The sequence below is a fragment of the Symphalangus syndactylus genome, chromosome 9 (assembly GCF_028878055.3).
Source record: "Symphalangus syndactylus isolate Jambi chromosome 9, NHGRI_mSymSyn1-v2.1_pri, whole genome shotgun sequence".
NCBI classification, from domain to species: Eukaryota; Metazoa; Chordata; class Mammalia; order Primates; family Hylobatidae; genus Symphalangus; species Symphalangus syndactylus.
The window spans coordinates 61655846-61903032 of record NC_072431.2 but is presented as its reverse complement, the minus strand read 5'-3'; the positions used below and the strand labels follow the sequence as shown (position 1 = coordinate 61903032).

The 247187-nt window shown below is 48.5% G+C and overlaps 3 protein-coding genes across 10 annotated transcripts; 2 read left to right on the top strand and 1 right to left on the bottom strand.

Moving 5' to 3' along the window:
* Positions 1 to 4334: 4334 nt before the first annotated feature.
* Positions 4335 to 12320, top strand: LOC129489748 (speedy protein E2B-like). The gene is made up of 8 exons (XM_055292827.2): positions 4335 to 4643; positions 4732 to 4913; positions 5882 to 6112; positions 7261 to 7319; positions 8540 to 8625; positions 10656 to 10974; positions 11097 to 11201; positions 12056 to 12320. The coding sequence occupies exons 2-7, from the start codon at positions 4805 to 4807 to the stop codon at positions 11154 to 11156; spliced, it is 864 nt and encodes a 287-aa protein (XP_055148802.1). The 5' UTR covers positions 4335 to 4643; positions 4732 to 4804; the 3' UTR covers positions 11157 to 11201; positions 12056 to 12320.
* Positions 12321 to 19214: 6894 nt separating this feature from the next.
* On the top strand, positions 19215 to 21340 carry LOC129490679 (putative STAG3-like protein 4). The gene is made up of 3 exons (XM_055294507.2): positions 19215 to 19283; positions 20257 to 20461; positions 20889 to 21340. Exons 1-3 carry the CDS (start codon positions 19215 to 19217, stop codon positions 21140 to 21142), a joined length of 528 nt encoding a protein of 175 aa, XP_055150482.1. The 3' UTR covers positions 21143 to 21340.
* Positions 21341 to 26165: 4825 nt separating this feature from the next.
* HIP1 (huntingtin interacting protein 1) lies at positions 26166 to 229365 on the bottom strand. Of its 8 annotated transcripts, none has more exons than XM_063646333.1 (32): positions 229155 to 229365; positions 93906 to 93969; positions 86952 to 87094; positions 86638 to 86694; positions 81370 to 81450; positions 75473 to 75549; positions 74632 to 74693; positions 67664 to 67804; positions 62019 to 62076; positions 57895 to 57970; positions 57642 to 57782; positions 56779 to 56876; positions 56039 to 56111; positions 54445 to 54628; positions 52888 to 52976; positions 52375 to 52491; positions 49622 to 49723; positions 48931 to 49074; positions 48338 to 48473; positions 47404 to 47490; positions 47102 to 47209; positions 46458 to 46594; positions 41920 to 42030; positions 40799 to 40857; positions 39970 to 40063; positions 38421 to 38521; positions 38025 to 38130; positions 36295 to 36418; positions 35368 to 35429; positions 32203 to 32311; positions 31038 to 31111; positions 26166 to 30622 (listed from the first exon to the last, which is right to left on the bottom strand). In XM_063646333.1, exons 1-31 carry the CDS (start codon positions 229272 to 229274, stop codon positions 31059 to 31061), a joined length of 3114 nt encoding a protein of 1037 aa, XP_063502403.1. In that variant the 5' UTR covers positions 229275 to 229365; the 3' UTR covers positions 26166 to 30622; positions 31038 to 31058. The 8 variants fall into 8 exon arrangements, with proteins under 8 accessions (XP_063502403.1, XP_055148767.1, XP_055148765.1 ...); XM_055292792.2 differs by lacking the exon at positions 229155 to 229365 and adding an exon at positions 133797 to 134125; XM_055292790.2 differs by having other exon boundaries at positions 26166 to 31111.
* Positions 229366 to 247187: the final 17822 nt, after the last annotated feature.

The following is a 247187-nucleotide window of genomic DNA, read 5'->3' as shown; positions in this document are numbered from 1 at the left end:
GGCAGTGGTGCAATCTCGGCTCACTGCAACCTCTGCCTCCCTGGTTTAAGCGATTTTCCTGCCTCAGCCTCCCAAGTAACTGGGACTACAAGTGCATGCCAGCACACCTGGCTAATGTTTTGTATTTTTAGTGGAGACGGGGTTTCGTCATGTTAGCTAGGATGGTCTCAAAATCCTGACCTTGTAATTCTCCTACCTAGGCCTCCCAACGTGCTGGGATTATAGGTGTGAGCCATGGCGCCCGGCCAAAGCCTCCTTTTTATATAGCCTGGCAGATACAATCCATTGTATACACGCTGTCAAGATAAACAGTAACTCATCCTCATGTAAAAGGACTTGCTATGCATTTTTTTTTTTTTTTTTTTGAGACAGGGTCTCATTCTGTCATCCAGGCTGGAGTGTAGTGGTGTGATCTTGGCTTACTGTAACCTCCACCTCCTGGGTTGAAGTGATTCTCGTGCCTAAGCGTCCCAAGTAGCTGGAATTACAGACGTGTGCCATCATGCCCAGCTAATATTTGTATTTTAGTAGAGACAGAGTTTCACCATATTGGCCAGGCTGGACTCAAACTCCTTCTTTTGATTTCTGTGTGGCTTCAAGTGATCCGCCCGTCTCAGCCTCCCCCAGAGTGCTGGGATTACAGGTGTGAGCCACCGTGCCTGGCCTGCTATGCATTCTTAAACACTCATCCTAAATTCACCTGGAAATCAAGGTGGCCATCCATGCTAGTTAATTACCTGTATCCGATGAAAAATAAAACTTCTCACATCTCCTTGACAAGCAGGTAGTAACAGCTCAAGGTGCCTAGGCGAAACTCCCTAGGCAACAGGAACATAGGGACACTATCTTCCTTGAGGTTTACATTTCTTTTTTTTTTTTTTTTTTTTTTTTTTGAGACGGAGTCTCACTCTGTCGCCCAGGCTGGAGTGCAGTGGCGCGATCTCGGTTCACTGCAAGCTCCGCCTCGCGGGTTCCCGCCATTCTCCTGCCTCAGCCTCTCCGAGTAGCTGGGACTACAGGCGCCCACCACCACGCCCGGCTAATTTTTTTTTTTTGTATTTTTAGTAGAGACGGGGTTTCACCATGGTCTCGATCTGCTGACCTCGTGATCCGCCCGCCTCGGCCTCCCAAAGTGCTGGGATTACAAGCGTGAGCCACCACGCCCGGCGAGGTTTACATTTCAAAGACAAGACTCTCAGGCTCTTAAGAAAAAAATTCCTGGGTTGTGGCCAGGCGTGGTGGCTCATGCCTGTGGATCACCTGAGGTCAGGAGTTCAAGACCAGCCAGACCAACAAGGTGAAACCCTGTCTCTACTAAAAATACAAAAATTAGCCATGCATGGTGGCAGGCGCCTGTAGTCTCAGCTACTCAGGAGGTTGAGACAGGAGAATTGCTTGAACCCGGGAAGTGGAGGTTGCAGTGAGCGGAGTCATACCACTGCACTCCAGCCTGGGTGACAGAGTGAGATTTTGATTCAAAAAAAAAAAAAAAAAAAAAATTCCTGCGTTGTAATGTTGGCAAGAAGTTCGTTTACCTTTTTAAAAGATTTAGATACATATCAAAGGCACAAAAGAAGTTATTTATGTTACAAGGTTTATCAAGGAAATACTCTTTAAAAAGGAGAGGAGAAAGGTTTATTTACCTTTTCGCAAATAAGACAATTTTAATTTTAATCTTTTTTTTTTTTTTTTTTTTAGAAAATCCATACAGTGAGGGCTGGGCACGGTGGCTCACATCTGTAGTCCCAGCACTTTGAGAGGCCAAGGCAGGCAGATTGCTTGAGGCCAGGAGTTCGAGACCAGCCTGGGCAACATGGCGAAACCCCATCTCTACTACAAATACAAAAATTAGCTGGGCGTGGTGGTGTGTGCCTATTGTCCCAGCTACTCTGGAGGCTGAGGCATGAGAACCGCTTGAACATAGGAGGCAGAGGTTGCAGTGAGCCGAGATTGAGCCATTACAATCCAGTCTGGGCGACAAGAGTGAAACTCTGTCTCAATAAATAAATAAATAAATAAATAAATAACAAAAACAAAGAGTCTCTTTTCCATCTCCTCACCACAGAGTTGTCTTCGGTAATTTCATTCACTTTTTTCCTCAGGGTTTACTGGGTTTCTGGGCCCCAGAAGGGGAAGTTCTTTTCAAGGTATGGAAACTATGACTCCACAGAGAACTGCAGAGACGGCAGCATGACCAGACCCTGGTCAGGTGTGGGGAGGCTGCTAGGCTGAGACTTGGGCTGAACTTCTGCTGCAGGTCAACTTATTCCCATCAGCACCAAAGCTGCTGGAGGGAGGTCATCCAAAAGCAAAGGAAGCGGGGGCATGGCTTGGAGGCTGTTTCAGAAGGTCCCACTGAGCCAAGGACTCAAGGCCTGGCCACGGTCCTGCCAAGTGAGCCCCAGATCATATTTCCCCACGCTCAGAAAACCTTGTCTGCTCATTTCAGTCCATAGTGACTTTGCTTTCTTTAGGATCTCTCTTGCACTGTCTAACCCAGAGAGTTCCAAATCTCAATGGATTCCAATGATGGAGTTAAACCAGGCCCCACATCAGTTTTTTGAATTAGAATCAATGGGGCTGGGGCCCAGCATCTGTATCTTAACGTTCCTCCATGTGATCCTCAGGCTGAAAGGCTGGTATTTGCAAATCCCTTTTTTGAGGGATGAAGGGTGTTTTTAGAGACAGGCCTCACTCTGATGTCCATGCTGGAATGCAGTGGTGGATCACAGCTCACTGCAGCCTCGAACTCCTGGCCACAAGAAATCCTCCCACCTTAGCCAACCAAACTTTTGGCATTACAGGAGTGACCACTGTGTCTGGCCAGGAAAGCCTTTCTGTTTCACTTGAATGATATTTCTGCAGCATTCCTGCAGCCATTGTTGTATTAAACTGCATCATTGTGGGAAAAGAAAAGGTGAGAGGTGACTGTTTTGCTTTTTTCTGAACATAACAGACCCAACCTGGGCTGTTTAGCCTTTTTTTTTTTTTTTTTTTTTTGAGATGGTGTCTCACTGTGTCACCCAGGCTGGAGTGCAGTGGTGCAATCTCAGCTCACTGCAACCTCTGCCTTCCAGGTTCAAGCGATTCTCCTGCCTCAGCCTCCCAAGTAGCTGGGATTACAGATGTGCACCCCCATAGCCAGCTAATTTTTTCTGTATTTTTGGTAGAGACGGATTTCAACATGTTGGCCAGGCTGGTTTTGAACTTCTGGCCTCTGGTGATCTGTCTGCCTCGGCTTCTTAAAGTGGTAGGATTACAGGCATGAGCCACCATGCCTGGTTTGCCCATTTTTTGATGATGTATCAAAATCATTTAAGATGGGCACTGCCTCAGTGTAGTTTGTCTAGACAAGGTGGCCAGAACAGAGAGGAATACGCATACCAGGCTTGAAGATGGGTTAAATCAGAGCTTTTCATTCCACAAAAGAGAAATTTTAATGGGGTCAGAATATGGATGTTCTAATATTTGAAAGCCTGTTAACTAGGAGAGAGAGAGAGTAAAGTGATTTGTTGTAGGAGGACACACCCAGCTCTGACGGTTTAAAGTGTCATGAATGCGAATTTGAACTCCAGAAAAGCAGAGCTTCCTAACAACAGGACTTCCACAGCAATGGGGTTTCCTTCCGCATTCAGTTTGTGCCTTTCCCATGAGCGAGAGACTCCTAGGAGAGCCGCAGACCATTAGGAAGCCATGTGGGAACTCACCCACAGGTTCTTTATATTTTTTGAGACGGAGTTTTGCTCTTGTTGCCCAGGCAATCTTCCTCCCTTGGCCACCCAAAGTGCTGGGATTACAAGCATGAGCCACTGTGCACAGCTGAGATTTGTCGACTTACTCTTTTTGTACATGCGATATTTTAGTCATAGAATCCATAAATGGTAGGGAAATTTCTGAGTTCAGAGCAATACATATGATACAAAACTTGATATAGGGACTAGAGTTTCTTAGCCGAACTGGAGGGGCTGGCTTTAGGTGATCCATGGACTCCCTGAAATTGGGGACACCATTGGAAATATGTGTGAGCTCAGGGGCAGTTTCCTATGATTTTCAGGCCTCAAAATGTCTCTTGGACTCAGAGATGCCTTAGGGCAGAGGACGCGTGAACCCCCAGTATAGAATCTCGGACAGTGAATGTCAGTAAACATTCGGCAGAAAAGCTCTGCCAAATTGAGTGCTCTGATGTGACTTTTTCATCAAGTCAATGTTCCTGGGATCTCTTGTACGTGATAATCTCACTCTTGTACGTGATAATCTCACTCTTGTACATGATAATCTCGCTCTTGTAAGGTTTCACAGTTTCCCACCCTGTTCCTTCTCCCACCAGACTGGACTCTGAAATGGGCATGTACAGGGAAGAGGAGACCCCGACACCCTTCAAGCTTTGAGTGGAGAGGACACAGTCTCTGCTGGGACAGGGAACAGAGGGATGTGGAGACCCTGAAGATGCTTTTGGACAGTGGTCTGAGGTTGGGACAGTAGCAGGAGATACCATTCACCCAGAATCTCCAGGACAAGAGATCAGCCTGGCAGTTACTTGTGTTTTGTTTCAAACTGGTTGCCAGGTTGGACTGACCGATGACATCAGAGATTCCGACCTTCCTGATTGGAGGGACTGGACTCGGTGGGCACCTGCAGCTCAGGTGGGCAACAGTTATCTTTTCAGAACTGTTCTCCACTACTGACTTCTCCCAGCCTCGAGAATCGATAACACACTCTTCTGGATCGTAGCTGTGTCCAGAAGAAGGCCACAGACAGAACAGAGACTAGGTTCCGTGGGACGGGACAGATTTTGTGAAACATCATGACCAGCCATCAACCGCACCCCCAGGATGAGGGGCAGAGCCACCAGCGGAGCACCTTTGGGTACCCCCTCCAGGAGGTGGTGGATGATGAAGTGTCGGGACCATCAGGTGAGGGGATCGGAGGAAGAAGAGGTGGGATAGGATTGACTAAGATGAAGGAAGGGGGCTGGGCACAGGGGCTCGCACCTGTAACCCCAACAGTTTGGGAGGCCGAGGCGGGCAGATCATCTGAGGTCAGGAGTTCAAGGCCAGCCTGGCCAACATAGTGAAACCCCATCGCTACTAAAATTACAAAAATTAGCCGGGCGGTAGTGGTGCGTGCCTGTAATCCCAGCTACTCGGGAGGCTGAGACAAGAAAATTGCTTGAGCCTGGGAGGAGGAGGTTGCAGTGAGCTGAGATTTCGCTACTTCACTCCAGTCTGGGTGAGAGAGTGAGACGCTCTCTCAAAAAAAAAAAAAAAAAAAAAAAAAAAGAAGGGTCAGAGGTCAGGAAGGAGAACCTGAGGAGGGTGTGTGGGAAGAATGGAGAAATTCAGGCTGAGTGCAGTGGCTCACATCTGTAATCCCAGCACTTTGGGAGGCCAAGGCAGGTGGATCACTTGAGGCCAAGAGTTTGAGACCAGCCTGGCCAACATGGTGAAACCCCGTCTCTACTAAAACTACAAAATTGAGCTGGGCATTATGGCAGGCACCTGTAATCCCAGCTACCTGAGAGGCTGAGGCAGGAGAATAACTGGAATCTGGGAGATGGATGTTGCAGTGAGTCGAGATTGCACCACTACACTCCAGCCTGGGCAACAAAGCAAGATTCTGTCTCGAAACAAAAAAAAGAGGGACTCAGAGAGCCAGCGACCAGGGAAGGACATGAGGCAGTGTTCTGAGGACAGAGAGACGTAAGAATGGGGAGGAGAAGGAGTGGCACATGGGGCTCAGCAGAGGAGAAATTCAGAAAGATGGCTTGGAGAAGCCAACAGTGCGAGGCTGGGGAGGATGGATAGTGGTTTGGGGTTTTGGGTCGGGGTCTAAGGTGATCAATTGCAGAAGCATTACACCGTGGCCTGGTTTCTTTACTCAGCCCCTTGGGTAGATTCCAGCCTCCCACGTAGATCCCTTTGCTGGAAAAGGAAGAGGGAGTGGTTGGAAGAATCTGAGGAGTCGTCGTTGGAGGAGTCACAGAAGGAACTCACCCCTGAGCCTGAGGAGACCTGGGTGGCAGAGAGGCTGTGTGGCCCCAAGATGAATATAAAGCGGCGGCGAGTGTCATCCGTGCTCCCTGAGCACCACGAGGCTTTCAACAGGCTGCTTGGTAGGAGGACACCCCAGAGAGCACCTCCAATCCTGTTCTTTCCAAAAAGAGGAAATTTCCAATAACCACACTTTCCAGTGAGAAAAATATGTCCCCAGTGGGTGAGCTCTCCATGCAGGAGGACTCTGAAGTGATCACTCATGAGGGACGCTTAGGAGATGATAGAGGATTAAGCTGGACTTTATAAAGGTCGGCGCTTGGGATAAGAAAGCTTGCTTTTGGGCCAAGTGTGGTGGCTCATGCCTGAGATCCCAGCATGTTGGGAGCCTGAGGCAAGAGGATTGCTTGAACTCAGGACTTTGAGGCTGCAGTGAGCTATGGTGGCACCACTGCACTCCAGCCTGGGTGACAGAGCAAAACTCTGTCTCAAAAGAAAAAGCAAGGCTGGGCATGGTAGCTCATACCTGTAATCCCAGTACTTTGGGAGGCTGAGGCAGGTGGATCACCTGAGGTCAGGAGTTGGAGACCAGCCTGACCAACACAGTAAAACCTGATCTATACTAAAAATACAAAAATTAGCCAGGAGTGGTAGCACACACCTGTAATCCCAGCTACTCAGGGGACTGAGACAGGAGAATCGCTTGAACTCGGGAGGCTGAGGTTGCAGTGAGCTGAGATCATGCCATTGCATTCCAGCCTGGCCCACAGAACGAGACTCCATCTCAATAAATAAATAAATAAATAAACAAACAAAATAAAAAATCAAAGAAAGTGGCTTCAGCTGTGCCCTCTGAAACTTAATGTCCCTTGCTGACTTTTCTAAACCTAAGTGTCTCCAACTGTAGAGGGGGATACCAAGGCCATGGTCACACCCTGATGTGACTGTCTCATGAGGAAATGATGGGAATTCCTTTATGACTCTGCAGTGGTCCCTCCGTGTCTGCTGGAGGGGGTCCTGGCTGATTCCCAGCTCTACATCCTGTAGATTCTCACACCCAGGGCCTCCTTCGGCCTCTTCTCAGGGGATTCTCAGAGCAGGAGCCCCTCTCCCTTGCCCAGTGAAACTCATTCTCCCCTCTCCCATCCACCTCACCCGTGGCCACAATCCTGAGACTTCCCCCCGGGAGGCACACTTCTCCTCGCTGCCCTGCTGCTCCCATGGAAACCCTGTCCTGCTTCTCATGCTGACATCTGCTCTCTAATCACAGAGGATCCTGTCATTCAAAGATTCCTGGCCTGGGACAAATACCTGAGGGTGTCAGACAAGGTAAGCTTGTTCTCCACAGAACTGTGTTCCTGCTTCAACACACCGCTGGGGGGAGGGTACGGCTTCCAAACCCACAGTTCTTCTCCTCTCTCCCTCCAGCCCCTCCCACCAGATGCTCCCACAGTCTTTTTCTTTTCTTTTTGTGAGACGGAGTCTTGCTCTGTTGCCCAGGCTGGAGGGAAGTGTCTCAACCTTGGCTCATGGCAGCCGACGCCTCTTGGGTTCAAGGCATTCTCCTGCCTCAGCCTCCCAAGCAGCTGGGATTACAGGCATGCACCACCATGGCTGGCTAATTTTTGTGTTTTTAGTAGAGACAGGGTTTTGCCAAGTTGACCTGGCTGGTCTTGAACACCTGACCTCAGGTGTTCTGCTTGCCTTGGCCTCCCGAAGTGCTGGGATTACAGGCGTGAGCCACTATGCCTCTCCAGCTCCCACAGTCTTGAGTCTTGGTGCCCACCCTTTTTTTTTTTTTCCGAGACAGTATCTAGCTGAGTTCCCAGGATGGAGTGCAGTGGCATGATCACAGCTCACTGCAGCCTCTAATTCCTGGGCTCAAGCAATCCTCCTGCCTCAGCCTCCTGAGTAGCTGGGAGTACAGGCACATGCCATCATGCTTGAATAATTTTTATACAAACAGGGTTTGCGTGTTGCCCAGGTTCTCCAACTGCTGGGCTCACATGACTCTCCTGTCTCAGCTTCTCAAACTACTGGGATCACAGGCTTGAGCCACCACTCCTGGCTATTCTTGGTCTTTTTATGATTTGTCAGCATCTCCCTCAGGACTCTGCTGGTCTCTTGCAGAGTGAATGAATGGCCCCTGCCTCTCCTATGGGTCCTTTGGGATCTGAGCCCTCGGCCACAGTCTGGCCGCAGCCCTGAAACTCCTGGCTCCTCTACTCTCAGCTCTTTGGGACAGTTCTCTGCCTGGCACACAAAAGACCCTGCTGACACCAGCTGACCTAGACACACCCCCTCCAAAGATTCCATCGGAGCCCACCATCCTGGGAGCATCACCAAAAACCCTTCCTCCAGCCTCTCGGATTTGCATCCGACCTTCGAATACCCCTCCACCCCGCAATTTCCACATGAGCACAGTCACCCAAACACTGAGGTCCCTTCTCTGAGGGGCAGCCCCTCCCCAGACCCTCATTCCCCCTCTCCACAATCTTCGTCTTCCAAGATGTGACCTCGCCCTCTCTGTTTTCTTTTCTCTCCATCAGTATCTCCTGGCTATGGTCATAGCGTATTTTAGCCGGGCCAGCCTCCTCTCCTGGCAATACCAACGCATTCATTTCTTCCTGGCTCTGTGAGTGGTTTGCTGCCTCCTATCCGTCAATATCCAACGCCCTGGGACAGCCGGGGAAGTGGGATTCCAGCCTTTCATTTATTCTTTCACCTATTTGTCCTCTTTACTCTGTGTACAAAAAAGACAGGATTATAGCATCTTAGACTGTTGTTTCTAAAAAGAAACTCAGGCTGGGTGGGGTGGCTCGCACATGTATCCCAGCACTTTGGGAGCCCGAGGCAGGCAGATCACCTAAGGTCAGGAGATCGAGACCAGCCTGGCCAAAATGGTGAAGCCCCGTCTCTACTAAAAATAGAAAAATTACCCGGGCGTGGTGTTGTGCACCTGTAACCCAAGCTACTTGGGAAGCTGAGGCAAGAGAACCCCTTGAACCCAGGAGGTGGAGGTTAAAGTAAGCTAAGATTGAGCCACTGCACTCCAGCCAGAGTGAGACTATTTCTAAAAAAAAAAAAAAAAAGCCAAAAAAAACAAATTCCAACGCCAGTCTACAAATAAAAGAATAAAGCAAAAGGAACCATAAACCGCTCCTAAGGGGAGAAGAAAAGGAGCGGAGGAGCGGACACGACACTTCCCCCAGCAAGCAGACGTTTCTGGTTCTTCTCTCTCTGTCCTTCCCACATCAACCACAAACGCCATCAACCTCCTCCGGGTTCCTATGACAGAGGTCACAGTTCAGGTCCCCCTCGCATCACTCGAATCCACTGTCAAATGCTCCCTGCTGGGGTCTCCTGGAGTCTCTCCCCAAGCCAGGGGGCTTCCTAGGGCAGCCTGAGCATCTTTCCAAAGCATGACAACCTCACTGTCCACCTGAACAACTTCGTTAGCTGATGTCTTTCTCTATCGAGGCCAGGGTCCACAGTGCCAATTCCACCCTCTCTACAATCTCTACAAGCACACTGGCTCGCCATCTTGGTGTTCCCTGGCGTGGCTTCACTGCTCCTTCCAAATGCCCTCCACTCGACTTTGAATATGTGTTTTCTGTCTGGGTGTCCCACACACATGTGGTTCTGAAGGGAAAGACCCATTCCTTGAACTCAGTTCACCCCACAGCCTCTGGGATGCCTTCCCTCATCTTCCAACTTCTGCATGCCTGTAGCTCTCCAGTTACATCCTGGACACTGGGATAAGGTCATCTGCCCTGATTACTCCCAGTCCCATTAGACTAGACGCCTGTAGAAGGCAGAGTCCTGGCAAAATATCAATGTATCCAATTTCTTTTATTTTTCTGAGACAGACTTGCCCTGTCCCCCAAGCTGGAGTGCAGTGGTGAGATCATAGCTCACTGCAGCCTCCATATCCTGGGCTCAAGCGATCCTCCCACCTCAGCCTCTGGATTAGCTTTGACTACAGGGCTGTGCCACCACACCTGGACAGTTATTTGTTTATTTATTTATCGAGACAGAGTCTTGCTCTGCCTCTCAGGCTGGAATGGAGTGGTCCAAGCTCGGCTCACTGCAACGTCCTCCTCCTGGGTTCATGCAATTCTTGTGCCTCAGCCTCTTGAGTAACTAGGACTAATGAGTGTGCCACCACACCAGGCTGATTTTTGTATTTTTAGTAGGGATAGGGTTTCTCCATGTTGACCAGGCTGGTCTTGAACTCCAGGCCTCAAGCGATCCACCTGCTTCAGCCTCCCAAAGTGCTGGGATTACAGGCATGAGCCACCGCTTCTGGCATATTTTTTATATTTTCAATAGAGACGAGGGTCTTGCTATGTTGCCCAGGCCCGTCTCAAACTCCTGGCCTCAAGTGATCCTCCTGCTTTGGCCTCCCAATGTGCTGGGATTCCGGGCATAAGCCACCACTCTTGGCCACCAGTTGGGTTTTTGTCTCCATCCTGAAGGATCGAGAGATGCCCTTGATCAGGTCTCTGTCCAGCAGAGCCCTCCTGAGGAAGGCGTGGCTCTCTGCAGGGTGGGTGCCAGTCCTGAGCTAGGGACGGTCCTTTGCCCTCCTCTCTGGGAAGCTGACCTCAGCCGGAGGTCTCTCCTGGTGGTGCCCCTGAGCAGTAACCTGATTTCTGTCCCCAGCTACCTGGCCAATGACATGGAGGAGGATGACAAGTCCGCCAAACGAAACATCTTCTACTTCCTGTACGGGAAGACCCGCTCTCACGTACCCTTGTTCCAAAAGCTTCGGTTCCAGCACTTCCATTACATGCGCTGGCGGGTCAGGAAGACCCGCTCTCACATACCCTTGTTCCATAAGCGTCGGTTCCAGTTATTCTGTTCCATGCGCTGGAGGGCCAAGAAGATCCGCTCTCAGATAGCCTTGTTCCAAAAGCTTCGATTCCAGTTCTTCTGTTCCATGCGCTGCAGGGCTTGGGTTTCCCCGGAGGAGTTGGAGGAGGTGGGTGGGGTCTGGGGAGGTGGAGGAGGTGGAGAGGAATCGGGTGGGCTGGAGGCTGGACGAGGGGAGGGAGGGGTATCCTGGGGAGTCCCCATCTTCTTAAGGGCCGTTTGTTTTTCCAGATCCAGGCTTATGACCCACAGCACTGGGTGTGGGCGCGAGATCGCGCTCGCCTTTCCTAGAGCTCCAGGGACCGTGGAGGCCTGAGGTCATTGGCCTGAGAGAAGGTACATCTGCATCCTCTGGGGTAAAGGCAGAATATTGGGGTCTATTTCGGAAATCCGAGGAACCCAATTGTTTGATCCAGCTTCAAGCCTGGGCAGTGGCGAGATCCCCCCTCCACAAAAATACAAAAATTAGCCAGGCGATGTGGGAGGCATCTCTACTCCCAACTACTCTGGAGGCTGAGGCGGGAGGATCGCTGGAGCCTGGGAGGTCAGGGCTGCAGGGAGCCCTGATCCTGCCACTACACTCCAGCCCAGGCGACAGAGTGAGACCCTGACTCAAAAATAATCATAAGTACTGAGTTCTGGGAGGTTCATTATGATCGATGCACTTGAGTTACCGATTTGGGTCGAGGGTTCAGTGAAGCTTTGGTTTACATCTTGCGCAGCTAACCACATTGAGCACAGAGCATGAGACTTCATCATGAGGAGGGAGGATTAGGATTAGGCTTCTGGACTCATGGTTCGCGATGTTGTCACATTAGAAACAGATCTAGCATGGTTACAAGTTTAGATCTTAAGTGACACGAAAGGCCCCAGCTGTGATGAAGTCCAAAGCCACATTCTCTGAGGGTGCCCTACTCCATGGGCAGACCCACCCAAAGTCCTTGCTATGAAGCAGATCTCTGGGGCTGACCTTGGGTGTATTAAGTGAGTTTTGGAGTCATGGTCACCAAAGCGTGAGTATCACGGTTGAACACGATGGTTCAGAAGCAGGGTATAGAATGAAAGGCAGGAGATAAAATTGCATTTCTCAATTGCTCTGAACTCTAGTTAGACTTGACATGGGATGTGAATAACCTTCCTGTCTCGAGAGCTGCCTCCTTGAAGTGTGACATCGTCTCTCTCACTTCCAGAACACCGGGCCCAGGGGAGATGCGGATTTTCAGCAGGAACTTTATTCCAATGCTATGGCAGACACCAGGAAGGAGGAGAGGAGCCATGTGTGCATACCATCTAGAAGAACCTGGACCGTTCTTGATGGAGCTGAATACAGTGATCACGTTGTCCTCCTGGGAGCAGGGGTGGGGGTGGGGGTGGGGGGTGGGGTACTTCTAGGAGTCCTTGGAGAAAAGTAAGAAACCAGGAGTGTTTCCAGTTCCACCCTTTCCTGCGGCACCACCTCCCTTTTTATATTGCTGAATTCCACCCTCCCTGGGGCAGAAACTGGAGCTCCTGTTTCTTACGGACTTGGTTGCCACAGTCCACAAGCATTTGAAGGCACAGTGCAGGGGCTGAGATTGGCACAGAATTCTTTGTGAAATATGAATGCCATAGACTGTAATCAATAGCTTCATGCGCACTATGCATTTTCTTGGTTTGTTTGGAAAATGTTGGCCATTGAATTATTAATAGGTTTATTTCAGATAGTTTGGAAATTGTTGTACTTTTGAAAACATGCTGTTCCTGTGGTTTTTTGATGAGAGTTATAGCTGTTATATATACATAAAGATAATTTCCTTTTCTTTTTTAAGAGAGAATTCTTTTTATCCTAAATCTTTTATTACCTTTAAGTTTTTTTCTGTATTATTATATGTGCTCCTGAAGCGAGCACTCTTTTTATCTATGATAATTCCATGATAATCTCTTCTATTTATAGCTATTAGTAGTTCCCTAAATTGTAGTGATAGAAATTTTTATTTGCTGTTTAGGTTTATGACTGAATTGTGAGAATTCAGTTGTGATTTTTAACATGTCTCAGATATATATACTAACATGTCTAATATATACTATCTATTTTATTGGTTTATTTTGAAAAAGATGGGCATAGAATTATTTAAATATTATTTTAAATGTTTTGGAAATACTGGTATTTTTGAATAGACGCTGTTTCTATAAAGTTGTGTGATGGGTGTAATAACTGTTATATACACATAAATATAATTTTGTTTTCCTTTTTAAGAGAGGATTCTTTTTATCCTAAATCTTTTACCTTTCAATATTTGTATCTATTATTACACGTGCTGCTGAAGGGAGCATGCTTTTTATCTATGATACTTGTTACTATATATATTACATTTATAGCTATGTAATAGTTCCCCTAAATTCTTGTAAAAATAAATGTTTATTTGATATTTAGTGTATGTTTGAAATGTGAGAATTCAGATGTAATTTTTTTACCTTGTATTGGCATGTTTGTATGTTACTTTAAAGAGGATGTGTGTTCTAAAGGAGGGCATGAGCTGTGTGTTTTCAAGAGAACAGTGCAGTGCGTCTCTTGGGGAAACATAATAAAGATGAACTTTTCTCACCTTCACAGCGAGTGTGATCATATTGGTCTGGATTGATTATTTGCTGTCAAGTGATATTTTTCCTTAATGGGGTTGTAGTTATTTGAACATATTTATTAGCTCTGGAAGATAATCTTGTGTTGTTTTTTATGTAGAAAAAAACAAAAGGCTGGGTGCAGTGCTCACACCTACAATCCCAGCAGTTTTGGAGGTCATGGCGGGAGGATCACTTGAAGCCAGGAGTTTGAGGCCAGTCTCAGCAACATAGCATCTACATCTATTTTTAATTTTTATTTTTTGAAGAAAAACAATAGAAGAGAAGGCTGATCCCAAGCTACAGGGCTTTTTTTGTTTGTTTGTTTGTTTGTTTTGGAGACAGAGCGAGACTCTGTCTCCCAGGCTGGAGTGCAGTGGTACAACCTCAGCTCCCTGCAACTTTCACCTCTGGGTTCAAGGGAATTCTCCTGCCTCAGCCTCCCAAGTAGCTGGGACTACAGGCACCCGCCTGTACATCCAACTAACTTGTAAAAATAGTAGAGACAAGGTTTCACCATGTTGGCCAGGCTGGTCTCGAACTCCTGACTTCAAGTGATCCGCCTACCTTGGCCTCCCAAAGTCCTGGGATTACAGGCATGAGCTCCTGCACCCAGATGCCAAGCTAGAGTTTTAAAGCAGGAAATGAGAGAAAGATATTGAGAGAGGAAAACCAGGTGGTAAGAAAACTCTAAAGGTGGCCAGGTGTGGTGGCTCACGCCCGTGATCCCAGCAGGAGTTTGAGACCAGCCTGGCCAACATGGTGAAACCCTTTCTCTACTAAAAATACAAAAATTAGGCAGGCATGGTGGTGCAAACCTGTAATCCCAGCTATTTGGGAGGCTGAGGCAGGAGTATCACTAGCAGAGAATGTGTCTCCCCACCCCCTCTCAAAAAAAAAAAAAAAGGACCAGGCGAGGTGGCTCACGCCTGTAATCCCAGCACTTTGGAAGGCTGAGGTGGGTGGATCATGAGGTCAGGAGATCGAGACCATGGTGAAACCCTGTCTCTACTAAAAATACAAAAATTTAACCGGGCGCGGTGGCAGACGCCTGTAGTCCCAGCTACTCGGGAGGCTGAGGCAGGAGAATGGCGTGAACTCAGGAGGTGGAGCTTGCAGCGAGCCGAGATCGTGCCACTGCACTCCAGCCTGGGCTACAGAGCGAGACTCCGTCTCAAAAAGAAAACAAAAAACAAAAAGTTCCTGCAGCAGTTAAAGCTGTGAAAGACAGGCACTCTGCCATGCAATTCTTTGTGATTTTTCTTTTTTATTTTTGGAGTCGGGCTCTGGCGCTGTCACCCAGACTGGGGTGCAGTGGTGCGGTCATAGCTCACTGCAGCCTCAGACTGAAGCTCAAGCGATCCTCTTACCTTGCCTTTCAAATTGTTGGGATTATAAGCATGAGCCACCGCACCTGGCCTGTGTGACGCAATTCTGGGGTTTTTTTTTTTTTTGAGATGGAGTCTCACTCTGTTGTCCAGGCTGGAGTGCGGTGGCCCGATCTTGGCTCACTACAAGCTCTGCCTCCTGGGTTCACATCATTCTCCTGCCTCAGCCTCCCACATAGCTGGGACTACAGGCGCCTGCCACCATGCCCGGCTAATTTTTTGTATTTTTAGTAGAGACGGGGTTTCACCGTGTTAGCCAGGATGGTTTCGATCTCCTGACCTCATGATCTGCCCTCCTCGGCCTCCCAAAGTGCTGGGATTATGGGCGTGAGCCACCGCACCCAGCCTGTGTGATGCAATTCTGATGTCAACTCCCTGATGTTACCTCAAACGCCACAGGTTAAGGCCACCAGCCCCCACTAGGCTGCCCTTGCTCTAGACGCAGCTGCAGGCTTGGGTGTCCTCAGACCACATGTGCTTCTCACCAACTGGCTGCAAATTTGGAGGTTCCCGCCATGGCCTCAGGTTTGATAATTCACTATAACAACTCACAGAACTCAGAAAAGCATGATACTTTCTTTCTTTCTTTTTTTTTTTTTTTTTTGAGATGGAGTCTTGCTCTGTTTCCCAGGGTGGAGTGTAGTGGCCACCATGCTTGGCTAATTTTTCTATTTGTATTGGAGATGGGGTTTCGCCATGTTGGCCAGGCTGGTCTTGAACTCCTGACCTCAGGTGATCTGCCCACCTTGGCTTCCCAAAATGCTGGGATTACAGGCATAGCCACTGCGCCCGGCCGACTACCAGAGTTTCAATAACAGAGATGTGGTTCAAGAAGAAAAGGGAGACATGTTTTGTAGATGGCAGGAGCTTCATGAAAAGAAGCCAATGAAGGGCAGGGTGTGTAGCTGTCTACCTACGGGAACCAGCCAGGAGCCTCCCCGCAGGGACTTCAGTGCAGACGGCTGGGAAAATCTGCATTCACTTGAGTTCTGGACCTAAGAGAGGACAAGGCCTTGACTGTTTCTACAGACTCACAAGACGCAATCTCTGTGGTCCATGCCCAGGGTGCGATCTGGGAAACAGAGTGCCTTCTAAATGCCAACAGCAAGGAAATCAAATGTGCAACAAACAGAAATACTGGCATTGATGTGGGCCATGGAGAGGCCTAAACAGATGACTGCAGTCCACTGCCAAGGTCATCAAAGAGTGACTCTGAAATAATAAATTTCAGACGCCATGGCCCAAATAGCTGCACGAGGTGGAGAAGTCCTCCACATGCCTCTGCTTCCTTCAGTACCTTTTTATGAAATAAGCCGAGGTACTTCCCTGGGGAATTTCCTTTTTCTTTCTTTCTTTTGAGAAGGAGTCTTGCTCAGTCACCCAGGCTAGAGTGCAGTGGCACAATCTCGGCTCACTGCAACCTCCGCCTCCTGGGTTCAAGCGATTCTCCTGCCTCAGCCACTCGAGTAGCTGGGATTACAGCACATGCCACCACGCCTGGCCAATTTTTGTATTTTTAGTAGAGAAGGGGCTTCACCATGTTTGCCATACTGGTCTTGAACTCCTGACCTCTTGATCACCCTGCCTCAGCTTTTCTTTTGCTGGAATTACAGGCGTGAGCCACTGCACCTGGCCAACCACTGAGATTTAGAAGGCAGTCGAGTCCACTATACCACACCTCACCTGGTTTCTTCCTCTGTTGGGGCCCCTCGTGGCCACTGTTCTGTTACTTTTTGGTCCTGTTTATTTAAATGGATGGTGAACTGTTGGTCCTCCAGGCTCCAACACTTCCACCTTCCGCTTGTATTACAACAATACCAATCCTTCAAGCTACTCCGGGTGACCCCAGAACTCATTTGAACTCAGCAGCCCAAGAGTTTCATTCCTCTCACTTGAGGGGACTCAGTGCCCCTGGTCGGCATGAAGTTGATGCAGAAGCATGACCTCCATCCCTAATCCCTCAAGAATGAGGAGTGGAAGGTGTCAGCAGGAGGGTGGGGGCACAGTTTGTAAATCTGTAACTGCATCAGACCAAATCTAGTTCAACTTTTTTTTTTTTTTTGACGGAGTTTCGCTCTTGTCACCCAGGCTGGAGTGCAATGGCACAATCTCAGCTCACTGCAACCTCCACCTCCTAGGTTCAGGTGATTCTGCTGCCTCAGCCTCTGGAGTAGCTAGGATTACAAGGGTGTGCCACCGCACCTGGCTAATATTTATATTTTTAGTAGAGACGGGTTTTCACCATTTTGGCCAGGCTGGTCTTGAACTCCTGATATCAGGTGATCCGCCTGCCTTTGCCTCCCAAAGTGCTGGGATTGCAGGCGTGAGTCACTGAACCAGCTCAGTTCAACTTTTATGTAATGAAGTTGTCAGGTGTTTTTCAATTGCCATGGACCTGCAGGTTGAAGGTCATGTACCCTGTGCATGCCCAGGTTAACCAAGCGTGCCACCACGGAGTGGAACCTAAGAGCTCAGCCTGAAGAGCTGGGACCAATTTAAGAACTGGATACCCCATGGCAGGAGCCTGGATCCAATCAGATTGAGTTTTGGTGTCACTCCATGGCAGGATCCAGTCAGATCACACCTCCCAGCATTACTTTATTGCAAGATCCAATCAAATCACACCTCATTACCCTATGCTTATAAAAGCTGACATAGCCCCCAGCTGTGTAAGGGAGATTTGAGTATTTCCTCCTGTGTTCTTGCTAGTTGACTTACAAAAAAGCTTTATTTCTCAAAAGTTGGAGCCATGGTATTGGCCTCTCTACACATTGGGTGGCGAGTCCATTGACTGCTCAGTAACATATATGTGAAGTATATGTGAAGTTGAATTCCTAAAACATTTGAGTTGGTTTCAGTAAAAAATATTTCTCTAGCGCACTAAAGCATTAGAAGTTCAATTTCCCTTTTTTCTTTGTTTTTTTGAGATGGAGTCTCGCTCTGTTGCCACGCTGGAGTGCAGTGGCGCAATCTCAGCTCACTGCAAGCTCCGCCTTCAGGGTTCAAGCAATTCTCTTGCCTCAGCCTCGTGACTAGCTGGGACTACAGGCACAAGCCACCATGCCTGGCTAATTTTTGTACTTTTAGTAGAGACGGGGTTTCACCGTGTCGGCCAGGATGGTCTTGGTCTCTTGGGCTCATTATCTGCCTGCCTCGGCCTCCCGAAGTGCTGGGATTACTGGTGTGAGCCACCGTGCCTGGCCTCTAGTGACCTCATTTTAACTTGATCACCTCTGTAAAGACTCTGGCTCCAATAAGGTCACCTCTAAGGTCTGGAGGATCATGGCTTCAATACATGAATTTGGGGTAGGGGGCACACCATGCAGCCCATAATACTAGCAGATCTGGTTATGTTAAATTTGCTATAGCCACAATCTTGCTGACTTGGATATGGTACCATGGGAAGGGCCCTTAAAGATCATCTTTCTGGTTGGGCTCAATGGCTCACGCCTGTAATCCCAGCACTTTGAGAGGCCAAGGCAAGGGGATCGCTTGTGACCAGGAATTCGAGGCCAGCCTGGGCAACACAGCAAGATGCTATATCGACTACAGGCATGCACCTGTAGTCTCAGCTACTTGGAAGGCTGAAAGAAGAGCCCAGGAGGCAACAGAGAGCTGATTGTACCACTGCACCCTAGCCAGGGCAACAGAGACCTTGTCTGTAAAAAACAAAAACAGGCCGGGTGCAGTGTCTCACGCCTGTATTCCCAGCACTTTGAGAGGCAGAGGCAGGTGGATCATTTGAAGTCAGGTGTTCAAGACCAGCCTGGCGAACATGATGAAACCCTGTCTCTACTAAAAAAATATAAAAATTAGCTGGGTGTGGTGGCATGCGCCTGTAATCCAAGGGACTCGGGAGGCTGAGGCAGGAGAATCACTCAAACCTGGGAGGCAGAGGTTGCAGTGAGCCGAGATTGAGCCACTGCACTCCAGCCTGGGTGACAAGAGTGAAACTCTGTTTCAACATATATATATATATATGTATCATATATATATATATATATGTATCATATATATATATATGTATCATATATATATATACATATATATATATACACATATATATATATGAGAGAGAGCCTCTTTTCCATCTCCTCACCACAGAGTTGTCTTCAGTAATTTCATTCACTTTTTTCTTGAGGGTTAACTGGGTTTCTGGGTCCCAGAGGGGAAGTTCTCTTCAAGGTACAGAAACCATGACTCCGCAGAGAAGCACAGAGACGGCAGCATGAACAGACCGTGCTCAGGTGTAAGGAGGGTGCTGGGCTGAGACTTGGGCTGAACTTCTGCTGCAGGTCGACTTACTCCCATCAGCACCAAGGCTGCTGAAGGGGGGTCATCCAAAAGCAAAGGAAGCGGGGGCATGGCTTGGAGGCTGTTTCAGAAGGTCCCACTGAGCCAAGGACTCAAGGCCTGGCCACAGTCCTGCCAAGTGAGGCCCAGATCATATTTCCCCACGCTCAGAAAACCTTGTCTGCTCATTTCAGTCCATAGTGACTTTGCTTTCTTTAGGATCTCTCTTGCACTGTCCAACCCAGAGAGTTCCAAATCTCAATGGATTCCAATGATGGAGTTAAACCAGGCCCCACATCAGTTTTTTGAATTAGAATCAATGGGGCTGGGGCCCAGCATCTGTATCTTAACGTTCCTCCATGTGATCCTCAGGCTGAAAGGCTGGTATTTGCAAATCCCTCTTTTGAGGGATGAAGCGTTTTTTTAGAGACAGGCCTTACTCTGATGTCCATGCTGGAATGCAGTGGTGGATCACAGCTCACTGCAGCCTCGAACTCCTGGCCACAAGAAATCCTCCCACCTTAGCCAACCAAACTTTTGGGATTACAGGAGTGACCACTGTGTCCGGCCAGGAAAGCCCTTCTGTTTCACTTAAATGATATTTCTGCAGCGTTCCTGCAGCCATTGTTGTATTAAAGTGCATCATTGTAGGAAAAGAAAAGGTGAGAGGTGAGTGTTTTGCTTTTTTCTGAACATATCAGACCAAACCTGGGCTGTTTGGCACTTTTTTTTTTTTTTTTTGAGTCAGAGTCTCGCTTTATCGCCCAGGCTGGAGTGCAGTGTCACGATCTCGGCTCACTCGAACCTCCATCTTCCGGGTTCAAGTGATTCTCCTGCCCCAGCCTCACAAGTAGCTGGGATTACAGAAGTGCACCCCCACACCCAGCAAATTTTTTCTGTATTTTTAGTAGAGACGGGTTTCACCATGTTGGCCAGGCTGGTCTCTTGGGATTAAAAGAGATCTGAATATGCCTCTCAAACTGGGGAGACTACCAGGAAATGAGGTATAACAGAGATATTTTTACTAGACTGTTGGATTTTGACATCCAAGCCCCTATGACTTCATGGACCTGGTCATAACTTTCCCATCCTTTTCATACATCCATTTGTAGGACTCGGGGGACTATCCTCTGACAGCTCCAGGTCCATCCTGGAAGAAGTTCCAGGGCAGCTTCTGTGAGTCTGTGAGGACATTGGTCTGTTGGTTCCAGTACAGCTTCCTCCATGATGGCTTCCCTATGGACAACCCCATCTGCCTGCTCACTGGCCTCTCAGACTCACAAGTCCGCGCCTTCCGTCACACTAGCACCCTGGCTGGCGAGCATTCATTTTTACTCTGGACATTCTCCTGGGGGTTTATAGGGCTTTCCTCTCTTCTCTGATTCAGGGTCTTCTTTCCTACCTGCATCTTGGCTCTTCACTTTAAGGCCATGCCTCTTGTATCCTAAACTTCAATCCAGTTTCTCACTAGTGGAGTTCTGAGAAGGGGTAGATCATAGCAACAATTTCCAGGCTTAATATTTTTGTCAGAGCTCACCACTAGGGGTATGCGATGGTTAAAAGAAGACCACAAGAGTTGGAGGGAAACAGTCCACTCCAGGACAGGCAGTCTTAGGATTTTAGGGTCACCCTGCTCTGGCTTCTCATTTTCATTGCCCTTCTTTCCTTCTATTTTTTCCTTCTACTCATCCTCTCTCCTCTGACCTAAATAATGATTTCTTTATCTCTTTTTCCTTACTCAAAGCTATGAAACTGACGACCTCCCTGGTAAGAGTTGCCCTCCAACTGAGTCTGCACCAAGATAACAATGAGCGTCAGTATGAGGCTGAAAGAAACAAGGGGCCAGGGCAGAGGGCACCTGAGCGGCTGGAGAGCCTGTTGGAGAAATGCAAAGAGGTGAGGAGTGTTCCCTGCTTCTTCCTTCCCTTTTTCCCAGCTTGCACCCACTTCTGCCACAGACCCCCTTATCAGGCCCTGGGCAGTCTTTCAAGATCATGAATAATGGAGTCTGGCAGTAGTTTCATAGACCCATCCTGTAAGGGGTCGTTGCGTGCTCATCTTGTTTCTGGGTTGTGGCTCAATAAATAATGTGTAATTTAGAGTTCTCTCTAATTCCACTTTTACTCAGTTTTTCTTTGTCAGCACTCATTGTCAGGAGTGTTTAAGTGCTGTACCTGGATCCACTCACCTCAGCCTCTCATGTAGCTGGGACTACAGGTGTGCACCACCATACCTGGCTATTTATTATTATTATTTTTTGTAGCGATGGGATCTCCCTATGTTGCCCAGACTGGTCTTGAACTCCTGGACTCAAGTGATCTGCTCACCTGAGCCTCCCACAGTGCTGAGATTATAGGTGTGAGCCACTGTGCCCAGCCGATTTCCATTCTTTATAAATTACCAGGTCTCAGGTACTGTTAAAGCAGTGCAAATGGACTAAGAAACTGACTGTAGAGAAAATACATTAAACTTGGTTATTTTATTTTTTATTTTTATTATTATCATTTTTTTTGATACGGAGTCTACTCTGTTGCCCAGGCTGGAGTGCAGTGGCGCAATCTCAGCTCACTGCAACCTCTGCCACCTGGATTGAAGCAGTTCTTCTCCTGCCTCAGCTTCCTGAGTAGCTGGGATTGCAGGCACCCACCACCACGCCCAACTAATTTTTGTATTTTTAGTGGAGACGGGGTTTCGCCATGTTGGCCAGGCTGGTCTTGAACTCCTGACCTCAGCTGACCCACCTGCCTCGGCCTCCCAAAATGCTGAGAGATTACGGGCGTGAGCCACTGTGCCCAGCCTAAAATTGGTTATTTTATTTATTTATTTATTTATTTTGAGACGGAGTTTCGTTCTTGTTGCCCAGACTGGAGTGCAATGGTGCGTTCTCGGCTCACAGCAACCTCTGCCTCCTGAGTTCAAGCAATTCTCCTGCCTCAGCCTCCCGAGTAGCTGGGATTATAGGCATGCGCCATCACACCCGACTAATTTTGTATTTTTAGTTGGGGATGGGGGGCGTTTTCCATGTTGGTCAGGCTGGTCTTGAACTCCTGACCTCAGGTGATCTGCCTGCCTTGGCCTCCCAAAGTGCTGGGATTACAGGCGTGAGCCGCCGTGCCTGGCCTCAGTTATTTTAAATACAGAAAATCCTCAAGGCTCCATTATAGACCCTTTTCTTTTCTTGTACTCTTTTCTTCTGTTATGGCTTTAGGTACAATTCAATTCCCATGACCTCTGACTTCTCTGAGTTAAACTTTGCATCTTCACGAGAATGTTTTAAAGGCAACTCAGCTGAGGCCAGGTGTGGTAGCTCACACCTATAATTCCAGCACTTTGGGAGGCAGGGGCAGGATGATTGCTTGAGGCCAGGATCTGGAGGCTGCAGTGAGTTATGACTGGGCCACTGCACTCCAGCCTGCGTGACAGTGCAAAATCTTCTGTCCCAGCCTTTAAAAAAAAAAAAAAAAAGGCAATTCAGGCTGAGTGCAGTGGCTCATGCCTGTAATCCCAGCACTTTGGGAGGCCAAGGTGGGAGGATCACTTGAGGTCAGGAATTCGAAACCAGCTTGGCCAACATGGTGAAACCTGGTCTCTACTAAAAATACAAAAAATTAGCCGGGTGTGGTGGCGGGCGCTTGTAATCCCAGCTCCTTGGGAGGCTGAGGCAGCAGAATTGCTTGAACCCTGGAGGCGGAGGTTGCAGTGAGCTGAGATTCTGCCACTGTACTCCAGCCTGGGTGACAGAGCGAGACTCTGTCTCAAAAAAGAAAATAAAAAAGGCAATTCAGCTCAAAATATAATATCTAACATAATATCATAATATCTATGCTGAGCCTGGCCTTCTTCCAGGTAGATGACACCACTAATTTCACAATCCGGAAACCCAGGACCCCTCCCTAAAACCTCCTTCCCTAGCCCCCTTCTTTCTTTCTTTCTTTATTTTTTTTGAGACGGAGTCTCGCTCTGTGGCCCAAGCTGGAGTGCAGTGGCGCGATCTCAGCTCACTGCAAGCTCCACCTCCCGGGTTCACGCCATCCTCTTGCCTCAGCCTCCTGAGTAGCTGGGACTACAGGCGCCCGCCATCACGCACGGCTGATTTTTTGTATTTTTTTAGTAGAGACAGGGTTTCACCATGTTAGCCAGGATGATCTTGACCTCCTGACCTCGTGATCCGCCCACCTCGGCCTCCCAAAGTGCTGGGATTACAGGCGTGAGCCACCGCGCCCGGGCCCCTAGCCCCCTTCTATGTAATCCAAAGCCTGTCTCTCCATGTCCATTTTACCTGCCATATGTCTCTCTGGCCTGCCATTTCTCCTGTCTCTCCTGCCACTACCCTGTCTCACATGCCATCACCCTTTGCCTGGACTATGACAATAGCTTCCTTGTTGGTTTCCCTCATCTACACCGGCTCCACGCTGCACTCCACTCTGTCCTCCATACTGCAACCAGATGCAAATCTCATCATGTCACCCCTTTGCCTAAAGCCAATCAACCGCTTTCCATTGTCTGCACAATTGAGTAGACCTTTTATTTTTTATTTTTTTGAGTGGGAGGCTTGCTCTGTTGCCCAGGTTGGAGTGCAGTGGCGTGATCTTGGCTCGCTGCAACCTCTGCCTCCCAGGTTCAAGTGATTCTCGTGCCTCAGCCTCCCGAATAGCTGGGATTACAGGCACATGCCGCCAGACCCAGGTAATTTTTGTATTTTTAGTAGAGATGGGGTTTCACCATCTTGGCCAGGCTGGTCTCGAACTCCTGACCTCAAGTGATCCTCTGCCTTGGCCTCCCAAATTGCTGGGATTACAGGCATGAGCCACTGTGCCCAGCCTAGTAGAGCTTTTAAACGACAGTTCAAGATGGTCTTTTTTTGTTTGTTTTGCTTTTGAGACAACGTCTGGCTCTGTCGCCCAGGCTGGAGTGTGCAGTGGCGCCATCATAGCTCACTGCAACCTCTGCCTCCTGGGCTCAAGCAATCCTCCTGCCTCAGTCTCCCAAGTAGCTGGGACTACAGGCATGTGCCACCACACCCAGCTAATTTTTTGTATTTTTTGTAGAGATAGGGTTTCTTCATGTTGCCCAGGCTGGTCTTGAATTCCTGGACTCAAGTGATCCACCTGCTTGGGCCTCCTAAAGTGCTGGGATTACAAGCATGAGCCACTGCGCCCGGCCTATGCTTTAAATGGAGCAGGCTCACCTTGGCATTCTGTCACTGGGAGCAGAAAAGCCCAGCAGTAGGCAAGTGTCCCCGTCTTTGGTATTTATCCAGATCACCTTCCCACTGAGCAAGGTGATCCCACTGGTTCTTTGATCTCCTTAGTTAGAGATGCTAGCTTCTCTAACAGGTAATCACCTGCCTCATTCTCTCCTTATGTGATGAGTCATTTGGGCCAATTCTCCTGCTTACCAAGCCCAGCCTTTCCCAATCTGTCTCCCCTGTAGGTCCCCTTGCTTAACACACTGGCAGTATTAGGTTGCAGCCAATCGTGCTGTGGAGAGGTTGCTCTGCAGCCCAGCCCAGCTCTGTTAGCTCCCTCTGTAAATCCTCTGGTAGCTCTGACTGGCTTGCTCTGAATCCCTTTATGACCAGTAGCTTCTGTCTCGGAGCAGAATTGGTCACATCTCATTTTAAGGTAACAGGTTAATTTGCATCACAAGGGTGCAGAGGGAGGAGCCACAGCCTGAACCCCCAGATTTTATGAGACCTGATCTATATGACAGTTTTTTTTTTAATTATTATATATTTTTAGACAGGGTCTCTGTCATCCAGGTTGGAGTGCAGTAGCGCAATCATGGCTTACCGCAGCCTCAACCTCTCCAGGGGCTCACGTGATTCTCCCATCTCACCCTCCCTAGAAGCTGGGGGTACAGGTGCACACCACCATGCCTGGCTATTTTTTTTTTTGTATTTTTTTATAGAGACAGGGTTTTGCCATGTTGCCCAGGCTGGTCTCAAATGCCTTACCTCAAGTGCTCCTCCTGCCTTGGCCTCCCAAAGTGCTGGGATTACAGGTATGAATCATCATGCTCAGCCTAAATGACAGTGTTAACTACTTTGGGACTTTCTCTTTTTTTTTTTGAGACGGAGTTTTGCTCTTGTTGCCCAGGCTGGAGTGCAATGGCACGATCTCGGCTCACCGCAACCTCTGCCTCCTGGGTTCAAGTGATTCTCCTGCCTCAGCCTCCCGAGTAGCTGGGACTACAGACATGCGCCACCACACCTGGCTAATTTTGTATTTTTAGTAGAGATGGAGTTTCTCCATGTTGGTCAGGCTGGTCTTGAACTCCCAACTTCAGGTGATCCACCTGCCTCAGCCTCCCAAAGTGCTGGGATTATGGTTGTGAGCCACTGTGCTTGGCCCACTTCGGGACTTTCTATTTGATCATTCCCATGGACAGGATAGTGTACAGGGAGGATGGAACATGTTTAAGAAGTGCAAACAAATATGTCTTTTTTTTTTTTTCAAGAGACAGGGTCTTGCTCTGTTGCCCAGGGTGGAGTACAATGGCGTGATCACTGCAGCCTCAACCACCTGGGCTGAAGTGAGCCTCCTGAATCAGCCTCCCGAGTAGCTGGGACTACAGGCATATGCTACCATTCCCAGTTAATTTTGTTGTAGACGGGGTGTTGCTATGTTGCCCAGGCTGCTCTCAAACTCCTGCACTCAAGTGATCCTCCCACCGCAGCCTCCCAAAGTGCTGGGATTACACGCATAAGCCAGCATGCCCAGAATCAAACTAATATTTCTTTTTTTTTTTTTTTTCCCTTTTGTGGAGAACAGCTTCTCACTATATTGTCCAGGCAGGTCTCTTAACTCCTGGGCTCAAGCTATCCTCCTGCCTCTGCCTCCCTAAGAGCTGGGATTACTGGTGTGAGCCACCACTCCCGGCTCAAACTAATATTTCTAAGATATATTCCCAGAGGTGTGGGGCTAAGTGGATTCCATGAACCCCAGGGTACAAATGCAGGCTTCTCACTGGAGCCTATACCTCACAGCCATGCTGGCCAGTCAATCACCACCACGCTCCATTGCCAGGCGGAAATATTTATTTGAAAAATTGAAAACACAGATGCAATGTATTATACAAAGAAAGGTCTAAATACCATAATAAAAGTATTGTTGGAGGGAAACAGAAGCCAGTGGCCACCTGCCCTGGGAAGGTAGGCACTCAGTGAAAAATGAAATTCATTTCAAGGAACTACCCTAATGGAAACCCGGGGGAAAGGTTAAAAACAGAAGAAAAGAAAAACAAACCCAACCCTATCCCTGCAAACCGAAATGTGAAAGAGTTTGTTATAAGTTTGAGACAATTGCATTATCACCAAGATGTAACCGAACCCCCTCGGTTTGTCCCTATGAGTGGTAATCAGTTTCATTTAGGGCCTTCAAACCTGAGGTAGTTGAGGGTCACCTGATAGACATGTCTGGAAAAATCTACTCTCAGAATCGAACCCAACAGCATTGAATTGTTTCCTGTTGCTTTGGCTCCTGACAACAACACGGTGTGGTGCTGATCTTGTATTTGGTCTGGACCTGGGAGAGGAAGGAATTTGGCAGCAAACAGCTGGCTGGTTTGCTGCGTCGATGGCTGGCAGGTCCGTGGTGGTGGTTTTCTATGCTACAGGTGGTGCAGTCTCTGGAGGACAAGGATGGCAGAGAGAGGGCAAAGCCAGTTTGCTTGGAAAGCCAACGTTGGAACTGGAGGCTTTCCCTGGCAGGATTTCCAGAGATTTGGAAAGGTGGTAGAAGGTAGCAAGATACTGACTGGTTATTAAAGACCAGGGTCAAGTGGAGCCAGGAGACCCCTCTAGACTAAGGAGCTAAGAGAGAACTTCCAGCTGCAAGCTGAGAACTAGCTCCTGCACAGAGTCGAGGGGCCAAAGCCAACTAATCTGACCAGAGTGACATGTACCTGTGATCCCCGTGTTACCTGGTGGCATAAACCTTGGTGTCTGACTTGGTAGCTGGGACAGTTCCAAGAACAGTTGCTCTAGACAGTGGTTCTTCCAGCCACTGGGTTAGAGGGACCTGTATTCTGGTGGGATTTTAGGGATACTGCTATGGACGGCCACATCAGCAGACAATCTAAACTAGTCTCATTTAAACTCCTTGCTCAGATATAAAATAACCCTGCCAAAGTGACTCTTCTCTTCTATTTCTTTCTCTCTCTTTTTTTTCTTGAGATGAAGTCTTACTCTGTCACTCAGGCTGGAGTGCAGTGGTGTGATCTCGGCTCACTACAACCTCCGTCCCCCAGGTTCAAGTGATTCTCCTGCCTCAGCCTCCCCAGTAGCTGGGATTATAAGTGCCTGCCACCATGCCCGGCTAATTTTTGTATTTTTAGTAGAGACGAGGTTTCACCATGTTGGCCAGGCTAGTCTTGAACTCCTGACCTCAGGTGATCCACCCGCCCCTGCCTCCCAAAGTGCTGGGATTAAATGCATGAGGCACCACATCCGGCCTCTTTCTCTTATGTAAACAAACATCTTTTCTCTAGAGGTCTCAGGGCACTGTCTTACAAACTTAAGTAACAGATGCAGCTGTTTTTCAACTTCTTGTCGATCCTAAGCCATGATTTTGTTGCTGTCCCATCTTGTCATGACCCATTTACGCTCACCCAAGACTTGTCACTAGTGATGCTCAGTGACTCATTTAAAAGGCTGGCAGGTTCATTTTTAGCTTTAAGATGTGATTCCCGTTTTAATCCAAGGTGTGTCATTAAATACCTCTTCATCTTCATTTTTAGAAGAGTCACAGTAGGACAATTTGATTTTGTCTAGAGAATGGGGTAGCCGTTCTAATCTGAGCTATTACGAAAGTAATTATGTGACATCTGACAGCTACTTCCTCATGTGACACTGAATTAGCCTCTGCTTCTGTTTAAGTGCTTTCTTAACCGTTATGACTCAGGCTAAGTTCGATGAAGGTTTTAAACATTTCTGTGGCTTCTTTTTAGAGACAGGATTATTCAGATAATTTGTTTGTTTGTTTTTAAAGAGATGGAGTCTCGCTCTGTCACTCAGGCTGAAGTGCAGTGGGCAATCATGGCTCATTGCAGCCTCAAACTCCTGGGCTGGGCTCTGACAGAGAATCTTTTTTTTTTTTTTGAGACAGGGTCTCACTTTGTCACCCAGGCCGGAGTGCAGTGGCACAATCAGGGCTGACTGCAGCCTTGACTTCCCAAGCTCAAGCAATTCTCCCACCTCAGCTCCCCAACTAGCTGAGACTACAGGCACGCACCATCATGCCCAGCTGATTTTGTTTTTGAATTTTAGTAGAGATGAGGTCTCGCTATGATGCCCAGCTTGGTCTCAAACTCCTGAGCTCAAGCAATCATCCTGCCTTGGCCTCCCAAAGTTCTGGGATTACAGGCATGAGCCACTGTGCCCGGCTGGGCAGAGAATCTTAATTTGATCCATTACACTAGACTTTTTGCCCTACTTGTAATTTTTTTGTTTTTTTTTTGTTTTTTTTTTTTTTGAGACGGAGTTTTGCTCTTGTTGCCCAGGCTGGAGTACAATGGCGTGATCTCAGCTCACTGCAACCTCTGCCTCCAGGGTTCAGGAGATTCTCCTGTCTCAGCCTCCTGAGTAGCTGGGATTACAGGCACCCGTCACTACGCTTGGCTAATTTTTGGTAGTTTTAGCAGAGATGGGGTTTCACCATGTTGGCCAGGCTGGTCTCGAATTCCCGACCTCAGGTGATCCACCCGCCTCAGCCTCTCAAAGTGCTGGGATTACAGGCGTGAGCCACTGTGCCCGGCCACCCCATTGGTGATTGGGAACATGTGAGTTGGAATGGCTGAGATCTAGAAGTGAGGACTAGCCACTTTTGGAAATGTTGACCTGCATCAAGAACACACTAATTGGTTTAGTTGCCACAACTGGGACAGGGAAGCCACACACCATTCCTTCTGAGCCTTGAATCAAAAAAATACTAAGCAGAAAGCAGCATTCAACACAAGACTGCCCAATTTCTAGTGCTGATACTTCCTTAGCCCAGTATGGAGGTTACACATCTGAGTATGGTCATCCGAGGTCCTGGGAGAGAGTTTTTTGAATGTCCCACTTAGAAAATGCACAGAGAGGGAGTTGGGGAGAGGGGTGGGCTAGGGAGATGGGGGTTGGTTCACAGTGATCAAACAGAAGTCTCACAACCCGTCATGTAGCAAAACCTAGCAATATTCTGTTGGAGCAGATCCTGGGAAGTGCTTGATGGCTACCACCAATGAGTTGCTATAGATAAAGAAGGAAGACGCTGTTTTTTCAAGATCAGAAGGTCACTTAAATGCTGGGGTCCATCTAGAAGAGGAAAAGTGCTGTTGGGCTGCCAATCCCTGGCAAGCTGTTGATGTGCCCTCTGTCCTCATTCTGTCCACAGGGCAGCGGGAGCCTGGGGCATGTGGCTGAAAGGAGCTGGAGCCGCTGGCTCTGTCCTTTCTCATTTTCTCCGACCCAAGAGCTCCAAATGATCTCCTTGCTTTGGGATCCAAGTCAGTAACAGTCCAGCACCTTGGCCTTGCTTCTGATTCTTGAAGGCTGATGTAGCCGGGCAGAAAGATGAGCCTTGCTAGAGTCACACCTGAAGTCCTGATTGCTCCAAGCATCTCTTTGTAGGATGTTGCTGCTTAAGGGAGGTTAGTAATAAATACTAAGGGTAGCAAACCAAGTATAGGGTTCTTTCCTGATGGAAGCAATTGCGTCTGATCTTCCGGGTTTGTCAATTATGTAGAAGGTGGAACGATCTTCCTATTCAAGAGGATGCCAAGGCAGACATCTGCAGAAAGGAGTTGGGAATTGCTCCCAGGCTCCCTCTCTGGGCCAAGGGAGATGGCCCACTTGACACAGACCATTCACGGCCAGTTCATTCCGGCAGGGAAGTAGTGTTGTTGATCTCACCAGCTCCATTCAAGCATGTGATCAAGTTTTTGAGCCTGGTCATGGGAACTGAGCTGTGTGAACCCTCTTGTCCCTCTTTCTGTTGTATTCTCCCTTGTGAAGGTGGACAGAGGCTTTCCGCCAGGGTTCAGCTTTAGGAGGGAAAGGCACTCACTCTCCTTCTGCTTTTTGAGGAAAGCTGTCACTCAGCAGCTCCGCCTGACCCTGGAGCATGGACTGGGTGGGCCAGCACTTGCTCAGTATGGAGGCGGAGGTGGAGCACCGAGAGGCCTGGGCAGCACCATCGCCGGAGCTGCCACAGTGGGGGGGCCCTGGAAACTCAGCCCCAGGGGTGTGCCCTTTGGGAGAGTTGGCTATGTGAGTGAAACTTAAAAAAAAAAAATACAACCAAAAAACCCGACCAACCACCATAAGAAGCAGTGGAAATCCATGGCACTGCCCAAAGAGGGGGAGAATGGCCTTGGCATTCACAGCCAGGACACTCCTGCCGTCCTTCTGACTGTGCAGATTTCAGGGTAGTGTCCTGGTTTGGAATCCATCAGCCCTCTGATGCTCACAAGTTTGTGCAAATGATGAAACTGAAAAGACTGAGAAGAAAACAGAAAAGAAAAGGCATAAGATCTTCCCTCTCCAAGCTGTCAACAAACAACAAGCAGCCCCTCTATTAAGGATACCCATCGTGTGGGGGTCAAATAGTCAGCAGGACTGGAGGTTGGTCCTCTCTGTTGAGTGGCCCTGCCCCCCCCACCCCTCTTTGTACCTAGGCTTGCTCATGGGCAGCACTGGCCAGCCTGGATGCTAACTAGGGAGGCGGGGAAAGAACAGAGACGACCATGGGTCCAAACAAAAAGGGTGTCGCTATGGAGGGAGTCTTTGGAAGTGTCATGCATGTCCTTGGCATTGGGTAATGGCAGTGGTGTGGCTGCCCCTGGGACTCCAAGGATTTGGCCTGTGGCTGGGGAAATAACACGCACGAGATAGGTAACAAGGATTTACACTGACATATGGGGTGTTGGTTTGGCTCTATTCTTTTTCAGTTACCGCTTCTTGCAGTGTAGGTGGAGATGCCTCTGTTCCTAAAAGACAATGATAATTTATGTTGCAAAGCACTCAGGCATGCATGCATTCACTTAACCAACAAAACCTGCCACCATGGGGGCTCAAAAATACATTATAATTATAACCATGGTGTAATCACATAGTCCCCAAGTTTCGTGTCTAGGAATGACTAGGATCTGTCTATGGTTGGTGCCCAGAGTCAGTCAAGTCCAGTAAGAGTGAACAGTCTTGGCTGTGATCAAGTTGACTGCTTTCGACATGCAGACAACAACATATAGACTCGAGGTGATGGATGGCAAGTCTCTGGGCTGCCAGGCTGAATGTGACTCCATGCCACTCCATTTCTCCGCACCTGATCCCTTCTTTTTTTTTTTTTTTGACACAGAGTCTCGCTCTGTTGCCCAGGCTGGAGTGCAGTGGCGCAATCTCGGCTCACTGCAAACTCCGCCTCCCGGGTTCATGCCATTCTCCTGCCTCAGCCTCCCGAGTAGCTGCGACTACAGGTGCCCACCACCACACCAGGCTAATTTTTTGTATTTTTAGTAGAGACGGGGTTTCACCATGTTAGCCAGGATGGTCTCAATCTCCTGACCTCGTGATCTGCCCACCTCGGCCTCCCAAAGTGCTGGGATTATAGGCGTGAGCCACCGTGCCCGGCCTACCACCTGATCCCTTCTATTTTTTGGCAATTGTTGCCCTTCACTGGCTCTAGATAGTCAGAACCTTGTAATTCACTTGTCCCTGTCTGCCAGATCTCGACTGACCACTATTTATTCATTTTTCAGCTCTCTGCTGGCCAGAAACTAAATTCCCAGGGAGTTGGCAAAGCTTGCTGGGCCTGGGAAGGAATGGCAGTGAATGAGTTATGATCAATGTTTAGGTCTTAAAAGGTGACAACAAAAGCTTTCAATTCACCGTAATTTCACCCAAAGTTAGGCTTAAAGGTTATTTACAACGGAAGAGAAAACGGATTCCATGAGGAGAGAAGAGAAGGAAGAAGCCGCCGATCTGGTGGATTCCTTGTTCTGTTCCATTCTAGGGGAAGGCCCTAGCCACACAGCTTCCCCTCGCTGCTGTGGGTTAGTGCCCATCCTTGGAGTCAGCTTACCTTCTTCCCAGCCCTCAGCAACACCAGCAAGCTCGTAGTGCTTTTTCCGAAGCTCTCCCAGTTTTTGACGCTCCTTCTGCAATTCATTTTCTAGCTCTAGCACCCTAACCTGTAAGGGAAAGTAAGTGAGATTTTCTCTTGATCAGCTCTCTGAGATTTAATTTTTATTTATTTATTTTTTTATAGAAATGGGGTCTTGCTCTGCTGCCCAGGCTGGTAGTGAACTCCTGGCCTCAAGAGATCCTCCTGTCTTGGCCTCCCAAAGTGCTGAGATTACAGGCATGAAACACCATGCCCAGCCTACATCTGTCTTATTTTGATTACTCCCTTTCTGCTGCATTGTGAATTCTTCTTCTTCCATATTATTCACCCTGTTTCCATACTTTATCCGGCCCTCAATTTCAATTCTCTTCTTTTCTCTAATTTTTCCATTCTCCCATGCATTTCTCTATCCCAGTAGCTCTTATGCTTTACTCACTGTGATCTTCTACTGGAAGTGAATGATGCTTTACAAATGCCTAAATGGTAGGTGGGTTTCTCTTCTGTTCCTCTGATAAATCACTATCTTAAAACAACTCTAATATTTAGCCTAACTGTATGGTGAGTACCAATCTAGTTGTAACCCTTCTTCAATCCCAGTTCCCTGGAAACCCAGGTAGGAACCAAATATGATGGTTCTGATATCTTTCAGGTATTTGTGCAACTTAGGCTTATTACTGCTACAGGAAAAAGCATGGAAAATCTTACTATAAAGGAAAGGGTGATCTTGTCTAGCTCTACTTCTCATTAATGTAATTTATTTTATTTCCTAATTCAAGGAATATTTGCTGGCCAGGCATAGTGGCTTATGCCTGTAATCCCAGCACTTTGGGAGGCCAACGTGGGTGGATCACCTGGGGTCAGGAGTTTGAGACTAGCCTGACTAACATGATGAAACCCCGTCTCTACTAAAAATATACAAAATTAGCCAGGTGTGGTGGTGCATGCCTATAATCCCACCTACTTGGGAAGCTGAGGCAGAAGAATTGCTTGAAACCAGGAGGCAGAGGTTGCAATGAGCTGAGATTGTGCCATTGCACTCCAGCCTGGGCAACAACAGCCAAACAAACAAACAAAAAAAAAAAAAAAAAAAAAAAGGAATATTTGCTGAACACTGATCATGTACCCCAGGCTGTTATAGGTGCTGCAGACATAGTGGTAAACAGACAAAGTCCCTGCTTACCCTGTAGAGGGAAGAGACAAACAAATGAAGAAGAAAGATCACATTGTAAAGAAATGACACAGGGAGATAGGATAAAGCCTACGAATAGTCAGCCAAGTCTATTCTCAGAAAGTCATTTTTCAGCTTACATGACCTTAAGAGCTCAGCTGTCTGGAAACCTGGAGAAGAATATTCCAGGCAGAAGAAACAGCCAGAGCAAAGGCTCTGGGTGGATTGCCTGAGGTCAGGAGTTTGAGACTAGCCTGGCCAACATGGTGAAACCCTGTCTCTACTAAAAATACAAAAATTAGCCAGGCATGATGGTGCATGTCTGTAATTCCAGCTACTTCAGAGGCTGAGGCGGGAGAATCGCTTGAATCTGGAAGGCAGAGGTTGCAGTGAACCAAGATTGTGCCATTGTACTCACTCCAGCCTAGGCAACAGAGCAAGACTCGGTCTCACAAAAAAAAAAAAAAAAAAAAAAAAGAAGGAAAAATTAGCTGGGCATGGTGGTGGGCACCGGTAGTCCCAGCTACTCAGGAGGCTGAGGTGGGAGGATCCACCTGAGCCCAGGAGTTTGAGGCTGCAGTGAGCTGTGATTGCATCACTGCACTCCAGCCTGGGGAACAGAGCAAGGCCCTGACTCAAAAAAATAAAAAAAATGCGGAGTGACACATCTTGGAGTACTTTAACGATTCCAATTTGAAATTCATCCCAAGACTGATGACCAGTTATTCTAGAAAAATTATGTCAATTTTTTTTTAAAGGATCTCGCTCATACCTATTTTACATGGTATGACTTTATAGAACAACAGAGAGAAATAATAGCATTGCCTTTGATGAGTTAAAAGGATTTTCTCTTTTAAAACTAAAAGTCATATGCAAATAATTCATACTAGAAGTCTAAAACAGTGTTTATAGTAAGACTATTAAGTTTGTGGATACTAAGAGATCCTGGATAACATTTAGAGGAACGTTAGTCCAAGATTAGTGGGCAAGAGTTAAGAGTCTGATCTTGGCTGGGCATGGCGGCTCATGCCTGTAATCCCAACCCTTGGGGAGGCTGAGGCAGGAGGGTTGTGTGAGGCTAGGAGTTGAGACCAGCCTGGGCAACATAGTGAGACCCCGTCTCTATCTTATTTTAAAAAAAAAAGGGCTGGTGGCTCATGCCTGTAATCCCAGCACTTTAGAAGGCCCAGGTGGGCAGATCACAAGGTCAGGAGTTTGAGACCAGCCTGGCCAGCATGGTGAAACCTTATCTCTATTAAAAATAAAAAATTAAGGCCGGGCGCAGTGGCTCATGCTTGTAATCCCAGCACTTTGGGAGGCCGAGGTGGGCACATCACGAGATCAGGAGATCGAGACCATCCTGGCTAACATGGTGAAACCCCGTCTCTACTAAAAATACAAAAAATTAGCCGGGCGTGGTGGCGGGCGCCTGTAGTCCCAGCTACTTGGAGAGGCTGAGGCAGGAGAATGGCATCAACCCGGGAGGAGGAGCTTGCAGTGAGCTGAGATCACACCACTGCCCTCTAGCCTGGGTGACAGAGCAAGACTCTGTCTCAAAAAAAAAAAAAAAAAAAAAAAATTAGCTGGGTGTGGTGACGCACGTCTGTAATCCCAGCTACTTGGGAGGTTGAAGTAGAAGAATTGCTTGAACCTGGGAGGTGGAGAGTGCGGTGAGCCGAGATCACGCCACTGCACTCCAGCCTGGGCGACAGGACGAGACTGCATCTCAAAAAAGAAAAAAAACAAAAGAAGACAAACAGAAAAAAAACAAGGATTCTGATCTTCACTAATCACCTTCTCTACCTCCACTGTTTCTTCCAGCAAGATTTACATTCAGTCTTGGGTTAGTAGGTGCACCTGTGTTCATTTCCCTCTGGCTTTTCTCCGTGGGAATAATATTTAGAGTCCATGTCTAGGCAATAGAGGCTATCTAGACTTACAGATGGAGCTCTCACCTGGGAATCCATCTCTTGGCGTTTGATCTGTGTCAGCGTCATGCTTGAGAAGTCCATGTTGTCTGCAAGGATGGAAACAAGAAGGTCTTATCAAATTCTACCCTGGCTGACTGGCACCTGAGAGGCAGCCTATGCCAGTGCTCTGTGGAAACGCCTGGCTTGCCATTTGTCAACACTGCATGAAAGTAACTGAGGGGGCCAGACATGGCAGCTCACTCCTGTAATCCTAGCTCTTTGGGAGGCTGAGGTGGGTGGATCACGAGGTCAGGAGTTTGAGACCAGCCTGTCCAACATGGTGAAACCCCGTCTTTACTAAAAATACAAAAATTAGCCAGGTGCGGTGGTGGGCACCTGTAATTCCAGCTACTTGGGAGGCTGAGGCAGGAGAATCACTTGAACCCTGGAGGCGGAGGTTGTAGTGAGCCAAGATTGAGCCATTGCACTCCAGCCTGGGTGACAAGAGCAAGACTCTGTCTCAAAAAAAAAAAAAAAAGTCAGGGTGCGGTGGCTCACACCTATAATCCCAGCAAACTTTGGGAGGCCAAGCAGGGCGGATCACCTGAGGTGAGGAGCTCGAGACCAGCTTGGCCAACACGGTAAAACCCCGTCTCTACTAAAAATACAAAAATTAGCCAGGTGCGGTGGCGGGCGCCTGTAATCCCAGCTACTCGGGAAGCTGAGGCAGGAGAATCGTATGAACCAGGGAGGTGGAGGTTGCAGTGAGCAGAGATCGTACCACTGCACTCCAGCCTGGGCGACAGAGTGAGACCCTGTCTCAAAAACAGAAATAAAGAAAAAATAAAATAAAAAGATGAAAAATATGAAAGAATTTAGACACAGTCCTGTGGGATTTGGTTGGGCACAGGGAAGGATGCAGAGAAGAGCTCAACAGGGTGGATAAGAAAAGGGTCCCTTTGGAAAGGCTACCTGTCTCTTCAATCTGTGATTTGCCAGAAATGGTTGAGGCCACGACGCCGGCAGTGGCCTGGTTCACTCCCCGAGAGGCCTGCTGCAGCTGGGCTAGGTTGGGGCTGTCCTTATCAGCTTTCACCTACCAGGACAAAGCAAATTTAGGTTCACACAACACCTGGAGCAATGAGGCCTGAATCAGATAATTGCTCTGATGGTTCTTAGCAAAGATATGTGGGCCAAACGGCAATCACCAATCAGCTTCTCAAAATCTGCTGCCTGTAGTCAGCTCCTGAAATATCTATCATATAAAAAATTATTCCTGGCTTTTTTGCTTGGTAGCTTCCAAACTCTAAGCATTATCACTTATTTGGACAATGTGCCCAGTTGTGGAAACCAATTTGGGATGACCAGAAAATAAGGACAAATAAAGAACACTCTGGGACACTGTGAAACTTTTAAAAGGATTTGGGGCACCAGCTTTACATGAGAATTAGTTGGGGGCATTGATGATATTGATTCAAAAAATAATTTTTTTTTTTTTTAGACAGAGTTTGCTCTTGTTGCTCAGGCTGGAGTGCAATGGCATGATCTTAGCTCAATGCAACCTCCGCCTCCCAGGTTCAAGCGATTCTCCTGCCTCAGCCTCCCAAGTAGCTGGGATTATAAGTGCCCGCCACCACACCCGGCTAATTTTTTGTATTTTTAGTAGAAACTGGATTTCACCATGTTGGCCAGGCTGGTCTTGAACTCCCGACCTCAGGCCTCCTAAAAGTGCTGGGATTACAGGAGTGAGCCATCGTGCCTGGCCTGATTCAAATTTGAACACTAATAAAGAGGGGTTGTAGAATCTCAGAGCCAAGCCAGGTAACCTGTTTATGATGCCAACCTATTCCTTATTCGAGTGTTTCTTGAATGCCAGGACTGCTAATTGGAAGTTGGCATTGCTGGGACTCTCTAACGCCACTTGTAACAGATATGAGGAAAGCCACGAGGGACATGTGTGATGCACCTGGGTACAGACTGGGTACAGACGTTCCTCGCTGTCACATGAAAGGCCTCTAAGGCCAGGTGTGGTGGCTCACACCTGTAATCCCAGCACTTTGGGAGGCTGAGGCAGGTGGATCACGAGGTCAGGAGATCGAGGCCATCCTGGCTAACACGGTGAAACCCCGTCTCCACTAAAAATACAAAAAATTAGCCGGGTGTGGTGGCACGTGCCTGTAGTCCTAGCTACTTGGGAGGCTGAGGCAGGAGAATCGCTTGAACCTGGGAGGCAGAGGTTGCAGTGAGCTGAGATCACGCCACTGCACTCCAGCCTGGGTGACAGAGCAAGGCTCTGTCTCAAAAAAAAAAAAAAAGCCTCTGTAAGAGGATGGTATGGGATCCTTAAGAGGCTGAATTTTTATTTGGAATCGAATCCACCTGAGCCCTGCATAAATCATCTGTTCTCAGGGCCAGTTCCATCCCATCATTCAAGTACTATCAAACCTAGTCAAGTACTCTCTAACTCCTTGCCAAGTACCATCTAACCTAACCAAGTACCACCTAACCTAGCCAAGTACTCTCTAACCCCTTAGTACCCTTTAACCTAGCTAAGTACCGTCTAACCTAGCCAAGTGCCATCTAACCTAGCCAAGTACTAACTCACCCAAGTAATGCCTAACGCAGCCAAGTACTCTTTAACCTAGCCTAGTACTCTCTAACCAGGCCTTCCAGGGTCCTAGGAGGTCCAGCACAGGTCCTACCTTGGATGCAGCCACAAGCTGGGCTGTGCTAGCAGCAATTTCATGAGAACACACCATTAGCTCCTCAAATTTCCCTCTGCCTTGTACCACCAGATCAGCTGCATCTCTGATGGAAAACGACAAGAGGGACTAAGTTATGGGCAAATGAGCTGCAACTCCTCCACAATCCCACCTCCAGACCACCCCATCCCCCTTGGCTAAACAGGGAGGGGAGGCTGCCTGCCCTGTGTCCCCTGGGAGAGCCAGGCTCCCTTGTAAACTCAGTCCTATTGACTTCCTGATCAATAGTTTATTTCTAAGGGACAGATTTTTTTTTTTTCCCTCCTTAGCTATTGTTTGGAGTGGATCAATGGAAGAGGGGTCATGGGAGGAGCCTTAGTACCAATGGATACTTACACCATGACAGTGGCTCCCCAGCCCACAGCCTTGGAGGCTGAGATGAGTCCTTCTGTCCATCGAGAGTTCTTGGCATAAAACTCTTTAGGGGATGCTGTACCCTAGGGAAATAAAAAATAGTAATAGCCACCTTTTATTGAGCATGTACTATATGGCAAGTGCTTTTATACATATATTATCCCAAATCATCCTCATAGTAACTCTGAGACATAAGCATTAGTATTCCCATTTTACAAAAAAGAAGAAGATTCAGAGACCAAAATGGCTTTTCTGGCTGGGTGCAGTGGCGCTCGCCTGTAATCCCAGCACTTTGGGAGGCTGAGGCAGGTGGATCACTTGAGGTCAGGAGTTCAAGACCAGCTTGGGCAACATGGTGAAACCCTGTCTCTATTAAAAATACAAAAATTAGCTGGGTGTGGTGGTGTGCGCCTGTAGTCCCAGCTACTCGGGAGGCTGAGGCAGGAGAATCACTTGAACCCAGGAGGCAGAGGTTGCAGTGAGCCGAGATTGCACCACTGCATTCTAGTCTGGCGACAGAGCGAGACTCAGTCTCAAAAGCAAACAAACAAACAAACAAAAAACCCAAAACAACAAAACAACAAACAAAAAGACTTTTCCCAAGGTCATGCAGGAAATAAATGGAAGTAAATCTTGGGCTTTTCTGACTCCAAAGCCTGTAGCATTTCTACCATACCATGACATTTCTGTATTGTATATGTAAGAATAAATATTCTCATATGAATAAGTTATGATCTGAAAAGAGTCTAGCCACTCTGCAATTTGCCAAAAAAAAGGAGACTACACAGTGAATACATTAAAAAAATATATTTCTACTTGGATTTGAAAAATGTTTTTATGCTTTGGAAGTGTCTGATGGTCTGAGAATCTGCAGATAATCCTTTCCAGTCCATCTTTCTATTTTAGAAACAGAAAACATCAGCTCTCAGGAAGATAAAAGGCACCAGCAAAGCAGGCCTGGCTGCTTGCTTTATGGCACTGCTCTCAGGCTCATTAACCCCTCCCTGGACTTACGCCTCCCAAGCTGCGGCAGCATACGGGGAAATGAGAAAAAAACAACATGACGATAATCCCAGCAAAGGTATGAGACCACGAAGTGATGCGTTGATAAGAGGCTGACAGCAGAGTCTATTTGTAAGGGCAAGTTGACTCTGCTGTTGGAAACGGACAAGGCCGAGCTCCCCGTGAAAAGCCAGTCTCAAGCTGGCATTCAGGACCTGCTTCGTTTGCAAAAGTCCTCATGTCTCCCTCAGAGTACCCAGGTTTGCAGTGTAAGCGGGGCTCCCACAGCAAGTTCCAACAATGTCTGCCTGTGCGAAGGGAGCTGGAGTTGGGACACACGCCTGGCCACCCTCTGGGGAGGTCCTAGAGCTCTGACTTCTCCCCAGGGCCTCTGCTGATGTCTACAGGAGTGGCAGCTCTGTGCTCAGGTGGACACACAGAGCAAGATGGCAGCATCACAGAGTCCGGTGGAGCGGGAGTCTGTCACCAATGCCTCCTCTTCCTGCCGAGGGCCCACACCCACGCTCACCCTGCCGCTCTCCACAATCTCTCTCTGGAGGTCCTTAGAGGCCACGATGAGCACCTGAATAGCTTGCATGAGGCTGGTACAGCAACCAAGGATCCTGCCAAACAAACAAACAAACAAGTCGGGGATACACTGAGACCAAGATCCAAGATCAATGAACACAACGGTTTTCTTCCCCACTCCTAGCCAAAGGCAAGCTTGGAATGGGGAAGGGAGGTAAGAAGCGTGCTGAGATTGCTGGAACATTCTGCGGGGAGGTACCGAAGGAGAGGCTGGGGAGTGAGAGAGATCTAATTGTGGGTCTCCATCGTAAGGAATAGTGAAGTTGTGATTCCTAGGGCTTCTTTTCTTCTTTTTTGAGACAGTCTTGCTCTGCTGCCCAGGCTAGAATGCAGATGCACAATCTTGGCTCACTGCAACCTCCACCTCCCGGGTTCAAGTGATTCTCCTGCCTCAGCCTCCCAAGTAGCTGGGACTACATGCATGCACCACCACACCTGGCTAATTTTTGTATTTTTAGTAAAGACGATTTTTCACCACATTGGGCAGGCTGGTCTCGAACTCCCGACCTCAGGTGATCCTCCCTCAGCCTCCCAAAGTGCTGGGATTACAGGTGTGAGCCACCGCGCCAGCCCGGGGTTTCTTTTCTTATATAGTGAAACAGCAATATTGCTGTCATCATTAATACTGTCATTGATGATTACATCAACTCAGCCCTTCCCTGTGGCTGCTACTGCTCTCCTCTAATTCCCTAATAAGTATGCAAAGTATAGCCCAATGTCAGGAAGACGGATCCTGCTCCCCTAGGTCCCACCGTGCCACTCAGACTGACCTTTCATTCACCTCCAATTTGACTCCTGTGTCTCCTGCTCGGGATTTGCTGAGCATCTCCTGTGAAAAAGAAGCATGGTTTCTAAATGTGCCTTGAATATTAAGGATCCACTAATGTCCTACTATACTTTCAGTCCAACATCATGTGGTAGCTGGGAAACCTGAATCTGGAAGTCCCCAAGTCCCTGCCCACATCCTTGAGAGAGTCAGAAAAAGAATCCAGACTCTAATCTATTCAGGGGGAGTGCAGCTGCAGTGGGCTGGCTCTGTGATCCGTGTCTTTTTGTTTTGTTTTGTTTTGAGATGGAGTCTCACTCTGTCACCCAGGCTGGAGTGAGTGGTGCGATCTCGGCTCACTGCAACCTCCGCTCCCTGGGTTCAAGCGATTCTCCTGCCTCAGCCTCCCGAGTGGCTGGGATTACAGGCACGCGCCACCATGCCCAGCTAATTTTTGTATGTTTAGTACAGACCGGGTTTCACCATGTTGTCCTCCTGACCTCATGATCTGCCTGCCTCAGCCCCCCAAAGTGCTGGGAATACAGGCGTGAGCCACCACGCCCGGCCAGAACCCAGGTTGTTCTGACACCAAAGTATCTGATTCTTGAGGAAACTGATTACCTTCTCTCATGAGAACCTTCTCATTTTCTATCACTCAGAAAAATTAGCGAGTTCAGATTTTGGTCTCTCTCTCTCTCTTTTTTTTTTTTTTACAATTTAAAAACATTTTTACAGACAGAGTCTCACTCTCTCACCCAGGCTAGAGTGCAGTGGTGCAATCGTGGCTCACTGTAGCCTCCAATTCCTGGGCTCAAGTGATCCTCCTGCAGCCTCTGGAGTAGCTGGGACTGTAAGCATGCAACACCATGCCCAGCTAATTATTTTATTTTCTGTAGAGATGGGGTCTTGCTATGATGTCCAGGCTGGTCTCAAACTCCTGGACTCGAGTGATCCTCCCAAGGTGCTGGGGTTACAGGCATGAGCCACTGTGCCTGGCAAATTCTGGTTTCTGTCTTAGGGGGTCGCCATGGCCTTAATGAACGACTGTGACATGTCTAATGAGCAGTGTTGCAGAAAGGCAGCTGCAAAGGCATCGTTTCAGGAGATCCTGCAGGAACCTCCTACCTCTATTCTGGCCGTGGCAGTTTCAATAGCAGCTGAAGTGGCCGCCATCTCCTTGTCCACCAGGTCCCCCAGCTCCTCCTGCTTGATGTCCAGGCCCCTGGGCAGGAGCTCCTGTGAACACATCACAAAGGCTGAACTGACCCTGGGGCCTCCTCTCTCTTCTCCTCTGCCATCTGTAACCCTTACAAGATGGCAGAGGCAGGAGGCCACCCAGCAAACACATTCTGCAAGCCACGGGGCTTGTGGGGGGGTCTTTCGTAGACCCCATCTTGTCCTCTCTGTGACACGAACTCTGGAACCTCATGCTCCTCCTCACTCAGGATCCACCTCCTTCCAGAATGCCATCGCTGCCTCCCCCTGCAAGGCCATTCCGCCACCACTAAGACCCCAGTCCCTTAGTTGTGCAGTGTCAATTGTACTAGCTACACAGGAGGTATTTTTTACAATTTTTTCTTTTTCTTTCTTTCTTTCTGTTTTTTTTTTTTTTTTTTTTTTTTTTCAAGACAGAATCTCAATCTGTTGCCCAGGCTGGATGGAGTACAGTGGCACAATCTCGGCTCACTGCAGCCTCTGCCTCCCGGGCTCAAGGGATTATCCTGCCTCAGCCTCCCAAGTAGCTGGGATTGCAGGTTTGTGCCACCATGCCCGGCCAATTTTCATATTTTTAGTAGAGATAGGTTTCACTATTTTGCCCAGGCTGGTCTCGAACTCCTGACCTCAGGTAATCCTCCTGCCTCGGCCTCCCAAAGTGCTGGGATTACAGGTGTAAGCCACCATGCCTGGACCTAATTTTTGATTTTTTTGAGACAGAGTCTTGCTCTGTCACCAAAGATGGAGTGCAGTGGCATGATCATAGCTCACTGCAGCCTCGACCTTCCATGCTCAAGCAATCCTCCCACCTCTACCACCAGAGTAGCTGGGAGTACAGGGGTGCACCACCAAGCCCGGCTAATTGTTTTTTTTTTTTAATAGAGATGGGGTCTCACTATGTTGCCCAGGCTGGTCTTGAATTCCTGGGCTCAAGTGATCCTCCCGTCTTCGCCTCCCAATGTGCTGGGACTGAGTTACTACACCTGGCCTACAACTTTTTCAAATACAGATGGTATCTTCCACTTTGACCCTGACTTAACTTCGCTTCCACAGCGATCATATGAGGCGGGTATTATTCCTACTATGCAGATAGGAAGCCGGGGATAAGAGGTAGAATGTTTTGACCACAATTATGCTAACAAATGGCAGGGCAGGGATTTGAACTAAGGTCTGACAAACAGCAAAGCCTATGATTTTTAAAACATGATGTATTATACATACTATGGTATAAAATATATATGAATGGTTCGAAGGATAAGAATAAAGATGCATGTTATCCACCACCCAACTTAAAACTTAAGGAATGCCATAAGAAACATCAATACCTTTGGGATCCTATTTGTACTTGTATGTGCCCTAATTCTACCTCCCTTCCTCCCTGCCTTCTATCCCAAGAGACACAGAATTCAAGAGAGTGGTTGTCGTGTCTTATTTTATTTTTATTTTTTTAAGACAAAAAATAAAAGCCTGTTGCCCAGGCTGGAGTGCAGTGGTGCGATCATAGCTCACTGCAGCTTCCCACTCCTGGGCTCAAGTGATCCTCCTGCCTCAGCCTCCTGAGTAGCTGGGACAACAGGCACACACCACTAGGCTCTGCTAACTTTTAAACTTTTTTGTAGAGTCAGAGTCTTGCTTTGTAGCCCAGGCTGTATCAAACTCCTGGCCTCAAGTGATCCTCCCACTCCAGCCTCCCAAAGTTCTGGGATTTTCAGACATGTGCCACTATGCCTGGCCTGTCTTATTATTATTATTTTTTAACTCCATATAGATGCATCCCTAAACAATATATTGTTAAGTTTGAATGTTTGAGTCTTTTTATATAAAAGGAATCCTGCTGTATATATTTTTCCATGACTTGATTTTTCACTCAACATTCTATGTGTGAGATTCATCCTAATACCTAGTAATTCTGATTCTACGTATATACTCTAGAGAAACTGACATGTGTGCATGTATGATCATAGGGGCAAATTAATAACAACCCAAACTGGAAATAACCCAAATGTCCATCACCAAGAGAACAGACAGATGAATTAAACGATATTCACACGATAGATAATGAGAGAGTAGTGAAAATGAATGTATCTTCTTAGATTAATTTCACAGAATGTGGAGTGAAAAAGTGAGTTGTAGAAGAATATATACAGTAGGATTCCATTTACCTGTAGTCTATATCATGTGAAACTAACTCTATTATTTAGGGAGGCAAAGATGAAGATGATAATTTTTTTTTTTTTTTTTTGAGGCAGTGTCTCACTCTGTCACCCAGGCTGGAGTGCAATGGTGCAATCTTGGCTCACAGCAGCCTCCACCTCCTGGGCTCAAGGGATTATCCTGCCTCAGCCTCTCAAGTAGCTGGGATTACAGGTGTGCTCTGGGATTACAAAATTAGCCACCACACCTGACTAATTTTGTATTTTTAATAGAGATGGAGTTTCATTATGTTGGCCAGGCTGGTCTCGAACTCCTGGCCTCAGGTGATCCGCCCACCTCAGCCTCCCAAAGTGCTGGGATCACAGGCATGAGCCACCACAACTGGCCCTGATCTTTTTATTTTTTCTTTTTAGAGACAGGGTCTTACTCTGTCACCCAGGCTGGAGTACAGTGGTGCGATCACGGTTCACCGCGATCTTGAGCTCCTAGGCTTAGGTGATCCTCCTGCCTCAGCCCCCTGAGTAGCTGGGACCACAAATGCTCACCATCACACCTGGCCAATTTTTAAATTTGTTGTAGAGAGAGGGCGCCACTAAGTTGCCCAGGCTGGTCTCAAATTCCTGGCCTCAATTGATCCATCCACCTTGGCTGGACGTGGTCTTTTTATTATCTTCTTCTGGAACTCCAATTAGACATTCTATCCTCATGGCTTTTATTTTTTATTTGTTTATTTTTTGAGTGGAGTTTTGCTCTTGTTACCCAGGCTGGAGTGCAAAGGCACGATCTCAGCTCACTGCAACCTCAGCTTCCCAGGTTCAAGTGATTCTCCTGCCTCAGCCTCCTAAGTAGCTGGGATTACAGGCACCCACCATCATGCCTGGCTAATTTTTTGTATTTTTAGTAGAAACGGGGTTTCACCATGTTGGCCAGGCTGGTCTCAAACTCCTGACCTCAGGTGATCCACCTGTCTCAGCCTCCCAAAATGCTGGGATTACAGGCGTTGAGCCACCACGCCTGGCCCTATCCTCATGTCTTAACCAATACATTCCAATTCATAACACTGGGGAAAAAAATGGAAAAAAATTGTACTTCATAGAAATGGTTTTCTTATTTTTCTTTCCCATAGAGTCCATGTCTTCTCTGTCCCTATGTACACTTAACCCAATTTCTGGTATACAAGACATATTTATTTATTTATAGCAGAGGCAGGGTCTCACTCTGTTGCCCAGGCTGGAGTGCAGTGGCACAATCATAGCTCACTGTGGCCTCCAACTCCTGGGCTCAAGCGATCCTCCTGCCTCAGCCTCCCGAGTAGCTGGGAGTACAGGTGCGTGACATCATGCCTGTCTAATTTTTAAAAAATTTTTATTTGGTAGAGACAAGGTCTCACTATGTTGCCTAGGCTGATATTGAACTCCTGGCCTCAAGTGATCCTCCTGCCTCGGCCTCCCAAAGTGCAGGGATTACAGGTGTGAGCCACTGTGCTCGGCCACTACATCTTTAGTAAATTAATGAATACAGTGTTATTTCCATTTTGGGTATTACCTGTCCATCTAGATAAAAATCCTCGGAGACAGGGGAGCTGCCTATACTTCTTTGATATTGCCTAGTGTAATGATGACAACATAGTAGATTCTCAGCTAACAGCCAGTGAATTAAATATAGCTGGAAAGTCCTTCAGGAGGTTTTCCCTTTTTTTAAATTTTTTTTTATTTTTAAAGAGACAGGGTCTCATTTTGTTGCCCAGGCCTGTCTCAAACTTCTGGGATCAAGTGATCCTATTTTTTTTTTTTTTTTTTGAGACAGATCTCGCTCTTATGCCCAGGCTGCAGTGCAATGGCGTGATCTCGGCTCACTGCAACCTCCGCCTCCTGGGTTCAAGCAATTCTCCTGCCTCGGCCTCCCAGTACCTGGAATTATAGGCATACACTACCATGCTGGGCTGATTTTTGTATTTTTAGTAGAGACAGGGTTTCACCCTGTTGGCCAGGCTGGTCTCTAACTCTTGACCTCCAGTGATCTGCCCACCTCAGCCTCCCAAAGTGCTGGCATTACAGGCATGAGCCATCGCGTCTAGCCTCAAGTGATCCTCCTGACTCGGCCTCCCAAAGTGCTGGGATTACAGGCATACATCACTGCACCCGGCCAGATTTTCCAATTTTAACAATTTGTTTCTAGAATCAAGTTGTAAGTGCAGAAAGAACTAGCTCAGAACATCACCGATTCCTTGGGCGCTCACCAGCATGCACACCCAGAAGAATAACAACGCTCCTCAACCATACTACTACAAGTACCTCGCCGATGGCCTTGATCTTGCTCAGGCAGTTCCTCATGGCTGTGCTGTCGGCATTCTCAAGGCTTCCCTCTTCCTCCAGGGAGGCCAGGTAGGTGAGGGTTTCCCTGCCATACTGCTTACAGGCCTCGGTCAGTGCTGGAGAAACAAGGCAATAGACACTTTTTTTTTTTTTGAGACGGAGTCTCGCTCTTGTTGCCCAGGCTGGAGTGTAGTGGCGCCATCTCGGCTCACTGCAAACTCCGCCTCCTGAGTTCAAGCAATTCTCCTGGGATTACAGGTGCGCCACCATGCCCGGCTAATTTTTGTATTTTTAGTAGAGACGGGGTTTCGCCATGTTGGCCAGGCTGGTCTCGAACTCCTGACCTCAGGTGATCTGCCTGCCTCATCCTCCCAAAGTGTTACGGCGATTACAGGCATGAACCATTGCATCCGGCCCATCATTTTTGTATCTTTAGTAGAGATGGCGTTTTGTCATATTGGCCAGGCTGTTCTTAAACTCCTGACCTCAAAGTGATCTGCCCACCTCAGCCTCCCAAAGTGCTGGGGTTACAGGCATGAGCCACTGCGCCCAGCCCAACAGAGACTTTTAAAGGACCCCTGCTCCCCTGGTCCATGAACAGCCCCTCATGTCCTGGTACTCACAGTCGGCAGGCTCCGGTGGGGCTCTGAGGCAGGTGGTGGCACCATGAGCAATGGCATCGCTGGTCAAGTGGGCCAGCAGGGTTATGGAATGGAGAAGTCCACTGACGTCTGCCAGGATTGGAAAGGGAAGTTTCTCAGGTCTGGTTGATGGTGTCACTTTCATACCCTCTCCTCCCCTGTTTTATGCGTTACCTACACGCCTTTCTTGATGCAGAGAGAGCTGTCACTATCCCCGCATTCAGGTGCTTCTGAACCCTGTCCCGCCGTCACTAATGACAGAGACTATCCTTGGCCATTCTTACCTTCTGGGCAGGCCAGATACTGGCTCCAGCTTTTCTCCAGTTGCTCGATGCAGCTGGAAATGGATGTGACCGTGGAGAGGAGGTGATCTGTGAGAGGGAATATGGGGCAAGGTCAGAGCAAGTTCTCATAGCTGGCTTCATCCTTGTTCATTAAGCACTGAATGGAGGAGCTTACCTAGTGGGTAAGCTTCCTGCCTAGACATGAAGTTCATGAGTAATCACCTCTTGATTCAGACCATAGTTTTTTCCTTAGAGAAACACAGAATTGTCTGCTCCTGGTGGATGTTTTATCAGCGTGACCCACTGTCTAAAGCAGTGGCTATCACACCTGGGGGCTTTAGAAAATACTACTGCTGGGCCTGGCGTGGTGTCTCATGCCTGCAATTCCAGCACTTTGAGGCCAAGGTGGGAGTTCAGAAGTTCGGGACCATCCTGGGCAGTATAGTGAGACCTCGTCTCTACCAAAAATTAAAAAATTAGCCAAGGCCAGGCATGGGGGCTCATGCCTGTAATTCCAGCACTTTGGGAGGCCAAGGTGGGTGGATAGCCTGAGCCCAGCTCTTCAAGACCAGTCTGAGCAACCAAAACCAAAAATTAGCTGGGCGTGGTGTTGCACGCCTGTAGTCCCAGCTACTTGGGAGACTGAGTGGGGAGGATTGCGTGAGCCCAGGAAGGGGAGGTTGCAGTGAGCCACGGCAGTGCACTCCAGCCTGGGCAACAGAGTAAGACCCTATCTCAAAAAGGGGGGAAAAATACTAGTGTACAGGCCCTAATGCACAGAGTTTCCAAATGTAACTGATCTGGGCACCCCTAAGGTAAAGCTGACATGCCGCTGGGCTGAGAGCACCTGAGCTAAGTATCACAAGATTCAGCATCGACAGAGTCTCAGGCTGTAAGGACCTGGCCCCTGCCAGCTGGGCAATTGCAAGTGTACCTGCAGACCCAGCGCAGCTGATGAGAGGAGGTTCTTCAAGCTGGTTCAGGGCGTCTTGTATCACCTGCTCCGCAGCCTTCCTGGACCCCACCAGAAGCATTTTTCGTTGGTCTTTGGCAAGCTGGCACATAGATTCCTAAAAACGGTCCAGGGAGGTGAGAGTCTGCCCTAGACTCCATAATGAACCTGAGCAGCATGACCTGGCTGGGGCTGTTAGCATCTTAGCTCAAGTCATGGCCAATGAGGTCCAAGCCAGTGAGCTTGAGACAGAGAAATGTGCTTTAACTGTGTGCACAGGGTGTGCGGCTGCCCACAGAGGCTGTGCGGATGGATCACTGCTCCCACTTCTCATGGCTGGGAGGAGATGCCAAACTTCTCTTCTCATACAAAAAAGACCGCAGTTTGCTTTCCCTCATGGGCTCTGCAGGCAATGCAGGGCCTGCTGGCATTACACCTATAGAGTGTCTGCACAATCAGGCCAAGGCCCCAAACCCCTTCTCAGCAGCCCCGGGGTCCTCCCGGCCTCCAAGCATGCACAGAGGCCCTCAGTGGGAATTCACAGGTGCTCGCTCGTGTCCGTGTCCGTGACTTGCCTCTGTGCTGGCCAGTTTGAGCTGAGTGTCCTGCAGTTCTTTCCGAAGAGCAGATAATTCCTCCTCCCTATGAGCTGCGCCACTCACCAGCCTGTCCCGCTCCTTCTCTAGCTCAGTGAACTGGGCTGCCCAGTTTGCTTCTGACTGCAAAGGTGACCACAAGGAAAGTGGGAGACGCTGGTTGAGTTAAATAGTCCTTACTTCCCAGAGGTCCAACCCACCACCGGGTTGCAAGGACTGGGAAGGTGATGGCTCTTTAACCTTCCACTCTGATTCCCTCCCGAGGACGCACTGATTGCAGCTGGGGCTGACTTGGCCAGGCCAAGGATGGTGGATGACAGCAACGCCAAAGCCAGGGGTGGGGCAAGAAAGGAGGCCAGGCATGAAGGCTCATGTCTGTAATCCCAGCACTTTAGGAGGCTGAGGTGGGAGGATCACTTGAGCCCTGGAGTTCGAGTCCAGCCTGGGCAACATAGTGAAACCCCATCTCTACCAAAGAAAATACAAAAATTAGTCAGGTGTAGTGGTGTGTGCCTGTAGTCCCAATTACTCGGGGGGCTAAGTGGGGAGGATCACCTGAGCCCAGGGAGTGGAGGCTGCAGTGAGCTGCGATCGTACCACTGCATTCCAGCCTGGGTGACAGAAGAAGACCCTACCTCAAAAAACAAAAAAAAAGAAAGGAGCTATTTACTTGGGCAGAAGTTTCCAGGCTGCCTTGGAGAACCTGGAGCTCCCGTTGGCTTGTGGCGAGTTCTTGCTTCAAGCTCTCTAGAACTTCCAGCTGCTCTTGAGTCTGAAAGAGAAGAAAAACAGAGGGACTCTGATCTGGGTGGTAGTGGCAAAGAATATAAAAATGTAAAAATGTCCCAAGTGATCAACAAGAGATCTGTAAACTCTACTGTATGTAAGTTACACCCCCCAAAAAAGTGCAGGGTATGGGAGGAGGAGGCGAGACCCCAGAGTATACTGAAAATGTGGATGTCAAGGAAGGAATTTTTATTATTTATTTATTTATTTATTTTTGAGATGGAGTCTCGCTGTTGTTGCCCAGGCTGGAGTGCAGTGGTGCAGTCTCGGCTCACCGCAACCTCTGCCTCCCAGGTTCAAGAGATTCTTGTGCCTCAGCCTCCCAAGCAGCTGGGACTATGGGCACGCGCCACCATGCCTGGCTAATTTTTATATTTTTAGTAGAGACGGGGTTTAACCACATTGGCTAGGCTGGTCTCGAACTCCTGACCTCAGGCAATCCTCCGGCCTTGGCCTCCCAAGGTGCTTGGATTACAAGTGTGAGCCGCTGCACCTGGCCTCCAGGAAGGAATTTTAGAAAAATTTCCCAAATGTCATGCTTGAGTCCGTAATACTAAAGGCAAACTGGGTCTTAAATTCAGGCATCCCAACAGCTGGTATATTGCTGAACTACAGCACCTTGCCATCCCCAAATGACTCTTTCTTTTATTTCTTGATGGTGTTTGTCAAAGAGTGGGTTGTGACTCCTTAGTAAAAATTCACAGCTAACATTTAAAAACATGGATTAAATAGAACAGAAAATAGCCAAACGAATTCACATAGTAAGGATGAGTATTGCTTGGTGAAACTTACTTGTATTTCCATGAGACAGATGTAGTTTTTTATGTGGGGTCACAGAAAACTGTGAAAGCCACTCCTCTAAATCTATGACATTTGGTTTGATCTGTCCGATATCTGTAACTCCACCTCTAAGCCTCTGATCTGCCTGTTGGTCCTGCCCCAACACAATGGTGCTCTCTCTCTCTCTTTTTTTTTTTGAGATGGAGTCTTGCTCTGTTGCCCAGGCTGGAGCGCAGTGGTGTGATCTCAGCTCACTGCAACCTCTGCCTCCTGGATTCAAGTGATTCTCCTGCCTCAGACTCCCAAGTAGCTGAGACTACGGGCATGCACTACCATGCCTGGCTGATTTTTTTGTATTTTTAGTAGAGATGGGGTTTCACCATGTTGGTCAGGCTGGTCTTGAACTCCTGACCTGAGGTGATCTGCCCACCTCAGCCTCCCAAAGTGTTGGGATTACAGGTGTGAGCCATTGTGCCTGCCTCTTTTTTTTTTTTTTTAATAGAGACAGGTCTCGCTCTGTCACCCAGGCTGGGGTGCAGAGGGGCGATCATAGCTCACTGCAGCCTCGATCTCAAACTGGGCTCAAGCAATTTTCCCACCTCAGCTTCCTAAGTAGCCAGGATTGCAGGCATAGATGCTGCTACACCTGGATAATTTTTACATTTTTTTTTGTCTTGCTCTGTTGCCCAGGCTGAAGTGCAGTGGCACGATCACAGCTCACTGCAGTGTGAAACTCCTGGGCTCAAGCAATCCTCCTGCATTAGCATCCCAAGTAGTTGGGCCTACAAGCATGCATTACCATGCCCAGCTAATTTCTTAAATTTTTTTTTTTTTTTAGATGAAGTCTTACTCTGTCACCAGGCTGGAGTGCAGTGGCGTGATCTCTGCTCACTGCAACCTCTGCCTCCTGGGTTCAAGCGATTCTCCTGCTTCAGCCTCCCAAGTAGCTGGGACTACAGGCACCCGCTACCATGCCTGGCTAATTTTTTGTATTTTTAGTAGAGATGGAGTTTCACCATGTTGGCCAGGATAGTCTCGATCTCTTGACCGTGATCTGCCTGCCTCAGCCTCCCAAAGTGCTAGGATTACAGGTGTGAGCCACTGTGCCTGGCCAATGTCTTAATTTTTTGTAGACACAAGGTCTCACTTTGTTGCCCAGGCTGGCCTGGAACTCCTGGCCTCAAGCCATCCTCCCGCACACTGGGATTCCAGGTGGGAACCACTGTGCCCAGCCTGTTCTCAAGTTTTTATAAATAATGCTCACCCCGCCAGGCGCAGTGGCTCACACCTGTAATCCCAGCACTTTGGGAGGCCGAGGTGGATGGATCACAATGTCAGGTGTTCGAGACCAGCCTGGCCAATATGGTGAAACCCCGTCTCTACTAAAAATACGAAAATTAGCCAAGCGTGGTGGTGGGTGCCTGTAGTCCCAGCTACTCAGGAGGCTGAGGCAGGAGAATCGCTTGAACCCAAGAGGTGGAAGTGGCAGTGAGCTGAGATCACGCCATTGCACTCCAGCCTGGGCAACAGAGTGAGACCCCGTTTCAAAAAAAAAAAAAAAAAAAGCTCATCCCTCTCTCTCTGCTACCCATGTGTTTTCCTTTCCTCAAACTCTCCTCCAGCCTCATCCTTGGAAAGCCTTTGCTGATTAACCCCAGGCAACTTGAGTCCTTCTATTACTTCGTGTATGCACTGGGGATGGTGTCTTGCTGTTCTGTGTGGCCACCATGGTGTGCTCCCTGCTGTGTGATGCCAACCGACCCACAGAACTGCCCGTGGAGCAGAAGGCCACAAAGCCCCTGCCACCAGCTCAACAGCCCCCTCCCTCATTTCCCGAGTGCTCCTCCTCCCATTCACCTTCTGCTGGCCCTGGTCACTGATGCGCTCCAACGAATCCTCCAGCTCTTTTTTCTCTCGTTCCAAATCTACCTGGGCTTGTCTGGCCACGGACACCTGTTTGGTCACCTCTGCATTCTGCAAAAGAAGAACAGTGTCTTGAACCAGGAGATCCCAGGCTTAGAGGACGTCCTCCTTCTAGGACAGTCACACTCAGGCTGTGCACGCCCTGGAGTCAGACACGGGAATCACTTTCCTACCCAGAGCCGGAACAGAGCTATCACCTTCAGATGCTTGACGCTCAAGTATTTACAAAACAATAAAGAAGGTGGGTGACCTACATGGGATTGGCATGCAGGACAGAGCCCAAGACACAGAAGCAAGGAAGCCTGAAAAGGTGTGGTTCCCGAGATGACGGCGATGCCTTAGAGATCAATGTAGGGGTTGCTGGCCACGGGGAAGCCACAGGCCTGAGCCACTCTCTCCCCGGAGGGGCGGGGCCTGCAGGATGGTGATGGGGGCTGAGGGTCCTACCTTCCGCAGCAGGTCAGCGTGGTTCTGAACCAGCTCGCTGTACTTCTCCTTTAGCTTGCTATATCGCTGTTCATTGGCTTGAGCTTTCCCTGTATTGCCAAGGACCAAGGTGAGGAGTCTACCCTAGCAGGGACCCTTGCCCTCCTTGCAATGAGCCAGGGTCCCTAGAAGATCCTCCTTGTTTTTTTTTTTTTTTTTTTTTTTTTTTTTTTTTTTTTTTTGAGACGGAGTCTTTCTCTGTCCCCCAGGCTGGAGTGCGGTGGCGCGATCTCGGCTCACCGCAACCTCCACCTCCTGGGTTCACGCCATTCTCCTGCCTCAGCCTCCCGAGTAGCTGGGACCACAGGCGCCCGCCAGCACGCCCGGCTAATTTTTTTGTATTTTTTAGTAGAGACGGGGTTTCACCGTGTTAGCCAGGATGGTCTCGATCTCCTGACCTCGTGATCCACCCGCCTCGGCCTCCCAAAGTGCTGGGATTACAGGCTTGAGCCACCGCGCCCGGCCTGTCCTTGTTTTGTTTTGAGACAGTCTTGCTCTGTCACCCAGGCTGGGGTGCAGTGGCACAATCACTGCTCACTGCAGCCTCGACCTCCTTGGGCTCAAGCCATCCTCCCACCCCATTCTCCTGAGTAGCTGGGCTCATGGGCATATGCCACCACACCTGGCTAATTTTTGTAGAGATGGGGGTCTCACTATGTTGCCCAGGCTGGTTTCAAACTCCTGGGCTCAGGCGATTCTCCCACCTCAGTAGGATTATAGGCATGAGCCACTGTGCCCGGCCAAAGATCCTCCTTTGATTTAGGAATGCATATATGCTTTTCTCCCTTGAAAGTCCTACTTACAGAAACTTCTCCAGGAAGTCATCTTTAAAAAGAATTCAACTAGTTAAAAATCAAGCCGGGGCCAAGCGAGGTGGCTTATGCCTATAATCCCAGCACTTTGGGAGGCCAAGGTGGGTGGATCACCTGAGGTCAGGAGTTCGAGACCAGCCTGACCAACATGGTGAAACCTCATCTCTACTAAAAATACAAAGATCAGCTGGACATGGTGGTGTGTGCCTGTAATCCCAGCTACTCGGGAGGCTGAGGCAGGACAATCGCTTACACCTCGCAGGTGGAGGTTGCAGTGAGCCCAGATCACACCACTGCATTCCAGCCTGGGTGACAGAGTGAGACTCCACCTCAAAAAAATAAAACAAAACAAAAAAATAATCAAGCCAGGGATTCATGCCTCTTCAGCACTTACGTACATGGCATTTATTCTATGGGGGCTTTCAGCTTTTTAAAAAATTTAATTGAAATTTTTTAGAGACAAGGCTCTCTGTTACAGAGGCCGGAGTGTGGTGGTGCAATCAGCTCACTGCAGCCTTTAATTCCTGGGCTGAAGTGATCCTCCTGTCTCAGCCTCAAGAGTAGCTGGGACTACAGGCACGTGCAACCCTAACCCTAACCCTAACCCTAACCCTAACCCAGCCTCTGTGCCGCATCCTGAGTCCAGCTGGGCTCTGCTGCCCGTGCCTGCCCCCAGGGCCCGCCCCCGCCCCCACCGACTGCTCACTTTCTATCTCAGACAGGCTCCGCTGAGCCTTCTCGGTGTCCTCCCGCTGCCTCCTGAGCTCGTCCAGTTCTGCCCGCAGGAACTCACAGTCGTCGGCCGCCTGCTGCCGCAGGTGCTGCTGCTCGGCCAGCTCTGCTTCCAGCTCGCTGACGCGGCCCTTCAGCTGCAGCACAACCCGCTGGCTCTGTGGGGGACTCGGGTCATGAGGCCAACCGCCCGCTGCCACGGGTCACAGGCATGGGCCGGAGAAGCGGGTCCTACCATGCTTCCAAGTAAATACCCGATTCCCCTAAGTCAACTCTCCACGTCCCAGGAGGGTTGGAGCATCTGGTCATTAGGAGCCCCTCAATCAACAGCAATAACAGGGGATGATGGCCGGGGAATTGTGGTCCTCTTTAGAGTGGCTGGGGGTAGCAGCAGCTGTCCCTGTGGGTAAAGTCACCTGACCAGCCACTGTGAGGGGCGGTTGTTAATACAGCACCAACATTGCTCACAGCCGTCTCTTCTTTTTTTTTTTTTTTGGCAGTTGGGGAAGAGGGGAAAGGGTATCACTATCACCCAGACTGGAGTGCAGTGAGGTGATCATGGCTCACTGCAGCCTCAACCTCCTGGGCTCAAGAGATCCTCTAGCTTCAGCCTCCCAAGTAGCTGGCATTACAGGTATGCACCACCATGCCCAGCTAATTTTTAAAAAGTATTTTGTAGAGATGGGGTCTTGCTATGTTGCCCAAGCTAGTCTTGAACTGCTGGGCTCAAGTGATCCTTCTGCCTGAGCCTTCCAAAGTGCTGGGGTTACAGGCGTGAGCCACTGTGCCCGGCAAACCAATCTCTCCTTATCGCCATGTGAGAAGGTCTGGTCTTGTTTTCCACAGCTTCTCAGCCTCGTGGGGACCAAGGTCATCTCTGGGTATCAATCACATGGATACTGTGCCTGGCCTAAATGCTGTCCTCATGGCATGTAAAATGGAAATGCATTATGACAGAGAACACAAGAAGACCTGGTTCTTTTGGATTTAGCATTTCTACCAATTTTTATTTGGTTTTAGAGACACAGGTCTCGCTATGTTGCCCAGCCTGGATTCAAAACTCCTGGGCGTCAGTGATCCTCCTACCTCAGCCTCCTGAGTAGCTGGGATCACAGGTGTGCACTGCCATGCCTGGCTTGTTTCTACTAATTAACCTACCCTGAGGATGTGGTCCAAATCTGTCTATGTGATGCAATTTTTTTTTTTTTTTTGAGACAGAGTCTTGTTCTGTTGCCCAGGCTGGAGTGCAGTGGCACGATCTCAGTTCACTGCAACTTCTGCCTCCCAAGTTCAAGCAATTCTCATGCCTCAGCTTCCCGAGTAGCTGGGATTACAGGTGCCTGCCAACACACCCGGCTAATTATTGCATTTTTATTGAAGACAGGGTTTCACCCTGTTGCCCAGGCTGGTCTCAAACTCCCAACCTCAGGTAATCCTCCTGCCTTGGCCTCCCAAAGTGCTGGGATTACAGGTGTGAGCCACTGTGCCTGGCCAGTGTGATGCAAATTCAACATTCAACTCTACCGTGTTTTGGTGAAGCGCAAAGGCAGAGCAGATCCAAGGCATACCTCAGTCTTCATGTTTTCTAGCTGTGCTTTCAGTCCACTGATCTCTCTGTATAGTCGCTCAATTAAGTGGTCCCTGGAAAGAGAAGGGGAATGAGTTTGCTTCCACAGTGCTTCTATCCCTCTCTTTTTAATTGTGAGCTCGGGAAGAAATTAAAAGCTGGTATTAATTTGGGGACAATTCTTTGAAATGCCATAAATTATGCTCTAAATGTTACCAGATACTAATCTAATACTCCTAAGTCCATGGTTATTGATTTTGTTCTGAGATTAAAGGGGCCAATATTTGAGGGTCAAGACATTCCTTTTTTGTGTGTTTTTGGTTTTGTTTTAGAGACAGTCTGGCTTTGTCACCCAGGCTGAAGTGTAGTGGCACGATCATAGCTCACTGCAGCCTTGATATCCCAGGCTCAAGTGATCTTCCCAGTTCAATCTCCTGAGTAACTGGGATTACAGGTGTGTACCACCTGCCCAGCTAATTGTTTTACTTTTATTTAATAAAGATGGGATCTTGCTATGTTGCCCAAGCTTGGTCTTAAACTCCTGGCCTTAAAAAATCCTCCTGCCTCATCCTCCCCAAATGTTGGGATTACAGGCATGAGCCATTGCCCCCGACCCTTCAAGATGTTCTTTATCTAAGAAGCCCCAGTATCATTAAGAATTCCTCTTTGGTTAGTGTTTTGAGGCAGACCATGGCTTAACTTAGCTCCTGAACCATCTGCTTGAACCCAGCTTGGACTCACTTCTCATCCTTGTTAACGCCGTTTTGACTGTTGAAATTGAAGGGATCACTGCTGAATGAGCTGCCAAAGATGTCATCAAACTTGTTGTCAAATAAATTCTGTGGTTGACCAAAAAGGAGTGAGAATAAGTCAGAGAGCCAGAGAATTCTGTGTGTGGGTCAGTTGAATGGTATGGGAGAATGCCCCTTTCTCAATTTGGTTCAGATCCATTTAATTTTTTTTATTTTTTTGAGACAGGTTCTTGCTCTACTGCCCAGGCTAGAGTACAGTGGTGCAATCATAGCTCACTGCAGCCTCCACCTCCTGGCTCAAGTGATCCTCCTGGTTCAGCCTCCTGAGTAGCTGGAAGTATAGGTGTGTGCCACCATGCCTGGATAATTTTTTTATTTTAATTTTATTTATTTATATTTTTAGGGCCTGGTTCTTGTTCTCTTGCCTAGGCTGGAGTGCAGTGGCGTGATAACAGCTCACCATAGCCTTGGCTGCCCATGCTCAAGTGATCCTCCCAACTCAGCTTCCCACACAGCTGGGACCACAGGTGTGTGCCACCACATTTGGCTAATTTTGTAAAGATGGGGTCTTACTATGTTGCCCGGGCTGGTCTTGAACCAGCCTCAAGCAGTCATCCCACCTTAGCCTTGCAAACTGTTGGGATTATAGCTGTGATCCACTGCACCCAGCCAGACCCATTTATGATCCTTCTGGGAGCCACAGAGCAGGATGCTCAGCCTAGGTTGGTGCTAGGTGAAGAGAAGGCTGAACCTGGTTAGAATCAATGGGCTTTGGCCAGGGTTTCCCCGAGCCTCTCCCCTGTACTTGCAGGCAAGAGGAAAGGCCATGTTTCTCTCCCAAGTGATCCACACCTGCTGAGAGGCATCCATGTCCATGAGGTCATCCTTCTCTAGGACTGGCTCGCTGTCGGGGGATGAGGCCTCTGCAGGGATCACCACCACGGGGCTGATATGTTCTGACAGGGCTGAGGCTCGCAAGAAGTTGGGTGGGTTCTGAAGATGGAGACACATCCTCAAACAGTGCTTGCTTGCCAGGCCCCGCCGGCCTCTAAGAGGGTACTTGGGGCCTCTGCAGTGCCGAAGGTGTGTGGTCGGGTACGCTTACCTCGGGCAGCTGGGGGATCTGGATGAGCCGCTTGAAGTACTGCAGGTTGCTGGAGCGGTAGAACAGATCTTTCAACCTAGGGATGGAGAAGGACCTGAGGGGTGCTGGGTGTCTTCATCAGCCCCGCGTAGGGGACACAGCAGCCACCTGGCCTTCCTGCCCCCTCCCCAGCCCAAAGGCACAGGCTGTCAAGGAGATAAACTCCATGGCGCTGGGATTCAATTATGATGCTACAGAGGAGGATTATTTAAAGCTGGTCCTCAGTGACCTGGTGGTGAGGAAAGAGTAATTCATGCTACAAATCCTTTGGAAGAGTAGATAATCAAAAAGCTAATTTCTTCATTGCTGTAGAGTATATGTTGTTATTTTGCAGATTTAACTTCCGAGGAGTGTTTGGTTTAGAGTAACATTAAAAGAAATGGATTTTCTCTGAGGATAAGCCAACTAACCATAGGAAAAGGGAAGGGAATTTTACTACAAAGGTAGCTCTCTTCTTTCAGTACTTCTCTTTGTTTTTAGACTATTTGTTCTCTCCACAATTAAGACTATAAGTTCCTGGGAAGTGGGGACTGAGCTCTGCTGAGCTGTTTCCCATAATGCCAGGGACAGGGGAGCCGTTCAATAAACACTTGGAGAATTACAATGGTTTGGTACTATGTCCTAATCTTGGGTGGATATGCACATGAAGAAAGCAACATTTTTTTTTTTCTCTCTCTCTTTTTATAGAGGCAGGGTCTTGCTCTGTCACCCAGGCTAGAGTGCAGTGGTGCAATCAGAGATCACTGCAGCCTCGAATTCCTGGGCTCAAACAGTCTTCTGCCTCAGCCTCCTGAGTAGCTAGAACTACAGGGATGCACCACCATGCCCGGCTAATTTTTAATTTTTTGGTAGAAACAGGTTCTTGCTGTGTTGCCCAGGCTGGTCTCAAACTCCTGGCTTCAAGCAATCCTACTGCCTTGGCCTCCCAAAGTGCTGGGATTACAGGCGTGAGCCACTGTGCCCAGCCTGCAACAATGAGCTTTCTCCAGCTTAGTCCAATAAACGAAACCCCCAGGGTCTCGTTACAGCCTGTCAGATCCCAAGACCTAGGCCTGTCTCTGTCTCTGTGACATCACTGCTGCTTCCCCTGAATTCAAGGACAGTGAGGTCTCAGACAGCAGCCATGTCTGTGTGGAACAGCAAAGCAGCTACTCAGGGGAGATGTTTTTATAAGCTAGAAGCAAATGAAAGGAAATGAAATCACCTGACCACACGTCCCCATCTTGCTGGTTTGGAGCCAACAGTAATAGGTTCAACTGCTTTCACAAGCTACCGGAATTTGACATTCCAGGAAATCAGCCTCAGGGCCTGTCTCCTTGGACTAAAGAAGCCATTTATCATAGCATATGTACTTGGCTTCTCAAATGGAACAGGGGTACCAGGAGGTGGGTACAACCACGCACTTGTCCTTCGCTTGCTCCTGGGGAACCAGGCAGAGAAGCTGAAACTTGGCATTTGGGAGCCATGGTCAAGGGTGAGGAAATTAACAGGAAAAACAAGAGAGCGCACTTTTACAGAGCTAAGCCAGGAGGCCCTTCTCAGCCCCCTCTGTCCTCCCAACTCTCACTCTATTATCCTTCCCTTTTGCCTGGTTTCCCCTCCCCTCCCCTCCTTTCCTTCTTTTTTTTTTGGATGGAGTCTTTCTCTGTCGTCCAAGCTGTAATGCAGTGGCATGATCTCAGCTCACTGCAACCTCTGCCACCTGAGTTCAAGCAATTCTCCTGCCTCAGCCTCCTGAGTAGCTGGGATTACAGGGTTAATTTTTGTATTTATAGTAGAGACAGGGTTTCACCATGTTGGCCAGGCTGCTCTCAAACTCCTGACCTCAAGTGATCCACTTGCCTCGGCCTCCCAAAGTGCTGGGGTTACAGGCGTGAGCCACTGTGCCCAGCCTAAATAAAGTTTTTTTTTTTTTTGAGATGGAATCTCATTCTGATGCCCAGGCTGGAGTGCAGTGACATGATCTTGGCTCACTGCAACCTCCACCTCCAGGTTCAAGCGATTCTTCTGCCTCAGCCTCCCGAGTAGCTGGGATTACCAGTGTGTGCCACCATGCCCTGCTAATTTTTTAGTAGAGACGGGGTTTCACCATGTTGACCAGGCTGATCTTGAACTCCTGACCTCAAGTGATCTGCCCACCTCGGCCTCCCAAAGTGCTGGTATTACAGACATGAGCCCCTGCACCTGGCTGGTGTTAGCAACTTTTATTGAGGCGGCAGTGCACAGCCAGCAGTGAAGGTCCTGTTCCTTGCAGAGAAGGGCTACCTCATAAGCAGTGAGCCCAGAATAGCAGCTGTTACATTTATACCCACTTTTAATTATATGTAAATTAATGGGCAGATTATGCAGAAATTTCTAGAAAAAAGTGGTAAATTCTGGATTGTCAGGTTATTGCCATGGAAAGGGGCACTACCTTCTGGATGTTGCCACAGCAGTGGTAAACTGTCACTGCACACTGGTGGGTGTGTCTTATGCAGAGGTGCTTCCACTCCTTCCCTGTTTTACTTGTCCTTAATTTGGTCTGATGCCCAAGCCCTGCCTCCAGAGTCCAGTCTCCCATCCCACCTCAGAAGCAGGTCATATTTGTAGGGTATCAACCAAACCTGCTAGTGGATTGGACATGGGGGATGAGGAAAATGGTGACTTCCAGATCTCTGGCCTAAATGGATGATGGCAGTATTTGCTGAGACAGAAAAGAATGGGGAGGGGCTGGGCACAGTGACTCACACCTGTAATCCCATCACTTTGGGAGGCAGATCACTTGAGGTCAAGACTTCAAGACCAGCCTGGCCAACATGGTGAAACCATGTCTCTACTAAAAATACAAAAATTAGCCGGGCATGGTGGTGGGTGCCTATAATCCCAGCTACTGAAGAGGCTGAGGCAGGAAAATCACTGGAGATGTGGAGGCTGATGTTGCAGTGAGCCGAGATCGCACCACTGCACTCAAGCCTGGGTGACAGAGCAAGACTCTGTCTCAGAAACAAAAACAAAAACAAACAAACAAAAACAGAGAGAGAAAGGTTTTTTTTTTTTGGGAAAACCTAAAGTACAGTTTGAGGTTTAAGTATGCTATACAGATGTCAAATTGGGGACAAGAGGCTGGCATTCAGAAGTAAGGTCTGGCTAGAGATACATATTTAGGGGTTATCAGTCTATAAATGCTATAAGACAGAACTTAGGGAGAGGGAAAAGAGAAGAGGATGAAGTCTGGGGCATAAGCAAGCAACTAATGAATGGATGAAATCTCTTTCCTCTATATGCTTCTATGGGATTTATTAGAGAACCAACAGTTACCCTAGCTATAGGTAGATTTGACTCTGTCTGAGCTATTTTCACTTTATCACCTTAGAATGAAGATAACCTCAGGTCGGGCGCGGTGGCTCACACCTGTAATCCCAGCACTTTGGGAAGCTGAGGCGGGCAGATCACAAGGTCAAGAGATCAAGACCATCCTGGCCAACATGGTGAAACCCTGTCTCTACTAAAAATACAAAAATTAGCTCAGCGTGGTGGTGCGTGCCTGTAGTCTCAGCTACTCAAAAGGTTGAGGCAAGAGAATCACTTGAACCCAGGAGGCAGAGGCTGCAGTGAGCCGAGATCGTGCCATTGCACTCCAGCCTGGAGACAGAGCGAGACTCTGTCTCAAAAAAAAAAAAAAAAGAATGAAGATAACCTCACCCCCCCAAGTATTTAAAAAAAATTTTTTTTAGAGACAGGGTCTCACTTTGTCACCTAGACTGAAGTGCAGTGGCACAATCACAGCTCATTGCAGCCTCGAACTCCTAGGTTCAGGCCATCCTCCTGCCTCAGCCTCTCAAGTAGCTGGGATCACAGGTGCATACCACCGTGCTCACTAATTTGTTTTACTTTTTTTTTTCTGTAGAGACGGGGGTCTCTCTATGTTGCCCAGCCTGGTATCGAACTCCCGGCCTTAAGCGATCCTCCTGCCCCCGCCTCCCACAGTGTTGGGGTTACAGGCATGAATCACTGTATCCAGCCACCTCTCACAGTGCTCTTGTGTGGCTTAATGATTTTATAGTGCTCTTGGATTCACCTCCATTCCTGTTACTTGAACCACTTACTTTGTAAACTGCTCCATGAAGCGGTCCCGGTGGCCTTGCAGGGTGTCGGCTGGGAGGCCTGGAAGAAATTGGAAAGAGTGTGAGAGGGGAGGGGGACCAGAGGGCAGGGAAGCCACAGCGGGGCTCTCGAGGGGGAGGGGCCCAGCTACCCTGGGGCATGTGTCCAGCACTGCCAGGGGCCACGACTGGCCTAGAGCTGTCCCGAGGTCTGGTAACCAAGGGAGCCCAGCAGGAACCAGCAAGAGTGTGGAGACGCTTATCCTCCAAACCCTTCCACTTCGATTAGTTCCTGAAGGACAAGCCATGCCGGGCACAATGGGGTGGAAATTGTGTCCTGGACTAGAGAAGAAATGGTGACCTGACCCAGTAGCAGGCTGGACCATGGCAGGCCCAGGAGGGAGCAGTTCTTTCTCAGCTATTGCCTGCATTTGTTTTAGGTTGAGGCTCAGGGCTGAAGTCTGGAAGAGATCCACAGAACCTGCCCAAGAGGATGTCTGTCAGAAGGCAAAGAACAAGGGATTGAAGGCCGGGTGCAGTGGCTCACGCATGTAATCCCAGCACTTCGGGAGGCTGAGGCAGGAGAATCACTTGAGGTCAGGAGTTCGAGACCAGCCTGACTAACATGGAGAAACCTCATCTCTACTAAAAATACAGAAATTAGCCGGGCGTGGTGGCATGTGCCTGTAATCCCAGCTACTCGGGAGGCTGAGGCAGGAGAATCACTTGAACCCGGTAGGCAGAGATTGCAGTGAGCTGAGATGGCACCACTGCACTCCAGCCTGGGTGACAGCGAGACTGTCAAAAAAAAGAACAAGGGATTGAGGCTTGGGATCTGAGTTCCAGTCCCGGCTTTGTTGGTAGCTAACTCTATGACACTGCACACACCAGTAGCCTCTTAGGACAGCCTCCTCCCCTACAGAACCAGTTCTCTGAGGTCCTGTCACCTCTCAGATGTGGGAATCTGCATATTGCAACTATAGATCATAGCTCAGCAATCCTTTTAGTGTTTGCTTTATTTGTTTAAATTTAAATTTGTTATTTGGAAATGGGTCATACATTAATTGGATAAAATCAGGGAACACATGTATAAAACATGATTATCGAAATGGCAAAAGATGGCTGGGGGCAGTGGCTCCCACGTCTAATCCCAGCACTTTGGGAGGCTGAGTGGGGAGCATCGCTTGTACCCAGGAGTTTGAGACCAGCCTGGGCAACATAGCGAGACCCCCATCTCTAGAAAAATTAAAAAATAAAAGTTAGCCAGGTGTGGTGATGTGCACTGTGGTCTTAGCTACTCAAGAGGTTGAGGTGGGAGGATCTTTTAAGCCCAGGAGTTTGAGGCTGCAGTGAGCTATGATCGTACCACTGCACTCCAGCCTGGGTGACAGAGCAAGACCCTGTCTTGAAACAAAACAAAACAAAAATGGCAAAAGTGGACATTGGAATGAATATGGCACTTCACCTAAATGATCTTTCTCCCAAGAACCCTTAACCCCAGTTAAATCAGGAAAAAAACATCAGGCAAACAGAATTCAGGAACATTCTACAAAAAACTCAGAACCGTCAAAGTCATCAAAAATAAGGGAATTTGGAGAAGTGAAACGTCATAGCCAAGGAGACATCACATCTAAATGTCACATGGTGTACTGGATGAGATTCTGGGGCAGAAAAGGACATTCTGCGACAATCTGAATAAAGTACGAACTTTTTTTTTTTTTTTTTTTGAGACGGAATCTCTCTCTGTTGCCAGGCTGGAGGGCAGTGGCGCAATCTCAGCTCAACACAACCTCCGCCTCCTGGGTTCAAGCAATTCTCCTGCCTCAGCTCCCAAGTAGCCGGGACTACAGGCGGGCGCCACCACGCCTGGCTAATTTTTGTATTTTTAGCAGAGGCAGGGTTTCGCCATGTTGGCCAGGATGGTCTCAATCTCTTGACCTAGTGATCCGCCCGCCTTGACCTCCCAAAGTGCTAGGATTATGGGCATGAGCCACCGCACCCTGCCTTAAGTATGAACTTTAATTAATAGTAAGGTATCAACACTGGTTCATTAGTTGTGACACATGTTTCTTTTCTTTTTTTTTTTTTTTGAGACAGATTCTCACTCTGTCACCCAGGCTGGAGTGCAGTGGTGCCATCTCGGCTCATTGCAAGCTCCACCTCCTGGGCTCACACCATTCTCCTGCCTCAGCCTCCAGAGTAGCTGGGACTACAGGCGCCCACCACCACGCCCGGCTAATTTTTTGTATTTTTATTAGAGACGGGGTTTCACTGTGTTAGCCAGGATGGTCTCGATCTCCTGACCTCGTGATCCGCCCACCTCGGCCTCCCAAAGTGCTGGGATTACAGGCGTGAGCCACCGTGCCTGGCCAGTTGTGACAAATGTTTCATACTAATATACGAACAAAGGGAAAATGGAACTGGGTATACGAGAACTCTCGGTACTATTTTTATAACTTTTCTGTAGATCTAAAACAAAAATAAATGTTTATTTTTAGAAAAGAGGGCCGGGTGCAGTGGCTCACAATTGTAATCCCAGCACTTTGGGAGGCCGAGGCAGGAGGATCACTTGAGCTCAGGAGCTCGAGACCAGCCTGGCCAACAGGATGAAACCCTGTCTCTACTAAAAACAATCCAAAAATTAGCCGGGCATGGTGGCGGGCACCTGTAATCCCAGCTACTTGGGAGGCTGAGGTAGGAGAATCGCTTGAACCTGGGAAGTGGAGGTTGCAGTGAGCTGAGACTGTGCCACTGCACTTCAGCCTGGGCAACAGAGTGAGACCCTGTCTCAAAAAATAAAATAAAATAAAATAAAATAAATAAATAAATAAAAAAGTATGTATTGTAAAGAGTATCCCTCCTACCCCTTCCTCAGCCCAGAGGCAGTGTGGGTCTTGGGTATTGCCCTGCCTTCAATGAAGGCCTTTAAACCCAAACGCTTAATTACCTGTCTCTTCTCATAACTCCCTCAGTCTCCTGAGTAGCTGGGACTACAGGTGTGCACCACCATGCCCAGCTTAACTCCTCATTTTACAAAAAGGCAGTAGTGATGTTCTACTGAGCAACAGTGTACTTGGAAACAATGAAAACTTTCCAGGGGAAACTATGAAAAGTTATTCTGTATTCAGCACTCTAAGCAGCCAGTCCCTTCTCTTGGGGGTCCACCCCACCCTCTCAGCTCCTTCGGGCAGGCCTACTTGCTGCAAAGCCCTTCTAATCCCTGGGCAGCTAATTCCAATCTCCCTTCCACGAAACCATCCCAGATTAGCATCTAGGCGGTGCTACATCCTTCCCTTGTACTGTCTAAATAAAGAGATTCATTACTTGTCAATGACCACAGTTACACAGTATACTGTCTTATACTACTTTTTTTTTTTTTTTTTTTTGAGGCATGGTCTCATTCTGTTGCCCAGGCTGGAGTGCAGTGGCACAAACACGGCTCACTGTAGCTTTGACCTTCTGGGCTCAAGTGATCCTCCCGCCTTAGCCTCCCAGTTAGCTGGGACTACAGGCACATGTCACCATGCCTGGCTAATTTTTGTATTTTTTGTAGAGACAGGGATTTCACTATGTTGCTCAGGCTGGTCTCCAACCCCTGAGCTCAAGCGATCTGCCTGCAACAGCCTCCCAAAGTGATGGGATTCCATGTGTGAGCCACTGTGCCTGCCCCAGACACATCATTTTAAACCAGAAGGACACAAAAGTATAAGAACTGGTGGGTGTGGTGGGTCATACCTGTAATCCTAGCACTTTAGGAGGCTGAGGTGGGCGGATCACTTGAGGCCAGGAGTTTGAGACCAGCCTGGCCAACATGGGGAACCCCATTTCTACTAAAAATTCAAAAAACAACAACAACAAAAAATTAGCTGGGTGTGCCAGCACATGCCTGTGGTCCCAGCTACTTGGGAGGTTAAGGCACAAGAATTGTTTGAACCTGGTAGGCAGAGGTTGCAGTGAGCCGAGATTGTGCCCTTGCACTCCAGCCTGGGTGAGAGTGAGACTCTGTCTCAGAAAAAAAAAAAAAAAAAAAAAAAAAAAAAAGTATAAGAACTTCTTTAAGACCAGAACCTCCAAACTATACATATTCTGCTAAGGGCACACCAGGGAACTGAAGCTAGGTAAGGGATAGGTCTCCATTTAATGAGCAGCTGTGTTTTATAATTTATATTTCTCCATAAAAGTCCATTTGCACAAAGGGATTGTGTGGATAAATGGTCTGGAAATCATTATGTTAGCTCATGTAGGTCTAGGCCAGGTCTGCTGATAATTTGTGCGGTTCATAGGATACACGACATACTTGATGAATGGTGATGTGCTCAAGCTAGAGGCAGACAGAGAGGACCATCCTGGTGATGGCAGCCACTGGTCCAGATGGCCTGCCACTGCCATCATGCCATCTGCAGCAGGGCAAGCTAGAGGCAGACAGAGAGGACCATCCTGGTGATGGCAGCCACTGGTCCATATGGCCTGCCACTGCCATCATGCCATCTGCAGCAGGGAGGCATGGCCAGGACTGCACACTCCATGGTGCAGGCAGGAGCCTCGCTCTCCTGGATGGGGCTGTAGCCGCCCAAGTTGTGACTGCAGATCTGAGCCTCCCTGTGCTCTTGAGGGTCCGGGAGCAGGCAGGAACCCTGCCTTCCCGGGCGCAGCTGCAGCTGCCCAAAACACAGCTGCAGACTTGGGCCTCTCGCTCCATGGAGTGGGTGGCAGCCCTGCTGCCCCGCACCCGCCCACAGCCCTGGCTGCAGACTCAGGCATCCCTGTACTCTTCAGGGCCTGAGAAGGCTCTCCCTCCCCTCTTCTGAACCTGCTCCCACTTCCTGGCTTCTCCCTGCTGTCGGCACCCACTCTGATCTTAGAGCAAAGTCAGGGCTGAGCCCTGGTGCCATGCATGGCAGCAGGAGGCAGATTCCTGGGAGAAAGGGCGGGTCCCCAGTGGGGGCTAGGCTGCCAATCCCACGGACTGAAGTGGGAATTTGGGGTGCCTTTTCCGGGCCTACCCATGGACCAATGGGGGTGCATTTCCTCCCTTCTGAGGCCCATAAAAGGCCTGAGCTCAGCCAGAGCTGAGCAGAGATGGGACGACCAGCTACAGAGAGGAGCTACCCTCTCTGCTGAGAGCTTCAGAGACCTGCAGAGATGCTAGGATGACCAGCTGCAGAGAGGATCTACCCACTCCATGGCCTCTTTTCTGCTGAGGGCTGAACACTCGACAGGACAACCTGCCTACAGACAGAGAGCGGTACCCACTGCGGTCTCCTCTGAGCTATTCTAATACTCAATAAAGCCCCTCTTCATCTTGTCCACCCTCCACTTGTCTGCATACCTCATTCTTCCTGGATGCAGAACAAGAACTCAGGCAAAGGCGCCACTGGCCCCAGAGGTTTCCAGCCAGAAAACTGACACCCCAAAGATTCTGTAACACTGGGACGCAAGAGTGGCAAGCCAGGGGCTTTACTGGGGTCACCAAAGCCTTGGCCCTGCTCTTTTATCTTCACAATGGTCAGGAGCTCTGGGGCCTTTTGGAACAGAAGCAGACAGCCAAAGGCACTGAGAAGGACTGCGTTTCTCTGGGGACATCCTCAGGCTGGGATCCTCCCTCTGGCCTGAATCTCATGTAAGAAGATCTGGCCCGTGGTACTCACAGGAGTGGAGTTTGAAGAGAAGCTTGACAGTGTAGTCATAAAGGTGGCTGCAGTCCAAGATGACCTGGATCAGCGGGGCGAGGCGGCACTGCCCAGCTGCCGTCACAGACACAGAGCGGGACATGTCCAGGGAGTTGAATACTAGGAAATAAAAGTGAGGGAGAAAGGTAGTAGAGCCAGGGGATTACAGGCAGCCTCTTCAAAGGGGCAGAGGCAGGGGTCCAACATACACCAAGGACCGATTCTGTGCGTGCTTTATCTCATCTAATTCATTTAACCCTCACAACACTCCCATGAAATAGGTAAACGTGTCCCCATTAGACAGGTAAAGAAACAGAAGGTTAGTAACTTGAAGGCTGTCACAAAGTCAAGAAGTGGCTTTGTTAGCCGGGCATGGTGGCGCATGCCTGTAATCCCAGCTACTCGGGAGGCTGAGGCAGGAGAATCGCTTGAACCCGAAAGGCGGAGGTTGCAGTGAGCCAAGATCATGCTATCGCACTCCAGTAACAGAGCAAAACTCCATCTCAAAAAAAAAAAAAAGTGGTTTTGGCATGGTGTGGTGGCTCATGCCTGTAATCCCAGCACTTTAGGAGGCCAAGGCAGGTGGATCGCCTGAAGTCAGGAGTTTGAGACTAGCCTCTCCAACATGGGAAAACCCTGTCTCTACTAAAAATACAAAAATTAGCCGGGCATGGTGGCACATACCTGTAATCCCAGCTACTTGGGAGGCTGAGGCAGGAGAATCACTTGAACCCAGGAGGCAGAGGTTGCAGTGAGCTGAGATTGCACCACTGCACTCCAGCCTGGGTGACAGAGTGAGACTCTGTTTCATAAATAAATGAAACAAAACAAGTCAGGCGCAGTGGCTCACCCCTGTAATCCCAGCACTTTGAGAGGCCGAGGTGGGTGGATCGCCTGAGGTCAGGAGTTCAACACCAGCCTGGCCAACATGGAAAAACCCTGTCTCTACTAAAATACAAAAATTAGCTGGGTGTGGTGGCATGCGCCTGTAAACCCAGCTACTTGGGAGGCTGAGGCAGGTGAATCACTTGAGCCTGGAAGGCGGAGATTGCAGTGAGCTGAGACAGTGCCACTGCACTCCAGCCTAGGTGACAGAGCAAGACTCCATCTCAAAAGAAACCAAACCAAACCAAAATAAAACAATACAAAACAAGAAAAATAAGAAAAAGGACTTGGGAGAAGGAAGATAAGTCAGGGTTCAAGGCTGAAACTTGGGGCACCTGTCAACAAAAACAGAAGTCTTGCCTCCACCCTCTTTTCAGAGACGAAGTTGCTCCCTCAGTTTCTCACGCTGGGGCTCCCTCCACACCAACTTCCTGCCCCCCATCCTAGACCAAGCAACTGGCCGTCTGGCTGCAGACACTCGGCTCACACCACTGGCCAGGCCGATTTTCCTTCTTGCACTGGCCACCCACTGCCTCTGCAGACTCTGCACACAGCGGGCAATGAAATGACTCTCCCCGCGGTCCCTCTGTGAGTGGAACTGGCTCAGAGGGAGACCCAGCGCTGCCTGTATTCCGCTTCCGCTGATTGCACTAATCCCTGGTAACTGGGTTAGGCTGGCAGCTGAAAAAAAAAAATCCCAAACTGTTCTAATTAAAAGACAGCTTTTCTTCTTGACACAAATTAAAAGCAGCTGTCACTGAAAGGCAGCCATCCCCAAGTCTACCGGCTTCCTCAGGCTCCAACTGGCAGGAACCACAGGCTGCTCCATCTCCCTGCCTGGCCTTGATTCCCGACGCCTTCCAGGAATGCCCTTCGGCACCCAGAAACATCTAGAGAAGTGTCATCGTGGACAAGTTGTTCAGTCACTCTGTGCCTCCTGATGCTCTTCTGTTGAGCACACGTGGCTGTAACCGTGCATACCTCATAAGGGTCTCAGAGGATTTCAGTGAGAATGGTGTGAAAAGTGCATGGAATTGTGCAGTGGTTCTTGACTTTGGCTTTGAGATTGGTTAGGATCACCTGGGGAAACTGAAACACTAAAGTCTTCTGCAACCCCCAGAACCACCCCACCATCTGTTTCAATTGGTCTGTGGTATGTTGGGATGTCAGTGGGTGTCAAAAGCCTCCCCCTGCCATCCCCCATTAGGCCAGGTGCTGTGGCTCATGCGTGTAATCCCACCACTTTGGGAGGCCGAGGAGGGAGGACTGCTCGAGGTCAAGAGTTCCAGGCCAGCCTGGCCAACATGGCGAAACCCTGTCTCTAGTAAAAATACAAAAATTGGCTGGGCATGGTAGTGGGCACCTGTAGTCCCAGCTACTCAGGAGGCTAAGGCACACAAATTGCTTGGAGGTTGCAGTGAGCTAAGACTGCAGCACTGCACTCCAGCCTGAGCGACAGAGCAAGGCTCCATTTCAGAGAAAAAACAAACAAACAAACAAACAAACAAAAAACACCCCAGGTAGATTCTAATCTGCATCCAGGGTTGAAAACTATATGTCCAAGCTCAGTGGTTGTCAAGTTTTAGCACACATCAGAATCACCCACAATAGTTCTATCCAATAGAATTCTATAATGATGAAAATGTTCATATAAACTTTCTAATATATTAGCCATATGTGGCTTCCTGAAATATGCCTGAAATAGGACTAGTGCAGCTGAGGACCTGACTTTTAAATGTTATTTAATTGTAATCAAGTTCAAAGATCACATGGGGCTAGTGAGTGCCCTACTGGACAGTGCACACTGGGGGTGCTTCTTAAAGCACAGGAGGCTGGGCATGGTAGCTCATGCCTATAATCCCAACACTTTGGGAGGCTGAGGTGGAAGGATCACTTGAGCTCAGGAGTTTGAGACTAGCCTGGTCATATAGCAAGACCCCATCTCTACAAAAAATTAAAAAATTAGCTGAGTGTGATGGCACACACCCCTGGTCCCAGCTACTCAGGAGGCTGAGGTGGGAGGATCCCTTGAGACCAGGGAGGTCAAGGTTGCCGTGAGCTATGATTGTGCCACAGTACTCCAGCCTCGGCAACAGAGTAAGATCCCGTCTCCAAACAAACAAACAAACAAACAAAAAAACAAACAAAAACAGAGAGAGAAAAGAAAAACAGCAGTGATGATGAAATAGGTGAATAGAATTCATTACATAGTGTTCACTTTCAGCTGCATGCTCTGGGAATCTCTAGGGTGAATTACTTAGAGTCTTCTGGACCAGAGCTACCCAAATATAACTCCTGGATTCAAGCAGTCTTCCCACCTCGGCCTCCTAAAGTGCTGGGTTTATAGACATGAACCACTGCACCTGGCAGCCTGCTGTTTTTCAAAAAGCAAGCATTCTTTAATGGTTGAGCACGTGCTATTCACCAGGCACTGGGCTAGAACAGAGGGAATTTGGAGATGAGTAGGTCAGCATCTCGTGGTAACAATATTAATGAACAATAGATATAAAACCAGAGCAGGCTGGGCACGGTGGCTCATGCCTATAATCCAAGCACCTTGGGAGGCCAAGGCAGGCAGATCACTTGAGGCCAGGAGTTCGAGACCAGCCTGGCCAACATGGTGAAACCCTGTCTCTACTAAAAGTACAAAAATTAGCCGGGCATGATGGCGTGTACCTGTAATCCCAGCTACTCGGGAGGTTGAGGCAGGAGAATCGCTTGAACCTGGGAGGCGGAGGTTGCAGTGAGCTGAGATGGTGCCACTGCACTCCAGCCTGGGCAACAGAGCGAGACTCTATCTCAAAACAAAACAAACACACAAAAAACACAAAAAACCAGAGCTAGGGGTCATGAGATGTGGCACAAAAAAGATGACTGAGCTCACCACCTCTACCCCTTACTCATTCTCTCAGCTAATCAAGTCCTTTTGGACCTCATCACCATTTCCGCTTACTCATGGTCCACTGTCTGTCAGGAACTGGAAGGATGACCCAAAGGTTGAAACATTTGTCTTGCTCATCCCTAAACACCACAGCAGCGGGAGGCAGGCAGGCAGCCGGCTCCAAGAAGAGGGGAGGGCCACAGGGAGAGAGAGAGCTTGTGTCAGCCCAACTGCAACTTCTAGGCTGCACTTTCCCAAGGATGACAATTCCAAGAATTTCACTCATGCCTGCATTCAGATCTAGCACATTCCAAAGCTAAATGCAGGCTGGGCGTGGTGGCCCATGCCTGTAATCCCAGCACTTTGGGAGGACAAGGCAGGCAGATCGCTTGAGCTCAGGAGTTTGAGACCAGCCTGGGCAACATATTGAAGCCTTGTCACTACAAAAAGTACACAAAAATTAGCTGGGCACGGTGGTGTGTGCCCATAGTCCCAGCTACTTGGGAGGCTGAGGTAGGAGGATGGCTTGAGCCCCAGAAGCGGCGGTTGCAGTGAGCCGAGATTGCACCACTGCATTCCAGCTTGGGTGACACAACCAGACTATCTCAAAAGAAACAACAACAAAGAAGTGAAAGCTAAATGCAAATGAATACTGAATTATCCGCATACGTTGTTCCCACCCAAATCCAAACGATGAAAAGTTAGCCACAACAATGTATACTTGTTCATATACTTTTATGCAAACATTTCCAAAGCATTTTTTTTCAAGGAGTCTTGCTCTGTCACCCAGGCTGGAGTGCAGTGGTGCAATCTCGGCTCACTGCAACCTCTGCCTCCTGGGTTCAAGCAATTCTCCTGTCTCAGCCACCTGAGTAGCTGGGATTACAGGCATACACCATCAATCACGCCTGGCTAATTTTTGTATTTTCAATAGAGACGGGGTTTCACCACGTTGGCCAGGCTGGTCTTGAACTCCTGACCTCATGATCCGCCTGCCTTCACCTCCCAACGTGCTGAAATTACAGGCATGAGCCACCGCACCCGGCCCCAATGCATATTTTAAAAAATAAATGCATCTACACCACTGCTTTCAATCTGACTGGGAATAGCTTAAGGCATAGACTAGATTCTGCGTTTTATTTTTATTTCTCTACTGACTTTTGTATAATGCCCTGCTCAAATAGCTTCCTAGTCGGCTGAATGTCCCTTTCTCGCACAAACTGGTTTCCAACTGTTTCTGGTGTTTGTCTTTCTTTTTTCTGAGACAGAATCTTGCTCTGTCACCCAGGCTGGAGTGCAGTGGTGTGATTTCAGCTCACTGCAATCTCTGCCTCCTGGCTTCAAGCCATTCTCCTGCCTCAGCCTCCTGAGTAGCTGGGATTACAGGCGCTCACCACACCTGCCTAATTTTTGTATTTTTAGTAGAGACGGGGTTTCACCATGTTGCCCAGGCTGGTCTTGAACTCTTGACCTCATGTGACCCGCTCCCCTCAGCCTCCCAAAGTGCTGGGATTACAGGCATGAGCCACTGCGCCCGGCCTGTTTCTGGTGTTTTTCTGACCACGTCCTGTGCTGAAGACTGGTCAATGTATTAAGGAATTTGTTGCCCTGTCCCAGCCATCATACAACACAAAACAGAATATTCTGGAAAAGAGGCCAGTAGTAGGCATTTCTGCACAGATGAACATGCTGAAGGAAGCTGAAGGAAATTCGGGGTCAGAGAGTCCAAACCCCTTAGTGGGTCCTGCCTGTCCACATGCAGAGAAGGCCGCCAGGCTTGGGCATGAGACCGCCAAGCTTGCGTATGGAGACCTGCAATGTGGAACGTTGTCTTTCAGAGTTGGATGCTTGTGGTGGAATGCCCTGAGTCTCAGAACGCTGGTGCTTACGTCCCCCAGGGAAGGGAGGGGAGCCTGCTGGGAGGTGTCGGGAGGAGACACGCTGGAGAGAAGGGGATCAGCTGAGGCTTGTCAGGGAAGCGTTAGGGGCTGATGGTCTGGAGGCACCACGGTTGTTGGCAGACGGGAGCCTGGAAGTGTGGCCACTCCCCCTGCTAGTGGAACAGGACTGTGTGAGCTTCTCATGTGGACTTGGGTGACAACCAGTCCTGGGTGACAACCAATCCTGACCAGCTTGTTTCCCATGGCTGCCAACTCAACAACAGACACAAGCCCTTCCTCCTCAGCAGAAGTCGTGCCCATGAGCCAGCCCAGCTCCGAGCAGCAGACAGGACTGGACCAAGGACTGGCCAGGGCCATGGCTGGCAAAGAGGTAAGACCTGTCTTTGGGCTTTTGGAGGCCTGCGCTTCAGGAGAGAGGCCAGTAGGAAGGGGCAGTGTGTGGTCTTTCTGCTCAGACGTGAAACCACTCGCTTTGAAAATATCTAGGAGGCCAGGTGTGGTAGCTCATGCCTGTAATCCCAGAACTTTGGGAGGCTGAGTTGGGAAGACACCTTGAGGCTGGTAGTTCAAGACCAGCCTGGGAAACACAGTGAGACCTCCCCCCCGCATCTCTGCAAAAAATATAAAAAATCAGCCAGATGTGGTGGTGCATGCCTGTAGTCCCAGCTACTTGGGAGGCTGAGGTGGGAGGATCACTTGAGCCTAGTAGTTTGAGGTTGCAGTGAGCAGTAATATGCCACTGCAATCCAGCCTGGGCGACAGAGCGAGACCTTGTTTCTCTCTCTGTGTCTTTTTTTTTTTTTTGAGATGAAGTCTTGCTGTATCACCCAGGCTGGAGTGCAATGGCATGATCTTGGCTCACTGCAACCTCGACCTCGCGGGTTCAAGCACTTCTCCTGCCTCAGCCTCCCAAGTAACTGGGATTACAGGCGTGCGCAACCATGCCCGGCTAACTTTTGTATTTTTAGTAGAGACAGGGTTTCACCATGTTGGCCAGGCTGGTCTTGAACTTCTGGCCTCAAGTGATGGGCCCACCTTAGCCTCCCAAAGTACTGGGATTACAGGCGCGAGCCACTGCGCCCGGCCAAGACCTTGTCTCTTAAAAAGAAAAATATTGAAGAGGTTCAGTCCCTCCCTCCACGAGGGATGGAGAGACCAGAGATGGGGTGTGAATGTCTCCATTTTCCTACCCCTGTGCCGCACACTTTGCAGGGAGAGGAGCACTGGGAATTAGGTAGTTCCCATGACAGCCTGGGTTAGATGGGAGGGAAGAGACTCACCCGTTTGGAAGAGGTTGAGTTCACACTCCAGGTAATCAAACATCTCCACTGTTAACTGGAAACTGGACCCAAGAGGAAAGAGAGCTTACACTTCACAGCCTGAGGCCGGTCTGTTACCTGTCCCCTCCCCCACACTCTACACTACTCCAGTCACCAATGCTAACGTGCGTGCGCAAACACACACACAACTCCAGCTCCAAGTCTTAGCCTCATGGGTATTATGGCCATGCAGCCTGGTGAAGAGTCAACAGTGACAGTGACAGGTCGGGGACGGTGGCTCACGCCTGTAATCCCAGCACTTTGGGAGGCCAAGGTGGGCAGATGACCTGAGGTCAGGAGTTCGAGACCAGCCTGGCCAACACTGCGAAACCCCGTCTCTACTAAAAATACAAAAATTAGCTGGGTGTGATGGCGCATGCCTGTGATCCCAGCTACTCGGGAGGCTGAGGCAGGAGAATCACTTGAACCTGGGAGGTGGGGGCTGCAGTAAGCCGAGATCGAGCCACTGGACTCCAGCCTGGGTAACAGGGCGAGACTGCCTCTCATAAAAACAAAAACAAAAACAGTGACAGTGACAGAGGGAGAGGATAGGTACCAGTGTTGGAGTCAGAGGGCAGAAAGTGAGACAGACAGGAAAGCTTTGGGGTGTGAAATAGCCAGGCAGGGGTTCTGGATGAGGCACCACCAATAAATAAGTGGCCCCAAGGCCAAGTCACCCAGGGGCTTTGGTCCCCATCCCAGCCACGGCCTCCCCCCATCAGACCCTCCATGACCCTCATGAGAAGTGTCAGCATTCACAAAAGCTTTCTCCCTCGCTGGGCCCAGGGCAGGAGCCACTTACAAGTTGTTCACGTCACTTTCTCCAGCCTCGTCCAGCTGGCGGTCACTCATCTGCAGGTTGCCTGGGAACCTGGGATTCTGGAAGGGAGGCAGAGGAAAGGAGTCAGGACAGGAGACATGAAGAGCTCTCTCTCAGCTGGGCGTGGTGGCACACGCCTATGGTCCCAGCTACTTGGGAGGCCGAGGTGGGAGGATCGCTTGAGCCTAGGAGTTCAAGGCTACAGTTCAAGGCCACTGCACTCCAGCTTGGTTACAGAGTGAGACCCTACCTCAAAACAAACAAAAAAGAAAAAAAGAAAAACCACTGGTATCATCAATCATTGCCCAATATCTGCAGCATGATCCTGTCATCTGTGTGGTTTGTCCCTGTGGCAAAAAGGAAAAGGCCACAGAGATGGGTGGCCATCCCATCGTGGGGCATCTACATGTACAAGTGGATACTTTAGGCTCTAGGCCAGGTGCGGTGGCTCACGCCTGTAATCCCAGCACTTTGGAGGCCAAAGTGGGTGGATCACTTGAGGTCAGGAGTTAGAGACCAGGCTGGCCAACGTGGCAAAACCCTGTGTCAGCTAAAAATACAAAAATTAGCCGGGTGTGGTGGTGCACGCCTGTAGTCCCAGCTCCTTGGGAGTTTGAGGCAGAATTGCTTGAACCCGGGAGGCGGAGGTTGCAGTGAGTTGAGATCGCACCACCGCACTCCAGCGTGGGCAACAGAGTGAGACTCCGTCTCTCCCTGCGAAAAAAAAAAAAAAGAAAAAGAAAATCCCCATTGCGGACTTTCCTGCTGGGCTCCATGGTGCCAAGGCCTCTGAGGCTTGACCTGGCACCTGGGACACAGTTTTCCTTTGCCGTAAGTCATACATGCTGAGATTACAACCTCTGACCTCAATTTCAGCACCTTCACCTCTACTCCATCCCCAGCTATGCACACCCACTCCAGACTCTGCCATCACCTAAAACATCCCTGCCTAGACCTCCCCACTCCAGCGTCTCCCTCTCTGGCTGCATCGCCCAGGCCTCTGCCCTTCCAGTCCTCTCCTGCCCTCAAGTCCACCCACTGCTCACGCTTCTGTCTCAGAGATGGCCAGTCCCCTTCTGCTCCCTCTGCTCCCCATCTCTCTGCCTGCCTTTGCTTCCTGGCTCAGTCTTGACATCATGACTGGTGGCCTGGCTCCACTTCCCCACACCCTGCCTGCCTTTCCACCACACTGCTTGGAAGACCTGCTGACAGCCTGGGTCCTTGTCATCGGCTCTGCACCTAGGGCCAGCTGCCGACTGTCCCTGGAGAAAGACTCACAGCTGGTGTCACTATGCATTCACGCTCTCTGGCCTGAACATCCGTCTCAGTTAGCTCGGGCAGTTATAACAAGATACCACGCACTGGGTGGCTTAACCCATAGAGAGTGTCTCGCAGTTCTTGAGACCAGGGAGTCCAAAGTCAAGGTGTTGACAGATTCGGTGCCTGGTAAGGGGCCTCATCCTGGTTACACTGCTTACATGGCAGAGGAGGGGGAAGCCAGCTCTCTCCTGTTTCTCTCTCTTTTTTTATTTTTTAGAGACATGGCCTCACTGTTGCCCACGCTGGAGGGCAGTGGCATGATCGTTGCTCACTGCAGCCTCGACTTCCTGGGCTCAAGCGATCCTCCACCTCAGCCTGCTCAGTAGCTGGTACTACAGGCGTACACCACCATGAGGGCTGATTTTTTGTTTCTTTTTTTGTATTTTTAGTAGAGATGGGGTTTCGCCACATTGGCCAGGCTGGTCTTGAACTCCTGACCTCAGGTGATCCGCCCGCCTCGGCCTCCCAAAGTGCTGGGATTACAGGCATGAGCCACCACACCCGGCCAGAGAATGATTTTTCTTTAATGTGTGCGGGATATTTTTGTTGTTGTTTTCGAGACGGAGTCTCACTCTGTTGCCCAGGCTGGAGTGCAATGGCATGATCTCAGCTCACTGCAACCTCAGCCCCTTGGGTTCAAGCGATTCTCCTGCCTCAGCCTCCCGAGTAGCTGGAATTAACAGGCACGCACCACCATGCCTGGCTAATTTTTTTGTATTTTTAGTGGAGATGGGGTTTCACCTTGTTGCCCAGGCTGGTCTTGAACTCCTGACCTCAGGTGATCCACCTGCCTCGGCCTCCCAGAGTGCTGGGATTACAAGCGTGAGCCACTGTGCCTGGCCAAAAAAAAGTTTTTTTTAAGAGACAGGGTCTCACTGTGTTGCCCAGGCTGGTCTCACCTCAAGCCTTGGCCTCCCCAAATGCTGGGATTGCAGGTGTGAGACACTCTGCCCAGCCTCCTTCCCCACTCTTGTATCGCTAATTGCTAAAAACTGGAAAAGTCCTTTGATCCTCCACACTTGGACAATACCAGCTTCCCCATTTTCTCTGCTTTCTAAAACCAGGAAAAACAAGACAGCAGTGAGCTTGAGAGCCTTTGGAAGCAAAGCCAGCTGCATCCTCATTCGACCCCAATTCTCCAAGCCCACGTGACCATTCCCTTCTGCCCTTCCACGCTATTAAAAGCTAGGGGCCTGGCTATTGGCACCAGCTGCTTCTGATGCCACTGAATGATGCTGTCTTCCTATACACAAGGGAAAGGGACCCCTTTGGCCTCTATCACCCCCGCAGCCCCACTGCACCAGCTCCCAAACCCAGTCCTCTTCCTCCTTAACCTTCTTCCCAGTCTTGCTTTCTCTACGCCCTCCTTTCTCTCCTTTTCCACCTAAAATCCTACCCTAGGCCCTTCCTCCTCCCATTTTCCATTTAACACTTTTTTTTTTTGAGACAGAGTCTTGCTCTGTCACACAGGCTGGAGTGCAGTGGCGCCATCTCAGCTCCTGCAACCTCGGCCTCCTGGGTTCAAGCCATTCTCAAACCTCAGCCTCCTGAGTAGCTGGGACTACAGGTGCGTGTCACCATGCCCAGCTAATTTTTGTGTTTTTAGTAGAGATGCGGGTTTCACTAAGTTGGTCAGGCTGGTCTCCAACTCCTGGCATCAAGTGATCCTCCTGCCTTGGCCTTCCATTGTGTGGAGATTAGAGGTATGAGCCACCACATCCAGCTCATTTTAACACTTTCAATCTCTACTCCCAAAACGTCTTTTTTTTTTTTTTTTTTTTTTTTTGAGATTGAGTCTTGCTCTGTCACCCAGTCTGGAGTGCAGAGGCAGCATCTTGGCTCACTGCAACCTCCACTGCCCAGGTTCAAGTGATTCTCCTACCTCAGCCTCCCAAGTAGCTGGGACTACAGGCGAGAGCTAATTTCTTTTTGTATTTTTAGCAGAGATGGAGTTTTGTCATGTTGGCCAGGCTGGTCTTAAACTCCAGACCTCAGACGATCCGCCCGCCTTGGCCAAAGTGCTGGGATGACAGGCGTGAGCCACTGCGCCCGACCCCAAAACATCTTAAATCCAGTTCTCACCTTTCCCCACCTCCTCATGACACCTTTACCAGAGCCCCGGTCCTCCCTCCAATCACATGCTACAACTCCCCTCCCCTCCACACTCTCAGCCTCTCCCTCCTGCTTCTTCACCTTGCAATCCAGCCCAAGGGCAGCCCGACTCCCCGCCTCAGCCTCTGACACCCTGGCCTGGCCCGGCCTCAGTTCTGGTTTACGTTGCCTCCTATGTGCCCACCCCTCTGCCTGACCCCCGTTGTCTCCCATAGTTGCCAGACCCCTGCACACCCCTCAGCTGCTGGCCTCCCCCACCTCACACTATCCATCGTGTCACCTTCTTCTCTCTTTTTTCTGTGAAATAGGGCCTCACTCTGTTGCTCAGGCAGGAGGGCAGTGATGTGATCATAGCTCAGTGCATCCTTGACCTCCCAGGCTCAAGGCATCCTCCCACCTCAGCCTCCTGAGTAGCTGGGACTACAGTTGCACACTACCAAGCCTGGCTAATTTTTTAATTTTTTGTAGAGACAGGGTCTTGCTATGGCCTAGGCTCGAACTCCTGGACTTAAGCAATCCGCCCTCCTTGGCCTCCCAAAATGCTGGGATTATAGGCACGAGAAATCCCACCCAGCCTCATTTCCTGCCAATCTTCAGGCAGTCCCTGCTTCTTTGACTGTCCCATGGACAACTGTCCTAATTCTGGCTCTCATCACTGTCCTCACTGGCCACCTGGATCTTTCAAGTCCACTTTGTGCACTGCCCCCAGGAAAAGCAACGTAAAATGCAGAGTGGCCCGTGTCATTGCCTGATCCCCATTGGGTACCGAAGAGTCCAAGGTGCGGCTCAGGCGGGTGCCGAGGCCTCTGTGACTGAGATGTTGTTTTCCACCCTGCCCAGCGTCACACCAGAGTGGATCTAAGCCAGTGTGGTGGTGAGCATCTGTGGTGGGGCAGGAGGATCTCTTGAGCCCAGGAATTTGAGGCTGCAGTGAGCTAAGGTGATCCACCTCCAGCCTGGCCAACATGGCGAAATCCCCTCTCTACTAAATTAGCCGGGTGTGTTGGCTCCTGACTGTAGTCCCAGCTACTTGGGAGGCTGAGACATGAGAATTGCTTGAACCCAGGAGGTAGAGGTGGTAGTGAGGTGAGATCGTGCCACACTGCACTCCAGCCTGAGTGACAGAGTGAGACTCCATCTCAAAAAAATAAAATAAAATAAAAATAAAATAAACAGATTAAAAGACAGGTCTGTACGGGAACTTGCTATAGAAATTGTAGGAATTGCTGGGTGCTGTGGCTCACGCCTGTAATCCCAGCACTTTGAGAGGCCAAGGCAGGTGGATCACCTGAAGTTGGGAGTTCTAGACCAACCTGATGAACATGGAGAAACCCCATCTCTACTAAAAAAAAAGATACAAAATTAGCCAGGCATGGTGGTGCATGTCTGTAATCCCAGCTACTCAGGAGACTGAGGCAGGAGAATCTCTTGAACCCGGGAGGCGGAGGTTTCGGTGAGCCGAGATCGCCCCATTGCACTCCAGCCTGGGCAACAAGAGCGAAACTCTCTCTCAAAAAAAATAAATAAATAAAAGAAATTGTAGGAGTAGTTTTGCCCTGTCACTCAGGCTGGAGTACAGTGGCATGATCATAGCTTACAGCAGCCTTCAACTCCAGAACTCAAGTGATCCTCTTGCCTCCTGAGTAGCTGGGACTACAGGCATGCACCACCACCTCTGGCTAATTGTAATTTTTTTGTAGAGACAGGGTCTTGCTATGACCCAGGCTGTTCTCAAACTCCTGGTCTTAAGTGATCCTCCAGCCTCGATCTTCCAAAATGCTCAGATTACAGGCATGAGCCACTGTGCCTGGACAGGAATTATTTTTATTAACAGTAAAATCAATGCTTCTGTAACATTTTCATAAGGCAATCTAGTGGCTAGGGTTACCCTTTCTTTTTTTTTTTTTTTGAGACAGAGTCTCATTTTGTCTCCCAGGCTGGAGTGCAGTGGTGTGGTTTTGGCTCACTGCAACCTCTGCCTCCTGGTCTCAGGTTCAAGCGATTCCCCTGCCTCAGCCTCCAGAGTAGCTGGGACTACAGGCATGCATCACCACCATGGGTAATTTTTGTACTTTTAGTAGAGACGGGGTTTTGCCATGTTGGCCAGGCCAGTCTTGAACCCCTGACCTCAGGTGATCCATCCGCCTAGGCCTCCCAAGGAGCTAGGATTATAGGTGTAAGTCACCATGCCTGGCCAGTTGTTCTTTCTAGCTGCAAAATGGGGAACAAAGGGTGCAGAAGACATGGGCCAAAATCCCAGCCCTCGTCACGCCCCGTGGGCCTGGCGGCGCTTTCCTTTCGCACAGCTGGGGTACATGATGTGCACACTTCCTCAGAAGCCTGGGCTGTCTATTACCTGAAAGAGCTGACAACTGAGCCCAGGGAGGGGCTGAGGGGATGGAGCAGGGGAGGCGGCGGTGGCGGCAGAACTGTCCGCAGAGACTCACTTTGGTGTGGTACTCCATCTTGGTTCTTAGCAGTTTCAGGTAGATGCTGCACAGCTGTCCATACCCCTCGCTCAGGTGGCCCTTTTAGGAAGAGGAGGGGAAACAGAGTCAAAAACAAGAACATGATAGTCGAGAGATCTGCTGCCAGGAATTCTCTGGTAAAGAACCTATCTTCTTTTCTTCTCCCCTTTATTTTATTTATTTAGAGATGGGGTCTAGCTCTGTTGCCCAGGCTGGAGTGCAGTGGCATGATCTCAGCTCACTGCAGCCTCCGCCTCCTGGGTTCAAGTGATTCTCCTGCCTCAGCCTCCCGAGTAGCTGGGATTACAGGCATGTGCCACCATGCCTGGTCAATTTTTGTATTTTTAGTAGAGATATGGTTTCACCATGTTGCCCAGGCTGGTCTCAAACTCCTGGCCTCCAGTGATCCACCTGCCTTGGCCTCCCAGAAGGCTGGGATTACACTACAGGTGTGAGCCACCACACCCAGCTAATTTTTGTAGTTTTTAGTAGAGAAACGGGGTTTCACCATGTTGGCCACACTAGTCTTGAACTCCTGATCTCAGGTGATCTGCCCACCTCTGCCTCCCAAAGTCCTGGTATTACAGGCGTGAGCCACCGCACCCAGCCATCTACCTTTATTCTTAAATGTAAAATAGAATCAATCTATTTTTCTCACTTAATATGCTGCAATTTTATTCAACTTCTTAAACTTTCTTTCATTATTTTTAGTGACTGACCAGTATTATTGTAATTTATTGAACTGACTCAATAAATTCAAATGAGCTGAAGCCAATTCAAACCAGTTGAAATTTTTGCTATCATAAACCATTTCAATGAACATTCCTTACAGCACAATCTTTTGTACAAACATAAGGACTTCGTTTGATAAATTCTGGACAAAGCTGCCTACTTAAGAATGTTGAGTCTGGCCAGGTGCAGTGAGTGGCTCATGCCTGTAATCCCAGCACTTTGGGAGGCCGAGGAGGGAGGATTGCTTGAGCTCAGGAGTTTGAGACCAGCCTGGCCAACATGGTGAAACCCCATCTCCACAAAACATTAAAAAATTAGCTGGGCATGGTGGTGTGCATCTGTGGTCTCAGCTATTCAGGAGGCTGAAGTGGGAGGATCACTTGAGCCCAGGAAGTTGAGGCTGCAGTGAGCTGTGATCATGTCACCATACCTCCAGCCTTGGTGACAGAGCAAGAAATTGTCTCAAAACACCACCACCACCACCAACACACACACAAAAGAGTGCCTCCTTGGTACAGGAGAAGTAAAGATAAATAATAAAATAACAAATGCTTGTACTCCTGCACTGAGGAAGTCCTCCCTAAGGACTATGAAGAATTCTACTGCCTCAAATCGCCACTGTGATCGGGGAAGGAAAATCTGCCCTAAATTCACAAAACCTTAAGCTGAGAATTTAATTTCGAGTGATCTCAATCGAAGCAAATACCAATTCTCTCTAGAGGAACCTGCCTTCGTTACAGACTTCAAAGAATTCTCCACAGATAAAATTCCAAGGAAGATGAGCAGCTTAGGGTAGAAAATAACTGAACATAAAACTACACAGCATGGGCAAAATGCACCAAAAGGGACGGAGGACAGAAACAAATCTCTAAAGACTTTAGATAATAGAATTACAAAATATATATGAAATGACTTTGGTTCATATATCTAAAGAAATAAGAGACTGTTTCAAAATATATGCAGAGCATAATAAATTGTAAAGGAGGAGAAGCAGGGCCAGACACAGTGGCTCCTCCTGTCTGTGATCCCAGTGCTTTGGGAGGCTGAGGTGGCAGATCGCTTAAGCCCAGGGGTTCGAGACCACCCTGGGCAACATGGCAAAACCCTGCGTCTACAAAAATTAGCTGGGTTTGGTGGTGCACACCTGTTTTCCCAGCTACTTGGGAGGCTGAGGTGCAAGGATCACTGGAGCTCAGGAGGTTGAGGCTGCAGTAAGCCATGATCAGGCCACTGCACTCCAGCCTGGGTGACAGAGTGAGACCCTGTCTCAAACAACAACAACAACAACCTCCCCCTGCGAAAAATAAGCAGATTATAAAAAAAAATAGAACTTCAAGAAATGAAAACTGTACTAATTGGGCCAGGTGTGGTGGCTCATGCCTGTAATCCTAGCAATTTGAGAGGCCGAGGCATTGGATCACCTGAGGTTAGGAGTTCGAAACCAGCCTGGCCAACATGGTGAAACCCTATCTCTACTAAACATATAAAATTAGCTGGGCGTGGTGTCACACGCCTGTAATCCCAGCTACTTGGGAGGCTGAGACAGGAGAATTGCTTGAACCTGGGAGGCGGAGGTTGCAATGAGCAGAGATCGTGCCATTGTACTCCAGCCTGGGCAACAAGAGCAAAACTCTGTCTCAAGAAAAAAAAAAGAAGTAGAAGAAAAGAAAAGAAAACTGTACTAAATGAAATTGAAAACCTTATGGAGAAGCTTAATAACACATTAGACCCAACTGGAGAGGAGGCAAACTGAAGGCTAGAGCTGATAAAAATTATCCAGAATACAGCAAAGACAAATAGGTAGAAAAAACTGAAAGAGTGGTTTAGAGACATGAGGGGTAGGATGAGAAAGTCTGACACAGGTCTAGCCAAAATCTGAGAATGGGCTGGGCACGGTGGCTGATGCCTGTAATCCCAACACTTTGGGAGGCCGTGGAGGGAAGATCACTTGAGGTCAGGAGTTCGAGACCAGCCTGGGCAACATGGCAAAACCCTGTCTTCACTAAAATATAAAAATTAGCTGGGTGTGGTGGTAAGTACCGTAATTCTAGCTATTCGGGAGGCTGAGGCAGGAGAATCACTTCAACCTGGGCGGCGGAGGTTGCAGTGAGCTGAGATTATGCCAGTGCACTCTGGCCTAGGCAACAGAGCAAGACTCTGTCTCCAAAAAAAGAAAACGACATTCTTTTTTTGTTTTTTTTTGAGACAAAGTCTCGCTCTGTCACCTAGGCTGGAGTGCAGTGGTGAGATCTCAGCTCACTGCGAACTCTGCCTCCCAGGTTCATGCCATTCTCCTGCCTCAGCCTCCCAGGTAGCTGGGACTACAGGCGCCTGCCACCACACCCGGCTAGTTTTCTGTATTTTTTTTTAGTAGAGATGGGGTTTCACTGTGTTAGCCAGGATGGTCTCAATCTCCTGACCTCATGATCCACCTGCCTCGGCCTCCCAAAGTGCTGGGATTACAGGCATGAGCCACTGCGCCCAGACAAAAACGACATTCTTAAACAAGCAAACACGGTGTTAGCCACCAGTAGACTCTCAATTATGGAAGTTATAAAAGAAATAATTCAGGCAGAAAGAAAGTGATCTCAGATGGAAGGTCTATGGAGATCACAGAATAAAACAAGGAAAATAAAACAATAACTTACAGAGTTTAAAGATAAACATAACCAAAACCAAAATACATGGTTATGCTAACAGATAAATGGAGGGACTGAATGGAACTAAAATATTCTAAAGTCTTTGTGTTATACAGGAAACAAAGATATGAAAGGTAGACCTAGATAAAACAAGCAAGCATTTTGTAATTATTAGAGAACATGCCAAAAACAAAAAAAGTAGATTTGTTTTTTAACCTCCCAAATAGTAATGGGGAAAAAACAGAATGAGAAAAAAATACCCAGCCAATCCAAAAGAAGGCAAGGAATGAGAGAAATAGAAATAGAACAGATGGGACAAATAGAAAGCATAGAATAAAATTGGAGACATAAATCTAAACATACCATGTAGCATAATAAATGTAAATAGACTAAATGCCCAGTTAAAAGACAAAGACTACCATCCTGGATAAAAAAACAACAACCACAAACCACACAAAATCCAACCAAATGTTATTTATAAGTGTTATTTCTAAAACATAAAAATACAGGAATGCTTCAAGTAAAAAGATGGAGAAATATATATCAGGCAAATTCTAACAAAAAGGAAAAAGACCTAAGCTTTACATGTTACAGGGAACGTTTTCCAGCACACAGTTGGGAAATCTGGGGACAACTCTCAACTTTGTTCTGGTACCTAATTTTGTGACTTTAGGACAAGCTGCTTCCCTTTCTGGGCCTGTGTTTCCTCACCTATGATAGGTAGACAGGACTACATAGTTGCCAGTGTTTTATAGGTGCAGACAGATACAGGTAAGACTGTGCAAAAAGGCTGAAGTAGTAGTTTTCAACTGGTAGAGGCAAAAGAACATATCAGAATCAATCAGGGAGATTTTTTTTTTTTTTTTTTTTTTTTGAGACAGAGTCTCACTCTGTCACCCAAGCTGGAGTGCAGTGGCCCAATCTTGGCTTATCACAACCTCCATCTCCTAGGTTCAAGCGATTCTTCTGCCTCAGCCTCCCGAGTAGCTGGGATTACAGGCACACGCCACCACACCCAGCTAATTTGTGTATTTTTAGTAGAGCCGGGATTTCACCTTCTTGGCCAGGTTGGTCTCAAACTTCTGACCTCAGGTGATTTGCCTGCCTCGGCCTCCCAAAGTGCTGGGATTACAGGCATGAGCCCTGCGCCTGGCCAAGGGAGATTCTTCAAAATGCAGATTACTCCTCTCCATATACACACCCGCAGACATCAGAATCTGGGGTGACTGTGGTGTGTGTATAGAAATGCTCTTTTCCATTGACTGTGATATTGCCACCTACCTGCCCCCTCATCCTAAAGCACTGATAATCTCTAAACAGGAAAGAAAAAGCTCTGGCATTAAGAATTGGGTATGCTAATTCTAATTCTCAATGCACTATGACTCCAACGGGACCAGTGGAAGGAGAAGAGAAATAGGAACTGTGGGCTGGGCACAGTGGCTCATGTGTGTGATCCCAGCACTTTGGAAGGCTGAGGTGGGTGGATCACTTGAGGCCAGGAGTTCAAGACCAGCCTGGGCAGCATAGCGAGACCCCCATCTCTACCAAAAAAAAAAAAAAAAAAAAAAGCAGGAACCATGGCTGTGTGGCTACTGCTGACGGATCCCAACTCTTGGACAGCTTTGTGACATGAGTTTCCGTTGGCAGGAGAAGCTCCCAGGCCCTGGAAATTTCCTGAAGCGTCCAGGGACCCCAGGCAAGACTATGGATATCGTGGTACTCTTTGGGGGCATCCTTAGTCCCTCTCTGGCACTCATGGGAGAAATCCTCAACAAGCTGAATGAGATGAATTTATTTCACCCTCCAGTCCTTGCTCTGTGGCCTCAGGGGAAGGAGAGGAGGAGCAGGTGGCTCCTGGGTACATCTCCAGACTCACCCACATCCTGCTCATGTCACTCAATTCATTTCTGTATCTGAGAGAGTCCTTCAGGACCTGCAGAAGCAAAAGAACAGCCTGTGAGAGAATGGAGAAGGAAGGAAAGACAAAGGAAAGGAGGATGGAGAGAGGCGGAGGTAAACCTGGGGCAGGGGGGACAGGCTGATGGGAGAGAGGCTCACCCACCCCTAATGGGGAACCCAAAGGCCAGAAGGGGGCAGTGTGGGAGAGGACAGCAGCCTCTGTGGCCCAGGCAGTCACTTTCCCCACAAGTGTCCCTGGCTCCCTGCCACCCCACAGCCCCAGAAACTCACGTTCGGGTGTCCATCTCGGAGGAGTTTGTGGAACACATGGCAGAACTTCCAGCAGAGCACTGCGTTGCTAGACAGAGGCAGGCGGTTGACAACAGACCAGAAGGTCTGTGCCCCTTTCTCATGGTGGGTGCCCAGTATGCACGGTGAGGGGGGGTTATGGAAAACAACGGCATGGGCTCTGCTTCCCAGAATCCAGCCTGCACCCAGCCACCGCGGGAGAGAGAGGCTGCACCCAGCCACCGCGGGGGACCGAGCCTGCACCCAGCCACCCCGGGGAAGAGAGGCTGCACCCAGCCCCTGCGGGGGATAAAGGCTGCACCCAGCCACCGCGGGGGATAAAGGCTGCACCCAGCCACCGCAGGGGATAAAGGCTGCACCCAGCCACCGCGGGGGACCGAGCCTGCACCCAGCCCCTGCGGGGGACAAAGGCTGCACCCAGCCACCGCGGGGGATAAAGGCTGCACCCAGCCCCTGCGGGGGACAAAGGCTGCACCCAGCCACCGCGGGGGACCGAGCCTGCACCCAGCCACCGCGGGGGACCGAGCAGTTGTGCAAGTCGTGGTTGGCAGTGCCTTGGAGGGAGTGCCGCTCAGAGCTAAGACACCATGGAACTGTACATTCCTTCTGGGAGTTTTAGGGTAGATGGGAATACTTGTTCTAATAAAATCCACTTGAGTAGACAATTTCCTGAGATGCAAGCATCTTGAAAGAGAGGTGTCTTTTTCTAATTTGCATAAATACCCTGTAGGCCACAGTGGTACTGGGTTGCCCTTTCTATCAGAATGCTGAGTTGATGATGGGTCCTTCGGGAATAACTACAGCTATTTGTTGTGGTGGTTGAGATAGGGTCTTGCTCTGTCACCCAGACTGGAGTGCAGTGGTGTGATCATAGCTCACTGTAACCTCGAACTCCTGGGCTCAGGCAATCCTCCTACCTCAGCCTCCCAAGTAGCTGGGGCTATAGGCATGCACCACTATGCCCGGCTCATTTTTAAAGTTTTGGTAGAGATGAGGTCTTGCTGTGTTGCCCAGGCTGGTCTCAAGCTCCTGGCCTCAAGTGATCCTCCCCTCTTGGCTTCGCAAAGTGCTGGGGTTACAGTCATGAACCACTGTGTCTGGCCTTATGACACCTAACTTTTACACAACATTTGAGGGCTTCCTCAGGTTCTTTCTTATGCATTATTAAAAGTGAGGGTGTGCAGGCTGGGCGCAGTGACTCACGCCTGTAATCCCAGCACTTTGGGGGCCCGAGGTGGGTGGATCACCTGAGGTCAGGTGTTCAAGATCAGCCTGACCAACACGGTGAAACTCCATCTCTACTAAAAATACAAAATTAGCTGGGCGTGGTGGTGGTCGCCTGTAATCCCAGCTACTCAGGAGGCTGAGGCAAGAGAATAGCTTGAACCCGGGAGGTGGAGGTTGCAGTGAGCCAGGATCATGCCACTGCACTCCAGCCTGGGTGACAGAGCAAGACTCCGTCTCAAAAAAAAAAAAAAGTGAGGGTGTGCTTCCGCTCCTCATCAAGGACCTTGGTTCCTGCAGGGAATCCTGCACCTTGACCCCTTGGCTCCTCCTCCAGGCAGCACCTCTGGCCCCTTTCCATTTAGTCAGCCTTGTGCTTGCCTTGACAGCAGCAATCTTTGTCTAAAATGCCCTTTCTGTAAACCTCAACACCCCACTTCTTTCATAAACCTGCCTGGCCCCATTCAGGGGCACCCTCAATCTCCCCACACCTTAAATTCCCCATATATGGAATCCTGGAACCGCTTCTCCCCAGACCTAATTCCAGACACACCCACCCCCTGCAGACAGTTGTCAGTTTGCATGTAATAAATGTCCATCAGAGTCGGGCGTGGTGGCTCACGGCTGTAATCCCAGCACTTTGGGAGGCTGAGGCAGGTGGATCACGAGGTCAGGAGATCGAGATCAGCCTGGCCAACATGGTGAAACCCCATCTCTACTAAAAGTACAAAAATTAGCTGGGCATGGTGGTGCATGCCTGTAATCCCAGCTACTTGGGAGGCTGAGGCAGGAGAATCGCCTGAACCTGGGAGTTGGAGGTTGCAGTGGGAGTTGGAGATTGCACCACGGCACTCCAGCCTGGGCGACAGAGCGAGACTCCATCTCAAAAATAAATAAATGGCCCTCTGGCCTCACATGATTTTAAGTTCGGCTATTCCAGGTCTCTGTCATTAGTGAGCTCTTTTTGGAGTGAGGAGAGAATTTCCACTTTTGTAATTGTGTGCTTCAACAAGATTCACAGACCCAGTAACTGGGCACTGTCAGCTGTTAGGCCAACTCTGTGCCCGGAACTTTAGGCTTTACTCAGCAAGGCTCAGGTCGCAAGTGCACTGTCATTTAGGGCAGAAAGACTCGCCTCAGGTAGGAAACTAAATGACTCACCCGGAGCACATGTTATTTTGCTTCTGAACTGGAAGATACCATAAAGCTCCTTTCCTTGATGACATTTTCATTTAGAGAGGGGTGGACTTAAACAGATGTTTGGGTCTGGAAGCTAAAATCAGCTTTTGGTGTAGGAGTCTTTCTTTCCTTCTTTCTTTCTTTCTGTCTGTCTGTCTTTCTTTCTTCCTTCCTTCTTTCTCTCTCTCTCTTTCTTTCTTTGCTTTCTTTTTCCCTCCCTCCCTCCCTTCCTTCCTTTCCTTCCCTCTCTCTCTCTCTTTCGTTCGTTCGTTCTTTCTTTCTATTTTTTTTTTAGACAGGGTCTCGCTCTGTCACCCAGGCTGGAGTGCAGTGGCACAATCTTGGCTCACTGCAACCTCCACCTCCCAGGTTCAAGCGATTCTTGTGCCTCAGCCTCCCAAGTAGCTGGGATCACAGGCGCCCGCCACCATGGCCGGCTAATTTTTGTTTTTTTAGTAGAGACGGGGTTTCACCATGTTGCCCAGGCTGGTCTCGAACTCCTGGCCTCAAGAGATCCACCCACCTTGGCCTCCCAAATTTCTGGGATTACAGGTGTGAGCCACCGTGCCTGGCCTTGGTGTAGGAGCGATTTCTGAAATAATTTTTGGTTCCGCTTAAAGCACAGCCCCTGCAGACTGCAAGGAAGCAGTGAGGAGAGATCAGCAACCCCCAGCCTCCCCGCACTCCCTTCTCCCAGCGGATAGCACTTACTTTTCCTGAGAGCAGCCTCCTAAACCAAAGCTGAGTGCAGAGCTAGCCGGGGACCCTGGCTTTATTTTATTAAATTCAAATTAATTTTGTTAATTAATTTATTTTTTAGAGACAGAGTCTCCTTCTGTTGCCCAGCCTGGAGTGCATTGGTGCGATCATAGCTCACTGCAGCCTCCAACTTCTGGGCTCAAGTGATCCTCCCTGCTCAGCCTCCCAAGCAGCTGGGAGCTACAGGCATGCACCAACACACTTAGCTAATTTTTAATTTTTTTGTAGAGATGGGTCCCACTGTGTTGCCCAGGCTGGTCTTGAATTCCTGGGCTATGTGATCCTCCTGCCTGGGCCTCCCAAAGTGCTGGGATTACAGGTGTGAACCATCACACCTGGCTCAGGCACCCAGACTTTGAAATGCGCAAGGAGACCTTTCTGGCATTCTTTCACATTATAGGCATTTTTATGCCCCAAGTATGTGTCAAAGACTGTAAAATCCATTCAGGGAGAAAAAAAAGAAAGTAAGAAAAATAAGACTAAGTCCCCAGCCCTCCAGGAGTGAATACCAAGGTGGCGGGCCAAACTGTTCACCATTTAGGCATCTGTGATAAATGTGTAAGCAGCATTTCTGAAGTCAGACCTCCTAATGCTTATTCAGTTTGTATCTAAGACAGCTGATAAAAGACCTGATAATAGATAAATGGGCTGGGCGTGGTGGCTCACGCCTGTAATCGCAGCACTTTGGAAGGCCCAGCGGGAGGACTGCTTGAGCCTAGCTAAGAGTTAAAGACCAGTCTGGGCCACAGCGAGACCCCATCTCTATAAAAAATTAGCCAGGCATGATGGCGTGTGCCTATAGTCCCAGCTACTCAGGAGGCTGAGGCGGGAGGATCACTTGAGCCTAAAAGTTGAGGGCTGCAGTGAGCCTCCAACTGATTGTGTCACTGCACTCCAGCCTGGGTGACAGTGCATGACCCTGCCTCAAAAAAAAAAAAAAAAAAGCTTTGGGATATCTTTAATTAGGCATTTCAAACCCTACTGTATGGAGTTGATTTTTCAACATTTATTCATCATTTAGAAATTATGAATCAGAGACTCATAGAATGTTAGAGCTGGACTGTTAAATCTTTGAAATCTTCTTTTTCTTTTTGAAACAGAGTTTTGCTCTTGTTGCCCAGGCTGGAGTACAGTGGCGCGATCTCGGCTCACTGCAACCTCTGCCTCCCAGGTTCAAGCGATTCTCCTGCCACAGCCTCCCAAATAGCTGAGATTACAGGTGCCCGCCACCACGCCTGGCTAATTATTGTTTTTTTAGTAGGACGGGGTTTTACCATGTTGGCCAGCTGGTCTCGAACTCCTGACCTCAGGTGATCCACCCGCCTCCACCTTCCAAAGTGCTGGGATTACAGGCATGAGCCACCACACCTGGCCTGAAATCTTCTTTGTCCAACCTTTGATCAGACAGAAAGTGACCCAAGGCTTATGGAGGCCCCACTCAAGGTCCCAGAGTGAGCCCAAGAGTTCCAGTGGTGGGATGTCAGAATCTTCCTGCAGGGTCCCTTCCCTCCTCCCAGGGAGCCTTCCGGCAGCATGTGACATGACCCTGCCGCTGCAGGCCTGGCCTCTCTGAGCCCATGTCTTGTCCTGAACAGCACACTGCCCGATGATAACTGTCTCTCCCTTACTCCTATCTTTTATCAGATTGATCACAGATTATTCGTAGGTAAGGGTCAGGGCTGAGTCATTTCCTCTGAGAAAATCAACTGGGCCATTTAAAATAAAGGCTTTTCTTGGTTTGCTTTGAATCATCGCAAGGGTACCAAACGTGATGCAGGAAAGCAAGGGGCCTGTGTCTTTCTGGGGAAAAAAAAGAGCAAGATCTAGCTAGGCTCAAGTAGGGCTGGACTTCTGGGTTACCCCAGAGAGGTTCTGCAGCCCCCATCCTAATTCCAGCCAAAGCATCTTCCCACTAAAGGCAAGCTGCTTTCCCTCTAGCAAACAGCAGTTCACAGACCACACTAAGCAATGCTGGCCTTCTCTGGCTATCTAACCTGGAGGGTCGCCTCTAGGAGTTGAGGCTAGATTGCAGATAGAAGTGCAGCCTCCGAGGCTGGGCGCAGTGGCTCATGCCTGTAATTCCAGGACTTTGGGAGGCCAAGGCAGGAGGACTGCTTGAGCTCAGGAGTTTGAGACCAGCCTGAGCAACAGGGCAAAACCCCGTCTCTACTAAAAATACAAAAATTAGCCAGGAGTAGTGATACACACCTGTGGTCCCGGCTACTTGGGAGGTTGAGGCAGGTGGATCTCTTGAGCCTGGGAGCTGGAGGTTGCAATGAGCTGAGATCACGCCACTGCACTCCAGCCTGGGCGACAGAGCAAGACCCTGTCTCAGAAAAAAAAAAAAAGTCCCAACTCTGCTTGCCTGGAACTCCACCTTGCTCTGACCGAGCACACAGAGAGTTAAAAGCTTAGCCACCCCCCTGGCAGCCTCTCTCCTTCAGCCTTTGGGGATTAAGCTCTCCGGCTCCTGGATTCTGCAGCTCGAAGGCAGATTCCTAGGGATTCATCAGCCAGCATGGTACTGCATCTCTCTACAAAGCCACAGGCTGCTCCTGTGTGTGGTGGGCTTACAGAGGGCTTTCAAGTCACCCATTCCCTAATCCACTTCCAGGCTCTTGTCTTCTTCCCTCTGGCATAGGTCAAAACTGTTCACGAAGGTGGAGAGGCCCTGCCTCGGTTTAAGGCCAACCAACCTCTGAAGCTAAGACTTTCTTTTTTCGGCCGGGCGTGGTGTAATCCCAGCACTTTAGGGGGCTGAGGCTAGGCGTTCAAGGCCAGCCTGGCCAACATGGCGAAACCCCGGCCCTACTGAAATTACAAAAATTAGCCGGGTGTGGTGGCACATGCCTGTCATCCCAGCTACTTGGGAAGCTGAGGCACAAGAATCGCTTGAATCCAGGAGGCAGAGGTTGCAGTGAGCCGAGAACATGCCACTGCCCTCCAGCCTGGGCAACAGAGTGGGGCTCTGTCTCAAAAAAGAAAAAAAAACCCAACTCTCTTTTTCTTTTTTTTTGCTTTCATGCTCAGAAAAGGAGATGATTATTGATTATGCAACCCCCAGGGGAGTGGTCCCTGTGTCCCTGTAAAGGCAAAGAAAGGACCTGGAGGGCTTTGATAATAGGTGAAGATCCCTCCTGACCCCCAGGAGTTCTCTCAAAGGAAAGTAACTTTCAAGTGACTTTGAGGTTCTACAAAGCTTGAGTCGGCCAGGTGCAGTGCCTCTCCCCTGTAATCCCAGCACTTTGGGGTTACAGAGGAGGGAGGATTGCTTGAGGCCAGGAGCTTGAGACCAGCTTGGGCGATGAGCAATACCCCATCTCTAAAAAACATAAAATAAATTAGCCAGGCATAGTGGTGCACACCTGTAGTCCCAGCTACTCGGGAGGCTGAGACTAGAGGATTGCGTGACCCAAGGAGTTGGAGGCTGCAGTGAGCTATGATCACGCCATTGCACTCCAGCTGGGCAACACGGCAAGACCCCATTTGGAAAAAGAAAAAAAGGAGTGCTTAAGTCCTCAAGGAAAGGAGCAGGATCTTTGGCAAGTTGAAAGGCCTGGGCTTCACAGCCTCTTTGGTGTCTGCCACCCTGAAGGTCTGTGGTCTCTGCAGCCAGCGCTCTCTGAGAAGCTGCCATCATCAGAAGCTGCAGGGACCTGGCCTGTGCAGGGTTGCCCCTTCCTGGAGCTGAGTAAGAGAGCCTGGCCCTGACCTCAGTCCCCACAAGTTGACCTCCCTTGGAGTCGGTCTTCCAAGCAACATCCAAAAGGATATTTCTGGCGTGTTTTTCCTTTACAGCCACTTCCTGCGTATTAATGGCCTTATTGATGCTGACAGTCTGAAAAACAAGAAGGGGGGAGGGGAAAGGAGGATGAGATGAATAAGCCTCTGAGAGTGGCTGAGACCCTCCCAGATGCCTGCCCCTTTCTCCTCCTCCAGCCATCCTCCCCCAGCCCCACGGGTGGTCGGTTCCTCTGCAGGCACCCAGCTGGGGGCAGAGGTGGGCAGTGCTCCCGGGAGCCAGCTGGCTGGGCCGTCCAGAGGGAGCGGGCACCACTGCCTGGCATTGGCTGTGCCCAGCTGCTGCTCCCGCCTGCCACTCACTCCCTTGGCACAACAACATGGCAATTAAAGCCCGCACAAAGAGATGCTTTTCATCCCCCAAGGAAACATTATTTCTCCCGGAGCAGGAGGAAGAGGCACAGAGATCAGGGAGTGACTGCGGCCCAAGAGCATCCAGCTGCCCCTCTCTCCCCTCTAAACCTTCCACGGAGCCTTCCCTGGCTGGCCAGCGCCGGCAGTGGCCACTAAGTCTTTGTTTTCCAACACTCTTGGGCATTTTCCAACTTCTAAGCAAATTCCCTTGTACTTCCTTAATGACATCAAGGGACATTAAACATTCCCTCTCAATCGTTTTTAAAATCGTTAACTTTTTTTTTTTTTTTTTTTTTTTGAGGAGTCTCGCTCTGTCACCCAGGCTGGAGTGCAGTGACCCGATCTCGGCTCACTGCAACCTCTGCCTCCCGGGTTCAAGCGATTCTCCCGCCTCAGCCTCCCGAGTAGCTGGGCCTACAGGTGCCTGCCATCACACCTGGCTAATTTTTGTATTTTTAGTAGAGATGGGGTTTCACCATGGTGGTTGGCCAGGCTGGTCTCGAAATCCTGACCTCAGGTGATCCGCCCGCCCCAAAGTTCTGGGATTACAGGCCTTGTTTTTTTTTTTTTTTTTTTTTTTTGAGACGGAGTCTCGCTCTGTCACCCAGGCTGGAGTGCAGTGGCGCGATCTCGGCTCACTGCAAGCTCCGCCTCCCGGGTTCACGCCATTCTCCTGCCTCAGCCTCTCCAAGTAGCTGGGACTACAGGCACCCGCCACCACGCCCGGCTAATTTTTTGTATTTTTAGTAGAGACAGGGTTTCACCGTGGTCTCGATCTCCTGACCTCGTGATCCGCCCGCCTCGGCCTCCCAAAGTGCTGGGATTACAAGCGTGAGCCACCGCGCCCGGCCTACAGGCCTTGTTTTTTTCTCTTTTGAGACGGAGTCTTATTCTGTCGCCCAGGCTAGAGTGCAGTGGTGTGATCGTGGCTCACTGCAACCCCTGCCTCCCGTGTTAAAGCAGTTCTCCTGCCTCAGCCTCCCGAGTAGCTGGGATTACAGATGTGCACTACCTTGCCCAACTAATTTTTGTATTTTTAGTACAGACGGGGTTTCGCCATGTTGGCCAGGCTGGTCTTGAACTTCTGACCTCAAGTGATCCTCCCACCTCTGCCTCCCAAAGTGCTGAGATTACAAGCGTGAGCCACTGTGCCCGGCCAAATCATAACTCTTTTTAATTTTGCAAAGTGCATATACATAGGAGTACCATTTGCACAAACACAGAAAAGGGATTATACCATGTAGGCTGTTTTCTTAGGTACAGATTTTTTCCTTTTTCTGTTTTGATGTCATTCTATCCCTATAACCCATGTTAAAAACCTGTTATGTATCACATACGTACACCCACACATACATATAAATACCTACATACTGAATAGGTTAATTTTGCCATTGTTCTACAAAAATTAGATTGTCATATATAGACTTCTCTACATCTTGATTTTCTTGAATGTATCTCCTGGAAAATTCTGCAAATGGGCTGAAAAAACTCTAGTTTCTATTATTATTATTATTATTTTTTGTCCTGAGACAGGGTCTTGTTCTGTCCACAATCATGGCTCACCGCAGCCTCCAACTCCTGGGCTGTAGCGATCCTCCTGCCTCAGACTCCTGAGTAGCTGGGATTACTGGCGCATGACACCATGCTCAGTTATTTTCTTTATTTTTGGTAGAGACGGGGTCTCACTATGTTGCTCAGGCTGGTCTCAAACTCCTGGCTTCAAGTGATCCTCCCACCTCAGCCTCCCAAAACACTGGGATTATAGGCATGAGTCACTGTCCCCAGCCAGGAATTATCTTTAAAATTTTAGGAGTGATAAATATGTTGTGGTTAATTTTTAAAGAGTTTTTGTTTTTTAAACAGGTTCATTCTGAAATATTTACTGGCAAGATGATACAATGTCTAAGATTTGCTTCAAATAATCTGGAGAATAAAAAGTCTGGTGGTTGATGGTATAGACCCACGGATCAGCAAACTACAGTTACAAGCCGCAACCAGACCAGACTAACACCTGGTTTTGAAAATAAAGCTTATGGCTGGGCACGGTGGCTCATGCCTGTAATCCCAGCACTTTGGGAGGCCGAGGTGGGTGGATCACCTGAGGTCAGGAGTTTGAGACCAGTCTGGCCAACATGGTGAAACTCCATCTCTACTAAAAATACAAAAATTAGCTGGGCGTGGTGACGGGTGCCTGTAATCCCAGCTACTTGCTACTTGGGAGGCTGAGGCAGGAGAATTGCTTGAACCTGGGAGGCGGAGGTTGCAGGGAGCCAAGATTCCACAATTGCACTCCAGCCTGGGTGAGAGAGAGACTCCCTCTCAACAACAACAACAACAACAAAAAAAAAAAAAAAAAAAAGAAGAAAGAAAGAAAGAAAAGAAATCTTATTAGAATTCACCCACTCTCATGCATTTATGTATTCATTTAATATCAGCTGAGACTGCTTCTGCATTACAAAAGCAGAGTTGAATGGTTGCGATGGAGACCATGAGGCCTGCAAAGCCTAAAATATTTACTAACTGGCTCTTTGCAGAAAATGCTGACCCCTTGTCCATAGGATATATGTTTGGCCACAAGTTCCTTGTTGATGCTGGGGCTATACCAGGGCTTCTTGGACTAGTCTTCATATTTGTATATGTTTGAACTTGTCTATAATGAAAGGTTAAAAAAAAAAAAAAACTTTGACCCAGTAATCTCACTCCTAGGAATCTATCCTTGGGAAATAAAACCTTTTTTTTTTTTTTCTGTTTAGACAGAGTCTCACTCTGTTGCCCAGGTTGGAGTGCAGTGGCATGATCTCAGCTCACTGCAAACTCTGCCTCCTGGGTTCAAGTGATTCTCCTGCCTCAGCCTCCCCAGTAGCTGGGACTACAGGCGTATGCCACCACACCTGGCTAATTTTTATATTTTTAGTAGAGACAGGGTTTTGCTATGTTGACCAGCCTGGTCTTGAACTCCTGACCTCAAGTGATCCACCCGCCATGGCGTCACAAAGTGCTGGGATTACAGGTGTGAGCCATAGCACCTGGCCAGCTTCTTCTTTTTTTTAAAGCGATAGGGTCTTACTGTCTTGCTGTGTTGCCCAGGCTGGAGGGACTTGAACTCCTGGATTCCAGCGATCCTCCTACCTCAGCCTCTCAAGTAGCTGAGACTATAGCTGTACACTGCCACATCCAGCTGCTGTTTTTTTAAATTCTCAGATATGTTCTTTTTTTTTTGAGACGAAGTCTCACTCTGTCACCAGGCTAGAGTGCAGTGGTGCAATCTCGGCTCACTGCAACCTCTGTCACCCAGGTTCAAGCGATTCTCCCACCTCAGCCTCCCGAGTAGCTGGGACTACAGGTGCCCGCCACTACGCCCGGCTAACGAGTATGTTCTTAAATCCATGTCTCCTTATATATTTTCTTCTCTTGACCAGACTTGATTTTTAAACAGTATAACCTCTGTTGCGAGTTGAATTGTATACCCCCGCCCCACAAAAAGATATGATCGCATCCAAATCCCCCCCCCCGCCCCACGCCGGTACGTATGAATATGATCTTATTTACAAATAGGGCATTTGCAGATGTAATTAGTTAAGATGAGGTCACACTGGAGTAGGGTCATATTATGGACTGTAATATGACTGGTGATCCTCGAAGAAGATGTAGGGATCCAGAGACACGCAGGGAGGAAGGATGCTGCGTGAAATGAGACAGAGACAAGTGATGCATCTACAAGCCAAGGAATGCCAAGGACAGCCAGCGGCCACAAGAAGCTACAAAGGATCCTTCCCAGCCAGGCACAGTGACTCACACCTGTAACCCTAGCACTTTGAGAGGCAGAGGCGGGAGGATCACCTGAGGTCAGGAGTTCAAGACTAGCCTGGCCAACACAGTGAAACAGTGTCTCTACTAAAAAATACAAAAATTAGCAAGGTGTGGTGGTGCGTGCCTATAGTCCCAGCTACTAGGGAGGTTGAAGCAGGTGGATTGCTTAAGCCCAGGAGGTTGAGGGTGCAGTAAGCAGTAATCACGCTACTGCACTCCAGCCTGGGTGACAGAGCGAGAATCTCAAAAAAAAAAAAAAAAAAAAAAAAGGATGCTTCCCTAGAGCTTTCAAAGAGAGCGTTGCCCTATCTTGCAAGACAGTGAGAGAATGTAGCCACCGAATTAGTGGGAATTTGTTGACAGCCCCAGGAAACTAATTACAGGGTCCTTTCCCCCATCAGATGGGGTCCTCTGGGAGGACAAGAATGACATGTGATGCTTTCCCTACAGCACATGATTTGGGGCTCTGCTGAGCACAGTTGTTGGCTCTGCAGGGTGAGAGTGAGAGCAGTCAGGAAGGAATCTCTGGCCAGCACTTTGGGAGGCTGACATGGGAGGATTGCTTGAGGCCAGGATTTTGAGATCAGCCCAGACAACATGGTGAAACCCCGTCTCTACAAAAAATACAAAAATTAGCCAGGTGTGGTGGTGCACACCTGTAGTCCCAGCTACTAGAGAGGTTGAGGTGGGAGGATCACTTAAGCCCAGCAGACAGAGGTTGCAGTGAGCCGTGATCGCCCCCACTGCATTCCAGCCTGGGCAACAGAGCAAAACCCTGTCTCAAAAAAGAAAAAGAAAAAAAAAAAAGATGCAAGAAAGAAGTGAAAAGTTCATTCCTCTCAACCTCTCCATGAAGCAGTACTTCTCTCCTACGGAGACGCAGTGCTTACAGCTTCCTCTTAACACATCCTTCCCTGGACCTTAGTCCTCAGTGACAGAACTGTCCCAAGCACTGTCTTCCCTGGACATTTCCTCAAGTGCATTACAGCTGTTTAAACCATGTTCTTCCCCTGGCACCATGACAATGGCAAAATTCTGGCTGCAGACAGACCCCTGGGCAAAGTCTCCATACTTCCGGAGCCCATCAAGGTTGCCTGCAGTCAGAAAGGACTTAAAAGGCACATAAACAAGTAGTAGGACAAGAAACCCAAATCTGTAAGATGCTGACCTGGACGTGGTTAAGTTCCACAGGGTTTGGGAGGGCCTGTAAGGAATATGGGCCGTGAGGAAGAGGACCACACCAGGTAGCTGGAAATGCTAGAAATGGGGCTGGATGCGGTGGCTCATGCCTGTAATCCCAGTACCTTAGGAGACTCAGGCGGGAAGATCACTTGAGGACAGGAGTTCAAGACCAGCCTGGGCAACATAGTGAGACCTCATCCCTACAAAAAAAGTAGCTGGGTATGGTGGCATGCACCTGTATTCCCTGCTACTCTGGAGACTGAAGTGGGAGGATTATTTGAGTGATCCAGGCGTTGGAGGCTGCAGTGAGCTGAGATTGCATTACTATACTCCAGTCAGAATGACAGAGCAAGACCTTGTCTTAGAAAAGAAGGAGGAAGGAAGGAAGGGAGGAAGGAAGGAAGGAAGGGAGGGAGGGAGGGAAGAGGGAAGAAAAATGCTAGAAACTGCTTCAGGGCCTCTAGGGAGGACCCATGATGGGTGAGATTTAGATTTACCCTAAAAATAACTGTTCCTACTGCCTGACCAATTGCTCAAACTTGTGGTCATTATGAAACTTGCTCACACACAAAAACATCTTAAAGTAACAAATTTTTAGAATCTTTAAAAATCCCATAAGCCACGTAAAATAATATACCATGAGTTTGTAACTATGGATCCTCTGTGTGTGTATAGCTGAGAATCAGGAAAGTTCTGGGCTGTAGTGTTGAGAGGAGAGAGAAATCTTTTAAACTGAGACACTGCTCAAGGAAGCCTTCTTACAGGGAAAGGAGGGATAACTCGGCCCAGCCACTGTCCCTGCCGTTACCCACTTCTCTCATGACTGCCTCATAGGAACTCTGGGGTGTGGAGGGCTGTTGTTCAGAAAGGCGGAGAAACTCACCCAAGGTCATACTCTTCGGTTCCAAGCCCTGAACCACCACCCGCTCTGTACTGTGGAGGGGTTTGGGCTTGAAGGGGACTGGGTCTGGGGTTCTGGACACAGACGACAAGCCTTCCAGGTAGAGGAAGTGCCACAAGTAAAGGCACCAAAGTGGAAGGGCATGGAGCATGCAGCCAGAGGGGCAGCGGGGGACGGGGGAGAAGCCAGGAAGCAGGTGAGGCTGCGTGTGGGAGGCCAGTGGGCTTCTGAGTGGCAAGAAGGGATGACAGCAGGTGGAGGGGAATGGGCCAGCAGCAGCGGCAGCTGGGGTAGAGCTGGATGGAGCCTGGAGGTGGGAATTCAGGGAGGAAGCTATTTTTGTGTTTGTTTGTTTTTTTTGAGACAGAGTCTTGCTCTGTCGCCCAGGCTGAAGTGCAATGCCGCGATCTTGGCTCACTGCAACCTCCGCCTCCTGGGTTCAAGTGATTCTACTGCCTCAGCCTCCCAAGTAGCTGGGATTATAGTTGCATGTTACCACGCCCGGCTAATTTTTGTATTTTTAGTAGAGACGAGGTTTTGCCATGTTGGCCAGGCTGTTCTCGAACTCCTGTGCTGAGATGATCCGCCTGCCTTGGCCTCCCAGTGTTGGGATTAGAGGCGTGAGCTACCGCACCTGGCTGTATTTTTATTTAATCTATTATTATTATTATTTGGAGACAGGGTCTTGCTCTGTCACCCAGGCTGGAGTGCAGTGGTGCGATCATAGCTTACTACAGCCTCAATCTCCTGGGCTCAGGCAATCCTCCCATCTCAGCCTCCTGAGTAGCTGGGACCACAGGCATGTACCACTATGCCTGGCTAATTGGTTTTTTTAAGTAGAGATGGGGTCTCATTATGTTGCCCAGGCTGGTCTTGAACTCCTGGCCTCAAGCAATCCTACTGCTTCAACCTCCTGAAGTGCTGGGCTTATAGGTGTGAGCCACCATGCCCAGCCAGAAGCTATTTAATAGCATAAAAGTACAGGAAAAATGGAACCAAAATGAAAGATGTGAAAATGGAAATGACCCAATATAATATGGGCAGTAAAATGAGCTTCAGTAGGACTGGCAGATAGGAGCTCCGGGTTACAGGGAGACAGCAGAATGATGCATCCGTGGTGCCTCCAAGATGATGCAGAGACTTTAGGGGGCCGAAGGGGGCAGATCACCTGAGGCCAGGAGTTCAAGACCAGCTTAGCCAACATGGTGAAACCCCATCTCTACTAAAATACAAAAATTAGCCGAGTGTGGTGGCTCATGTCTATAATCCCAGCTACTTGGGAGGCTGAGGCAGGAGAATTGTTTGAACACGGGAGGTGGAGGTTGCAGTGAGCCGAGATCCCGCCATTGCACTCCTGCCTGGGCGACAGAGGCTCTGGACCTAGATAGGGGGAGGATAGCAGCAAGGGCTGCAGGCTGGGGAGACACTGTAAGAAAAGGACCCGAAGGAACAATGAACAATGAGGGCAGGCAGCTCTTGGGTAAGAAACAGCCATTTTTAAAAGAATGAGGAAGTGAACTAGCGGTAACAGTGGTGATAATCATCAAGCTGATGGCACTAATGAGTGCTTAGACCAGGCCCCTTTGTATGAATTATCTTATATAAAGTCTCACAACTCTACAACCTATCAGTAGGCACTTATTAGTATTAATCAGCTCCATTCTGCAGATGAAGAAACCAAGGCACCCGAGATCTCTTAGGCTTAGAAAGGCCAAGTAAGCCTGGGTGGGGTGGCTCATGTCTGTAATCTCAGCACTTTGGAGGTCGATGCTGGAGGATTGCTTGAGAACAGGAGTTTGAGACCAGCCTGGGCAATATAGCGAGACCCCCATCTCTAAAAAAAAAATTTTTTTTTTAATAGCCAGGTGTGGTGGTGCACACCTGTAATCCCAGTACTTTGGGAGGCTTAGTTGGGAGGATTACTTGAGGCCAGGAGTTTGAGAACAGCCTGAGCAACATAGTAAGGCACCGTCTCTACAAAAACAAAAAAAATTTTTTTCTTTCTTCCTTTTTTTTTTTTTAAGACAGAATCTTGCTCTGTTGCCCAGACTGGAGTGCAGTGGTGTGATCTCAGCTCACTGCAACAACTGCCTCCTGGGTTTAAGTGATTCTCCTGCCTCAGCTTCCCCAGTAGCTGGGATTGCAGGTGCACACCACCATGCCCGGCTAACTTTTGTATTTTTAATAGAGGCGGGGTTTCACCATGTTGGTCAGGCTGGTCTCGAACTCCTGACCTCAGGTGATCCGCCTGCCTTGGTGGTTGATGCCTGTAGTCCCAGCTACTTGGGAGCCTGAGGCAGGAGGATCACAGGAGGATCACTTGAGCCCAGGAGTTTGAAGCTGCTGTGAGCCATGATCACGCCACCGCACTCCAGCCTGGGGACCAGAGTGAGACCCTATCTCTAAAATAAATAAATAAAAATAAAAAAAAGAACTGCTAAGTAAACTGCCCAGGCCCGTAACGTCAGCAAGCGTAGGGCGGGGATTCAGACTTTGCAGTGTGACCGAGCTCAGGCTCAGGATCACAACCTTGGCACTAGACAAGGCCCTCTACACCACAGAGACACGATCAGAATCCACAGACTGGAAAAACGCATTAAACCTCACAAGATGAAATCCAGTAGGTACAAAGGAAATTTTCTATACTTAGGCCTAAACTCACTGGCACAGGGGAGCTGTGACTCAAAGCAGCACTTGTGAAAAGAATTAAGGTGTTTTGGCCGGGCACATGGCTCACGCCTGTAATCCTAGCACTTTGGGAGGCTGAGGTGGGTGGATCATGAGGTCAGGAGTTCAAGTTTGGCCTGGCCAAGATGGTGAAACCTCGTCTCTACTAAAAATACAAAAAAAATTAGCCAGTTGTGGTGGTGGGCGCCTGTAATCCCAGCTGCTCGGGAGGCTGAGGGAGAGAATTGCTTAAACCCGGGAGGCAGAGAATGCTGTGAGCCGAGATCACGCCACTGCACTCCAGCCTGGGTGACAGAGCGAAACTCTGTCTCAAAAGAAAAAAAAAAAATTAAGGTGTTTTATTTGGCTGCTAACTTAATAATAGCAAGATTTTGATATGGTTGATGAACATGCAAGTCTGATCTCTCTGGATGCATTAAAAGGAGGGAGCATATGGTTCCAGTTCTCTACACAGATAAGGCCACTTGTGAAACACTATTCAGTTTCAGGCTTTATACATTATGAAGGAAACAAAAAGCTGGACCACTTCCGAAAGAGAGTGACCTGGATTGAAATAGATTTAAGATCTGAAGAAAATTTAGAGAAATATCAATATTCTGAAGCGTGACCATCTGGAAGCAGGAAAAACTCCAGAGGCTTGAACCTAGACTAATGGGTAGAAGTCCAGAGAGGCAGTTTCTGGATGAACTTAAAGCTGTCTCATGAAAGAGAACTCCTCATTATTAGAAACACACATGCAGAAGAGAGGCAACCTCTCTGGGTTATTGTGAAAAAGATGGACAGGTTCAGATTACATTAGATGACTTCTAGGTCTCTTCCCATTTTTAGACTCTGAAAAGGCTGATCAGATGATGGAGGGCTCTGGATATCAGGCCTAGGAACTGTGATCTGATGGGTACTGGGGATCCACAGAAGGCTCTCGAGCAGGGGAGGAACATGACACAAATGACCCTCCATCCTCCTGAATGAGTTACTTCTCCAGTGCGCTAAGGAAAGTGGGGAACACCCTGGGAGTCACCGCCTCCCAGTATGAATCCAGTGCAACTGACAAGGACCTGGCCTAAGCACTAAAAAGTTTCTTTCTAAACCAGCAGCTACAAGGCACCTGTAAGCTCTGCCTGAACTTGCCAGAACTGTCCCAGACCCTTCTCCTGCAGCTCTGGGGGAGCCCACAAGAGCTCTCTGGCACTGTCATCATCGTGCCCCCAGTTCCCCAAGCAACACTTCGTCACAGTGGCTGTACCCATGAGGCAGAGTCCACTCCATGGTTTGGGGCCCATTGCCGAGCCTGTGGCAAAGCTTCTTGGGGGCTCATTCTGGGTTCTAAGGCAACCTGTGGGTCCCCAGGGGGCCGGGGAATGTCAGATACTGAGAGGTTTCCAGGGCAGAAGTTCCCTGCTAGGACCAGTTTCCCATGGCTCACTAACACTGTGTACCTGGGATACCACCTCTCCACCCCACCCTCCACCATACACGCCCACTCTTCTTTCTACTTTCCAAACCCTGACCTCCTTTAAGCTCATACCCAACGGTACCATTTTCTTTTTTTTTTTTCTTTGAGACAGAGTCTTTCTCTGTCGCCAGGCTGCAGTGCAGTGGTGCAACCTTGGCTCAGTGCAACCTCCTCATCCCTGGTTCAAGTGATTCTTCTGCCTCAGCCTCCTGAGTAGCTGGGACTACAGGCATGTGCCACCACACCCAGCTAATTTTTACATTTTTAGAAGAGACGAGGTTTCACCATATTGGCCAGGATGGTCTCCATCTCTTGACCTCATGATCTTCCGCCTCGGCCTCCCAAGGTACCTTTATTTTTTTAAGACTTAACCAAGCTACTCAGGCCAACAATGTATTTTTCTCTCTTCCTTCTTTCTTTTGTTTTTTTCTCTTTTGGGGGGCGGGGGGGGGCAGAGTCTTGCTCTGTTGCCCAGGCTGGAGTGCAGTGGCACAATCTTGATTCATTGCAACCTCTGCTTCCTGAATTCAAGTGATTCTCCTGCCTCAGCCTCCAGAGTAGCTGGGATTATAGGCCCGCACCACCACACCTGCCTAATTTTTGTATTTTTCATAGAGACTGGGTTTCGCCATGTTGGCCAGGCTTGTCTTGAACTCCTGACCTCAGGTGATCCACCTGTCTCAGTCTCCCAAAGTGCTGGGATTACAGGCATGAGCTACCTCGTCTAGCGCCCCCCGCCTTTTTTTTTTTTTTTATAAGAGACAGGGTCCTGTTCTGTCACCCAGGCTGGAGTGCAGTGATGTGATCATAGCTCACTGCAGCCTTGAACGCCTGTGCTCAAGTAATCCTCCAGCCTCAGCCTCCCAAGAAGCTGTGACTTACAGGCATGTGCCCCCACACCCAGCTAATTTTTTTGTATTTTCTCTAGAGATGGGGTCTCCCTGTGTTGCCCAGGCTGGTCTTGAACTCAGGCTCAAGTGACCCTCCTCCCACAGCCTCCCAAAGCACTGAGATAACAGTTGTGAGCCACCACACCTGGCCTTTTTTCCCTCTTTTTTTGAATTCCTATTTCTCTCAATATGTTTGACACTGAGTATTACCTTCCCTCCCTACGCAGACTAGAATCCCAAGCGCACGGACCCTGCCTTCTCCTTTCCTGCAGGCCCACAGTCGCAAAGGCAGGTCATAAGTCCATAAATCATCAGGACTGGCTGCTTCCCAGCACTCCCGCCTCTAAAGTGTACCAGGTAGAGGCCGGGCATGGTGGCTCATGCCTGTAATCCCAGCACTTTGAGAGGCCGAGGCAGGAGAATCTCTTGAGCCCAGGAGTTCAAGACCAGCCTGGGCAACATGGTAAGATCCCATCACTATTAAAAATATATATATATATTTATATATATTAAAATTTTATATATTATTTATATAAAAATATATATATACATTTTTTTTGAGATGGAGTTTCACTCCATCTGTCTCCCAAGCTGGAGTGCAGTGGTGTGAGCTCGGCTCACTGCAACCTCTGCCTCTCAGGTTCAAGTGATTCTCCTACCTCAGCTTCCCCAGTAGCTGGGATTACAGGTGCCCGCCACCACGTCCAGATAATTTTTGTATTTTGTATTTTTTTTTTTTTTTTAGTAGAGACAGGGTTTTACCATGTTGGCTAGGCTGGTCTTGAACCGCGACTGTTCTATAAAATTTTTTTAGAAAGAGTCCCAGGTACGCCAGGTGCAGTGGCTCATACCTGTAATCTCAGCACTTTGGGAGGCTGAGATGGGCGGATTACTTGAGGTCCAGAGTTCAAGACCAGCCTGGCCAACATGGCAAAACCCTGTCTCTACCAAAAATATAAAAAGTAGCCAGAAATGGTGGTGCGTGCCTGTAGTCCCAGCCACTTGGGAGGCTGAGGCAGGAGAATCACTTGAACTGGGGAGGCAGAGGCTGCAGTGAGCTGAGATGGTGCCACTGCACTCCAGCCTGGGTGACAGAGTGAGGTTCAGTCTCAAAAAAAAAAAAAAAAAAAAAGTCCCAGGTATGTGATTCACAGTCTCTTGAGAAAATCTACTCCCTTCCCCTCCCGGCCCCAGGCTCTCTGAAGGACATCATTTTGTTCTGAACTGTTCCCGGCCCTCCACAGGCCAATGCCTGGGGGCCCCTCCCAGCGCCAAGGGTGGGCAGTGAGGGGCTTGGTGTCTCACCTCTGGAGGGGGCTCTGGGTTAGGGAACATCCTCTGAGAACAGGCTGTTCTCTGGACTTCCCTGGAGTCACACAGGACCTAAGACCAAGCCGTGTCTCCCCTGAAAGCGTGGCATTGTCCACCACTTCCTGACCCAGCAGGCCCTCGTGTTCCCGGCTGGTTCCGGACAGCCAATTGCCAGCAGGCACCGCAGGAAGGGCACCTTTCTCCCAGCCTCTGTTCCTCCCTCCCCAGCACTCCCCATCCTCCGCTCCCCTGGGACAGCCCAGTCAGGCGGTGGCCAATGGGAAACCCTCTGGCCTTGCTTGTGTGGGGAGCTGGGCCCGGGCCTGGCCTGTGGGGCCAGTTGGACACTGTCCGGTCACGCACACACAGCTCTTGGCAGGAGCCCAGGCCTCGGGCTGCCAAGGTCAGGCTGGCTCACAAAGGTCCCATGGCAGGAGCAGGCACAGGGATGTGCCCCAGGTGGGGGTGGCAGGTCCCCAGGCAAGGGGCCAGATAAGAAAAACCTGAGAACAGGCAGCACAGATGGGAAAGGAGAAGGGCAAAACAAAGGCAGAGGAGGCCCGGCACGGTGGCTCCACCTGTAATCCCAGCACTTTGGGAGGTGGAGGTGGGCAGATCACCCAAAGTCAGGAGCTCGAGACCAGCCTGGCCGACATGGTGAAATCCCATCTCTACTAAAAATACAAAATTAGCCAGGGGTGGTGGCACATACCTGTAGTCCCAGCTACTCAGGAGGCTGAGGCAGGAGTATCGCTTGAACCCGGGAGGTGGAGGTTGCAGTGAGCCAAGATTGTGCCACTGCACTCCAGCCTGGGCGACAAGAGAGAAACTGTCTCACAAAAAAATAAAATAAAGGCCCGGCACGGTGGCTCATGCCTGTAATCCCCGCACTTTGGGAGGCCAAGTCGGGTGGATCACCTGAGGTCAGGAGTTCAAGACCAGCCTGACCAACATGGTGAAACCCTATCTCTACTAAAAATACAAAAATTAGCCAGGTGTGGTGGTGGGTGCCTGTAATTCCAGCTACTTGGGAGGCTGAGGCAGGAGAATCGCTTGAACCCAGGAGATGGAGGTTGCAGTGAGCTGAGATCGTGCCATTGCACTCCAGCCTGGGCAACAAGAGTGAGACTCCATCTCAAATAATAATAATAATAATAATAATAATAATAATAATTTTTTTAGAAAGAGGCTGTAATCCCAGCACTTTGGGAGGCCGAGGCAGGCGGATCACTTGAGGCCTGGAGTTCAAGACAAGCCTGGCCAACATGGTGAAACCCCGTCTCTACTAAAAATACAAAATTAGCTGGGCGTGGTGGCACGTGCCTGTAATCCGAGCTACTCAGGAGACCGAAGTGGGAGGATGGCTTGAGCCCAGAAGTTCAAGGTTGCAGTGAGCTATGATCATACCATTGCACCACTCCAACCTGGGACACACACACACACACACACACACGAAAGAAAAGAAAACTAGAAAAAAAAAAAAACTGGCCATGGCAGGTTGCAGTACAGGTGGCAACAGCTCAGGTTAACAGCTGGGACCTTCCACCTGAGTGAGGATGACAGGGAGAGTACAGAACCAAATGGAGATCAGGTGAGCCTGGGACAGTAGAGGGACAGGTGAGGCATGAAAGCCAAACAGAGCATCCCTGCCGTGGGGAGCCTTCCATGCTCTGTGAGACTGCTCTGGTTCTAGCTACAACCCTTGGAATTTGCTGCCCAACATCAGGGTCTTTTTTAATTCTTGTCTTGATCAAAAATAATAATAATAATAAAGCCATTGTCACCAGATTAGTGGTAGTAGCAGGAGCCACTGACTGTCACTTGGGCCTCTTCCTCCTCCCAGGCACTGCACTGGTAATTTACTTCTCATCCTCCTTTGGGCCCTAGAGGGCAAGAAATCTGGGCCCCTATTTTCCAAGACAAGCTACTTGCAAGTAGTACAGCCAGCAAGAAGTGAAGCCAGAATTGAAACCCAGGTCCATCTGAGAGCGCCTCCTCTCCCACACCGTGCTGCCTTCTGTAACTCTCAGGGTCCAACACAAACCGGTCGCCAACCAACGTCCTCCACCCTACTGTCTGCCTCACCTTCGTATCCATGACATCTGGCCCCCCCCCCTTTTTTTTTTTTTTTTTAGAGGCAGGGTCTCCCTCTGTTGCCCAGGCTGGAGTACAGTGGTGCAAACGTGGCTCACTACAGCCTCAACCTCCTGGGTTCAAGCAATCCTCGCATCTCAGCCTCCCAGGCAGCTGAGACGATAGGTGCATGACACCACACCTGGCTAATTTTTAAATTCTTTTGTAGAGATGGGATTCGCTATGTTGCCCAGGCAGGGTCTCCCTCTGTTGCCCAGGCTGGAGTACAATGGTGCAAACATGGCTCACTACAGCCTTAACCTCCTGGGTTCAAGCAATCCTCCCATCTCAGCCTCCCAGGTAGCTGAGATGACAGGTGCATGCCATCACACCTGGCTAATTTTTAAATTCTTTTGTAGAAATGGGGTTCGCTATGTTGCCTAGACAGGTCTCAAACTTCTGGCCTCAAGTGATCCTCCTGCCTCAGCCTCCTGAGTAGCTGGGATTATAGGCACATGCCACCACACCCAGCTAATTTTTGTAGAGATGGGATCTTACTATGTTGCTCAGGCTGGTCTGAAACTCCTGGGCTCAAGCACTTTGGCCATCCCAGCCTCCCAAAGTGCTGGGACTACAGGCATGAGCCATGTCCTTGGCCTAAAATGGTGAATTTTATGGTATGTATATTTTACCACCACACACACACACACAGACACATACACACACATAGTTACAAGGTAGATAAGCCCCCAAAACATGCTACATGAAAGAAGCCAGACATGAAATGGGACACAATGTGTGATCCTATTTGTGTGAAATGCTCAGAATGGGCAGATCCATAGAGACAGAGAGCTGACTGGTGGCCACTGGGGTCTGGTAGGAGAGGGTGGGGAGTGATTGCTTAATGGGAATGGGGTTTCCTTTAGAGGTAGTGAAAATGTTCTGAAATTAAACAGTCATGTTAGCTGCACGACATAGCTAATGTGCCAAATGTTGCTTAATTATACACTTGAATTGGTTACAATAGTGAATTTCATGTTATATGTATTTTGTCACAGTAAAAAGATAAAAAACACTGAGAAACTGATTTTTTTTTCCTTTTTTGAGACAGAGTCTCACTCTGTCGCCCAGGCTGGAGTGCAGTAGCGCGATCTCGGCTCATTGCAACCTGTGCCTCCCAGGTTCAAGAGATTCTTCTGCCTCAGCCTCCTGAGTAGCTGGGATTACAGGCACCCCCCACCCCACCCAGCTAATTTTTGTATTTTTAGTGGAGACGGGGTTGCACCATGTTGGCCTGGCTGGTCTTGAACTCCTGACCTCAAGTGATCCGCCTGCCTTGGCCTCCTAAAGTGCTGGGATTACAGGCATGAGCCACCACGCTGGCCTGAGAAACTGATTTTACTGAATACCTACTACACGCAGGGCAAGGCTGCCACACAGATGGTAAGGCTCTTTGCCATACAACCACAAGAGGGCCTTTCACAGTTGTGGACAGCCACGCACCTGCACATGGCTGCCAGGATCCAGGGCACCACACCAGGGGCTGCTAGAGAGCACACAGATGACAGGAAGTGGACCCTGTGGCCAGGTGCGGCAGCTCATGCCTGGAATCCCAGCACTTTGAGAGGCCGAGGCAGGAGGATCACTTGAGGTCAGGAGTTCAAGACCAGCCTGGGCAACATGGTAAGACCCCAACTCTACGAAAAATAAAAATTTAGCTGGGGATGGTGGTATATCTGTAGTAGTGGCTACTTGGGAGGCTGAGGCAGGAGGATCACTTGAGCCCAGGAGTTGGAGGCTGCAGTGAACTATGACTGTGCCACTGCACTCTATCATGAATGACAGATGGAGACCCTGACTCCCCACCCCTAAAAAAGGTGGATCTTGTCCTCAAAGGGACAAAGACTGTACTTCTCCTTCCTGTCCTTTCCTTCCTTCTCCCCTGACTATGCTCATGCCTGTAATCTCATTACTTTAGGAGACTGAGGTGGAGGATCGATTGAGCCTAGGAGGTGGAGGTTGCAGTGAGCCGAGATTGTGCCACTACACTCCAGCCTGGGTGACACAGCAAGACTCTGTCTCAAAAAAACAAAAACAAACAAAAAACGGCCAGGCACGGTGGCTCACGCCTGTAATCCCAGCACTTTGGGAGGCTGAGGCAGGCGCATCACCTGAGGTCAGGAATTTGAGACCAGCATGGTCAATATGGTGAAACCTCGTCTCTACTAAAAATACAAAAATTAGCTGTGTGTGGTGGTACGCACCTGTAGTCCCAGCTACTCAGCAGGCTGAGGCAGGAGAATCACTTGAACCCGGGACGTGGTGGTTGCAGTGAGCCGAGATCGCGCCACTGCACTCCAGCCTGGGTGACAGAGTAAGACTCCATCTCAAAAAAAAAAAAAAAGAAAAAGAAAAGAAAACAAAAACAAAGTATCTCATAACATCGTCCTAGACAAGAATGAGAAAGGGCAGGCTGCCAGGGGTCCAAACCACCGCCAACCAGCCAAACCTGGCCTCAGCCTGCTTGTGCATGGCCTGCGAGCTAGGACTGGTTTTTATGTTCTTGTTTAGGGACAGAGTCTTGCTCTGTTGCCCAGGTTGCAGTGTAGTGGTGCGATCATAGCTCACTACAGCCTTGAACTCCTGGGTTCATGCGATCCTCCCACCTCCACCTCCCATGTAGGTGGGCCTACAGGTGCGCACCACCATGCCAGGCTAATTAAAATTTTTTTTTTTTGTAGAGATGGGGTCTCACTTTGTTGCCCAGGCTGGTCTTGAGCTCCTGGCTTCCAGTGATCCTCCCGCCTTAGCCTCCCAAAGTGCTGGGATTACGGGCGCGAACCACCACGCCCGGCTTTTTAAGGGCAGGGAGGAGGAGGAGGATGAGTAGGAAGAGGAGGAGGAGGAGGAGGAGGAGGAAGAAATAGTAGCAGCAGGAGGCCACAAAGCCAAAAACATTTACCATCTGGCCCTTTGCAGAAAATGTTTGCTGGCCCCTGGGCTAGGCAGGGCAGCCTATGAGGGTGGATGTCCACACATACAGAGGCTGATTACTGGCCATCACTGTGAGGTAAGGCATGCTGGCGCCTGAGCCTGTGTCCTCCTCATGTTTACCAGGGAGGTGTATGTCAGGCACAGTGATTGATCTAACTGATGCTGGGAACAACAGTAACTGCATTTAGATGACTATTTTTTTTTTTTTTTTGACAAGGTCTTGCTCTGTTGCCCAGGTTGGAGTGCAGTGGTGCAATCATGGCTCATTGCAGCCTCGACCTCCTGGGCTCAAGCAATCCTCCCACCTCAGCCTCCCAAAATAGTCGGGAGCACAGGCACATGTGACCACACCCAGCTAATTTTTTTTAATTTTTTTTGAGATGGAGTTTTGCTCTGTCACTTGGCTGGAGTACAATGGCATGAACTCAGCTCACTGCAACCTCCGCCTCCCGGGTTCAAGCGATTCTCTTGCCTCAGCCTCCCAAGTCGCTGGGATTACAGGCACACACCATCACTCCCAGCTAATTTGTTTTGTAGTTTTTAGTAGAGACGGGGTTTCACCATGTTGACCAGGCTGGTCTTGAACTCCTGACCTCAGGTGATCCTCCTGCTTTGACTTCCCAAAATGCTGGGATTACAAGCATGAGCCACCACACCCAGCCGCTAATTTTTTTATTATTTGTAGAGGTGAGGATCTCCCTATGTTGCCCAGGCTGGTCTCGAACTCCTGGCCTCAAGCCATCCTCCAGCGTCGGCCTCCCAAAGTGCTGGGATTACAGGCGTGACCCACCGCGCCCAGCCTCAGCCTGGTTCCTTGTGCAAGTCTTAGTTTCTTGGTCTCTTTTTCCCCGCATGCCAGCTGCCTCCCTCCATAAGAGAACATGTGGGATGACCCTCGGGGTGCCCACTTAGGATTTCAAAGGGGCCTGGAATGTAGGGCACAGGGTAAGAGACTCGGACACCAGGTCTTGGGGAAAAGGAGAAGCGGGCCCATATGCCCTCCTCTCACCCACAGGGAACTGTGGCTTCGAAAGGGGCTCCTCCCTTGTAAGGCTGCTGCTTCTGTCGTCATGGAGGAAGACTTGGTTCCACTTCCCTAGCACCCGAAACTGCAAAGTCACGCTTGCAGATATTGCACCCAGAGGGCTCACTCCCCATTCATCAGTCACTGGTTGGGCAAGTCACCCTCCCTAGAAAGCCCAGCCTTGAGTAAATCCACCAGACATATCCTGATCTTTCACTATTCACAGAGCCAGACTGGAGTGGCCTTTTGTAATGGCCCTGGCCAGAGCTTCCGGGGGAAGCCTTCCGGATAGGCAGCTTGTCAGCAAGAGTGGGAAACCCTGGGCTGCGCCCTCCCCACAAACCACCAGCATTGCCCAACTTCCTCTCTTCATGCCCTCTACCACCCTCTCGTTGCCCCAGCTTTCTTTTTTTTTTTTTTTTGAGACACAGTTTCACTGTCACCCAGGCTGGAGTACAGTGGTGCAATCTTGGCTCATTGCTACCTACCTCCACCTCCTGGGTTCAAGCAATTCTCCCACCATAGCCTCCCGAGTAGCTGGGATTACAGGCACATGCCACCAACTCCGGCTAATTTTGTATTTTTAGTAGAAACAGGATTTCACCATGTTGGTCAAGCTGGTCTCAAACTCCTGACCTCAAGTGTTTCACCCGCCTCAGCCTCCCAAAGTGCTGGGATTATAGGTGTGAGCTACCACGCCTGGCTAATTTTTGTATTTTCAGTAGAGATGGGGGTTTCACCATGTTGGCCAGGCTGGTCTTGAACTCCTGACCCCAGGTGACCTGCCCTCCTCCGTCTCCCAAAGTGCTGGGATTATAGGCATGAGCTACCGCACCCAGCTGTTTCCCCAGCTTTCTAACAGTGAGGTTAGTTTTTTATCTTCTCTTTTATTAATATACTGCAACTTTTCTCTGATGATCTGAAGACTCAAGGTGGGTGACGCCTGACTTAAAGGAGGTCCCCCAGCACGGGAACCATCCCTTACCCAGCTCTGGGTCTCCTGCAGTGCCCAATTTCTAAAAGTGACCTTTCTGTCAAGTGAATGAGCCAGGCCCCAGGCACATCCCAGCACTAGAAAACCTGATGCCTCTCCCTTGAGAACATCCTTTTTTTTTTTCAAGTTTTTTTTTGTAGAGATGAGGTTTCACTATGTTGCCCAGGCTAGTCTCGACCTCCTGGGCTCCAGTGAGCCTCCCACCTCAGCCTCCCACCCAACATCCTCGACATCCTAGCTTTTGTTCTATTTCTGCAGGAATCACTGTGCGTAGAAAGAAAGCCTTTGGTCAGTGGTTCCCAGACTTGGCTAGGCCGGGATGGAGAATCCTGTACCCCGAGTTTGTACACACACCCCTAGATTCCTTTGCTCCACCCCCAAATTGGACTCATTTGGCCTGGGAAGGGCCCATGGCACTGTTAATTCTGGTGATGTTACAGAAGAACATTCTATGTCAGAGTCTAAGAAAAAATTCAGCTAAAAGAAAAACAGTGGCCGGGCACGGTGGCTCACGCCTGTAATCCCAGCACTTTGGGAAGCCCAGGTGGGTGGATCACTTGAGGTCAAGAGTTTGATACCAGCCTGGCCAACATGGTGAAACCCCATCTCTACTAAAAATACAAAAATTAGCCAGGTGTGGTGGCAGGTGCCTGCTGTAATCCCAGCTACTCGGGAGTCTGAGGCAGAAGGATTGCTTAAACCCAGAAGGCAGAGGTTGCAGTGAGCCGAGATCACTCCAGCCTGGGCGACAGAGCAAGACTTTGTCTCAAAAAAAAAAAAAAAAAAAAAAAAAAAGAAAGAAAAGAAAAACAGTAACAAAAAGGAAGAATGAGAGCAAAGAATAAAGATGGTGGAAATGTACAGAATGAAGTCAGTTTCTCAGCTCAGACAAGTATACCTTAATGTAAGTAAATTTTTTTCTGGAAAATGTGAATTGCCACTAAGGCCAAATTAGGAGATTATTATTCACTTCACAGAAGACATTGGCATTCGATACCCTTAAATAGCAATCTCTGTTAGTACATTTAAGAGAGGATTCAGTTTACAGAAGTGTGATTTATACAAAATCACATCTGTTACATAAAGCTCAGAAAAATAGCTCTCCTCCCATGTCATCTTGCTAACTATAGAACTGGCCCAGTATAGATGGTCACCTATTTTCTTCTAAAAGATACCACCCCTGCTCTCTGTCATCTATTTCTGTTTCACCGTGATCATGGGTAACAGATTCTTAGGGGCCACCCAGATCTTTCTGGTCTTCCCTAAACTCAGGGAACAACTGCTCTGAATTGTTTTCATATTCACTCATTCATTCGACATATATTTCTGGAAGGCTTATCATATGCCTGGCACTGCTCTAGAAATACAGCGAGGGTGTGTGGCTCATGCCTGTAATCCCAGCGCTTTGGGAGGCCAAGGTGGGTGGATTGTTTGAACCCAGGAGTTCATGGTGAAACCCTGTCTCTACGAAAATACAAGAAATTATCCAGGCGTGGTGGTGCATGCCTATAGTTCCAGCTACTTGGGAGGCTGAGGTGGGAGGATCACCTGAGCTCAGGAGGCAGAAGTTGCAGTGAGCCAATATTGCGCCACTGTACACCAGCCTGGGCAACAGAGTAAGACCCTGTCTTTAAAAAAAAAAAAAAAAAAAAAAAAGGCCAGGCACAATGGCTCATTCCTGTAATCCCAGCACTTTGGGAGGCCAAGGTGGGTGGGTCACTTGAGGTCAGGAGTTCGAGACCAGCCTGGCCAACATGGTGAAACCAGTCTCTACTGAAAATACAAAAATTAGCCAGGCATGGTGGTGCATACCTGTAGTCCCATCTACTCGGGAAGCTGAGGCACGAGAATTGCTTGAGCCTGGGAGGCAGAGGTTGCAGTGAGCTGAGATAGCACCATTGCACTCCAGCCTGGATGGCAGAGTGAGGCTCTGTCTCAAAAACAAACAAACAAATAAATAAATAAATAAACAAAACCAAAATAAAACAGCAAGGAACAGAGATGACGATCTCTGTCCTCACAGAGCTTATATCTTAGCAGGGGTGACAAGCAGTAAACAAATCAGATGGCGAGAGGTGCTATGGAAGAAAGATACGGGCAAGGATAGGGCTGGAGTGTTCTAGGCAGCATTATAACCTCCCAAAGGGTCACTGAGGAAGGCTGTACTGAGGTGACAGAGGGATACAGACTTTAAAGTGATGAGAGGCTGGCGTGGTGGCTCACACCTATAATCTCAGCACTTTGGGAGGCCAAGGAGGCAGGATTGCTTGAGACCAGGAGCTTGCGAACAGCCAGGGTGACATAGCAAGATCCTGTCTCTACAAAAAAATTTAAAATGAAAAAATTAGCCTGGCTTGGTGGCAGAGGTGGGGGGATGGCTTGAGCCCAGGAGTTTGAGGCTATAGTGAGCTATGATAGGGCCACTGCACTCTCGCCTGGGCAGCAGAGTGAGACCCTGTCTCAAAAAATAAATAACATGATGAGGAAGTGAGCCTGGCACACACCTGGGGGAAGAGTTCTAGGCACACGAGCAGAAGCCCAGCTGGCAGGCTCGAGGAAGTGTGGCTAGAGCCAGAAGTCAGGGGCAGGAGGGGCCAAATCCCTAGAGGCCTTGTGGCCCATGGTAAGGACTGGCTTTTGTTCCACATAAGACCGGGGCCACTGGAAGCTGTTTTGTTTTTTGCAGTTTTTGGTAAAGACGGGGTCTTGCCATGTTGCCCAGGTTGGTCTTGAACTTCTGGCCCCAAGCGATCCTCCTGCCTTGGCCTCCTAAATTGCTGAGATTAACATGTGAGCCAGTGTGCCCGGCCTCCCTGGAAGGTTTTGAGCAACGCAGTAAAACGATCTGATTCAATAGGATCCCTCTGGCTGCTGTGCTGAGAACAGACTGCAGGGACCAGCGTGGCTGCAGGGACCACAGTGAAGATGCTGCTGCCTTCAATCAGGCCAGAGATGATGGTGGAGGCAGAGGAGGTACCAAGATGTGGTCGGTCTTTGAATTTATTTTGAAGCTAGAGCTGATGGGATTTGCTGATGTTTTGGATCTGGGGTGTGAGGAAGGAAGGAGTCAAGGATAAATAACATCGTGATGATTTGCCTGAGCAACTAGAGGGACTGAGCTGCCATTAACAAGCTGGGGGGACCCATGAGAGAGTTGGTTTGGCGCTAGGTTAGACATGAGACACCCACCAGGTATCCCAGTGGAGCTGTGGGTGAGCAGTGGGCTGTGCTGCATCTGGAGTTCAGAAAAGGTCTGAGCTAGGCCAGGTGTGGTGGCTCACACCTGTAATCCCAGCACTTTGGGAGGCCAAGGTGGGCAGACCTCTTGAGGCCAGTTCGAGACCAGCCTGGCCAACATGACGAAACCCTGTCTCTACTAAAAATACAAAAATTAGCCAGATACGGTGGTGCGCGCCACCCAGCTGACTCGGGAGGCTGAGGCAGAAGAATTGCTTGAACCCAGGAGGTGAAGGCTGCAGTGAGCTGAGATCATGCCACTGCACTCTAGCCTGGGTGATAGAGCGAGACTCTGTCTCAAAAAAAAAAGAACAGGTCTGAGCTACATTTATAAATTTGGATGCGATGTAAGAGTGGATAACAGCACCAAGGAGTGAGTGCAGATGAGATGTCTGGGGACAGTCTGAGGACACCCCGATGTTCAGGAGAGACAAGAGGCCAGTTGTGGGAGGTGGGTCATGCGTGTAATCCCAGCAATTTGGGAGTCTGAGGGAGGAGGATTGCTTGAGCCCAGGAGTTCAAGACCAGCCTGGGCAACACAGCGAAACCCCATCTCTACCAAAAATACAAACATTAGCAAGTCTTAAAACCTGGTCTCTAAATAAATAAATAAGGATAGGAGGGAATCAGTGATGGAGATAGAAAAGAAACAGCCTGTGAGGTTGGGGGAAGCCAGGAGATTGTGGCATCCTGGAAGCCATATGAAGAAATGCATTTTGACTGGGCATGGTGGCTCACGCCTGTAATCCCAATGCTTTGGGAGGCTGAGGCAAGAGGACACTTTGAGCACAGGAGTTGGAGGCTGTAGTGAGCTATGATTGCGTTACTGCACTACAGCCTGGGCAACAGAGCAAGACTGTCAAATAAATAATTATCTATCTATCTATCTATCTATCTATCATTTTTTTTTTTTTAAAGGAAATTGGCTGGGTGTGGTGGCTTATGCCTGTAATCCTAGCACTTTGGGAAGCTAAGGCGGGCAGATCACCTGAGGTCAGGAGTTTGAGACCAGCCTGGCCAACATGGTGAAACCCCGTCTCTAATAAAAATAAAAAATTTAGCCAGGCGTGGTGGTGCGTGCCTGTAATCCCAGCTACTCGGGAGGCTGAGGCAGGAGAATCGCTGGAACCTGGGAGACAGATGTTGCAATGAGCTGAGATCGTGCCTCTGCACTCCAGCCTGGGCAACAGAGCGGAACTCCATCTCAAAAAATAAAAAAAAGAAAAAAAAATGGCTCTCCCCCTCTGATGGTAGATCGAGGAGAGAAAAGGGAGGCTGGGAGCTGGAGGCAGTGAGCGCTCTACAGGGTTTCTGCTGCGAAGAGGGACAGAGAGAGGGCAGCCACTGGGAGGAGGTGGGCTCAAGGTTTTCCTGTTTCCAGTGGGAGACATGATAACGCGTTTGCAAGCGCATGAGGAGAGGACGGGAGAGTGGCAGGGATGGGAATGGGGCCTGGTGCCCAGCAGGAGGGCAGGCTGGGCCAGATCCCACAGTACAGACACAGACGGAGGCAGACATGTGGGTGAGGGCAGTGCCAGTTTTCACAGATCGTGTCTCTTCACAGTGAAACAGGAAGCGAGGTCAGGGCTGAGAGCTCAGGATTTGAGGAATGCACAGGATGCCTGGAGCTGCACTCAAGGCCCAGGCAAGTGGCACTTGGAGAAAGGAGCTAAGCCAGCCTCCGCCTCCTCTTCTCCAGCCCAGTTCTCCCCAGAGCCTCTCCCTTGTCCTCAAACCAACTCTTCTCCTCCTCCTCATTGCCTTTCTGGCTTGTAAAGTGCTCGAGGCTGGGCACAGTGGCTCACACTTGTAATCCCAGCACTTTGGGAGGCCGAGGCGGGAGGACTGCTTCAGCCTAGGAGTTTTAGACCAGCCTGGGCAGTAGTGAGACCCTATCTCTACAAAACGTCAGAAAATTAGGATGTGGTGGCTCATGCCTATAGTCATAGCTACACAGGAGGCTGAGGCAGGAGGATCGCTTGAGGGCAGGAGGATCACTCGAACTCAGAAGGTCAACGCTGCAGTGAGCTATGATCGTGCCACTGCACTCCAGCCTGGGAGACAGAGCTGGACCTTGTAAAAGAAACATACACACACACCTCCAAAGCATAAACCTCACTGATCTCAGGTCAGAACCAAAGAAAAGAGACGGAGTGAGCAGTGAGGCTGTGGTTACACTCTGGAGGCCACGGAATCAGGCAGGCAGAGGTGCTGATGGATACTCCCTGCTCTGGACCCAGCGAGTGAGAACAAGCCGAGGAGGATTTGCTAATCAGTTTTCTAAAGTGGAAAGAGGGGTTGTTGCTAATTCCGGAGGTGGATTTCATCATCGGCTGCACGGCTGTGACGTGATTTCCTCAGAAAGCAAAGCTGCCAGAAACTCTCCCTTCTACTTCTGTCTTGGGGGTGAAGAAGAGCCCTTCCTTAGGGGAGTGGGGGAAAAAAGAGCTATGAGATTCAGAAGTACAGGAGTGTTGGCCGGGGGGAGTCATCCAACAGGCCCCAGGCAGGGTAAGCCCCACCCAAGCCTCCAGGCCTAACAGCCTACTGGTCTCCTGGTGGCCACAACATCACTGGAACCCCCCTTTCTAAAGCACAGCTCCAGTCATGCCAGAAACATCCAGGGCTCACGAGGAAACTGCTCCACTCCCTGGCCTGGCACTCAAGGCCTGGAGATCCGGCCCCCACTTGCCTTTCCAGTCTTAGAATTCATTCCTGTCCTTCCCTTTCCCAAATACATCCTGCCTAATTTGACCCTCATGCCTTCTCTTCATGCCACCTCTCTAACCAAGATTAACTACCCTGCCCAAACCATCTCCACTTATTTAAGTTCCATCATTCATTCAGATAGTCATGATTTTATTCATTCATTGAATTCATCCATCAAATCTATATTCATCCCTCTGTGTCTGTACATAGGTGTATTTTTATTTAATTTTTTCTTTTTTTTTGAGACGTCTTGCTCTGTCGCCCAGGCCGGAGTGCAGTGGTGCAATCTTGGCTCACTGCAATGCCTCAGCCTGCCTTCTGAGTAGCTGGGAATTACTGGCACCTGCCACCATGCCCAGCTAATTTTTGTATTTTTACAATTAGTAGAGATGGGGTTTCATTATGTTGGCCAGGCTGGTCTCGAACTCCTGACCTCAGGTGATCCACCCACCTTGGCCTCCCAAAGTGCTGGGATTATAAACATGAGCCACCATTGTTTAAGTTTTTATAGCGATGGGGTCTCACTCTGTTGCCCAGGCTGGTCTCAAACTCCTGGGTAGGTGTATTGAGCACCCGGTCAAGTGTTGCATTAAGTCAACTCACAGAGCACTAAGACTTAGTCCTGGTTTCAAAGAGTGAGGTCTAGATGGGGAGAAAGATGATGGCACTGTGTCCACCTTATGAGAGGAGAGAGATTGGTGGGTATGGACTGTATGGAGGCCTGGGGTGTGGGCATCTATCTGAGGCTTAAGGGTTGGTGATGGCTGCCTGGAGGAAGAACCAACCTAACCAGCTGAGAAGCTGGTCTGGAAAGGGGGCCTGCCAGGGCATTCAGGTAGACATGACAGCATGACTGAACCACAGAAGTGAGCAAGGCCCAATGTTGGAGACTGGTGAGCAGTCACTGTTTCTAGCCAGTAGAAAAGAAGAGATGGGGTGCTATAGTTTAAATATGTGTGTCCCCTCCAAAATTCATGTTGAAACTTAATCTACATTGTGATGATATGAAGAGGTAGGGACTTTTGGGAAATGATTAAGTCTTTTATAAGAACAAATGCCCTTATAAAAGAGGCTTTGGAGGCCAGGCATGGTGGCTCATGCCTGTAATCCCAGCACTTTGAGAGGCTGAGGCAGGTGGATCATTTGACCCCAGGAGTTTGAGGCCAGCCTGGGCAACATGGTGAATCCCTGTCTCTTAAAAAAAGGAGGCTTTGGAGAGCTGCTTGCCCTTTCTATCTCTTCAGCATGCAAAGGCACACCATTCATCTCTTCTACCATTTTTTTTTTTTTGCCATGTGAGGATGTGACAAGAAAATGCCATCTACAGAACAGGATCTTGCCAGTCACTTAATCTGGTGGCGCTGTGATGTTGGACTTCCCAGCCCCCAGAACTGTGAGAAAAAAACTTCTATTGTTTATAGACCCAGTCTATCGTATTTTGTTACAGCAGCAAGAATGCACTAAGCCTGGGGCCATGACCTGGAAGCCTAATTTATAGAGCCATAGGGCAGCCGCCCAAGGAAACTTCCCTTGTACTTACTACCCAGCTTGAAACACATTAGCAAAAAGAATTCTTAAAAGCTAAAAACCTCAAAGCCTAAGTCCTTAAAGCATGAGTAAGGCAATGGATACATACTCTTAGGTGAACGTACAAGGGTTTCACCCCAATAGTGGAAAATGTTATTAGTAGAGGATAGATCACAATGAAATGATACATCGTCCCCTGCTCATCTGGAATTATAGTAATACTAACATTGGCTGAATGATACATGTCAAGGCATTGATCTAAGCACTTTATATGTGGTAATTCATCTGCCCTCACCACAACCCTGTATGGAAGGTACTATGCCTATCCCCACTGTACAAGAGGGAAAGCCTGGCAAAGGGAGACCTCAGTAACCCGCCCAGGTAAGTACACAGTGGAAACTGTTTTGAACCCATGAACCCAGAACCCATGGGTGGCCTCGACCACTCTGATATATTATTTCTAGATCTCCAGCATGGTGAAAACAAAAATTAAAGTCTCCAAAGCGTATTATGGTATGGCCCCATTTTGTTTAAATATGTGTGTATTTGTCTATGTGTAGATGCTTGTGTTTGAATCAAATGAAGATTTTTGACTTATAGAAAAGACAATTTCATAAGGTTCAACCTAGTGCATGCACACAAACACACACACACACACGCAGAAAAGTCTGTAAGAACCTGCACTAAATTGTTAGCAGTAGTTTTAGATGGTGGAAAAATATTTGATCTTTATTTTCTTTATACCTTTTCATATTTTCTGAAAAGTAGCAGAAGTTTAACATTTCTGTGGATTACCTGTTTCCTTACTGCTGGTGCTGATGACCTCAGCTATGTGGTATTAAAATCTACTCAACGTGCAGGAGCCCCAGCCCCGCAAACTACAGCATCAGGGTCCAACGCACTCAAGGCTATCTCTCCTCAGGGACAGAGAAGCCAAAGTGTGTACTTCAATGAAGCAAGTGCTTAGAACAGCACCTGGCATGTCAAGGGCACTCTATAAACCTTTTCCAAAAAAAAAGAATGAATGGTCACTTTCTCCACCCCACTTCCTATACCATTTGGCAGAATCGATCATTCCTACTTAGTTTCTATAGGAGTTTCCTTAAATCTCTATACAATAAAGAACCCAGTAACCTGCCCAGGTAAGTGGTAGAGACAGATGTTGAACCCCAGGACCCAAAGCCTTGACCACTCTGAAATACTGTTCCTAGATCAAAATGAGGGAGCCTTTGAGATTTGACTTCTCTGAGCCTCAGTTTCTCCAGCTTGAACATGAAAATAGGAATCACGCTTTTCTGAGAACTGCATAAGACATGGTGCTCTGTCACTCCCAGCCTCGTTCCAGTTGATGTTACTTGGGTAGGGCTGAGAGGGCCTTGTTTATTGTGGGTAGCATCAAGTCCACACCCAGGGCCATGGCCAGAGAACTGCCCATCTGACCTTGCCTCCCTTACTGGAGATTTGTTGGATATAAAAGGCAGCATCTTCCCTCCAACTACTAGAAAATCTGGCAGAAGTGGATGAGCGTTCAGTGCTCTGTAGACCATCTGGCTGACGGCTGGATCCACAGTTGAGTAGACCTCAGGAGGATGGCCAAGCGGAGCTGGGCACAGGGAAAGGGCCCTGAGGTTTAGACTCAGACAACTCTCAGCAATGAGCCATGAGCTAAATCTGGAGTCCAGGATTTCAGCCAGACTGTAAGCCAAGTACACACCATGAACAGGGGTTCCAGAGTTCCCTGGCAGCCAAGGAAAATCCCTTGCTGGGAATGAATGCACTCACCCCTCTTTTACAATTCTTATCCAAGCATATTTAGAACAGTGCAGCCATTTCTGCATCTAACCCCATTTCCTGGATCATTTACCACCTTCCAACAGCCTACAAAATTTTCTCATTTACATTTATTGCTATTATCTATGACTCATCCCCCTCAATCCCTGCAGGAGCTCAGCTCCACAAGGCAGGAATCTTTGTTTGGTTCAGTGAACTATCCCAAGTGCTTGGAACAGCACCTGGCATATGGAAGACACTCTATAAATCTTTTCTGAATAAATGAATAAATGAAATGTCACCTTCCCCACCCCATTTTCCTGTACCATTTGGCAGAATTAGTCCTCTTGCCTCTGAATGTCTATAGAACTTTCCTTAAATCTCTAATATTGTACTAATCACACTATTGTGATTAATAACATTAATCTAATATTATAATTTTATCTCCTGTACCTCTTTTTTTTTTTTTTTTTTGAGACAGAGTCTTGCTCTGTCACCCAGGACAGACTGTAGTGGCGCAATCTCAGCTCACTCCAACCTCCGCCTCCCGGGTTCAAGCGATTCTCATGCCTCAGCCTTCCAAGTAGCTGGGATTACAGACACATGCCACCACACCCGGCTAATTTTTGTATTTTTAGTAGAGACGGGGTTTCACCATGTTGGCCGAGCTGGTTTCGAATTCCTGACCTCAAGTGATCCACCTGCCTTGGCCTCCCAAAGCGCTGAGATTACAGGTGTGAGCCACTGCGCCCAGCCTGTACCTCTTTTAAGGCAGAAGCCATCAAAGGATCACTTTCTCTCTTATATTGTCTACACCTGGCATGAGGTCTGGGTGGGTCCTCAGTGTCTGCTGACTCAGGGGACAATCTTCACATATACAGGGCAAAAAAGACAATAGCCAGGACTCTGGTTGTAACAATTGGAAACATCCCTACCCAGCACCGGGCTAGTGACATGATCTTGAGCTAGGGGGAGTAGGGAGGCAGTGATTTTGTAAGACTGCTTTCTAGCCTGAGAAAAATCCAGCGAGAAAAAGTTATTTTAGGTCCCAGAATACGAGGCTGAACTGAGTCCTCCAAAGAGAGGTTAAGATAGAAAGTTAATGAAATGTTCATTTCAAAAAAACTTTGCCCAACCCACGGTTTGCAACTCCCACACTTATCCTGGTACCAGTGAGAGCCATCTCCAGGCCTGGGTACCAGTAGGCAGCGTAAACCCGTTGGCCAGAATAGCATATCCACGTCTGATTGTCAAGTGGAGGCAGCCCCGCTTACTGGCTCTACTAGAGACTTGCTGGTTATTTTTAACACAGGCCCTCACACCTTGCCCACTCCTCCTCTCCATTCCTCTGGCCCCGCTCCTAACAAACCTACTCAACATTCATTCCCCAGGGTTGTATGTTCAGCCTGTGTGCAGCACCTCTCTCTCAACTGGAATGTCTTCTTTTGTCTTTTAATCATTCATGCATTCAGCACCCATTGTGCATCCTGTATTTCCTTCAATTGCGGCTCCCCCCCTTTTTTTTTTTGAGATGGAGTCATGCTCTGTCACCCAGGCTGGAGTGTGGTGGTGTGATCTCGGCTCACTGCAACCTCCGCCTGCCAGGTTCAGGAGATTCTCATGCCTCAGCCTCCTGAGTAGCTGGGATTACAGGCATGAGCCACCACGCCCAGCTAATTTTGTATTTTTAGTAGAGACGGGTTTTCTCCATGTTGGTCAGGATGGTCTCAAACTCCCGACCTCAGGTGATCCTCCCGCCTCGGCCTCCCAAAGTGCTGGGATTATGGGTGTAAGCCACCGCACCCACCTGCTCCCCTTCTTAAAGCACAGCTCTTCCAGGAATCACTGAAGTGTAAAAAGATTTGGCTTTGAGAGGTCAAGTTGGGAGGCTGAGGCAGGAGTATTGCTTGAGGCCAGCAGTTCAAAACCAGCCTGGGAAACATAGCAAAATCTTGTCTCTGCAAAAAAGTTAAAAATTGCTGGGCATGGTGGCATGCACCTGTAGTCCCAGCTACTTGGGAGGCTGAGGTGGGAGGATCACCTGAGCCCGGGAGGTTGAGGCTGCAGTGAACTGGAACTAGAATTACACCACTGCACTCCAGACACAGGGATAGAGCGAGACCTTCTCTCTGAAAAGGAAAAAAAGCCAGCACAGTGGATCATGCCTATAATCTCAGCACTTTGGGAGACCAAGGCAGGCAGATTGCTTGAGCTCAGGGATTCAAGACAAGTCTAGGCAACAAGGTGAAACTCCGTCTCCACAAAACGTACAAAAATCAGCCAGGTGTGGTGGTGCGCACCTGTAGTCCCAACTACTCGGGAGGCTGAGGTGGGAGAATCACTTGAGCCTGAGAGGTTTGAGGCTGCAGTGAACCATGACTACACCACTGCACTCCAGCATGGGGGATAGACTGAGATCCACCTCAAAAAAAAAAAGATTTGGGTTCTGTATCCTGGAAACTTTGTTAGCCCACAGAGATAGGGAGCGTGCCTACTTTTCAAGCATCAACGAGAGGTAGTTTCTGAGCAAACCCTGTGGTTTCATGACCTTACCCTTTTAGCGTGCCTGAAATACCCTTATTTTCCTCCTTCCAGGGGATCTTCTTCCCCTCTGTCCGCAGTTTTCTTAATGATACCCTTCCTTAAGTTGCCGGCTGGTTAACCCCACCTTCTCCAGGCTGACACATGCCCCATCCTTTGTGCATTGCACCACATGTATTGCAACTACTAACAGGTCTGATTGCCCCAGCAGACTGAGCTCACCCAGCAGTGATCATTCTGCAAGAAGCAATGCTCCCCCGCTTCCCCTGAAGTTTTCAGATTTTGTTTGTAGCCTAAATGAAAGAGCAAACATATTACTAATGATAGCCATGGTTTACTAAGCCCCTCCTATGTGCCAAGTACTGTATTTTTTATTTTATCTTATTTTTTTAGACAGGGTCCTGCTCTGTCACCCAGGCTGGAGTGCAGTGGTGCAATCACATCGCACTGCAGCCTTGAACTCTTGGGCTCAAGTGATCCACCTGCCTCAGCTGGGAGGATCCCTAGTAGCTGAGACCACAGGCCCACGCCACCAAACCCAGATAATTTGTTTTTAAAAAATTTTTGTTAGTAGAGATGGAGTCTTGCTATTTTGCCCAGGCTGGTCTTGAACTCCTGGGCTCAAGTGATCCTCCCGCCTCAGCCTCCCAAAGCACTGGGATTACAGGCATAAGCCACCATGCCTGGCTTGTGTCAAGTACTTTAAGTGAGCACCTCGACAGTGCTGCAAGTCTGCAGACACCAACCTGTCTTAGAGACGAGGAAACAATATGACGAGCTCAACTAACTTGTCTACGATCTCAGAGTTGGCAAGTGGTAGCAATGAGACCTTAGCCTCTGTGACTCCAAAGCCCAGGTTCAACATCTGGAGCAGCCTCAGGACACAGACGAGGCTCCCTTAATCCTCTGTGCACAGGGGACAGGGCCGTGGAGTCTGGCTGGGATTCCACTCACTCAATCATTCCCATTTACAAATATGCCTCCCACCCTGACCCCTCTCTACCTGCCCACAGAAACCTCCTCCAAATTAAAGATGCATTAGGACTTCAGGGAATCTAAAGGACACATGGGGAATTTATTTATTTTTCTTAAATGACCCACGGATTAATTTCTTTGGGTCTCCGGAGCAGGTGGAATCTTCTCCAATTATGGAAACCTTTGGCTCAGGGGCAGCTGTGAGACTACGTGCCTGTCCTGGGTTTGAACTGGGACCTCTCTGGGCAAGAAGGGAGAAAAAGGTGGAGGGGAAACAGCGCTTGGACTTGAGCTTCAAGAAACTCACCCAGCTGCACGTGTGTTGTGGGGGAGATTGGAGTAAGGGAAAGATGGCAGGAAGCGGGGAAGTGGGAGGAGAGATAGTGTGATGTGGGCAAAACAGCACCGTGGGAGGGGCTGTCTTAAAACCCATGTTTGCATCTGGACTTAGCCCCGATGAGAAGTGCAACTCGGAGGGGCCTCTGAAGACAGGTGCTTCTAGGACACTAAATCCTGCTTCACAAGGCCACCGTGAGGGAGAAACTAATCCAGGTGAGATTGTTCTGTCAATTGCAAATATCTATTGATGCGTGGTCACACTTGGTGCATTTCAAGGAAATCTCTCTCTCTCAGCTCTGTAAGACTTTTCGACAGACAAGGACTCAGCCATCCTCAACCCTGGATCCCTTCATATCTTAATGTCCTCACCCAGGGGCCTGCATAAAAAGGGGGTATTAAGTATGTGCGTGAATTGAATGGAATCTCATGTTGGTGAGATAAAATCTTAGTGATCAGTGATGATGAAAGATAGTAATTCACAAATAGTAAACCAAAAATTTTTTTCTCCTAAGCAATTTTTTTTAGAGACAAGGTCTCACTCTGCCACCCAGGCTGGAGTGCAGTGGTGTTATCATAGCTCACTGCAGCCCTGACCTTTTGGGCTCAGCCTCCCGAGTAGCTGAGATTACAGGCACACACCATCATGCCTGGCTAATTTTTTCATTTTTTTTCTTTTTGTAGAGACAGGGTCTCACTATGTTGCCCAGGCTGGTCTCAAACTCTTGGGCTCAAGCGATCCTCCTGCCTCAACCTCCCAAAGTGCTGGGATTACAGGTGTGAGCCACTGTGCCTGGCCAATTTCCGTTCTTTATAAATTACCAGGTCTCAGGTATCATTAAAGCAGCGCAAATGGACTACGCAACTGACCGTAGTAAAAAACACATTTTACTGTGGTACACATACACCATGGAATACTATGCAGCCATAAAAAGGAACGAGATTATGTCCTTTGCAGGGACATGGATGGAGCTGGAAGTTGTTATCCTCAGCAAAATGACACAGGAACAGAAAACCAAATACCGCATGTTCTCACTTATAAGTAGGACCTGAGTGATGAGAACACATGGACACGTGGCAGGGAACACTGCACACTGGGGTCTGTCAGAGGGTGGGGAGGGACAGCATCAGGAGGAATATCTAATGGATGTTGGGCTTAACACGCAGGTGATGGGTTGATCTGTGCAGCAAACCAGCATGGCACATGTTTACCTATGTCACAAACCTGCACATGTACCCCTGAACTTAAAAGTTGAAGAAAAAAATACATTTTACGGGGCCACCCAGTACTTACTTATGTGCATGCATAGATACAACCAAAATCAGTTTCATGATCTAATGCTTACCCTCTCACGTGGAATATACCTGGATGTTTTCTCATCTATTTCACTCTTGTTTTTATTTTTTTGAGATGGTCTCTTGCTCTGTTGCCCAGGCTGGAGTGCAGTGGTAGGATCTCAGCTCACTGCAACCTCAGCCTCCCGAGTAGCTGGGATTACAGGTGTGTGCTGCCTCACCCGGCTAATTTTTGTATTTTTAGTAGAGATGGGTTTCACCATGTTGGCCAGGCTGGTCTCTAACTCCTGACCTTAGGTGATCCTCCTGCCTTGGCCTCCCAAAGTGCTGGGATTACAAGCGTGAGCCACTGCGCGCACTCTTTCATATGCTGGCTGCAGCCCACTAAATGGATTTTGTGGCCCAGTTCTGAAAATGCTGCTCTGTTTGCTGGGCAGGTCACCCATCAGTCCTTGGCATCATTTTGCACAAGGATCTCTCCAGTTGGGCATTTAACTTCTACCACATCCCTCCTCCAACGCAGCAAATACATGTGACACCAGCAGCAACAACAGGTTGACCAGAAGTCTCTCCCGCTCCACCATCAATATCATTTACTCAGAACATCTGAAATACCTTCTTTCCACTCCTCTCACCTGCCTGCTGGGTAAGTCAGGTGTCTCACATTTGAGGAAGTAGTGAGATTCAGGAAGAAACTCCTGAATTTTAAAAACAGCTATAGGGCTATAGGGAGCAGGGCACAGTGGCTCATGCCTGTAATCCCAGCAATTTGGGAGGCTGAGGTGGGAGACTCGCTTGAGCCCAGGAGTTCTAGACCATACTGGGCAACATATCAAAACCTCGTCTCTACCAAAAATCAGAAAAGGCAGTCAAGCATGGTGGTGGTGATTGCCTGTTGTCCCAGCTACTTGGGAGGCTGAGATGGGAGGATTGCTTGAGCTTAGGAGTTTGAGGCTGCAGTGAGCTATGATCGCACCACTGCACCCCAGCCTTGACAACAGAGTGAGACCTTGTCTGTAAAAAAAAACCAACAAAAACAGATAGAGGGGATTTACGAGGCTCAGAGTTCACATATAGACACTCATCCTTCTTTCCTAAGTCTTCTCCCCTAGGAACCCAGAGGCCAAAGGCCACGACCCCCAGCTCTCTTTTGAAATTAACTTGTGTCCATTCTAGAATCTAGTCACTAAATATTTTTCCTCACCTTTTATTTATTATATCGCTATAGTGCATACTTTGACTGTCAGAGAACTGGATAAAAGACCTGGTTCTACCCCTGGTATGGAATATCAGATGTCACTTTTCTGAACTAATTTTCTTATCTGTAAAACGTGGCTAATCATTTCTGCCCTGCCTTCCTCATGGGGTTGTAGTGAGAACAAGTGTGAAAATGCTTTTATATAGGCCAGGTGTGGTGGCTCATGCCTGTAATCTCAGCACTTTGGGATGCTGAGGCAGAAGGATCATTTGAGGCCAGGAGTTCAAGACCAGCCTGGGCAACATATAAGACCCTGTCTCTACAAAAATAAATAAATAAATAAAATAAAAATTAGCCTCGCTTGGTGGCTCATGTCTGTGGTCCTAGCTACTCAGGAGGCAGAGGTGGGACAATAGCTTCAGCCTAGGAGTTCGAGGCTAGAGTCAGCTACAATTGTGCCACTGCACTCCAGGCTAAGTGACAGAGTGAGACCATATCTCTAAAAAAAAAAAAAAAGGAAACAAAATTCCTTGTACACTGTAAAGCACCACACAAATATAAATTGTTATGTACGTTATGTTCTTTGGTAATAATTGATAGTGTTGACTCTATTTCTCAAATTACAGTACTGTGCACTCTGTGTGTTTAGTGAAAGGCACACCCTCCATCATCAACCCCTAAAAGGCATCTGCACTTTATCCCTGAGTGCAGGGTTAAACCAGCTCTCCCTTGGGCAGATATCTGATGTCATCAAAAATTCATGGGTCGCAGCAGCTGGTAAATCCACTGTCTCCAGTCGTGCGTACCCTCATTCACAAAAATCACCAGGCCTGGGAGAATTGGTCCCAAGAGCCGTCAACTGAAATATGGCCTGTGCTCAGCTCTGCTGGCCAATCAAAAAAGCAAAGCATGAGAGGGAAATTAAGAGTCACCTTAGGCCCAGATGAGACAAGAGATCATCAATATCAGAACAGCCAAATTAGCTGGGCGTGGTGGCAGGCACCTGTAATCCCAGCTACTTGGGAGGCTGAGGCAGGAGAATCACTTGAACCCGGGAGGTGGAGGTTGCAGTGAACTGAGATCGTGCCACTGCACTCCAGCCTGGGTGACAGAGCGAGAATCGGTCTCAAAAAAAAAAAAAAAAAAAAAAGAACAGCCACTAGGTATATGGAAGACTTACTACTCCAGCTTCTATGCCTTAAAAGGATTATTTCCAAACTTCTCTATTATTATATTCATGCTACAGATGAGGGTAAGAGGTTACGGAAGAAACTTGCTAAAAATCATGCAGGGAGGCAGCATACAGTGGCTCACACCTATAATCCCAGCACTTTGAGAGGCTTAGGTGGGTAGATTGCTTGAGCCCAGGAGTTCGACACCAGCCTGGGCAACACGGCAAAACTCTGTCTCTGCAAAAAATACAAAAATTAGCTGGGTGTAGTGGTGTGCGCCTGTAATCCCAGCTACCCAGGAGGCTGAGGTGGGGAGGATCGCTTGAACCTGGAAGGCGGAGGTTGCAAATGAGCTAAGAATGCGCCACTGCACTCCAGCCTGGGCAACAGAGCAAGATCCTGTCTCAAAAAAGAAAAAAAAAATCATGCAGAGGGCCAGGTGTGGTGGCTCACGCCTGTAATTCTAGCACTTTGGGAGGCTGAGGTGGGTGGATTGCTTGGGCCCAGGAGTTTGAGACCAGCCTGGCCAACATGGTGAAACTCTATCTCTACTAAAAATACAAAAATTAGCTGGGCATGGTGGTGCTGGGGGTGCGCGTCTGTAGTCCCAGCAACTAGGGAAGCTGAGGCACGAGAATCACCTGAACCCGCGAGGCAGAGGTTTTAGTGAGCCGAGATTGTGCCACTGCACTCCAGCCTGAGCGACAGAGCGAGACTCTGTCTCAAAAAAAAAAAAAAAAAAAAATCATGCAGAATCAGGTAAACTAGAATCTGCTTTTTCTCACTCTGCATAAGCAAGAGAAACCTCCAAGGCTGACACTGGACTCTGTCAAGGATGTTCCTGAAAGGCTGCGTTTGAGGTCAAGCCTGCAGCCAAAAGCCCCCAGAGCAAGGACTTCAAACCAGAGATGGGAATTTAATGGCCAGAACAGAAAGTACTTTTGGCCTCTTGCAGGAATGAAAAGCAGATGCCAATTCCCCAGGGTGGGTAAGGTTCTTCTTGCTACACAGTCACAGGTCTGTACTCTTTACAAAGAGCTGCAGACAATTGTTTCTGGACTGGGTGCTTGGCTGCTCAATGATTAATGAGAATCTAATATCACTTTTGTTTGGACCCCAAGCTAAAAGAGGAAAGAGGCAATAGATGCGCCTCCCCAGGGCTCAAAATTCTCCAGAGGTTTCCCAGTGCTTACGGGCCAGGGTCAGAACGCCTTGGTTGGCATTCAGGGCCTTGCTGGTCTGGCCCCAATCAACCATCTCGATGTTTCCTGATTTCAAACCTCTGTACCAGCCAAATGTCTTCAGCCTCACCCAATGGGCTCTGCCCATCCTCTTCCTGCGATTCTCCCAACAGGCAATGCCTACCCCACCCAACCTCCAAGGGCCAACTGAGGTCTTGGTCTTCCTTCTGAACTCTGCACTCCAGTCCCTTCTCAGACCCCCATGGTCCTCAAAGCTTTGGCCTTCTGATCCAGGCCTGTATTGATAACTAACTGTTGAGTTGGCCTGTATCTCTCTGGATCCTTCACTTTCATGCTAAGGGCCTTGAGAAGCAGGGAGGGAGGCCTTCAATGATGTTTCTTTGTGTTCTTTACCCAGCACTTGCTATAGAAATTATGGGAATTAAATAAACGCTGTTGATTAATGAGGGATGGATGGACAGAGGTCCCTGAGTCCTATAAGCTGATCCTGGCAGGCCAAGCTTTGCAGGGAACCCGGGTGCAGGGCTGGGAGGATGCTCAAGGGTGATTTGGTTTAGTGGCCATTGGACTAAAGTAGAGTTTGGAAGCTTCAGATCCCCCAACCCCCTAATCATAGCCCAGACAGGTGACTCTTCTGGTCTTGCTCAGACACCTCTAGGAAAGAACTACTGCTTAGTTTTCTACATCTCCACCCCCATAGCTGCACAGAGGTTTTTTTTTTTGAGAGGGAGTTCTAATACATGCCCAAAGAAAGTGAGCTTTCGTGGCAGACAGACAGGGAATGCTGGTCCAACCTCTGGGCACTCACTACCCAACCATGGACAGGTATTTCTCTCCAAATAAAGACAGGAACCCAAATAAAGACATGAAGCCCCTCACGCAGCCGCCAACCCCAGGGGCAATGCTCAGTTAGTCTGAGACTGATGCAGGCCATAGAAGAGGACTCTCACCTGTCATCAGCCCCCATCCCATTGTCTCCTAGCCAAGACAGAGTGCCAAAGGCCAGGGCCGGGCAGAGAACCAACCTCCCTTGGTTGCCTCGAAAGGGCACCCTCTGGGGAAAAGTAATGTCTGAACAAGATAAACTCAAATTCTAGTACCTCCTCATCTCTATGGCAAGGGCAGACCCAGACCCTCTACCCTCCCCACCCCCCGGCCCAAATACACACACACACACACACACACACACACACACACACACACACAGAGCCCACGACAGCTCCTTTCCTCGAAAGCCCTTTTTGCCTCCCCCCCACAAGACCCGCCTGACACATAGGCCCTTGAGGGTTGCAAGGCTGGATGGTAGGGACAGTACCCTGGGTCTAAACTCGGGGTCAGGGTGGTTGAGATGGCAAGGGCACCCTTAAATCTCCATTCAGAGTGAGAGCCAATCAAGACCCCTGGAAAAACCTGCAGTTTCCGGGGCCTCCAGGTGCTCTCTGCGAACCCCCCTCCCATCAGAATCCCCTAAATCACATGCTGGTAGCGGCTGAGGGCTGCTCCTTGGTCTCAATCAATAAGCAATGATTTCTTCAAGCTCCTACTGTATTCGCGGTGGAGGTGGGGGTAGAGGGCTGCTCTGGGGGAGGGCAAAGACCCCTCCAGAGAAGCCCATTTCTAAAGGAAAGGGGGAGTCATGCTTAGGAGGTGAAGGTGTTGGCTGCACCCCAGGCCCACTGAAGCTGGGGTTCCCAAGTGGCCAACCTAGAACCTCCCCCGTCTCTGCCAAGGGCTCCATTCCTGCCCCCTCACCTCCTAGGATGGTTGAAACCCTGGCTTCTCCCTGTCCTCCCAGCGCCACCTGTGCCTCCTTGCCCACGGGCTCAGCCCCACACATCTTCCCATCGATCTCCTATAGGTGTGCGGGCAGGGGGCTCCGGAGGGCACAGTACAAGCCCCTTCCGGCGGCGCTGCCCTCCCTCCCGCCCGGCAGGTCTCCCGAGGTGGGCGGCGAGCCCCGCAGCCCCGTCCCTGGAGTCCAGCGCGATCTCCCGGGCAGCCCGGCGGCGGCGCGGCGGGAAAGCCAGAGCCCATCCCGGCCGGCCAGCCGCCTCCAGAATCCTGGCCCGGCTCCCTCCTCCGGCACGCCTGGAGTTGGGGCCAACAGGCAGGATCAACAATCCAGAAACTTTCAATGGATCGCGCCTGCTAGGAGGGGGAGAAGGGAGGGCGCCAGGGCTGGGGGGATGGGGAGGGGGCTCGGGGCAAAGCCCCTGCTCACACTTACCATCTTGCTCACATCCATGACCGAGGCTGCGGGGCACCCCCCCACCCCTGGAGATCCCGCTCCCCCAAAGCTGCTCCCGGCTAATCGCGCCCCGAGGGTGCCATGCTGCGGGGAGGGCGGCCGGCAGGGTCCCCGCGGACCGGGGCAGGCGGCGGCGGCGGCGGCGGCACCGAGGCTGGACCGGAGAAAGGAAGGGGAGGGGGAGGGGAGGCGGCGAGGGGGAGGGGGAGGGGGGCGGGCGCGGAGCCGCAGCGCGCGCCGGGGGCGGGGGAGGCGCGGCCCCGCCGGCAGAGACCGGCGCGCCCGAGCCCCCGGGGACCGGGAAATCCCGGAATCAGCTGGCGGGGGCGCGGGGGGAGACCGGGAGGCGGGTTCCCGGGCCCGATCCCGCGGCCCCCGGGCGCGCACGGCGAGGGTGTGATTTGAATAACAAAAGGTGGCTTCTCCCCAGAGTTCCCGGTGGCGGGGATCGCCGACCCCGGAGCGAGAGGCCGCCGGCCCGCCAGGAAGCGTGTGTGTGTGTGTGTGTGTGTGTGTGCGCCCGCGTGTGTGTGCAGGCGTGCGTGTGCATGCATGGGTGTGTTTTGGTGGTGGGATCAGTGGGACTCAGGAAGTGAGCAGGGGAGGTGGTGAAAAAGGAGGGACAGATGGGGGGCGCAGTAGGCCGACATTCCAGTGGGGGCAGGGGGTCCGCTCGGCCCCTCCCCACTTGGCTTCCCTGGACAAAGGGGGAATTCACGGCCAGTTGTTTGCCTCCTGCGGCTAATCTGGAGGGGCCTTCCGAATGAGTCTGGGGTCTCCAAACAGATGGGCAATTGGGAGGAAGTGGAACAGGTATCCCCAGGAAGGCTCTGAGCGTCCCCCTCCCACGTGAGCCACAGCCAGTCCTTCCTGGAGTGAGGGAAATTGGCTCCGTGGTTCCTAAATGATGTCTGCCCTGAGCTGGTAGCTCCTTTCTCTCAAGCCAGAATCCCGATGTCCCTTTCCTTATTCGATGCCGAAATGCACGGCAGACGTTCCCCTCTGCAGTAGACACAGCTGGTGGCCTCAAAAGGGCTCCTGGCAAATGCTCCTTTGGGGCAAGTTCTCCGGAAAAAGCCTGGCCATCCAAGCCTATAGTTTCAACATAGTCTGTCCCCCCAAAATCAGATGGCAGTAAAGTTTTGGATGCAGCAGGGACCTGAGAGTCCACCTAGACCAACCCCACTTTATACGGAGAGGAAACTGAGATCCAGAGAGGGAGAGGGAGGTGCCCCAGGTCACACACCTGGCAGGGACTCGGGGGCAGGGCAGACTTCAGTAAGGACCATCCAGCCCAAGCCCAAAAGGGCTTCCCATGCTGCCACGGCGCAAGCCTGAAGTTGGGGCTTTTAAAATAATGAACAGGTGGGCCTGGCTCCCGGCGGGCTCACGCCTGTAATCCCAGCACTTTGGGAGGCTGAGGCAGGCAGATTGCTTGAGGCCAGGAGTTCAAGACCAGCCTGGCCAAAATGACGAAACCCCCGTCTCTACTAAAAATACAAAAATTAGCAGGGTGGGGTGGTGTGCGCCTATAATCCCAGCTACTCGGGAGGCTGAGGCAGGAGAATCACTTGAACCTGGGAGGCAGAGGTTGCAGTGAGCCAAGATCACACACCACTGTGCTCCAGCCTGGATGACAGAAGGAGACTCCATCTCAAAAATAATAATAATAATAATAATAAAGAATGAACAGGTGATGGGATCCAGAACAGCTGCAAGGCCAACCTCCGCACCCACATGAAGGGATCCACATGAAGGGGCCCCGAGGAGAAGACATCTCCTATCATGGCCCCAGGACCTGCTGGGCTTGCCCTACCACAGACCCTTCCCGTCAAAGCTGAGTTCTTATCAATGAAATTGGGACTCTTTATCTGCCAGCCTCCTAGGGGTATGTGAGAGCATCAAGATATAAGAAATAATATAAGGCCGGGCTTGGTGGCTCACGCCTGTAATCCCAGCACTTTGGGAGGCCGAGGCAGTTGGATCACTTGAGGCCAGGAGTTTGAGACCAGCTGGGCAACATGGCGAAACCCCGTCTCTACTAAAAATACAAAAATTAGCTGGTCATAGTGGCGCACACCTGTAATCCCAGCCACTCGGGAGGCTGAGGCAGGAGAATCACTTGAGCGAGGGAGGTAGAGGTTGCAGAGGGCCAAGATCATGCCACTGCACTCCAGCCTGGGCGGCAGAGTGAAACTAGGGTCTTGCTATGTTGCACAGGCTGGTCCCTTCAGGAGTTTGAGAACTCCTGGACTCAAGCAATCCACCTGCCTCAGCCTCCCAAAGTGCTGGGATTACAGGTGTGAGCCCCACACTCAGTCTTCTATTTTTATTTGTTTTTTCTTTTTTGGTTTTCTTTTTCTTTCTTTTTTATTTGCTCCTTGTTTCTCTTTTTTTTTTTTGAGACAAAGTCTCACACTTGTTGCCCAGGCTGGAGTGCAATGGTGCGATCTCGGCTCACCACAACCTCTGCCTCCTGGGTTCAAGAAATTCGCCTGCCTCAGCCTCCTGAGTAGTTGGGATTACAGGCATGTGCCACCATGCCTGGCCCCAGCTAATTTTGTATTTATAGTAGAGACGGGGTTTCTCCATGTTGGTCAGGCTGATCTTGAACTTCCGACCTCAGGTGATCCTCCCGCCTCAGCCTCCCAAAGTGTTGGAATTACAGGCGTGAGCCACTGCGCCCGACTGTTTCTCTGTGTTCACAATCTGTTCTTCCTCCTGTTCTCTGGCTCAACTAATGCTTCTACCTCCACTGAGCTGGTTAAGCTGGAAACTTCAAAGGCAGCCTTAATTCCTCCAGCAACAATCCCGGCTCCCACTCCATCTAATCAGGTCCCACATCCCTGCGATTCTTCCTTCCCTGTAGCTTCCAATCTATGTCTTATTGACTGTTCCTTCCCTGGATAAGACTTCCGACAACAGCCTCTGCCTCCAGTCTCTTCCTGTCCAATTCATCGTATACACATCTAACTGTGACTCCCCACTGGCCAGCCCATCCCAAATAGAAAAAAAAGAAAAAAACAACAGGCCAGGTACGGTGGCTCATGCCTGTAATCTCAGCACTTTGGGAGGCTGAGGTGGGAGGATTGCTTGAGGACAGGATTCGAGACCAGCCTGGGTAACAGAGTGAGACTCTGTCTCCAAAACAAAACAAAAAAACCGTTCTGGTCAGGTGCGATGGTTCACGCCTGTAATCCCAGCACTTTGGGAGGCTGAGGCGGGAGGATCACCTCAGGTCAGGAGTTCAAGACTAGCTTGGCCAACATGGTGAAACCGTCTCTACTAAAAATACAAAAATAGCCGGGAGTGGTGGTGCGTGCCTGTAATCCCATCTAGTCGGAATGTTGAGGCAGGAGAATCATTTGAACATGGGAGACAGAGGTTGCAGTGAGCCCAGATGGCGCCACTGCACTCCAGCTTGGGCCACAGAGCAAGACTCTGTCTCAAAACAAAACGAAACAAAACCCTTCTATGGTTCATTTGGTTCTCAATGCTATAGACATATCTGCCTCCATTCTTGTCTATCCTCTCTCATCCTCCCATCCTGCCCATCCATCAAACTGTTCATCTGTGCCCAGGATGCTCCTGGAAGGTCCTTCCCTCTTCCTGAGCTTAGAAGTGTCTTTCTCATCCTTCAGGACTGACCTCAAATGTTACCTTCCCTGACCTATCAGACACAGCAGGTCCCTCAGGAGTCCCTTCCCACAATGGACAGCCTTGAGCACAGCCTGCATCTCCCTAGGATGGGAGGGTCTGAGCCCAGGACTACCTGGCTCACCTGTGAGCAAACTCAGGCCAAAGTTGGCCTCACTGGTCTTTGCATCTTGAGTGCCCTGCCCCTTACTTCCAGCCGGAATTCCACCCCGACAGCACTCCACGTTTAACATCCACTGAAAAGCACAGAACAGGCCTAGAAGGCTCTCAGTTCCTTGACATAATTCGTACAGAAGGTGCGGTGGGTGCGTCTTGGTAGAGACTGACACCTACTGGTGAGTCGAGATTCTGCAGCCTAGCCCTAAAGACCACACTGAGGTTCTCACTGCCAGACTCTGGCAAGGCTTTATAGCCTCCTTTAGAGGCATAGAAGTCCATTAATTCCCAGTAATGATATTTAAGTCAAACAATATTGCTTATAAAAGGGACTTGGGTAATGTATGTTACTATGCTAATGCTAGCAGTAGGCGTATACAGAGAGGGCTGTAATGTTTACAAAAGGTATTTTTACTCATTATTTCATTTGACCCTTAAAAAGTCAGGAAAGGGGCCAGTTCTGGTGGCTCATGTCTGTAATCCCAGCACTTTAGGAGGCCAAGACAGGAGGACTGCTTGAGCCCAGGAGTTTGAGACCAGCCTAGGCAACACAGTGAGACCCCATCTCTATTTCCATTCAAATTAAAATAATTTTTTTTAAGTCAGGAAAGGCATAGAATGGGTATTATTATTACAATGCCTATTTTGCAGGTATTGTGGAAGAGTGCATGGATGAGACCTGGGAAGGGCAGTGGGTTGGGGAGGGTTAGTCCAAAGGTTCTGTAACTTTGCCTACAGTGTTTTAATTTTTATAAGGAGAATGTAATGAAATGTTATTACCTGCATAATAGTGATGGCTATTAAAAGAAATAATAGAGTATGGCCGGGCACGGTGGCTCACACCTGTAATCCCAGAACTTTGGGAGGCCTGGGTGGGTGGACCACTTGAGGTCAGGAGTTCGAGACTAGCCTGGCCAGCGTGGTGAAACCCTGTCTCTACTAAAAATACAAAAATTAGCTGGGCATGGTGGCAGGCACCTGTAATCCCAGCTACTCGAGAGGCTGAGACAGGAGAATCGCTTGGCCCTGGGAGGCGGAGGTTGCAGTGAGCCAAGATCCCGCTGCTGCACTCCAGCCTGGGTAACAGAGTAAGACTCTGTCTCAAACAAACAAACAAAACCAAAACAGAAATAAGAAAGTATGGGTAGGCCCTGGAGGCAGACAGATTTCAAGTTGAATTCTGGCTCCATTTCTTTCTAGATATGGGCAAGTTCCTTAACCTCTCTGAATTTCAGTTTTCTTACCTGAAAAACAGGCTAATAAACATTATTCCTCCCAGGGTCAATGTAAGAATTAAGTAAGCCCATGTATATAAAGCACCCAGCACAGTGGGTGGCTGGCTCTTGGCTCTACGCACCTGTCTCTCAGCTTACTTGGTGGCTAGCTCTTGGAAGCTTCTGGGTAATTTTTTTTGTTTTGTTTTTGAGATGGAATTTCACTCTTGTTGTCCAGGCTGGAGTGCAATGGCACAGTCTAAGCTCACTGCAACCTCCGCCTCCCAGGTTCAAGCGATTCTCCTGCCTCAGCCTCCCAAGTAGCTGGGATTACAGGTATGCACCACCACGCTCGGCTAATATTTGTATTTTTAGTAGAGATGGGGCTTCACCTTGTTGGCCAGGCTGGTCTTGAACTCCTGACCTCAGGTGATCCGCCTGCCTCAGCCTCCCAAAGTGCTGGGATTACAGGTGTGAGCCACTGGCCCTGGCCAAGATAATTTTTTAAAAGATTAAACGTAAGAAAAAAAAAAGGATAAAAAGCCAGGATAACAGTAGTCATTTTCATTAAAATGACAGCAAATAAGTAGGTTTTATGGTGCGGGGGAGGAGCTAGAGTCACTGACCATGCCCAGCTGAGCTGTGGAGGACATTCACCAACACTAGCTGAGTGATTCCTCATCTCCCCATGGGAACGCCTGCAAGCAAAGCCTCAGCCATAGTGAGTGAGATCCCAGCAGGGCTGTGATCCTGGTGGCTCTGGCACAGAGCATTCTCACTGGGCTTGCCTTGGACAGGAGATGGCCTTTTTCAACAAATCCAGGAACCTTCACTTTGACTCAAATGAGAAAAGCCTTTTGCTGCCTCTCTTTCTGGGGGCATGATTACACCCTCAGGAAGCACACGAATTCCTAGACCTAGGGCTTAGTTCAGGACACCTGAAAGGTGCAGCGTCACTCAGGAACTAGGAAGGTGGGTGCTGCTGGTGGGAGAGGGGGCACTGTGTCATGCTATGAATCATAATAACAGATAACATTGATCATGTTCTTAGCATAGTGCCAGGCACTATGACAGACGCTTTACAAGGATTGTTTATTTTCTTTTTTTTATTTTTAATTTATTTTATTATTATTTTTTGAGATGAAGTTTCACTCTTGTTCCCCAGGCTGGAGTGCAACGGTGCAATCTTGGCTCACTGCAACCTCCAACTCCTGGGTTCAAGCGATTCTCCTGCCTCAGTCTCCCGAGTAGCTGGGATTACAGGCATGAACCACCACAGCCTGCTAATTTTTGTATTTTTAGTAGAGATGGGGTTTCACCATGTTGGCCAGTCTTATCTCAAACTCCTGACCTCAGGTGATCCACCTGCCTCAGCCTCCCAAAGTTCTGGAATTTCAGGTGTGAGCCACCGCACCCGGCCTGGATTGTTTCTTTTAGAACTAAAAACAGAACTACCATTTGACCTGGCAATTCCACTACTGGGTAGCTACCCAAAGGAAAATAGATCATTCTGCCAAAAAGACACCTGCACTCGTATGTTCATCAAAGCACTATTCACAATAGTAAAGACATGGCATCAACCCAGGTGCCCATCAACAGTGGGTTAGATAAGGAAAAGGTGGTACATATCCAACAAGGAATATTATGTGGCCACAAAAAGGAATTAAATCATATCCTTTGCAGCAACATGGATGCAGCTGGAGGCCATTATCCTAAGTGAATTAACACAGAAACAGAAAACCGAATACTGCATGTTCTCCCTCATAAGTGGGAGCTCAACATTGGGTGCAAGTGGACATAAAGATGGGAACAACAGACACTGGGGACTCCAACAGGGAGGAGGGGGACAAGGGTTGAAAAACTACCTATTGGGTACTGTGCTCACTATCCGGATGACGGGATCATTAGAGTCCCAAACTTTAGCATCACACAATATACTCATGTAACAAACCTGCACATGCACCCCCTGAATCTAAAATGAAATTTTTTTTTTTTTGAGATAGAGTCTCGCTCTGTTGCCCAGGCTGGAGTGCAGTGGTGCAATCTTGGCTCACTGCAACCTCTGCCTCCCAGGTTCAAGCGATTCTCCCACCTCAGCCTCCCGAGTAGCTGGGATTACAGATGCCCACCCCCACGCCCGGCTAATTTTGTGTGTGTGTATTTTTAGTAGAGATGGGGTTTCACCATGTCGACCAGGCTGATGTCGAACTCCTGACCTCAGGTGATCCACCCGTCTCGTCCTCTCAAAGTGCTGAGATTACGAGTGTGAGCCACCTCGCCTGGCCACAGTCATTAAATCTAATGAGCAGCTGTGCGGTGCTTTGCTGACCACAGGGTCTACAAGTGCAAGGCACTCACCTGCAGCGTGTCAGGGGCATGACCAGATGTTCTGCCTGTGCTGTCTTCTCTGATGCTCCCAGCGAGCCTCACCAATGTGGACACTGAGATAGACAGACATTAGTGACTTGCCCAGGGTCTTGCAGGGAGTAACCATGACCAGTCATCCGCCTGCCTGTTCCTTGCTTCCCCCCATATCCACAGCCCCCTTTCCCCGGGGGTCCACTTGGCACAGCAAGGACTGAGATGACTTTTGGTTGACAATTTGTCAGCCTTTTAGGAGCGAGCCCATCTGCTGGGATACGTCTGCCCCATGGCACTCTCTGGACACCAGCCGGGGATGTTGGAGCTGCCCCTGGGGAACCCTGAGAGCTGCAGCATAAATGAGTAATGAGGTGAGGCCTGCAGTGCCGCTTAGAGCCAGGAAAGGTCAAGTGCTCTGCAATCATCAGGCCCCCTCCAGGACCAAAGTCAGACTGGAGAGGACAGCAGATCCCACAGGGCCCAGGAGCATAGCCCACTACATAAGGTGCCTGGAAGTGGACCCTCTTGGTTAGGAAAGGGCCAGGGCCTCCTAAAAGGGACGGCTTAGAGGCTCCGAGTACCCCTCTCACTCTGGTACCAACAAAACTGTGCATGAACATGGCCAGACATGGTGGCTCTTGCCTGTAATCCCAGCACTTTGGGAGGCCGAGGCGAGCAGATCACCTGAGGTCAGGAGTTTGAGACCAGCCTGGCCAATATGGCGAAACCCCATCTGTACTAAAAAAAAAAAAAATTAAAAAATTAGCCAGGCATGGTGGCGAGCGCCTGTAATCCCAGCTACTTGGGAGGCTGAGGCAGGAGAATCACTTGAACCCAGGAAGCAGAAGTTGCAGTGAGCCAAGATCGTGCCACTGCACTCCAGCCTGGGTGATAGAGAGACTCCGTCTCAAAAAACAAAATGAAACAAAACAAAAAACTGTGCACAAACCATGTGAGTCAGCCTTAGTTTTATCCTCTGTGAATCTAGGAGTCTGGTTCTAGTCCTGTTTACCAGTGGCTGCTTTTGGGACTTTCGCTGCTGCTAAGCCATCTCAGAAATGTGCTTCCCTTCAGAGGAGGGGACACATGAAAGGCGGAATGAGTGGACGAACAACAGTTTCAAATCAAGAGAAACCAAAGTTCTCCCAGAGCTCTCAGGCAATTTACCAGGATACTCTGGGTCAGGGTGTGCATGGCTGCTCCAAGGCCCTGCTGGCCCTGGCAGCAGCTGGTTGGTCTGCAGGGACCTGGACAGACCAGCCAGGTCTGTCCCCATTTAGGGAGGCACCATGCACTTGCACATGTGGACGGAGCTGTGAAGGGGAAGATCAGCATGCAGTGTGCTTGAAGATGTGGGGCAGCGGGACTGAACACGAGTGGCAGTGTGACCAAGTGTGAGGTGTGGTGTGAGCCAGGTGAGTTCTGTGCTGGAAGCAGAGCCATCTCACTGAGCAGATACACAGTGAGGGTGAGGGAGTTCCAGCTGGGCAAGGAGTTCCAGCTAGACCCCTTAGGCCCTCCTGTGTAGGCCACAGAAAGCCAGCACAGGCTGCTATGCAGGGAGGGGTATGCTGGCCAGCCAGCCAAAGACAGACTCAGATGCAAAGCACTGGGCACTTCTTGGCTTTTGGAGCTCCAGCTGAGGCTGGCTGGGGTAGCTGGGGCTGGTTGGAGTAGCTGGGGCTGGTTGGAGAAGCTGAGGGCTGGATGGAGTAGCTGAGAGTGGTTGTAGTAGCTGGGACTAGTTGGAGTAGCTGAAGCTGGTTAGAGTAGTTGGGGCTGGTTGGAGTAGCTGGGGCTCGTTGGAGTAGTTGGGGCTGATTGGAGTAGCTGGGGCTGGTTGGAGTAGATGAGGCTGGTTGGAGTAGCTGGGGCTGGTTGGAGTCACTGGGTGGGGTCACGGAGGAGCATCAAGCCTCAAAGCGTGGCTCCTATGGTCCCTCCCCCTGTAGATTCAGCAGAGACCTCTGAACGCTTTGCCCCGGATATTAATAGATCTGTTTTTCCTCCTGACACTGCTGTTCCCCCCATATTAAACACAGGTGTCCATGGTCCCTTTCCATAGATTTGACATAACAGGGGAAAGGGTGACTTCAAGCATGGCTGAGCTATATGGAGATGCCAAGTGCACCCCCAGAACCTTTCCATTCTGCAAGATAGACCCCCTAAGCTGCCGGAAGTCAGGGGCTGCAGAGGTGAGCCAGGAAGACAGAAGCCTGAATTGGGGCCATGGCTTCAAGAAGGAGGCAAGGAGAGACATGAGACGTGCTGTGGGAAGGAAGGCGGCACGGAGACAGCCTGCCCAGAGAGCAGACCCTGGGAATGGGAGGCAGTGGGGACATTAAGAGGAATCAGTGTCAGGTTCGGTGACTCAGGCCTGTAATCCCAGCATGTCGAGAGGCCAAGACGGGAGGATCGCTTGAGCTCAGGAGTTTGAGGCCAGCTTGGGCAACATAGTGAGACCTGGTCTCGCTGGGACTACAGGTGCATGCCACCATGTCCGGCTAATTTTTTAATTTTTTCTTAGAGATGGAGTCTCACTGTGTTGTCCAGGCTAGGAACTTTTTTTTTTTTTTTTTTGAGACAGAGTTTTGCTCTTATTACCCAGGCTGGAGTGCAATGGCATGATCTCGGCTCACCGCAACCTCTGCCTCCCGGGTTCAAGCAATTCTCCTGCCTCAGCCTCCCAAGTAGCTGGGATTACAGGCATATGCCACCACACCCGGCTAATTTTGTACTTTTAGTAGAGATGGGGTTTCTCCATGTTGGTCAGGCTAGTCTCAAACTCCCGACCTCAGATGATCAGCCTGCCTTGGCCTCCCAAAGTGCTGGGATTACAGGCATGAGCCACTGCAGCTGGTCTGGAACATTTTTAAATGAAATCATAGCAAAGCACTTTTCCAATGCTCCTCGCCCTTCGAGTGAACCTAAGTTACTATTAGCAGCAGTAGCGGCAATGACCCTGAACACTATTTTCCAAGCACCCACTATGCACAGCCATGCCTACCTCTGAATCTGAGAGGTCAAAAATAAAGGAGCCAGACAGAGGGTGGAGGAAAACAGAGGTTGTTATTGCCGGCTGCGGTTCTTCACCCCAGCTGCACACTCCAATTACCTGGGAAGCCTGGGCCCCGCCCCAGGGATTCTGATGTAATGGGTCTGGGATCAGCCTGGGCATCAGAACTTTAAACTTCCCCCAGGAGGCTGTGATGTGTAGCCAAGACTACGAACAACTGAACAGCCACAGCCAGGACTCAGGAACCCCCGGCCTGGCCTTGGCTGAAGCTGAGGGCTGCAGGAAGCAAGGAAGTGTGGCACTTCCCTTAATGCTTCTCCTACACAGGGAATTTCCAAGCTCCCACCTGGAATTTTCCATCCCTTGGTCAAAGGTTCAGAGACCTCTGAACGCTTCGCCCCTGATATTAATAGACCTATTTTTCCTCCTGACACTGCTGTTCCCCCCATATTAAACACAGGTGTCCACAGTCCCTTTCCACAGATTTGACATCACAGGGGAAAGGGTGACTTCAAGCGTGGCTGAGCTATATGGAGATGCCAGGTGCACCCCCAGAACCTAACCATTCTGCAAGATAGACCCCCCTAAGAAAAACACCTGGCTTGGTCTTAGGATCCCATGATTAGCTGGCGAGTTCTGGGCAGCAAAGATCTGGTGAATTTCTAAAGCCTCTCCAGGCAGGCTGCGGGTGGCCGGCAGGGGTCAGAGGGCCTTTTAAAGGCACCAGGACAGACGGGAGCCACTCAGCCAAGTCCCTGAGTCAGCAAACAGCCTGGAAACCTCGCCTCAGGGGTGCCCCAGGCTGCCAGAGCTCTCTGCCCCTGCCCGCCAGCTCCTCCCTGTAAATGGTAATTTGGAGCACCCTTAATGGCCCAGATCAGGAGCTGCCAGCCTTGTACTGGGGAGAGGTTTTTCCACCGCTTCTCCCCCGGAGGACAAGTCCAGGGATGTGTCTCTGCCCAGTTACTTTTTTTTTTTTTTTTTTTTTTGAGACAGAGTCTCCCTCTGTCACCCAGGCTGGGGTGCAGTGGTGCGATCCTGGCTCACTGAAACCTCTACCTCCTGGGTTCATGCGATTTTCCTGTCTTAGCCTCCCGAGTTGCTGGGATTACAGGCGCCCACCACCACGCCCGTCTAATTTGTGTATTTTTAGTAGAGACAGGGTTTCGCCATGTTGGCCAGACTGGTCTCAAACTCCTCGGCCTCCCAAGGTGCTGGGATTACAGGCGTGAGCCACCGCACCCAGCTCTGCCCAATTATCTCCAAAGCAGTGTCCCAGAAGCATGGACCAGGCTGAGGGCAGGAAGTACCAGCTCAGAGTCGCCTGCAGTGGCTCAGAGCTGGCGTCCTCGCCCTGGGGAGGGTGGCAGCCAGGCTAATTCCATGTTATCATGGCTTACAGGAAGCCAGCTTGGCTCGGCTGTCAGCCAGCAGCAATTTACCGGCCTTGGGGGCAGAGGGAGGGAGAAGATGGAAGAGAAAGGAAAACATAGCCCTCTCCCCACCACACAAAAAAACTGATTCTGGGTTATTGTTAGGTGCTTATTCATCCCACACATTTCTTTTTGAGAACCACGACATGAGCTCTGCAACCAAAGCCATTTAGCAAGAGACAGCTGCCCACACAGGTGGAGGGAGGGGCATGGGGGGACTCAGCCCGAATGAAAACGGGGGAGGGTGAGAGGGTCTTCAAGGACCTGAGGCCAGGCACAGTGGCTCACGGCTGTAATCCCAGCACTTTGAGAGGCTGAGGCAGGCCGATCACCTGAGGTCAGGAGTTTAAGACCAGCTTGGTCAACATGATGAAACCCCGTCTCTACTAAAAATACAAAAATTAGCTGGGTGTGGTGGAACACGCCTGTAGTCCCAGCCACTCAGGAGGCTGAGGCAGGAGAATCACTTGAACCCAGGAGGCGGAGGTTGCAGTGAGCTGAGTTCATGCCACTGCACTCCAGACTGAGTGATAGAGTGTCCATCTCAAAAAAAAAAAGAAGAAACAAAACTAATGTCACATGTCTGATTCATTCATCAAATGTTATGGCTACAGGTTCTTTCCACGGCTCTATGCTGCCTCTTGCCGTCCTGTTATACAATCCAGTGGTCTGGAGTTCATTTGGCCATCCACCCAACCAGCCAGGCCAACCTTCACTCGGTACCACCAGAGGCTGGGTTCTGCTCTTGGCTTCAGAGTGAGGGAGGAATACGGGGAGGTGACTGCAAAACTCGGGTAAGAACAGAGCTCAGTGACTTCTCTTTCCTCCTCCTCCGAGTATCTCCTCTGCAGCTGCTGTGGAAAACAGTTTGAGGGCTCTTCAAAAATTAAACAGGGGCTGGGCACAGTGGCTCATGCCTGTAATCCCAGCACTTTCGGAGGCCGAGGTGGGAGGATTGTTTGAACCCAGGAGTTCCAGCCTGGGCAACATAGCAAGAGCCCATCTCTACAAAAAATAAAGAAATTAGCCGGGCATGGTGGCACATGCTTGTGGTCCCAGCTACTCTGGAGGCTTAGGCAGGAGGATCTCTTGAGGCCAGGAGTTCAAGACAGCCTGGATAACATACCAAGGCCCCATCTCTACAACAATGATTACAAAAGTTAAACCGAATTACCACATGACCCAGCAATGCCACTCCCGGGCATCTGCCCAAAATAACTGAAAGCAGGAACTTGAACAAATACTTGCACAGCCATGTTCACAGCAGCATTATTCACAACAGCCAAAAGGTGGAGACAACCCAGGTGTTCATCAGCAGATGAATGCATTGACAAAATGTGGTCTATCCACACCGTGAAATATTATTCAGCCATAGAAAGGAATGAGGTTCTGATACACAATGCACTGTGGCTGAATTTTGAAAATATTCTGCTAAGTGAAATAAGCCAGACACAGGCCGGGCACGGTGGCTCATGCCTGTAATCCCAGCACTTTGGGAGCCCGAGGTGGGTGGATCACTTGAAGTCAGGAGTTCGAGTCCAGCCTGGCCAACATGGTGAAATCCCGTCTCTAATAAAAATACAAAAAAAAAATTAGCCGGGCATCGTGGCACATGCCTATAATCCCAACTACTTGGGAGGCTGAGGCAGGAGAGTCACTGAAATCCAGGAATCAGTGGTTGTAGTGAGCCAAGATCGCACCACTGCACTCCAGCCTGGGTGACAGAGTAAGCTCTGTCTCAAAAAAAAAAAAAAAAAAAAAAAGAAAGAAAAGAAAAAGACAAGCAAAGAAAAGAAATAAGCCAGACACAAAGGGATAAATAATGTATGAGTCTACTTATATGAGGATCTAGAATAAGCAAAGTCATGTCAACACAAAGTAGATTATTAGTGAGTAAGAGTTTCTGTTTGGGGTGATGAAATATTACGGAAATAGCAGAGATTATTGTACAGCATTATAGATGTAATTAATGCCACTGAATTGTATACTTAAAAAATGGTTACAGATTCGATGCAGTGGCTCATGCCTGTAATCCCAGCGCTTTGGGAGGACAAGGTGAGTGGATCACTGGAGGTCAGGAGTTTGAGCCTGGCCAACTTGGTGAAACCACGTCTCTACTAAAAATACAAAAATTAGCCGGGCGTGGTGGCGTGTGCCTATGGTCCCAACTACTCGGGAAGCTGAGGCGGGAGGATCGCTTGAGCCTGGGAAGTCAAGGCTACAGTGAGCCATGATCGCGCCACTGCACTCCAGCCTGGGTGACAGAGCGAGACCCCATCTCAAAAAGAAAAAAAAAATGGTGACAATAGCAAACTTTATGTTATATATATTTTACCCCATTTTTTTTAAAAAAAGCACAAATGCACACACACCAAAACACATGGTAGGCATAGACCATGGATTAGTGAAATAGACCAGATCTATATATTTATCAGAATTTAGTTTCTAAAAAAGGTGGCATTTCAAATTAGTAGAGAAAGGGCAGGCTATTCAGGTGGTACCAAACAGTGAGAAGTTCTCACTCTGGGGGAGAAACATCCCAGCTTGCGTAAGGAGGCAAAGGCACAAAGCAAAACTATAAACTTAGAAAAAAAAAAAAAAAAGGAAAATCTGTTTCCAACTTTAGTATTGAGAAGACCTTTTTTATTTTTGAGACGGAATTTCATTCTTGTTGCCCAGGCTGGAGTGCAATGGCATGATCTCGGCTCACCGCAACCCCTGCCTCCTGGGTTCAAGCGATTCTCCTGCCTCAGCCTCTGGAGTAGCTGGGACTACAGGCGTGTGCCACCACACCTGGCTAATTTTATATTTTTAGTAGAGACGGGGTTTCTCCATGTTGGTCAGGCTGGTTTTGAACTCCCAACCTCAGGTGATCCGCCTGCCTCAGCCTCCCAAAGTGCTGGGATTACAGGCGTGAGCCACTGTGCCTGGCTGAGAAGACCTTGTTAAGCAAGTTATAGAATGACTAAACTGTAAAGGAAAATGTTTGTCCTGCAGTAGTACAGTCTCTGAACAGGACAATCTGGCAGGGTCTAATAAATTTCAAATATACACATAGTCTGACCCCTGGGAATCTATCCTAGAGGAATGTTCCCACAAGTTCACAATGAGCCATGTTCAAGGACATTCCCTGAAGCACTGTTCCCAAGGGAAAGGCAAAAACAACTTGAATGTTCCAGCAATAGTAGAAAGTTGACCCGGCAATCCCATTACTGGGTATCTACCCAAAGGAAAATAAATCGTTCCACCAAAAAGACATATGCACACGTATGTTTATTGCAGCACCATTTACAATAGAAAAGACATGGAATTAACCCAGGTGCCCATCCATGGTAGACTGGAGAAAGAAAGTGCGGTACATATACACCATAGAATACTATGTAGCCATAAAAAAGAACAATATCAGCTGGGCATGGTGGCTCACGCCTGTAATCCCAGCACTTTGGGAGGCTGAGGCAGGCAGATCACCTGAGGTCAGGAGTTCGAGACCAGCCTGGCGAACATATGAAACCCTGTCTCTACTAAAAATACAAAAATTAGCCGGACGTGGTGTCAGGCACCTGTAATCCCAGCTACTCGGGAGGCTGAGGCGGGAGAATCGCTTGAACCCGGGAGGTGGAGATTGCAGTGAGCCAAGATCGTGCCATTGCACTCCAGCCTGAGGGACAAGAGTGAGACTTTGTCTCAAAAAAAAAAAAAAAAATTAAATTAAAAAAAAAGAACAATATCATGTCCTTTGCAGCCATATATAGATGCAGCTGGAGGTTATTTTCCTAAGTGCGTTAAACAGAAAAGAAACGGAAAACCAAATATTGCACGTTATCACTTATAAGCGGGTGCTAAACACTCAGTGCACGGACATAATGCTGGGAAGAATAGACCCTGGGGACTCCAAAAGGCAGGAGGGAAGGAGGGGGAGAAGGGCTGAAAAACTACCTATTAATATTGGGTATTATATGGGCGATGGGATCATTTGAAGCCCAAACCTTAGCATCACACAATATATCCACGCAACAAACCTGCACATGTACCCCCTGAAACTAGAATTTAAATACACACACACACACACACATGCACACACACACACATTTAAATGAAGAAAAATAAAATTAGGATGCTTTCCTACTAAGAAATACTATGCAGTAGTTAAAAAGAATGTGGTTGATCTAAAAATACCAAGAGAAAAATTTCAAAAATTTCAAAAACAAACTCTACACCCTGGGACACTCAAAAAGGATTTACTTGCTGGCTTGCCAGCCTCTTCCTCATATTTTTTTTAGACAGAATCTTGCTCTGTCGCCCAGGCTGGAGTGCAGTGTTGTGATCTCGGCTCACTGCAGCCTTCACCTTCCGGGTTCAAGCGATTCTCCTGCCTCCCCAGTAGCTGGGATTACAGGTGCCTGCCACCACACCCAGCTAGTTTTTGTATTTTCAGTAGAGATGGGGTTTCACCATATTGGCCAGACTGGTCTCAAATTCCTGACCTCAGGTGATCCCCCACACCTTGGCCTCCCAAAGTGTTGGGATTACAGGTGTGCCACTGTGTCTGGCCTCTTCTTCATTTTTTGAAGGAATTCTGGAGGGTGGAGAACAAATCTGCCCAGCTTCAGGACTAGTTTGTGGAGGTCATCTGAAGAGCTGCCAGAATTGAGAAAAGGGTTGGAATGTCCTCCCAGCAGCTAAATTTTGTGGGCAGGAAAGGAGGCACAGAAGTCGCTAGGTTTGGATATTGGCATGTGTGCAGTGGTGGCCAAGGGAGGAAAAGAGTCAGGAAAAAGGCTGTTAAAACAGCAGGAGGCCAGGCGCCGTGGCTCATGCCTGTAATCTCAACACTTTGGGAGGCCGAGGTAGGAGGATCACTTGAGCCCGGGAGGAGTTCCAGACCAGTCTGGCAACGTGGCAAAACCCCGTCTCTATAAAAGATTAAAAAAAAAAAAATCACCTGTAATCCTAGCTACTCAGGAGGCTGAGGTGGGAGTATCATCTGAGCCTGGGGAGGCTGCAGGGAGCTGTAATTGTGCCACTGCACTCCAATCTGGGTGACAGAGTGAGATGCCATCTCAAAAAAACCACACACACACACACACACACACACACACACACACAAACAGGAAGAAAGCAAACTAAGGCAGGACTATGTGAATGTGAAAAGGGCCAGGGCCGTACTAAGTACAGTGAAATTCCAATGACTCGCCCGTCATTCGCCGGGTGGAAACATATCAAGTGATACTGACGTGTCCTCACACACTGCTTTGGGTCATTCTGTCTCGTCCTACTTCTGACCAGTTCCAGGGTTGAAAGCGTTATGGCAAACCAGAGCAATCTTGCAAATGGCTTTCCCCCAAATCCTGAAGCCCGCAAAAATGTTTGGCCTTGGACTCACTAGGTGTCCTAGCATCCCCCATGCTGGTGCCTATAACACCCCCCTTCTTCTAGCTCCTTCCCAGCTCAGTAAGGGGAAGGAATGCCCATTGCCAGATGTGCATCCTCATCTTTAATATTCACAATGCTTTGTGGCAATTACTGTTATTAGAAACATAAGCAGGACCGGCCATGGTGGCTCACGCCTGTAATCCCAGCACTTTGGGAGGCCGAGGTGTGTAGATCACTTGAGGTCAGGAGTTCGAGATCAGCCTGGCCAACCTGGCGAAACCACGTCTCTACAAAAAATACAAAAATTAGCCAGGTATTGTGGCACATGCCTGTAATCCCAGCTACTCGGGAGGCTGAGGCAGGAGAATCACTTGAGCCTAGGAGGCAGAGGTTGCAGAGGGCCAAGATTGCACCACTGGACTCCAGCCTGGGTGACAGAGCGAGACTCCATTTCAAAGAGAAAAAAAAAAAAAGAAAGAAAAAAAGAAAGGTAGGCAAGAACAAGGCCAGAAACAGGATCAGACCTGGGGCTATTTGCCTCAAAAACTCATGGTCTTCCCCTTAGCGGATGCTGCTAAGAAAGCATTTTATTGGGTACCCACCATGTGTGAGCACTTTTAAGTGCTCCAAGGGATGTAAAATAAATCAGGTTCTGGCCCGGGTGTGGTGGCTCACACCTGTAATCCCAGCACTTTGAGAGGCCGAGGTGGGTGGATCACGAGGTCAAGAGATCGAGACAATCCTGGCCAACATGGTGAAACCCGGTCTCTACTAAAAATACAAAAATTAGCTGGGCATGATGGTGTGCACCTGTAGTCCCAGCTACTCAGGAGGCTGAGGCAGGAGAATTGCGTGAACCTGGGAAGCGGAGGTTGCAGTGAGCCGAGATAGTGCCATTGCACTCCAGCCTGGCAACAGAGCAAGACTCCATCTCAAAAAACAAAACATACAAAAAAACTAAGGTTCTGCTGTCAAGACAGCCTAAGCCTACTGCCGAAGTATTTAAGATACGGTACGTGGTAAAAAATGGCAGCATGGGCCTGGAGCAGTGGCTTATGCCTGTAATCCCAGCACTTTGGGAGGCTGAGGTGGGTGGATCACTTGAGGTCAGGAGTTTGAGACCAGCCTGGCCAACATGGCAAAAGCCCATTTCTACTAACAATACAAAAATTAGCTGGGCATGGTGGTGTGCACCAGTGGTCCCAGCCACTTGGGAGGCTGAGGCAGGAGAATTGCTTGAATCCACCAGGCAGAGGTTGCAGTGAACCGAGATTGCACCACTGCACTCCAGCATGGGCAACAGATTGAGACTCTGTCTCAAAAACAAAAACACACAAAAACAAGGCAGCATGATTACTTGATTCGTAAGAGAAGCATTACCAGAATGCTACAGAGGTTAAGAGCAGGGAGGGAATGCAACCGGTAGACAGGATCAGCAAAATACCATCAAGACGAATAATGTTTGGGACATATGAAAATAGTAAAAGCACGTGGCTTGTTGGCCTCCTTCCAGCTCTTTCCATCGTGCCCTGAGGAATCTCTCTTGCCATTACAAAAAAATAACAAAGCAAACAACGACAAAAAACCAACAATACCACCAAAGCAACAAAGAACCCCCTTCATCCTCAAAGCCCTCAGCGCCCTCTCTCCATCTTTTTATTATTATAGATAATGGGAAAAGCATAAAGAGGGAAGAGGACCAAAGACAGAGCATCGGGGAAGGCCTGCATTTAGGGTGGGAAGAGCAGTCACTGCAGGAAGCAAAAAAAGTCAAGGGATACCAAGTAGCCGGCATGGTGGCTCACGCCTGTAATGCCAACACTTTGGAAGGCTGAGGCAGGAGGATCACTTGAGCCCAGGAGTTCAAGATCAGCCCGGAAAACATGGCGTAATCCCGTCTCTACCAAAAATACAAAAATTAGGTGGTGTGGGGATGCCCTCCTATAGTCCCAGCTACTCAGGAGGTTGAGAAGGGAGGATCACTTGAGCCTGGGAGGTCGAGGCTGCAGTGAACCGTCTTTGCATCACTGCACTCCAGCCTAGGTGACAAAATGAGACCCTGTTTAAAAAAAAAAAAGGCCAGGTGCGATGGCTCAGGTCTGTAATCCCAGTACTTCGGGAAGCCAAGGCCGTAGCATCACCTGAGGTCAGGAGCTTGAGACCAGCCTGGCCAACATGGTGAAACCCCATCTCTACTAAAAATACAAAAATTAGTGAGGCGTGGTGGCGCACACCTGTAATGCCAGCTACATGGGAGGCTGAGGCAGGAGAATTGCTTGAACCCAGGAGGCAGAGGTTGCAGTGAGCCGAGATCACACCGCTGCATTCCAGCCTGGGCAACACAGCGAGACTCCACTTCAAAAAAAAAAAAAAAAAAAGAGAGGGACACCAAGTAGAAGATAAGGACTGTGAGGGGCCCTGAAAGAAGGGGGAGTGGGTCCAGTCCTGCAGAGATCCCCAAGGATGCGAAGCAGGGAATGGGGAGGACAAGGTGCTACAAGTGCTGTTAGGTCCTGATGCCATCTTGGGGGCAGCCACAGCAGAGCAACACAGGCCTAAATCCAAATGTGTGCCTTGGAGCCACTGGGGGAAGATGGGCAGTGGGAGTGGTGAGAGGGATTTCTCTTTGGGAAAGGCTGGTGGTGAAGGGCATGGAGTCACAGGAAGTTCCCCAAGAGTGTGGAAAAATCCAGAGGAGGCAGTCAGGCTTTTAAGGATGGAGAAGATTTGCATATGGTGGTAGGCAGAAGGAACGGAGTGAGGAGGAAGCGCGATGGGAAAGAGATGGATGAGTGGACAGGGTCTCTGAGGAGGGGTGGACTGGAGAGTGGGTGGGTGGGTGAGCCACGAGGGGTGAAGGTGGAGGGGAGGAAGGAGGGGAGGGAGGGGGCGTAGCCAGTGATGTCATGGGGGATGAAATCAGATATGATGAGGAGGCTCACAATGGAGGGTCTCCACTATTTTTGTTTGTTTGTTTGAGACAGGTTCTTGTTCTGTCACCCAGGATGGACCACAGTGGTGCAATCACAGCACACGGCAGCCTGCAACTCCTGGGCTCCAGTAATCCTCCCACTTCAGCCTCCCGAGTAGCTGGGAGCACAGACCTGCACCGCCATGCCCAGCTATTTTATTTGGTAAAGATGAGGTCTTGCTATGTTGTCCTAGCTGGTCTCAAACTCCTGGTCTCAAGCAATCCTCCTACCTGGGACTCCGCCAGTGCTCAGAGAACAGGTGTGAGCCACCATGCCTGGCTGGAAAGAGGCTTTTATTTATTGTATTTTATTAATTAATTTATTTTTGAGACAGCATCTCGCTCTGTCGCCCAGGCTGGAATGCAGTTGCACGATCTCAGCTGTATATATACACATATATATATATACACACACATAAAATAATGGAAGATATCTGTTCCCCTGCTAGAGGCTGACACCTCCTTGTGTTCTGATCCCATGTAATCTTGCCTTAGTAGGACCGTTGCTCTACTGATTAGCTGAGTCAGAAAACTAGAAGTCAACTTGTCACTCACTACTCCACTCCCCTCCCGCTCCCTTCCATTACCGTCTCCTGCTGGGTTTTACCTTCTAAATACTCCCTGGCTCTGTTCTCTCATCTCTTTCCTATTTTCACTGCTCATGGTCAGGACTCATCTAGTACACCCAGAACTGGCAGTACCCTCCTCACTGATCCCAGTCTCCACCCTGGCCATCCTCAGAGCTGTCCCTGCACAGCAGTCACTGATGCATCAAAAACTCAGATCTGCTCCTGTCCCCTGGCAAACACCCTGAACTGACCATCTGCCTCCTACGTCGGTCCGCCTCGCCTGCTGTAGGAGCAGAAGCAGTGCCACCAGGATGACACACTGTCACCCAGGCTGGAGTGCAGTGGTGCAATCATAGCTCACTGCAGCGTTGACTGCCTAGGTTCCAGCGATCCTCCCACCTCAGCCTCCTGAGTAGCTGGGACTACAGGTGTACGCCACCCCTCCGGGCCTGGACACTATATTTGTTTAAACGATCTGTCTTTGAGTTTGCCTTCCCACTTACACTACAGACATCTGGAGAGCAAAGACACTGTCCGGGATCTTCCTACTGGCCTGGCACACACCTGGTGCACAGCTGATTCAAAACAGAACTTGCCAAACCACCCACTGAATGTTTTCTTGGTCGTTGTACCAGAACAGATGATCATAAAGACAGTTTATGAAACGTAATTAGGATAAGTGTAAATTCTTGTAGTTACATCTGAAACTCACAGGCATGCAAATATCAGATGGGCAACTGTGGCTTGCAGCAGTTCATGTAGAAAAAAGGTGGGGATTTTCATTGAGGAAGCCTCAGCGTGGGTTGCCAGTGTGGTGATGCTGCAGGAAGCGGCTCGGATCTTAGCCACCTGTGCTGGTGTCCTCTGAGACCTTGCTCTGTCCGTGTCCCCATTCTCTTGCATATCTTCAATAATTATTCCTCCTCTCAGCCTATAAACAGGCCCTTGTGTCCTCTAACCTTTAAAAACTTCTTTCCAGGCCAGGCATCGTGGCTCACGCCTGTAATCCCAGCACTTCAGGAGGCCGAGGCGGATGGATCATTTGAGGTCAGGAGTTCAAGACCAGACTGACCAACATGGTGAAACCCCGTCTCTACTAAAAACACAAAAATTAGCCAGGCGTGGTGGTGTGTGCCTGTAATCCCAGCTTCTAGGGAGGTTGAGGCAGGAGAATCACTTGAACCTGGGAGAGGGAGGTTGCAGTGAGCTGAGATTGCACAACTGCATTCCAGCCTGGGCCACAGAGCGAGACACTGTCTCAAAAATATGTATGTATGTGTGTATGTATGTATATATGTATGTATGTATATATATGTGTGTATGTATATATATACACACACATATGTACGTACATATATGTATGTATAGATACACACACATATTTACGTACATATATGTATGTATAGATACACACACATATGTACGTACATATATGTATGTATAGATACACACACATATGTACGTACTTATATGTATGTATAGATACACACATATATGTACGTACATATATGTATGTATATACACACATATATGTACGTACATATATGTATGTACATACACACATATGTACGTACTTATATGTATGTATAGATACATACATGTACATACATATATGTATACACATATGTATACATACATATACATATGTGTATATATACATATATACACATACACATATACACATGCATATATATGTGTGAGTATATATGTGTATGTGTATATATATACACACATATATATGTATGTGTATATATATGTATACATACGTATATATATATATAGAGAGAGAGAGAGAGAGACAGACAAAGTCTTGCTCCGTCACCCAGGCTGGAATGCAGTAGTACAATCTCGGCTCACTGCAAACTCCGCCTCCCAGATTCAAGCAATTCTCATGCCTCAGCTCCCGAGTAGCTGGGATTACAAGCATGCACCACCACGCCCGACTAATTTTTGTATTTTTAGTAGAGATGGGATTTCACCATATTGGCCAGGCTGGTCTTGAACTCCTGGCCTCAAGTGATCTGCCTGCCTTGGCCTCCCAAAGTGCTGGGATCACGGGCATAAGCCATTATGCCCAGTCCAGATACTTTCCATTTCAACAGAGGGAAGGAGGAGATTAATTTGGGTTCAAATACACTGAGATGTCTGGTTGGCTGGGTTTGGTGGTTCGCACCTGTAATCCTAGCTCTTTGGGAGGCCAAGGTGTTCGAAACCAGCCTGGGAAATACAGTGAATATAGTGAGACCCTGTTTCTACAAAAAAAATTAAAAATTAGAAAGGCATGGAGGTGCACACCTATAGTCCCAGCTAGTCAGGGGGTTGAGGGGGGAGGATCGTTTGAGGCCAGGAGTTGGAGGCTACAGTGAGCTATGATCAAGCCACTGCACTCCAGCCTGGGTGACAGAGCAAGACCCTGTCTCTACAAAAAATAAGAAAAATTTTAAAAAATAAAGGTCCGGCTGCAGGAAGCAGAGGGCATTTCCATCTGATAAATTTGGTTTTCTGTGTGAAATTAGGAGGGATGGAGTTGTAGCTTGGAGGGGCAGGAAGGTTTGAGGTAGTATCTGTGGAGAGAACCATGGGGGGCACAAAAGGGCCACTGAGCAGTGTTGAAGGTCCAGTGGGACGTGGAGGCCATCCTGTCTTGTGGTTTTGCTAATGGTATCTTTTCTTATACTAAAGCTTCTCATTTTTCCATAGTCTTTTTTTTTTTTTGAGACAGAGTCTCACTCTGTCGCTCAGGCTGGAGTGCAGTGGCGAGATCTCAGCTTACTGCAACCTCCGCCTCCTGGGTTCAAGTGATTCTCCTGCCTCAGCCTCCCCAGTAGCTGGGATTGCAGGCACGCCATCACCTTGCCCAGCTAATTTTTGTATTTTCAGTAGAGACAGGGTTTTGCTATGTTGGCCAGGCTGGTCTCGAACTCCTGGACTCAAGTGATCCTCCTGCCTCAGCTTCCCAAAGTCCTGGGATTACAGGCATGAGCCACTGCTCCTGGCCTTTCCATAGTCAAATTTATCAGCTTTTCCTTTATAGCTTCTAGGTTCGTGGTATGCTTTAGGAAGCCTTCCTTTTATATGGCAATGTGAAACAAACCAACAAAACAAAACAACTGGGCAGGCCTGTATATACGGATTGAAACAATATCCAAGATCTATGTTACTCAGTGCAATACCACTGCAGACCCACACAGACGATATGCTTGCAGTTGCACAGAGATAGCTGCCTCTGCAGAGAAGGACCAGAGGCTGGAGGATGTGGGATGCACTGGTCACCCTCTGGTAAGGTAGATTTTTTTAAGAAAAAATCTTGCTTAATTAATTAGTTAATTAATTAATTTTTTGAGATGGAGTCTCCCTCTGTTGCCCAGGCCGGAGTGCAGTGGCGTGATCTCAGCTCATTGCAACCTCTTCCTCCTGGGTTCAAGCGATTCTCCTGCCTTAGCCTCCCGAGTAGCTGGGATTACAGGCACGTCATCACCACGCCCGGCTAATTTTTGTATATTCAGTAGAGACAGGGTTTCGCCATGTTGGCCAGGCTGGTCTCAAACTCCTGACCTCAGATGATCCGCCCACCTCGGCCTCCCAAAGTGCTGGGATTACAGGGGTGAGCCACCGCGCCAGGCCCATGCATTATATATTTAAAAAACAGATACAATCCAACAAAAGAAAATTACAAAGAAAGACAAAGGACAAGAAGGCTGTGGGTCAATAGCGACACGGATATTCTCCGCTGCGTGGTCTTCTCCAGCAGCATTCAGGAAACTGGGCATGGTGGACCCAAGGTTAGATAGAGCGGGTGTTACTGAAGTCACAGGACAAGGGAGATGCGAGAAGGATGGAAGGCAAGGACACTGCTTGTCTAATGGGAGAAAGTACGGATGTGTTTCAGACACGGAACAGTTCCCGACCCCAAGAACACAGATTACCTGGGACCAGAGGAAAGAAACTAAGGTGCTAAAAGGTTAAGTAATTCACAAGGGCACACACACCTACCAGAGCGCTTTGTTCTGGCTCCAGGGCCTAATTAACCTTCACTGTTATGCCACGCTGCATTTCACAAAATCATACTAAGCAAAAAAGCAGGACATGAAACCATTTATATAGTATGAGCACAGTTTTGCAAAAAGGGTTATAAATATATATATATGTATATATGTGTATATATATTTATAGGTGGTGTATTTATAGGCAGACACTGGAAAGAAATATGCTCAAATGTTAAGAGTGGTTATGAGTGGTGATTTTTAAAACTGTTTTTCTAGACTTTCTAAAATTAACATTAACATAATTAACAGGAAAAAATGTTATTTAAAATAGCCACTGGGATGGGCAAGAATCAAAGACATTCTATAAAAATAACTTTCTGGGAAAAGGTACCCTGGCAACATACCCTGAGAATCTGAATAAATAAAAAGTACTTTACTTGATTCATGGAGTGATAATGGAAAGAACATGAGATTTAGAAGACCTGGATTTAGGCTTCTTAGAAAAGTGTTAACTCACTAAGCCTCCATTTCGTTATATAAATATAGGCATGAAAATAGCAAAACTTGTTTCACAAGGCTGTTGTTGTAGAGACCAAGACAGATATTGCAAATGAAAAAATTCTATAAACCAAACTGTGTTAGTTTAATATTATTTATTCATTTATTGAAAATGGAGGCAGTTTCTCCCTCTGTCACCCAGGCTGGAGGGCAGTGGTGCAATCATAGCTCACTGCCGTCTTGAACTCCTGGGCTCAGGTGATCCTCCCATCTCAGCTTCCCAAGTAGCTGAGGCTACAAGCGTGTGCCATCACCCCCGGCTAATTAAAAATTTTGTGTATGTGTAGAGACGAGGTCTCGCTATGTTGCCCAGACTGGTCTCAAACTCCTGGCCTCAAGGAATCCTCCCACCTCGGCCTCACAAAGAGCTGGGATTACAGGCATGAGCCACTGCACCCGGCAGTTTGATGCTATTAATTCTACCTTTTACTTCTTTATTAATGCATTGGCATGTGCCCAGTTAAAAATGATACTGCGATTGTAAGACACAATGCCAATTCTAGACTAATCAGTGACTTTGATTTTATAAAACAGACATCTCCAAATTCCAAATCAGGAGATGGTTTGTATTACTGAGCCATGATAATTATGATGAATATCTCAAGCCCCCATATTTCAACTCAAAAATTATTGTCAGGTACACTTCAAGATGACACCTTCCCTGGATTTCCTGTTCCAGGGCTCCATGATTTTCCTAGACACCAAGGCCATGACCTTTGCTAACCCGCAGCCATTTGAGGCTTTCAGGCCTCTGCCCATAATGGCTCATAAACCCTTTTTGGCACCAAACCAAAAGTCAGATCAGTTTTCCAAAATGCCTTCCCCTGAACTCATATTCCCTCTCGCCTCAATGGCGAGGGTCGGGGAGTGTCCCTCCTCCTGTTGAGAATAGCCTCTCTATAGGATTCCTGCACTTGGGACTTCTCAATTTTTGTTTTGTTTTTGAGACAGAGTTTCACTCTTGTCGCCCAGGCTGGAGTGCAATGGCGTGATCACAACTCACTGCAACCTCCACCTCCCAGGTTCAACTGATTCTCCTGCTTCAGCCTCCCGAGTAGCTGGGTTTACAGGTGGCCACCAGCACACTGGGCTAATTTTTGTGTTGTTAGTAGAGACAGGGTTTCACCATGTTGGCCAGGCTGGTTTCGAACTCCTGACCTCAGGTGATCCACCCACTTTGGCCTCCCAAAGTGCTGGGATTACAGGTGTGAGCCACCACACCCGGCCGGGACTTCCCAACTTTTCAAGCCATCATGCCCTTGGGCCAACCTCCTGGCCAATGATAGCACCATCAGCTCACCGCTGGACCAACTGCAACATCTGCAACATCCTCCCAGTTTTCACTCTTGGACACCTGTAGCCTATCTCTATATGCAATCAGAATAATACATTTTTTTAAATTGAGATATAACTCAGACACCATAGAATTCACCATTTTAAAAAAGGGTATATTTCAGTGATTTTTAATATATTTTCAAGGTTATACAATCATCATCACCAATTCCAGGACATTTTCATCACCCCAGAAAGAAAGCCTGGCTGGGCGCGGTGGCTCACACCTGTAATCCCAGCACTTTGGGAGGCCGAGGTGGGCAGATCACTTGAAGTCAGGAGTTGGAGACCAGCCTGGCCAACATGGTGAAACCTCGTTTCTACTTAAAAACAAAAAACAGAAACCAAAACAGGCCAGGTGGTGTGATCAAGCCTGTAATCCCAGCACTTTGGGAGGCCGAGGCAGGTGGATCACGAGGTCAGGAGATTGAGACCATCCTGGCGAACACAGTGAAACCCTGTCTCTACTAAAAAAAAATACAAAAAGTTAGCCTGGCGTGGTGGTGGGTGCCTGTAGTCCCAGCTACTCGGGAGGCTGAGGCAGGAGAATGGCGTGAACCCGGGAGGTGGAGCTGGCAGTCAGCCAAGATTGCGCCACTGTACTTTAGCCTGGGTGACAGAGTGAGACTCTGTCTCAAAAAAACAAAACAAAAAAACTACAAAAAAATTAGCTGGGTGTGGTGGTGTGTGCCTATAATCCCAGTTATTTGGAAGCTGAGGCACAAGAATCACTTGAACCCGGGAGGCAGAGGTTGCAGTCAGCCAAGATTGTGCCACTGCACTCCTGCCTGGGTGATGGAGTGAGACTCTGTCTCAGAAAAACAAAACAAAACAAAACAAAACAAAACAAAACAAAAAAGAAACACCATACCTGTTAGTAGTCACTCTGTATTCATCCTTCCCCCAACCCCCAGCAAGTGCTAATCTACTTTCTGTCTCCATGGATTTGCCTGGTCTGAACATTTCATATAATGGGGTTATAATAAAATAAGTGGCCATTTCTGTCTGGCTTCTTCACTTAGCATAATGTTTTCAATGTTCATGCATGTTGTAGCATGCATCAGCACTTCATTCCTTTATTTATTTATTTACGAGACAGAGTCTTGCTTGTCACCCAGGCTAGAGTGCAACGGCACGATCTCAGCTCACTGCAACATCCACCTCCTGGGTTCAAGCGAGTCTCCTGCCTCAGCCTCCTGAGTAGCTACGACTATAGGTGCTCACCATGATGCCTGGCTAATTTTTGTATGTTTAGTAGAGACGGGGTTTCGCCATGTTGGCCAGGCTAGTCTTGAACTCCTGACCTCAGGTGATCCACATGCCTCAGCCTCCCAAAGTGCTGGATTACAGGCATGAGCCACCATGCCCGGCCTTAAAATTTTTTTATTGTGATAAAATATACATAAAATTTATTATCTTCACTATTTTTCTTTTTTTGAGACAGTTTTGAGACACTCTGTTGCCTAGGCTGGGGGCCTGCGGTGGTACAATCACAGTTCACTGCAGCTCCAAACTCCTGGGCTCAAGCCATCCTTCCACCTCAGCCTCCTGAGTAGCTGGGACTACAGGCGCACACCACCATGCCTGGCTACTTTTTTTTTGTATTTTTTCTAGAGATGGGGTTTCGCCATGTTGCCCTAGCTGGTGTCAAACTCCTGAGCTCATGCTATCTGCCTGCCTCGGCCTCATAAAGTGCTGGGATTATAGGAGTGGCCCACTGTGCTCAGCTCATTATCACTGTTTTTAAGTGTACCATTCAGTGGTACTAAATATATCCATAATTTGTGCAACCATCACTGCTGTTCATCTTATAAAACTGAAACGGTCCCCATTAAACATAATTCCCCATTCTCCCCTCTCCCCAGCCCCTAGCAAACAGCAGTCTAATTTTTTGAGACAGGGTCTTGTTCTGTCAGCCAGACTGGATGGAGTGCTGTGGCACAAACACAGCTTACTGCGGTTTTGACCTCCTAGGCTCAAGCAATCTTCCCACCTCAGCCTCCAAAGTAGCTGGGACTACAGGCATGCTCACTGTACCCGGCTAATTAAAACTTTTTTTTTTTTTTGTAGAGACAGTGTCTTGCTATGTATCCCAGGCTGGTCTCAAACTCTTGGGCTTAAGCGATTCTCCTACCTCTGCCTCCCAAAGTGCTGAGATTACAGGTGTGAGCCACCATGCCCGGTCTTACCAGTCTACTTTCTGTCTCTACAATTGTGACTAAGTACCTCATATAACGGGAGTTATGCTGTATTTATCATACAGTATTTGTCTTTATTGTGACTAGCTTATTTCACTTAGCATAATGTCCTCAAGGTTCACCCATGTTGTAGTATGTGTCAGAATTTCCTTCCTTTTTATTGTTTTTATTTTATTTTATTTTGTTTTATTTTATCTTATTTTATTTTATTTTATGTTATGTTATTTTATTTTATTTTTAGATGGAGTTTCACTCTTGTTGCCCAGGCTGGAGGGCAATGGAGCAATCTCGGTTCACTGCAACCTCCCCATCCCGGGTTCAAGTGATTCTCCTGCCTCAGCCTCCTGAGTAGTTGGTATTACAGGCACGCGCCACCATGCCTAGCTAATTTTTGTATTTTTAGTAGAGATGGGATTTCACCATGTTGGCTAGGCTGGTCTCGAACTCCTGACCTCAAGTGATCTGCCTGCCTTGGCCTCCCAAAGTGCTGGGATTACAGATGTGAACCACCGCACTCGGCTAGAATTTCCTTCCCTTTTAAGGCTGAATAACATTCCATCATATAACACATTTTGCTTATTCATTCAGCTGGTGATGAACACTTGGCTTGCTTCCATGTTTTGGCTATTGTGAATAATGCTGCTATGAACGTGGATGTACAAATATCTCTTCAAGTCTCTGCTTTCAGTTCTTTTGGGTATAAACCCACAAGTGGAATTGCTGGATCATATGGTGATTCTATTTTTAATTTTTTGAGGAGCTGCCATACTGTTTTTCACAGCATTGTACCATTTTATATTCCCTCCAATCATGCACAAGGATTCCAATTTCTCCACAACCTGGCTAGCAATTTTTATTTCATGTTTTTCTTTTTTTTTAATTTTTGAGATGGAGTCTCGCTCTGTCTCCCAGGATGAAGTGCAGTGGTGCAATCTCAGCTCACTGCAACCTCTGCCTCCCGGGTTCAAGTGATTCTCCTGCCTCAGCCTCCCAAGTAGCTGGGATTACAGGCATGCACCACCACGCCTGGCTAATTTTTGAGTTTTTAGTAGAGATAGAGTTTCCTCATGTTGGTCAGGTTGGTCTTGAACTCCTGACCTCAGATGAGCCACCTGCCTCGGCCTCCCAAAGTGCTGGGATTACAGGCATGAGCCACCACACATGGCCAATTTTCATGTTTTTCAATAGTAGACATCCTAACAGATATGAGGTGTTATAGCTCATTGTAGTTTTGATTTGCATTTTCTCGGTGATTAGTGATGGGCACCTTTGCATGTGCTTACTGACCATTTGTAGATCTTCCTTGAAGAAAAGTCTTCATTTCCCTATTTTTGAACTGAATTTTATTTTTGTTATTGAGTTTTAGGAATTCTGTATATATTCTGAGTATCAATTCCTTATCCAATAATATGTTGTGTAAGTATTTTCTCCCATTCTATGAGATGTCTTTTTACATTCTTTTTTTTTTTTTTTTTTTCCTTTTGAAAGACAGTCTTGCTCTGTCGTCCGGGCTGGAGTGCAGCGGTACCATCTCAGCTCCCTACAACCTCCACTGCCTGGGATCAAGTGATCCTCCCACTGCAGCTTCCTAAGCAGCTGGGACTACAGGTGCATCACCACACCTGGTTAATTTCTGTATTTTTTTGTAGAGATGGGGTTTCACCAAGTTCCCCAGGCTGGTCTCAAACTCCGGAGCTCCAGTGATCTGCCCACCTCGGCCTCCCAAAGTGCTGGGATTGTAAGTGTGAGCTACCATGCTTGGTCCTTCTTACATTCTTGATAGTGTCCTTTGAAGCAAAAACATTTGTAATATTGTTGAAGAACAGTTTATTTCTTCTTTGGTTGTTCATGCTTATGATGTCACATTTAAGAAGCCATTGCTTAATCCAAGCTCATAAAGATTTACACCTATGTTTCCCTCTAAGAGTTTTATAAGTTTAGCTCTTACATTTAGGTTTCTGATCCATTTGGAGTTAATTTTTGTGTAGAGCGTGAAGAGTCTTGCCATCCTTGTTGACTATCAATTGACCACAGATATGTGGGCTTATTTCTGGACCCCCAATTCCATTGCACTGTTCTATGTTTCTATCCTTATGCCAGTAACACCACTTTGACTACTGCAGCTTTGTAGTAAGTTTTGAAATTGGGAATTCCACCAACTTTTTTTTTGAGATGGAGTCTAGCTCTGTCACCCAGGCTAGAGTGCAGTGGCGTGATCTCGGCTCACTGCAACTTCTGTCTCCTAGGTTCAAGCGATTCTCCTGCCTCAGCCTCCCCAGTAGCTGGGATTACAGGTGCCCAACACCATGCTGGGCTAATTTTTTTCTGTTTTTAGTAGAGACAGAGTTTCACTATATTGACCAGGCTGGTCTTGAACTCCTGACCTCAAGTGATCTGCCTGCCTCGGCCTCCCAAAGTGCTGGGATTACAGGCGTGAACTACCGAGCCCAGCCTTGTTCTTCTTTTTCAAGAATGTTTTGGCTATTTGGGGTCCCTTGCATTTCTATATGAATTTTGGTATCAGCTTGTCTATTTCTGCAAAAAGGCATTAGGAATTTTGATAGGGATTGCATTGAATCTATAGATTGATTAGCAAAGTATTGCCATGTTAACAATATTAAGTCTTCTGACCCAAGAACATAAAATGTCTTTCCATTTATTTAGGTCTTCTTTAATTTCTTCCAACAATATTTTGTAGTTCCAGTACACAAGTATTGCACATCTTTGGTTAAATAAGTATTTTATTCTTTTCTATTGGTTTTCTTAAGTTCGTTTTTGGATTTTTCATAGCTAGCATATAGAAATACAACTAAATTTTTAAATATTAATATTGGGCCAGGTATGGTGGCCCAATATTTTTAAATATTAATAAGGGCCAGGTGTAGTCCCAGCCCTTTGGGAGGTCAAGGTGGGTGGATTGCTTGAGCCTGGAGTTCGAGACCAGCCTGGGCAACATAGCAAAGCCCTCTCTCTACAAAAAAAAAAAAAAAAAAAAAAGCTGGGCATGGTGATGCATGCCTGTGGTCCAAGCTACTCGAGAGGCTGAGGTTGGAGAATCACTTTAGCCCAGGAGGTTGAGGCTGGAGTGATCCATGCTTGTACCACTGCACTCTAGCCCAGATGACAGAGCAAGACTCTGTCTCAAAAAAGAAAAAATTAATAAAATATTAATATCGTGTCCTGCAATTTTTCTTGATTTATTTATTAGCTCTAATAGCTTTTGTTGTTGTAATAGAAAACTTTGTCGTGTTTCCTACACATATGAGATAATGTCACTGAAAAACAGAGATAATTTCACTTCTTCCTTTCCAATATGTGTGCCTTTTACTTATTTCTTCTTGCTCAACTGCCCTTGTCAGAACCTCTAGTTCTAACAAGTTCTAGTCAATCTTGAATATAAGTGGTAAGAGCAGATATCCTTGTTTTGTTCCTGATCTTAGGAGAAAAGCTTTCAGTCATTCACTATTAAGTATGATGTTAGCCATGGGGTTTTTTGTTTTTGGTAGATTTCCTTTATTTGGCTGAGGAATGTTAATTTCTCACTCGCTTTTGAAGGATAGTTTTACGAAAGGTAAGATTCTTGGCTGGCAGTTTTCTCCTTTCATCACTTTGAATATATCATCTCACTGGCTTCTAAACTCTGTGGGTTTGTTTATTTACTTTTTCGAGATGGAGTCTCGCACTGTTGCCCAGGCTGGAGTGCAGTGGCGCAGTCTTGGCTCACTGCAAGCTCCGCCTCCTGGGTTCACGCCATTCTCCTGCCTCAGCCTCCCGAGTAGCTGGGACTATAGCCGCCCGCCACCACGCCCAACTAATTTTTGTATTTTTAGTAGAGATGGGGTTTCACCGTGTTAGCCAGGATGGTCTCGATCTCCTGACCTCATGATCCACCCACCTTGGCCTCCCAAAGTGCTGGGATTACAGGTGTGAGCCACCGCGCCTGGCTGGCTTTTTTTTTTTTTTTTTTTTAATGAGAAGCCAGCTGTTAATCTTATTAAAAATCCCTTGTATGTGATGAGTCGCTTCTTGCTGCTTCCTCTGTCTTCTGACAGTGTGACTGTGACGTGTCTTGGTGTAGATCTCTGAATTTATCCTACTTGGAGTTCATTGAGTTTCTCAGATGTGTGGACTACTATTCATTTTTCATCAAATTTAGCATATTTTCAAGTCATTATTTCTTCAAATATTCTTCCTGCTCTTTCTTCTTCCACAGGGACTCCTATTATACATATGTTGATATGCTTGATAGTGTCCCGCAGGTCATTAATCTTCATTCTTTTTCTCTCTGTTCCTTAGACTGAATAATCTCAATTGGTCTATCTTTAAATTCATTGATTCCTCTTTCATCTTCTCAAATCTGATACTGATTTTTTTTTTCTTTTTGAGATGAAGTCTTGCTCTGTTGCCCAGGCTGGAGTGCAGTGGTACCATCTCAGCTCACTGCAACATCACCTCCCGGGTTCAAGTGATCCTCCTGCCTCAGCCTCCTGAGTAGCTGGGATGCAGGCACACACCACCACACCCAGCTAATTTTTGTATTTTTAGTAGAGATAGGGTTTCACCATGTTGGCCAGGCTGGTCTCAAACTCCTGATCTCAGGTGTTTGGCCTCACCTTGGCCTCTCAAAGTGCTGGGATTACAGGCATGAGCCACTGTGCCTGGCCTCCACTAAATTTTTTGTTTCAGTTATTGTATTTTTCAATTCCATGATTTTCTTTTTTGTTCCTTTTTATAATTTCTATCTGTTAATTCATCATCTCTCTCTCTCTTTGAAATTCTGTTTTCATACTTTTCATTCATTTTTTAGAAATGGCTTCCTTTAGTTCTTTGAATATATTTAAAATAACTGATTTAGGCCGGGCGTGGTGGCTCACGCTTGTAATCCCAGCACTTTGGGAGGCTGAGGCGGGCGGATCACGAGGTCAGGAGATCGAGACCACGGTGAAACCCCGTCTCTACTAAAAAAAAAATACAAAAAATTAGCTGGGCGTGGTGGCGGGCGCCTGTAGTCCCAGCTACTCGGAGAGGCTGAGGCAGGAGAATGGCGTGAACCCGGGAGGCGGAGCTTGCAGTGAGCCGAGATCGCGCCACTGCACTCCAGCCTGGGCGACAGAGCGAGACTCCGTCTCAAAAAAAAAAAAAAAAAAAAAAAAAAACTGATTTAAAGTATTTGTCTAGGCTAGACTCACACTTGTAATCCCAGGATGTTAGGAGGTCAGGGCAGGAGAATAACTTAAGGCCAGGAGTTCAAGACCAGCCTGGGCAACATAGTGAGATGCTGTTGCTACAAAAAAATTTAAAAATCAGCCAGGCATGGTGGTGTGTGCTTGTAATCCTAGCTACTTGGGAGACTAAGGAAGGAGGATCACTTAATAAATAAATAAATTGTCTAATAATTCCAACTTCTGGGTTTCCTCAGGGAATGTTAGCATTGATGGCTTTTTCCCCCTAAGGATCATATTTTTTTCTTTCTTTGCATGTTTCACAATTTTTGTTCAAAGCCGGACATTTCAAATAATACAGTGTAGTCACGCTGGAAGTCAGATTCTGACCCCCCTCTGTAGGGTTTGTTCTTGTTGCTGTTTATTGTGGTTGCTGTTTGTTTAGTGACCTTCCTCATAATTATGCCAAGTCTGTATTCTACATCATGCGTGGCCACTGAATTCTTTGCGCAGTTAACTTAGTGGCTAGCTAATGATTAGACAGATTTCCTTAACCTCTTGGAACCAATACATCTACTCTTTGCGGAGAGGCTCTGGATTCACGGAAACTTTCAACACCCAGCCAGGCAGTTTCTAACTCTGCCTCAGCTTTCACGTTCTGCTCACACAGAGCATCAAGATCAGTCTGAGGGGAGTTATTACTGCCTTCTCAAGTCCTTCCTGGGCACGCATGCAGCCAACACATGCACATGGCCATCTGCACACCAGGAGGATGTCAGAGCTTATAGAAGCCCCCATGGCCTGGCGCGGTGGCTCATGCCTGTAATCCCAGCACTTTGGGAGGCTGAGGTGGGCGAATCACCTAATGTCAGGAGTTCGAGACCAGCCTGGCCAACATGATGAAACCCTGTCTCTACTAAAAACACAAAATTAGGTGGGCCTGGTGGTGTGTGCCTGTAATCCCAGCTACATGGGAGGCTGAGGTAGAAGAATTGCTCCACCTCCACGGGAGGTGGAGGTTGCAGTGAGCTGAGATCGTGCCATTGCACTCCAGCCTGGGTAAAAAGAATGAAACTCCATTTCAGAGGAAAAAAAAAAGCTCCCTACGCACATCTCATTCCTTAGCCTTTCTTTTAAAACTTTATGTTAGTTTATTGTTTGCCCCAACTGTTATCCATGACCTTAGGCAGCTGTGATGTTAAAATACGCAACAAATGGGCCAAGTGTGGTGGCTCACACCTATAACCCCAGCACTTTGGGAGGCCAAGGCAGGAGGATCACCTGAGGTCAGGAGTTCGAGACCATCCTGGCCAACATGGTGAAACCCCGTCTCTACTAAATATACAAAAATTAGCCAGGTATGGTGGTGCATGCCTGTAATCCTAGCTATTTGGGAGCCTGAGGCAGGAGAATTGCTTGAACCTGGGAGACGGAGGTTGCAGTGAGCTGAGATCGCGCCATTGCACTACAGTCTGGGGGACAAGAATGAAACTCCACTGGGACAGTTTAAGTAAGGTCAAAAAAGACAAGACTTTCAGCCAGGCATGGTGGCTCATGCCTGTAATCACAGCACTATGGGAGGCCAAAGCGAATTGATAACCTGAGGTCAAGAGTTCGAAACCACCTGGCCAACATGGTGAAACCCCGTCTCTGCTTGAAAATACAAAAATTAGCTGGGCGTGGTGGTGGGCGCCTGTAATCCCAGCTACTCGGGAGGCTGAGGTACAAGAATTGCTTGAACCCGGAGGCGGAGGTTGCAGTGAGCCGAGATCGTGCCACTGTGTTCCAGCCTGGGCAACAGTGCAAGACTCCATCTAAAAAAAAAAAAAAAAAATAGACAAGCCTTTCAAGTAGGGTCTTCAAGGGAATCACTAGACAGGTCACAGAATGACTATTCTCTGTTGCTGCCTAATTCTCCAGCTTCATCTCTACCCTTCTCTGCCCCACTCAGTGCTCCAACAGCTCTGACATTCTTGCATTTCTTGAACAATTTTTCTCCTATCTTGGAGCCTTTGCACATACTGTTTCCTCTGCTTGAAAATAAAACAAAACAACAACAAAAAAAACCCTCTTTCCCATGATGTCTGCTTGGTTGGTTCTGTCACTTCATTATGGCCTCTGATCAAATGGTACTTCATCAAATGATTTTCCAACCACCCACTCTCTCTAATGTAACCTCCTTCTTTCCCAACTCTTACCCCCTTACTCACTATTTTTTCTCTGTCTTCTTTTCCATAGTGTTTGTTACAATATAGCATCATATCATAGATTCACTTGCTTACTGTCTGATTTCTCTACTGGAACCTACATTCTATGAGGATGGACTCATTCTAACTGTTTAGCCCAAGATCCTGCAAACAGTACCTGGATCTGCTAATAAATACTTTCTTAAAAATGAAGTGGCCCCTATGATGAATTTGTCATTTGTATTCTGTCAGCTTAGCTGAGCTGGACTACACCTCACACAATTCTCTTTCCCTTGTTGATGCAAATTAGCAAGAGATACTTTGCCCAAGATGTGGATGGCAGCCATGAAGGAGCGGTCATATTCCTTTATTTATTTATTTATTTATTTTTTGAGACAGCATCTCACTCTGTCACCCAGGCTGGAGTACAGTGGCGCAATCTCAGCTCACTGCAACCTCCCTCTCCTGGCTTCAAGGGATTCTCCTGCCTCAGTCTCCCAAGTAGCTGGGATTACAGGCACCCGCCACCACACTCGGCTAATTTTTGTATTTTTAATAGAGATGGGATTTTGCCATGTTGACCAGGCAGGTCTTAAACTCCTGACCTCAAGTGATCCACCTGCCTCGGCCTCCCAAAGTGCTGGGATTACAGGCGTGAGCCACTGCGTCTGGCCTCCTTTATCTCAAGAACCTGGTACAGGGCACCAGGCACAGCTGAAGCTTGTGCACGTTGCCAATTATCTGCTGGGCCATCTGGTTGGCATGGAGCAGCAGCCAGGCCCATGCTTTTCCAGCTCCTGCTTTGAGATGGGGCAGGGACCCCCTCCTAGGGGCTTGCAGGCCACTGCATCATGGAAATAAAGGAAAATTTTAAGTTCCTTCAACAGGAATTCCAGGCACCTACCTAAGCTTAAGAAGTAAGTCAGTATCTTGATAAGCAAGAAGGTAATAGTAGCCTAAAACGATAGCCAAGGAAGCTAGAACCATGGGATGTTTGGTTCTCCTATAAAAACTATGCCAGGCCTATCAACCTCTCTCTCTCCGTTTATCCCCACCTGCTTTTAAACTGGGGTCGCTAACTTAAAAATCAAACCAAACCATCTTCAACCTCACAATCTCCTCCAGCTATGACCCCCTCCTTCCTTTCCCAATTAAACTTCTTGAAACACCTGTCTTCACTGACTGTCTTTGCTTCACAGATTCTGCTCTTGCTAGATCAACAATACATCTTGTTTGTTTTTGTTTTGTTTTGAGATGAGGTCTCGCCGTGTCACTCAGGCTGGAATTCAGTTGTGTGATCACGGCTCACTGCAGCCTTCACCTTCTGGCTCCAGTGATCCTTCCACCTCAGCCTCCTGAGTAGCTTGGACTACAGGCATGCACCAGCACGCCTGGCTCATTTTTGTATTTTCTGTAGAGACAGAATCTCAATATGTTGCCCAGGTTGGCCTCGGACTCCTGGGCTCAAGTGATCTTCAGGCCTTGGTCTCCCAAAGTGTTGGGATTACTGGCACGAGCGACCGTGCCCAGCCAACAATGAATCTCTATTTGCAAAATCCAGAGATTTACTTTTTTACTTTCTTGGTTAGTTCCCATCTAACTAGAGCTTGTTTTCCAGGACTTGTCACTTCATCGTTCATGAAACTCCCTTCCCTTGACCTCCATGGGCCAGGCTTTCCTGGTTTCCTTCCTTTCCCTCTTCATTTTCATTTCCTTGGCTGGCTTCGTCTCAACCTGTATGTTAAATGTTGGTGTCCTCAAGGTAGACCCAGCCCCACTTCGTCCTCTGCACTGTCTCCTTTGTTGGTCTCCAACAGCCCATGCCTTTAACTACCACCTATACACCAACCTAACGTCCATCTCTCTGACCTCCAGATCTGCTTAGCAGTATCTCACAGTGAACTCAGAATCAATATGTCCCAAATCCACCCCTGACCACCTCTGCAGATCTGATGACAGCATCCTACTTTCGGCTGTAGACAAAGCCAGGATCCTAGAAATAGTCTGTGACTAGCCTCCCTCTCACATCTCCTCAATGACCAAGTCCACAAAATGCCAGCCTTGACTGATTGATTGATTCATTCATTCATCCATTGAGACAGAGTCTCACTGTGTCACCCAGGCTGGAGTGCAGTGGTGCGATCTCAGCTCACTGTAACCTCTACCTCCTGGGTTCAAGCAATTCTCGTGCCTCAGCCTCCTGAGTAGCTGGGATAACAGGCAACCGCCACCACACCCAGCTAATTTTTGACGTTTTTGGTAGAGATGGGGATTCGCCATGTTGCCCAGGCTGGTCTTAAACTCCTGAGCTCAGGCAATCTGGCCGCCTCGGCCTCCCAAAGTGCTAGGATTACAGGCGTGAGTTACAGCACCCGGCCTTAACTCCAGCTTTTAAATATCTCCACCCATTTCTCTCTGCCTCTGTGGTCACCATCCTAACAGATCCCTTGTCCACCTCCAATCCCTGCCAACCCATTCTTCACACTGAAGCCTCTCTTTCATCCATCCTCTTGCCTCATTCAGATCTTTCTGGGGTTGCCACTATATGCCAGAAAGATTTTTTATTAAATACAGATGCAATCATAACATTCCTCTGCTTCCAAACCTTTGAAGGTTTGCTACTGTTCTTAGGATAACATATAACTTTTTTTTTTTTTTTTAGACAGAGTCTCACTCTGTTACCCAGGTTGGAATGCAGTGGCGCCATCTCTGCTCACTGCAACCTCCGCCTCCCGGGTTCAAGCGATTCTTCTGCCTCAGCCTCCCAAGTAGCTGGAATTACAGGCATGTGCCACCACACCTGGCTAAATTTTTGTTTGTTTGTTTTTTGAGATGGAGTCTTGCTCTGTCGCCCAGGCTGGAGTGCAGTGACACGAATTCGGCTCACTGCAAACTCCGCCTCCCAGGTTCAGGCCATTCTTCTGCCTCAGCCTCCCGAGTAGCTGGGACTACAGGCGCCCACCACCACACCCGGCTAATTTTTTTTTAAATTTTTAATAGAGAAGTGGTTTCACCGTGTTAGCCAGGATGGTCTTAATCTACTGACCTCCTGATCTGCCCACCTCAGCTTCCCAAAGTGCTGAGATTATGGGCATGAACCACAGTGCCCAGCACAGATTTTTGTATTTTTAGTAGAGACAGGGCTTCGCCATGTTGGCCAGGCTGGTCTCGACCTCCTGACCTCAGGTGATCCGTCCGCCTCGGCCTTTCAAAGTGCTGGGATCACAGGTGTGAGCCACTGCGCCCAGTGATAAAATATAACTTTCTCAGCAGGGCCCCAAGGCCCTGTGCCTCTGCCTCTAATCCCCTTCTTGTCAACCCTGCAGGCACTCTGCACTGTTCCTGCAATGAGAAGCATCTTCTCCACCTTCTGGCCTTTGCACATGCTGGGACCACCACCAAGAATGCTCTTCTTGACCTCTTCTACCAGCTAATTCCCACTCGTCCTTCGGATCTCAGCCAAAACTTCCCTTCCTGCTGCCCCCAGACCAGGGTGTTTCTCCCATTACCCACCCCACAGCACCACAGCACCTGCTTTTTTTTTTTTTTTTTTTTGAGACAGGGTCTTGCTCTTTCATCCAGGCTAGAGTACAGTGGCATGACCACAGCTCACTGCAGCCTCGACATCCCAGGCTCAAGTGATCCTCCTGCCTCAGCCTCCCAAGTAGCTGGGACTATAGGTGCATACCACCATGCATGGCTCATGTTTTATTTTTTTAGAGGCAAGGTCTCACTATGTTGCCCTGGGTGTCCTTGAACTCCTGGCCTTAAGCGATTCTCCCACCTCCCAAAGTGCTAGGATTACAGGCATGAGCCACAGTGCCTGGCCAGCACCTGCTCTTCCTTATGACTGCATCATGCTTGTCATCCCATTTTGAACATCTGTTCACCCACCAGACACATGAAGGTGGCATCTGGTCCTGTCGTGTCCACCCACCATCTCCCCTGGACTGGCACCTTCTCTGCTCATGGAAAGAGGTCAATAAATGTCCATTAAATAAATAAATTTAAATGGTATGAAAGCTATTTATCTAAGGCAACAATCTCTTTTTTTTTGAGGCAGAGTCTTGCTCTGTCACCCAGGCTGGAGTGCAATGGTACCTGGGATTACAGGCACATCACCACACCCAGCTAATTTTTGTATTTTTAGTAGAGATGGGGTTTCACCATCTTGGCCAGGTTGGTCTTGAACTCTTGACCTCATGATCCACCCACCTTGGCCTCCCAAAGTGCTGGGATTTCAGGCATGAGTCACCCCCACCAGCCTATCATCTTTTAAGAGACAGGGTCTTGCTGTGTCACCCAGGTTGAAGTGCAGTGGTGTGATCATAGCTCACTGCAGCCTTGAACTCCTGGGCTCAAGGGATCCTCCAGCCTCAGCCTCCTCAGTAGCTGCGACTACAGGAGGCTACATGCTACTACAGCCGGCTAGTTTTTTTTATTTTTTCTAAAGGTGGGATCTCACTATGTTGCCCAGGCTGGTTTTGAACTCCTGGGCTCAAGCCATCCTTCTGCTTCAGCCTCCCAAAGTGCTGAGATGACAGGATTAAGCCACTGTGCCTGGCCAACATCCTCATTTTACAGACAGAAAACAAAACAAAACACAACAAAAAACGGCAGCCCAGAGGGAATTAATACTCCCATTTCCCAGGAGACAAGAATTTTGGTTGTGTATGCAGGTCTTTAACCCTGGAATGCTTAAAAAAGCACCAATAGAGCGAGAAAATATATATGTCACTCACTTGCTACAGAAACACACCTGCTACAAAACTTAGAAACAGGAGCAAGCTATTCTGTCCATGTTGCCACCTCCTCCTTGCTAATGTGTCCCCACACTGCTGCCCTGGAGGGATTGTGTGCTAATCCGTCCCTGCTCTGCTGGTCAGGCAAGGACATGGTGCTATGGGATGGGGCGTGCTATTTAAGGACTTTGGGAGGAAGGCCAGAGGATTTAAATTACCTGCAAGAGGTATTCATCATTCACTTAAGATTTTTTTTTTGAGATGGAGTCTCACTCTGTCGCCCAGGCTAGAGTGCAGTGGTGCGATCTCGGCTCACTGCAACCTCCGCCTTCCGGGTTCAAGCGATTCTCTTGCTCAGCTTCCTGAGCAGCTGGGACTACAGGTGTGCGTTACCATGCCCAGCTAATTTTTGTATTTTTAGTAGAGATGGGTTTCACCATGTTGGTCAGGCTGGTCTCGAACTCCTGACCTCGTGATCCACCTGCCTCAGCCTCCCAAACTGCTGGGATTACAGGTGTGAGCCACCGCGCCTGGCCTCACTTGAGATTTATGAAGGGTCTTCGAGGTGCTGGTTGGGGGCACTGGATGGGGGCTGTTTGACCAAATGAGCTGTAATGGTCCCTGTGACCCCAAAAGGGGTTCCTGGGCTGAGCCAAAGAGCAAGCAAGAGAAGCAAAGGCATTTACTCAGACTCGTTGGGGAGATGCACAGGAGAGCAGGGCGTGTGCATGTATGTGGACGTGTGTGTGTGTGTACATGTGTGTGCAGATGCACCCTAGGGAAGCTGGAGGGGCAGGAGGAAGCCAGCTTGAAACAGACCACTCAGAGCTCTCACCTTTCCGGCATGGAGGATATCTGAGGCCTGGAGCCTCTGGTGGTGCAGCATGCCCCATCCCATAGCACCACGTCCTCCACCTGATGCTGGAGGTCACTGACATCTGTAAACCTCCCATCCGTCCCCATCCTTGCCACCTGGCATTGTAGAAAAAAGGACACTTGCTCCCAATTTGTTTTTGTTTGTTTGTTTGTTTTTTTGTTTTTTTTTTTTTGAGATGGAGTCTCGCTCTGTTGCCCAGGCTGGAGTGCAGTGGCGCAATCTCGGCTCACTGCAAGCTCCGCCTCCCGGGTTCACGCCATTCTCCTGCCTCAGCCTCTCCGAGTAGCTGGGACTACAGGCGCCCGCCACCACGCCTGGCTAATTTTTTTTGTATTTTTAGTAGAGACGGGGTTTCGCCGTGGTCTCGATCTCCTGACCTCGTGATCCGCCCGCCTCGGCCTCCCAAAGTGCTGGGATTACAAGCGTGAGCCACCGCGCCCGGCCTCTCCCAATTTGTTAAAGGGTCTGTTCTGGTCTCTGAAGTTCATTAAGGAGAAAAGAGAAACGAATGGACATCTGTACAGCACTTGACAGTTTACAAGACGTCCCTAATGAAAGGTAGCGGAGATTGGGTCAAATCCTTGCTCTGCAGCCAACCAGCTACATGAACTTGAACAAGCTAAGTAGTTCTCTGAAGTGAATTCTTTGTCTTGGCCAGGCATGGTGGCTCACACATCCCAGCACTTTGGGAGGCTGAGGCGGGAGGATTGCATGAGGCCAGGAGTTCGAGACCAGCCTGAGGCCAGGAGTTCAAGACCAGCCTGAGCGACGTAGTGAGACTCCATCTCTATATTAAACAAACAAACAAACAAAGGCTGGGCATGGTGGCTCACACCTGTAATCCCAGCACTTTGGGAGGCCAAGGTAGGTGGATTGCTGGAGTTTAGGAGTTTGAGACCAGCCTGGCCAGCATGGTGAAACCGTGTCTCTACTAAAAACACAAAAAATTAGCCAGGTGTGGTGGTGTGCGACTATAATCCTGGCTATGGGGGAGGGTGAGGCAGGAGAATAGTTTGAACCTGGGAGGCAGAGGTTGCAGTAAGCCGAGATTGCATCACTGCACTCTAGCCTGGGCAACACAGCAAGACTCCGTCTCAAAAAAAAAAAAAGTATATAAACAGCAGTACTATTTCAGCTACTTGCCCTCTCTTTTGTTTTCTTATATCCTAAGCAGAAGCTGAATTCCCACTTGCTTTTTTGGGCCCAGTATTCAGTTTTTCAGTGCTAATCCATGTTGATTAAATATAAACCAGTGATTAGTATCCCACTGTACCAATGTATTTGGCTACCCTCATATAGATGAACACTTAGGTTGCTTTTGACTTTTTATAATTAAAAATGAATTATTCTGCGCTTTGGTGAATAATCCTGATCATACATCCTTGTTCACAACAGAAGTGAAATGCTGGGGCTCAAAGTATGCACATTTAAAAACCTATTTTGGCTGGGTGCGGTGGCTCACACCTATAATCCCAACACTTTGGGAGGCTGAGACGGGCGGATCACGAGGTCAGGAGAGCAAGACCATCCTGGTTGACACGGTGAAACCCCGTCTCTATTAAAAATACAAAAAAATTAGCCGGGCGTGGTGGCGGGCACCTGTAGTCCCAGCTACTCAGGAGGCAGGAGAATGGCGTGAACCCGGGAGGCGGAGCTTGCAGTGAGCTGAGATCGTGCCACTGCACTCCAGCCTCGGTGACAGAGTGAGACTCCATCTCAAAAAACATAATAAAAATAAAGATAAAAAATAAAAATAAAAATCTATTTGCAGGGTGGGCAGAGTGTAATCCCGGCACTGTGGGAGGCCGAGGTGGGAGGATCACTTGAGCCCAAGAGTTGGAAACCAGCCTGGACAACACAGTGAGACCCCATTTCTACCAAAACCCCCCCCAAAAGCCAAACTTCTATTTCCAAATTGATTTCCATAGTAGTGAAGACAATGGACACTTCCAACACCAGGGAACAGGTGCCCCAGCCGCTCCATCTACTTGCCAACACTTGTTTTGTTGGGCTTTGAAATTTCTGCTGTGAAATGGTATTGCATGTGCTCCCTACGGTTCACATTTCCTCTTCCGTGAAATGCCTACTGATGTCTTTGCCCACTTTTCCACTGGGTTGCTGTTTCCTTCTCATAGCTCTGTGCTAGTTCTTCATATATTCTGATTCCCAATTCTTCGTCAGTTTTCTTTATTGTGAGATGAAGTCTTGCTCTTGTCGCCCAGGCTGGAGTGCAATGGCACCATCTCAGCTCATTGCAGCCTCCATCTCCTGGGTTCAAGCAATTCTCCTGCCTCAGCATCCCACGTAGCTGGGATTACAGGCACCCGCCACCACGCCCGGCTAATTTTTGTATTTTTAGTAGAGACGGGGTTTTCCCATGTTAGCCAGGCTGGTTTTGAACTCCTGACCTCAGGTGATCCGCCGGCCTCGGCCTCCCAAAGTGCTGGGATTACAGGCATGAGCCACTGCGCCCGGCCTGTCAGTTTTCTGTACCACAAATAGCTTATTCAGCCTGTGGCCTTTTCGTTTCTTTTTTGCTCCGTTTTGAGACAGAGTCTCTGTTGCCTAGGCTGGAGTACAGTGGCGTGATCTTGCCTCACTGCAACCTCCACTTCTCAGGCTCAAGCAATTCTTGTGCCTCAGCCTCCCTAGTAGCTGGGATTACAGGTGTGTGCCACCACACCTGGCTAATTTTTGTATTTTTAGTAGAGAGAGGGTTTTTTGGCCAGGCTGGTCTCAAACTCCTGGCCTCAAGTGATCCACCTGCCTCGGCCTCCCAAAGTACTGGGATTACAGGCATGAGCCACTGCACCCAGCCCCAGCCTGTGGCCTTTTCATGTACAATGGCATCTTTTGTTGACAAAGTTGTCAATTTTATCAACATCTTCCTTTATTTATATGCTTTTTGTGTCTTAAGAATTTTTTTCCCTATTGAAACTAAGATCATAAAGATATTCTCTCGTATTTTTTTTGAAAAGTTTAAAAGCTTTGGTTTTCGCCTTTAGGCCTTTAATACACTCGGAATTTATTTTTAGTTAAGGCATAAAGTAATATTCTAATTTTATTTCTCCCTGTGCAGAACCAGTTGCTCTAGCGTCATGTATTGGAGAATTCCTCTTAGCTGGGGTTCCCATGGAAGCAGACTCTGAGACAAGGATGTCGGCGCAGGGACCTTATTTGGTATTTGGGAGGGGCCCTGCAAAATGCTGGAAGGAGATCAGGAAGGGGAGAGAGGGATTTTCTTATCAACTGATGACCATTTATTTTCCTTTTCTTTTCTCTCTTTTCTTTTTTTTTTGTTTGTTTTTGAGACAGAGTTTCACTCTTTTGTCCAGACTGGAGTGCGCTGGTGCAATCCTGGCTCACTGCAGCCTTGATCTCCTGGGCTCAAGCCATCCTCCCGCCTTAGCCTCCCAAGTGGCTGGGACTACGGTGCAGGTGCATGCTGCTACACTGGTAATTATTTTCTTTCTTCCTTTTTTTTTTTTTTTTGTAGATACAGGGTCTTGTATGTTGCCCAGGCTGGCTTCAAACTCCTGGACTCAAATGATGCTCCAGCCTCGGCCTCCCAAAGTGCTGGGATTCCAGGCATGAGCCACTACTCCCAGCCTGATGAGCTTTGCTATGTGTCTAAAAGGAAATTTGTTTTCTCTATTGAGCATTTCTGGTATTTGTGGCAGCAGGATTTTCTGTTCTGGTCTCTGAAGTTCATTAAGGAGAAAAGAGAAACAAATGGACATTTGTACAGCACTTGACAGTTTACAAAACATCCTTAATGAAATGTAGTGGAGCTTGGGTCGAATCCTCGACCACTCTGAGGCTGTCACCAAAAGTCTCAGGCAGCCCCTGGCCTTCCCTCCAGGAGTCTAGAGGCACCTCCCAGAAGCAGGAGCCAACCCCTGTGGCTGGCCCCCAGCACCTTTCTCATGTCTGAACTTTTTACAATAACTTCCCAGTTTATCTCCTTGCTGGTCTCTCTTGTTGCCACTTCTTCTTTATCCTGCTGTGAATATCTATTTTTCTAAAACACATCTGGACCGGGCACGGTGGCTCATGCCTGTAATCCCATCACTTTGGGAGGTCGAGGCGGGAGGATCACCTGAGGTCAGGAGTTCGAGACCAGCCTTGGCAAATGGCGAAACCCCATCTCTACTAAGAATACAAAATTAGCCAGGCATGGTGGCGGGCACCTGTAATCCCAGCTACATGGGAGGCTGAGGCAGGAGAATCGCTTGAACCCAGGAGGCAGAGGTTGCAGTGAGCCGAGATGGCGCCATTGCACTCCAGCCTGGGAGACAAGGCTGGAACTCGGTCTCAAACAAAATAAAACAAACAAACAAAAAACACATCTGGCTCTTGCTAGTCTCTCCACCTTTAAATCTCTGATGACAAACAAGCTGGGCCCAACCTTCCTTCCCAGCCTCCTTTCCACGGTGCCTTCCTCTCTTCCCAGCCCCTCCTCCTGAACCCTCCGTGTTCCCAGAACCTGGCTGTCTCCCATGCCTCCAGGCCTTTCCACGTGATGCTTTCACCGCTGAATTTTCTCTCTGGAGCGCTGGATTTTCTCTCTTAAGTCCTGGGCTGTAAGAGTTCTTCCAGGCTAGCCCATGTGGTACCACTTTTGTAAGCTTATCCTCCCCAGCTAGAAAGAAGCCTCCCATCCCCCTGAAGGCCACTTACCATCCCCTCCACACCTCAGCCACTAAACTCAGTCTACTTGTTAGTTAGGAGTCTCTCTCCTCCACTAAACTGAGGGCAAAGACCGGGGTCCTTCCCACATCCTGGACGCAACACAGCCCCTGCCCATATCACCAACAACTCTCCGTGGGCCACAATCCGGGAGGTGAGACCGCCCCTGTGAAGCCACCAGGGGTTCCTCCTCTAGGGCAGGGTAGGAGCTTGCAGAGCTGTTGGGTGGTGGGAAAGGGAGACTCCTCACCACACACGCAGAATGAGAGCCCTACAATGAGAGCCCTCAGCCCTACAACGAGAGCCCTCAGCCCTACAATGAGAGCCAAGGTAGAATGGCCGGGGGCGCGCCGGGTCCGGGCTCCAAAGGGGAGTCCATCGTGTTGCGTCTGCAGGGGGTGGGGGGGATGAGCTTTCGGTGGAGCCCCTTGATGGGTGAGGGATGGGCAGGCAGCCAAGCGCACAAGTGCAGCCCGGCTGACAGGAAGCCGCACTAAGGGGAGATCTGCTTGGGCATCCAGGACACAAAGCCCCACCTGTCAGGCCCCCCACGCACACCCTCCACCCGCCATCCGGGTTCTGGCCCCGTGCCCGCCACCAGCAGCTGCCTACTCCCTTCCTCCCTCCCTCGGCCTTTGGTCCTCTCCCGGGACAGCTGCACCAAACCAGCAGGTGGGAGGTGGTTTGCAGGGGCCTCCCAGCTCTGCCCCCCAACAGCCAGCTTCAAATTCCAGAGCCTCCCCAGGAACCAGCAGCCGAGAGTGGCCCCATGGCCCCTGCATGTCCCTGACTTGGGTGACAAGCAGAGCAGCAGTGCTTCCTACTGACCAGCTGACCGGGGCTTTCATCAAGGCCCCCTTTGTCCTCTGAGGTCCCCTGGCTCAGGTCCACCCTGTGGCCATGCGCAGGACCCCTGTCTACTGCAGAGCCTCTGGGCAGCCTGCCGGCAGCCAGTCAGCATGATGTGAAAGCAAACAAACAGAGTGAACGCCCAAAGAGAGACACAGGCGGGCTCGATGTCTGCCTTATAATAAAGGTAATATCAGGCGGGGCGCGGTGGCTCATGCCTGTAATCCAGCACTTTGGGAGGCCAAGGTGGGAGGACCGCTTGAACCCAAGAGTTGGAGACCAGCCTGGGCAACATAGTGAGACCCTATCTTTATTATAAAATTAAAAAAATTAAAATATATTTTAAAATAGGCCGGGCACGGTGGCTCATGCGTGTAATCCCAGCACTCTGGGAGGCCGAGTCAGGAGGATCACTTGAGGTCAGGAGTTAGAGACCCGCCTGGCCAACATGGTGAAATGTCGTCTCTACTAAAAATACAAAAATTAGCTGGGTATGGTGGCGTGCATCTGTAATCCCAGTTTCTTGGGAGGCTGAAGGAGGAGGATCACTTGAAACCGGGAGGGGGAGGTTGCGTTGAGCTGAGATCACGCCATTGTATTCCAGCCTGGGTGACAGAGCAAGACTCCGCCTCAAATAAATAAATAAATAAAGGTAATATCAACTCACTGTAGAAAATTATTTATACATGCATACATGCACGTATATATAAATGTGTGTTCATAGATATACATTATATGCATATATAAATAAAAATGTTGGCTGTGCCGTGGCATTCAAGGACATGCTCCTTGGAGTACAGTTTTCGACTGCAGCTGTGCCTCCACAAAGAAACCACAAGAACAAATCCAGGGGGAGGGCTTTTGTTGAAAGAAGTACTCTGATACTTCTCCTTTAGGTATCTCCTTGAGCAACCTCAGCCAGGACTGGCTGTGGGATGAGGGATGTCAGCTAAGTGGATAGTGATGGGTGTGCTAAACGGCATTCAGCACAGAATTTACAAGTGGAAAACTTGTAAATAGTGTCATTGTCATCCGTCACTAGGCACGCATGGGTATCTGTGAGCCCTGGCTCCCGGTCTGGAGCCCTGATGGCACTATTTTATTTTTATTTTTTCCGAGACAGGGTCTTGCTCATGCCTGTAATCCTAGCACTGTGGGAGGCTGAGGGGGGTGATCGCTTCAACCCAGCACTTCAAGATCAGCCATGGGCAACATGGCAAAACCCAATTTTTACAAAAAATTTTTAAAAATTACCTGGGCGTGGCGGCACACGCCTGTAGTACCAGCTACTCAGGAGGCTGGGGTGGGAAGGTCGGCTGAGCACAAGGCTGCTCAGGCAGCAGGGGTGGTGACTGCACCACTGCACTCCAGGTGACAGAATGAGACTTTGTCACACACACACACACACACACACAAAAGGTAAAGGACTTGAATAGTCATGTCTCTGAAGAAGACATACAACTAGCCAATAAGCACATGAAAAGATGCTTAACATGATTAGCTATGAGGGAAATGCAAATTAAAACCACAATGAGATACCATTTCACACTCACTAGGATAGCTGTAATTTTTAAAAACAGAAAATAACAGGTGTTGGCAAGAATGTAAAGAAACTGGAACCCTTGTACACTGCTGGTGGAAATGTACAATGGTGTGACCACAGTGGAGAAGTTTGGTTATTCCTCAAAAAGTTAAACAAAGGGCCGGGCGTGGTGGCTCACGCCTGTAATCCCAGCACTTTGGGAGTCTGAGGTGGGTGGATCACCTGAGGTCAGGAGCTGGAGACCAGCCTGGCCAACATGGAGAAACCCCATCTCTACTAAAAATACAAAATTAGCCAGGCATGGTGGTGCATGCCTGTAATCCCAGCTACTCGGAAGGCTGAGGCAGGAGAATTGCTTGAACCCGGGAGGTAGAGGTTACAGTAAGCCAAGATTGTGCCATTGCACTCCAGCCTGGGCAACAAGAGTGAAACTCTGCTCAAAAAAAAAAAAAAAAAAAGTTAAACGTAGAATTACTATACGACCCAGCAATTCCACTCCTAGATATGCATGTGGAACAAGTGAAAACAGGTAGTCAAGTAAATACTTGTACAGGAATGTTCACAGTAGCACTATTCATAGTAGCCCCCAAGCAGCAAATGTGGATCGGCAGATGAAATGGATAAACGAAGGTGGTCTAATCTATGCAATGGGATGTTGTGCAGCCATTACGGGGATGGAGTTCTGATATATGCTCCAGTGTGGATGAGCCTTGAAAATATGCTAAGCGAAAGGAGCAGGACACAAAAGGTCACACGTGTGGGATTCCATTTACATAAAACTTCCAGAAAAGGGCTGGGCATGGTGGCTCATCCCTGTAATCCCAGCACTCTGGGAGGCCAGGGCAGGAGGATCACTTGAGGTCAGGATTTCGAGACCAGTCTGGCCAACATGGTGAAATCCCTGTCTCTACTAAAAATACAAAAAATTAGCCGGGCATGGTGGCAAGTGCCTGTAATCCCAGCTACTTGGGAGTCTGAGGCAGGAGAATCGCTTGAACCCGGGAAGCAGAGGTTGCAGTGAGCCAAGATCAAGCCACTGCACTCCAGCCTGGGTGACAGAGTGAGACTCTGTCTCAAAAAAACAAAAAACTTACAGAATAGGGCCGGGCGCGGTGGCTCATGCCTGTAATCCCAGCACTTTGGGAGGCTGAGGAGGGTGGATTACTTGAGGTCAGGAGTTCGAGACCAGCCTGGCCAACATGGTGAAACCCCATCTCTATTAAAAATACAAAAAATTAGCTGGGCACCTGTAATCCTAGCTACTCAGGAGGCTGAGGCAGGAGAATTGCTTGAACCCGGGAGAAGGAGGTTGCAGTGAGCTGAGATCGTGCCACTACACTCCAGCCTGGGCAACAAGAGCAAAACTCCATCTCAAAAAGCAAACAAACAAAAAAAACTTCCAGAATAGGCAAATCCATAGAGACAGAAAGAAGACTAGTGGTTGTCAGGGACTGGTGAGGAGGGGACAGAGGAATAGGGAGTGACTGTGTGATGGGCATATGGTTTCTTTGCAGGAGGTGGGGAGGGGTGAAAATATCTTGGAACTACACAGAGGTGGGGGCTGTACAACACTGTGGAAGTCCTGAATGGTGAACTGTGCCTTTTAAAATGGTTAATGATTAATTTTATGTTGTGCAAATTTTGCCTCAATTACAACCAACCAACCAACTGCTAGGCACAGCTTCTAATAAGCAGCCAGCAGTTTCCAGTTTCCGTTCTGTCTCCTCCCATCCCAATTCCACTTCCCAAAGGCAGTCTTGCCTTTTAACCTCTTTTCCCTTCTGGCCTGTAATGATAAACTTGATATTTCCAATTAATATATCTGCATTCCTTTTTCTTTAATTATTTATTGATTTTTTTTTAAGAGACAGGGTCTTGCTGTATTGGCCAGGCTGGAGTGGAGTGGTTTGATCATAGCTTACTGCAGCTTCCACCTCCTGGGCTCAAGCAATCCTCCTGCCTCAAGTCTCCCAAGTAGCTGGGACTATAGGCACACATTGCAATACCTGGCTAATTTTTTTTTTTGAGACAGATTCTTGTTCTGTCACCCAGGCTGGAGTGCAGTGGCGTGATCTTGGCTTACTGCAGCCTCCACCCCCCAGGTTCAGACCATTCTCATGCCTCAGCTTCCTGAGTAGCTGAGATTACTGGCATGAACCACCACGCCTGGACAATTTTTTTGTTGTTGTTGTTGAGACGGAGTCTCGCTCTGTCACCCAGGCTGCAGTGCAGTGGCGCAATCTTGGCTCACTGCAAGCTCCGCCTTCCGGGTTCACGCCATTCTCCTGCCTCAGCCTCCCAAGTAGTTGGGACTACAGGCACCTGCCACCATGCCCGGCTAATTTTTTGTATTTTTAGTAGAGACAGGGTTTCACTGTGTTAGCCAGGATAGTCTCGATATCCTGACCTCGTGATCTGCCCGCCTCTGCCTCCCAAAGTGCTGGGATTACAGGCGTGAGCCCCCGTGCCTGGCCCCAATTCTCATTTCTTTACTAGATGCCTGTTTTTCCTCTTTGGAATCCCCTCATTAACCCTGGTGTTCTAAAATTTCACAGTGCTACACCTTGGTGTATCCTTTGTCATTTATTATGCTGGGCATTCGTGGTCGGCAGATGTGTTTCTGGTTAACGTTCTTGCACAACTTCATTTCCTTACCTCTATTGTCTGTTTTCTCTTTTTGCCACTCCAAATACTTTCAAATTGAACCTTCTAGATTGATTCTTTTTTTTTTTCTTTTTCTTTTCTTTCTTTTTTTTTTTTGTTAGGAGGGGGACAGGGTCTCACTCTGTCTCCCAGGCTGGAGTGCAGTGGTGTGATCACAGCTTACTGCAGCCTCAACCTCCTGGGCTCCAGCAATCCTCCCACCTGAGGCTCCTGAGTAGCTGAGACAGGCACCATCACCACACCTGGCTACTTTTTTTTTTTTTTTTTAAAGAAATGGGGTCTCACCATGTTGCCCAGGCTGGTCTCAAACTCCTGGCCTCAAGTGATCCTCTCATCTCAGCCTCCCAAAGTGCTGGGATTACATGCATGAGCCACCATGCCCGGCCTGGATCGCTTCTCTATCACTCTTATCTATTCTCTGCACTTTCCAATTTTTGGCTTTCTTGGGTACTTTCTGAGAGAGTTCCTTGACTTTACCTTCTCTGCATTCTGGTGAAGTTTTGAGTTCCTTCCACAACATTCTATTTTTGTTTTATGAGGCACTGTCCTCTGGAACTCTATGAGAAAACTATGGAAAAGTTCCTTCAGTCTTCTGAAATAGCACTGTATTTGTTTCCTAAAGATTGCCTTTTCCCCATCGCTTATTTTAGTGCTTTTGTTCCTATTGTTTCTTGATTCTCCTTATACATCAGCCGATCCTTGGTTAGATGTTGATATTAGCAGTGAGGCTCTAAAAAGTTAATTGGAAATTCCGTGTGCATGGCGGAGCTCATCAGCGGGCAAACTCCTTTTTAGGGAGAGTGGGCAGGCGGCCAGCACTCTCACTGGGGACTCCTAAATGTCAGATTGTGCAGGGTTTTTTTTCTGAGACCTTGGTGGTTTCTGCAGAGAAGTATCCTCTGATCACCTGGATGGGACGTGGATGCCAGATGGCTTGTACTTGGCTCATCTGGATACAGGAAATGTTCTAGACTTTCAGTTATTCTCCTTGTTTTCAGCATCTGCCATACCCAAACCTCTGCCACATGAAGTCTCTTGAGTTAGGAGTTCTTCTGGGTCAGCTTCTCCAGCCCACTCTCCACTGCTCCAGCCCAATGCAGTTGTAGGATAAATACTTGCCTGCTGATATTCAGAAGGGGTTGTGGAGCGGTACCAGTTTTGTTTGTTTTTGTTTGTTTGTTTTTTAGATGGAGTCTCACTCTCACCCAGGCTAGAGTGTGGTGGCGCAATCTTGGCTCACTGCAACCTCTGCCTCCTGGGTTCAAGCGATTCTCCTGCCTCAGCCTCCCGAGTAGCTCAGATTACAGGCATGCGCCACCACACCCAGCTAATTTTTGTATTTTTAGTAGAGACGGGTTTCACTACGTTGGCCAGGCTGGTCTCGAACTCCTGACCCCAAGGGAACCACCTGCCTTGGCCTGCCAAAGTGCTGGGATTACAGGCATGAGCCACCGTGCCCAGCTGGTACTGGTTCTTAGACATCCTCTCCACCTGCCTTCAGTTCTGCCCCCATGCCTCCAGTATGATGTCTGCCAGTTCAAGCCTCTCTTGGCATTTGCTTTCCTCCTGTCAGCATCTCTTTTCTTTTCTTCTTTTTTTTTTTTTGAGACACGGTTTCGCTCTGTCACCCAGGCTGGATTGCAGTGGTGTGATCATGGCTCACTGCAGTGTTGACCTCCCAGGCTCAAGCAATCCTCCTGCCTCAGCCTCTCGAGTAGATGGGACAGGTGTGAGCCACCACGCCCAGCTAGGGATGGGTTCTATGTTGCCCAGGCTGGTCTCGAACTCCTGGGCTCAAGCTATCCAACCACTTCGGCCTCCCAAAGTGCTGGGATTACAGGTGTGAGCCACTGTGCCTGGCCTATCATTTCTTCTTTTCTTTCCAAAATGTGTTAAAAGATCTGATTTGATAATGATCCCTCTCTCATTTTCTTTGTCCCTGTGGGTCTTTATCATTCTTATTTCTTTACTATTATGCATGCAGCTAATCTTGGGAAGGTGTGTAGCCATTCTGCTACTTTAGCTAAAGCCCTTTCTCTTCCTCCCCTCCCTTCCTTTCCCCTCCCTTCCCCTCCCTTCCCTTCCCCTCTCCTCCCCAAGTGCCTTTTCTGAGACAGAGTCTCACTCTGTTGCCCAGGCCAGAGTGCAGTGGTGCGATCTTGGCTCACTGCAGCCTCCACTTCCTGGGTTCAAGTGATTCTTGTGCCTCAACCTCCCGAGTAGCTGAAATTACAAGTGCCTGCTACCACACCTAGCTAATTTTTGTACTTTTAGTAGAGATGGGGTTTCACCATGTTGGCCAGGCTGCTCTTGAACTCCTGACCTGAAGTGATCCACCCACCTCAGCCTCCCAAAGTGCTGGGATTACAGGCGTGAGCCACTGTGCCAGGCCCAATGTTTTTTTCACTTGCATATTTCTGAGTGCTTTACAACTCACAGGTCCTCCCCCATCCCAAAATGCTTCCTTCTGCCTTCCCAAGGATTTTTTTTTTTAATGGTTTGATTTTTCTCTTCTTGAAACTTAACTTTTTAAATCGACCTGGAATTTATCCAGGCATGCAGCCTAAGGTGAGAATCTAAAACATTCTCTTCTCAAAAACAGCTAACCAAATTAGCCTCGCCTAATTTATCAAATGATGTGTCTATTCCAGCTGACCTGCAAGGTCGTCTTTATCGTACAGTTAATATCCATGTGTAGGTGAAACCCCGTCTCTACTAAAAAAATACAAAAAATTAGCCGGGCGTGGTGGCGGGCGCCTGTAGTCCCAGCTACTCGGAGAGGCTGAGGCAGGAGAATGGCGTGAACCCGGGACGCGGAGCTTGCAGTGAGCCGAGATTGCGCCACTGCACTCCAGCCTGGGCGAAACAGCAAGACTCCGTCTCAAAAAAAAAAAAAAAAAAAAAAAAAAAAAATCCATGTGTATAAAGGTAAGTTTCTGGGCTATGTATTCTATCTACTGATCTGTTCATTTTTAAGCTATTAATTGAGTCACTGTTTTAATCATTAAAAATGTGTTTTCACCAGCAATCCCAGCACTTTGGGAGGTTGAGCGGGGAGGATCTCTTGAGGCCAGGAGTTTGAGATCAGCCTGGGCAACACAGTTCTCTAAAAAAACACAGTTCTCTAAAAAAAAGAAAGAAAAAAAAGAAAAAAATTAATAATTTTTTAGTAAAAAAAAATTTAATAGAACAAGTTTATCCTGGATGTATTCTTCTTCAAAATTTAAAAGTCATTCTCATTTATTCTTCCAGATAAATGTTAGAATTTAAAAGTTCCAAAACGTTGGGAGGCCGAGGCAGATGGATCACTTGAGGTCAGGAGTTCGAGATCAGCCTGGCCAACATAGTAAAACCCACCTCTACTAAAACTACAAAAATTAGCCAGGTGTGATGGTGCACAACTGTAATCCCAGCTACTTGGGAGGCTGAGGCAAAGAATCGTTTGAGCCCAGGAGGCGGAGGTTGCAGTGAGCCAAGATTGTGCCACGACACTCCAACCTGGGCGACAGAGCGAGACTCCGTCTCAAAAACAAAAAACAAAAAAGTTTCAAAAAGAATCCTATTGGGGTTTTGGTTATAAATGAAATAAGTCTAAGTTACTCCAGGAAGAGCTGACATAACAAATTCCATAGTTTCCATCCAGAAACAAAGTATGTCTCTCCATTAATTCATCTGACATATTTCTTAGTAAAGTTTTATAATTAAAAAAAATTTTTTTTGTAGAGACTGAGGTCTCACACACTATGCTGCTCAAGCTGATCTCAAACTCCTGGGCTCAAGTGATCCTCCCAGCTAGGTGCTGGGATTATAGGCATGAGCCACCACGCCCAGCCAAGTTTTATAACTATCAACAGGTCTATTCTATGTAAAGTATCCTCCCAAGTCACGCTTTATCTTTTTTCCTATTTTCTATTCATTATTATTAAAAGACTAAGAAAAGTAGCTAATATTTAGAGGGCTCACTAGATGCCAGTCACTGTTGTAAGCATTCTTAGAAGCACCATCTCACTAAATTCTTGCAACAAGTTTAGTAGGTATCTACTATGTCCACTTACACATGAAGAAACTGAGGCACAGAGAGACAAGTGATTGGGCCAAATGTCACAGTGGTAGAACCAGGTTTCAAACCCAGGCGGTTCTACTCTTGGAGCCCATGGTCTTATCTAAAAATCACTATTTTTACTATTCAGCTGTAAAAAGAAATGAGGAAGTCTATTGTAAAGCTGATGTAAAAATACTGCCAGGATTCCAGCCAGGTGTGGTGGCTTGTGACTGTAATCCCAGCACTTTGGGAGGCCAAGGCAGGAGGATCGCTTGAGGCCAAGAGTTGGAGGCCAGCCTGGGCAACATAGCAAGACCCCAACTCTAAATACAATTTTTTTTTAAGTCAAGCACAGTGGCACACACCTGTAATCCCAGCTATTCAGTAGGCTGAGGGAGGAGGAATACTTAAGCCCAGGAGTTCAAGGCTGCAGTGAGCTATGATCATATCATGTACTCCAGCCTGGATGACAGAGTGAGACCCTGCCTCTTAAAAAAAAAATCTATTATATGCAAGGAGCGAGAAAGATAATATTCCAATATATTCATATTCACTTGTATGTGAAAATAAAATACTTGGATGGACACAATAAGAGATCAGACAATTAGTCGTTCTCTCTCTCTTAGGGTTGAGTGGGAGCTAGGCAGTGGGGGGTCAGGAGTGGAAGGGACGCCTTTCACTTTTTTTTTCTGGACCCACTTGAATGTATTACCTATTTAAAAAATGAAATACATTAGCAGATATGCAGTAACTATGTTTTAAGTGAATGACAAGATATTTCATAGATTTTTTTTTAAGAGATGGGGTCTCTCTATATTGCCCAGGCTGAACCTGAACTCCTGGACTCAAGTGGTCTCCTGCCTCGACCTCCCAAGTAACTAGGACTATAGGCGCTCAGCTTTCAAAGATTCTTACAAAGATATTTTCTGGTCTTGCTATTTTGGTGAACAGGATCTGTTTTCTACTACAAACTAGTTGCTGATATACTAGAAAATATACTCTTGATTTTTATATAGCTCACTCCCAGTACTCTTATTCTCTATGTTGAACTTGTTTATTAATTCTAAGACCTTTTTTCCATCGATCTCCTGGGTTTTCAGTGGATAGAACAAGGTTCTAGGCTGGTTCCATCAATGTGTTTCGGCAGATCAGGATAGAAAACGGGGATGGTGACGGCTGTGGGGAAGGAAAGAGTGAGTTCTCCATATAAAGACATTCAGTTCCAAGTTTTAAAGAACACGGCATGGGCCAAACAAAACGGGCCCACGAAAGAATCCAGCCCTCGAGACGCCAGTCTGTGGCCTCTGCTGCACAGTGGTCTTTGCTTACTCACATTGTCCTCCTCTCTTCCCGTCAGCCACACCGTCCAGTCCTCCAAGGCCCTGATCCGGGTCCAGGCCTACCAGACTCTGAAGGCGGGTTCCTCCTTCATCTGGCTCCTCTGAGCTTCTCTTCTCTTTTCCATGACCGACCACAAGCTGTGCAGCCACAGGAGCAGCACTGATTTTTTTTTTTCCTTCGAGACAGAGTCTCACTCTGTCACCCAGGCTGGAGTGCAGTGGCACAATCTCGGCTCACTGCAAGCTCCACCTCCCAGGCTCAAGCGATCCTCCTGCCTCAGCTTCCCTAGTAGCTGGGATTACAGGTGCGCACTACTACACCTGGCTAATATTTGTATTTTTAGTAGAGATAGAGTTTTGCCATGCGGGCCAGGCTGGTCTCAAACTCCTGGCCTCAAGTGATCCGCCCGCCTCGGCCTCTCAAAGTGTTGGGATTACAAGCATGAGCCACCGTGCCTGGCCGGCACAGAGTTCTTGAATAAACAGCTTGAGACAGTTTATGCTGGCTTCCTGGGCTCATCCCACCCTTTTCACATCCTCTGCTACTGTGGTTATGAAAGTGACTGCGGTGACCATGAGCCCATCAGCTCTTCCTGGGGTCCAAGAGCAACTCAAACCCAGCAATCAAGCCAGGTTCAGCCCTGACTTGTGGCGCCTGGCCCTGTAGGCGCTTGGGAAACCTTTTCTGTGGCATGATGGGCACTGTTGAGGGCAGACTGACATTCCAGCTAACCTGCTCACCCAGAACCCTGATGGGCCTTTGCAGAGAGAGCAGAAGAAGACGACAGGTCTCCTGTCCTCAAGAAACCACGCAGAGTCTCCATGAGGGTGGGATCTGTTTTTTCACACCTGGTACTTACAGTGAGTCCTGAAAAACATATTTGCTAGTTAACTGACATGAAGCTTACTATCTACAGTCACTCAAAACACAGCCACGGCAGAGACAAAAGACAACACCTGAGGAAAACCACGAGAAGGGGACCTGGTGAAAATTTTTTTTTTTTTTTTTTTGAGACGGAGTCTCGCTCTGTCACCCAGGCTGGAGTGCAGTGGTGCCATCTCGGCTCACTGCAAACTCCGCCTCCTGGGTTCATGCCATTCTCCTGCCTCAGCCTCCCGAGTAGCTAGCTGGGACTACTGGCGCCCACCACCAAGCCTGGCTAATTTTTCTGTATTTTTACTAGAGATGGGGTTTCACCGTGTTAGCCAGGATGGTCTCGATCTCCTGACCTCGTGATCCGCCCGTCTCAGTCTCCCAAAGTGCTGGGACTACAGGCGTGAGCCACCGCGCCCGGCCCCCAACCTGGTGAAAACTTTTAACCCCTAAACAAGAATGACTGCTGTAGCCTCTCCGGATGGGATGAGAATATTCACATTTCATTCTCATAAAAATGCTACCAAGGCCAGGCACGGTGGCACATGCTACCTGTAATCCCAGCACTTTGGGAGGCTGAGTTGGGTGGATCACTTGAGGTCAGGTGTTCCAGACCAGCCTGGCCAACATGATGAAACCCTGTCTCTACTAAAAATACAAAAATAAGCCAGGCGTGGTGGCACACGCCTATAATCCCAGCCACCTTAACGGCTGAGGCAGGAGAATCGCTTGAATCTCGGAGGCAGAGGTTGCAGTGAGCTGAGATCCTGCCACTGCACTCCAGCCTGGGCAACAGAGCAAGACTCTGTCTCAAAAACAAAACAAACAAAAACACTACCAAATGCCAGTCTGGTGGCTCAGGCCTGTAATCCCAGCACTTTGGGAGGCTGAGGCAGGAGGATCACTTGAAGCCAGGAGTTCAAAACTGACCTGGGCAACATAGTGAGACCCATATCTATTTTAAAAAATGTTATTTTAATTAAGCTGGGCATGGTGGAGCATGCCTGTAGTCCCAGCTACTCAGGAGGCTAAGACAGGAGGATCACTTGAGGCCAGGAGTTTGAGACCAGACTGGGCAACAGAGCAAGACTCTGCTCTTTAAGACTCTGCTAATTAAAGAATTAGCTTGGCCTGGTGGTGCACACCTATAGTCCTAGCTAATCAGGAGGCTGAGAACTGTTTGAGCCCAGGAGGTTGAGGCTGCAGTGAGCTATGATCACGCCACTGCACTCCTGGCTAGGTGACAAAGTGAGACCCTATTGCAACAACAATAACAACAGGACACAGAAAATCCCAACTCTGCCAGGTATGGCTGTCCTCATTTTATTATTTATTTATTATTTATTTTTTTTTAGACAGAGCCTCGCTCTGTCGCCCAGGCTGGAGTGCAGTGGTGTGATCTTGGCTAACTACCACCTCTGCCTCCCGGGTTCAAGCGATTCTCCTGTCTCACCCTCCCAAGTAGCTGGGACTACAGGTGCCTGCCACCATACCCAGCTAATTTTTGTTTTTTTTTTTTTTTTTTTTGAGATGGAGTCTCACTCTATTGCCCAGGCTGGAATGCAATGGTATGATCTTGGCTCACTGCAACCTCTGCCTTCCGAGTTCAAGCGATTCTCCTGCCTCAGCCTCCCAAGTAGCTGGGATTACAGGCACGCACCACCACATCTGGCAAATTTTTGTATTTTTGTAGAAACGGGGTTTCACCATGTTGGCCAGGCTGGTCTCAAACTCCTGAATCCATGATCCACCTGCCTCGGCCTCCCAAATTGCTGGGATTACAGGCATGAGCCACCGCACCCGGCCTAATTTTTATATTTTTAGTAGAGACAGGGTTTCACCTGGCCTGTTGGCCAGGCTGGCCTTGAACTCCTGACCTCAAGTGATCCACCTGCCTTGGCCTCCCAAAGTGCTGGGATTACAGGCAAGAGCCACTGTGCCCGGCAAGGCTGGGTAATTTATAAAGAAAAGAGGTTTATTTGGCTTATGGTACTGCAGGTTGCACAAGTAGCATGGTGCCTGCATCTGCCTCTGAAAGGGTCTCAGGCTTGCTTCCACTCATGGCTGAAGGGGAAGGGGACCTGGTGTTCATACAGATACCATGGTTACAGAGAAGGAGGAAAGACACTGCCCTCCAGCCTGGGCGCCAGAGTGAGACTCATCCTGTCTCAAAAAAAAAAAAAAAAAGAGAGAGAGAGAGAGGAGCAAATAGAGCGAGAAAGGTGCCAGGTTCTTTTCAACAACCAGCTATCAAGGAAACTAATAGAGCAAAAACTCACTCATCCCCTCCCCGCAGGGAGGGCATTAATCTATTCATGAGGTATCTGCCCCCAAGACCCAAAATATCTCCCATTAGGCCCCCATCTCCAACACTGGTGATCAGATTTCAACATAAAGTTTGAAGGAGGTCAAATATCCAAACTATAGCAGGAATTAAGACTTCTGGTAGAGAAAAAAATTTTAAAAATATTATTAACATAAAGGGCCAGGTGAGGTGGCTCATGCCTGTAATCCCAACACACTGGGAGGCCGAGGCAGGTGGATCACTTGAAGTCAGGGGTCAAGACCAGCCTGGCCAACATGGCAAAACCCTATCTCTACTAAAAATAGAAAAATTAGCCAGACATGGTGGCGCATGCCTGTAATCCCAGCTACTTGGGAGGCTGAGGTGGGAGGACAGCCTGAACCCAGGAGGCAGAGGTTGCAGTGAGCGGAGATCATGCCACTGCACTCCAGCCTGGGCGACAGTGAGACTCCGTCTCAAAAATAAAAAAAAGCCCGGGTGCAGTGGTTCACGCCTGTAATCCTAGCACTTTGGGAAGCCGAGGCAGGTGGATCACATGAGGTCGGGAGTTCGTGACCAGCCTGACTAACATGGAGAAACCCCGTCTCTACTAAAAATACAAAATCAGCCGGGTGTGGTGGCACATGCCTGTAATCTCAGCTACTCAGGAGGCTGAGGCAAGAGAATTACTTGAACCCGGGAGGCGGAGGCAACAAAAGCGAAACTCCATCTCAAAAAAAAAAAACAAAAAAAACACAAAACAAACAAAAAAACCAAATGTATAGATGAGCTTGGAAGTACCTCCAGGTACCAAAAGGCCATACTATTCATCTACAATGCAACTGGAGAGGTCTTTAAAAATAAAACAAAATATAAAGTAGATCGATCATTTCACATCCTACTAAAAACCTTCCAGTGGCTTCCTAATTGCAAATCAAAGCCACATGCTATGGGATAAACAAATCAGCTCTAAAGCACCAAAGTTGAGACCACTGACTGTGTGTGCCTCAGGGATCTGGAACTGAGCTCCTGGCCAGAGCTGCCGACCCAAAGCCTTTGGTGAAGAGTCTAGGGAAAAGCCAGGGCCGCTGGCCTGGGCTGCATAGGTGTGCCAAGTTCCCCCAAGACTCATGCAGCATGGAAGCCCTGCCCTGGAAAACGAATAAAAATTGACCTGGAACCAGTGAACCTGGTAAGAACTTAGCAGAGACAACCATACAACTGTCCCAAGAGAAACCTCCATAAGTCAAGACACATGCAGGACCCCACAGAATATAAGCTCCACCAAAGATGATCTCACAGACAACAATGACAAAACAAATAGTCTTACACCAGTTCTAGTGGTAGTTCTTACATAACAGGTTATTATTTTATTTTTTATTATTATTTTTTTGACACAGAGTTTCGCTCTTGTTGCCCAGGCTGGAGTGCAATGGCGTGATCACGGCTCACGGCAACCTCTGCCTCCCGGTTCAAGCGATTCTCCCGCCTCAGCCTCCCGAGTAGCTGGGATTACAGGCGCCCGGCACCACGCCCGGCTAATTTTGTATTTTTAGTAGAGATAGGGTTTCTCCATGTTGGTCAGGCTGGTCTCAAACTCCTGACCTCAGGTGATCCGCCTGCCTCGGCCTCCCAAAGTGCTGGGATTACAGGCATGAGCCACTGCACCCAGCCTACATAACAGCTTAATCAACTGTTTTTTTTTTTTTTTTGAGATGGAGTCTTGCTCTGTTGCTCAAGCTGGAGTGCAGTGCAATGGCCTGATCTCGACTCACTGCAACCTCCACCTCCCAGGTTCAAGTGATCCTCCCGCCTCAGCCTCCTGAGTAACTGGAATTACAGGCACCCTCCATCATACCTGGCTAATTTTCATATTTCTGTAGAGATGGGCTTTCACCCTGTTGCCCAGGCTGGTCTTGAACTCCTGACCTCAGGTGATCTGCCTGTCTCAGCCTCCCAAAGTGCTGGGATTACTGGCATGAGCCACTGCGCCTGGCCAACTATTTGGATAATGCAAATTCTCCAGTTCCAGAAACAGATTTTTTAAAACCTTGGAATTCCACCTTATCCCATGTTTTAATACATCTTTAAATAAGTACAATTGCATTTTACTTTCTTTCTTTTCCAATTTTTAAGTTGTGGTAAAATGCACATAATATAAAATCTACCATCTGAACCTTTTTTTTTTTTTTTGAGACAGAGTCTCGCTCTTTTGCCCAGGCTGGAGTGCAGTGGCGCGATCTCGGCTCACTGCAAGCTCTGCCTCCCGGGTTCACGCCATTCTCCTGCCTCAGCCTCCGAGTAGCTGGGACTACAGGTGCCCGCCACCGTGCCCGGCTAATTTTGTATTTTTTGGTAGAGACGGGGTTTCACCGTGTTAGCCAGGATGGTCTCGATCTCCTGACCTCATGATCCACCCACCTCAGCCTCCCAGAATGCTTGGGATTACAGGCATGAGCCACCGCGCCCGGCCCATCTGAACCATTTTTAAGTTCACAGTTCACTGGCACTGAGAACATTCACACTGTTGTACAACCATCACTGCTATCCATCGGCAGAACTCTTCCTCTTGCAAAACTGAAACTCTATCCTATTAAACAATTTCTCCCCATCTCCCTTCCCCCAAGCCCCTGGCAACCACCATTCTACTTTATGTTTCTATGTTTGTGACTACTCCAGGCCCTTCATAGAAGTGGAATCATACAGTATTTGTCTTTTTAGGACTCACTTATTTCGCTTAAGATAATGTCTTCAAGGTTCATCCATGTTGTAGCATGTAACAAGATCTCTACCATTTTTTTTTTTTTTTTGAGACGGAGTTTCACTCTTGTCACCCAGGCTGGAGTACAGTGGCACAATCTCGGCTCACTGCAACCTCTGCCTCCCAAGTTCAAGTGATCCTCCTGCCTCAGCCTCCCGAGTAGCTGGGATTACAGGTGCCCACCACCGTGCCTGGCTAAGTTTTTGTTAGAGATGAGGTTTTGCCATGTTGGGCAGGCTGGTCTCCTGACCTCAGGTGATCTTCCCGCCTCGGCCTCCCAAAGTGCTGGGATTACAGACGTGAGCCACTGCACCTGGCCAGATCTCTACCTTTTTAAGACTCCATAATATTCCATTGTATAAATAACCACATTTTGCTTATCCATTCATCCACTGATGCACACCTGGGTTGCTTCCACATTTTAGCTGATGTATAAATAATGCTGCTGTGAACATGGGTCTACAAACATCTCTTCATGAGCCTGCTTTCAATTCTTTTGGGTATCTATCCAGAAGCAAAATTGATGAATCATATGGTAATTCTATTTTTATTTTATTTATTTTATTTTTTTTTTTGAGACGGAATCTTGTTCTGTTGCCTAGGTGGGAGTGCAGTGGCATGATCTTGGCTCACTGCAACCTTGGCCTCCTGGGTTCAAGTGATTTTCTCCTGCTCAGCCTCCCAAATAGCTGGGATTACAGGTGCCCGCCACCGTGCCTGGCCAATTTTTTGTGTTTTTAGTAGAGATGGGGTTTCACCATGTTGGCCAGGCTGGTCTGGAACTCCTGATCTCAAGTGATCCGCCCACCTTGCCCTCCCAAAGTGCTGGGATTACAGGAGTAAGCCACCAAGCCCGGCCTATTTTTAATATTTTGAGGAACCACCTGACTGTTTTCCACAGTGGCTGCACCATCTTACATTCCCACCAACACTGCACAAGAGTTCCAATTTCTCCACATCCTCACCAGTGCTTGTTATTTTCTGGGGTTTTATTTATTGTTTGTTTGTTTGTTTTTGATAGTAGCCATCCTAATGGGTGAGAGGTGGTATCTCACTGTAGTTTCGATTTGCATTTTCCTAATGATTAATGATTTTGAGCATTTTTTCACGTGCTTATTGACCATTTGAATGTATCTTCTTTAGAGAAATGTTTATTCAAGCCCTTTGCCCATTTCTGAATTGGGTTTTTCATTGCTGAGTTTTAGGAGTTCTCTATATGATCTGGATATTAATCCTTTATCAGACATATGATATACAAATATTTTCTTCCATTCTGTAGGTTGCCTTTTTAAATGTTGATAGTGTCTATTGATGCCCCAAAAGTGTTAATTTTCATTAAGTCCAATTTGTCTGGTTTTGTTGTTGTTGCCTGTGCCTTTTGGTGTCATAGCTCAGAAATCAATGCCAAATCAAATGTCATGACACTTTTAGGCCCTGTGTTTTCTTCTCAGAGTTTTACAATTTTAGGTCTTACATTTAGGTCATGGGTCAATTTTGAGTTAATGTTTGTATATGGTGTAAGGTAAGTGTCCAAATTCATTCTTTTGCATGTGGATATCCAGTTTTCCCAGCACTGTCTGGTGAAAAAAAAATGTTTTTTCCTCATTGAATGGTCTTGGCACTCTGTTGAAAACTCATTTAATCATATATTGAGGAGAGTTTATTTCTGGGCTCTCTATTCTATTTAATTGTTCTATATGTTTGTCTTTATGCCAGTACCACACTGTTTTCATTACTATAGTTTTGTAATAAGTTTTGAAATCAGGAAAAACACAGTCCCCCAGCTATGTTTTTCTTTTTCTGGATGGTTTTGGCTACTCAGAGTCCCTTGAGATTCCATATTAATTTTAAGATGGGTTTTTCTGTTTCTGCAAAAACATTATTGGGATTTTGATAGAGATTGCAATAGATCTATAGATTGTTTTGCCACATCTTAACAATATTAAATCTTCCAATCCATGAACATGGGATGTGTTTCCTTTTATTTATGTCTTCTTTAATTTCTTTCAGAATTTTTTTGTAGTTTTCATTGTACAAGCCTTTCAACTCTTTGGTTAATTCCTAAGTATTTTATTCTTTTTTTTTTTTTTTTTTTACTTTTTTTTGAGATGGAGTTTTGCTCTTGTTGCCCAGGCTGGACTGCAATGGCCCGGTCTTGGCTCACTGCAACCACCACCTACTGGGTTCAAGCGATTCCCCTGCCTCAGCCTCCTCAGTAGCTGGGATTACAGGTGCACACCACCATGCCCGGTTGATTTTTGTATTTTCAGTAGAGACAAGGTTTCACCATGTTGGTCAGGCTGGTCTTGAACTCCTGACCTCAGGTGATCCTCCCACCTTGGCCTCCCAAAGTGCTGGGATTACAGGCATGAGCCACCACGCCCAGCCCCAGTATTTTATTCTTTTTGGTGCTATTGAAATGAAACTGTTTTCTTAATTTCCTTTTCAGATTGTTCATTGTTCATGTTTAAAAATGCAACTGACTTTTGCATATAGTCTTTGTATCTTGCTACTTTGCTGAATTTGCTTATTGGTTTTAACAGACTTTTTGGTGGTATCCTTAGGATCACAGCATTTAAAATAAGATCACATCGTCAGCTACAGAGATAATTTTACCTCTTCCTTTCCAATTTGGATGCCTTTTATTTCTTTTTCTTGCCTAATTGGTCTGTTTAGGACTTCCAGTACTATGCTGAATATAAGTGGCAAAGTTGGGCATCCTTGTAATGTTCCTGGATCTTAGAGGAAGAGTATTTGGTATTTTACCATTGAATGTGATGTCTGCTGTGGGTTGTTAATATATAACTTCTATTATGTTGAGATAGTTTCCTCTATTCCTAGTTTGTTGAGTGTTTTTTTTGTTTCTTTGTTTTTAAGACAGGGTGTCATTCTGTCAGAGTTCAGTGGCACAATCATGGCTCACTGCAGCCTCAACCTCCTGGGCTCAAGTGAGTCTCCTGCCTCAGTTTCCCAAGTAGCTGGAACTACAGGCGCATGCTACCATGCCTGGCTAATTTTTCTTTTCTTTTTTTTTATTTTTATTTTTTGTAGAGATGGGGTTTTGCCATGTTGCCCGGACTGATCTTGAACTCCTAGGCTCAAGTGATCCTCTGACCTTGGCCTCCCAAAGTGAGGCTGGGATTACAGGCATGAGCCACTGTGCCTGGCATATTGAGTGTTTTTATCAGGAAAGGGTGCTGGATTTTGTCAAATGCTTTTTCTGCATCAATTGAGATGATGATGTGGGTTTTTTACATTACATTTACGTTACATTGACCAGTTTTCATAAGTTAAACCATCCTTGCATTCTGGCAATAAACCCTACTTGGTCATGGTGTATAATTTTTTAAATATGCTGCTTAATTTGGTATACTAATATTTTATTGAAGATTTTTACATCAATGTTTATAAGGAATACTGATCAATAGTTTTCCTGTAGTGTCTTTGTCTAGCTTTGGTATCAGGGTAATCCTGGCTTCATCAAATGAATTAAGGAGTGTTCCCTTCTCTTCAATTTTTTGGAAAAGCTTGAGAAGAACTGGTGTTAGTTCTAAATGCTTTTGTAGAGCCAGGCATGGTGGCACATGTCTGTAGGCCCAGCTACTTGGGAGGCTAAGGTGGGAGGATCACTTGAGGCCAGGAGTTCAAGGCCATAGTGCACTATGATCATGCCTATGAATAGCCACTGCACTGCTACCTGGGCAATACAGTGAGACTCTATCTTGTAATTTTTTTTAGTTAATGCCTTTTTAAGAGTTAAAATCATGTACTGGTTAATTTCACTAAAACCAGAAATTAGTGGAAGGCTTGATTAAGGGAGGCTTTATTTGATGTTAACTTACCATTCCATAGACTATAAAGAACATTATAAAAAAATCCTCTAAAGTGACACACGCCCCAAATGACCAAGACATAAGCAAACCTTTTAAATTATTCATCTTTCATATGTGCGTTTGTTCCCCTACTATTATCACTGTGTCTTCTGTCTTTTGTCTCCCTATGAGAACTGCACACTATCTGTGGCAATACTGTGCTCCCGAAAGTCCAGAATTTCCCCCAAATTGTTAATATGTTGTGGATATAATGTGTAATACAGCACATCCTGTGTTATCAGGATATTCCCTGTGAAAGACTTACAAATTAGCAATCTTCTAAGATTTTGAGTTCTAATGTCCTAATTTGTGGGTAAATTATCTCCAACTCTTAGATTGCAACATCACTTGAGTAACTCTTTACAAACTCTTTAGCAAAGTATCACAATTACATTGCCTAGGCTTTTTAATATTAGCATTAGTAATTCATGATGCTTGTGTACTGATCACCAAGCAAGGACCAGTAAAATCTTGGCTATAACAAAGGAGGAGAAAAAGATGGTGAAATGTAGACATTTAAAGACATACAAAGTTTAAGAGAGTTCACTGGGCAGAGAGCTTCTTATAAAAAGAGCTATGTAGTTTCTCTCCCAAAAGAGATACAAGTTCAGCCTCAAGAAAAGTTCAGAACTCCTAGGATAGTCCTATTTATAGTCTGGAAGGGACATTTGAGATCAAAAACGCCATCCTAAAGTTTTTTACTTTTTTGGACATTATCCTGATCACCCAATGAGCCCAAGATGGAAACCAGAGGAGAGGATAGAGGGGAAGTCGTCTGGCTCCGGGGATGGCATGAGTGGAATTTCAGTCCAGACCTCTCTCTGAGGTATGCCCTCTTTCCTGGCCTCTGCATCTGCAGCTGACTTTTCACCAGGAAAAGATCTCAGGGCCTCATCCCTTATCACCTGCTGCTTGTCAACCAGCACTTGGGAGAGAGAGGGCTCCTCCACCAGTCCCCTGCCAGTCTTGGGGTGAGGGGGCAGCGCAGCTCTCATAATGCCTCCCTCTGGTAGCTCTTCTGAGCTTGGTGAGAAGCGCACCCTCATCTGGGGTTACTTTCCAAGGAGAAGGTATTTTTAAATAGAAACGAGAAGTAATTATAAAGAAATGACTGCCTGGCAACAGAAATCTAAATCCCAAGCCCCAAGCTGGTGACAGTTGTAGCATGAACATCTGGTGATTCTATAATTAAAACATTGACACCTTACCATCGCTCGGCTCCCTGCAGCCCCACAGAAAACCTGGTATAACTTTGCTCTTCTTTACGGGGGAAAAAAAAAGTTATTTTCTTCCCCTTCTTCTCTGTTCAGACATAACATCATCAACATAGCTCTTTAAATATCTGTGCCAGGAAGCTATATTTAGCTACTATTTGGCCCTCAAAATGAGCCTGATTTCCTGTGGCAAAAAGTTCTCAGCAACAAGGAGAGAGGCCAGGAGTGTTCCAGGCACTGACAAACAGCTTTAAAGCTTGAGATGCCCAAATGGTGTGAAAAAGTGAACTGAGTGCTTTTTCTGGATAGGTGGCTCACACTCCAATAGTAGGGGGAAAAAATCACAAAGGAGTGTGTGTTTGGTCTGAACATTTCCAAAGTCATCCTGGAGAACAGCTTGACGAGGGGCAACTCTTTGGGCCCATATGTAGTACACATCCCTCTTTCACAGGCAGGAGGGGAATCCATTCAATCATTCATTCACTTATTCACTCTCACTTATTCACTCACTCTCTCATTGACTCCCTCATTCACACACTCCTTTATTCACTCACATTCCTTCACTCTCATTCACTCATTTACTCACTCTGTCAATCTCTGATTTACTCACTCATTCAATCCCTCATTCACTCTTTCATTCACTCTCACTCATTTACTCATGCATTCACTCACTCACTCATTTACTCATGCATTCAGTCCCTCATCCATTCATTTATATACTCCTTCATTCACTCACTCATTCATTCACTCATTCACTGACTTGCTCACTCATTTACTCACATATTCAATCATTCATTCACTCTCACTCACTCATTTACTCACATATTCAATCATTCATTCACTTACTCAATTACTCACATATTCAACCATTCATTCACTCACTCATTTACTTATCCATTTGGTCACTTACTTATTCATTCATTCACTCAACACATTTCCTCAGTAGCCCTTATGTGCAAAGCCCTGTGGCCTACAGGAGCTCTAGGTCATAAAGCAGTGAAGACACAAACCAGGGGCCATCCCTGAAAAGGGCCCTTGGAGGGGCACAGAGTGAGTGCCGTGGGGCACCTGGCGGGCAGTGGGTGCTTCCACTGGAGGCATTAGGGAAGGCTGTGGGGAGAAGAAACAGCCACCAGCCCTGGCTTTGGCTCTAGACCCTCTCATTCAACACACACAGTGAGCCTAGGGGTCAGTTCAAGATCCCATATTATGGGTGCAATGACATAGTTCCCTGGGGCTCCACAAAGTAGTAAGGAACAGAACTGAAGCTGGAACTAAGACTGACTGCAAAGTCTTACTAGTATCCAGTGCTAGGTGCACTGCAACAGGGAGAGGCAGACAGCAAAATTTCTGCAAGGCTGCTTAGGAAGGTTCTACTCCATCTCTGCCTCCAAGACCTAGGGCACACAGAGCAGCTCCTCTTCAAAGCGGGCAATGGACATTCTCCACCCTCTGATGCAACCTGGGCTATTCCAACTTTCCCTACTTGGAAACCATCCCATCCTGTTCCTCTGCATATGTGGGTCTCTAGAGTCCCCAGGGATGAAAGGCCTAGTGGGGCAAGGGAAAGCACATTCACTTAGCCCTGACTAAGGGTTTGCTGAGTGACATGCCATTCTTTTTTTTTGAGGTGGAGTCTCGCTCTGTTGCCCAGGCAGGAATGCAGTGGCATGATCTCGGCTCACTGCAACCTCTGCCTGCCTCCCAGGTTCAAGCAATGCTCCTGCCTCAGCCTCCCGAGTAGCTGGGACTAGAGGCGTGCACCACAATGCCCGGCTATTTTTTGTATTTTTAGTAGAGATGGGGTTTCACTATGTCAGCCAGGTTGGTCTCAATCTCCTGTCCTCAAGTGATCCGTCCACCTCAGCCTCCCAAAGTGCTGGGATGACAGGCATGAGCCACTGTGCCTGGCCTCCTTTTTTTTTTTTTTACATTTTATTTTATTTTGTTTTATTTTATTTTTTTCTTTTTGTTTGAGACGGAGTCTCACCCTTTCATCCAGGCTGGAGTGCAGTGGAGCCATCTTGGCTCACTGCAACCTCTGCCTCCCGGGTTCAAGTGATTCTCCTGCCTCAGCCTCCCAAGTAGCTGGGACTACAGGCGTGCGCCATCATGCCTGGCTAATTTTTGTATTTTTAGTGGAGATGGGGTTTCACCATGTCAGCCAGGCTGGTCTCGAACTCCTGGCCTCAGGTGATCCTCCCACCTTGGCTCCCAAAATGCTGGGATGACAGGCATGAGCCGCTGCGCCTGGCCTTTTTAACATTTTAGTTTGAGATAATTTTAGATTTTTAGAGGAGTTGCAAAAGTAGTGCAGAGTTCCCAGACACCCTTTGCCCAGTATCCCCTTGCATCAACTAACATCTTCTTTTTTTTTTTTTTTTTTTTTTTTGAGACAGAGTCTCTCTGTCGGCCAGGCTGGAGTGCAATGGCACGATCTCGGCTCACTGCAACCTCTGCCTCCCGGGTTCAAGCAATTCTCCTGCCTCAGCCTCCCGAGTAGCTGGGATTATAGGGGTGTACCACCACGCCCGGCTAATTTTTGTATTTTTAGTAGAGACAGGGTTTTACCATGTTGGCCAGGATGGTCTTGAACTTCTGACCTCAGGTAATCCACCTGCCTCGGCCTCCCAAAGTGCTGGGATTATAGGCGTGAGCCACCGTGCCTGGCCTAACTAACATCTTCTATAACCATGGAAGAGTCACTGAAACTAAGAAATTCACTCTAGGACAATACCATTAACTATACTACACAATGAATTTGGATTTCACCAGTGTTTCCACTACTGTTTTCCTCCTTCTGTTCCAGAGTCCAATCCAGGATCCCAACTGCACTGACTGCCATGTCTCCTTGGCCTCCTCCCATTTGTGGCAGTTCCTTAGCCTTTCCTGCTCTTTCATGACCTTCACACTTTGGAAGAGTCCTGGTCAGGTACTTTATAGAATATCCCTCAATATGGGTTTGTCTGATGTTTTCTCATGATTAGACCAAGGGTATGCACACTGGGCAAGAAAACCACAGAGCTGGCTGGGTGCAGAAGCTCACGCCTGTAATCCCAGCACATTGGGAGGCCAAGGCAGGAGGATCACTTGAGCTCAGGAGTTTGAGACCAGCCTGGGCAACATAGCGAGACCCCATCTCTGCCAAAAAATTTAAAAATTAGCTGGGCATGGTGGTGTGTGCCTGCAGTTCCAGTGACTCAGGTGGCTGAGGCAGGAGGGTCACCTGAGCCCAGGAGGTCAAGGCTGCAGTGAGCTATGATTGTGCCAGTGAAATCCAGCCTGGGTGACAGAATGAGACCCTGAGAAAAAAAGGATGAAAAGAAGGAAGGAAGGAAAGACAGAAAGAAGGAAAGAAGGGAGAGAGAGACACAGAGAGAGAGAGAGAGAAAGAAAAAGGCCAGGTGTGATGGCTCATGCCTGTAATCCCAGCACTTTGGGAGGCTGAGGTGGGAGGATCACTTGAGGTGAGGTGGGAGGATCACCTGAGGTCAGGAGTTCGAGACCAGCCTGGCCAACATGGTGAAACCTCATCTCTACTAAAAATACAAGAAAAATTAGTGGGATGTGGTGGCAGGCACCTGTAATCCCAGCTACTCAGGAGGCTGAGGCAGGAGAATCACTTGAATCCAGGAGGTGGAGGTTGCAGTGAGCTGACATCATGCCACTGCACTCCAGCCTAGGCAACAGAGTGAGATCCTGTCTCAAAAACAAAAAAAAAAGATGTCTATCTGGCTCACGGTTCTGCAGGTTATACAAGCATGGCACTCGCATCTGCTTAGCTTCAGATGAGGCCTCAAGAAGCTTTCACCCAAGGCGGAAGGTGAAGGGGAAGCAGGCATGTCACATGGTGAGAGAGGGAACAAGAGAGAGACAGCCTCTTTTAAACAACCAGCTTTCACATGAACTAACAGAATGAGAACTCACTCATGACTGCAGGGAGGGCACCAAGCCATTCATGAGGGATCCGCCACCATGACCCAAACACCTCCCACTCGGCCCTATATCCAACATCGAGGATCACATTTCAACATGAGATTTGGTGGAGACAAATATCCAAACCACATCACCCTATAATTACTTTCCAGTATGGAAAGTTCCAGACAAAAACAATCATCACCAATCTATGTCATGTTCACGATTCTTGACTTCTCTCTTTTTTTTTTTTTTTTTATTTTGGAGACAGAGTCTTGCTCTGTCACCCAGGCTGGAGTGCAGTAGTACAGTCTTGGCTCACTGCAATCTCCACCTCCTGGATTCAAGCAATTGTACCACCTCAGCCTCCCAAGTAGCTGGGATTAGCACACCACCATGCCCAGCTAATTTTTTGTACTTTAGTAGAGATAGGGTTTCACCAAGTTGCCCAGGCTGGTCTTGAACTCCTGAGCTCAGACAATCCTCCGCCTCAGCCTCCCAAAGTGCTAGGATTACAGACATGAGCCACCGTGCCTGGACTTTTTTTTTTTTTTTTTTTGAGATGGAGTCTCGCTCTGTCACCCAGGCTGGAGTGCAGTGGCACAATCTCAGCTCACTGCAAGCTCCGCCTTCCAGGTTCACACCATTCTCCTGCCTCAGCCTCCCGAGTAGCTGGGACTATAGGCACCCACCAACACGCCCAGCTAATTTTTTGTATTTTTAGTAGAGACAGGGTTTCACCGTGTTAGCCAGGATGGTCTCGATCTCCTGACCTTGTGATCTGCCCGTCTCAGCCTCCCAAAGTTTTGGGATTACAGGCATAAGCCACCATGCCCAGCTTTTTTTGTTTGGAAAAGGATCTCACTCTGTCATCCAGTCTGGAGTGCAGTGGTGTGATCATAGCTTACTGGAGCCTCGAATCTCTCAGGCTCAAGCGACCCTCCCACCTCAACCTCCCAAGTAGCTGGGGCTACAGGCACATGCCACCACACCCAGCTAATTTTTAAATTTTGTTTTGTAGAGATGGGGTCTCACTATATTGCCCAGGCTGGTCTCAAACTCCTAGGCTCAAGCAATCCTCTCGCCCCGGCCTCCCAAAGTGCTGGAATTACAGGCATGAGTCACCATGCCTGGCCAATTCCTGACTTCTTACAAAGCCCCTGCCCATGTGCAGTCTTACTTGACCTACGCATGATGAAATTGATATTGATGGAATACCTATGGTATTAAGTGGCAATTACAGACTGACGGGAGAATTATGGATCATGGGTGATAAATAAACAAAAACCCAACCAAACAAAGACAGTTACTCCAGGAATAACAAAAATGTGTGCAGGAAAGGAAAAGGATTCCAAGTACACAAGGAACTCAGCTGCCCCTATAGCACTTAGAAAGTCATGATAAACTCAACAGTGAACACAGAGTTAAAACTCTGTGGGGACAGGGGAAAATATTTGTCATGGGAAGTGAGGGGATATTTGAGTAAATGAATGTTGGATCTTTATCTTCCATAATGGCAGGTTCATAACAATGGCTACAAACTATAGCAGTTAAAAGAATTAGCTGGGGCCGGGTGTGGTGGCTTACACCCATAATCTCAGCACTCTAGAAGGCCAAGGCAGGCAGATCACCCGAGGTCTGGAGTTCAAGAACAGCCTGGCCAACATGGTGAAACCCTGTCTCTACTAAAAATACAAAAAAAAGAAAAAAAAGACTGGGCGCAGTAGCTCACACCTGTCCTCCCAACACTTTGGGAGGCCGAGGTGGGCAGATCACTTGAGGTCAGGAGTTTGAGACCAGACTCGCCAACATGGTGAAATCCCATCTCTACTAAAAATACAAAAATTAGCCAGGCATGGTGGCAGGCATCTGTAGTCCCAGCTACTCAGGAGGCTGAGGCATGAGAATTGCTTAAACCCAGAGGTGGAGGTTGCAGTGAGCTGAGATCGCGCCACTGCATTCCAGCCTGGGTGACAGAGCGAAACTCTGTCTCAAAAAAGAAAAAAAAAAAAAAAAGAATTAGCTGGGGCCAGTCATGATGGCTCACACCTGTAATCCCAGCACATTGGGAGGCTGATGTAGGAGGACTGCTTGAGGCAAGCAGTTCAAGATCAGACTGGACAACATAGCGAGACCCCATTTCTAAAAAAAATTATTTAAAAATTAGATTAGTTTTGTGAGGAAGCCTTATGGTAAAAAAAAAATTAAAAATAAATAAATAAAAATAAATTAGCTTAGCATGTTGATGCACACACCTGTAGTCCCAGCTATGTGGGAGGCTGAGGTGGGAGGGTTGCTTGAGCCCAAGAGTTAGAGGTTACAGTAAAGTATGATCATACTACTGCACTCCAGCCTGGACAACAGAGGAAGACTCTGTCTCTAAAAAGAAAAAGAAAAAGATTAGCTGATTACCTGGTTGTTTCTGGGAATCAAGAAATGGTTGGAGAAGGAGAAAAAGGCTGAGAAAATGCTGTTTTTTTGGTAACAAGCCTGTACAACTATTCGGTTCTGGTAACTCTGTACATGTATTCCTTCAATGAAAATAAAACGCAATGGCCGGGCGCGGTGGCTCACGCTTATAATCCCAGCACTTTGGGAGGCCGAGGCGGGCGGATCACGAGGTCAGGAGATCGAGACCATGGTGAAACCCCGTCTCTACTAAAAATACAAAAAAAAAAAATTAGCCGGGCGTGGTAGCAGGCGCCTGTAGTCCCAGCTACTCGGAGAGGCTGAGGCAGGAGAATGGCGTGAACCCGGGAGGCGGAGCTTGCAGTGAGCCGAGACTGCGCCACTGCACTCCAGCCTGGGCAACAGAGTGAGACTCCGTCTCAAAAAAAAAAAAAAAAAAAAAAAAAAGAAAAGAAAAGAAAACGCAAAACAAACAAATCAAGATCAACAACTGATAACAGGCAGACACAAACCCCAGTCTTCTGACTTGGAGCCAACGTTCTTCCTGGCCTATCTCTACCCTTGCTCTCCAGCCTTTGCCTTTCCAGATTGGATAGTTCTCTCTGCATCCCTCATCATTTTAGTTGTCACTTCTGAGCTGGCTTTGTGCCATAATGTCTTTCTTGAGGTCACAGAACCAGAAATACACAGATTGCTCCAAGCACGCAGTTCTCCCAAGGCCCTGAACAAAGGCGGGTCACAGTCCAGGTAAACACCTCCTGACATTTCCCAGTAATTCTTTTTGTGGTTCTGCTCGCCACTCTCCGAAACTACACAGCTGCAAACTAAGGGAGTTCCCACCGTATATCCTCGCCCAGATATCCCTCAACTCAGGCCTAACCAGGGAGCAGATAAACCCAGAGACAAGGATGCATTAATCTACTTATCCAACATCTGTGCACCTGCTCTGTGCCGAAGAGTACCCTAGTCCCCAACAATTAGATGTTGGCCTCACGCAGTGGCTCACACCTGGAATCCCAGCACTTTGGGAGGCCGAGGTGGGAGGATCACTTGAGCCCAGAGTTCAAGGCCAGCCTGGGCAACATAGAGAGATCCTGTCTCTATTTAATAAATTAATAAAAATTAAAGACAAAGAAACTTAGATGCTACTAAGTACTAGTAAGAGAAGACTAGGCTGGGCGCAGTGGCTCATGCCTGTAATCCCAGCACTTTGGGAGGCCGAGGCAGGCGGATCATGAGGTCAGGAGATCGAAACCATCCTGGCTAACACAGTGAAACCCCGTCTCTACTAAAAATACAAAAAATTAGCCGGGCGTGGTGGCAGGCGCCTGTAGTCCCAGCTACTCTGGAGGCTGAGGCAGGAGAATGGCGGGAACCTGGAAGGTGGAGTTTGCAGTGAGCCGAGATTGTGCCACCGTACTCCAGACTGGGCGACAGAGCGAGACTCCGTCTCAAAAAACAAAAAAACAAAAAAAAAACAACAAAAAAAGAAGACTAACAGGACCTGGTATTTCTCAATGCTCACATACATGTCAGGCACAATGTTGAGCACTTTTCATGCTTTCTATCGTTTAATCCTTTCCATGACCCTATATTGTCCAAGCTGGTGTTGAACTCCTGGGCTCAAGTGATCCACCTGCCTTGGCCTCCCAAAGTGCTGGGATTAAAGCATGAGCCACCACGCCTGGCCCTCCGCGCTCTTTTAATGGATCTCTACCGAATGGATTCAGATTGACCCATGTCTGCCGTCCTCTCTGTAAAATAGTCTGCCTGATACCCATAGCAGGTAAACTGTCTGGTTCCAAAGTCCAGGCTCAGAACCTCTCCAGTCTTTAGACACAACCTAGACCCAGACACGAGGCTGGGTCTCCCTCAGATTTGCGCTATTACTTGTGGCATGGACCCTAGGGGAGTTATTTTTCCTTTTCTAATCCTCGGCTTCCTCTAGGAAACTGGATTAAATCAGAGACCACACATTAGACAACTCCAGGAACTGGGAAAATAAGGCTCAATGCATGAAGCTGGTGGAAGACGATAGAGATGATAGAGAGTGGTGGGGACTCTGGCAAACCAATGTGTTTATGCACTGGCTATGGGTTTCAAGGTTTTTTGTTTTGTTTTGTTTTTGTTTGTTTGTCTGTTTGGCTGTTTTTTTTTGAAACAGAGTCTTGCTCTGTCACCCAGGCTGGAGTGCAGTGGTGTGATCTTGGCTCACTGCAACCTCCGCCTCCTGGGTTCAAGCGATTCTCGTGCCTCAGCCTCCCAAGTAGCTGGGACTACAGGTGCCTGCCATCATGCCTGGCTAATTTTTGTATTTTGAGTAGAGATGGGGTTTCACCATGTTGGTGAGGCTGGTCTCAAACTCCTGACCTCAAGTGATCTGCCCGCCTTGGCCTCCCAAAGTGCTGGGATTACAGGCGTGAGTTACCACGCCCAGCCTCAAGTTTCTTCTTAAAAGTTAAAGGGAATCTCTCTGAGCCTACTCTGGCTCTAAAGGCTGACCCCCACTTCTAAAAGAAGTTAAAGAAACATATCTGTGGCTGCCATCCTGCAATCACTTATTAAAGAATCTCTCAGGTCCCTGCCAGGTCTAACTTTCTCTATGTCAAACAGGTTTAGTCGTTTGGGCCACAGGTTTACTGCAATGGCATGATATTCAGACACTCCATGTGGCCTCTGATTTAGTGTTAAAAGGTTTTTCTCCTGGCCTTGGGCAACATAGCAAGACCTCATCTTGGCCGGGCACGGTGGCTCACACCTATAATCCCAGCGCTTTGGGAGGTCGAGGCGGGGGGATCACCTGAGGTTGGGAATTTGAGACCAGCCTCATCAACATGGAGAAACCCAGTCTCTACTAAAAATACAAAATTAACCAGGTGTGGTGGCACATGCCTGTAATCCCAGCTACTAGGGAGGCTGAGGCAGGAGAATCGCTTGAATCTGGGAGGCGGAGGTTGCGGTGAGCTAAGATCGTGCCATTGCACTCCAGCCTGGGCAACAAGAGCGAAACTCCATCTCAAAAAAAAAAAAAAACAAAACAGCAAAATAAAAAAAACCTCATCTCTACAAAAAAATCAAAAAATTAGCTGGTCATGGCCATGCATGGTGGCTTACACCTGTAATCCCAGCACTTTGGGAGGCCAAAGCGGGCAGATCACTTGAGGTCAGGAGTTCGAGACTAGCCTGCCCAAAATGGTGAAAACTCATCTCTACTGAAAATACAAAAAATAGCCAGGCATGATGGTGAGTGCCTGTAATCCCAGTTCCTCAGGAGGCTGAGGCAGGAGAATTGCTTGAACCTGGGAGGTGCAGGTTGCAGTGAGCCGAGATTGCACCACTGCACTCCAGCCTGAGCAACAGAGCAGGACTCTATCTAAAAAAAAATTAGCTGGGCATAGTGGCACACATCTGTAGTCCCAGCTACTCAGGAGGCCCTAAGAGGATGGCTCGAGCCCAGAAGTTCAAGGCTGCAGTGAGCTATGTTCACACCACTGCACTCCAGCCTGGGTGACACAGCAAGACCTTGTCTCAAAAAAAAAAAAAAAAAAAATTTTCTGGAGAATTATTTTTGCTATATGCTACAAGCTAGGCCTACTGGAAAGGCCAGGATCCAAAGACACTCCCAAAGTTGTGCAACGCTCAGCCTGTGCAACTGTACCTGGGAGCCCTAAGCAGAGGGCAGAAGATGGTAAATGGGCAGAAGTGACCAATTGCAAAAAGTCTTCCTCACTGGGTAAGTTATCTGGGTGAATAACTTTGGGAAACCAGTTCTTCTGGGGGGGGTAAAGGCCCCAACGATCAATGCAGAAGTTACCCACAGAAGCTATGTGCAGCCACTGTTAACCAGGAGAGAGGGTCTCATAGAGAGGGAAGAGGCAAACAGGATCCCATGTACAAAGCTAAGAATCAGGACAGCAAAGCTAGCCTAACAAGGGCCAGCTATCAAAAGGCAGTGGGCTCCGACAGGGCGGCTACCTCAGTAGTGTAACTGACAGTGGAACTGACAGGCTGCTGCTTCAATAACTGCACCCTGGGCGTGGTGGCTCACGCCTGTAATCCCAACACTTTGGGAGGCGGAGGCAGGAGGATCACTTGAGGCCAGGAGTTCGAGACCAGCCTGGCCAACATAGTGAGACCTCCCCCATCTCTAAGGAAAATGTTCAAAATTAGCCAGGCATGGTTGTGTGCACGTGTAGTCCCAGCTACTTGCGAGGCTGAGGTGGGAGGATTGCTGGAGCCCAGGAGTTTGAGGCTGCAGTGAACTGTGATTACACCACTGCACTCCAGCCTGGGCGACAGAGTGAGACCCTGTCTCTAAAAAAATAAAAATAAAAAATAGTAATAACTGCACTTTCACAAAATCACCAAGTCTCTAAGCCTCTGGGACAATCTCATCCAACACCCCTCATTACAGACCCAGACTGAAGACCTATAGTTATAGTGGGCAGGGACCAGGCAGATCAGAGAGAGCCACAGCTTGGAGAAGCAAGAGTTCCCGATTCCTAATCCAGTGCTCTGGGAGCTCCTGGCTCCTCTGCAGCCAAACCCAGAATGCTGGGACATTCCAGACCACCACCATGAGCCTGAGTAAGTATCCGGATGCGGCAGGCCTACCCTGGGGGAAGCACCCATTTACTCCCCGCTCCGTTTCCCAGTGTAAGCTCTCCTTCCAGCAGAGATGCCATCATGACCCTACAGCTGCATTGGGATTTCCCACTTTCCTTTTTCTAATAGACAGTATAGCACTTGATCAAAAACAATTTTTTTTAAGGTTAAGTAAATTATATCTGTGATCCCCAAACTTGGAATGGCACCAAAGAACTCCATGGCTCAGCAGGAAAAAAAATGTTTTGAACAGGCTGCTGAATTGTTTTTTCAGGATAAGACTTCTGTGCGTGAGTGCCAGGGGTGGAAATCCAGTGTTTGATCCGCAGCCATGACAAGCACCAATGAAACGACAAGTATTCCTGTAGGTCTGAAAGGGTAGCCTGTCTGTGCAGCGAGACATGGGACACATCAGGCCTCCTGCCCTGAAGCAGGAGTTACCTGTTATCCTGTATTCGTTTTCTATCACTGTTGTAACAAATTACCGCAGGCTCAGCAGCTTAAAACAACAGTCATTTATTGGGAGGCCAAGGCGGGCAGATCATGAGGTCAGGAGTTTGAGACCAGCCTGGCCAACATGGCGAAACCCCATCTCTACTAAAGATACAAAAAATTAGCTGGGCATGGTTGCGTGTCCCTGTAATCCCAGCTCTCGGGAGACTGAGGCAGGAGAATCCCTTGAACCCAGGAGGCAGAGGTTGCAGTGAGCCGAGATCGCGCCGTTGCACTCCAACCTGGGTGACAGAGCAAGACTCCATCTCAAAAACCAAACCAAAACGAAACAAACCGAGCCATTTATTATCTCACAGTTCTGTAGGTGAGAATGCAACAGGTCTCCCTGGGCTAAAATCGAGGCATCAGCAGCCCTGTCTTCTGTCCTGGAGGGCCTGGGAAAATCTGCTTCCAAGTTCATTCAGGTTGTTGGTGGAATCCGAGATCTTGCAGTGCCAGGCCCGAGGTCCCCGTCTCCTTGCTGGCTCTCAGCCAGGTGCCACCCTTAGCTCCTAGAGGCCTCCCTCTGGTCCTCCCACATCTCAGAGTCAGCAGCTGTGCATGAAACCCTTCTCATGCTGGGAATCTCCCTTGTGCTTGTAGCTAGTGAAGTTGCTCTGCTTTTAAGGATCTATGTGATTAGACTGGGCCCACCTGGATCATCCAAGACCCTCCCTGCTTTAAGATCCTTAATTACATTTGCAAAGTCCCTTCTGCCATGTAGAAGGCCTCCTGCTCTGAAGGTCCTTCTGCAATCCTCCCACCTCAGCGTCCCAAGTAGCGGGGACTACAGGTGTGTGTCAGTGCGCCTGGCTAATTTTTTTATTATTATTATCATTTATATATATATAGAGAGAGAGAGAGAGAGACAGAGTCTCGCTCTGTCACCCATGCTGGAGTACAGTGGCGCAATCTCAGCTCACTGCAACCTCCTCCCCCGGGACTCAAGCAATTCTCTCACCTCAGCTTCCTGAGTAGTTGGGATTACAGTTGTGAGCCACCACACCCAGCTAATTTTCGTATTTTTAGTAGAGATGGGGTTTCACCATGTTGGCCAGGCTGGTCTCAAGCTCCTGACCTCAGGTGATCCGCCTTGGCCTCCCAAAGTGTTGGGATTACAGGCGTGAGCCACCGCGCCCAGTCTATTTTTATTTTTTGAGGCCGAGTCTCACTCCGTCGCCAGGCTGGAGTGCAGTGGCACCATCTCAGCTCACTGCAACCTCTGCCTCCTGGGTTCAAGCGATTATCCTGCCTCAGCCTTCTGAGTAGCTGCAATTACAGGTACCTGGCACCATGCCTGGCTAATTTTTGTATTTTTAGTAGAGACAGTTTCGCCATGTTGGCCAGGCTGGTCTCCAACTTCTGACCTCAGGTAATCTGCCCGCCTTGCCCTACCAAAGTGCTGGGATTACAGATGTGAGCCACTACACCCGGCCTAAAAAACTGCCCAAAGTGCTGGGATTACAGGCGTGAGCCACCATGCCTAGCCATTGCCACTAATTTATTTTCTATTTAACAGACATCCTCAGCCTTAGCTGGGATAAAGCCCTCTGCTAGATGCTGGGGCAATACACTAAAGGTTGAATGAGAAATTTAGGGCCTGTGTGCCAGTAAGGAAGTTAGACACAAGTCACGAATGAATGGAAACCACAACTTGGGCATGTGGAATAGCAACACTCTGAGTGTGGCTAACAACAGGGCTCAATTTCCTGGCTGCAAGTTAGTTACAGCAGCTCTAGGAAGATGCTGCTTGCAGATGCGTGGTTCATAAATCAAACACTCCCCAGTTCTAGGGCAGCATCAGGAGTGCTTTTGAGGTGAGGCAGAATTAGAGAGTGACCTCAAAGGATGCATCAACAGGGTAAGGGGCAGGTTCTTAGACACTGTCTCCTACTCTGACTCTGTGGGGGGAGTTCTGTTGTGTTGGTTGTTTTTAGGGACAGAGTCTCACTCTGTCACTCAGGCTGGAGTACAGTGGTGCCATCATAGCTCACTGCAGCCGCCAACTCTGGGCTCAAGGCGATCCTCCCACCTCAGCCTTCCTAGTAGCTGGGAATACAGGCATGCACCACCACACCTGGCTAATTAAAAATTTTTTTTTGTAGAGACAGGGTCTCACTATGTTGCCCATGCTGGTCTCAAACTCCTGGCCTCAAGTGATCCTCTCACCTCAGCCACCCAAAGTGCTGTGATTACAGGCATGCGGCACCACGCCCAGCTAGGAGTTTTTTGTTTTTTTCTTTTAAGTTTGTATTTTGAAATATAAAGAAAACTGCACAAAACCGTATTGCTTAATGAATTATCAAAAACCATTACCGAGGCTAGCAGAACACTAGCAGGGCCTCAGAAACTCCCTTTCCCCACCGTCCCAATCACCAACCTCCCCTGCACCCAAAGATAACTTTTACTGGTCTTTTATGAGAATCACTTCCTTTTTTCTTTACAGTTTTACTACCTAAGCAAGCAAACTGAAGTATACAGAAAATGTCCTTTTGTGTCTGCCTTTTTCTTCACTCAACATTCTGTTTGCAGCATTCATCCGTGTTGTTGAATGTATCTAAAGTTTATTTTCATGGGTGTATAGTATTCTGATGAAAGACTATATTATGTATACATCCATCTACTGTTCACGGGCTTTTGGTGTGTTTCCAGGTTGGGACTATTATAAAATATGATTATGAATATTATTCTAAATGTCTGTGGGTGCATGTGCTATGCATTTTTTTTTTTTTTTGAGACTGAGTCTCACTCTGTTGCCCAGGCTGGAGTGCAGTGGCACAATCTTGGCTCCCTGCATCTCCATCTCCCGGATTCAAGCAATTCTCCTGCCTCAGCCTCCCTAGTAGCTGGGATTACAGGCATCCACCACCATGCCCAGTTTTTGTTTGTTTGTTTGTATTTTTAGCTGAGACAGGGTTTTACCATGTTGACCAGGCTGGTCTGGAACTCCTGACCTCAAATGATCCGCCTGCCTTGGTATCACAAAGTGCTAGGATTGCAGGCGTGACTCACCACACCCAGCTGTGTTATGCATTTCTGTTGGGTATATAACTAGCAGTGGTATGGCTAAATTACTGAGGATGCCTGTCTTTAATTTTAGCATAACACTAGACATTATCCAATGTGGTTGCTCCAGTTTACAGTCCCACCTGCAGTGCCTGGGCAATTTTTTTTTTTTTTTTTTTTTTTTGAGACGGAGTCTCACTCTGTCTCCCAGACTGGAGTACAGTGGTTCGGTCTTGGCTCACTGTAACCTCTGCCTCCCGGGTTCAAGCAATTCTCCTGCTGGTCTTGGCTCACTGTAACCTCTGCCTCCCGGGTTAAAGCAATTCTCCTGCCTCAGATTCCCAAGTAGCTGGGACTACAGGCGCATGCCACCACACCTGGCTAATTTTTTGTATTCTTAATAGAGACGAGGTTTCACCTTGCTAGCCAGGCTGATCTCGAACTCTTGACCTTGCGATCCGCTCACCTTGGCCTCCCAAAGTGCTGGGATTACAGGCATGAGCCACCACGCCCGGCCGGGCATTTTTATCACCCCACATCCTTGCCAATACTTGGCACTGTCAAGTTTTCTTTTTTTAATATTTTTAATTTCAGCCATCCTGATGGGCATGTACAGATATCTCATTAAATGTTTTTCTTTTTTTTTTTTTGGTAGACAGAGTCTGGCTCTGTCCAACAGGGTGGAGTGCAGTGGCACGATCTCGATCTCAGTTCACTGCAACCTCCTCCTCCCAAATAGCTGGGATTACAGGCACGCCCCACCATGCCTGCCTAATTTTCAAATTTTTAGTAGAGATGGGGTTTCACCATGTTGGCCAGGCTGGTCTTGAACTCCTGACTTCAGGTCATCTGCCCACCTCATCCTCCCAAAGTGCTGGGATTACAGATGTGAGCCACTGTGCCCGGCCAGTACCTCATTAAATGTTAATTTGCATTTTCCTGATTGCTAATGAAGCTGCACACCATTTCATAAGTTTATTGGCCATTTGTTTATCCCCTTTCATTAAGTATCTCCTGCTTATTTTTTTTTAATTAAGTTTGTCTTTTTGTTTGTTTTTGAGACATGGGTCTCACTCTGTCACCCAGGCTGGAGTGTAGTGGCGTGATCATGGCTCACTGCAGGCTTGACCTCCCCAGTTCCCCCGCATCAGTCTCCTAGGCCGAGTAGCTGGGACTAAAGATGCACACCTAAGTTTTTGTATTTTTTGTACAGGCGGGTTTTTACCATGTTGCCCAGGCTGGTCTCGAACTTCTGGGCTCAAGAGAGCCACCCACCTCAGCCTCCCAAAGTGCTAGGATTATAGGCATGGGCCACAGTGCCTGGCCTTTTCTTTTTTTCTTCTTTTTTTTTTAAGTTTTTTGTTTGTTTCTCTTAAATTTTTTACATATTCTGGATGTAGGCCCTTTGATAATTATGTGTTGCAAATATTTCCTCTTCTGGGAGGAATTTTCAGTGTCCAAATAAGTCAACTGGAAAAGACTTAGCAAAATAAGGCTTGGTGCGGTGGCTCACGCCTATAATACCAGCACTTTGGGAAGCCCAGGCGGGTGGATCACCTGAGGTCAGGAGTTCGAGACCAGCCTGGGCAACATGGTGAAACCCAGTCTCTACTAAAAATAGAAAAATTATCCGGGTATGGTGGCATGTGCCTGTAGTCCCAGCTACTCGGGAGGCTGAAACAGGAGAATTGCTTGAATCCAGGAGTGGGAGGTTGCAGTGAGCTGAGATTACACCACTGGATTCCAGTCTAGGTGACAAAGCGAGACTCCATCTCAAAAAAAAAAAAAAACAAAACTTAGCAAAATAAATGTCTGTACCTTTTCTAAGTCACACATTTCTAAGCCACTGACCCGGCTTCCGCGTTAAAGGGAGATACAGAAAGCAAGTATAAAATTTGGGGCCAGACAAGCCAGGTTCAAACCTCAGTTCTGCCACTTCCTGAGTGCTCTCAAACAAGTCTTTTAATCTCTCTGAGCCTCAGTGTCTGTATTTGAAAACTGACCACAACCATCTACTGCATGCTTGCTCTGTGGCTTCAAAGGAGTAATGTGTCAACATGACTTTACACTATAGTGTTAGTTGTTGTTAAACACAAGCCATAGGCCACACTGGCTTCCTGAGCTGTCTTGTAGCAGTATTAGCAGAGGCAGCAGCAGCAACCTTTCTGATCCAAGAAAAGATGCCATTCTCTCTTCCTCTGAGCCAGCAGACACCTTAAATCACGGTCCCTCTCCCCTCACAAGTCCTGCCCACACACTGGGAACAGAGCTCCTCCCTGGCTGCCCGGGCAGGAAAACAGGAAACAGCCACCACCCTGCCGGGAGGTGGGGCTGACAAGTTCTTTTTCCCAGGTGGGCATCTCTCCAGGTCATCAACCCTCCTTGATGCAGGAGGAGAGCTGGCCGCCAGCCCACTGCACAAGGCTGTGCCCGCTGCCACACCCAGGTCTCCGCCATACCTCGCCTTGAGGTAGTGGAATAAGTGGGCCAATGAATGGGGAGCAGAAAACGGTCTTCATCAGTGCCTTGCAGAAGTGCCAGAAGGGGAACCCTTTCAGTGCCCAAATGGGGCAGGGAATCTGATCTCCCGGGCCATAGGGACATGCCCCATCCTTCTTAACGTGCAGCACCAACCCTTTATTTTTATTTTTTTAATTTTCTTTTTCAGAGATGGGGTCTCTGCCCTCCAGCCTGGGAGACACAGTGAGACTCTGTCTCAAAAAAAAAAAAGGACAGGGACCAGGGACCCTGATGGTGCCATATCAGGCAGGGTCTCAGAGGAGGCAGCAAAAGTTTTTGAAAAAGGGCAGTTATAAAAGTAGTTGTCAGCGAAGGGGGAGAATGGTGGGGGGAAGTGGGGTGAAAAACTACCTATGGGGTACTATGCTCACTACCTAGGTGACAGGATCATTCATACCCCAAAACTCAGTCACATGCAGTTTACCCATGTAACAAGCCCGCGCATGTACCATCTGAACTTAAAAGTTGAGAAAAAAAATGCAGAGGAAACAGAAAAAAAAACCCAAAAATTCTAACAAGTGAATAAAAATAAGAAACTAGAACAGAAAAAAAAAAAAAAAGCATTGTTGGGTCAGGTGCAGTGACTGGATAATCCCAACAATTTGGGAGGCTGAGGCAGGAGCATCGCTTCAAGCCAGGAGTTTGAGACAAACCTGGGCAACACAGTGATATCTTGTCTCTCCAAAAAAAAAAAAAAAAATTAATTAGCTGGGTGTGGCAGCACATATCTGTAGTCCCAGCTGCTCAGGAGGCTGAGGTGCGAGAATTATTTGAGCCCAGGAATTCGAGGCTGCAGTGAGCTATGATGGCATCACTGCATTCCAGCCTGGGCAACACAGCAAGACTCTGTCTCTTAAAAAACAAAAAAGCGGCAGGGTGCAGTGGCTCACGTCTGTAATCCCAGTACTTTGGGAGGCCGAGGTGGGCGGATCACCTGAGGTCAGGAGTTCAAGACCAGCCTGGCTAACATGGCAAAGCCTAGTCTCTTCTAAAAGTACAAAAATGAGCTGGGCATCGTGGCGGGCGCCTGTAATCCCAGCTACTCAGGAGGCTGAGGCAGGAGAATAGCTTGAACCCAGGAGGCAGAGGTTGCAGTGAGCCAAGATCGTGCTACTGCACTCCAGCCTGGGTGACAAGAGCGATACTCTGTCTCAAAACAAAACAAACAAAAAATCGCAATGTTGGATTTGAGGGACACTGTCCAGAACAGGTGATTTAGAGGGCAGGCAGGATGAGATGACAAAAATCCAGGCAAGATGTAATAAGGGCAGGAAATGCAAGAAACACAGGATGAATGGGAAAGACAAGTCTCATAGAAGCACTCAAAAGAATGCAGCTGTGAGGGCAGGAGGGACAGAGGGCTCAGAACTGACACCAGAGAGAAGGTGGGGACCATTGTCCTGCCATAGGGACACCTGAGGGAGTACAGTTGTCCAGTGGGAAGTGGTCACTCACGCTGGGAAGTCAGGAGGGAGATGTGGGGAGTCAGTGCCACAGAAGTGAGAACAGAAACCATCAGACAGAGGTGAGGGCAAAGGAAGTGGACAGGAGGTAAAAGAGAAGTGGGGTGAGGACAGCGCCTTGGGGACCCCAAGCGTAAGGAGGAAGAGAGCAGAGGGTGCCAGGCAGTGACAGAGGGACAAACATAGCTATCAACCCCTGAAAGCCTCAATTTCCTCCTCTGGAAAATAGGATTTTTTTTTTTTTTTTTGAGACGGAATTTCACTCTTGTTGCCCAGGCTGGAGTGCAATGGCACAATCTCGGCTCACTGCAACCTCTGCCTCCTGAGTTCAAGTGATTCTCATGCCTCAGCCTCCCGAGTAGCTGGGATTACAGGCGCATGCCACCACGCCCGGCTAATTTTGTATTTTTACCAGAGACAGGGTTTCTCCATGTTGGTCAGGCTGGTCTCGAACACCTGACCTCAGGTGATCCGCCCGCCTTGGCCTCCCAAAGTGCTGGGATTACAGCTGTGAGCCACCGTGTCCGGCCTAAAATAGGAATTATAATTCATACATGTGTTGCAAGGATTGAAAAGGGTGGCTCGTGTAAGGCCTTTACCACTTGCACACAGTATGTGGGCAGTAATTTTTTTTGAGACAAAGTCTTGCTCTGTTGCCCAGGCTGGAGTGCAGTGGCGTGATCTCGGCTCAATGCAACCTCCCCACTTCCCGGGTTCAAGCGATCCTCCTGCTTCAGCCTCCGGAGTAGCTGGGATTACAGCCACGAACCACTACACCCAGCTAATTTTTTTTTTTTTTTTTTTTTTTTTTGAGACAGAGTTTCGCTCTGTTGCCCAGGCTGGAGTTCAGTGGCGCAATCTCGGCTCACTGCAAGCTCCGCCTCCCGGGTTCACGCCATTCTCCTGCCTCAGCCTCTCCGAGTAGCTGGGACTACAGGCACCCGCCACCACGCCCGGCTAATTTTTTTTTTTTTTTGTATTTTTAGTAGAGACGGGGTTTCACCGTGGTCGGGATCTCCTGACCTCGTGATTCGCCCGCCTCGGCCTCCCAAAGTGCTGGGATTACAAGCGTGAGCCACCGCGCCTGGCCCACCCAGCTAATTTTTGTATTTTTAGTAGAGAACGGGTTTCACCATGTTAGCCAGGATGGTCTCGAACTCCTGGCCTCAAGTGATCCTCCCACCTCGGCCTCCCACAGTGCTGGGATTACAGGCATGAGCCACCATGCCTAGTCAGTAAATGTTGACAATTACCATTACTATCACTGGGAAGAAACTCAGGACAGTACAAAACCAGGGACCAAAAGAAAGCTCTTAACTTCCTTCCTACGTTTTCAATACCCACTAAAGGAGCAAGGTTGGAGAGACAGAAAGGCACAGAAGTTTAAGAAGCCAGCTCTGGGCTGGGCGCAGTCACTCCTGCCCGTAATCCCAGCACTTTGGGAGGCCAAGGCGGGCGGATCACTTGAGGTCAGGAGTTCGAGACCAGCCTGGCCAACATGATGAAACCCCGTCTCTACTAAAAATACAAAAATTAGCCGGGCCTGGTGGCACACGACTATAATCCCAGCTACTCCTGAGGCTGAGAGGTGAGAGAATCACTTGAACCCAGGAGTCACATGTTGTAGTGAGCTGAGATGGCGCCACTGCACTCCAGCCTGGGTGACAGAGTGAGACTCCATCTCAAAAAAAAAAAAGAAGCCAGCTCTGATTGTCAAGTAAATGAAAAAATGGTGTTCATGTGCAGCTCTCCTTGCAAGAAGGCACCTGCTCAGACTTCAGGCAAGGTGTGACTTCTTTGTGCACCTGCTCCACAAGCAGAAGGGGGAGGGGTGCCAGGTTCAAGGCTCAGGGTGCTACACAGCCTGGCTCTGAGCATTTGCGTTCCCAAATAACAAACCTGACACAGATGCTTCTTACCTGCAGGAAGCTGGCTTAGGGCCATCTTGATTTTCTGAGTATAACCAGAACCAACTGAGCCACCCAAAGTCCGTGGGGTGCCAGGGGTGTGGGAACCCATCAGGACCCACGGTTACCATGTTGATTGCACATGAGAACCACCTGGGACTTTACAAAGTGTCAATGATCACCCCATACCAATGAGACAGAGTCCTTATGCAGGAGGCCCAGAGAAACAGTATTTTATTTTTTAAAGAGCTCTCCAGCCAGGGTTGAGAACTGCAGATCCTTCTAGCCCAACCCTAAACTTTTTTAGCTGCTGAACTAAGGCTGAGCATCTGCTTAAGCTCACGAGCAAGAGGGCAGAAGTAGCCCCAACGTAAACATGACAAAAAGGACTTTGCCATTTGGTTGTGAAGTCCTGGCTTCTCGGTTCACTCACTGTGTGACCTTGGACAAGTCACTTAGCTTCTCTGAGCCTGAGCTATTAAAATGAAATCATAGATATAAATCACCCAGCATGTTCCTGGTACCCAGCAGGCCCTCAATAAATATTTGTTTCTATCTCTTTCTCTCTAGGATCTAAGGCTCTTCTCAATGCAAGATGCATTAAGATCCTTTGCTCTGAAGTATGCGCCATCCACAGATTTTTTTTGTTTGTTTCTGGCTTTTTTTGTTGTTGTTTTTCCTTTTACAGGGTCTGGCTCTGTCACCCAGTCTGGAGTGCAGTGGTGTGATCATGGCTCACTGCAGCCTCAACTTCCTGGGCTTAAACAATCGTCCTGCCTCTGCCTGCCAAGTAGCTGGGACTACAGGCAGCACCACCATGCCCAGCTAATTATTTGATTTGATTTGATTTTTTTGTAGAGACAGGGTCTCGCTGTGTTGCCCAGGCTGGTCTCGAACTCCTGGGCTCAAGCCATCCTCCCGCTTCAGCCTCCCAAAGTGCTGGGATGATAAACATGAGCCACTGCGCCCAGCCCACCCAAAGAGATTTTGGCTCTCTAAAGGTTTGTTCCCCACTCTGTGTCTTTTCCTCTAATCCCAGAACTCACCTACTACAGAGCACTGTTGCACAAACATCAGCGTGCACAGAGTACCCAGGGCTGTGGTGAACATGACAGGCTCTGATTCAGTAGTTCTGGGTGGTGCTCGACATCCTAATGGCCCTGGTGATGCTGGTGTTTCGGGGCCTGACCACATCAGAGCACCAAGGCTTGTCCAGGAGCCGCGCAGTGGCCAGTCTGCCTCCCTGCTGACTCACGAGCCCCCCAGAGCCGGTCTCTTTATCTTACTCATCTTGGTGTCTCCTCCACAGTATGTGCTCACTAAACGGATGTTGAAGAAATAAACAAACCATGGAGAAAACCATTTTCCAGCTAAGTCAAAACAGACAGGGTATTTTATTTGTCCTGTGATTGACAGTCCTCCTGGCTGATTCCAGAATTGCCCTCTTGGCTGGTGGGAGGACAGTGTGGTCAAACGGGCCTGACACTTGGAACCTGGAGTCCTGGTTTTGAATCCTGGCCCTTCCACTCACCCGTGGGATGACCCTGGGCAAGTTACCAAGCTCTTTGAGTCACGATGTCCTCATCCATAAAATGAAAATGATAATGACTAACCATCGTGTGGTCCCAATGATGGCTAGAAACGTGCTTTATAAACTGTAAAGTTCTCCTGATAAGGTCTCCTTATTACGGATGGGTTTTTTTGTTTTGTTTTGTTTTGTTTTTTTGAGGGCAGGAAGTACTTTTCACTTCCCTAAAGCTTGAAGGTGGCTTGTGATGGATTGGGTGGGGAACACACCAAGGGTCTGGTTGGAGATGGGCGCAGTGGCTGGGCCATCAGGCAGGTCAGTGGTGCCTACTCAGGCAGTGACAGTGGCCAGGTGAAATGTGAGGATGGTGCAGGAGAGTTGAGGAGGCAAGGCTTCCTGGAGGAGGCTGGCAGGAGTAGGGATGCAAGGCTGGTCTGAGGGTATAGATGCCAGGACAGAAGAAGGCAGGCAGAGCAGTGAGAGTCTTTTGATGGGCATGCGGCCAGGGTCTTGCCTCTATGTGGGAGACAAGGCTAGACCAAGAGCGACCCTGGAGCATTATGAGAAAACACGTAATTATAGGCCGGGCGCAGCAGCTCACACCTGTAATCCCAACACTTTGGGAAGCCAAGGTGGGAGGACTGCTTCAGCCCAGGAGTTCAAGACCAGCCTGGGCAACACAGTGAGACTCCATCTCTACAAAAAAAATTTTAGGCCAGGAGCGGTGGCTTACGACTGTAATCCCAGCACTTTGGGAGGCTGAGGCAGGCGGCTCACCTGAGGTCAGGAGTTCGAGGCCAGCCTGGTCAACACATGAGACCCCGTCTCTACTAAAAATACAAAAAATTAGCCAGGCGTGGTGGCGCTCGCCTGTAATCCCAGCTACTCGAGAGGCTGAGGCAGGAGAATCACTTGAACCCAGGAGGCGAAGGTTGTAGTGAACCGAGATGGCGCCACTGCACTCCAGCCTAGGCAACAGAGTGAGACTCTGTCTCAAATAAATAAATAAATAAATAAATTTTAAAGATCAGCTAAGCATGGTGGCATGCTCCTGTAGTCCCAGCTACTCAGGAGGCTAAGGCAGGAGGATCACTTGAGCCCGGAGTCCGAGGCAAAACTGAGCTATGATTGTGCCACTGCACTCCAGACTGGACAACAGAGCGAGACCATCTCTTAAATAAAAATAAATAAAGTAATTATTAATATATCCTGTGGCCCAGGGCTGAACTACCCACCTAGGCCCAGGGTTCCCTTGCTGACCCCATTCACCACTAACCATGAGCTTCAGGATGTAGGCAAGAGCAAGACACGGACCTGCCCTCAATAAGCTCAGCGTTCAATGGGGGCCACAGAGAGAAATGATGCCAGCACAAGGTCACAGGAACTAGGAGAGGTCACCAGCCCTGCTATAGTTCAGAGGAAGGAGTGGCCAATTTTGCCCCTCTGTCTACCCCAGCCAATGAGTCTCTGCTGCACCCGCTGGGAAGTTTATCTGCCTAGTCTAGATGTTTCTTTATTTATGTTCCTCCGTCACTGGAATGCCCCATCCCCTCCTCCACCCAGCAAGCACTAACTCATGCTAAAAGATGTGCTTCAGTCCTCGGGGAGGGCTCCCAACCCCAAAGCCTGTGCTTTATCCATGTGCTTTTGGTAATTATCCTATTACCTAGTACCACATCTATCCCTCTAAGGAAGAGTTAATCACAGCCTGCTTGGTTGCTCACACTTCTGCTGTCTTGGGTTCGTCTCCCCAGTCAGATTATAACAATAATCACTGAACTAGTGCTCCACAGTTTACAAAATGCCTTCAGGCATATTGGGCTTAATTGAATCCCCACCATAAATCAGCCAGGTAAGTATTATGTTTATTTGACAATAAGGAAACCGAGGCTTAGAAAGGTTAGACAACTTCCCTGAGACCACATGGCCCATATACACGCCCAGCTGTAAGCCTCAAATGCCTTCTAACTCCAATGCCAGCATCTGCTCACTACTCAGAGGCTGCCTGAGGCAGTGGGTAAAGATTGAGACCGCTTCCAGCTGTGTGACTTCTGGTGAGTTACTTAACCTCTCTGTGCCTCAATCGTCCTGAGAGTAAAATGTGGCTGATACCCACCTCATCCGTTCTTGTCAAGATTTAAAAAGGTAATACAATGACATCCTTAGAATAGTGCCAAACACAATAATTAATTAGTTATTATTATACCTTGGCTGATTCTCATGGTCTCCTAACTCTTTAAATTTTTTATAATTCATTTTTATATCTCATAATACCTATTTTCCCCTTTTTTCCCTTTGCTTACCAAGCTCTGCAACCTCATAATACATTTGATAGGTAGTCATTAAACAAAATAATTTTTTTGCAGATTGACTAACGTTGGGTTTAGGGCTGTTCTCTTTTCTTTTCTTTTCTTTTTCTTTTTTCTTTTTTTTTTTTTTGAGATGGGATCTCGCTCTGTTGCCCAGGCTGGAATGCAGTGGCACAATCTTTGCTCACTGCAACCTCAGCCTCCCGGGCTCAAGCAATCCTCCCACCTCAACCTCCAAAGTTACTGGGACAACAGGCACGTGACACCACATCCAGCTAATTTTATTTTTTGTAGAGATAGGGTCTTACTATGTTGTCCAGGCTGGTTCTTTTTCTTTACTCTCCTACACCCCTAAAGAGTTTCAACAACAGAGGCTGGGTGCAGTGGCTCACGCCTGAAATCCCAGCACTTTGGGAGGCTGAGGTGGGAAGATCGCTTGAGGCTAGTTCAAGACCAGCCTGGGAAAACACAGTGAGACCTCCGTCTCAAAAAAAAAAAAGTTAAAAATAAGAGTTTCAACATCAGAAAAATTCTCTTTTTCTGCTCCACTCTACCTCATCCCCACCCACCCCACCCAGGTCAAATCTGGCCAATCACAAATGTCCCACAGCATGTAAAACACCAGAAAACACTGACCTAGACTCTCCTGTTGGGCCGTCCCCGGATAGCAGGGAAACATACCACTCATGGGTGGAAACTTTCACAAACCTAATTTCTATCACTATTATGGGTCAAAGTCTTACGCATATTTCTCTATTGCTCTAGTTTTTGCTTATTTGAGACTCTAGAAGGAATGGGTTGTTAAAAAATAATATCTATTTATTTTCTTATTTCATTTGTTAAAAAAAAAAATAGGGCTGGGTGCCATGGCTCATGCCTGTAGTCCCAGCACTTTGGGAGGCAGAAGCAGGAGAATCACTTGAGGGTAGGAGTTTGAGACCAGTCCAGGCAACACAGTGAGACCCCCATCTCTATGAAAATATAAAAATAAAAGGAATATACACACTGTTTCATGGAGCAAGAAGCCTCATATAACTAGGCAGCTAGCAGAGGCACTAACATCCAAGACCAATGGAAAACTTCCTTCTTTTCAGGGGTCGGGTCCATGAAACCAGAGAACAAGCCTCAAACCCAGCTGGATCCTGGGAGGCAGAAGTGAAATGACCATCTCCCACTTCCCTCCTGGGGTAAGATAACCAGGTAGAGAAGACTCCCTGCTTCACACCATCCAGACACACCTGCATGGAGGCACTTTCTTTTTTTTCTTTCTTCTTTTTTTTTTTTTTTTTTTGTAGAGACAGGATCTCACTGCTTCACACTATCCAGACACACCTGCGCGCGGTTTTCTTTCTTTTTTTCACTTTTTTTTTTTCACTTTTTTGTAGAGATAGGGTCTCACTCTGTCACCCAGGCTAGAGTGTAGTGGCACGATCATAGCTCACTGCAGCCTCAGCCTCCTGGCTCAAGTGACCCTCATGCCTCAGCCTCTCAAACAGCTGGGACTATAGGTGTAAGCCACCACACGAGGCTAATTTTTAAACTTTTTTTTTTTTTAAATACAGGCGGGATCTCGGTGTGTTCCCAGGCAGGTCTTGAACTCCTAGGATCAAGTGATTCTTCCACCTTGGCCTCCCAAAGTGTGGGGATTACAGGTGTGAGCTAATGCACCCAGCCTAATTTTTTTATTTTTTGTAGAGACAGGGTCTCACTATGTTGCCCAGGTGAAGGGCCAAAGGTTTTCAGAATAAGAAGAGGGGATGAAGTACTCTGGGGGTGAAAAGCTTTATTGCTTATTATTATTATTATTATTATTATTTTGAGATGGAGTTTCGCTCTTGTTGCCCAGGCTGGAGTGCAGTGGCGCCATCTCGGCTCACTGCAACCTTCACCTCCCAGATTCAAGCAATTCTGCTGGTCTCAGCCTCGCAAGTAGCTGGGATTACAAGTGTCTGCTACCACGCCCGGCTAATTTTTTGTATTTTTAGTAGAGACAGGGTTTCATGATGTTGGCCAGGCTGGTCTCAAACTCCTGATCTCAGGTGATCCACCCACCTCGGCCTCCCAAAGTGCTGGGATTACAGGTGTGAGGTACTGCGCCCGGCCAAAAGCTTTATTCTTTGAAAGATTCCATATACAGAACCTTCAGTCAGGTTCTCACTGTCTTTTCTAACTAAAATCCCAAAGCCCTTTCCCTCCAACTGTGTTTGGGAGTAGTATTCCTCGCACAACACATCAGGAGACCAGCCTCTGGCGAGGGGGACCCAAATGGATCTTCAAAGGTTCCACTCTGAACGCAAGAGTGTAGAAGAAATCTGCCCCTCCAGCATTGGCACTGGGATTAAAAGAAGCGTTGTACTCTTTGAAATGGATTTTACATACAAGTGAACTGATGAACACCATCAACATGTCAGCTTAATTCAATCCAATCAGTACACCAGGCATTAAAAACTCAGAGATAAAAATGGATTGTGGCTTTCTGTTGATGACACTGAGGAATTTTGGCCCCGAGCCCTGGTCAGGCAGGACAAATAGGGCAGTCTGCCTATTAGCTGTCAGGCACATCTTGGGGGATAAAACCAAGACCCCAAGTCAGGGCTCAGGGGCACCATGGTCTCCACTTTAGCCCCCAAAGTAATTTTCCCACAAAGTGGCCACACTTGGCATTTCCTACATGCCTTTTCCCTGCTCCGACCCCTTCGGCCCGGCCTCAGAGCTGACAGCTGGGGCTGGCCAGAGCCAAGCAAGAGGCATCGAGAAAGGGGGATGCTAAGGGGTGGGGGGTGGGAAGGGATGTCAATGCAACCAAGAAGTAATCGGAGGGGAGGAGAGGTCCCCTCACCCTTCACATTCCCAGCCCGGCGCCCTCACTCTCCGCCCCCACACTTGAGCCTCCAAGTGGCTCCCGTGCGCTTCCCTTGTTTAGGGGCACCCCTTCCATCCCGCCCCTTTTCAGTTCCTTCCCCTCTCACCTCACCTTGGGACTCCTGCCCGGTCCCCAGCTGATCAGGCTCTTCTTGGCCGCACGCAGCCTGCCATCTCCTCCGAGCCCGCCTCTGCCCTTCTCCCCAGGCCAGCTGGGGTACCCTGTGGTCCCCGACCTTCCTGGGATCGCCCAGATCTGCACGCCAATGCCCCCGCTCACGACCCCCTCGCTCCGTCCTCAACTGGGACCTGCAAGACTCCCACTCCCTTCAAAGCCCCTCCCGGACACCGCGTCCCTCGGGGTGCCCCAGGGATGCCCCGGGGTCCCCCGTCCTCACCTGAGTCCGCTCGAAGCTCTCGCGCTCCGCTGCCTCCAGCCCAGCGCCGACCCCGCGCCGGCTCAACACCTTGGGCAGCGGGTTCGGCACCTGCTTCATGGAGCTGGCCATCCGATCCATGTCGCCGCGAGGAGCCGAGTCAGGGGCCCTCGGCTGCCCCGGGATCCCCACGGCGCCGCCCGTCCCGCCCTACCCGCGGGGATCCGGCGCTAACGGCACGGCTCCCGCCTGCCATTGGCTGTGAGTTCTGCCAGTCTTCCCGAGACCCCGCCCCTCGCCGAAAGGCTTCCCCGCCCGCCCCCGCCCCTTCAGGAGCCCCTCCGCTGGCTCGGCCCCGACTAGCCCCTCAGGGCCTCGAGGCGCGCGGTGACTGGTCTGGAGTCCTGTCAGTCAACGTGGTCCCGCCGTTCCTGGCAGGGCCGGGGCGGGGTGCGGACGGGGCGAGGCCTGGATGGGGCGTGGCCTGGGCGGGCTGCCCTGCTATGCCCTCGCTCGCCCCGCCCCCGCCCGCGCACCGCCCTCTCCTCCCATCGGCCGCAGTCCCCGCGCGCCCCGAGCGCGCTGCCCTCCGCCAAGCGCCGCCCACTACCCTGCCCGCTCCTGCAGGGGGCTACCCAGCGAGGGCCCGGGGCGATGGGCGGGGATGACGCTGGCCGGGCAGTGGGGCCTCCCCCGGGGGAATCCCAGCCCGCCTGCGAATAGCCCGTTAGCTCCTTCCGGGCCTGGGACCGGGGAGCGCCGGACTGACCAGCTCCGCGGCCGCAGCCCGGGAAAGCGCAGCTCCGCGGGCGGGCGCAGCGTGGGCGCCTGGCCGGATCCGGTCTCAATGGGTGGCCGCCCCCACCCAGCTCCCAGGCTTCCCCGTCCCGCACTTCCCCATCCTGCCCCTGCCCATGCCCTCTGCAAGGATCGCAGAGCCCAGGTCCCGGAGTTCGGGGCTGAGTCCGCGGGCACCTCCCGGGACCTACCTCCCAAACCTCATCAAAGGAACCCATCAGAACTTACTTGTTGGTAGAAAGCCCTGTAGACACTTTCGGTTTATCTTAGGCTCTGAGCCGCGCGTCCCATCCTGCTCAGACGTCAGCCAGGGTACCAGCAAGCAGAGAGAAGTGCGATGCTTAGCAGGAATGCTGGAGAAAGTTTAAAGTTTTCCGTTAAACTCCAATTTAGGTGTTTTTTTGGTTTCATTTGGAGTCAGTCTCCCTCTGTCGCCCAGGCTGGAGTGCAGATCATAACACACTGGGGCCTTGAGCCCCTGGGTCCTAGCGATTTTCCTGCCGCAGCCTCTCTAGTAGCTGGGACTACAGGTGCACGCCACCACACCTGGCTATTTTTTTTTTTTTTTTTGCAGAGATGGAGTCTTTCTATGTTGCCCAGACTGGTCTCGAACTCCTGGCCTCAAGCAAGCCTCCCACCTTGGCCTCCCAAAGTGCTGTGATTACAGACATGAGCTATAGCACCCGGCGTAGATGTATTTTTTAAAAGTTATTTGAAACTCAGAGTAATGAATGGCACCTTTAGGCCTAACAATTTGGTGATTCAAGTGTGTGTGTGTGTGCGTGTGTGTGTGTGTTTTAAATATGGCCAGGCGCAGTGGCTCACACCTGTAAGCTCAGTGCTTTGGGAGGCTGAGGCAGGCGGATCGTTTGAGCTCTAAAGTTTGAAACCAGCCTGGGCAACATAGCAAGACTCCATCTGTACAAAAAATTTTAAAATTAGCTGGGCGTGGTGGTGCAAGCCTGTAGTCCCAGCTACTCACAAGGCAGGAAGATTACTTGAGCCAGGGAGGCAGAGGTTGCAGTGAGCAGAGATCGCGCCACTGCACTCCAGCCTGGGAAACAGAGCAAGACCCCATCTCAAATATATATATGTATTTCTTTGTACTTTGTAGCGAGGGGTATGTTGCTGGATTGCCCAGGCTGGTCATGATCTTTTTGGCTCAAGTGATCCTACCACCTCAGCCTCCCAAAGCACTGAGATTACAGGTGTGAGCCACCCTGCCCGGCCTGTTTTGTTTTTTTTTTTTTTTTTAATAAGAGCATTTGGTAAAAATTCACACATTCAATAGAGAAGTGAAAGAGGGGTGGGCATTTGTGGTTACTAGGGAGCCACTGAAGGCTTTTGCTCGGATGTGTGCACTGAGGAGCTTGTATTGTGGGGATGGATTATGGGGGCCTGATGAAAGGGAGGAAATCAATGGGGAGACTCTAGCGTAGGTGAGAGATGATGAGGGCCTAGAAGAGAAGGGAGAGGAGGAAGTTCTGTCCTGTCGGAGGTTATGCAAATAAGGCTTGGACACAAGGATTGGGGAAGGACTAGACTGGTTTCACCTTTACTTAAATTGTGTTTCTGTGGGAGGCTTTGGTAGTGCCCCCTCCCTTGGGTTCCTTTGGGAGAGATTAGATGTCACCTGATTTTTCATGTCTAGGGAGAGGGAGATGACAATTAAGTGAGTGTGGGAGCACGGTAGGGGAGCTGACAGAGGAAGAGGAAACTACCTTGGCCGGGCACAGTGGCTCACACCTGTAATCCCAGCACTTTGGGAGGTTGAGGCGGGTAGATCACTTGAGGCCAGGAGTTCAAAACCAGCCTGGCCAACATAGTGAAATTCTGTCTCTACTAAAAATACAAAAAAGTAGCCGGGTGTGGTGGCACACGCCTGTAATCCCAGCTACTCGGGAGGCCGAGGCTGGAGAATCACTTGAGCCTGGGAGGCGAAGGCTGCAGTGAGCTAAGATTGCACCACTGAACTCTAGCCTAGGCGACAGAGTGAGAGTCCATCTCCAGAAAACAAAAAACAAACAAAAATCTCAATTTAAAAAAAATATATATTTATTTAGAGATAGAGTGTAGTGACTTCCTGCTGTTCCAGCAATCCCTGGTGCTTTGCAGTTTACCCATCTTGGTTGATTCCCTTAACTCAGGTCACACCTTTGTACATAGTTTCTTCCTCTTTTTTTTTTTTTAGAGACAGACTGTCGCTCTGTTGCCCAGGCTGGAGTGCAGTGTCACGATCTCAGCTCACTACAGGCTCCGCCTCCCAGGTTCAAGTGATTCTCCTGCCTCAGCCTCCCAAGTAGCTGAGATTACAGGTGCGTGTCACCACGCCCGGCCAATTTTTGTATTGTTATTAGAGACAGAGTTCCGCCATGTTCGCCAGGCTGGTCTCAAACTCCTGACCTCAAGTGATCTGCCTGCCTCAGTCTCCCAAAGTGCTGGGATTACAGGCATGAGCCACCATGCCCATCCATGTCTGGCTAATTTAAAAAAATTTTTTGTGGCTGCACCACAGTGGCTCACGCCTGTAATCCTAGCACTTTGGAGGCTGAGGCGGGCAGATCACTTGAGACCAGGAGTTCAAGACCAGCCTGGGCAACATGACAAAACCCCGTCTCTAATAAAAATACAAAAATTAGCTGGGTGTGATGGCACACGCCTGTAATCCCAGCTATTTGGGAGGCTGAGGCACGAGAATCGCTTGAACCTGGGAGGTGGAGGTTGCAGTGAGTTGAGATCATGTGACTGCACTCCAGCCTGGGTGACAGAGTGAGACTCTGCCTCAAAAAAAAAAAAAGCCAAGTGTGATGGTGCACACCTGTAATCACAGCTCCTCAGGAGGCTGAGACAGGAGGATCCCTTGAGCCCAGGAGGTCGAGGCTGCAGTGAGCTATGATTGCACCCCTGCACTCCAGCTGGAGAGACAGAGACCTTCTCTCAGGAAAAAGAAAGAGAAGGAACTACGTACAAAGGTGTGACCTGGGTTAAGGGAATCAACCAGGACAGGTAAAGCACCAGATATTACTGGAACACCAGGAAGCTGTTACCATCTCTAGACCTAAAGGGAAAAGGGGAGGGAGCTGTGCTGGAACCTGATGGGAGCTCTGGTCATGGGAAAGTAGGCATTTGCCCAGAGCTGTGACCTTAGGTAGAAAACCCACAGTCACTGTGGAAAGTGGCGTGGCAGGGAGCCAGCTGAGGGACGAATACCCCAATCTCTTTCTCTCTCTTTTTTTTTTGTTTTTTTTTGAGACAGGGTCTCATTCTATTGCCCAAGCTGGAGTGCAGTGGCACAATCTCGGCTCACTGAAACCTCCACCTTCTGGGTTCAAGTGATTCTCTTGCCTCAGCCTCCCAAGTAGCTGGGATTACAGGTGTCCACCACCATGCCTGGCTAACTTTTGTATATTTATTTTTATATTTATTTATTTATTTATTTATTTAAGACAGAGTCCTGCTCTGTTGCCCAGGCTGGAGTGCAGTGGCGGGATCTCGGCTCACTGCAGGCTCCACCTCCCAGGTTCAAGAGATTCTCCTGCCTCAGCCTCCTGAGTAGCTGGGACTACAGGCGCCCACGACCAATCCCTGCTTATTTTTGTATTTTTAGTAGAGACAGGGTTTCACCATGTTGGCCAGGCTGGTCTTGAACTCCTGACCTCAGGTGATCCGCCCACCTCGGCCTCCCAAAGAGCTGGGATTACAGGCGTGAGCCACCACGCCCGGCCATTTCTCTCTCTCTCTCCCCGTCTCTTTCTCATCTACTTTGATTTCCTGCTAGTGCCTCCCATTGGCTAAACACAGTTGGAAGCCAAGGGCAAGGGTGATGTGGTCAGTGCTGTTCCCATCCCTTCTTCTAGGCACAGAGCCAGCTGGAGAGTTTGGAGTGCTGGATCTGGAGAGGCAAACAGAGATTTTTAGCGCAGAGGATTCTCAGGGGTGTACCTCCGAGGAAAAACACCAGACAAGCAGACGAGATTCTTAATAACATTGCCTCTTTGAGCCCATTCTCTGTCTTGTGCCCTCGTCACCCTCTGGACCCGGCTAAAGAATGATTTATGACCCTTTGCCCAGAGTTTGTGCCTTCAATAAACATGGCCCCTTTAAACAGGGATTAAGGGCTCAGCCTAGTTCTTAATAGGAATAAACCAGAATAGGAATCAGGAATTTGTGGTTTGGAGGGACCCTGTGGGGAAAGGACTCAAGCGAGTTACCTTCCTCTGTGAAACTCACAGGGAGTTAAAACTGAGGACCTTGGCTGGGCGCGGTGGCTCACGCATGTAATCTCAACACTTTGGGAGGCCAAGGGGGGCAGATCACAAGGTCAGGAGATCGAGACCAGCCTGGCCAATATAGTGAAATCCCATCTCTAATAAAAATACAAAAATTAGCTGAGCATGGTGGCGTCCTGTAGTCCCAGATACTCAGGAAGCTGAGGCAGGAGAACTGCTTGAACCTAGGAGGCGGAGGTTGAAGTGATCCAAGATTGCACTGCTGCACTCCAGCCTGGGCGGTAGAGTGAGACTCCATCTCAAACAAACAAACAAAACAACAACAACAACAACAACAAAAAACAAAACTAAGGATCTCACACTTGCCTTAGCAGCAAAACCCTTTGCCAAGAGTTGAGGGAAACGCCTCCCAGGATATAAACTACAGGACTCTGTGAGATGCATTCAACTCTGACCTTCTCTTCCAGCAATTTAGGAAACAGTTCTTGTACTTTTTTTTTTTGATAGGGGGTGGGTGGGGACAGGGTCTTACTCTCTTGCCCAGGCTATATAGTGCAGTGGCGCAATCACCGCTTACTACAGCCTCCAACTCCCGAGGATTGCTCAAGCAATCCTCCAGCCTCAGCCTCCCAAGTAGCTGGGACTGCTGGCGTGTACCACCATGTCCAGCTAATTTATGTTTTAATTTTTTTACTGAGACAGAGGTCTCATTATGTTGCCCAGGCTGGTCTCAAACTCTTGAGCTCAAGCATTCCTACTGCCTTGGCCTCCCAAATTGCTGGGATTACAGGCATGAGCCACTGTGCCACCCCTCTTGTACTTTTGAGGGATGCTGGTTTCCAGACATGAAATCCTAATCTCTTAGAAACCCAGAGGAGTAAGTGTCCTATCACCTGCCTCTTATAACAGGTGAAATACATCCCATTTCACACTTGGTTTGGACCTGGTTTAGCATCTGATATGAGGGTGGCCACACTGTCCCATCAGGTTTCTGGAGCCCAAGTACACTTTGTTTTTTTTTAAATTGAGACAGAGTCTCACTCTGTCGGCCAGGCTGGAGTGCAATGGCGCGATCTCAGCTCACTGCAACCTCCGCCTCCCAGGTTGAAGTGATTCTCTTGCCTCAGCCTCCTGAGTAGCTGGAATTACAGGCATGTGCCACCACACCTGGCTAATTTTTGCATTTTTTAAAATAGAGATGGGGTTTCACCATGTTGGCCAGGCTGGTCTCGAATTCCTGACCTCAAGTGATCCGCCTGCCTCAGCCTCCCAAAGTGCTGGGATTACAGGCGTGAGCCACACTGTGTGGGGCCTAAACCTTGACACTTCTGAACAGTACTGACCAGATATTTTAAAGGATCTCCTTCCATTTGGGCTTACCTTGTCTTTTCTCATGATTAGATAGATACTATTAATTTTTGGTAAAATACCACAGAAGTGATGTGTCCTTTTAACACATTCTCTCAAGGATACATACATAGGAACTGATGATGTTCACCTCAGTCACTTGGTTAAGGTGGCATCTGTCATGTTTCTTCACTGTAAAGTTATTATTTTCATCTTTGAGAGAGTGTTCCACAGGAAGCAGTTGTATGCAAACCCACCCCTAAAGGCTGAGGAAGCTGCGAGGCTGAAGAAAGAGTTGAACACATGCTGTCTCTCAGAAAAAAAGACATTTAATAGGGACTTAGGAACAGAAGCCATATTGTAGGTGGCTAAGAGACAAGATGGCGGACACCTGCGCCATTATCACCCAGACCCAAGGCTTATATACCACAGGGAAGGAATGTGTAGGGCAATTGAAGTTGACTCCTCAGAGAAAGGCAAGAATGCTGTGTGAACCTGTCTAAGGGAAGGACTTATGGTCAAAGTTGTTTTGACCTAAGGGCAGGATTTATGGTAACTGCAGATAAAGCAGGCACCTTACAGGCATTCCTAGAACAGGGATTAATCCGAAGTCAATGTGGCGGGTTAGCATCCAAGATGGAGTTGCTTTACCTTTGACAGGGAGATACTTTTAGGCTGTGCAAATGTGCTGGAGTCTCGCCCTGTCGCACCCAGGCTGGAGTGCAGTGGCACGATCTCGGCTCACTGCAACCTCCACCTCCCGGGTTCAAGTGATTCTCCTGCCTCAGCCTCCTGAGTAGCTGGGATTACAGGCATGTATCACCACGCTTGGCTAATTTTTGTATTTTCAGTAGAGACAGGGTTTCGCCATGTTGGCCAGGCTGGTCTCGAACTCCTGACCTTGTGATCTGCCCGCCTCGGGCTCCCAAAGTGCTGGGATTACAGGCATGAACCACCGCCCCAGCCAGTGCTGTTTCTTCTTAAACTTTTTTTGCTCATTTTTAAATTGGACTGTTTGTCTTCTTCTGGAACTAATAAGTGAGTATTTTAGTTGTGGGTTCTTGGACAAGTTGCTGAATACTTTGAGCCCCTTACCCAACAGTAAATTAGGAAGAGTAACAATGCAAGCTTTCATTCATTCAGCAAACATTCCTTGGGCTCTTACTCTGGAGGAGGCACAATACTAAAAAGATTATACATTTACTGTTTGGTCATGGATACATGTGTTTTTTAGAAAGCACATCCTAGCTTGAGCCCAGGAGTTCGAGGCCATCCCGGGCAATATGGTGAGACCCCATCTCTACAAAAAGCAAAAATATAGCTGGGTGTGGTGGCAGGTACCTGTAGTCCCAGCTACTTGGAAAGCTAAGGCAAGAGGATCGCTTAAGCCCAGGAGTTCAGGGCTGCAATGAGCTATGATTGTCCCACTGCACTCCAGCCTGGGTGACAGAGCAAGACCCTGTCTAAAAAAACAAACAGGCCAGGCACGGTGGCTCAAGCCTGTAATCCCAGCACTTTGGGAGGCTGAGGTGGGCGGATCACTTGAGGTCAGGAGTTCAAGATCAGCCTGGCCAACATGGTGAAACCCCTCTCTACTAAAACTACAAAAATTAGCCGGGCGTGGTGGCATACACCTGTAGTCCCAGCTACTTGGGAGGCTGAGGCAGGAGAATTGCTTGAACCTGGGAGGCAGAGGTTGCAGTGAGCCGATATTGTGCCATTGCACTCCAGCCTGGGTGACAGAGCAAGACACAGTCTAAAAATAAATAAATAAAAATAAAAAATAAAATAAATAAAAAGCACATACTACACAAGAAAGTAAGTGCTAGAAAGGCCAGGCGCAGTGGCTCACACCTGTAATCCCAGCACTTTGGGAGGCCGAAGCAGGCAGATCACCTGAGGTCAAGAGTTCAAGACCAGCCTGGCCAATGTGGTGAAACCCTGTCTCTACTAAAAATACAAAAATTAGCTGGGCTTGGTGGCACACATCTGTAATCCCAGCTACTTCGGAGGCTGAGGCAAGAGAATCGCTTGAATGCGGGAGGCGGAGGTGGCGGTGAGCCAAGATCGTGCCACTGCACTCCAGCCCTGGTGACAGAGCCAGGTTCTGTTTCAAAAAAAAAAGTAAGTGCTAGAATAGAATGATGAGAATGCCACTTCATCTTGGATGCTAACCCGCCACGTTGACTTCTGATTAATCCCTGTTGTAGGAATGCCTGTAAGATGCCTACTTTATCTACAGTTACCATAAATCCTGCCCTTAGGTCAAAACAACTTTGACCATAAGTCCTTCCCTTAGAAGGGGAATGGTGTGCACCTGTAATCCCAGCTACTCGGAAGGCTGAGACATGGGAATTGCTTGAACCCGGGAGGCAGAGGTTGCAGTAAGCTGAGATAGTGCCAGCACACTCCAGCCATTTCTCCAGATGTTTGGGGGATTAAACAAGAAGAGCGTCTCATTTATGCAAAAGTATATTTCTCAAGTCTGGGCACGGTGGCTCATACCTGTAATCCCAGCACTTTGGGATGCTGAGGCGGGTGGATCACCTGAGGTCAGGATTTTGAGACCAGCCTGGCCAACGTGGTGAAACCTGTCTCTACCAAAAAATACAGGTGGCGTGCACCTGTAATCCCAGCTACTCGGAAGGCTGAGACACGGGAATTGCTTGAACCCAGGAGGGAGAGGTTGCAGTGAGCTGAGATAGTGCCAGTGCACTCCAGCCTCGGTGGCAGAGTGAGACCCCGTCTCAAAAAAAAAAAAAAAAAAAAAAAAATCTGTGTTTGTGTGTGTGTGAATATGAAAAAAGGATAAAGTGGCCGGGCGCGGTGGCTCATGCCTGTAATCCCAGAACTTTGGGAGGCCGAGGCGGGCGGATCACAAGGTCAGAAGATCAAGACCATCCTGGCTAACATGGTGAAACCCCATCTCTACTAAAAATACAAAAAAATTAGCTGGGCCTGGTGGCGGGTGCCTGTAGTCACTGCTACTCGGAAGGCCGAGGCAGGAGAATGGCGTGAACCCAGGAGGCGGAGCTTGCAGTGAGCAGAGATCGCACCACCGCACTCCAGCCTGGGCGACAGAGCGAGACTCCGTCTCAAAAAAAAAAAAAAAAAGATAAAGTTAGATCTAAAAATACTGACTTGTAGGGATGTCCATGAAATTTGAAAATTGTCAAGTGAAAAAGCAGGAAGTTTCAGAGTAGAGTGAATAGAATGATTCTACTTTGATAAAAACAAGCAAAAGAAAAATCTCATATAGCTGTATGTATCCTTTTGTATGTGAAAGAATGCACACACACACACACACACACACATACACACACACGGCATGGAAGGATATAATCCCAGATGCTAGTTTTGGTTATAAGATGGAGGGAGGGTATATATACAGAGGTTATTGTCTTTATATATACTTTAAAAATAAAGGCAAAAAACATAAACATGAAATAGTTGACAAACACAGAAACAACAAAAACACACCCAAAGAAGCAGCTGAGCGTGATGGCCCACACCTGTATTCTCAACTACTTGGGAGGCTGAGGCCGGAGGATCACTCGAGCCCAGGAGTTCAAGGCCAGCTTGGGCAACATAGCAAGACCCTGTGCCTAAAAGAAAATAACTCTCAGCTTATTACTAGCTAGTGTATATCAGGAACTCCAAGACTGAAAGCTGTATTATCTAAAGTCTTTGCCAGATCCTTTAAAAAAAAAAAAAAATAGAGACAGGGTTTCACCATGTTGCCTAGGCTGCTCTTGAACTCCTGGGCTCAAGCAATCCTCCCTCTTCAACCTCCCAAAGTGCTGTGATTACAGGTATAAGCCACTGCACCCGGCAAGTCTCTGCCAGATCTTGAAATGTTCATGTCAGTACTCAAAGTATTAACTGTGTGTGCAGGTGTGTATAGAAAGAGTCAGGGTATATTGGAGACAAGGGTGGTGCTCAGTAAGGGGGCAGCAGAGGCCTGCCAGGAGTGGTCTTGGGTGCCCCATACCTTTATTTTTTTATTTTTTATTTTAATTTTTATATATGTTTATTTTGAGACAGCGTTTCACTCTGTCACCCTGGCTGGAGTGCAGTGGCGAGATCACAGCTCACTACAGCCTCAACCTCCTGGGCTCAGGTGATCCTCCCACCCCAGCCTCCTGGGTAGCTGGGACCACAGGCATGCACAATCTCCCCGGGTAATTTTTTCCTCTTTTTGTAGCTACAAGGTTTCGCCATGTTACCCCAACTGGTCTTGAACTCCTGGGCTCAAGCAGTCCTCCCGCCTAGGCCTCCAAAGTGCTGGGATTACAGGGATAAGCCAATGTGCCTGGCCCTATTTTTTTATTTTTTAGACTAGTCAAGTGGAGTAGTGAGAAGGCATTAAACAGTAGAACAACGCCAGGCACAATGGCTTATGCCTATAATCCCAGCACTTTGGGAGGTGGTGGCAGGTGGATCACTTGAGGTCAGGAATTTGAGACCAGTCTGGCCAACATGATGAAACCAGGTATCTACTAAAAATACAAAAATAAGCCGGGTGTGATGGTGCACCCCTGTATCCCAGCTACTCGGGAGGCTGAGGCAGGAGAATCGCTTGAACCCAGGAGGTAGAGGTTGCAGTGAGTGGAGATCATGCCACTGCACTCCAGCCTGGGTGACAGAGTGAAGTAAGACTCTGTCTAAAAAAAAAAATAAAAAAGCTGGGTGCAGTGGCTCATGCCTGTAATCCCAGCACTTTGGGATGCCGAGTTGGGTGGATCACCTAAAGTCAGGAGTTCTGAGACCAGCCTGACCAACATGATGAAACCCTGTCTCTGCTAAAAATACAAAAATTAGCCAGGCATGGTGGTGGTCACCGGTAATCCCAGCTACTCGGGAGGCTGAAGCAGGGAGAATTGCTTGAACTCGTGAGGCGGAGGTTGCAGTGAGCCAAAATTGCACCACTGCACTCCAGCCTGGGTGACAGAGCAAGACTCTGTCTCAAAAAAAAAAAAAAAAAAAAAAAAAGATTAGAAAAAGGAGTTTGATCTGTAACTGACTGAACAATCAACTGAGATAAGAGATAACTCAACTACCTTCGGACCAGCCTGGCACCCCTTTCCTCTATAGGTCGAACCAGGAGCTGGGGCAGAACCTGAAACTGGAGACAGGAGCTGCACCAAGTCAGGAGCCAGGGAGGCAGGAACTGAGCCAAAATGGGAACCCCAGCCAGACAGGCAGCCCACAAGCCAGGAATGGGGAGACAGCTCGGAATTGGCCCAGGTGATGGATGGGGATCAAGTGTCCGCAGGACAAGTTGATCTCGTCCTACACTAGCAAAATAATGCCATGGCCCAAGATGAGGCATCCTTTGAGGGAAGGATAACAAGATCATTTGTGGACATGCTGAGTTTCAAATGCCACACAGAGATGGCCATCAGGCAGTGAGACCATCCAAAGGGTTGTCAGAGCTGTCAGCTGAGTGTCACCCTCATAGAGATGACAGATGAAGCAGTGGGCCTGGATTAGGAGAGAGAAGAGGGGCTGGGTGTGGTGGCTCATGCCTGTAATCTCAGCATTTTGGGAGGCTGAGGTGGGTGGATCACCTGAGGTCAGGAGTTTGAGACCAGCCTGGCCAACATGATGCAACCCTGTCTCTACCCAAAATACAAAAATTAGCTGGGCATGGTGGTGGGCACCTGTAATCTCAGCTACTCGGGAGGCTGAGGCAGGAGAATAGCTTGAATCTGGGAGGCGGAGGTTGCAGTAAGCCGAGATTGTGCCACTGCACTCCAGCCTGGGTGACAAGAGCAAGATTCCATCTTAAAAACAAACAAACACTAACTGATAGGGATATAAGTCAAAATAGGAAAAAAAAAAGTGGATATCTCTGGGATATCATATGTCTCCCAGGATATAAACTGGAACTCAAGCAGTAAGCATGACTGAGTGGAAAGTGGCATGAAGTTATCTTCTAAGGAACTAAAATGTTGCATATCTTCTGTGATAGTAACATGGGTATATAACTATGTAATGCTTCTTCAGGCTATACACTTAAGATTAGTATACTTCATATACTTTACAGGCTGGGCGAAGTGGCTCACACCTGTAATCCCAGTATTTTGGGAGGCCGAGGCAGGTGGATCTCTTGAGGTCAGGAGTTCAAGACCAGCTGGGCCAACATGGTGAAACCCCGTCTCTACTGAAAATACAAAAATTAGCCAGGCGTGGTGGCTCACACTTGTAATCCCAGCTACTCAGGAGGCTGAGGCAGGAGAATCACTTGAACCCAGGAGGGAGAGGTTGCAGTGAGCTGGGATTGCCTGGCAACAGAGTGAGACTCCGTCTCAAAGAAAAGAAAAAAAAAAGGACTTTGGGAAGCTGAGATAGGAGGATCACTTGAGGCCAGGAGTTTGAGGCCAGACTGGGCAACATAGTGAGATCACTGCGTCTACAAAACATAAAAAAAATTAGCTGATGCTGGTGGCTACTTTTTTTTTTTTTTTTGAGATGGAGTTTCACTCTTGTCATCCAGGCTGAAGTGCAATGGTGCAATCTCGGCTCACTGCAACCTTCGCCTCCCAGGTTCAAGTGATTCTCCTGCCTCAGCCTCCCAAGTAGCTGGGAATACAGGGATGCGCCACCATGCCCAGCTAACTTTTTTTGTATTTTAGTAGAGATGGGGTTTCACCATGTTGGTCAGGCTGGTCTCAAACTCCTGACCTCAAATGATCCACCTGCCTTGGCCTCCCAAAGTGCTGGGATTACAGATGTGAGCCACCGTGCCTGGTTGAAAATTTTTTTTAAATTAGCAGAGTGTGGTGGCACATGCCTGTAGTCCCAGCTACTCTAAAGGCTGAGGTGGGGGAATCACTTGAGTGTGGGAAGCCGAGGCTGCAGTGAGCTGTGATCACACTGCTGCACTCCAACTTGGGCAACAGAGCTGGATGCTATCTCAAAATAATTTTTTAAAACAAATACTTATCTAAGGCTAATAACAACCAGTAGAAGCAGCCTCTGGCCAGGCACTGTGGCTTGCATCAGTAATCCCAGCACTTTGGGAGGCCAATGCAGGAGGATTGCTTGAGGCCAGGAGTTTGAGACCCGCCTGGGCAACATAGCAAGACCCCATCTGTACAAAGAATAAAAGAAAAAATCAGCTGGACATGGTGGTGCGTGCCTGTAGTCTCAGCTACTGGGGAGACTGAGTTGGGAGGATCACTTAAGGGCAGAAATTTGAGGCTGCAGTGAGCTATGATTGTGCCATTGTGCTCCAGCCTGGGCGACAGAGTCAGACTCTACCTCTAAAAAAAAAAAAAAAAAAAGATCTTTTGCCCAGTCTGGAGGGCTGGAGTGCAGTGGCGCGATCTTGGCTCACTGCAACCTTTGCCTCCTGGGTTCACGCCATTCTCCTGCCTCAGCCTCCCAAATAGCTGGGACTACAGGCGCCCGCCACCATGCCCGGCTAATTTTTGTATTTTTAGTAGAGACGGGGTTTCACCGTGTTAGCCAGGATGGTCTCGATCTCCTGACCTCATGATCCGCCCTCCTCGGCCTTCCAAAGTGCTGGGATTACAGGCGTGAGCATTCGCGCCCGGCCTAATCTTTGTATTTTTAGTAAAGATGGGGTTTTGCCATGTTGTCCAGGCTGGTCTTGAACTCCTGACCTCAGGGGATCCACCCGCCTCGGCCTCCCAAAGTGCTGGGATTACAGGCGTGAGCAAAAATTTGTTTAAAAATTCCAAATAGTTCTCCAAGGCTAATAACAACAAACAAAAGCAGCCTCTTTCACTTCCCCTCCTTTCCTCTCCTTCTTTCCTTTCCCCTACTTCCCCTCTTTTCTCTGACTGTCACTTTCCAGAGCAGCCCTGGGAACTCTTTATTATTATTATTATTATTATTATTATTATTATTTTAAAATAGAGACACAGGGTCTTGAAATCCTGGGCTCAAGCCCTCCTCCCACCTTGGCCTCCCAAAGTGCTAGGATTATAGACATGAGCCACTGTGCCCCACCTACAAATAAAATTCTAAGTCCTCAACAAACTCAACCTGTTGGCCCAGGAAGCCCCAGAGAAAGCTTGGAGGCTGAGTTCATGGCTGTGACAGGAAGGGAGATCAGACACAGCTCATTATCCCCACTCCCTCACTAACTACCATTAGACTTTCTTTCCCAGGGGCTAAACAGAAACCAATCCTTTCAGTTTTTCATTATTACCAACAATGTCCCTTACTAGCTCTTCCTCACAGATACAGAACAAAGACGAGATGAGATTCATCCCTTCTGCACCTCTCCCCAAGACACCTGCCTCCTCTATTCCCGTTACCTTCAAATGCACACCTTATCTTATGTAAAATGTAGACTCACTAGGCACAAGTAGGCAATCGTTCATCTCACTGCCGCCACCCTACCTTTTTCTTTTTTCTTTCTTTTTTTTTTTTTTTTTTGAGATGGAGTCTCACTCTGTCACCAGGCTGGAGTGCAGTGGCTCAGTCTCGGCTCACCACAACCTCCAACTCTCAGGTTCAAATGATTCTCCTGCCTCAGCCTCCCGAGTAGCTGGGATTACAGGCACGCGCCAACACCCCCAGCTAATTTTTGTATTTTTTAGTAGAGACGGGGTTTCACCATGTTGGCCAGGATGGTTTCACTCTCCTGACCTTGTGATCTGCCCGCCTCGGCCTCCCTAAGTGCTGGGATTACAGGCGTGAGCCACCGCGCTCAGCCTTTTTTTTTTTTTTTCTTTTTTTTTACAGTCTCACTCTGTCACCCAGGCTGGAGTGCAATGGCATGATCATGGCTCACTGCAGCCTCAATCTCCTGGAGTCAAATCGATCCTCCTGCTTCAGCCTTCCAAGTAGGAAGGACTATAGGTACATGTCACCATGCCCAGCTAATTTTTTTTGTTTTTTTGAGAGACGGAGTCTTGCACTGTCACCCAGGCTGGAGTACAGTGGCACGATCTCGGCTCACTGCAACCTCTACCTCCCGGTTGAGTGAACTATAATTGTGCCACTGCACTCCAGCCTGGGTGACAAAGCAAGACCCTCTCTCTAAAAAACGGGGGGAAAAAAAATGCCAGGTGTGGTAGCTCATGCCTGTCATCCCAGCACGTTGGGAGGCTGAGGTAGCCGGATCACCTGAGGTTAGAAGTTTGAGACCAGCCAGCCCAACATGGTGAAACCCTGTCTCTCCTAAAAATACAAAAATTAGCTGGACGTGGTGGTGCACGCCTGTAATCCCAGCTACTCGGGAGGGAGGCTGAGGCAGGGAGAATCACTTGAATCCAGGAAGCGGAGGTTGCTGTGAACTGAGATCACACCACTTACACTCCAGCCTGGGTGACAGATCGAGACTTCGTCTCAGAAAAAAAAAAAAAAAAAAAGGAAAAGAACAACAAGAGCTGACACAGCAATGGAGGTTTTTGTTTTTGTTTTTGTTTGTTTGTTTCGAGACGGAGTCTTGCTCTGTTGCCAGGCTGGAGTGCAGTGGCACGATCTTGGCTCACTGTAACCTACACCTCCTGGGTTCAAGGGATTCTTCTGCCTCAGCCTCCCGAGTATCTGAGACTACAGGTGCGCACCACCATGCCCAGCTAATTTTGCATTTTTAGTAGAGACGGGGTTTCACCATGTTGGCCAGGATGGTCTCTATCTCTTGACCTTGTGATCCGCCTGCCTTGGCCTCCCAAAGTGCTAGGATTACAGGCATGAGCCACTGCGCCCGGCCAGACTTTTTTTTTTGAGATGGAATCTCAGTCTGTCACCCAGGCTAGAGTACAGTCATGCGATCTCGGCGCTCTGCAACCTCCGCCTCCCGGGTTCAAATGATTCTCCCTGCCTCAGCCTCCCAAGTAGCTGGGATTACAGGCATGCGCCAGGATGCCTGGCTAATTTTTGTATTTTTAGTAGAGAGGGGGTTTTGCCATGTTGGCCAGCCTGGTCTCGAACCCCTGACCTCAGGTGATCCGCCTGCCTCGGCCTCCCAAAGTGCTGGGATTACAAGTGACAGCCACCACCCCCGGCCTGTAATGGACTTTTGTTAGCCACTTACTACATAGCAGGCTGTGTCTCTGAGCTTTTTATCCATTATCTCATGAAGTCTTTGTAGCAACCCGATGAGCCTAGTATCATTACAATCTCCATTTTACCAGTAAGGAAACTGGGGTTAATGGAGGATTCAGGTTCAAGATCTTAGCTCAGATCACACAGCTGATAAATGGTGGATCCAAGCCCAGGCAACTGGAGTCCAAGCTTGTGCTCCCAGCCATGCTCAACACCGCCTGCAACGTAGAGCTCACGCATGTGTGCTGCAGGGCTCGCTATAAGAAAACTGCTTGAGGCCGGGCGCAGTGGCTCACGCCTGTAATCCCAGCACTTTGGGAGGCCAAGGTGGGCGAATTGCTTGAGCTCAGGGGTTTGAGACCAGCCTGGGCAACATGGCAAAACCCCATCTCTACTAAACACACACACACACACACACACACACACACACACACACACACACACAGCCAGGCATGGTGGTACATGCTGTGGTCCCAGCTACTCAGGAGGCTGAAGCAAGAGGATCGCTTGAGCCTGGGAGGTCGAGGCTGCAGTGAGCCAAGATGGTGCCACTGCACTCCAGCCTGGGGGACAGAGCAAGACCCTATCTCAAAAACAAACAAACAAACAAACAAACAAACAAACAAAAAAACCAAAACAAAAAAAACTGCTTCTACACAGAAGGAGTTATCATTGCTTAAGACACTGAGGTCCAAGAAGGGGCAGTGACCTCCTTGTCACAGTGACCCCTTCATGAAGCACTGAAGCCACTGGTTGGGAGTAGGGAGGAAAAGTCATCTAGGCTGTCACCCTGCTCCTCCCGGGAGGGCAGATATCCAGCCTGGTGCCTCCCAGCCCTGTCTCAGCTCTTATGAACTTGGTGGATGTCTGACTGCCCCAGGAGAGCTTTAATGGAACCGTAGAGTCACAGCCTCAGCTGAAACAGTGGATTCTTAATGGAGAAGACAAGGTCATTACCAAACACAGCAGGAAGGCAGAGGACGGGGAAAAAAATAAAAAGAGTGGTTTCTATGGAAGCAGCCTCATTCCAGCCGATCCTCGGCTCTTAGATTCCCAACCAGGACTTCTCCCATTTCTGCTCCAGGTATCCCATGTCTTCTGAGGCCAAAGTTCATCTTCGTGCCTGGGTTCCTCGCCTGCCAGAGGCTCACCTCACCTGGGTCCTCACCCCCCAGCTTCTGTCCTATCCCAGAACATATTGGAATTTGGGCCTGAGGGTTGGAGAGGATTAGCTCACAGACAGGGACAAGTTTATTTAGGAAAAGCTTCCTAGCGATTCTAGGATGCGGCTGCCTCTCCCCTGTTGCTGACTGATAGCCACTGTGTAGAGTTATTGTTGTCGTTTTTTTCTATGAGACGGGATCTTGCTCTATTGTCCAGGCTGGAGTGCAGTGGTGCCATCACAGCCCACTGCAGCCTCGACCTCCCAGGCTCAAGGGATCCTCCCACCTCAGCCTCCCAAGTAGCTGGGACTACAGGCATGCACCACCACATCTGGCTAATTTTTATATTTTTAGTAGAGATGGGGTTTCACCATGTTGGCCAGGCTGGTCTCGAACTCCTGACCTCAAGTGATCCGTCCACCTTGGCCTCCCAAAGGGCTGGGATTACTCGCGTGAGCCACCATGCCTGGCCCAATGCATAGTTTTTT

Coding starts and splice junctions, on each gene's coding strand:
- LOC129489748 (XM_055292827.2), top strand. CDS start 4,805: ATGACCAGCCATCAACCGCACCCCCAGGATGAGGGGCAGAGCCACCAG. Junction 6,113..7,260: donor GGCTTTCAACAGGCTGCTTG/GTAGGAGGACAC, acceptor CTCTAATCACAG/AGGATCCTGTCATTCAAAGA. Junction 10,975..11,096: donor CCCCGGAGGAGTTGGAGGAG/GTGGGTGGGGTC, acceptor TTGTTTTTCCAG/ATCCAGGCTTATGACCCACA.
- LOC129490679 (XM_055294507.2), top strand. CDS start 19,215: ATGGCTTGGAGGCTGTTTCAGAAGGTCCCACTGAGCCAAGGACTCAAG. Junction 19,284..20,256: donor CCTGGCCACAGTCCTGCCAA/GTGAGGCCCAGA, acceptor ATCCATTTGTAG/GACTCGGGGGACTATCCTCT. Junction 20,462..20,888: donor TCACACTAGCACCCTGGCTG/GCGAGCATTCAT, acceptor CCTTACTCAAAG/CTATGAAACTGACGACCTCC.
- HIP1 (XM_063646331.1), bottom strand. CDS start 229,274: ATGGATCGGATGGCCAGCTCCATGAAGCAGGTGCCGAACCCGCTGCCC. Junction 81,451..86,637: donor GTGACATGAGCAGGATGTGG/GTGAGTCTGGAG, acceptor TCTTCCTAAAAG/GGCCACCTGAGCGAGGGGTA. Junction 32,312..35,367: donor GCCAAGAGATGGATTCCCAG/GTGAGAGCTCCA, acceptor TTTCCCTTACAG/GTTAGGGTGCTAGAGCTAGA.